Source organism: Dipteris shenzhenensis, chromosome 18, assembly GCF_047967505.1.
Source record: "Dipteris shenzhenensis isolate YYH24624 ecotype China chromosome 18, Dip_SZ_1.0, whole genome shotgun sequence".
NCBI classification, from domain to species: domain Eukaryota; kingdom Viridiplantae; phylum Streptophyta; class Polypodiopsida; order Gleicheniales; family Dipteridaceae; genus Dipteris; species Dipteris shenzhenensis.
In genome coordinates this window covers 25797928-26086285 of record NC_141613.1, presented here as the reverse complement: position 1 = coordinate 26086285, position 288358 = coordinate 25797928, and the positions used below count along the sequence as shown (strand labels likewise).

General features: G+C 42.6%; 3 protein-coding genes and 2 pseudogenes across 3 annotated transcripts; 3 read left to right on the top strand and 2 right to left on the bottom strand.

The window, feature by feature from the left end:
• The first annotated feature begins 57165 nt into the window (after positions 1–57165).
• On the top strand, positions 57166–60024 carry LOC147891011 (E3 ubiquitin-protein ligase AIRP2-like). Its single transcript, XM_087389487.1, has 5 exons — positions 57166–58115; positions 58383–58533; positions 58667–58733; positions 58805–59039; positions 59223–60024. The coding sequence occupies exons 1-5, from the start codon at positions 58030–58032 to the stop codon at positions 59431–59433; spliced, it is 750 nt and encodes a 249-aa protein (XP_087245613.1). The 5' UTR covers positions 57166–58029; the 3' UTR covers positions 59434–60024.
• Positions 60025–82636: 22612 nt separating this feature from the next.
• PHT4;5 (phosphate transporter 4;5) lies at positions 82637–220871 on the bottom strand. The gene is made up of 15 exons (XM_087389434.1): positions 220240–220871; positions 219472–219617; positions 206254–206353; positions 180306–180358; positions 179089–179163; positions 165597–165677; positions 162087–162145; positions 153439–153566; positions 119667–119782; positions 102173–102209; positions 101870–101965; positions 83596–83737; positions 83405–83457; positions 83236–83322; positions 82637–82969 (listed from the first exon to the last, which is right to left on the bottom strand). Exons 1-15 carry the CDS (start codon positions 220636–220638, stop codon positions 82874–82876), a joined length of 1668 nt encoding a protein of 555 aa, XP_087245560.1. The 5' UTR covers positions 220639–220871; the 3' UTR covers positions 82637–82873.
• Positions 220872–222436: 1565 nt separating this feature from the next.
• LOC147891009 (uncharacterized) lies at positions 222437–223601 on the top strand (annotated as a pseudogene).
• An 8715-nt stretch (positions 223602–232316) lies between these two features.
• LOC147891008 (actin-like) lies at positions 232317–235051 on the top strand. Its single transcript, XM_087389514.1, has 5 exons — positions 232317–232422; positions 233249–233330; positions 233498–233891; positions 234035–234648; positions 234830–235051. The coding sequence occupies exons 2-5, from the start codon at positions 233271–233273 to the stop codon at positions 234893–234895; spliced, it is 1134 nt and encodes a 377-aa protein (XP_087245640.1). The 5' UTR covers positions 232317–232422; positions 233249–233270; the 3' UTR covers positions 234896–235051.
• Positions 235052–247875: 12824 nt separating this feature from the next.
• On the bottom strand, positions 247876–250592 carry LOC147891007 (subtilisin-like protease SBT1.5 pseudogene; annotated as a pseudogene).
• Between the last annotated feature and the right edge of the window lie 37766 nt (positions 250593–288358).

Below are 288358 nucleotides of genomic sequence, written 5' to 3'. Positions count from 1 at the left end.
TAGATGCACAATCCAATTTTTGGAACCTATGTTTTTGCACATAAAAAGTAGTCATTATTAGTAAACAAAAGAGAGGGACTCAAATTAATTCCAATGACAAACATTTAACCATGCTTAAAATTATCCTATGATTATGAATTAATTATATGGTACTAGCCCGCCGACCAAAGGCTAGTTAGGAGATCAGTGTGTGTGTTTAGATTTAATAATACCATCAATAAATGAACCATACAATTAATTCAATCATTTGGATAATTATAAAAAGCACTAGTTAGAAAAACATAAATAAATAAATAAAAGTAAAATGATGTACGCTTTGACAATATTGCAATCCAAACTTTTTTTAAAAACAAAAAAATAGGAGGATTGGCAAAAGTATTTTTCTTTATATTGAGTTTGCAAACTTTAAGCAAAGAATTAATATAAAAATGTAGAATCCTTTAGGTAGTCCAGGCTTCGAGGTTAGGGTCCACTTACCCCTGCCACCATCCAAACCAACAGTTGTTAGAACAATGAAGTTGAATTTGGGTAGGCAAGTAATGCCTATATCCCCTGGCTTGTTATCGCTTTACCAAAGAACATGAACAAACCTTTCAAAATTCTAAGAAAAAAAGGAGGCCTAAAGGAATTTAAGAACATAGCGGGGGTTTAGATTCTAAAGAATTATGATAAAGTGAAAATTTTCTTAAAGGGGCAATCCACGCCCAAAAGTGAAGAAAAGCATGAAAATATGAATTGAAGGAGGGAGGTAATCCTCATCCCTAAGTGGTCCAAACAAGTTAATTGGATTAAACATGGGGGATAATCGACTCCCATGAAAGAAAATTAAGGGAAATTTTTTAAATATAACGTAGAGAGATACAAAATTGAAAGCTTTATTTAAAAAGAGACACCACATGGAGAGTAATCAACATGGGATACTCTACAATAAAAATGAGGTAATCCTGACACATGGCAATCAACCAACACAATTAAAACTCATGTTTAAAGTGTTTAAGCAATAAGAGTGCTAGAAAAAATAGGTGTATTTAAAGTAGATTGAAAAAAACCATGGTTCCTACTCAATAATTCAAAAAAAACAATGGTCCCTCCTCAATAATTCAAAAAAAACCTAATTGAATGATGCACTTGAAAAAAATAAATATTTCATCTATAATATAAAATATATTTATTAACCAATAAGAAATTTAGGCTAAAATGTCCTTAAATGAGAAAAATTAAAACTACACAATGCAAAGTACAATTAATCCTAAGCTAAACCAAATATAAGTGGCTAAATGAAAAAAACTAAGGGCATGTAAAAGAAAGAAAATAATTCTTTTAAGAACAAATAAAAAGGAAAAAATTAAAGGCTCAATCAAGGAAAAAAAGGGGATTAACTATCCTTGGACAATTAATTCATGGGGGGTCTTCCCACACCAATGAGAAAAAGAAGAGAATAAAGAACAAATAATTTAATAAAGAAAAAAATTAAAGCAATTTAAGGAAACATCAATAAAATGCATAATAAAGCAATGAAGAATAAAGAGGGAATCATGAAAAAGTATTAATAATTATTTTAGGAAATTTGATTTAGATAAGAAAAAACATTAAATGAAAAAAATGAGTAAGGAACCTGAAATTTTAAATAAATAAATAAACAAATTAAACCTATACACATATTTTTTTTCTTAACTACAAAACCAAATATAACAATACGTAAATAAATACAAATATATATACCTATCAACACATAAATAAAGACAAAAGACCAAAGGTTTAAGACCAAGCCAAGAATTACAAGAGGAAAAGAAGAATAAGAAGTAGGATTTTAGAAAAGAATACCAGGAAATCCATTAAGGTGGCTAAGAAGAAGACAAACAACTCAAGGGAACGGTAAAGGGAATAAGGGTCCATGGATATAAGAAGCAAAAAGAGAAGCTCAGAAGCCCATGAGCGAAGAGAAGGTAAGGACTGGTTGGCGCAACAAAATGCCCTAAGCAACGCCAATGAGACCTAAGAGAACCAGTGTGAGCACTGTAGAATAAGCACTAAGACCAGCTCGACAACACATAACTAGCTTATGATAAAATGATTAATGAGACAATTAAAATAGTTAATTTGTAGAACTATTAAAATACTAAGAAAATTGCAATAATTTAAATAAAGCACTTCAAATGAAAAAGGGCCTAAATAAGTACATGAAAAAATTAACTATTTTGAGGATTTAAAAAATAAAGAAAAAGCACAATAGAGAAAACTACTAAGAAAAATTTAAGTAACCTAAAACAAGTTGTAGTCCATGATGCCAAGGTAAAAAATACTATCGAACCCTTTTTCTTGAGGAAAAGATGCCAAGGAGTATAGTCCAAGTCCACACAAAAGCCAAATCAAAAAGTTGCTACAATAATGATAAAGAGGTCAAGGAAAAAGTTAACTATGAGACAGTTAAAAAACCAAACTCTTAAAAAAGGCAATTAATTTAATATAATTTAAAGTAATTATAAAAGCCAACTTAGATAGCTAGAAATAGAAATAATTTCAAGACATTATAAACATATAATATGCATAGAACAAGACAACAATGTTCTATAAGAAATAAGTAAGCAAGCTTATATATATATATTATATATATATATATATATAACTTGCAAGAAAAGGGGATTAGAAATATAAATTGCCTATTACCCTAAAGTGAAGCCAACTACAATATATACTATGTGAATTAACTAAGAGCAATTAACCAAATAAATAAATAAAAACAAATGAAATAAGAAATTTAAAAGAAATCCTAAGAAACATTAAATTAAAGTAAGGAGAAAAAAGAAAATTTTAAAGTAAAGGAATCTACATGTAAATATAAATAAATTTATATAGAAACAAAATCAAGAAAACCGACAAAGAACCAAAAAAGAAAAGGGAGACACAAATTACAAAATACTAAGCATAAAAAAGTTTAAATAACTAAATAAGGTAAGTAAGTAATTAAATATCGAGTAGCTAAGAAGAAAGCAACTAAGGAAGCGGAGAGACGATGACAAAAGAAGTTAAGAAGATGGAAGGCATCGAAAGAGGTTCAAAGAAGAGTGCAAGTACACACTACTTCAGAGCAAGCACTCCAAGCCGAGGTGTAGGGGAGTGTGAAAACAAGTAGAGTGTAGAACAGGGAGAGGCGAAGCAAACCAGTGGAGAAAGAAGATGAAGTACAACAGGTAGCTCACATGGATGAAACGAAACTAAAAATCTCAATAAAATTTTTGGATCCATTAAAACCCTACATGGGCCCTATGGATGGACAAAACTAAAATCTCAATAAAAGCTTTGGATCCATTAAAACCCTACATAGGGATATAATGCATGCAAACATGGTTTTTTTTAAATTCTATTTTCAACAAGGTATCCATGAAGATGAAAGGAAACTCCTTTCATCTATTTTCAGGAAGGTATTCATGAAGATGAAAGGAAACTCCTATTAAATTTTAGGTAAAAAAACCCATCGTCCATTATTATGGTGCATTTGTAGGCCACTTTTTGCAAAAAATTGACATCAAGATTATGATAGTAGATGATGGGTCTAGAGGCCTTTTTTTGGCACCAAAATTTACCAAGAAGTTCCTTTTATTGTCATGGAGCCCTTGCTCAAAATAGAATGAAAAAGAAAAAACTTATTTCTAGAAAAAGCTTATTTCTACATGAATTTAAATTCTAATTGGGTTTTGATGCATTCAAACACTTTATTGAAATTTACAATTTTATTTTATCCACATGGTCCATCATGATGCAATAACATGGTCTATTTTATCCAGCCATCATGATACAATAACATGCATAGTTAAGTTTCATGAAATTTAGTGAATGCCTCTAGACCCCTCATTTGTGATGCATCTCAAGCCTCTTTTTACAAAGTAGGCTCCAAATGCACCATAATGGATGAGGGATAAGGTGGCTTTTCTTTTTGCAAAAATGTGACAAAGGTGCATATTGGCACCCCTTGCAGTTCATGGCTTCAAAAAAAAACTTCAAAAGATAAAATCTATAGTAAACCCTAAGCATACTATTGCATGCCATTAAACTATAAATTACCTAGTTTGATGGTGCAATGTAACCTTTTTTGCTTCATCCCTAATTACATCAAATGGTGCATGAAGGACGCTCCCTAGTATTCTGGAGGTAAACTAGTGAGCAAGATTGACCCATCCTAATCTCTTCCATCTTGAACACCCAACCCAAGTTCTCTTATGGCAATTGATTTAGTGTCCTTGATAAAATTTTATTGCAAATAATTAATAATTTGCTAGATATCTCTATCCCTCAAAATTTCTAAGATGAGAGCCTACAATATGCATAATTGGGTCCATACAAGTGCTCCCATGTGGAGCTAGGGAGTCTTCACATGAAGGTCATAGTTCATCATAATTGAAGAAAAGTGGGATTTTATTTTATGACTAAATGCTCATCTTGCCTGAATGAAAGAGCAAATGGAACATTACCATAGTATATCTAAGTACAAAGATAAGTGAGTTTATAGATGCGAAATGCTCAATGATGTGCAAAGTTCCATAAAACCAAGAATTGGTAGAAAAGTTACTCATTTGAGCTAGTTCCTACTATTCCCAAAAAATTGCAAGAAATCAATAAAATCCACTTAGAAGGCCATAGATTAGGAATGGTTAGGTGACTTTTTTGATAGAAATGGATAACAAGAACATCTAGTGCATAAGATTTAGTACAATGTCAAATAAATATTTTAAATATAAGATTTTTGTAAACTTTTTGCTTGAATATGTTGAGTAACTATTGAAGAATGATTTTTAAATAGATTTGTATGGGACTAGGTACTTCATTGGATGGGAAATCATGTTCTTCATGAATCCAAGATTTAGATGGAAAGACATTTCTTGGGAAGATGACATGTGAGATGGGAGTCATACTCCTCTAATTAAGGTAATTATTTCTTGTTCTAGACCTCATGCAACAAGTGGAAGAGGAATGGACCTCGTGGTTCATATGGAAAGAAACAAAGTTGGGGATAATATACCCTCTTTATTTCGAATTCAACAATCATAAGGTTAGTTTGAGAACATGTTTCTTTTTTCAATTAGGTATTTAGGAAAAGATGTTTGAAAGTGCAAAAAGACATTGATTATTTTGTGATTTGTCATGGGATATTTTCCTTCAAGTTAATTTTGTGTGAAAGAAATAAAATGTATTCCAACCAAGACAACCAATCATGGTTTCTTGTCATGTCATTGTCAAGGATTGATCACAATAAAAGTATAATGGTCACATGAGATTTGTGATAAATTTCAAAATTTTATGTAAAGAAAGGAATTAAGAAGTTTTTTTCAAAGTTATTATATGCAAAGATCTACAAGATTTGGTGATGCATATCTTGGTGGCATATCTTGGTGCTACGTTGGCTTCAATTGTTTTTCCAGTTAAAATAACAAGAGAAATTACAAACGTGCTTGTTGATTCAATTAAAATTATTGTCAATTCGAATTTGGCAACTACGGTTATTTTGTAAAACAAAGCATGTGAAAAACAAATGGAGGGCATTGATTAAAGAATTGGAGTATGCATAGGAGATTCATGCAATGAAGTGATTGATTGAAGTAGAGGAGCTTCATGCAATGGAGGGATTGGTTGAAGTAGAGAAGAGTTGGAGGAGATCGAGTGTAAATTATTTAGAATTTTAAAAAATAGAAGTCAAGTTTTTAGGGCTTTTGGGATTTCCCCTTTTATAAGCACCTCACTATAATGCATTTCATACACATTTCTATCCTAGCCCTCCTCCAATTATAGTTACTGCTTGATATCTACTAATCTATTGCCCTTGTTCTAACTATTTGGTTTTGTAGTCATAGAGTAGCATTTGAAGACTAGATGTCATCTATTGACTCTATAGCTTTGAGTGACCAAATCTTCATTCATCTTTTGCAAGTCAATAAAAATAGAGGAAACCTCAATTCTTTGATAGTCTTGTGACTAGCCAATTCATCTAAATACCCAACTTTGTTCAAAAGTGGGTCACTATTGATGTATTGCACTCTGTGGATCCTAGCTAAAACTTCATGAAGGTTATTGATAGGGAACTATAAAATGTCCCTCAAAATCTCTTAAGTAAGAGTCGTTACCCCTTGATGAGACCTCCACTACACCTTTTCAATTGAGAGAGAGAGAGAGAGAGAGAGAGAGAGAGAGAGAGAGATCTAACCCTCAGCCTATCCTCAAAATTTGAGGATGCTAATGAGCAGTATGAGGTAGCACCTTCTTCTACAGTTTCTTAACTACTAGAATCAGTATAGACACTAAGCCAATAGAACATTATGTTGATGTGTATCAAGAGAGAGTTGAGACTCAAGCCATCCTATGAGCATATTCGAACCTTGCTCATCCTTCTTACACCTACAACCCATGTGTTGTGGCACAAAGGAACAATTAACATTGCTTGATCCCATAATAATAGATGATGAGAAATATATCACATCGTATGATGTTTTTTGTGTTTGTGTCAAGCATTTTGGTGGTCTTCATAGAACACAGCATGTATGACATGCCACTTGCTCCCTCATTTTTGTTTCTAGTGTGTGTTGGAAGAAACGTATCCATTCTTCCTCCAAAGGTTTTTGAAAGGTCATGCTGGAGGAAAGAAAGTCCTTTTTTATTTAGGTCTTTGAGGGCATCTTAAGCAAAACTATCGAGGCACATTATTATGGCATGGCTCCTTATATAGATCTCTTGTGTTCTTGATTATTTTGTGAGGGTTAGAGGCTTTCATCTTGTGCCTCATGAGCAAGGTTTTGAGAGGGTAGGGATTGAGATTTACCTATTCCCCTCTATTGTACTAATTTTTTTGCCCCAATTTTTTGGGAGCCACTTTTGTTGAAGCCACAAGAATGACGAAGGAAAAGCATGAATATGTGATTTTAGCTTATTTTGAAAGGGCTACATGGGGAAGGCGAGAGATCATGGTTCTTGGAGGGGGAACATGAAAATGTACAAACTTAGAGGCTCCTTGGAGGGAAATTTCAAAAAGCACTAATTGCATTCAGAGTTCTAAACCAAAAGGTTCCCATAAATGGAAAACATGAACATGGTTCAACTTTGGGTGTGGTTTAGGGGCACATCTAAGTAAAGGTGTTGGAAGAAATTAACTTAAGGGGATTTTTAATGATGTTTCGAGTATTTTGTATGGTGGGAGCAAATGGAGTATACATAGCAGTTGCCAAGTAGAGTCAATTGTTAACACATGTCGATGTCAGATTGGGATGTGTGCTAATTCCTTCTCTCTTTTTTTAATGAGTGTGTGTGTCACTTGTGCAGCATTCATGCATCGTTTTCTTACCATGTGCCTTGTCAGGTTAACACATGGATTGATCTTGATGGAGCACTTCTCTTGCTCCTCAAAAATCCTCATTAAAGATTCTAGTAATTGGTGAATTGGTTTCAATTCATGAATATGACTTGTCCTCTTCTGGTTCCTTTTGTTTTGTGATGGAAGAATCAACATTCTGCTCCAGTCTCTTCTTTTTTCCTGTTCAAAAACTTATATACTTTGAATTCTATATGCTGACATATGCAATCAGTGAATGCATTGGATATCACTAGATAATTCCTTCATGAGCTCTCATGACTCACCTGGTGATTGCTATGGTCTAATAATAGCAGCAGAAAAGTCCAGCTTCCTCTTGAAAGGTGGGGCCTGGGAGTCAACTGTTCCAAAGCAAAAACATTTCTCATTATCAAGGAAGAATTCCACACGGCTAAAGATAGCAAAACAATGAGGTAGAAGTGAGAACCAAATCAGACACAGGAATTTGCAGCAAAACGCGATGGGGGACCATTTGGAAAATATAAAGCACTCTCCTTGCATTTTGTTGCAAATTCTCCAGTTCTGTTCATATGCATGCCAAATCAAACACTAGGTTCATCTCATTGATTCCTGGATAGTATGAGGTGATATGCAAGAGAAAGGCTGGAGCTGAGTGAAGCTTTTCATGAGGAATGTGTCAACAACAGGAATTTGCAGCAAAATGCGATATGGGCTATTTAGAGATGTATAAACCACTCTCCTCGCATTTTGTTGCAAATTTCTAGGTTCTATTCATATCCATCTCTAATCAAATTCCTGGGTGATTTACCACATTCTTGGACAGTATCAATTGAATATGTAACAAGAAGGGTGGAGCTGAGTGAAGACATTTGGACATCAAAAATCCAATGGATGGAAGAAATATATGTCAAAAAACATTGAAAACAATCTAGAATTCTAACCTTTTTTTTTTTTTTCCATGCTGTTGGAGTTGCACTGGTGAATCTCTTGCTCTTTCACTAGCTTGAACTCTGCACTCTAAGTAACCTGGAGATCTGGCAGTGGTAGTAGTCTTTAGGCAGGTTGCAGTCTGGACATTAGGGAAAAAGGGAACTCATTTTGGGGCCCTGTAAGAAATTCACTATTTTTTGATTTATTTCTCTCCTAAAAGACCTCAAAAATAGTAAAATACGGAAATGTGGCTCAGAACTATTAGTAAGGACTACAGAACTGTCAATTCAAAAAGGAATAAGATAATCTTTTGTCTGACTAACACGATTTTGCATTAAATATCTCCTTAGATTTTTTTTTGTTTACCAAAGATTTTGCATCTCTTTTGCCGACGTGTGCAGGCCTTTCATAAAGAATCCATCACTGAACTTGGTGATTACAAGTTTTTAAAATATTCACATGGATACTGCCAGACTTCCACGATTCATGTTACAAAACGACTATGAGATTGAAAAACAAACTTCGCAACCTCAGAAGCACAAAAAATGGCCGATACTAGTGAGTCACTATCTCAAAAGAAGCGATTACACCATCTTCACATCGACTTAGAAGAACAATATGCTCCAGCACAAAAAAGACGAAAGGATACGGTGTTGAATGCTCAAGAGCGGGAAAATATGAGAAGAGAAGGGCTTCAACATATTGACTTATGGTGCGATGGAAGCATATATCCAAAATGTCAAGTAAAAAAATCTACACCTCCATTTGTCAATCCCACCACATTACTGAGGTTTGCCGGCGATGGACAAAATGGACTTCTTGGTTATATTTCAGCACAGTCTGCATTTGCAGAAATGTATAAAATGATGTACCTATAAGAAAAGGGGGCCAAGATGCAGGAGATAGCCATTCGTGCAAAATTGGAGCAACAGTTGCAGAATGAAATTGAGGAGCATTCAAAGAGTAAAAAAGAGTTGACAAGAGCAAGAAAGAAGAGAACCGTGCTTGGAGACAGACTACGTAGCAGAAAGATTAAAAACATTGCAAATTTGAAGGCTGGGACTGGTGGATGCAAGCGACGAATTCAGGAAGCAAGGTTAGATTGAAATTTATCATTTTGTATACTCAAAAAGGCTCTCTTCTAGACTATATCTATTTCGTCGATTGTCACAAAACAAGAATGGAGGTGCTAAATGATATAGGCATATTGTGTTGTTACTACAGGAAATTATTGGAGCCTGCAAAAGAAAATATGGACCCGAACCTTCTTCCTGTTAAACAAACGAAAGGATTGCTTTCTTGTGGTGTAGCAAAAGGTTTGATTGAGGGAAAAAAAAACAAAACAGTCAAACGCAATGTTGTAGAGGACTTTGTATCCAATAATCAAGTTGATGGCACTATAATCCAAGGGGCTCTTGATGTTAGTGGAGTTAGCAGGAAGGGATATAGTTCGATTTTCCATGCGATATCCTCAACTTTGAAAGATCAAAGGATTAAACAAGTTTTACTGCCAAATCTAGCAACCGTGTGGAGGATAAGAGGTCATTTGAATGAAAGTATAGATGAATTTATTGGGCAATATATCCATATTGAAGAAATATTTCATGGTGGTAAAGGAACCACTGTGTATGATCCTTGGAACAATATATTTGTAGATCTACAACAACTTCAAAAAAGAATGGTCGAGTTTTATGGAATAACATTTGAGGAGTGCAAAGGCATTTTGAAATTTGTTATCAAACTAGATGAGTGTGAGGTTGTAAAGGAAAAGAAAATGGAAAGAGTTACTATTACATTGATGAATGGAGTAATTGATACATCATTGACTGAAGCGAGTTCGAAGTATTTTAGTGTGCAGTCAGAGAAACACATATGGTGGTTAGGCTCGTTCCAGGTATGATCATTTTTTGTTTTATACTTGATTTTGGTCATTGTTTTCAAATCTGTTATAGTAATACTTTTGTTTTCTATAATTTGGCAGGTGAAGACCAAAGACCATGAAACACTAGATTGGGTGTTTCACCACACGGAAATACCAAGAATAATCAAAAGACAAGTGCAAGGCGAGAATCTCCATGTTGCAGGAAAAGGTGATTTTCAAGTAGAGTGGCACATGGCCGGGGATCTTAAAACACTTAAGTGCATGTATAACATTAGTAAAGGAGGCAACTCAAAGTCTCCTTATCTTTACTGCAAAGAATCAGCTCAAGTAATGGATTCAAAATGGTGGAAGAGAGCACCTAATAGAGATAAATTTGACCCTGACTTCAAGGCCATTCTGGACATTCCACTATGTAATGTTCACATCTGCACATTGCATGGTCTATGTCGAATTATTGAGAAATTGGTATTTTTATATATTGGATTTGCTTGGAAACTCCGTCCTGAAAAAAATAGAAAGGATGCTCTTCAAGCATTGGAAAAAGTGTTATCCGATATAGGTCTACATGGAGGAGATGTTCAAATCACAAAGGATTTTAAAAAGTCTACCAATGGCAAGGAGGTACCAATCAAGCCCTCTATTGGTGGTGTTAAGGCAAGAAGATTCTTGTCTCGACCCAAACACAGTAAGCAAGTAAGGCAAGGTAGAACACTTTCAAAGATTAATTATGGATTGTGGAAGCAAGTCCATAATGCTGCGAAAGATCATGAGGCAGATGGGGAAGCACGAAATAGGAAGGCAGAGGTGTGGAGGTCTCTTAATCAACTCTTCATGTTCTGTGACAAAGTAACATGGACAAAGAGTGATTACAAGAACTTTGAGGAGGCAATTAAACATTTTGGGAAGTCAATGAAAGATGCGTGGACAGCCTGCAATATAACTCACTACATGGTAAGGTTCTGTCTTTTTCTTTTACTTAAGTGTGATCCTCTTTTTTTTATTACTTACTATGCATTCTTATGTCTTACAGCATATCATATACAACCACCTTCCCTATTTTGTCAAAAAGTATGGATGCCCAGCAATTTGGTCTACCCAAGGCATGGAGAAGTCTCACTACATGGCACGTAATGCATTTTTCAGACACACACAACACTATGGAGGGAGTCAGAAGGCAAATAGTCTGAAAGAAGTCTTCCAATGGTTTTACCGAGCATACTACAGAGGCTGCATGCTAAAAGAAAAGTTGCTAGCTCCAAAATCAAGCTTGCTTTTCTTCTAGCCCAAAAGCAAAGACGAAGACAAGCTCTAGACAATTCAATTGCAGCAGAGAGAGATAGACAAATGTTTTCAAACTCATTCAATAGAATTTTTTTTTGTGGAACAAGTGACTCTTGGTGTTATGCATCAAAAGTATTTCTTTTGTGAAACATATGATCGAAACTTAATACAATTTGTTCACAATTTCAATATATTGTTTGTTTAATATTTAACGACACCACTCTATGTAAATGTACAAATCATTTCATCTTCAACTTATTGTTCATTTATACAAGATCATACCAAATATCAAAGACTTTGTACAAATCAGTTCAACTTTAATATAATGTTTGTGCTATATTTGATGACTAAATCCTATTTCTCCTAGGGCCTGCCGATCAGAACTCTCTTTTTGATCTTGATTGGAGTCTTTTTCTTCTTTATTGGCTTGATGTCGACTGTCTATTTATCAATGCTTGCCTCTGTTGCTTGTCTGGGAGGGGTATCCTTTTCTTCAGCTGTCTCCACCTGTTCCTCTTCTTGGATTGTATGGCCTGATGCAATCATGGGTGGCTCTCGAAACCTTATGAGCTGGTGTTTTCCATAGCCCTCCAGACATTTGGGCTCCTTAACACCACATGCTAATGCATAAGAAGTGTAAGACAAAAAGTAAGCGGCCCTAAAGGCCTGCTTATTCACATAATCTCCAAATATATCTATGGCAGGCAACCTCTCTATCAAAATGATCTTTTCCTTTTGCCATGAAAGAACATGTCCACCTAAAGCCCTGGACAAACATTTTAAGAAGTAAACAATGGCTTCTCCATTGTTGCTCAACTGCCTATGGTAAATCAAGATCTTGGCACTGCCTAGATCATGAATATAATGAGCTAGGCCTGACATTTTGCGAAACCCAACCGGCCTGCTTCCACTTGATCTCTGGAGGAATGTGTCATCCTCAATTTGTAGCTGCCACATATCAAAAGATTGGAGTGAGACAATACACAACCTACAAAAACAAAGTTAAGCAGAAGTCAAAGTATTTGATTTGAAGTGCCTTCTCATTTTCATTAGCAACAAGCAGTTCATCTTTCCAAAGATTTATCCCTCTCCCCTCTTGTCCAGCCTCTTCTTTAGGCTTTTCTGTGTATAGTGCTGAGAGATTCATAGCTTCCTGTGTGAGCTGGAAGGCAGCTTCATTCTAGCTCTTGGAACTTTTCAGCCTCTTTGAAACAAAATGTAAGGGCCTCTACAGGATCAAAAACTATTTCCAAAGCCAGTAATGAATGGTCATCCTCTATGCCAACCTCCTTGTCAAGCCTTGAAGCCTGGGCAATAAGGGAAATGGCATAGTCCTCCCTCAAATTGAACATCCACTCTATATCATGGAGGAAAACATAATCTTTTCCACCAATCAAGACACCTAGAAGCATGGGCACTGCATAGTTGCTGCTCTGAACATCAAAATCTTCAATTGGCTCTGCTCCCCTCAGAGTTTTTGTCCTCAGTTGAACAAGGTCTTGCAGCCCCTCATCCTGAAGGTTGATATCTTCTTCTTGCTCTGCCATTTCTGTGACCAAAGAAACATCCTCCTTTTCCTCTACTTCAGATGTGTCTTCTTCTTCAATCTCCTGCCCTTGTTCATCCAAAGACTCCTGATTGAAGACAATGTACATAAGAAATGCCATGGTTTCCTCAAGCACTCTGCACTTTCTGGTGTGCAAAGTACAGTTGAATTTATATTGATCAGGCAGGCTGTCAAATCTTCTGTTCACATGGTACCTCAGCCTGTCAATGGAGACAATATGATTTATATGCACAAAAACCTTTTCTCCTTCCACAATTCTTCCTGCCTCTGTCAGTTCTTTGAAGGTATCCCAATAGTCTGAAAGAAAATCTTTGTGATGCTCTAGTACAGAGATCATTGTGAACTCCATGTTGAAAATACCGTGGTATATATGAAAGTTACTCTGAGCCTTGCATTTGTGAAGAAACTCAAATAGGAGCAAATCTGGAGACTTGTCCTCTTCTGGTTCCATTTGTTTTGTGATGGAAGAATCAGCACTCTGCTCCAGTCTCTTCTTTTTGCCTGTTCAAAAAATTATATACTATGAATTCTATATGCTAACATATGCAATCAGTGAATGCATTGGATATCACCAGATAATTCCTTCATGAGCTCTCATGACTCACCTGGTGATTGCTGTGGTCTAATAATAGCAGCAAAAAAGTCCAGCTTCCTCTTGAAAGGTGGGGCCTGGGAGCCAGCTGTTCCAAAGCAAAAACATTTCTCATCATCAAGGAAGAATTCCACACGGCTAAAGATGGCAAAACAATGAGGTAGAAGTGAGAACCAAATCAGACACAGGAATTTGCAGCAAAACGCGATGGGAGACCATTTGGAAAATATAAAGCACTCTCCTCGCATTTTGTTGCAAATTCTCCAGTTCTATTCATATGCATGTCAAATCAAACACTAGGTTCATCTCAGTGATTCCTGGACAGTATGATCTCATATGCAAGAGAAATGCTGGAGCTGAGTGAAACTTTTCATGAGGAATGTGTCAACAATAGGAATTTGCAGCAAAATGCGATATGGGCTATTTAGAGATTTATAAACCACTCTCCTCGCATTTTGTTGCAAATTTCTAGGTCCTAATCATATCCATCTCCAATCAAATTCCTAGGTGATTTACCACATTCTTGGACAGTATAAATTGAAAATGTAACAAGAAGGGTGGAGCTGAGTGAAGACATTTGGACATCAAAAATCCAATGGATGGAAGAAATATATGTTAAAAAACATTGAAACCAATCTAGAATTCTCACCTTTTTTTTCCTTTTCCATGCTATTGGAGTTGCACTGGTAAATCTCCTGCTCTTTCACTAGCTTGAACTCTGCACTCTATGTAACCTGGAGATCTGGCAGTGGTAGTAGTCTTCAGGTAGGTTGCAGTCTAGATGGAGTGTGCTGGCTAGGAAAGGATCAGAGAGAAGGAAACAGAAGATGCGAGGGTCGTGGCAGGGATGAAAGATTGGGAGGCAGGGGAGGGAAGAGTGGTTGTGGAATTGATTATGAAATCATGAATGGCACAAGTTCCAAGGCATAAAGTGTACCTTTCACATGTGCCAAATTTCAAACTCCAAGAGATCTGGGTCCCATCCACACGTGTGAAAATGACTACATTCCACACGTGTGGGATTTAGAAGATGCCTTATTTGTATTTGCACTTATTTGTGGTATCTTGTTTCAGACCTCTTGCCCTCCAGTCTCTGCTCTCTTGCCTCCCTACCTCCATACTTTGCAACATCAGCATCCTGTCCAGCAGCACAGGTTCATCCTTAGCACAGGTTACTCATCAGTAGCACAACACATCCACAGATAGATTTCAGGTCAGTAACAATGGGTTCTCCCCTTAGTCTCTGCAATCTTCTTGCCTATAATAGAAACAATCCATCTTGCATGGAAATGCATAGACTCAGTCCATATTTTTTTTACTAGTCAAGATAGATAAATCACTGTAGGAATGCAGATCTTCAAGTGTGATATTTGCATGTGAGGGTAAAACTGTACTTATGGGTTCTTCCTTCAGTCTGTGCACACTTCTTGCCTTCCATAGACTCAATCCATCCTGCATGGTTATGCAAACACCTTCAAATGACTGAAGGCATATTCCAGCATGCTACCTCATGAATTTGCAGGAAAACGTGAGGAGAAGGCCTTAGGAATTTCAAACAGCTGAAATCGCATTTTGTTGCAAATATTGAAATGTTGCTTCATCCACCCCTGTCATTCTGGTTTTGTGACTTCCATAGCTATCCATGGCTGTACTCTTCTTGCATAAACTCCATTCATACTGTATTTAGTTGTAGAGACAGAGAAATCACTATAGGAATGCACCAGCATGTCATTTCAGGAATTTGTAGGAAAACGCGATTTGGACCTGTTTGGAATTTCAAACTCCTCGTATCGCGTTTTATTGCAAATTTCTCTATGTTGCTTCATCCACCCCTGTGATTGCCTTTTTTTTGTCAAAACATGTTCTCCATGTCTGTAATCTCTTTCCAATCCTTTGTATGTAGTTTTTCAGAGTGATGGCAAGAACCAAGTCAACTGCAAGGAAAGTTGGCAAAGGGCCAAGGCTTGCAGCAACAGCAGCTGGGGCAGGTACCAAGAAATTTAGTGTGCCTCCAAAGGGAAGAGCTGCACATGGCAGAAAGGGTAAGCCAATGAGCCTGCTCAAGCAAAAGGCCAAGAGATTGAATCATGGTGCAGGTGTGCTAAGGGAGATCAGGAAGCAACAGAAAGCTATAGGCTTTGCAATACCCAAGGCACCTTTTCAAAGACTGGTGAGAGAAATATGTGATAGTTGGAACCTTGGTTCAGGTGGAATAGAACTACCATTCTTTCCTTACAGGAAATGGCAGAGGATTACTTGGAAAAATATTTTGAAGATGCAATGCTGGTAGCAGCCCATGCTCACACGGTGACTTTGATGGCCAAAGACTTCAACAATTTGTCTAGAGTGAGATGGAGGTATGACAAGCTTGTTCATCCTGTGGAATGGCAAGACATAAAGATGAGAGACATATTGCTAATTCCACCTACAAAGAAGTTGAAGGTAGATGAGGTTAAGGTTATTGAGGTAACGCACTCAAAGAACACCAGAGGGAAGGCTGCTTATGAGGAGTCACTGAAGTAGCAAATAAAAGAAACAAAATCTGTTATAGATGTGGAGACTGGAAAGAAGGAGCTGCAGATACATAGAAGGTTAAAGGAGCTGGGCCCTAATGTAGTTGTCCATATTGAGGATGAAGTTTCAGTGAATGATTTTGACTTGACAAAATCATGCTTAGCAGCATTGGCTCATAAGAATGAGTATTGCTCAGATACTATCATTCTTGCAATGCTCTAGTAAGTGTCTATTATTTTACATTTTTTGTAAATCAATCCTCCTTGTACCTCCTTTATAGCCTACCCTAATTATTTTTTGGTCCTATGCAGCATGATGAGAAGTTGGCTTCACCCCTCTGTACAACATACAGTCCATATTATTGATCCTGCCATTTCTTCTAAATTAAGAGATGCAAAGGAGACTCCCATTAGTATTTCCAGCTGGTTCAAACACTGCAATTTTGAAGTAATTGATGTTTTGCTACTTCCATACCATAACAGGTATGTGGGTGACTACTTCTTTTAAGATTCTTCTTTAAGATGCTGGATGCTTTCTATTCAACTCTCTTAAAAACACACACAGAGAGCTGAAATTGTAAGTGTTGTGTGTGCTTTTTGAACTTAAAACTTCATTATTTTGATATCATACTAACTAAATTATACATATTGTACTTGTATTAGAAGGCTTTTAGATGCATTGGATCACTGTCCTCCCAATGTCTCTCTTTTAAATTCAATAGAGCCAATAAGTCAAGAGGTAAAAAGTGGTTCCCTCTACTGATGTCTATTAAATGCTATGTCTTTGAACTTATTGAATAATTTTGTTTTGTGCAGATGCTAACAATTTCTAACATATCTTTCCAACTGTACAGACACCACAACAAGATGATTCAAGTAGCTGCGGATGGAGAGTGCTAATCAATGCAAAATATCTACTTTCAAGCTATTTTGAGAAGGAACAGCCAGACCTTGTAAGAAAAAATAATTTTCATTTAGCTTGAAGATAATTCATAATGATACAAAGTGTTCTAAATTATCGTTCGCCATTACAGATGAAAGAGGATAGCTTCAGCTCAAACTATGTACATAATTTAAGAGCTCATACAATTTGGAGGTTTTTGAGCTATGCCTCCCCCAAACTTATTGTACCAGCTACTGTGGAGCTGGGTGAGAGCTCTAAAGTACAAGAAGGTGTCATACACCTTGATGCCACAGATGAAGCACCTGTAGCTGAGGACCAGAAGCCACAGGAGCAATCACCTAGTGCTGAGGAGGAGAAGCCATAGGAGCAAAGACCTGCTGCTGATGTTGTTGAGGAGAAGATGGAGCAGTAGCAAAGAGATGCTCCTGGGGTAGTGGAGGAGACAATGGAGCAACACCAACATACTGCACAGGACAGGATGGAGCAGCAGAAAAAAGATCCTCCAAAAACTATAGAGCAGCCTCTGGATCAAGCTGTACATAAATAGAAAATGGATGTCAGAAATATGTTCTACATATTTAACTAAACAGTTCTGTACAAAATCTTACTTGATTGAATACAAAACCTTTGTTTATGGAGTCTGTGTTATCTCAATTTTTAAATTTTCAATGTCTTTGCATTTTATTGAGCTCTCTCTTCTTTTGAGCAACTGCAAAAAAGCAATATGAATCAGATTGGAAAATAAAACTAATAGCAATGCTTAATGAGACTAGGATAAATTAGATGGTGTACCTTTTTGTTGTTGTAGATAAATAAAAAGTCGTTTGAAATAGAACCTTTCGTCTCAAACAGAATGTCACTATGCAATTGAGCTAGGGAGCAACATTCTCTTAATGAGATATTGACTAGCACATCACCATTCTCGACAACATCAATATCAAGGAGTTTATTTTCTGCACCAAAAGAATCTTCATCTTGATCCATTGGGACTAGTTTTGTGCCTAGCATTCGACTGCGCTTGTAATAAAAAGAGAAAATAAAATTTTGTGATGCAACCATGTACTTCAGTTGCATAGAAGGTTGGACAACCTCACAAAACACTGAACTACATGTCTTCTTATCCCAACCTTTATCCAAAAATTGTGGCATGCATGCCGAATTTGTTGCTTTAACTGTGAACATTGTTTTTGAAACCTTCACTAGAAAGGTATTAAACAAGTCCACAAAAACTATGAAAGGCATGCATAAAGAAATTTTTACTATCCTAGTGGCAATATTGGGCCTCAGAGCTTTCTGTACTTCTGTAAAAAGCTTCGCCCTAAATGCCTCTGTAACACTAGAATGTGGGTGAGGCCAATCCATTGAATTCCATGCCAGAAGGTCTTGTTTTATTAATACACCATGTGTGTTAGCTTTGTCCAGCAACTGATAAAAATGATCAGTAAAAAATATACCCGATTGAGCTAGCTCTGTTGCACATCGACCTTGGTATTGTTGTTCTCCTATCGATCCATGCAGAACATCTATAAATCCCAGAATACAATCGATGTTTTGCCATGTCTCATACGATGAAGGATATAAATCTGAAATAAAACAACACAAGAATGTCAATAAGCTAAGAGAGAAAGCTTCATCTTAAATATCCATACACCTCGTAAAGAAAAAAACCACAATAGAAAAATATACAATTAGGCCTGTGTTGCGGAAGATCTTTTGGATAGTCTCGCAAGACAAGTTCTTTATGCATGTACACATGCTGAATCAAAACTTCTTTCACCGATGAAAGATTGGGAGGTAGGGGAGGGAAGAGTGGTTGTGGAATTGATTATGAAATCATGAATGGCACAAGTTCCAAGGCATAAAGTGTACCTTTCACACGTGCCAAATTTCAAACTCCAAGAGATCTGGGTCCCATCCACACATGTGAAAAACGACTACATTCCACACGTGTGGGATTTAGTAGATGCCTTATTTGTATTTTGCACTTATTTGTGGTATCCTGTTTCAGCCCTCTTGCCATCCAGTCTCTGCTCTTTTGCCTCCCTACCTCCATACTCTGCAACATCAGCATCCTGACCAGTAGCACAGGTTCATCCCCAGCACAGGGTACTCATCAGCAGCACAGCACATCCACAGATAGATTTCAGGTCAGTAATAATGGGTTCTTCCCTCAGTCTCTGCAATCTTCTTGCCTACCATAGAAACAATCCATCCTGCATGGAAATGCATAGACTCAGTCCATAGTTTATTTAGTTGTCAAGACAGAGAAATCACTGTAGGAATGCAGATCTTCAAGTGTGATATTTGCATGTGAGGGTAAAACTGTACTTATGGGTTCTTCCTTCAGTCTGTGCACACTTCTTGCCTTCCATAGACTCAATCCATCCTGCATGGACATGCAAACACCTTCAAATGACTGAAGGCATATTCTAGCATGCTGCCTCATGAATTTGCAGGAAAACGTGAGGAGAAGGCCTTAGGAATTTCAAACAGCTGAAATCGCGTTTTGTTGCAAATATTGAAATGTTGCTTCATCCACCCCTGTCATTCTGGTTTTGTGACTTCCATAGCTATCCATGGCTGTACTCTTCTTGCATAAACTCCATTCATACTGTATTTAGTTGTAAAGACAGAGAAATCACTGTAGGAATGCACCAACATGTCATTTCAGGAATTTGCAAGAAAATGCGATTCGGACCTGTTTGGAATTGCAAATTTTTCTATGTTGCTTCATCCACCCCTGTGATTGCCTTTTTTTGTCAAAACATGTTATCCATGTCTGTAATCTCTTTCCATTGCTTTGTATGCAGTTTGTCAGAGTGATAACAAGAACCAAGTCAACTGCAAGGAAAGCTGGCAAAGGGCTAGGGCTTGCAGCAACAGTAGCTGGGGCTGGTACAAAGAAATTTAGTGTGCTTCCAAAGGGAAGAGCTGCACATGGCAGGAAGGGTAAGCCAATGAGCCTGCTCAAGCAAAAGGCCAAGAGATTGAATCATGGTGCAGGTGTGCTAAGGGAGATCAGGAAGCAACAAAAAGCTATAGGCTTTGCAATCCCCAAGGCACCTTTTCAAAGACTGGTGAGAGAAATATGTGATAGTTGGCACCTTGGGTTCAGGTGGAATAGAACTGCCATTCTTTCCTTACAGGAAATGGTAGAGGATTACTTGGAAAAATATTTTGAAGATGCAATGCTGGTAGCAGCCCATGCTCACAGGGTGACTTTGATGGCCAAAGACTTCAATACTTTGTCTAGAGTGAGATGGAGGTATGACAAGCTTGTTCATCCTGTGGAATGGCAGGACATAAAGATGAGAGACATATTGTTAATTCCACCTACAAGGAAGTTGAAGGTAGATAAGGTTAAGGTTGTTTAAGTAACCCACTCACCAGGGGGAATACTGCTTATAAGGAGTCACTGAAGCAGCAAATAAAAGAAACAAAATCTGTTATAGATGTGGAGACTGGAAAGAGGGAGCTACAGATACATAGAAGGTTGCAGGAGCTGGGCCCTAATATAGTTGTCCATATTGAGGATGAATTTTCAGTGAATGAATTTGACTTGACAAAACCATGCTTGGCAGCATTGGCTCATAAGAATGAGTATTGCTCAGATACTATCATTCTTGCAATGCTCTAGTAAGTGTCTATTATTTTACATTTTTTGCAAAACAATCCTCCTTGTACCTCCTTTATACCCTACCCTAATTATTTTTTGGTCGTATGCAGCATGATGAGAAGCTGGCTTCACCCCTCTACATAGCATACAGTCCATATTATTGATCCTGCCATTTCTTCTAAGTTAAGAGATGCAAAGGAAACTCCCATCAGTATTTCCAGCTGGTTCAGACAGTGCAATTTTGAAATAATTGATGTTTTGCTCCTTCCATACCATAACAGGTATGTGGGTGACTACTTCTTTTAAGATTCTTCTTTAAGATTGGGAACTCTTGTAGCCTTTGATTTCCTAATGCTTTTTTCCTTATGCAGTGACCACTGGAGTTTTGTTTCTATTGACATCTAGCAGAAGCAATGCTTTATATTCAACTCTCTTAAAAACACACACAGAGAGCTGAAATTGTAAGTGCTGTGTGTGCTTTTTGAACTTAAAACTTCATTATTTTGATATCATACTAACTAAATTATATATATTGTATTTGTGTTAGAAGGCTTTTAGATGCACTGGATCACTGTCCTCCCAATGTCTCTCTTTTGGATTCAATAGAGCTAATAAATCTAGAGGTAAAAAGTCGTTCCCTCTACTGATGTCTATTTCATGCTATGTCTTTGAACTTATTGAATAATTTTGTTTTGTTCAGATGTTAACAGTTTCTAACATATCTTTCCAACTGTACAGACACCACAACAAGATGATTCAAGTAGCTGTGGATGGAGAGTGCTGATCAGTGCCAAATATCTACTTTCAAGCTATTTTGAGAAAGAACAGCCAGACCTTGTAAGAAAAAATAATTTTCATTTAGCTTGAAGATAATTCATAATGATACAAAGTGTTCTAAATTATCATATGCCATTGCAGATGAAAGAAGATAGCTTAAGCTCAAACTATGTATATAATTTTAGAGCTCATACAATTTGGAGGTTTTTGAGCTATGCCTCCCCCAAACTTATTGTATCAGCTACTGTCGAGTTGGGTGAGAGCTCTAAAGTACAAGAAGGTGTCATACACCTTGATGCCACATATGAAGCACCTAGTGCTAGGAGGAGAGGCCATAGGAGCAAGCACCTAGTGCTGAAGAGGAGAAGCCACAGGAGCAAGGATCTACTGCTGATGTTGTTGAGGAGAAGATGGAGCAGTAGCAAACAGATGCTCCTGGGGCAGTGGAGGAGACAATGGAGCAGCACCGACATACTGTACAGGATAGGATGGGCAGCAGAAAAAGATTCTCCAAAAAATGATGATAGGGAGATCTTGGACCATGTAGAGCAGTCAAGCTGTACATAAATAGAAAATGGATGTCAGAAATATGTTCTACATGTTTAACTAAACACTTCTGTACAAAATCTTACTTGATTGAATACAAAACCTTTGTTTATGGAGTCTGTGTTATCTCAATTTTCAAATTTTCAATGTCTTTGCATTTTATTGAGGTCTCTCTTCTTTTGAGCAATTGCCAAAAAGCAATATGAATCAGAGCAGTAAAGTAAACTAATAGCAATGCTTAATGAGACTAGGATAAATTAGATGGTGTACCTTTTTGTTGTTGTAGATAAATAAAAAGTCATTTAAAATAGAACCTTCTGTCTCAAACAGAATGTCATTGCGCAATTGAGCTAGGGAGCAACATTCTCTCAATGAGATATTGACTAGCACATCACCATTCTCAACAACATCAATATCAAGAAGTTTTATTTTCTACACCAAAAGAATCTTCATCTTGATCCATTGGGACTAGTTTTGTGCCTAGCATTCGACTTCGCTTATAATAAAAAGAGAAAATAAAATTTTGTGATGCAACCATGTACTTCAGTTGCATAGAAGGTTGGACAACCTCACAAAACATTGAACTACATGTCTTCTTATTCCAACCTTTATCCAAAAACTGTGGCATGCATGCCGAACTTGTTGCTTTAACTGTGAACATTGTTTTTGAAACCTTCACTAGAAAGATAGTAAACAAGTCCACAAAAACTGTGAGAGGCATGCATAAAGAAATTTTTATTATCCTTGTGGCAATATTGGGCCTCAGAGCTTTCTGTACTTCTTTGAAAAGCTTGGCCCTATTGCCTCTGTAACACTAGAATGTGGGTGAGGCCAATCCACTAAATTCCATGCCGGAAGGCCTTGTTTTATTAACACACCATGTGTGTTAGCATTGTCTAGCAACTGATAAAAATGATCAGTAAAAAATATACCCGATTGAGCTAGCTCTGTTGCACATCGACCTTGGTATTGTTGTTCTCCTATCGATCCATGCAGAACATCTATAAATCCCAGAATACAATCGATGTTTTGCCATGTCTCATACGATGAAGGATATAAATCTGAAATAAAACAACACAAGAATGTCAATAAGCAAAGAGAGAAGCTTCATCTTAAAAATCCATACACCTCGTAAAGAAAAAAACCACAATAGAAAAATATACAATTAGGCCTGTGTTGCAGAAGATCTTTTGGATAGTCTCAAAAGACAAGTTCTTTATGCATGTACACATGCTGAATCAAAACTTCTTTCACCGATATCTTCCCTCTGGTGATTTTAAAATCTCATACTCTTTCCTTCCATGATGCCAAGAAAATGTTTTTTGTCTGGGGTCTTTTTCTTTTGCTAGGTTGCATGAGCACCCATGCTCCTTTTGAAACACTAAACCTTTCCCAAGTTCCTTCCGTTTTGACTGTACTTGAATTCTCTACCGACGAAATAGAAGAAGCAGGTCAACGGGGTAAGGATGTGTGGTATAATTCTGCCTTCATAGCATTATCATCCACAGAGCATCTTCCACAAGAACAGCCATGGTTTTTATTCACCATGGAGATTTTCTGAATCTGTAACAATAGCAAAGTAATGTAAATAAGATAACAAATTGAAGTTTCAAGAAAGAGAAAGTGGGTAGACAGACAATTGACAAGAAACATCTTACTCTACGCCAAACAGGAGCAAGGGAGCAGTTTTGGAAAAGAAGAGGCGTTGCACAATGAGGCAGTGGTGTAGAATGGTAGACCTTTCGACGGAAAGGCGGCACAACATTTCAAAGTTCAAAGGAAGGTGGAAGCGGGAAGGCCCTTGTCAGATAAAATGTCAGTTTAGATTCTATCTTCTTATCCAAAGATCTTGTGAGAATAAAAAACCAATCTCCACATTAATGTAGCACGCTTGTACCTACATAAAGTATTGTTTCTTTTTTCTATTTTCTCTTATTTTCGTGAATTTCCAACATTACGTTGGCCCTCTATTGATTGGTTGAGAGCTTATTTTTCAAAATTTTGTGTAAAGAAAGGAATTAAGAAATTTTTTTCAAAGTTATTATATGCAAAGATCTACAAGATTTGGTGATGCATATCTTGGTGGCATATCTTGGTGCTACGTTGGCTTCAATTTTTTTTCAAGTTAAAATAACAAGAGAAATTACAAACGTGCTTGTTGATTCAATTAAAATTATTGTCAATTCGAATTTGGCAACTAGGGTTATTTTGCAAAACACAAAGCATGTGAAAAACAAATGGAGGGCATTGATTAAAGAATTGGAGTATGCATAGGAGATTCATGCAATGAAGTGATTGATTGAAGTAGAGGAGCTTCATGCAATGGAGGGATTGGTTGAAGTAGAGAAGAGTTGGAGGGGATCGAGTGTAAATTATTTAGAATTTTAAAAAATAGAAGTCAAGTTTTTAGGGCTTTTGGGATTTCCCCTTTTATAAGCACCTCACTATAATGCATTTCACACACATTTCTATCCTAGCCCTCCTCCAATTATAGTTACTGCTTGATATCTACTAATCTATTGCCCTTGTTCTAACCATTTGGTTTTGTAGTCATAGAGTAGCATTTTAAGACTAGATGTCATCTATTGACTCTATAGCTTTGAGTGACCAAATCTTCATTCATCTTTTGCAAGTCAATAAAAATAGAGGAAACCTCAATTCTTTGATAGTCTTGTGACTAGCCAATTCATCTAAATACCCAACTTTGTTCAAAAGTGGGTCACTGTTAATGTATTGCACTCTATGGATCCTAGCTAAAACTTCATGAAGGTTATTGGTAGGGAACTATAAAATGTCCCTCAAAATCTCTTAAGTAAGAGTTGTTACCCCTTGATGAGACCTCCACTACACCTTTTCAATTGAGAGAGAGAGAGAGAGAGAGAGAGAGAGAGAGAGAGAGAGAGAGAGATCTAACCCTCAGCCTATCCTCAAAATTTAAGGATGCTAATGAGCAGTATGAGGTAGCACCTTCTTCTACAGTTTCTTAACTACTAGAATCAGTATAGACACTAAGCCAATAGAACATTATGTTGATGTGTATCAAGAGAGAGTTGAGACTCAAGCCATCCTATGAGCATATTCGAACCTTGCTCATCCTTCTTACACCTACAACCCATGTGTTGTGGCACAAAGGAACAATTAACATTGCTTGATCCCATAATAATAGATGATGAGAAATATATCACATCGTATGATGTTTTTTGTGTTTGTGTCAAGCATTTTGGTGGTCTTCATAGAACACAGCATGTATGACATGCCACTTGCTCCCTCATTTTTGTTTCTAGTGTGTGTTGGAACGTATCCATTCTTCCTCCAAAGGTTTTTGAAAGGTCATGCTGGAGGAAAGAAAGTCCTTTTTTATTTAGGTCTTTGAGGGCGTCTTAAGCAAAACTATCGAGGCACATTATTATGGAATGGCTCCTTATACAGATCTCTTGTGTTCTTGATTATTTTGTGAGGGTTAGAGGCTTTCATCTTGTGCCTCATGAGCAAGGTTTTGAGAGGGTAGGGATTGAGATTTACCTCTTCCCCTCTATTGTACTAATTTTTTTGCCCCAATTTTTTGGGAGCCACTTTTGTTGAAGCCACAAGAATGACGAAGGAAAAGCATGAATATGTGATTTTAGCTTATTTTGAAAGGGCCACATGGGGAAGGCGAGAGATCGTGGTTCTTGGAGGGGGAACATGAAAATGTACAAACTTAGAGGCTCCTTGGAGGGAAATTTCAAAAAGCACTAATTGCATTCAGAGTTCTAAACCAAAAGGTTCCCATAAATGGAAAACATGAACATGGTTCAACTTTGGGTGTGGTTTAGGGGCACATCTAAGTGAAGGTGTTGGAAGAAATTAACTTAAGGGGATTTTTAATGATGTTTCGAGTATTTTGTGTGGCGGGAGCAAATCGAGTATACATAGCAGTTGCCAAGTAGAGTCAATTGTTAACACATGTTGATGTCAGATTGGGATGTGTGCTAATTCCTTCTCTCTTTTTTTAATGAGTGTGTATGTCACTTGTGCAGCATTCATGCATCATTTTCTTACCATGTGCCTTGTCAGGTTAACACATGGATTGATCTTGATGGAGCACTTCTCTTGCTCCTCAAAAATCCTCATTAACGATTCTAGTAATTGGTGAATTGGTTTCAATTCATGAATATGACATAGGGTCTTGATTGGCAAATTTCTTCTTGTTGAATTTGATGGAGTTCTTGAGTGTTTAACTCTTCTTGCTATGCCTAGTGTTAATCACCTGCTATCTCCATGATTGGTGGCATGAGTGTACTCATCTCTTTGAAAATATTTTGTGAGAAAGATGGTTTGGAAACTTGTTTCATAGGTAACCATACCGTAGTGAATTCAAAATCTTGCTATAGAGATTTCTAATGGACTATCTCCCATAGAATATGTAGATTTACAAGGTGCTATCCCAAGATAGTCTCCAAACTCTTCCATGCCTCACCTTCTTCTTCATTGAATGCAAGTGTTTGTTATCTAGATTTGCTACTAATTTTGAATGCAGTGTTATTTCCTTCTCTAATCTCTTTCACGATATGTATGTAGATAAGTGCTAGCTGATCACCACCAAAATCACATTAAGTGACCAAAACTTGGATCTCTATATAAACATCCCAAGGTGGAGGCACAACAATATATGTCTGCCATCACTTTGTCTTATTAGCATCGTTATCCTTACTTTGTTAGTGTAACAATTCGAGGAGTTGAAGTATCTATGGACGTTGAAAAAGATCTTTAATCCTACCATTGTTCCACAATACTTTTGGGTTTTTTTATTTCCAACTTCTTCTTTTATACCTCAATTCCTTAAATGATTTTTGTTTGCATATGTTTACTCTTGCTTGTGGTTTTCACTAGATGTGAACTTTCTAGATCTTTTGAAGATTGGTCAAAAGAAAAGTGGTGAAATGTGCTGATGAGGTGACTTCTGTGATGTATGATGAGAGAAGTTGCTATGATGCACCTTGGAAAGGATTTCCTTGTGCTCTCTGCTTGTTTGAATGGTGTGCAAAAACTATAGGCTTGCTTGTAGAAAACCCCTAGTCAATAAAATTCTCTTAAGCAATTTTGTCTTTTTTTTTGTGAAATGTTTAGGTCACTTTGATATCATAAGTGACCATACCAACCAAACTCAAATAAATGATTGCCATGATATCCCTAGTATGCTCTTTTATTTGATGCATTTTGGTTCCATATGTGTGTTGGTTTGCTTGTAATGAATTTGGAAAGGGTTTTTGTGAATGCGAGAGATGATGCACATGGTTTGATTCAAGCTTCTTTCACTGTGATATGGCTTCATAGGTTGACATGCACTGGAAGTTGTTCATTAAAGGAGTCTTAGCTAGGATTCAAAAAGCTCTTTTAAACCATCAATCAATTTGTGCTAGTGATGGCACATCGTATCCATCTATTCAACAGCGCCCTTTTTCTCAAGATAATGATGGTATGTGTCTGTGTGTGGCATTTGAAGGCAATTTGACATCACGCAAGGCAAAGCATAGTAGAAGAATACAATGTTATTGGTAGTATTTTCTTCGGCACTCTTTTGTTCCACAGCTCCACTGATTTACTTGCAAAGAATTTGGCAAAGGTTTTGGCAATTCTATTCTACTAAATGGATGTTCATGAAGAAACAGACATTGCTCTATGCATGCAATGATTGATGCATGTTCTATTATAGTAGGAGAGTAGCACGATTTATAATTAATTTAGAACCGAGTTTTAGATCTATGCTTGCACTATGTCGCTACCACACTGCAATTTTTTTAGAGATAGAAGAGGACCAAGTAATCAGATCTAATGCTCAAATATGTGCTCGGACTCTGTTGCTCTGACCTATTGTTATGTGGAAAATCTATGCTTGCATTGTGTTGCTCTCACACTAATCGTGTGCAAAAAATAATCAATTGAGAAGTAGATACTTGAATCTGTTCTTGCACCATGTGGATTTTATGTGATCTGAATTAGTTGCAAAGATTTTACACTGCCAAAATGCATATTAAAGTATGCATGTGTTGGAAGCTTCTACAACGTTGTTCATGAAGAAAATCCCAAGCCCCCTGCAACATCAGCTATCCCTCTTTTAATTATAGTTACGAGTCCATGAAAGAAGGGTGGAGGCTTATTGAAGAATTTGGCAAGCAACCAAGAAGACTCAAAAAGATGGTCTAGATTAGGTCTTATTGAAAGGACAAAGTGGAGAATGGAGGTGGAATCTGCCAAACCTCTACACCTGGACTGACATGACTATTAGATTGCATGAAGAACTATGTGATGTAACCCACAATCCCATCAGCTTCGTCCCCTCTATGCTGTGGCTACTGAAGAAAACTTCCATTTCTCTAGCTACACTCTGAGCAAGGAGCTATTTTCACAATTGATTTTCCCTCCCCTCCTTGGATAGAAGGATCTATTTCATGGAGAAGAATTGTGATCGGAGCAACATAGAGCAAGAGGAGACCGCAAACCTCACAAGAAGATGTCAGAGGGAATGCATCTAATAGTACAAGGACCTCTTACTCGGGCATTGTATGGTATTTTAAGGGAAGACTCTTTACTCCCCCCCTTTACACGTAGTTATATTTGCTCTTCTAGTCTTGACCAAAAAGATAGAAGAGATTTCACAAGCAGTAGAGGATACCGCTCTTTCTCCATCAGTGCAAGTGCCTTCAATGGAAGTGTAAATAGCATACATGGAAAAAGCAGAGCAAGCTCCAACTCTTCAAGACTGATTATAGGAAATGAGGACAAAGAGGTGCTGACAAAAATCTAAAAACCTATTGGACCAAAAAAATAACAATTTATTAAGCCTAAGGGACATCATCAGGTTTGTGTGAAGCTTTATGTTGCAGAGGAACTTCCTAACACACTGGTCATGGTTAATAGAAACGGGAGAATTTTTAGAGAGAAACCTCTAGTCCATAGAAATCTTCCTAGCTCCTGTTACTTTGTGGTTTTTCACTCACACTATTAAGAATTGTACCTTGAAAAGAAAAAAGGGCTAAGCTTGCACAAGAAAATGTCCTTCAGCCAGCTAAGCCCAAATGTGTTCCCAAGGATGCTAAAAGCCATCTAAAGCAAGACCTTAGTCAAATAAGGAGGAAAGAGTTTAGAATTTGCATGAGATCATAGATTGGGCAAATTAAATAAATAATTAGAGGAGTGGGAAATAAAGGCAAGGACTACAGATATTTAGTTCCAACAATAGCTAATTACTAAGAGGAAGGAAATTATCCTTCGGGAACAACTCAAGCTTCAAAGCACCAAAGTCTACTTTAAAGAGTGGTGGGCTGAAAGAATACACAGACCTTCAAGGGAAATTTCCAAACTAATAAGGAAGAAAAGGTACTAGGAAGAGATCCCTCTTCTCAAGAAAGATTAGACGTCCTTTGTCTCTTTTGATGAAGAAAACATGAAGTTTATCCTTGACCATTTTCAAAAGATGCTAAGCCTTGCAATATTCTGGATGAAGATATATTGGAGGCGTGCCATAAATTGATTGAGAAGTGAGAAAGGGAGAGAGAGAGAGAGAGAGAGAGAGAGAGAGAGAGGAGTGTACACGATATAGCTACCTATATATAAGTTGTATTGAACATGAACATGAACATGAACATGAACATGAACATGAAGATATACATGTGAACCCCTTAGGGTTAGGGTTAGGGTTAGGGTTAGGGTTAGGCTTAGGCTTAGGGCTTGCCCCTAATGTCCTAGAGGTATGGTGCAATTTACACCATCCTCAACACCCCTTGTTAAATTGCACTAGGTAAGTAGAGGGTGCATGTACAAGACCTTTTTTTGGATTTTTTTGGGTGCATATGATAGCATCCAAAACTAAAAAGAAATTAGAGTAGAATGTTCGTGTGTGAGCATAGTGACTACATAACAAAAGCATGAACAATGAGTACAATTTACGATCCTGTACATAACATCGATGTCCCCATCTTAAGTTGTGGGTCATCCTTTGCCTTTGGGAATGAAACCCAAAAGATAGGCCAAAGGGAAGAGGAAGGAAATATGCAAAAAGTAAAGTCCATCTGGATCAAAGACTGGTCGATCGAAAGATTACTGCATGAAAGGCTATGTGCTAAACCTGTCAAAGCTGAACATGTCATGGATTGTGCAACTACTTTGAAGAAGAGGCATCAAGATGTGAAGCTAGTCAGTGCAGCTTTGAAGATGTGATCCGGTAGGTTGTGACATATGAGAGTGTCACCAACCCAAAAGAACTAACAACAATGTCGGAGGTATGCTACAATAGAACTATAATCTCTATCGAATGATCCGAGGTCGAAGAATACCACATAGTCGAGTGATCTAGGGGCTGCATAAAAGTTGGGGCCAAAGGTGCAGGTATGATACATAGCTCTGCTGATGAAGAGGCCCATAAAGCTGACAAGGTATGGCAACCTATCAAACATGTATGCTCAACTGTCATGCGCTGAAGGTCATCTGCTATGTGCATGGGATGTAGCATTTGTCATAGGCTCAAGGTGGAGCTGGCAGTGTAAAGGCCTAGAAACTTGGAATGTCACTGAAAATGCATAAGATTTTCTTGAGAAATATGAGGTTCTGAATGCTGATGTAGGGACTGATTTGAAGTCCTAGATCCAACCACTAATCTACATCAAGTATGGAGTGTATACGATAGCCATAAGTGCATAATGAAACACTGAGTCTCCCTAGGTTGCATTATGTGGCTAAGCCTGATGATCTCCACTTCACTAGGGCATTACTGCATTGATGCATAAGAGAGAGAGAGAGAGATTGCTAAGAAATCTCGTGCAACTGCATATCCTCATGGCGAGGAATGATCTACTTATCAGAGATGGTGATAATTAGATCCAAAGGTGGTGCAATGTGGCATGACTGATCCAATGCTAAGATGTCCTACAAATTGATCTGTTGATGTATATTGCTCGTGGAAACTGTGTCCAAGCTATGCTCCATGTCAGAGGTGAAAGCATTAGTGATAATTGCTGGAATGGAGTCACTTGAAGAGTTGGATACACTGTGGCATATATCTTCGCATGTGGCTAGATATGTGAGCGCCTCGTATTGAGGACTTACCTACTGAATAACTACTTGATCATTAGTGAATATCTATATCAGCTATGGCAAAATATATAGTCAGATCCATGCATGAATGTGAGTTGTACATCATTGTGCTAATATAGATGGGATGGCCTCGTGCTGAGGGCTTACCTCTATCAGATGTGCCTCATGCTGAGGGCTTATTACCAAATGTGCCTTGTGTTTAGGGCTCACCGATGACAAATGTGCATGATCAAAAACTCTGGGCTAATCCATGCTAACATGTGGAGAATCTGCATCCAATCTCTAAAGACCAATGAGGCTCGAGTCTTGTCATAAACTTGTACATACCCTGTGGCAATAAATGGTCGAAAAAGGTTCTCTTTCCACCCACAGATCATGTTCGGAGTCATGACTAGTGTATCATCAATGGTGTGATGTAAATAACTCCATGCTAAAGATCACTTGGTGCTCTGTCCAAGAGGTTTACCCATGTAGCAACGGCGAGAGTGTCTATCCATGAGAACACTATGTGAGAGCTACCATTATGGGGCTTATGCTCGAGCTGCCCGCTGGGGGCTTAGGCTTGAACCTGTAAATTTGAACTAGTCATGTGGAAGAGAACAATCTTGTGCCAAGGTCCAAGCCTATAAGAAAGTGATGACAACTGATGGACGTAGCCAAGAGGCTATACAAGGCTAATGTATGTGTGCAGGAACCAATGCCAAAAAAATTTCAACAATGTGTGACTTTACATGGGTGGCATATGTGCTTGCAAATGTGCAACAATCCTGAATTCAATGAAGATCACTCTGCCAAGTGTCACACCGAGCGATGAACTGTCAAATAGTAGGTGTACTAAATTGGTACCAAATGTATGAAAGTGTATACCAATGATAGATCCGATGGGACTAACGCCGCTGGGAACTAATCGGGTAATATGGCAATGGCTTGGCTTGATGGAGTTGGATATCCTCTATGGCAGTGCTAGTCTACAACTAGACTACACGTTGAAGTGCAAAATGCAAAATTTTAATTTTACTTGATTCATTTTAAGGTGGTAGGTATGCTGCAATGGATTACGAGGTGGTTCTGATTATGAGGATTTGATGATTCTGGCTAGCAGGGATTGCCACATGGCAATAATAAGGTGGATGCTGACTGTGCAAGCTAATTGGGCAAATGACTAAACATGGTAGGTTGTTGATTGTACAAGGTGACTTGGCACCTAGGGTTGATCTAGCACCTTGATGATGTGGTCAGTCCACATGTCATGATGACCATGGCTAGGTCCACACATATGGTGACACAGCCTATGAGGTGATGATGTGGCATAAGTGACGGTCAATGGTGACATGAACTTGTTGGATGAGGGGTCAGTGTACCACAACTAATGACATGGCACTAGGGTGTGACTACTAACATGGCAATGGGAGCGCTTGCTAATTGAGAGTGCTCTCAACCAAGGCCAGCCATTTCTGAAATACCTGGAACACATCACTCTTCCGAGCTATAGCATAAGCCCACACTTTCCTAGTTACATCATCAATGAATGTCACATAGTATTCAGCCCCGCCTAATGACCGTGTAGGCATGGGACCACATACATCTAAATGCACCAAATCAAGCTTTTCAAACTCTTTCTTTCCCCTTTTTTTATGGGCTGATTTAGTCTACTTCCCATAGAGACAGTGCTCACAAAATTCAAAATCAGAGAAACTCAAATGCGGTACATAACCCAAACGGCATAAGAGTTTCATTCCATTCTGGCTCATGTGCCCCAACCTGCAATGCCACAAAGAAGTGCTTGGCTGCTCGATTATTGCAACAACATGATCAAATACCCCTGATACATGTAAGGGATACAAAGTCCCACACTTGGCACCCCTGGCCAAAAGCATAGAGCCCTTCTGAATTTTCCAACTTTGAAAGCCAAAAGTGGTGTGAAAACCAGCATCATCTAGCTGACCCACTGAAATAAGACTCTTGGTCAGCTTAGGCACATGTCTCACATGTTTCAAAACAAATGCAGACCCATTTGCAAAAGAAAACTTTATGTCACCTGCTCCCACTATGTCACATGCATAGTCATTTCCAAGATGCACACAACCTGTCTTTCCACTATCATAAGTGGAGAACCATTCCCTATGGGGAGTAACATGGAATGAAGCACCAGAATCCAAAATCCAATCCTGGGAATATGCATCATCTGAAGTGGTAAGCAACTCTGCAGATAAAGTAGACATGAAGAGAACATCATTGTCACTATCATGTGTGACTCCATTGATCTCCTCGATCTTCACTTTTCCTTTGTCCTCCCTTGGACTCTCTTCCTTTTGATTTGCACCCCAATTTGCATTCTTTTTCTTATCCTTTTGCTCTCTTTTCAGCTTGTAGCAATCCTTTTTCATATGGCCCTTCTTGCCACAGTGGTAACACTGGGCCTATCAGCACATCCAATAAGGACCGCAATGCATCCAAATGGCCTATAAATCATCCATTGCAACCCAATGCATACCATGAATGAGTGCACACTACTCAAACTGGAACCAGAGTGATCTGCATAAGGTATGCTCAAGAAATCATAGTCCCACGGTAATGACCGCTACTGAAAATAGAACCTGAGATGCCTCAAAACATGGGCGCCATTGCATAATCGGACTCAGCAAGAAAATCTGCAAATATCTCTCTTCTGCCAGAACTCCAAAATTCCAACCGATGAGTGAGAAATGGGAGTCAACACTTATCCACTACCATGTGGCATAAATCTAAGGTTTCAAAACCTTAGTATGAAAAATGCATAACTGAGAGACGAAATCGAATACACAGAGATCTATAACTCTGAAAATCCTCCACCGAATCGCGCAAGAACTGACAGGTAGGGGTTTTTGGGCATCCGGAATGCAATTGGACAGACGGTTTTGGAAACCGTGGTCTCAATCACTGGGTCTAACACACGGACTGAAAAACGTTTTTGGAAACAGAGCTGTTTGTAAACTCCACCGGAGTGTGAATGATGAGCAACATAGGAGTTTTAGGACCTCCTGAGTCCACCGGAACTGACAGATCTGCAAATGGTTGCTCAAAACTTGAGTTCCAACACCCGGGCAAAAAACGCAAAAATTGACACAATGAGTCAGAAATCCAATGAAATGATCCCAGATTCAAGAATGAAGGTGTTTCCAAGCTCCTGAAGTGAAGTGGACACCAAAAGCAAGCAATAGTTGCCTCTACAAGCCAATATGGAGTCTCTGTCATCAAACGGAACAGGGAAAAGCTCAAAAAACGACTTTTTCTTTGAAACCACTTAACAGGCTCTCAGAACCACTTCGCAAAGCCAAAGTGACTTTTCCAAAGGTTCCTCCAAGGTCTCTACACACTCGGATGCAAGTAAAGTCACCCACAAAGCTTCCCACAGAGCTTCTCCTTCCTCCCATAGAGCTGCTGAGCTTCTAAGCATTCACGCATGCTCAACTAGATCACCCAAGGCTCTGATACCAGTTGAGAGTGCTCTCAACGGAAGCAAGAACAGAAGAAGGAGAGAGAGAGACAAAGAGCCACACAAGTTTTGGTGGGTACAGAACCACCCTAATCTTCTTTTTCATTCATTTATATATGTGTTTGAGTATTGTACATAACCGGGGTAAAGGCACAATGACCTTTAACCCCCACACTGATGTAGTTGATTGGGTGCCACATGTGACTCCTATCCTCCATGTGGTAGTCGAATGGTTGCCAATCAAATTTTGCCTGAATCTACCGAAATGTTAAAGATTCTAGCACCGATCGTCCTCTTTATCGATGGTGTGTCTCATGAGCTGTTCGTTTGGACTATTTGGTCTGTGGTGAATCTCTGAGTTGGTCTAGTTAGTGCGAGGCATTATTGGTGGTGGAGCTAGTCATGGAGAGCATGGTTATTGCTATAGTGAGGCTATGGAGCTGTTGTCAATGGGCCAGAACTTGAGCCGATGAGCCGCTCGCATTTGCTGGCATTGCATGGAGGCAGAGCTGTCGGGATCTTTGGTCATTAAAGCTACTACATGTGGCTAGGTCATAGCTTGGCTCATCATGAGTGTGTCTTCTTTGAATAGGTGCTCACTATGTTAAGGCATAGCAATCACAGGCGCTTAGTTGGACTGCCACTCGTTGGCTCACTTTGTATGGAAGCTGAGTGCTTTGGACATGAGCATAGGAGCTCGTTGAACATCGAAGGTGCTATTTCATGGATGCTGAGGAGCAGCACTGTTGGCTAGTCAAAGGCATCCTTTGCAAGGACTACAAGCTGCCTAAGTGTGGTGGAAATCCCTCGAGCCCAATAAATAAAAAATTCTTCCTCAAAGCTCAATCTCTCAAAGATAATGAGAAAGATTCATCTCTCTTTCTCTTGAAGAAGAACGGAATTCCTCATGGAAGAAAATGAACATATCTCACCATAGCTCGAAATGGTGAGCTTTCTAATTCAAATCGGAGAGGGGAATGAGCTCTACAAGATGAGCTTGAGAGGTGATGAAGGTGCCTCATGGAGAGGGCTTGTGCCTTGATAGAGCAAGGGCTTGCATGCCTTGATGAAGCAAGGGCTTGACTCTCTCTCGATGAAAAACTCTCTCACAAAGATGAACCTCATGAATCTCACTCTCGGAGATGGAGGATGCCTCATGGAAGGAGGGCTTGGTGCCTTGATGAGATGCAAGGGCTTGGGAGCACCTAGTGCTTTGATACCATGATAGTAGAAGTGAGAGAGGGAGAGAGAGAGGAGTGCACGCGATAGAGCTACCTGTACACTAAGTTGTATTGAACATGAACATGAAGATACATGTGAATCCCTTAGGATTAGGGTTATGGTTTGCCCCTAATGCCCTAGAGGTATGGTGCAATTTACACCATCCTCAACATAAATGTCACGGCAGACAAGAAAGAAAATGGTCTCAAGTCTTGATAAAATTACACTTGACTTGGATGTCACATTGCAAGAGCTAAACAAGGATATTTTTTCCTTCCCTTCAAAGGTGTACCACAAGTACCATGCTGAACAGCTCTTCTCACGAGATTTGATTCAATTTCTTTTCTTCCTCCACAAGAGCATGACCCAAGCTCTGATATCATTGAAACCAAAATCATAACTCTTCCTCACAAGAAACACCACTTAATTCAATTGGAGATGAAGAAGGTAGTCATCCAATGATTGGAGATGAAAAACACCACTTAATTCAATTGGAGATGAAGAAGATAATCATACAATAATAGCGACAAGCAGATTGCATACATGGTAGAAGGTAAAACTCCTAGTGGGGATGGACTCTATGTGGAATTCTAGAATGCTTTTAGGTTATTTTTGGTCCTTGCTTGCTCAAGGGAATGTCAAAAGAAAATTGGTGCACCAAATTGTATAGAGGTTCTTTTTGAGCCTTTGTTTATAGTCTACAAAAGCCCTTAAGTAGGTGAAGTCATGGTAACCCATATTGGATTGCAAAAGTTTCTCGATGTTTGTGTTAAGCAATGTGTCTTTGCTTAGAGGGTGTTGTCTCTTAGTTGGCCCTTATACATATGCCCCATTGTGGACGACAACACTTGTGGCAAACCAACATTGAGAAGCTTTTGTAATCCAAAATTGGGTACCATGATTTCACCTACATTAGGACTTTTGTAGACTATAAACAAAGGCTCAAAATGAACCTCTATACAATTTGGTGCACCAATTTTCCTTTTTGGGTTATTGTTGGTCCTTGCTTGCTAATCCAAAATGGGGTGCCATGACTTCACCTACTTAAGGACTTTTGTAGACTATAAACAAAGGTTGAAAAAGAACCTTTGTACAATTTGGTGCACCACTGTTAAAAATTTATGGAAGCCATTGTTGGATTGCTTTTGGAGTGTCTTTGAATGCCATGATAGAAGAGTTTGTCAACAAATACATTACAATAGACATATCCTAGCTTGACCTACCACAAAGAAGTTGCAGACCCACAAGCATAGGAAAGAGGCAAACATTGCAGTTTGGCTTCCCACACCCACCATGCGTAGATCATAAATCTTACATCCCATTACAAAAAATTTGGACTCAAAAAGGGCCCTGTAAGGGAGCCCTTGGGCTGGTGACATGGACGAATAAGGTGAATAAAACCCAATAGAATATTGGCTGGTGGAGGGCAATAGAATATTGGAAGTGGCGTGATTTCTCTATTTCTTTATTCTCAATGGCCCAAACAATGATGTGGAGCACCCACTTGCTACCTCAACTCTCCCATCACGTTTTTTAACTGTAACCAAACTGAGAAACCTAGCTTCTCAACCAAACTTGTACCATTTGACCTAAAACCAAATCCTCCCATCCAACTACCATACTCCTTTCATTCTCTCTCATTCTTCTTGCTTCCCCCTCATTTCTAAGCACCATTTCAAATTTTCTATGCTCCAACCCTCTTTTCAAATTGCCTATTGGCTCCTGAGTAGCCGGAAGCTTCCCTGAAGCTTCTTTCTCTATTCTCCCTCTCATGGGATGAACTCTCACACCAAAATCTTGTCACTTCTCTTCTCTACTTACATTTCCCTCACATTTCATTCTCATTCTTTCAAATCATTCAAGATTTGTGCATGAGATTCAACCTACCTTCTCCTTTCTCTTTTTTGGGCACTTCTCCTTCAAATCTCACCACTTCCTCTCTCATATGAGAGTCTCCCATGATCTAAAATCATTTCATTCAGGAAGACAAGGCAATCATTGTTCTGAGCAAGCCATGAATGATGCAGGGTGTTTGAAGCTCAGAAGGAGCTATTGGACGAGATTCTTTGAGAAAGGATCAAAGAAGATTGACTTTCAGGCATTGTAGTTGGTGATGCATGAAAATCAATCTTTCTTTTGCCCATCTCTCTCAATACTAGTCACTTGCCCTACTGGAATCTCTAAGGGTGCATGATTTCAAACCATTTGTGAATATTTGAGGTCCATCCAGATAGCTTCTATGGAGTTCCATGTGAGACAATATTTGGAACAATGCAACACACTGATTATGATGAGATTTGTTTGTTAATGATGTAACTTTGAAGAAACAATTACTTCGTAGTTCATTTTGTGTAGTTGTGTTGTTTTTTTTTATTACATGGTTTGAAAGCATTGAAAATTTTGTTTGTTTTGTAAGAAATTCCATGAGAAATTAATCTTTTCCACTCTTACTATCAATAGCTTTCTACATAATATTGCTTGAAATAGACTTCGAGATGTTTGGGAGCATATAATTTGTTTTGAAGCAAGAACCGTCAACTTCATCATTCTTGGAACACATTTGAGACCACTGGGAGGGACAAGTTTGATCACATTTTTCTTTCAAAGAACCTTGCTCCAAGAATCAGGTACTATTCATTCATGTAGTTTTAGAATGTTTTTAGTTTTCAACTCAAATCAGGGTCTATCAAAGCAACTTGCATGGAGATTCAGGTGACAAAACCTTTGGAACAATGCAAGACAATGAAAATAACAAGATTTTATGATGCAACTTTGAAGAAGCAATTAATTTGTACTTTGTTTTGGTAATTGTGTTGTTTTCTTTTAATACATGATTTGAAGAGGAAGAAAGATTTGTTTTGTTTTAAATGATACACTAATACTATTGAGGTTTTTTACAAAAGATGGTTTGAAATAGATTTGAAGTTGTTGGGAAGCATATAATTAGTTTTGGAGAAAAATCCATCAACTTTAGCATCCTGGATTACAAGAGGGACCGTTGAGGAGGACAACTTTGATCACATTCTTTCTTCAAAGATCCCTGTGAGGTATTGTTCATTCACATAGTTTAACAGTGTTTGATGATAAGTAAATGTTTTTTTGAATTTGTAGATTTCAATCGTTAGATTTTGCATGCAATTGGGGTTTTCATTTTTGCTTGGTTTGTTACTTTTCTAAAACATGTCATGCTTGTATATTGTTTGTTGATGTCAATGTCATAGTATATTAGGTGGAAAGTGCATGAAATCATGCAAGTCGCTCGGATTTAAAAATAGGTGGATATCCATTTTCAAATAGATGTAGAGAATGCACCATTTTTAAAGAGGAATGAATGCTCCTTAGCAATTGAAAGTGATTTAGTAGCTCTTCAAAATCAAGGAAAAACACATATGGATTTGTCGTTAGAAGGGAAAATGTATCCAGTAGATCCACAAACTTGTCAGACTCCTCAATTCCATGGATTGACTAGCTTAATAAAGTTCCTATATAAGGGTGAGAATGGTTTGTTAGGACATTGTCGAAGGTTGATTGGTCATGGAGCAAGTAGCTTTCATAGCCAATATCAATCTTTGCTTAATGAAAGAGACAAAAGGATCGCAATGTTGGAGGCTTGGAATCAACCTTTGGTATCATTTATGCAAGCTACAAGTGTTCAAATGTCTACATATGATGCTCAATTGAGAGAGATCACTATAAATGCAATTCACTTATAGATGCAAAACATAGCTTTGAAGAATGAGATCAAAAAGTTAGAAAAAACATTCTCAATCATAAAGGATACTCTAATGGGTCCAAGACTACGTAAGAGGAAATCGCATCCAATGGATGAAATATCCAAGAAAAGTGGTCATTGGAAGTGTCGAGTGAGAGCTTGTAAGATTGTTAGAACTCATATCTATCCTCATGAACACTATGGTGCTATGGGTGAAGTGTTTACAAAATATTGGAGTCTGTTATACAACATCCAAAATTCAGAAGTATAAAATCAGAGATAACATCTGAGTCAATGAACAAAGTTGTGGAGCATTTCAATGCAACTAGTGCACGAGGAGTTTGTGATACTGTAGGGATAAGTACAATGGCATATCGACTCATATTTAAGAGCCTAAAAACAGCATGTCTTTCTGTGGAAGCAAAAGTTAAAGCCCCGCTTCCTAAACTGACTGATGTTGATTGATAAGCCCAGGCATGCACTCAATTTGGATGTACTTGATTTAGTCACTGAGCCCTAGCATGTATGTAGCACACTAACTTTGAAAGGCTAGAGAGTTCTGAAGATTGCACTAAAGCTTGATGAAAGTGAGGTGGTCAAAGGTCAAAAATTAGAAAGAGTTAGTTTGACATTGATGAATAGAATATTGGACCTTGAAGTTGAGCTTAATGATGCAAGATAGTTCAGTGTGCAATCAAAATAGGAGATTTGGTGATTGGCTACCTTTGAGGTATGATGGAAATTTGAATTTTAATGCAATAATGTAAAAAGACTTAGAATAATTTGAAATAACATGTGAGTTTTTTTTGTAGGTTCCAAAAGAATCACATTCAATTTTGAAGTAGTTTTTTCCAAACCGATATCCCAAGTGTTATCAACGGTCATAACAATGGTGAGCTACTTGAAGTTGAGGGCTATGGATCCTACCATGTAGAATGGCATCTAGCTGTTGTTGACCTCGAGACTATTAAATGTATGTTTAATGTGGCACATGGAGTAAATACAAGCCATCCTTGTCCACTATGCATGCAAATGAGAGTACCTACAAAGGGTGGTAAAAAGAATCAAAAGCAATGGGCCGTTGAACTTGCAGACATAGATCAAACTAAGGCACCGGATAGGGATAGTCCACGGAAAGATCCATCATGGAACCCAATTTTTGAAATTTCTCTTAAGCGAGTACACATTTGTGTGCTTCATGTTATTGTGAGAATAAATGAGAAGTTGCTAGATCTATACATCATTGATGCATATAACTTTAAGCCCCAACAAGAGAGTGCAAGAATTGAAAAGGTTCTTTCAGATATGGGACTACACACTGGGCAAGTAAAGATTACAAAAGATGAGAAAAGATCTGGAAAAACAGGCAATGTTCCTTGTAAGCCAAGCTTTAGTGGTGTCGACGCTTTAAATTTTCTTTCTGCAAAGAAGAAGAATGACAAGCTCAAATGTGCACATCAAGGGCAAGAGGCCCTCTTTGAATGAGATGATACAAATTCAAACCGAGGATGGTGGCACTTCGGGAGATCAGAAAATGATGCACATGGTTGTTGATGTCTCAGTGGCCTCCCAAATATGATTTTTTAAACATATTGTTTTTCATCTGTGAAGAACCCTTATTCTTATTAATTCATGATAAATGATGTTTTATTAATTTATATAATCTTCAGGTTTTGATGTGATATGTTGGTTGCAGGATATCTTATGGGTTGATGAATATACTGGATGCACGGGTGGAACCAGAGGGTCTTCTGGTGGGGGGATGGCTTCAATCGGCCACTACATCAGCTGAGTGGCTCAACACATTTTGGTGTTCCATTGATAATTATCGCTGGATGGAAAGCTGAATATCAAGAAGTTCAGGGTCCTCAGTCGGATGGTGAAGATGTGAGGCCCATCCGTCCTACTACAAATCGTGTTGTTTTGGTTAGGCATAGTGTAGCTTTATTTTTGTTCTCGAACACACAATCCAGTCCTCTCCATAATATCATAGCTATTGCAGCGCTAGCTAGCATTATAGATTCCCAGGCTATAGAGAATGAAATTGTGCAACACTCTCTACTTTAGCAAGCAAAAAAGGGATCCAAGCTAAGCAGGAAGAAGTATAGACTCTAGAGTAGCTTGTACATTCAAGTGGGTGCTCTTTGTAATACTACTCTATGTCAATAAAGAATACTCTTCCCACTCCAGAACATTGTTTCCTTTTCCATGTTAAGAAAAATTGCGTATTATTTCCTTTTGCATGTTCTATCGAGATTTGATGTTTATTATTTCATTTAGCTATTGTCACACGTCATCAGAAAGTATTTCATAAGTAAATTGAGATTGCATGTAGTAAATTAATAGATTGCAAATACAATGAAAATAAATTTGAGATTGCACATACAAAGACAATTCAAAAAAGACATTTTATTATATTGAAAAGAGGTTGATACAAGATAGATGCCCAAATGCAGAGTACATGAACTCTAACTATCACCACCCAAGGCAGAGCATACAATATTCCTAAGTGCCCTTGGGCTTCCTAAGACATTGCATGTCTTTGGCGGTGACTCTTTTCCTATGGATGGCATCCAGTTGGGTGTCATCCATGAGGTCTACTATAGGTAGGCCTCAGCTGCATGCTGCATGGCAAGCAAGGCATCTTTAGAAATACACTAGGGAGCCTTCAAAATATGATTTTTTTTTAATATTATTTTTCTATATTACAAAACCATAACCCTAATTGTTTCCACAAATGGAGTGGCACTGGTAGGATGTCGGGTTTAAAATCATAAAATTTGGTTGGGTTTTGTACTCTAAACCCTAAACGCTATTTTTTTCCCTAAAACTATTTGTATTTTATGTGGCCTGAATAAAAACCATAAACCTATTATTTTCCCTATGTTACAAAACCATAACCCTAATTTTGTCCACAAATGGAGTGGCAGTGGCAAGATGTCCTAGGTTTAAAATCATAAAATTTGGTTGGGTTTTGTATCCTAAACCCTATTTTTTATTCCCTAAATCTTATTTGGGAGGCCACTGAGACATCAGCAACTATGTGCATCATTTGTATGCAAAAAAACCCCCTACAAACCCTAAATCCGACATCGTGCAACCAGAGCCCAGTTTTTGTCGCACGATGTTGGTGCAGAAACTGGGCTCTGCTCGCATGATGTCGGTGATGTCGGTGCAAAAACTAGGCTCTAGCTACACGATGTTGGATTTAGGGTTTGCAGGGGGTTTTTTTGCATACAAATGATGCACATGGTGCAAAAACTGGGCTCTCATCGCACAATGTCAGATTTAGGGTTTGTAAGGATTTTTTTGCATAGAAATGATGCACATGGTTTCTGATGTCTCAGTGGCCTCGCAAATATGATTTTTTAAATATATTATTTTTATATATTACAAAACCATAACCCTAATTGTTTCCACAAGTGGAGTGGTAGTGGATGTCCTGGTTTAAAATCATAAAATTTGGTTGCGTTTTGTACTCTAAACCCTAAACCTATTTTTTATTCCCTACTAGTTGAAAACAAAGCAATGATTTTTATTGCTAGAATATAACCTAGAATTATTTTGAATCACATGATGAAGCTAGCAAAGCTATATACCTTTTCTGCCTCATCGTGGACTGCATCAGCTACAGTGTCCAACTGGACTCCCTTTTGTGGTTGGTGGTCTTGAAATAGCACCTCATCCTCTCAGAAATCGATTTCTTCCATCACTTCCAATACGGTAAGGTATTCCTCATCCTCAATCCTGATTGAATCAATTGAAGCAAGGTGTGGTACTGCCTCATCTAGATTATAGGTAGAGGTTGGATAAGCACACGAGTCGGATATGATCATAAGATGACCTCGCTTTCAACTTGCTCCTCAGCTAGGTTAATAGTATGCTCCTCAGGCTCCAGGTCTAGGTTTATGTCATCTCCTCAACCACTTGTTGATGGACTTGCTCCACCACTTGTGGATGCAGGACCCTCAGGCTGCTTGCCAACATCCTCATCAAACTTGCTAGTCACAAGGAGAATGGTAAGGGCTACATCTCTCTCGATCAAAAGAATTGGGGAAGATGAATCATCCCCGATGGGAATAGCGTACTCACGGAGAGAGATAGGGACATTATCCATGGCCCTACCTAGTGTCTTCTTAAAGTAAACACTCTCGTCAAAAGAGCTCAAAATATCCAATGAAACCCATTAGTGAGGGGATTTAGCAATCGCGACAGATTGCCCATGGATAAGTCTATCAAAAAACTGAAGAGAGGGATTATCAGCAAGAAGGAGAGCTCTCAAGTGAGACTCAAGATGAAATGCCTTGCAGAAGATAGGATAAACCTGATCTCCAGAGGCATGGGAATCAGTGGATGAAATCCACTGGTCAAAATCCTCTCTAGGGGAAGCCATGAGTGTAGAAGGATGCTCGAGAACACGAAAGAGGAGGATGTGGAATGCAAGGTTACTCAAGAATGGGAAACTGAAAAATGTGAAAATGACCTTAGAAGTGTACTTTATAAAATGGGTATTGCCCTTAAAAATGCTCTTAATTACAATATTTTTATATTTATTGTTTTTACTTTGGAAAGTCTCTCTCTCTCTCTAAAATCTCTCTCTCTCTCTCTCTCTCTCTCTCTCTCTCTCTCTCTCTCTTTCTTTGTCTCTCGCTCATTGGCCTTAGCTATCTCCCTCTCCTCTCTCTCTCTTTCTCTCTCTCATTGCCCATAGCTATCTCCCTCTCTCTCTCTCTCTCTCTCTCTCTCTCTCTCAGAGTCCTGCAAGGTCTTTCAAGGATGTTAATATTTCTTTCATTCTTTCCCTCCTTTTGTGTCCCTCATTGCTCTCTCTCTCTCTCTCTCTCTCTCTCTCTCTCTCTCTCTCTGTGTCGCTCTCCCCCTTGCTCGCTCTCTCTATATATATATATCTTTCCCTCCCTTTGTGTCCTTATTTGCTCTCTTTCTCTCTCTCTCTCTCTCTCTCTCTCTCTCTCTCTCTGTCTCTCTCTGACACTCGATGATCATCTTGTTGCCTTGTTACCATTAGCTATCTATGTCATGGGCATTGATTTTACATATACACTTTTTGTATTTTGTTAGCGGCTCCACCCTTTGGATCAGTTGTATCTGGGGTTTATTTCAATCTCATAGTCTCTCGATGACCTTAATTAACTTTCTTATTTTCTCTTTCTCAACTTAGAGGTGCAAATGAATAAATGCAATATTAACTCTCTCTCTCTCTCTCTCTCTCTCTCTCTCTCTCTCTCTCTCTCTCCCATTCTCTACCTCTCTCTCTCTCTCTCTCTCTATCCCACTCTCCATCTCCCTCTTTCTGTCCCCGTCTCCATATCCATCTTTCCCTCCCCCTCCCTCTATCTCTTTCCCTCCCTTTGTGTCCCTAACTGCTCTCTCACTCTCTCTCTCATAGTATATCTCTCTCTCTATTCATACATCTAACAATGTCTCATGGCCAGGTGCATTATTTGTCCCTAACTGCTCTCTCTCTCTCTCTCTCTCTCTCTCTCTCTCTCTCTCTCTCTCCGTGTGTTGTGTCTATGCTAACACGGACTTAGGTAGTAAAGAATGTGTGTGTAGAGTAGCAGCAAAGCTCCACTTGTACTTGCATAAGGCTAGGAATAAAATCTCTCTTAGGAATCCTCAACATGCAAGTTCTACTTCCAACTCCTACATGCATGTTCTACATGCAAGTCCTACATGCATGTTACATACGAGTTCTACATGCAACTCCTACATGCAACTCCTACATGCGATTCCTACATACATGTTCTACATACAAGTTCTACATGCAACTCCTACATGCAACATGCAACATGCAAGTTCTACATGCAACTTGCAACTCCTACATGCAACTTCTATGTGCAAGTTCTACATGTAGAGAGAGAATGTCTTACAATTCCTACATGCAAAGAGAGAAGCTCTCCAACTTGCATAAATACCCCATAATGGAATGAAGCCCACACTCTTTGGGGCATTGTGTTGAGTTCTACTTTGGTATTCCAAGCAATTGTCTCAAGTGTCCATGCTTCCTTGCACTCCACATCCAAAAGCATGTCCTAACCTTGCAACTCCTCCCCTCTCCTCCAACCTTGTAACCCATCCTCTCCCTCTCCTCCTCCTCCTCCCTTCTCCTCCTCCTCCCTTCTCCTCCTCCCTCCTCCTCCCTCCTCCTCTCTCTCCTTGCCCCCCATGCTCTTACATCTTCTTCCTCTCCCACTCCTATGCTCCCCCTAAACCCTTAGTTCATCAACCCATAACCTCCATGATCTACGAGGGAGACGAGTTCTCCACCATGTACTCTATGCTAAACATTGGAACCTCCTTCTAAACCATGAACCTCCCTCTAACCCTTAAACTCCTCCTAAATCCTTCAACCCCCAATGAAGGCAAAAGCCTTAATTACCCCAACCATGATGACGCACATTCCTTTCACACATACTTGCACTATGTTTGCTTACCCCACTTAAGCCTACCTCTCTCACTAGAATATAGCTTGAGGTCCTAAGCTACACTTATAGTACAAACCACAACACTAATATATCTATAGGTGACAAAAAGCCTCGGAACCCTGCATACTAAGATTACCCTGCTCTTCTTGCAAAAGCTGTGGGAAAGAGCCAAGACTCTCTCTCTCTCTCTATCTATCTCTCTCTCTCTATTCATATATCTAGCTCTGTCTCATGGCCAAGTGCATTAATTGTGTCGCTTATTGCACTCTCAACTTCTCTCTCTCTCTCTCTCTCTCTCTCTCTCTCTCTCTCTCTCTCTCTCTACATCTAACTCTGTCTCATCGGCCAGGTGCATTATTTGTCGCTTATTGGACTCTCAACCTCTCTCTCTCTCTCTCTCTCTCTCTCTCTCTCTCTCTCTCTCTCACACACACACACACACACACACACACACACACACTCAGTCTCTCTTGCACACTCTAATTGATATCTATCTCTCTCACACACTCTCTCTCCTGCACAATACAGATATACAAATATCCACATAGATTTAAAATAACAAACATTTATCACTTTATCATTCATAGACCATACAGAGCCATCAATCTAGAGGTGCAAACTTAATAAATAAAATCTTAACAATAAATGAAACAACACTTTGTATTATTTATGATTTATGTTCATACATGTGACAATGCCTCATTGCCAAGTGCATTGTTGAAGCACTAAGGATCCAACAAACTGGATATTATGAAATACCTGCCATCATGTCTCTACTATCTCTAAAGTATGGGGGGGGCAACAATTCTTACAAAGGATACTTGTCTCGTCCCTATATCTAACCTTGCAATATCAAGTCTAAAATAATAGTTTTGGGGAGGGCTTGCTGTTGCCAATTGCAATTCTTCCCTAATAAATCACGTGGTCCACTCCTCTTCCGATTCCAACATTAGATCTGGATGTCCTTGCCGACGATAAATTGATACCTCGACATCTGGACTGTGAGTCTCATCGTGCAGATCATCATCCATTGCTTCCCATTGCAGGTTCTTCCATCTAAACCTTCTATATGTGAAAGTCATGCAGAGATTTTGCCTTCCAATGAAATATCTACAAAATTTGTAATACATACTGTCCTTATCATTTTTTATACAAATAAGAATTGTAAGATGTGCTCACCGAAATGACACACTTGAAGTATTCAATTGACATTGTACTAAATCTTTAGCATGACATGTTCTTGTTGTCCATCCATTGTCAAATAGCTTAGGTAGCTAGTCCAATTCTAAGCTCTTGCAAGTGTAAGTAATCTTTCTTTTCCTTAATTGTTGACAACTTGCAAAGAAATAAACAAAGCATGGAAATGGAAGAAACCACCTCAACCTATCATTTCTTCCACTAGTAGTTGGCTTCATAGCATTTCTCACATCATTAAACATTCTATTTCTATATGATTCACTTATCTCCATCCTTGGAAGTAGCCATTCTGGACTATCAAAAGAAGGCAAGGGAAGAGATTCTAATCTACCATATTGTCCTTATTCATCTGGCACAATGAACATTGAGTCATAGAAGAAGATCTCGTTGTTTTTTAATTTTGATGGTGTGCAACCTTCATATTGAAGACTCCCAATCTCAACATGGAGGACATGCAACACCCCAGTTACGCATGCTGCAGGCTCCCACTCTTTGTAAGTAGATGGATATAAATCTATAAAAAAAACACAAGGCATAAGACAGTTGTGTCAAAGTCCCCAAATAAATGCAAACTCTAAAATGCAAATGAAGTACTAGTACACTTTGAAAAACTTACAATTGGGCCTACAATATGGAAGTCCTGCATTCGGATGCACGTATATGTTTTCATGGGTAAAGAAATGCCGAATATATACCTATGTCATTGTGTTACTACCAGGAGAAATTTCAAAATCTAAGATCCTTCCCTTCTAATGCTTGGAGATGTCCATTGCATCCTTCCGACCCACTTTGTCGCACCCACAATTAGTAGGTTGCATTGTGATCCAAGAATATTTCCTATAGAGCTAAGGAATCCATTCCCCATGCTCATCCTTAACATTCTTCAATACAACATACTTTAAACTACATCTATATTATCATTTTCTACTTCCATAGTTTTTGCCCCTCTACCATATGATTAAATTCGCTCTTTCTACCTCTTTCTACTTCCATAGACCCTTAAAATTTATGTCTTCTCTTCTCTCTTTCTCTATACCTCTCTTTCTCTTTCTTTGCAAGTCTCTCTCTCTCTCTCTCTCTCTCTCTCTCTCTCTCTCTCTCTCTCTCTCTCTCTCTCCCCCCTATTTAACTAAACCTCTCACAAAAACAAACAAAATATTATTTCAAAAAACATAGATTACTTCTCTCTCTCTCTCTCAGCATGTCTTCCAAGGTACCCCTCACACAAACAAACATCAAATTATTTTGAAATACTTAGTTTAAGATATGCTCTCTTCTTGCTCTGTTTCTCTAGAAACAAAGAAAACATTATCAATATCATATCACTCTCTCTCTCCCTCCCAAAACTCTTTGATTAGGATCTCTTTTTCTTTCTTTTTTCTCAAATACTTCTAAAACTTAGCAATTTGCTCTATCTCTCTCCCTCAATCATCCCCTCAACGTAAGAAAACATAGCAATTTGAAATATAATCTCTCTCTCTCTCTTCCCTTCCTCTATCTACCCCTTCTATACTAGCAAAGAAACAAACAACTATTTTCTATCTCTCCCCCTCACTCATCCCCTCAAACAGATAAAAAAACATAGCAATTTCAAATATAATCTCTCTCTCTCTCTCTCTCTCTCTCTCTCTCTCTCTCTCTCTCTCTCTCTCCCTCCCTCCCTCCTATACTAATGAAGAAACAAACGACTATTTTATGTCTCTCTCCCTCACTCATCCTATCAAATAGAAAAAAACATAGCAGTTCAAAATAATCTCTCTCTCTCTCTCTCTCTCTATCTCTCTCTCTCTCTCTCTTCCTCTATCTATCCCTCCTATACCAGAAAAAAGTGTCAAAAATCATCTTGTAGTTTTAAATATCATCTACCTCAATCTCTCCCTCTTCCTTGTCTTTTGTAACAAACATATAGACAAAGTGTGATACAAAAACATATCTACTTAATACAGACAAAACTTTCAAGGCAAAATCACTTCATTACCTAGAAAGTATGTGTTCCTTCTTCTAGAGTTGATTCTCTATACTCCAAAAAGGTAGAAAAAGAGCCAAAAATGATAGAACATCCGCCTTTCGAGTAGATTTAGGTCACAACTTGAGGAGTTGACTCTCTATACTCCAAAAAGGTAAGAAAAGAAGCAAAAATGAGAGATCACTCGTTTTTCTCACTCCTTCCAATCAGATATAGGTTGTAACTTTGGTTTCTAACAGAGAGTGAAATAAGTAGAGAATGAATGGAAGAGAAGAGCGATGAGCAAAACTTGGGCAAAAGTTTCTGAGAGATTTTCAAATGTGGAGGAAAAACATGAGCAAAGAGGAAAGAGAATAACTAATCAAGAGTGGAATGAAGATATTTTGAAACCAGCTCTGCTAGAAAGTAGCGGGAATGAATGTTTGAAATGTTTTGAAAGAGAGAGAATAGGGAGAGAGCTGGTTAGGAAGTCAAATTTTGGGATGGTTGAACCAAATGGGAAACGTGCGCATAGTTCTAGCTAGGGGTAGTTTGCCATTAGAGGAAAACAAGGAGGCCTGACATGGTCAAGGCAAGCCTGCCAAAGATAATTTTTTATTGTGAAGCACCAATTACGTTTTTTGGGGCATTTTGAAAAAAAACTAAAATTTCCCCTAGATTTAGGGAGCCTCTGTTATAGAAAAGTCCACATGGCATAATCTCCTTCATGGATACCATATTCCCTTATCCAAGCCTCTAATATTTTAGTAATTCTCCAAAGGGCCCCTTCTTTAGTCCAAAATTTTTGTAATGTCTCAAGACTTCAACAACAACTACGAAGTTCCACAAAGATAACTTCGAGCACATCACGGCATTCCTATTGGAGCAATCAGCTTTGCGATTGGATTTTGATGCATTCTTTTAAAAACTTAGATTTAACAAAGAACAAAATGCTCTGGCCTTACAAGCATCCACCATATAGCCTACATAATTTTTTTAAACACAACCAAAAGACATGTTTGCTAATAAGTTTCAATCCGACCATGTAAAAACTATGGGGTGTAAACATTGATCATTGTAAACCCATATAGAGCCTTTTCATACTGCGCTACATACATCACTAAGATTGACAAAGACACAAGCGAAGCAGTAAAGGATGTCCTCTCCCAATGCCCAATGCCTACAAGAAAGAGCATCTGCCAATGAGTGTTTTCACAAAGTGGGAAATGAACTATTGAACATGTAACGCATTAATGCATACAAAGCTATTTATTTGTTGCTATCACTATCGCCCACAAGCACAACTAGAGAATTTGTATACTTTAATATGAGCACTCCTAGCGAATGCACCTTGCTATTGAAACATCATGCATAGCTAGAGAGGATGAACCCATCAAGCACCAACATTTTATTTGATGACATCATTATCAAAGTATCTCCAATAGAAAACAAGCCTATAGCACATATGCCTCATGACATTTTCTAGCCAATACACAATAATGAAGAACAAGAGAGAGAGTGAAAATGAGCAAAGATTATGTGATTCAACAACTACAGCAAAACCAAGGACCCTAAGAACCATTATAGGGAGATTTGGTTGCTTTTCTTGCTTATTTCCTCCAGCGAGCATTCATTGAGTGATGTGTTTCCGACATGGCATGACATGTACAGCCATGCAAGCAACATGATAGAGGCCAATCGTAAAAAATTTAATAAAATTACTTCCTTGCCAATGCTATCAATAAGCACTATGCAAACGCTTTCGCAATAAAACTCTAAAAACAATGTTCATGCATTTAATCCTGGAAGAGAAATGAACTTTACATGTCAAATAAAATCAATTCCACCAACCTCAACAACATATGTATAGGGTCATGTCAAACACTAATTACTATGCCATGGTTTAAAAATGTAACTCAGAGCAATGTATGATTTTGGATGATATAATGTTTAAAAAATGCATTGAAACAACTTTCTCTTGCACTTGTTTTTGTTAAGCTATGCAAGCACAGGGAAAACATTCCAACTATTTCTCATAGTGTACGTGCTACTTCGTAACTACTCACACAAAGAAACGTCGAGCTTCAACTTGCCTAGGGCACTACAACTTGCATACACATGCAAAGCAGCACACATACTCTTGGCCCTCCACCTTCCCCTTATGACATCCCCAACTACACAAGTATTTCTATAGAAAAACTCTAAAGACATTCTATAGAGACATGGAACTAATCACCCTCAATCAGGTGTCTTGATACGTAAAAAGATGCTCATAGCCATGCATACTAAATCACAATCACTGGGAGTCTTTTGAAGGTGTAGATATTATAATTTGTGGTAATTCATGCCAAGCAAGTCCAACCAAAGACTCATAAATTTTATTGGAGCGTTTTACAAAAATATTAATGCTATCTTCTTTTTGGGTGAGCACTCTGCTAATAGCCTCTCCACATTAAACAAATTGTGTGTCTAACACCCAAACACAAAACAAACAATGGCACACCTTTCTATACAAACGCTTCTAAAGACAAAGGCAACAATGACATGTCAACTTCCTAAGCACACCTCCACACGTGTTCACAGCAAAAGACATTTGCCATAGAACGTGTAGCAAAACAATATCCATACCAAATGACCCCAACACTATTGGAAGATTGCACAAAATGATAAGGCTTGAACTAGGCATGATTGTTAAGATTTTCTCTAGCAACGTGAACATCAACAATGGGCTTGTCAAACGGAGCATACGAGATCTTCAAGGACTCCCAAACAAACACAAACCCCTATGTTCTTTGGATTGAGTTCAATGACAGGAGAATCGGCGCACAAACCCACTTCGAGAATAGATTCCTATACAAGCAGAGCAAGCTAGAGTCCAATACTTTGAATTGCACAAGAGTTTCAAGTCAATAAGAGCCACCTCAACACTGTGTGCCGACATCAATTCCCCATTAACCTTCTCACTAACTAGCACACACTCAAACTAACAATTATGTAAATAAGGAGATGAATTCACCACAATCTTGCCAACACTCATTAATTTATGCCAAATCCAAAAATCAACCAAAACTACCTCTCTCTCTCTCTCTCTCTCTATATATATATATATATATATGTGTGTGTGTGTGTGTGTGTGTGTGTGTGTGTGCATGCGCATGCGCACACGTCGTGTGCATGAGTGTGTGTCTATGTATGTATGTATATATATAGAGATAGATAGATAGATAAATAGAGAGAGAGAGAGAGAGAGAGAGAGAGAGAGAGAGAGAGAGAGAGAGAGAGAGAGAGAGAGAGAGAGAGAGAGAGAGAGAGAGAGAGAGAGAGAAAGAGTATGTGTGTGTGTGTGTGTGTGTGTGTGTGTGTGTGTGTGTGTGGTGGAAACACACACACATACACAAAATATATATGTATGTATGCATGCATGCATGCACGCACTCACACACACACACAGGTTGGTCCTTAGGGACGTGGACCTGGTTGACCTATGATAGTAGCTTGGGTGGAAGGGCATGTGCAATATGGGACACATGACTTGACCTTCAAGCTGAAGAGCTTTGGGCTAGTCCTCTAAATGGGGGGTGGTTAACCTATGGCTTACAAATGAGTTTGCTAGATTAACCCTTATGGATATGGTTTCTTTGTATTGCTTGCTCTTATCTATGGTTTGATTAGGTTCAAGTTTCTCATTCTAGGTGATAATTCTAGAGATAGAACTCAAATGCTTGGTTGCACCATATTTGTTATGGTGGTGGTTAAGGGTAGCCATAATTTTGATAGTTTGTATAGTGCTCAACTAGGTCTCCATAGGTCACAAGATGCTTAAAAGCGTCTGCATGTGATAAGCTTTTGCATGTGAACCATATAGTGGATTATGAGTCTTCCAACTACTCTCAGACTTTTCTATCTATTATTAGATCACCCATGATCTAATCACAAATTAATATGCCATGCAAGATTGAAATGCTTTGCATATCTATAGGTTTATGTACACAATACCTATTAGCTATTCGTCACACCTTCAATCAAGCCTTGGAGGTGAGCCTTGGTGTGTTGCTTAGTGATACTTGATTGAAGCAAAGTCAGATGAAGGAGGCAAACCTATGAGGTTGTAGGGAACTTCAAAACCATTAATCATTTTGAGAGTTTAGGTTAGATATTTAGATAGAACTTGATCACTTACTTGCCATCAGTTAAATCATATAGAGATCTTCTTATTGGTGCAATCATTCTTCTAGCTCAAGTTATGAGCCTGAATGTGTTCATGGGTAGAGGGCTCATGGGGCTAGTTTTTATAAGGTCTCTAGTTCAAATAAAAACATCTTAACTAGTTCTAAAATTTGACTCAATTAGATCAAGTTAATTGACCTATAGTTAATTCCAATTAGCTACTTAATGTTTAGTTAATAATTTTAGCTTTTTTACTTGAAAAAAGCCTTGGTTTGCTAAAACTTTATGCTTTATGCTTCTTTGCTCAAAAGGTGTTTGACTCCTAGTTGTTGCTCACTCTTTCTTGCATCCATCTTGCATCCCCATGCACTCCTATTGTCCCAAGTGCATGTTCTTGCTGAAAGAAACTTTTCAAGCAAGGGCCTTACTATGCATTTGTCACACTTGATACACTCGTACTCAAGAAATCCCTTTTCCCTTCATTCACACAGTTGGTATAGGATTACCCAATATATGATTGTTCCTAGCACTTAATAGAGTTTCCCTATAGGTTCATCTATTTGGTAGTTATAGTCGGTTTTCTCTTATCCATTTTTTGGATGCTTAAAATATCGATTCTAGAAGTTCTTATCCAGATATCTCAAGGAAGATCGCTTACATTTGGCTGTGATTCTAAAGATTCTCTTGTCAAATACAAACCTTGGAGATTTTGGATACTAGGCTTCTCCATTGTTTTATTAGAGTAGCTATGTTGTTATTGACTTCTAATTGAAGGAGAAATGATTGTGAAATATATTTGACATTATGTTATATTAGCTTTGGCTTCATCAGTCAAAGCTCTAAATTAGTATTATAACCAAGTCAAATATAAATTAGAATAAAGAAATTGAGGAGGGTTTTAACCTTAATAGGGGTAGTCCTCAATTACACCCATGCAATGTCATTGTTTCTTTATTCTCATCTTTTCTCTTAACCCTACCCTCTATGGATACCATGATTTGATGTTTTTTCTTTCCTAAGTAATTTTCAATTATTGGCAATTTAAGTTTAATTATTGGGTGTTATTCAAAATCATGATTTTGCAAAGCACCCTTCTAATAGATTTGGCAAGGACAAAGCTGAAAGTCTTGTATCATGATACAGGGGCTTCTTGCAGGATTAATTGAGTGCCTGCTTGAAGTACGCACATATATGAAGCACTCCCTTGGCAACCAAGTGTTGTACCTTAAACCATCTCCACCTTTCGAGGGCAGCCACCCACCACTTAGTCCTTATCATGACTCCCCATTCCTCATAAAAGTTATGGAACTAGAGGTTGATGGGACTCCATATATGCTAGTTTTGAGAGGTCTCAGGGTCATATTTTGATAGAATAACAAACATATAGGCGTTTCCTAGAAGGTTAATTGCATGTTCCATTGATTGTGGGCATGCATGCTATGCCTACTAAACCCTCCAACTCTTGTGGGGGGCTACTACCTAGCCCTTATGAAGACTTTTCTAAAAGACATATGTACTAGTTTTGAGCATCCTATGGGATGTAGATCCATGCATAAAGTTTGCACAATCACAAATGTGTAGAGTGCAATGCCCCTAGGAGAATAAAAGCCTATTTTTTGTGAAGGCTACTTGTCATCAAACTTCTATCACATCCATTCCAATGCATTTCAAGTACCTTGACAAGTTTCTCCCAATGGCTTTAACATTTAATATCTTATAGGTCAACATTTAATGATGGTGGACTCTCTCTTCTTTTTTTTCTTTTCTTTTTTTCACACACCCACCCCACACTCACCCACCCATGGTTCTATCAAGGGGCACGCACCAAGACTGATGTCAACTCACACACACTACACACGCACACCCAACCACATGCTAGGACACCAGGCCCCAACCTCCAAGATTTGAACCCGTAACCTAGGGATTGGAAGCCCAATGCCCAAAGCACTAGGCCAAAGCCTTGGAGGCGATGGTGAACTCTCTCTTAGTGATGTAGGTAATCATGTTAGTTCACATGTTGGTTTGTCCCACATGATGGGTAGCTTTTAGCTGAGAGTCCTTTCTTTAAAAAATAATGCCAAGCCCCATTCCTTCTCACAGGTCAAAGGGATCGAGGAGTCAATAACCTGAGGTAAATTGTGACCTACTCTTGTAGGTCAGGTCATCGACTTTGATGTTTGGGAAGCATATAACACCCTCAATCTTTCTTTTTTAGTGAGGGTGCAAGGAAAACCAATATTCTCTTACCCAAACACTACTCAATGCATATCCCACTCATGGAGTGTCGTGCCACTCATGTGGATGTGTTGTGCAACTGCATGAGGGGAAGTAGAGGGGGAATATGGGAAATAGAGGGGAAATAAAGCCCATGCTCGAGACCTCCCCTTGAGAACTACTTGATGTGACATTTCTCTACTATTGATGTTACATTTCTTTATAGCCATGCACAAAGGGAAAAACGTCCAAAATATGGGAAAAACATCCAAAATAGATTGTGCGGTTTGTGCTTCCTATTTCTGAAGTAGTTTTTTTTGGCTTGCCCTAGAGGGTAGGCTATAGTGAGATGACGATTCGTTTTAAGAAGGGAAAAATAGGTATTTTTGAAAATTTCAATCGATTTATTTGATTGGGTCTCCTGATTTGGATAGCCCCTTTTTTCTCTCAAAAATACTTCAATCGATTGATTTGGATAGCCCCTTTTTTCTCTCAAAAATACTTCAATCGATTTATTTGATTGGGTCTCTCGATTTGGATAGCCCCTTTTTTCTCCCCCTTTCTCTCTCTCTCTTCTTCTTCTTCTTCTTCTTCTCTCTCAGCTTCAGGGAGGCCCTTTTGAATGTATTCAACTTGTTTTGGTCTTATTGGAGATTCGAGTTCTCAAGAAGCTTGGGATTTTGAATTTTAGAAACTCTTTGCCTTTTTATGCGGGGTGTTGGATTGGTCCAAGTTTCACTTACTATTTCCCTCCCTCTCTCTCTCTCTCTCTCTCTCTCTCTCTGCCCAAAAGGTTGGCGGAACTAGAAGAAGAAGCAATGGTTGAAGACACGAAGGAGGAAGGATGTGGGCATGGAGGTCGAGACTCGAGAGTTGTGTGTGTGAGAGAGAGAGAGAGAGAGAGAGAAAAGTCATTCATTTCTCACTTGTTGAGTAGTTGAGCCATGAGGTGAAGCACCAAATCTAGATGAGCGTTGTTAGATTTTGTTGCGCAGTTTTCTGTATTGCTGCCGATGGATATCAGCAATGCCATGAGATGATGCTCCAAGGAATTTTGATTATTGAAGCATATTGGACGTCAGATGGACCCGTTTTGGCACAGATGCGTGCAGGCCGGGTGGTTTGTGTATTCCACCGGGAAGGTCTGGGTTCACGTGAACGGGCGTGGAAGATTGGACAAAGGATAGGGGTGGGGAATCACGTGGAAGAGTGACGTTTTTAGCAAGGACGAGGCCTATTCTCCAATTGTCTTGTGGTGGTTGCCCGGGAAAATAGATTCTGTCTGCTGTGAAAACCTGAAGCGAGAGAGACACAGAGAGAGAGAGAGAGAGAGAGAGAGAGAGAGAGAGAGAGAGGTGGCAAACCCGATTCAGACGGTTGAAGCTGCAAGATGGGTTGGAAGGTTTGCAGTCAGAATGCAGGAGGCAGGGTGAGCCAAATTTGGCAAGGAACCATTTTGGGCGAGGTACTGCGAGAGAGAGAGAGAGAGAGAGAGAGAGAGAGAGCTGGAGGAGGAGGGAGAGGGGGAACTTGTAACCGAGTCACACGGTTGAAGCTGCAAGATAGGTGGTGGTGGGCAGGGTGGACCAAATTTGGCAAGAACCATTTTTGGGCGAGGGAGAGAGAGAGAGAGAGAGAGGTTGAGAGGAGGAGGAAGGGAGAGGGAGAGGGAGAGGGAGGGGGGAGCGTGTCAGGCGAAAGGACTGGCTAGAAGGAAAGGGGGGGGGGGGGGGACGGGAGAAGAAGGAGCAGAGGGGAAGCTTTTTCTTTTTGTTTGAAAGGGAAGGGAAGCTTTCGTATGCGACGAGTGGACGTCCGATGGTGAGGTAGCTGGACGAATTGTTTACTATCGATGCAATAGGACGATTGAAGGACGATGTAGATGATGATGAGAAGAGGATTGAGATGATGCTGCAAGACGCATTTTTGCCTTATCCGATCTCTTCTTCTTCTTCTGCTTACTCTTCTGACGACGAGAGGGTCCAAGCTCTTGAGTCTTCATGGGCCGATGATTACAGATCCCAATGCCCTTCTCTCCGAGCTGGCCATCTCATGCTTTTATTATTATCATTCTGCTTATGCTTATGCCCACACCGCCTGTCCTGTGTGCTCGACGCTTTGGCGGTTTGCTGGGCGGTGGATTTTGCTTGCCTCGCTGCTGGTTTCATACCGACACTCGAAATCTCACGTTGTTTTCTCAAATTTCTCATCCCAAATTCTGTTGCTTCTCAATTTCTGTAGGGTCTCGCAACTTCTCAGTCTCACATCACGCCTTCTAGTCGTCTCTCTTCCAAATCACTGCTTTTCATTTAGCGTGCCGTGCTCTTCCTCCTTACATATTTTTGTAGCATCTCTTGCAATTCACGGCACCCACTTCCCAGAACTCTGCCCACACTCAACCTTTTTCCCTCCACCCAGTTCCCACTCCTGTTGCTTCAAGCCAAGTCCTCCCCTGCATCCGGAGATCGTTGCTTGACGCCAAAGATCTTCCTAACTCTGCCATGGGCCCTCTGCTTTCTTCCTTAATTTCGAGGGTTTATGGTAAGGATCAGCTTTCACAGCCCGACTGATTCTTCCGGGAGAGCTTCTCTAGTCTGACACCAATCAAATCCTTTCGAGACTTTCTGGTCAAGCCTTCGCGGCGATAGCAGGAAGACATGATTCTACTCGGAACAGGGAAAGGCAAGTCTTTCAAAGAGTCGCTGAAATCGTTGGAAGCAGACATCCAGCACGCAAATACAATGTGAGCCAACGTTCCCTCCGTAGTAGACCTTCGTCTCCCCTGCTCCGGGCATAAGTTGCGCATCGAATTTTACATAAAATTCCCCCATGCCTGTCACTAGGCAGAACATGAACCGTGGGCAGTAGTATTTGCTGCCTTACGGATAGAAAAGAATTGTAGCTGTCGATTGTCGCCATGCTTTTCTTGTCTTGGCACCGAACGACCTTGCACGTCGTGGCAGCCGCTTTTTTCACCATGTGTGCTTTTCTCTTGCTGCTTTTTTGACAGGGCTTTGAGCTTCCCCAGAGGAAATGAAGGGGCATGCTTACAAATGAGGTTGAATTACTGCCCTGCTGCACATTTTCTGCTTTGTCTTGTCAGTTGGGCGGATTGCAGCTTGGCTGGCGCTCTCGGGCTGTTGCATATCCTCATCTATAAGGTGACCTCTTAAACGGTTTTGTTTCTCTTTTGAAGTATCAGACGTATTCAGAAGTCTTACATGGGGAAATGTTTTATTCAAGTCGTCGGTGCAAGTTATTGCCATTTAGAACAGTGCGCTCTTATGACTTCAGGTGTTGAAGGACGGGACGACTACAATGTCCACTTGCGAGAGAAAAGCAACCCTTCGGGAGTTTTATGGTTAGTTTCTTTGCTGATCCTTATCATCTTGTGGACATACAATTTGTATTTGCTCACCGAACTTCTGGCAGCGTACATCCTTCCTTCTCTGCAGGTCTTAGAGGGCGGCCTCACAGAAAAGGAAACTCTTGAGCAGAAAGCTATTTGCATGGAGAGATATAAGAAAAGGTCCGAGGATGAGGCAAAACAGAAATCACAGGTCGACTTGGAGCGGGAAGAGGAGTGTGGGATTTGTTTGGAGACTGTAACCAAAATTGTGTTACCTGGCTGCAACCACTCAATGTGTATCGGATGCTATAGAGATTGGTAACCTCTCATGTATTTTGTTTTTGTTTCTTTTTTATGCACGTAGTATTAATTTTGACACTCCCATTGCTTCCCAAAGTATCCTCACAGGCTCACACAAATCCAGCGTTTTACAGCTCTTTGTAAATGTGTGTTGCTTTTTACTTTTCATTTGCTGATCAAGAGCTCTGTTGAGTGATGCAGGCGGTCTCGTTCCTTGTCATGCCCTTTCTGTCGGGTTAGCTTGAAGCGCGTAAAGTCTAGGGACTTGTGGATTTACACAGAGTATACCGATGTGAAAGACCCAGCATCATTGACAAGTGAAAATCTTCAAAGGCTATTCATGTATGTTGATAAGTTACCACTATTGGTGTCTAAAGACGCATATGATGGTAGAAGGAAGAGTCCATTGTAGAGACACTAATACATTTTGCTCACATTGTATGAGAGAGGGAAAGATGTTGGCCACCCCTTTGTCTTCTGCCTTGGGTAACAAGCAGAGGAAACGTATAGGAAACATATATGTACATATCTTTGTCCAATGGGCATTCTGGGACCTAGGAGTGGTGTGTCAGGCCTGTGCTGGGAATTGGACTTGAGGTCTCTCTCTTCATTAGTTTTCATCAAGTGTGCCTACTACTGCTAGTGAAATGGTAGGCAATTAAAGTTTCTTTGGTCATTCCTGTTCTTGATAAAGTCACACGGGCAGGCTATCTGGAACGAGAAGAGGAGCTAATTGAGTTTGATGCAGAGTGCTCTTTTTTTAGCTGAGCCATTCGTTTCTTTTCTTGCTTCTGACGTCACATACAAAAGTGTTATTTGGCTAAGGCAGCATATGATATCTTAACAGAGCGTGCTAGTACATTCAAATTTCAACGTGCTTTACCTGTTGTGGTGAGCTTGTGAAGAGAGTTGCAGGAACACAACTGGGGATTTGAACCCACAATGTGAGAAAAGCTGAAAAGGAATTTTCAACCAAGGGATTCAATATTGCTTTAGTTCATCCTTGTTTTACTACCGAAGCTATGAAGTTCCCCTTCAAGAAAGAGAGTTTCATTGCCATTTGACAATGCATTGGTTTACTGTCATTCTCTACAGTGTCCCTCCCTCCTACCCTAAGCCTTCTTGACCTGATGTCTCCATTGTGACCAATGTATGGCCTTGCCAACACCAGCCCACCCAGTTTTTCCCCTCAGCCTTTGGGAACTGCCCTGCCTCCTCTCTCTTTTGTCACTGCCATGTTCCCCCTCCAAGCCATGGAAAGGTCCCGTGATCTTTGTCAGATCAGCATGGTTGTCGCATAATGTTTCAAAGGCCAAAGTTTCATGGGTGGTGTAGTTTATGTAGGAAGCAACCTCATGGGCAGCTTGGGAATTTTTCTTATTACGAGAACCCAAACCCGGTTCCCATTTTTGTGATGCTGCAAGCGTTTAATTCAACCCTTTGCTATGGCAATGCTTTGTATTCCACCGTGTTGCAGAGCCAACTAAGTCAGTTTGTTCAACTTTGCCATGTGGCATATAAAGGCATTGAAGTGAGGATAATAGATGAGCGAACAAACATAATTTCAAATGTTCTTATTAACTTGAATTTCACTTCATGTAATTTTCGAATTTATTAAGAAACTATGCAACATTAAAAGGGATCATACTCCTTAACTTTGTTCAAGCCATATATTGAGGTTATTCAAGCCTCCATGGACTTAATCCTCCACCTTTCTCAAGCATGGCCTGCGGAATTTCTTCCAAAGTGAGATAGGCTCTCCAATTTCGATGAAAGAGCATATCTATGCCCAAACCTTATGCAATTTAAATATGTGTTGAGGTAGAGAGGCAACGTAGAGTCTCGAGGAGTTGAGATCCATGTACTCATCATTCACGAAATTATCTTGCAAGACCTTTAGGTGTTCAATTGCCCTATATCTATGATGCTACTCCAAATTCATTACAAGTAAACATTGGTCCATGAATGTAAACACAATCTATAATCAAGCGTCAGGGTGCTTACGAATTTAACTTGCAACCTGACACAAATTTAACTTGCAACTTAGATGTACATTGAAAGGCATTGAAAGGATGATATTATTTGCAAATTCTATTCAGAGTGCTTTTTATATTAGAACACATATACGATGTCTAGTGTAGTATATTGCTCACAAATTGAATCTAGAGCATGACTCGTTAGCGTTGCCTTGCCATGCTTGAGGTTTCACAATGGCAATTGATTTCAATCTCTTAGCAGGCAGCAATCAATAGTAGTATTTTGAATCGTTAGTCTTCACAACAAAATGAAAAGACAATATTGAAACATAAGGCAATAAATACAATGGAATCTACAGATGTTGCTATCAATATTGCCCTTCCACTCCACCCGAAGGGATTGTATGAAGCCATAGGTTATGCTCTGAGAGGCAACAACCTATTCGTTTGTGTCTTATAGCTACAATCGAAACTCAAGCATTGTGCGAGGTTTTAGGAAAATGTCCCTTGCACCCAGTTATACGATCCGCTTAGATTTGTAGCATGCTCGAGCATCCCATTTCTAGCACTTCGATACCCCTGCAAAGCTATACAAAACTTGATAGTCAAGGCTCTCGAGTAAAAAACCATTTTGACATATGCATGGAAGGCAATGTTGGTGTTGTGATGCCAGTTGCTTGTACCATCAAGATGTGGGTGACCAATACACTCATCAACGATGATTTTCCTTTCTAAGATGATGCTCATATTAGCAGAGGAAAATTCCACTCATAAGATGCATTGGATTGGCAGCACCCAAAAGGCGAAACAATATGGCAACAATCATAAAAGCAACCTGTTATTTGAAAATTAGATTTGTTACTATTGTGTCAGGTTGGAACCAAAATTGAAAGCAAAACCCAGCTGCTGTGGTTGCTCACCCCCGCCCACCGTCTTGAATCCATATAAATTGGATCCTAAAATTTGCAGGTGGAATGTTGCTTTGAAAAGTTTCTTTATTGAGCTATAACTATGTATTATCTCAATCTATGATATTGGTAGACCATTGTAAGCAACCTCCCTTTCACCACTTATGTACGTGCATGGTGTAGTACTTGCAATTTAAAGTTAAAGAGATAAGTCCAAATCACCAAAAATATTGATTTATGGTTTTCTTGAAACCCTTAGTCAAACCTAACAAAAGGCAGTAGCATATGCAACTAGCAACACTAAAAACCACCCGTACTGACTTAAGAACCATCTTAGACCTTCCTTCATATGACCTTTGATAGGTCTTTCTAGGTATTTTCATTATGCTAATTGAATTAGTTAATGAATATCTAGCTAAGTAGTGGGAAATGAACATCATGGACAACTTCCTGCCTTTCCAATTTTTGGTGTATGTTAGTTTCATCTTTGTCAAAGCTCAATTGGTGATTGGGAGAGCTTATCAAATGAAAGTATTCATGGACATAAGTGTCATGATTATTTCCATTAATAGATTGAATATTTATGAGGGTGATTCTTTAAGGGATTTCACTCTTGAATACTTAGAACTTTTTGTGGTGTTTTATAAGTTGGAACTAAGTACAAGAGAGGGCCATGCTAGATACTAAACATGCAGGTTTTGGAAGTGGGTAAGTCCAAAATCCTATGCTATTAGTGTTCATTTTGGAAAATTTTTTAAGTCATGTTGATTTATTTCCCTATTTAATTGATATAAATGTAAAACCATCTTGATGGTTTTGTATGTTCAATTGGCAGGTTATGTGATTTATACTCCATCTTAATCGGATTGTATTTTAGTTAAAGCAAGGAGCATTTTAAGTAGCAAAGCTAGTTAAGATGGGAGCTTGGTGACTAGTAGGAGATGTGTAACAAGACAAGTAAGAAGTGTGCAATGCAAGAGCATTAAGATAAATTCTTTTATGGTGTGTGTGGGGGGGGGGCGGGGTATAGAGTAGGGTTGAAGCCATGAGTAGGTGGAGAAGTGGAAAAAATGCATTGATGTGGCAATAACGACCACAATAATACTAAACCAAACCTTCCAAAAAAAAAATATCATCAATTCAATTTTGATAGAGGGGGTGAAACAGGCAGGCCAGAAGGGCTAGGTGGGTGGCAATCAAACCCTCTCTTCTTTTGTTCCACCTTCATTCCGTGACTCAAAAGGCTTGAGGGGCAATGGAAATGAAATCTATGTTTTCACAATCACATGCATTTCTATTTGAGAATTATTCCTTCAAGACTATGGGACTATTCTTCAACAAAAGTCATTGAATGGTGCATTATACTTCTCATCACCATTATTGAGAAAAACATTGATTTATTTTTTGAAGCAAAAATGAGATGTAGCAGCTCAAAGCTTTAGAGGGAAAGCAAAGTAGCACATGCATATCAAAATGTGACAATGAACAAGAATACAAATCAAATGGCTTTGATGAATTTTACCAACATCATTTGCAATAACATTTTATTTGATGAATAGAAGTCTATATTTTGAAAGAAGCATTCACAAATGTCCAATTATCTAAGATTATTTGGCTTCCTATGAATGCTCATGTTTTGGAATTAAGAACCAACAATCTTTTCATTGAGAACACACATCCTTGTCAAATGTTGCATGCCTTCTTCTATTATGATGCCTATCGATGGTGCTTTAAGATTAACCTATTGTTCAATGCTTCATCAAAACCTATCATATCTAAAACAAGTTTTCATAACTTCCTATCAGCTACAAAGTTATTGATTGTACATTTTCATATGTGTTGGTTATTATCATTAGAGGTTATGTCCACACTATTGGTTTTATCCTCCAGCATTAGTCCTTAAAACCCTCATGTCCATTATTAATGCCTTTCTATTAAAAGTTAATGAAAGGACATAGCCATTTTAGCATGCTTACATGCTCAAAACTTTTGGGTGCTTGTGCACAAAAGATATGCCTAGTTGTGTAGATTTTTTGGGCTGTAGGATCTAAAAGATTCAAACCCTTAGTTATATTCCTTGGCCTAAAGGAGCTTTATTATTGATTTTCACCCTCTCTCTCTCTCTCTCTCTCTCTCTCTCTCTCAACTGTCACATCTTACATCAAGCCTTAGGTCTATTACTAGAGTTGCGGTCCATTGTACATTTCTTTTTTGTTGGCTCTTTAATGGTTTAGATTTTTCTTGCTTTTGAGTCCAAATAGTCTTTGTCTAATGAGTTGTATTGTTTGAGTTTTGACACCTTAGTCTTTATGTAAATGTGCCTCCTTGTTAGAATTGCATCATCACTGTGTCGATTAGTGTCATATTGGACATTGAGACAAAGACTAGTGTTTTGTTAAATAGGATCTCAACTTGTTTGCAACCATCATCACAATAAACATGGCGATTGCACTTGGCATGCGGCGAGGCTAGATCGGATCTATGTCTCTCACCAAGCTTGGTAGTTGGACCCTCCGGCGGAGGGAGAATTACTACACTCTGTTTTGTGGCTTCTAATCATCTCCCACTTCTCTTCTATTTTTGTATGGCTCAGTTGCATCTACTTTGGCAGAGGAAAGATGTGTGTACTTGGGTACACAGATTCAGACTATGCAAGGCATGTGGATAGCAAGAGATCCACTTCTGGTTATGTGTTCACCTTTGCAGGTGGTGGAATGTCGTGGATGTCTCGTGCACACAAGTGTGTTGCTTTGTCTACCATAGAGGCTGAGTATGTTGCAGCCATAGAGGGTTGCAAGGAGGCTTTATGGCTTGATCGACATTGCATAATGATTCCATGAGTGCTATTCAGCTAGCACGCAATCCAGTCTTTCATGCAAAGACCAAACACATTGAGGTCACGTACCATTTCATCAAGGAGATACTTGAGAACAAGTGCATAAAGCTTGTCAAGGTTCATACAGATGATAACTATGCAGATATGCTGACGAAGAGTCTACCTAGTCAGCGGTTTGAGAATTGTAGTGTATTGATGGGCATTGGATGGTATGCTCACTGGCTATTCTCCCTTAAAGGCACATTGGCCTTTAAGTTTGAGGTTGTGGGAGTTAAAGGCCACTATGCCTTAACCCCGGTTATGTACAATACTCAAACACACACACACACATATATATATATGGATGACATAGAAAATTAGGGTGTTCTGCACCCACCAAAACTTGAGTGGCTCTCTTTTGGCTCTCCCTCTCTCTAACCCTCTTCCGTTCTGCTTTCGTTGAGAGCCCTCTCAGCTGCTACATGGTGGGCTACTCAAGCCAGCTCTCCTTTTGTGGAGTGATGGGAGCTTGCCATACACAATGTTCCCTGCATTTGTAAAATGCATGGCCGATGCCAAGCACATTACCAACGTTTTCCCAAAGCTAGGCTCTCTGCTATTCAAGTTTCACTGATGGCTAGTTTGCAAGGAGCACCACAGGATCTTCACTTACACCTATTACTCTAGGCCCTGGAAGTCCACTTGCATTCTCCTAAACACTCACATCATCTGGCGCTGCGGTTCGCATCCAGGCAAGTCTACAATGGATGGAGCTTGGTGATCGGCCCACGAAGTTCTTTTCTGATAGGATTTGGGATAAGCAATCTCACGATTCCATTTCATTTTGCTCCACACTAATGGTTGATCTCATGAGACTTCACTTTTCCAAGTATAGTTGGCTCCCAACCTCCACCGTTACCTAATTTTGATGAACACCTATAAACCTTCTTGGAGCCTGCATGGCCGCAATTGTGCAGGGATTATGAAAGATTGCTACTTCATCGATCCTTCTCAGAACTTGAGCTGCATTATGTTGTCTCCACTATGGCCAAGGAGAAGGCCCCTGGCCCTAATGGTATCCGGTAGATTTTTATCAAAAGTAATAGAGCATTTGCAAGCAAGATCTCACGAACCTACTTAATTACTCCTATGCGATGGGCTCTTTGCCAAGTTCTATAAATATGGTTGTCATCAAACTCATTCGCAAATCTACTAATCGTTATTGCTCTCAGATTGGTGTCCCCTGACAATGCTCAATGGTGCCTAAATCACTCGCTTTGTGTGTTAAGTTTATTTTGTCGTGTTATCTGCATTCTTGGCAGTTTGGTTTTTTGCATGGAAGAAATATACTTGAAGTTATTCTAAATGTCATGTTGGCAATTGATTACACTCTCCCTCAGAACAAGCGCTTTGTCCTTCTCAACCTAGACCTTTAGAAGACATATGACTGGGCTAGCTCTCGCGGTTTATGATCAAGGTCATGCAAAAGCTTGGGTTCGGGGTAAGATTTTGTAGTATGACTCAGGTATTATTTGCTCATGAGTCAGCTGAAATTTCAATTAATGGTTATTATTATGACTCTCTTCCCCTGCAACACTCTATGAGGCAAGGTTGCCCTCTTTGCTCCACTATTATTTGCCAGTCACCGAGCCTCTCCTTCAGCAACTCGACTTTCAACTTGCCTCTGGTTCAATACGAGGCTTGTGCTTGCCAAATCAGTCAACTTTCTTGTCCCAAATGTTTGCAAATGATAATGCCAATGTGCTGGAGGCAAATACTCAGAACATAAGTCATTTTATAGAGAGAATGCAAAACATATTTGCAGGTACCATTTTTGTGACTTTTTCCATGGTAGTTTTAGAATGTTTGTTTCTTCACATCTCTTATCCTTCACATTCTTCCATCTGATTTACCTTCTCCCTTCCTTCAGATTTAAGATCCTCAAAAAGGTTCACAAGGGCTGTGTACATGCGTGGCCAATGGTAGAATCCTCAATGAATGAGGAATCCATCTCCCATCTTACACAATTTATAGTTATGCAAAGCATGCATACAAGCAAGAGCTCATACTGGTGGTACTAGAGGGAGGTTTTCTACAATTGATATTTTTGGAAGTTGAACTTAGGCATAGTGGTCATTGAGGCCACCTTTGGTAGTGGCATTGTAACTGACTACGTGCTTTCCGTGGAGTCTTGGTATTTTTGCTACATGAATAGCGTTTCGAGGTCAAGCTGATTCTTCTTGGGACCCTTGAGGGGGGAACACTCGACTAAGACAAGAGGTATACAAACTACCAAAAGTGTCTTCATTGCAGGCACATGGGTCACCTAGCAAGAGATTGCACTAAAGGAGGCCAGAGTCCTAGTGGTTGAAGGGCAGCCCCCGCACCCTCCCACCCCACCCCTCCTCGCTCTACTCCTCCCCCCCCCCCCTATTGTTATCACCCTAGTCATCCATCCCCCCCTTCTCCCTCCACCTCTACACCTCCTCCCACAACAGGTTCACCCATTTCTCCCGCCCCCCATGCTTCCTTGATATCTAATGCAAATCCCCAGCCCTCGTGTAAGGGTAAGGTTGCATCCTCTCCCAAATCACTTCCTTGTCGCAGTAACCCTCCTCCCCTCCCTTGCAGGACTCATTCTCAAGCACTAGGGAAAGGGGGGTCGCCCTCTCAGTTTTCCACTTCAAGGTTATGGGTTGGGCTCCCTTTGTCGAGGGACTTTGGCGGGTAGTCCATGGAAATACCTTGAGATTCCAGACCTATATGCCTCTAGAACTGGCAGTCACAATTTTGCAGCCCCAAAAGGGGGGCTTAATCAGTGTGGTTGGCTCCCACATGCACCCTTTTTGGGTTCAATAGTTTGCTTCCACGAGCTTGGAGAGCTGGACCTTGATGATGTTCAGCACCATGATGGATGATCGGCTGTATCGGATGATGGATGACTACACGGGCTCGTACAGGGTTGATTTGAGGATCAAGTATGGGGCCTCTGCTCATTTTCAGCTCAGCTTTACCCAAAGAGGATGGGCTCCAGTTTGATAGTAGCCTTGCCACCTCAAGTAGCGCTCACATGTTTGCATTACTGGCTGTTTTGTAGTAGTATGTTGAGATGCTTGGAGTAGACATCTCCTTCATGTTGTAGTGGGCACGGAAGGTTGGAATTGAGTCGATCGCGACCTTAATTACTCTCCTTCCAAACCCCCTTTGAACTCACAGAGGTCTGATTCTCAGGAGCAGGCTCCTAGCCATAGGCAAGCCTTGTTCTCTACCACACCCTTCCCATGTGTTACATCATGGTTAGTTGGAACGTGCAAGGACTTCACAACCATGCACGTAACAAACCATAGTACCTGCCACTCGACGAGAGCTACAGAGAGTGGTGACAGGATGGGCGGTGGATTTTCTTCTACCTTAGGAGCACATGTTTTTAGTAGTAGACATTAGATGTTGCCACCATCTCCTCCTAGGGAGGGGCAGAGAGTTTGGTCCCCAGTAGTAGGTAGGAGTGGCAGGGTTAGCATTTCAACTTCTCAAGTAGTAGCCCCAATTTCTTCAAGCAAGGCGAGCTCATCATAGGCCGAGAAGTCTAGATGGGACTTCAGGTGGGGGACTCTTGGATTGGACTTAGGGTGGGGAGTCCTAGATTGGGATTTTGAATGTGTATGCTCCTACATCACTCTGCGTTCTAGAGATACCTGACAAAGAGTCTACTAGATGTTGACTCCTGGATTGTTGGAGGTGACTTCACCAATCTAGAGTGCATGGAGGACAAGCTCTGAGGAGCTTCCTTTGTTGGGATGTCGGCAGCAAAGAGGAACACATGTGGCACTGTGCTTAGAAAGAGGTGTGCCAGTGAAGCTCTGTGCTGAGGTGGCAGGAGTGTGCACATGCAGTGTGTGCACAGTGTGCCTGGCAAGGGATTGTGCTTGCAGGGGTCAGTGTTGACTGGACTGCTGAGGTGGCACATATGATGTCAGCAGGGTGATGTGGCAATGCTGACGTGACACTGATGACGTGTCCCTGATGACGTGACACAGGTGACGTGGCTGATGACATGTCACTAATGATGTGGCAGGTGATGTGGCTGATGACGTGTCACTGATGACGTGGCAAGTGATGTGGCTGATGACATGTCATTGATGATGTGGCAGGTGACGTGGCAGTCAGTGGTGACGTGGCAGTCGGTGATGACATGGCAGTGCTGACGTGGGATGATGTGGCAATGGTGATGTGGCAGCTGTTGACTAAGCTTACTAACCCAGGGTCAAATTGACTTCACCTGGTATCATCCTATCTGCCACGTGTCAAGACACTGACGAACCCTATCTGCTTGATAACCAGGGTTACGGTACCTGGGTTAACTTAACCAGATAAGGTGATGTGGCATTTTGATGACCAAACCTGCTGTGTGGTGACCCTGAGGATAAGGCCTATGCCACGTGTCTAGCTGTAGGTCACCGGAATCTAGGAAAGATTTCGACGATGATGCTGATTCCAATGCTCTCTTCCGTCCAATTCATGCCGCTTTGTTGTGGTGCAGCTAGAGCTTTGGTCGAGGGCATCATTTGGATTGGATGCACTGTTGCGCTGCGGTGATGCTAGCTGCACTGGAGTCAGCAGAATTTTCTGATGGAGCTGCAGAGGCGTTAGTGCTCAATGGAGCACACAACAGCTAGAGCGTTGAGGCCCGTCCGTCGGTGGGCTTGGAGCTCTTGCAGATTCGCTGGTGCTAGATCGTAGAGGAGCTGATATGAAGACTATTGCGTTGCTTACCACCTGGAGGTTGCAGTGCTGGAGACCGCTCTTTGATGGAGGAAGCCGGGTGTGCGGGCTGCTAAGTCGTTGGAGATGGCGCGTTGAGGGAGCTGCTGATGGAGCCTTTGGTCGCGGGGCTGTGCGCCTTTGGTCACGGGGCTGTGCGCGGGGCTGTGGTCGTTTGGAGGCGGCTTCGAGAAGCCAGGAGGTAGGAGCATAGGAGCCGCTTGTGGGAGATGCAAGGTCAATTGAGAGCCGGTGTGGAGGGTCGTTGTTTGGCGGTTGGAGCTGGTCGGCCAGCTTGGCTGTGAGAGCTATGGAGCCCATGAAAGGCGTTGCAGTAGTGTAGTCCCCAAAGCGCATGTCAATGAAGGTGCTGTTGTTCGATGAGCTATGCTAAGGATCTCTTGCCTATTGAAGCTTCAGCTTGTAGAAGCATCTTAAGTCTCAAAGGACTTCTAGGCTCTGAGTAGAATTCTCATGAGAGAACATCTCTCCCTCTCAAAGTAGGACAGGCTTCTCTCTTCTCCCAGAAAGCTCTCAATGGATGAATCTCTCTCAATGAAATCACTCTCTCTCAAAAAACAAGGAATACTCTCTTTCTCAAGAAATGAAATCTTTCAAAGGAATGGACACTCAATGAACGGAAGTGGACGGAATTTCTTCCAAAATGAATAGAAATTTTCTCTCAACGGAAGTGAATGGAAGAATCTCACAATCACTCAAGAGAACTCTCAATCTCACAATCTCTCTCACACTCTCAAGAATCTCAATGTCTCAGCGGAAGACAAGGGAGCTCTGATACCATCACAAAATATGAAGAGGGGAGAGGAGAAGAGTGGAGATGAGGAGAGAGGGCACAGCTAGAGAGCACACCACAAATGACTAACTGTACACTAGAATTAGTTGAAAAAATAGAATATATACAAACCCTTTTAGGGTTAGGGTTAGGGAATCTAACCCTTTCCTTTATAGCACTCTATAAGGTTAGTGCTATGCACATATGATCACGTGATGGTGCTATGCACACATGATCACATGATGTTGAGCATGAACTCTCAACATCACATAGTCTACCCCTGGAACAAACCTATCAGGCGGTCTAGACACTCTAGATGATCTTCTCAAGGGCATTTCAGCTTGCTGTCCCACCTGCATATCAGCCACATTTAGCTCATCATTTCCACCAATAGATGATCCATCATCTACCCTTGATTGTATACTTGTGGGAGTATTTGGTGGTACCATTTCTTGCACATTTGGTGCATGGACAGCTTGCTGTCTATCAACATATGTAGGTGGATTCATATCCTGGAAAATGATTCTTCTCATTTCCAGATCCCTCATGGGTGCCTTATGCATCTTCTTCTCATTGAAGACTACATCATGGCTACGTATGATCTTCTTTGCTTCTGGATCCCAGAGACGATAGCCCATCTCTCCACTTTCACCATAATCCAGAAAGATGCATTTCCTAGACTTAGGATCTAGCTTCTTTTGAAGCTCTTTTGGCACATGTGCATATGCCTCACACCCAAATATACGCAAATGAGAGTAAGAGGGCTTCTTGCCACTCCATGCCTCTTCAAGAATACCACCATCCAAACTCTTACTAGGTGATCTATTGATCACATGCACTGCAGTCTTCATTGCCTCAGCTAAAAAACCACCAGAAAGACTTGCATTGGAAAGCATGCATTGCAACCTTTCTTGAATGGTACGGTTCATCTTTTCTGCAACTGGATTTTGCTCTGGAGTATGAGGGGATGTGAGCTCCCTCTTAATCCCACGTGTATCACAGAAATGCTGAAAGTCATGAGAGAGATACTCTCCACCATTGTCAGTCCGTAGGCATTTAAGCGTTCTACCTGACTGATTCTCAACCAAGGCCAGCCATTTCTGAAATACCTAGAACACATCACTCTTCCAAGCTATAGCATAAGCCCACACTTTCCTAGTTGCATCATCAATGAATGTCACATAGTATTCAGCCCTGCCTAATGACCGTGTAGGCATGGGACCACATACGTCTGAATGCACCAAATCAAGCTTTTCAAACTCTTTCTTTCCCCTTCTTTTATGGGCTGATTTAGTCTGATTCCCATAGAGACAGTGCTCACAAAATTCAAAATCAGAGAAACTCAAATGCGGTACATAACCCAAATGGCATAAGAGTTTTATTCCATTCTGGCTCATGTGCCCCAACTTGCAATGCCACAAAGAAGTGCTTGGCTACTCGGTTATTGCAACAACATGATCAAATACCCATGATACATGTAAGGGATACAAAGTCCCACACTTGGTACCCCTGGCCAAAAGCATAGAGCCCTTCTGATGAATTTTTCAACTCTGAAAGCCAAAAGTGGTGTGAAAACCACCATCATCTAGCTGACCCACTGAAATAAGACTCTTGGTCAACTTAGGCACATGTCTCACATGTTTCAAAATAAATGCAGACCCATTTGCAAAAGAAAACTTTATGTCACCTACTCCCACTATGTCACATGCATAGTCATTTCCAAGATGCACACAACCTGTCTTTCCACTGTCATAAGTGGAGAACCATTCCCTATGGGGAGTAACATGGAATGAAGCACCAGAATCCAAAATCCAATCCTAGGAATATGCATCATTTGAAGTGGTAAGCAACTTTGCAGATAAACTAGACATGAAGAGAACGTCATTGTCACTATCATGTGTGACTGCATTGATCTCCTCGATCTTCACTTTTCCTTTGTCCTCCCTTGGACTCTCTTCCTTTGATTTGCACCCCAATTTGCATTCTTTTTCTTATCCTTTTGCTCTCTTTTCAGCTTGTAGTAATCCTTTTTCATATGGCCCTTCTTGCCACAGTGGTAACACTCAATGTTCCGTGCCCTGGATTTGCTACGAGACTTCCCTCTTTCTTGGGACTTCCCCCTGAACTGTGATCTGCCCCTTTGCACATTTAAGACTGCATCCTACTTGTTGCCGTCCATAGACTTCCGTCTAATCTCCTCGGCCAACAAGCTACCCACAACATCATCAAATTTCAGTACTCCACCAGGTGCAGAGTTACTGACAGCTGTACGGAAGGTATCCCATGAGGATGGCAATAAACATAAGAGAAATATTGCCTTAGTCTCTGCATCAAAATTCATCTTCTGAGCCTGAAGCTGGCTGAAAATAATATTGTATTCATTCAAGTGAGAAGCAATGGAGACCCCTTCCTTCATCTGCAGCTCAAACAACCTCTTCATGAGGTAAACTTTATTAGAGGCAGTTTCCTTTTCATAAGTGGCACATAGTCTCTTCCACAAATCTTCCATATTACTACTGTGAAATAAACTGACTCTGCAAGATGAAGTCTAATAGTAGATTTTGCTAATGCATCCAACTCATTCCAATCATCCTCACACATATTTGCAGGCTTAGCTTCAATCCCTGCCAAGGGTTTAATCTGCTTCTTTTGAATAAGCACATCCCTTATTTTTGCCATTTCTTAGGGCCTAATAAGAGATTGGCACCACTACCATTCTCTTGTACAAATGCAAAGAAAAGTTTGTCCCATCAAACTTTTTAATGCTAAAAAACTCCTTTTCAGACATGGAAGAGAATGCCATGATGCAAATGAAGCAAAAATCCCAAATGTTAGTACCTACAAGAGAGAATCACACCAAATACCAGGTGCACCCAAATGTGTATGCCACAATAGAGTGAAATATCACCAAAACTCATGTCTCAAAGCATCAAAAGATGCATCTCACCCATGTGCATATACTATGCATCCATATGAGCAAATTTGGCCCAAAAGAAAATGCCAACTGTAATGGCAATCCAAAATGCCAATAAGTGCCAAATGACTCAAGCATAAACACCATCCACTGGCATATGCATCAATAATATCTCATCCAAGAGAGCATAGCACTATCAGTGCATCACCTGCAATGTGTCAAAGCTGTCTCTCAGCATAAAATAGCATCCATGTGCAAAGCGTCCATAAAAATAGCATCCCACAAGGCAATTTGGGCCTATCAGCGCATCCAATAAGGACCGCAATGCATCCAAATGGCCTATAAATAATCCACTGCAACCCAATGCACACCACGAATGAGCGCACACTGCTAAAACTGCAACCAGAGTGATCTGCATAAGGTATGCTCAAGAAATCATAGTCCCACGGTAATGACCGCTACTGAAAATAGAACCTGAGATGCCTCAAAACATGGGTGCCATTGCATAATCGGACTCAACAAGAAAATTTGCAAATATCTCTCTTCTGCTGGAACTCCAAAATCCCAACCGATGAGTGAGAAATGGGAGTCAACACTTATCCACTGCCATGTGGCATAAATCTAAGGTTTCAAAACCTTAGAATGAAAAATGCATAACAGAGAGACGAAATCGAATACACAGAGATCTATAACTCTGAAAATCGTCCACCGAATCGCATAAGAACTGACAAGTAGGGGTTTTTGGGCGTCCAAACACAATGGGACAGACGGTTTTGGAAACCGTGGTCTCAATCACTGGGTCCAACACACGGAATGAAAAACGTTTTTGGAAACAGAGCTGTTTGTAAACTCCACCGGAATGCGAATGATGAGCAACGTAGAAGTTTTAGGACCTCTTGAGTCCACCGGAACTGACAGATCTGCAAATGGTTGCTCCAAACTTGAGTTCCAACACCCGGGCAGAAAAACACAAAAATTGACACAGTCAGTCACAAATCCAATGAAATGTTCCCAGATTCAATAATGAAGGTGTTTTCAAGCTCTTGAAGTGAAGTGGACACCAAAAGCAAGCAATAGTTGCCTCTACAAGTCAATACGGAGTCTCTGTCATCGAACAGAACAGGGAAAAGCTCAAAAAACCACTTTTTCTTTGAAAACACTTAACAGGCTCTGAAAACCACTTCACAAAACCAAAGTGACTTTTCCAAAGGTTCCTCCAAGGTCTCTACACACTCGGATGCAAGTACAGCCACCCACAAAGCTTCCCACAGAGCTTCTCCTTCCTCCCACAGAGCTGTTGAGCTTCAAGCATTCACGTAGGCTTAGCTAGATTATCCGGGCTCTCATACCTGTTGAGAGTGCTCTCAACGGAAGCAAGAACAGAAGAGGGAGAGAGAGAAACAGAGAGCCACACAAGTTTTGGTGGGTGCAGAACCACCCTAATCTTCTTTTTCATTCATTTATATATGTGTTTGAGTATTGTACATAACCGGGGTAAAGGCACAGTGACGTTTAACCCCCACAGCTAAGCTAGTCCTTTTAGAGGAAAAATCACACCAAAAGTTAGGGTACCTATCAATTGCACACATAGGGCTTGATTGAGTACTAATTGCCTCTCTATACATGGGTTTTGCCTTCTTATTTGTTTTTACTTGCCACCTATCAATTGGAGCTTGCTATCTTCCTATCCATCTACTAGGTCCCTACATTTTGTTGTCTTATTTGTGAGACCTTTTGCGCTCGTGGGTATTGTTGTTAAAGCTTTATATAATTTCTAGTAGGTATAGCCATACACTTGAAGTACCATGGGAAACTTTTTCTATAATATATGCAAACACCCTTTTACATAGAAAGAGTATTTATAAATTCATTAAAGAGGAAAGGACATTTTCTCAATAGCCTTAGCAACAATCACTAGCAAAATCCACTCATCTCTACTAAATAATGCTACACTCTACTCAAGTAGACCTAAGCCTTTCATCTGCTACTACTATCCAATACAAGTCTATTCCATCCCCTATTTTAGTCACTCTGATGTAGAAATTCCCCTCTATTTGGTAACCTCCTCAAGATCTCCCACCTGATAGTCCTACTAAAACATGCCATAGACCTAGTTCCAACAAGCCTTTACATAAGAGTGGGCCCTCAATAAGACTCTACATAAGAGTAGGCCCTTGGAGAATAATAAATCAAGGGGAACCTCGAGTGACAACAATAACACATTACACAACCCATTGTTATGACTCTCTCTCTCTCTCTCTCTCTCTCTCTCCTTCTTCTCATTTCTTTTCTTTTGCCCTTTTCCATTTGTCTACACTGTTTCAAATGACTAGATCGTAACTCTATTTGTAAACAAAAGCTAACATGTCTCCAAAAAAAAGCTTGAGATCAACTCTCTTACAGGGAAATCCTCAAAAATAGTACTAATATATATTCTAGTACTATTTTTCCATTCTAATATTATATGTTACTATCCCAATACTGTTTGTTTCTCTGTTTTACACCTACCTTTGTATCATACACTTGATTTAGTACTAAAGTAGTTCCCTATGGTAGTAGTCAAGGCTAATGCAGTGGAGTCTCTACTTAATTATTACTACTAATTATATATATTATTCTGCTACAAGTACTCTAGTACTATGGTGGTATTGATTTATAACTATGGTAGTGGTGATGATTAACTAGGCGATACATAGCACAGCTGGTTTGTACTAAAGCATTTCCCTGTAGTGCTCAATGCTAATGTAGATAGGGTCTCTACTTAGTTAGTACTAGTGAGTACTAATTACATTTGCTTCTCTATTACAACTATATTATTATGCTAGTATTGATTTAGAACTATGATAGTAGTCACAAAATTTTGTTATCTTTTATTTGGTATCGGTATCAAAATATGTATGTTTGATAAGATTGTGAGGATCAAGCGGTAGCCTCATGGCTATCATTTTATTTTTATTTTTTGAATTGTAAGGGATCGAGAGGATGAGTGGAATGGATCACTATAAGTACCATGTGTAGGAATGATAAATCTCTTGATATGAGGTGAGAGGTATTTATGAAAAAGATATTATGGGGAATTTTAAAAAATAGGGAGAGTGAGCCATATAAAGAAGTGGGTCTCATGTCCATGTGTGCTCAATAATATACATGCCAAGCGTGTCGAAGGCATGTGGAGGAGTGTGGAAGAGTGTGAAATCAAAAGGAATCCTTCTAGAATCCCTATGTGGAATATGGAGGATGTGGACATATGAAAAAGAGAGGGCCACTTTGGGCTCCATGTGAGAAGACCCTTGACTTTTCATGAGGATCTTGTGATGGGACACATGTCAAAGAGTAGCCAAGAAGATGGTAATGTACGTGCTTATATGTTAGATGGGGAAATGAATCTATAGGTAGCAATTGTAATTGGGTGAAGGAGGGTGACAAAGTAACGATAAAAAGAAGCCCTCTCCTCTCTTGTTCAACAAGTCTTAGACCACATGCCGATATAGCTCTCATCTCCTAGCCTTCTCTCTTCCTCTTACATATGTTTCCTTGTATAGAGTTGGAGACTCCTTTCCTCTTACATATGGTCTCTCCCTCTTACATATGTTCCCTTCTTGTATAGAGTTTGGAGTCTGCTTTTCTCTAGTTGAACTTTCTTCCATGAGTAGTCTTGAATCTTTTTCTTTGTCTTTCCCCCTTCCTTATCAAACCTCTACATCTCTCATGATATGATCTTTGTGAGTTGTACTTTCATTTCCCATAACATTTGAGAGCAATTCATGGCAGCTTTTTTTAATCTTCCTCTCTTCTCTCTTTGTGCTCTAATTCTTACCTAAGAGACATCTTTCTTTAGACGCTCATTTACAACCACATGATGTCCTTGCTCTAAGTCAAATCCCATGGGCCTTGGATCACTAATGAAGGTGGATCCTTGAGGGAGCATTTTGCTCAGGCGGAGTTAGCATGATTGGAGCGTAGCTTATATGAGACTTTGACCCCCTGGTGGTAAAATTCTCATAACTTTCTACTCAATTGTCTAATTTGAGAAACTTACATCAGTAAGAATCTTTCTTTAAGGTGCACCTTTCTATATATTTATTTTTTTTATCAGATGTCAAAAGAAAGACTTATGAGTTTGTCAAAAGAAAGACTTATGAGTTTTAATGGTAATTTTACCCCCTTTTAGTAAATTCATTATTCCTCATGAGGTACGTCAAGTCTTGCAGGACTTCTTTGCATGCATGGCATGTTTTGTAGACATGTATTAGGCAAAGAAGGAGACAAGGGTATCATTTCTCAAGAAGGAGCTTGAGAACTTGAATATGCATGACTCAAGGGATTTATGTCAAAACATTCGACAAAGACCCAGGATCTAAGAGACAAACTCCTCGATATTGATGAGATCATTTTCGCAAAAGACAGTCTCTAGGACATTGCAATCATTGTGGACTCCTACTTGAGCTTCCACACTTGCCTTACACTGTCTTTGAGAGGCAATGAATAGACTCTACAATTTGAGGAGCTAGTGCAATTGTTATTGCGATAGGAGCACACAAGCAAGAATAATTCTTCCTCATCTTATCAAAATGATCAAGCGCTTGCTATTCGTGAGAGTAGAGGCAAGCCTAAAGGTGGTGCGCAGTTTAAATCTACTTCTAGACACCAATCTAAGAAGAAAAAGAATGAATTAGGAAAAGAAAAGAAGAAAGGAAGATGCTATCCTTATAAGAAGTCAGGCCATTATATCCATGACTGCAGGAAAAGATTGGCAAAAGAGGAGGAAGCTAGACTTAGGTCAGTTTAAGTTTCTAATGCTTCAAATGCTAACAAAGACAATGCTTCAACAAACTATGTGGCTAAAGAGTGGTCTTTTCTTGTATGCATCTATAATCTTAACCTAGAGGATAGTTCACTCAATGCAAATGCAGTTTAGAGTGGTGCATCAAGGCACAATTCTTCCAAGAAACACTTGCTTGTTGATTTGTAGCCTATTGTTGAGGGACATGTGCATATGCCATGCAACCAAATACCCTCAGGTAAGGTTTCCTATCATGTTGAAAACGTGTGTGGCAGACATGATGGCATCCATCCAAAATGTATGAGGCAACCTTATACCCTTTATCATACACGTTTCATCTCAATTAAATATGTATTCTTCGTCTCTACAACACTATTTTGTTTAGGTGTATATGGCACCATGCATTGGTGGCTTTCTTTCTCTCTAGTTGCACATATGCCATAAAGGCATTTATTTGGCATGTACTCCCCCCTCTATGTGTTCTTAGTGTTTGCACTTTGCAACCTGTTGGATTTTTAGCCATGGAAACAAGCTGCTAGAAACACATAAGTACTTCAAACTTCTTCCTCAAAGAATAGACCCAAGTGAATGTTGAAAAGTCATCTATAAAGGTCCTCAAATACAAATACTTCCCCATAGATAATATCCTCATGAACCACACACATTGTTATGTATAAACGCCACACAAGAACCTTCTTTACTGAGAAATTTAACATCTATCATCAGGGCAACTACACAAGAATCGGCCATACCAACAACGCTCATCACAATGGAAGTCCCACAAGAACCTTCTAATGTGAACAATGAATTATCTTCGTCACTGACAATTTTCTCAGCTGAAACTTGGGCTCAACAAAAGCAAAAGATCTCTAAGACATTGTGATCCTACTCACATTTGATACATAGAACATATATCATTTTATTACGGTGAGTATCATAAAATTGGTATATGTGGAAGACTACAAAGTTCAATGGTGTAACACTGACAATAAGGAACATGCCAACAACGAATCCACAAGAACCTGCTCCTAAAAATGGAGTAGCTAGTCCTTTTCTCTATCTCCGGCAATTCATTGATGATCCTAAAAAATAATAGCACCTCCATTTCTACCAAGAGAGAAATTATAAAAAAGATTCTTCTTTAATGATAGAACATAAAGGACATTAGGAAGATAGGATTTAGTACCATTTACTGACAACAGAATAATCTTTCCAACTAATAAGAATTATTGGCACATGACACATTTTGACTACAGTAGTGAAAGCAAGGGATATTCTGTTAGTACAGATGTAGGACTAGTTTAATAACAAATTTCTACAGGTCCACAGAGACTATTTTGAGGGACTGCTCCAACGGCCAATGAATGGTAGTTTACAACATGCTAAAAATCAACATTTACAGCCTGCAAAACAAACTCTGGATGCTCTAGAACATGGGCAAGAACAACCCATACCACATGACTATGTGGAGGAAATAGTCAAAGAAGAAAGGGCTACTGTAGAAGAAGCTAGAATAGTTCCAAGATGATTGAAATTGATTCGCAAGGCCACAAATTGTTGGCTCCTCTTCCCAATAGGACACATGCTAGGTTATGCTGACATAGCTTTGAGATCTTTGAGGATGCTCAAGAGAGTGAGCATTGAATGCATAAATTAGACTCGATCCATAAGAACACTACGTGGAATTTGGTGCAATTGCGCATAGACAGAGCGAGTTTGCATACTATCCTACTATGTTGCTTCACTGCTAACGCGAGTCGTGCAATATAGATCACCCCATATACAAGAATTCTAGTTGATTGAAGATAACATTTATTTCTATCAAAGAGAATTTCGATCTTCAGATCAATAATTATGGACATCAATATCACAATCTTTGCTAGTATGATGTAAATAGCACTTCATAGATATCTCTCTATTAACCATCTATATGGCATCTTTGATGCCTTTAATTGGGTCGCTATCATTAGCAACATAAACATTCTAAGGAATATCCAATGGCTTTATTGCTTTTTTCAAATCTTTTTTGAAGCTCGTGTATGATTGCTCTTCAATCTATATATTAAATATATTAATCACATATTTTGGTAACCAACTATACTAGATTAAAAACAAAATAGTACTCTATCTTCCTAAGACAAGGATCATCGCATGCAATAATGCCAAAAGTATCATTTGACTTTGATAACTCCAAGGATAACTCCTTTGCTTGAACTACCTCTGTCCTCAAGTCATACTTATTAAAGCCTAATGAATTTCAAACTAAACTATTAGACCTAACATTTAAAGTTTAAACTAAGATACAAATAAAAGTATGCAAGACTATTAAAGCCCAATGGAGCCTATTAAAGCTAACGTTTAAGCTATAACCTATAAAAAAGCTAACATTTAAGCTAACCTATTAAAAAGCTATTAAATTAACATTTAAGCTAGCCTATTAAATACTGACCTTTTTAAAGGCTAACCTTTTTAAAGTAACATTTAAAATCACTAATCTATTAAACTAACATTTAACTAAGCTATTAAATTGACATTTAGGACTAACCTATTAAAACTAATGTATTAAAACTACCTACCAACAAAAGCATTATTGGCAATGGTTCAACGCTACTAACAAAAACATGCCCTAGCACCCATGCACTACCACACTCTAGCTCTACTCATTTCCACCATGCTCTAGCTCAGCTCGCCGCCATGCTTGCCATGATGCAGCTCAAGATCCTTGCCTCCCTAATAGACATCAATGAGACGGATGGACTAAGATCATGATAGTTTGATGGCATTCATGACCACTACTGAGAAAAACCATTTAAGTCTTTATCACAACTTGCTCTTATTGAGCTGGATTGCTGTCATCTATGGTTGCAACATGCACATATTGCTTCTTCTATCTAAATCCTTGCCTACCTCCTTTTAGCTTTGACCTGCAATATCTTGCAATGTGTTCTCCTCTTCCATGATTGTAATGGATCATGTTTAGCTTTTGCTAATTTGGCTTGCTATCACTATACTAGTTTTCATTTTGTTGATCTCGATGTCTTGGAGTTTTGAACCATGATTATGCCCATGATTGAGTAACCTATGTGTTAAAATTAGCACATAGCTCTTGTATGGTGGACAACATCCACTTAGACATGGGAGGGACAAGCCACAACTGTCAACGACACAAGATGTCGCTTTTCACAAAAAACATGATACAAGATATACTGAACCCTAAATGCGGGTTGCTCTAAGTCTATACAAAAATCCCATAGGGTTCTCTATAAATCCAACCCATGCACCCCTATCTCTAAGCTACCTTGAGAGTGTCAATCTTAAAACCTCCCCTAGAATTATCTTTTAGCACCATAACAACTCCACTAAGATGTTTGAAGAGATAGCCACCACTGGTGTTGCGATGACTTGAATTACCACTGCAAAGAGCAGCAGCTACTACCACTATTATTCTTGCAGCTTCAGCTCACTACCACTATGTGTGTACCACAGGTGTGGTAGTTACCCATTGTGGTCTCTTGGATTGCATGGATGTTGGTGCTCATGAGCGTGTATTGAGCTATGGCATCCTTCAAGCACTGTGGGTTTTTGCTCATTTTCACCTAAAGCCTTTGGCTCTTCCAAACTCAATTTTGGCCACTTCTAGCTTCATTTGATGAGGGCCGTGAGCTCTTAAGCTTCCACAAGGCCTTTTGAGCCTTCAATCAAACTAGTCTGTTTGCAAAAGTGAAGATCCCTATGGACCTTTCCAATCCTTTAGGTTCTCTCTTCCTCTCTCCTCACAAGCTCTCTTTACTAATACTAACCCAAAGTAGACAAGGGGTAAGATCTCCACAAATATACCATAGTACCCACAAATACTAACCTATGCATTATTAATACACATCATGAGATTGTATACCTTACTATTCTAACATGCAGCTTGAACAAGAAGATTGAGATCTAATAAAGTCCATCTCTCTCCAGAAAGATAGAAGAAGGCAGGCTTGATTTGATTGAAACCTCAACTGCAAGAAACTTTCAAAAGAAGGTAATATAACCTTGTAATATAATTTATGCATGTGAAAATTCCATGCTCTCATTACAATCCACTAAATTCATCTCACCAATTGAATGCTATCACATCTGCCCTCAAATATGAAACCACTATTTATTGTTGCTTGCCATGGGTAACCTCATGTGAGGCAGACGTATCTATCGCAAACATAAAAGCAGTGACCTGCTTTTTTACTGGTACAGCGAATGCGTGCCACATAGATCCATGGAAAGGGCAGTAAAAGGCCCCGCTGTCCTGTTTTCCATAGTGAAAGGTTAGAAGAGGGAAGGCCCTTTAGGAATATATGTTATGGCATTTAAATAACCAATTTGAGTGTGGGATATAAAATGACCCCGCATGCCACTTGGCCGACACGAGGATGATTCTCTAAATTAGCCATTAAGCACGCTTTTTCAGGCAGAAAGAGTAGCCTGGCATGGACACAAAGGGGGACAAGCAGCCAGGAGGCCAACTGGTGGCACATGCTCGGAATCAAATAACAAAAGCAGCATAAAGAACTCTCTCTCTCTCACTTGCATAGAGCAGAGCTAGAAAAAGGAGAATCGAGAGCTAGACAGGGAACTCAGAAAGCAACAACATGAGGTGCTGCAACATCACTATAGGGTGGTAAAGGAATGAGAGCTGTTCTGCATGGTTATAAACTTTAACATCATAACTAATTTATTATGATTTTTATACAAGACTGGAGGACGATTTGAGCCTGTGGTTTCTAATATCAACCACATAAATAAATCGCCTCTAAGACAAGGGATATTGACTCAATATAAGAATGCAAAATACAACCGACGTACCGTAACTCTTTCAAAATAATTGCATGACAAAAGAATGTATTCCAATAACACCCAGTTTGTCTATGAATCAAAACTCTGAGGTTCACTGCTTGCAAAAGTGTTCCATACAATTGCACCTGTAACCCAAAAGAATATAGAAGGAACAAAGAGTGCTAGCTGCATCACAAAAAATTGGAGACAGAAAGTGATTAGTAAACTACCAGGAGGATAAATGAGTTTGTTCTCTCAAGCCATATATTTTCGCAATTAAGATTAAAAAGGATGATGGAGTATTTGTTTCCATGATTTCCCAACATGCAATAATCCTGACCTATGAATTACAAAGCACAGTAAGTAGAGTCATTACTTCATAAAACTGCCTCCGAAGTTTCTTGTTACAGAAATCAAATAGATAAAAGTTATAAGGTGCACAGTTGACTTACACTCCAAGAATGAGTATGATCAAGTATATAGCCTGTCAAATATACACCAAGAATCCCAGGAATAGCCCCAGCAGTATTTGTTATGCCCTGTATGAACCTTTGTGTAAGAGGTTGAGACGATCTTGGAATCTCATTAATAAAAGGTACAGTTGCAACTGGAATGACTAACCAGTAGTACACCAGCATATTTGGGAGAGACGTCCTGGTGAGTGCAGTACAGTCCTGCAGCCATGCAAATTTGTGAGTTTAAAAGCCTGTAGATTTGACAATCCTCCATGATTTGACTGTCATATTTCTTAGAGCCAAAAAAGCACCAATTCACTTCAAGAAAAGAAGCCATATTATTAAGGATATAACTACCTCCCAACGCAAAGCTTGAAAGAGCTAAACCAGTGGTAATAATTGACACTGTAGCCCATGGAGAGAGACCAATGTCCATAGAAACAAGAGTCATGCATATCGCTGGTGAGACGAAGGCAATGCTCTGACAGAGTTTTCGTACCTATAATTCCCATGCAAACTTTAGATATACCCAGCCTTTTGACACAATATATCACAAATAAAATAGGTTCCTGCTTAGCGCAAGAAAACACGTGTCAAAATCAATGCAGAAGCCAAAAGAGAGAAGAGTATCACCCATTACACAAAACCACATATCCATACACTCACATATACTTAAGCATCCATTTATACTAAGGTCTTCGTACTGAGTTTCTGTTGACACTCCAGAGGTGAAGGGAAGACTCAGCCATGACAAAGACTAGCACTAAAGGAGAAGGCTAATCACAAAGTAGTCCACATTCTCTTCATTCAAGCTACAACTGCTAGTGAAGACTATACAATTCCATTTTAGTCTCTCCCAAATGAGCATAATCATCATCATCATCATCATATCAAATCCAATATCAAGTCTAGTCTTATACATCCGATACGTGAGTGGGTGTCCCAAAAAGGTGTGGGATATCATGGTAGGCCAGGTGTTGGGTGGGGCTGTACTAGCATGAAGCCAGTGAGAGAGCGCTAACAGCTATCTGTGGATGTGGTCTGTCACAGCCTCCTAGCATGGATTTGCATCTAACAAGGGCCAAAGTAACCCCTGTTGGTCGTGCCGCAGTCCTAAACATGGATGGGATGTCACCAAGCATGATCTGTGCATCTGTCCTCTGTCAAATGTGTTCTACCGTAGGTTCTGGACCTCTACCTCGCCGACCACCCGTGGTCTGATGGTCCATGTGATTTGGCTGGAAAAACTCCGTAATCATACTCTGAGATGAGTATGGTTGTGTGCCTTGCACCTACCTTTGCAATCTGAGTAGAAGCTATCTGTATCTAACTGCCTCAAGGATGAAGGTGGCAAGATCGAGGTAGGAGAGGAATTTGGAAAGGGATCCGAAACCATCCCTATAGAGATAGTGGTGGCGAACTAAAAATCTCATTAGTATACATGGCATTTGAAGGCAAAGTGCTTTCTGACTCAATCTCCTGTCGATCACACAAGATGCAGATGTGACTCTCCCTGGATACTCCCTCAGCTCGTCCACTCTCAATGTAGACTCAGTGTGATGCAACATGGAATTGTTTGATAGAGATCCTTGGGAGGTGGATCTGGGTATACCCTGGTGGATCATTGAAACCATCCTTAGAGATGTGCAAGCAATGATCCCTGTAGAAGCTGAGCTTCACTAGGAGCTCACTCAGTGCCAACCACGCCTGAATGTGTGTAGCTATAGAAGGTCCTCTTGGATGACCTAGTTCACCTCGCGATATCTGAGTGGCATAGATGGAGCCTCAATGTTGTATTTAAAGGGGTGTAATCTATCCATGTGGAGCCCCAATCTCTCAAACCACATGCATGTGTGCACATACCATCGTCTCTCATCACTCTCAACTGATGGAAGCCAAGAAACCTCACGTATGAAGAGTGTGATGCATCGCCGATCACGATAGTTAATAACATGACTCATGTCCTGTAACCATGGGTACATAGGCAATGGAATCTCCCTCAAATCTCATAGTATCTAGGGCATCTTATCAGGTATATATGTGTGTGAGAGAGAGAGAGGGGGGGAAGGGGTAAGGGATGGCAAATGATGCCTTTATAAACCGTCCACAAGAAACCAACAAGTTTTATTGGAAACAAGTAATATCTATCATCATCATTTGAAAATTGTAGTTCTATTAGAGTTGTTGAAGTTCATAAGCATAGAGATTTCAGGCCTATGTGTCTGTGCTTAAGCAAGTTTGGGCAGATTGTATATATGCACACACACACACACCCTTTTTTTTTTCCTAAAGTGAAAACTTGAGTGCTTTATACTACAAGATAGCTATCCCAGAAAAAACTGGTAAGATGAAATATTACATCAAGAGAATTTCCATGTAGGACAAATATACATCCTGATCTATGCAGTGAGTTTGCAGACAATCGAAGAGCGATTGCTGCAAAGAACGACGAAAGAAAACAAAAGTAGAAAAAAGTAAATCACCAAAGACTCTGTGGTTTCTAGCTTTCTAGAGGGTCCAAAGTGCCCAGTAGCGAACCCAGATGAAGAACAAATCAAAATCCAGCCATCTAGGAGAAATCCCAAACAACCAGAAAAGCTTGCCAAAAGAAGCCTAAGAGAATCTTTGTCTCAATCTATCACACACACACACACACAACACACACATGCGCGCGCGCATTTTTTTAAAAAAAAGTGTAATCCATGTCTTTCTATATTATAAGAAGTCATACCCAAAGAGGGAACATGCAATTACAAACATAAGAAGATTTCAATTTTAGACAAGTAGACAGAGGAATCTATCTACCGAGCATAGAGGCAATCATAAAGAGATTGCCTAAGTGACATCTGAAAAAGTGAAACTTGGAGAAGGTGGAATCTCTAAATACTCTATGAATTTTGTCTTCCCACAAAGTCCAGAGTCCCCAATATCTAACCCAGGTGAAGAAAAGATCAAATTCATGTCTCTACGGATAAATCCGAAATATCCAGAAGAGCTTGCCAAAGCAAGCTAAAGAAATCTAGCTCGGAGATGCTGTTGTAGTAGAAACAGGAAGTCACGAGTGATAGGGCAATGCCAAAAGAGATGAAGCAAGGATTCCCTTGAAGCAAAGCATATGTGACAAGCCGGAGCAATATGTCAACGTTCTAGGAGTTGACCAAATAGTATAACTCCAACCAAGATCCACCTTACCTGTTGTTGAAGAAGCAATTTCCAGCTCCAAAGCTGTCACAATCTTTAGCGCCACCACTTGGCATTCAATGCATAGACCAAATGTGATTTCCTCGATCTGAAATCCAAGGTGGAGGCATCAGGGCCTTATACAAACTAGCTACCACTGATACATTAGCCAACAGTAGAGGGAAAGTGCTGGAATCCTAGCGATGTAGAGCACAATCCGTGAGGCGATAAGAGAGCTTCAACTTTGGTGCTGGTAAGGAAGATTGAAGCATTCGAGAAAGAGAATGCCAGAAAGGTCTACAATGCAGCCCCAAACCATACTGTCTGACTGTTGATGGAAAAGCTATTAATGTACCATCCGCATGAAGCACATCACCCACCAACTAAATCCCTTTGGAGGAAATGAAATAAGAACACCTACGTTTTTGTAGAGCAAGGGGAGGATCAAACACCTTTGACCAATTCAAACTTTCAGCCCATAAAGAATTCCCATCAAGGGAGGTACGGTCCTGCCATTTGAGATGAGATAGATATTCTTTCCAATTTGAAAACATTCTAGAGGCATAAGGACAGCCCTTAACTTGCCCCATCAACGTGTCCCAAAACAAAACCCCATTGATTTGGATGCCAATGTCCAAAAGCAGTAGTCGTCAACTGCGAAAGTAATTGAGCATCATAGCACACCCAAGGCTGATTACCCTGCAGAAATTGTAGGCCATCTTCTCCCAGTCGTATTGATGCCCTCTAGGCCCTCGTATGTGCCATGTAGCTTTAGTTATTGGCACTTAGGTCACCTCGTACTTTTAGTGTCTTATGACACCTAGTACTAGTGGTACCACTAGGACACTAGGTCCTAGGGTTCTCTTTTATAGTACTTTGTACTTTCATTTTCATTCTTCTAGTTGATGTGACAGCTTCCACTTCTTGCTCCACTCTTGTGCATCCTTTTGCTTCCGTGAGCCTACAGTGGTATCAGAGCACTTCCTTCCTGAACCTGCTCCTACTCCTAGCTTCCTGCTTCCAGCTCCCGCACTTCAGCTCCATCGTCAAGCTTAGCTATCGAACGTACCGCACAGCTCCGACACGACCCCGCGACCTGCTGTCCGTATGATTCCGTACACTGTACGGACTCCGTACAGTTTTGTACTACAGGCTGAAGGTGTTTAGTGTCCTTCATTTGCAGGCTAAGTTGTGCACCAGCCATCGTTTGGCTTCGATTTTGGGAGCAGACATTGCATTGTAGTAGATCTGTAAATTTTGGCGACATTTGGGGCTTTTGCATTCAGGCTATGATTTTGCAGGTAGATTACAGATTTGTAGACAATTTAGGGCTTTCTTGAATTTGCCCCATTTTTGGCTCAGTTTTGCTCTACAAATTGGGGCTTTTGGGTCTATTGCAGGCAGATTGCACGATACGCAGGCCATTTGATCACATTTGCAAATTACAGCTTATTTGGGGCTTTTCCAGATTTGGACAGCAAGTCCGATTTTTTGTAGTTGCAAGCTTTGAGGCTATCTTTTGGGTCACTTTGTCAGTGCTTTATGACTCGTCCCATTTGCAATGGCTGGCAACAATCATGATTTATTTGGCATTCTTCGTAAAGATGATAAGTTGGATGGCACCAACTATCCGATGTGGTCTTATCTCATGAAACATATTCTTGTTGCAAGGCATTTTTGGAACATTGTTTCTGGGGTTGATCTGAGGCCAGCCAATGCTACAGTGGCTGCCCCTACTGCTGGTCCCTCTACAAAGGGTACTCCTCCTCATGCTTTATCCTCTAACACCCCAGTTGCTGCTCCTCCAACTCAGTAACAAACAAGATGGGATGCAAGAGATGCAAATGCACAAACATGTATTGCTTTATCATGCAAGAGAATCATTATTCCACACATCCGGTCATGCAGGACAGCAAAGGATGCTTGGGACAAATTGGCTTCTCTTTATCAGATTCGTAATGAGGCATGTGTTGTATATTTAAGAAGGCAATTGCAAGAAGTCAACATGAATGACGGTGACTCTATGGATGCATACTTGACAAAGGTCAAGGACAACAACTTGCCAATATTGATGAGGTGGTGTCAAATTCTCAGCTTGTCAGTACCACATTGAATGGGCTGCCAGATACATATCCTCCTCCTTGCTGGTAGCCCTTCTCTGGTATAAGGCCTTTCTTCCTGCATAAAAATCCCCTTGAATAGAGCTATGAGCTGTGAGAATTACACCCTGCAAGTTCTGGTCTCTGTTTTGGACAGTTTTGACAATGTTGTGAGTTTGATGCTACATTAGATGCTACTTTAGCATCTCTGATGTTTTAAAATGTTGAATAGCATCAGTACAACTGTGGCTACAGCTTTCCTTTAAGTTGCTATACCTGGATTTGCTTGGAATACTTTCATTGAGCCACCTCTATGAAGCATGCAAGTGAAAGCATCATTTCCATTATCATTTGTAGTATGGAATTTGGTTACAAGTCTTTGCTACACTAAATGCTTGTACCTTGAAAATTTTTAACTCTTTCTAGCCTTGTAAGAGAGTGGACACTGCCCATTCTGGGTTAGACCCTCTCATGGCTACCTTCTTGAATATGGATAAGTTCAATGGTAAAGGCTTTCACACATGGCAGATGAAGGTTAAGTTTGCATCAATGAGGGAAAACCTCTGGGGGCTTGTCAAACCTGCTTCAACTTCTTCTTCAACAGCCTCTAATGCTGGAAAATCCTCAGCTCCGACACGCCCGACAAGAGATCCTGCTAGAGAGGAGAAAGCCTATGGCATCATTGCTCTTGGCTTAGGAGATGACTATATTCATCACATCTCTGATTTAGAGTCTCCTTCTGAAGCTTGGCAAAAGCTTGACATTATTTTTTGTGCTAGCTCTCACATCTCAAAATTGTCACTTAAGATTGCTTTCTTTGAATTGAAGATGGCTAGTGGCACTCCTTTGGCTGCCCATGTCAATCATATGCGGAGTCTCACGACTCAACTTGCTTCTATCAACTCTCCAATCACTACAATTGATGCAATGGCAGTGTGGATTGACAGTCAATGCCTCACATGCAATTGACTCCCATGAGCCAGCAGATGCCTCACATGCACATGCTCTCCAGGATGATTGGGCATGGGCTGTCCATTGCTCTTTTGATCCCTCCAAAGTTGATGCTTTCTTTACTGCTAATGATGCTCGGTGTTTCCAAGCACGTCACTTCTTGCAAACACTTGTTTCATTCCTTAGCTAATGCACCTCGAGGGGGGACTGTCACATGTGCTAATAATGCTTCCTATGCTGTAAAAGGAATTGGAGATATGCAGCTCACATCCATTCAAGCCATCCTGTCACTTTGACAAATGTTCTTTTTGTGCCTGGAATTGAAGTCAACTTCATTTCAATTTCAGCAATTGCCACTTCAGGTTTCAGAGTGATATTTGATGGATACAAATGCTTAGTATATGATCTTCGTGATGACAATGCCATAGTTCTCACTGGCACTTTGCAAAAGGGGCTTTATCACCTTGATCATCACTCAGTTGCACTTTCTATTGAAGCATTTGCTATTTCAGATTCACAGCTTCCTGAAGCTCATCTTTGGCATGAGAGAATGGGTCATCTCAATTATAGAGCTCTTGCCAAGTTACATTCACAGGGCATGGCAAATTATGTACCTCAAACTCACACAATTTCCAAACATGTGTGTGAGGCTTGTCTTTTGGGTAAGATGCACCGGTTTCCTTTTCAAAAGAATTGTCCAAAATTCTCACAAATGAAATTACAGCTAGTGCACACTGATGTCTGTGGCCCAATGAGGACAAATGCCATTGGGGGGTACAAATATTCCATGACTCTAATTGATGACTTCACAAGATATTGCTGGGTATATGATTTAAAAGCCAAATCTGAAGTGTTCTCATGCTTTCAGAGGTGGCTGAATATGGTTGAGAATGAATCAGGATGCAAGCTTGTCACCCTCAACACAAATCAGGAGGGGGAGTATATGTCAAAGGAGTTTGATGCATTTTTGTCTTCACGGGGCACTGTTCACTCATGCACTACTCCTTACACTCCTCAGCATAATCCTGTTTCTGAAAGGAAAAACAGGTCCACTATGGAGATGGCCAGATGCATGTTTAAGGCCAAGTCCTTGCCCAATAAATTTTGGCTTGAGGACTGTTACACCTTATAAAGCATGGAAAGGCAAGAAGCCTTCACTTTCACACATGAGAGTTTTTGGGTCTCTTGCATATGTTCATGAACCATCTCAGCTGAGACATAAGCTTGATGATAAGGCAATCAAATGCATATTTATTGGTTACAGCCAGAAGAGCAGAGGGTATCGGTTATACCAACCAAATACTGGGAAGATTGTTGTCAGTAGAGATGTAATCTTTGCTGAACATTTGGCTTCTCCTCTTGTGGATGCAAAGCTAAGCTAGAAGTTGACATGTTTGATGCCTTTGACTCTTGGTTACCTCCACTTCCCTCAGAGGGGGACTTTGACCAGCAACCTAAACCTCCTACAGGCCCACCAAGCAATGATCAGCCAGCACCCCATGCTGATTTGCAAGTTCCTCCTCCAACACAAAATGATCCCACTATTCATGATGTAGTAATTGAAGAAAGAGCTGTCAATAGACAGCAAAGGCAAGTTCCCAAATGGCTTCTTGACACATTGAGGGACAGCAAACAAGATCAACCTCTTGCTGCCCAGACAAGATCAAGAATTAGACAGATGCATGGTCACTTTCTTGAGTTTGCACTCCTTGCTACAGCTTGCAATGAAGAGCCTTTATGCCATAAAGATGCTTTTGATAGCAAAGAGTGGATGGATGCAATGAGAGCTGAGCTACAATCTATTGCCAAAAATGACACATGGGAATTAGTAGATCTCCCTCCCGGCAAGCATGCCATTGGTACCCGGTGGGTCTACAAATTAAAAAGGAAATCTGATGGCAGCATAGATCGACACAAAGCCCGTCTTGTTGCAAAAGGGTATGCCCAACAACAAGGCATTGATTTTGAGGAGACCTTTGCTCCCACTTCCAGGATTACTACTATTAGATGTGTCATTGCCATTGCAGCCCATCATCATTGGCAAGTGCACCAGCTTGACATCAAGATTGCCTTTCTTCATGGGGATCTGCAGGAAGAAGTTTATGTAACACAACCTCCTGGCTTTGAGATTGTTGGCTCTGAAAACAAGGTATGCCGGCTGAGAAAAGCCCTTTATGGTTTGAAGCAGGCACCCATGGCATGGTATGCTAAAATTCATGCACACTTACTGTCCCTTGGTTTTCAGAATAGCCCCACAGAGCCCACTCTTTATATCCATGGGAGTGGATCTGATTTTTTAGTGCTGATTTTATATGTGGATGGCATGCTGATCACGGGCCCTGATACTCAGCATATTGCAGCTTTCAAGGCTGATTTGCAGCAAGCTTTTGAAATGTCAGACATGGGACAGCTGCACTATTATTTGGGGATTCAGTTTGCTCATGTTGAGGGGGGTATCATGATGTCACAGTCCAAGTATATTGGACAGCTCCTTGATCGTTTTCAGTTTGAGGATTGCAAGACAACCTCTACTCCAGTGGACCCTGGCTTCAATTTTTCAGCTCATGATGGGAGCCCACCATGTGATATCACTCTTTACCAGCACGCTATTGGATGTCTCATTTACTTATGCCACACCAGACCTGACTTACAGTATGCAGTATCCCAGCTTAGCAGGTTCATGCACATGCCCAGTTCACAGCATTGGCAGGTAGTGAAGAGAGTCTTCAGATATCTCAGAGGCACTCAGGATTTAGTCCTCTTCTATGGTGATCAGGGTTCACTTACCATGCATGCTTACACGGATAGTGAATGGGCAGGTTGTTCCAACACCATAGTGTCACATACCGGCAATTGTTTTTTGCTTGGCAGTTCATGTATCTCTTGGCTCAACAAGAAGCAACCAACAGTTGCCACATCCAGCTGTGAGGCTGAGTACAGGGCAGCCTTCACCGCTACAGTAGAGTGTGTCTGGCTTCGACAATTACTTACAGATCTTGGTATTCGCCAGACATCCTCCACTATGGTCTACACTGACAGCCAGAGTGCTTTGGCCATTGCGCGTAATACAGTGTTTCATGCGCGTACCAAGCATATTGAAGTTCACTATCATTATGTTCAAGAGCGGTTATCAGCAAGAGACATAGAGTTGTCATATCTTCCCACAGAGGACAACATAGCAGATATGTTTACAAAGGCACTTCCTCGTCCCAAGTTCAAAGTCTTTCGACAGGCTTTACACTTGGTTCCCTTTGTTACATTATGTGGCATACCTTGTACATTCATAGGTGGCTATATCCTTTTGATGAACATGTGCCACTATGACCAGAAAATACTAGGTATTGTAAGACGTTTCCACAATACTTCAGCCCATACCATGGAGGGGGGTTTGTAGGCCATCTTCTCTCGGTCGTATTGATGCCCTCTAGGCCCTCGTATGTGCCATGTAGCTTTAGTTATTTGCACTTAGGTCACCTAGTACTAGTGGTACCACTAGAACACTAGGTCCTAGGGTTCTCTTTTATAGTACTTTGTACTTTCATTTTCATTCTTCTAGTTGATGTGACGGCTTCCACTTCTTGCTTCACTCTTGTGCATCCTTTTGCTTCCGTGAGCCTACAGAAATTCCAACATCATCTTTCCATTATGTGCCAAAATGTGAATGTGAATAATTAAAATATTCAAGCTACCATGCATTTTTGGTGAGGAGAGACGCTCCATAGAAAGTAATCTAATGCTTTTACGGCCAGGCTTTGAGACCCAGAATGTCTCCATGAGGATGGACATAAAAGATGCAATATCTTTTTTGCCAAACATGATCAGAGGCAAGAAGAACCATATGTAGGCAACCAAAATTGATTGCACGATGTGGAGACGAACATGCAAGCGAAGTGGCTACACACACACACATGTCACACACACACACACACACACACACACACACATCATCATCATCATCATCATCATGTTTACATCCTTCAGAGGAAGAATACACCTATGGGACCAAAAACAACATTACAAGGATATCAAAATATAATGTGTAAGGTGAGAGCAGCCTTAGTGTTCACTCATAGTCGCCTGTATAGTGCCATCAAATTGCTCAAGGAGTTCTTTTTGAGCATCTAGTACATATGAGGGAATGGAGTCACATCACCACTACCTTGCAGTAAAATAGGCCAAGCCGGTCCACTCATGTTATCTAATTCCATGCCTTCCATGTGCAAACACCCCATCTAACATCTCAAGTGATTTGTGCTACATCCCTAGCTAACCCAATTAGCTAGTGACTCACCTTGGGTCAAGAGTGTTCCGGCCAGACATCTTCAACAAATCCAAAGCATTAGTCTTCATCAGCTCAGTGATCACTTTATCCATAGTTCTTACACCATCAGACTTTACAATCTTAACATGTTCGTGGCACCTCTCTGCATAAGGATCTCCTGCACTAACACTTCCTATGTGTGCACCTAGTCACATTACAATGATAGCATGATGGCAAGCATGATGGCAACTAGTGGGTTCCAAGCTCTTTCACAACCCGTAGGGTTGTCCAAGTCCTTACAACCTTTATTTTCCGGATCACCCTCCACCTGCCTGTCATCCTGCTTCAACATGTATCCACTTGCTTGGTACTATTTCTTTTTGTTTTTCAATAGTATGCTTATTAAGAAATGAAATGTTTTCCTACTGTTTAGTTACGGACAATGGGGACTAGGTCTAGCATTTGAAGGTGGACCCCCTTGCTTGGGGTTATGGGCATTAGTGACCCACAAGAGTGATGGCCTCTCTTTGAGAAGAACATCTAGGAACCACACCCCACCTAAGTACCCAAACATGGGACCAATTAAATGCACAGATTGCATACCGACCTAGGAACCATTCAAGAGAATGTTCCCTGAGCTTTGGGTGTGGGCCTGGCAGCATGCCGAGAGTAATGGAGATACAAGATAAGACGACAAACAAATGAGCTTAGTATGGCTCAATTATGACCTTAGAGTACGTCAATAGATAGTCTAAGCTGTTAGGAACCCGTGGGTGAGATCAGAATTAAATTCTGACGACTTTGAAATTTTAGGGTTTTTGGGAGTGACGGGCAGCTGACACGTGGCAGACTGCCACATGGAATCTGAGCTGGCAAGTCAGTCCACCTGTCCCACACATGTGGCAGCATGCATGGCAAGTGGCAGGGCATGCAGGCCAAGTGTTTGGCCCCAAATCTGGTAGATTTGGGGCAAGTTGTGGGCTGTCCTCGTTGGGACTGCAGCCCACCAAAAATCTGGGACAAGTGTCCACCTTCCACTCTAGGCCTAGGGGGGGGGGGGGCTGAGCCTATAAAAGAAGGCCTCTCCCCTTCATTCCACACATGAAAATTTCGTCACTTTTCTTCTCCCTCCTTTTGGATGATGCAGCAGAACCTCTCCAGCTCCTTGGGTGCAGCCAACTTCTCCCCAGGCCATTCTCTCACCTCAGCAGCACTTTCTCTCTCTATAACAGCACTTTCTCTCTCTACAGTTCCAGCCCCTCCTCTCCAGAAATCTGCCCCCTCTCAGCTCTTCTGGAACAGCAGCAGCATCCTCTCTCCTTCACCTAGCCTGGAGCAGCCACAGCCCCTTTCTCTCTCCTGCTGCAGTCTTTCTCTCTCTACTGCAAAATTTCTCTCTCTACTGTTCCAGCCCATTTCCCTTGCAGAAATCTGCCTTTCTGTGCACCTCTGGAACAGCAGCAGCTCCTCTCTTACATCTCCTCCCTTGGGATCAGCATTGGCACTCTCTCTCTACAGCTATCACTCCATAAAAGCTTTCTCTCTCTAGCCTACAAGCTGTTTTTCTAAGCTGTTCTCATTCCAGCCCCATTTCCACACTCTCCTCACCCAAGGTAGCTTCAGAGGCATCAAGGACTTCATCTACAAAAGGGTCAAGTCACGAAGGGAGCCTGTATTGTCAAGTTTATCTCATTTACAGCACTATTTCATGTTGTTTCTACTATCTTTCTAAAAACTAGTGCTTGTCTCTAATGTTGGATGTAAGTGGTGATTGTTGCAGGCTTCTTCCTTGTGGATTGGGCAAGCCAGGAGTTGAAACCTGAGCTTGGAGTCCTCCTTTTTGTTGTCTACCTTGTACATATGCTCTTGAGTCTTGTATCTAGGTCCTAGGTTTTTACTGAGTTCATCAGCTTGGAAGGTGCATTGCACCTTGGTCTTGTATCTCCATTTTCAAGAATAAAGTGAGCCTGGATAAGGGGGGGGGGCCGTCTTGGCCCCTCAATCATATTGCATTTTCCAATGATGTCACTTTGTGTTTAAGCTGTATAAGTCTTATTTCCAGCTTAATTGCAAACTCTTAAGTTCAAGTATATGTGTTTGGCAACTCGCAATCATCTCATTCAAATGCCTCTGCAAAATCCGTTGTTGTCTGAATTGATAGAAAGCACCAAGTAGTTTACATTGGTATCAGAGCTTAGGCAATGGTCCTGTATTCTGTGCTTTCTCTTGTTGAGTTTCTCCTTCATTGAGTCATCTTGTCATCATGGCAGCCAATGGACCTGACCCTCCTCCTAACCTGCATGAGTTGAGTGCTCTCTTGGCAAACATAGCTCAACAGGTTCAAGTGCTGGAAAGCAGCCAAGCAGAAACTCATGACATAGGGCCCCAATCCCAAGGAAGAGGCCGTGCGGACAACACCAACTCCAACAAGGCGGGAAGATCATCCTCTTCTTCCCCTCCTCGAGGTAGACGGCGTCATCGGAGTCCATCTCCTTCGAGACGTCCACGGAGACGAAGGTATGCAAAGCATAAGGTACCTCTTGGAGATAAGCTCTTCAAGTTTACCAAGTACAAGGGAGAGGACAAGCCCGAGGTCTTGCTGGCCTGGATCCGAGACCTCGAGTATTTCTTTGAGGGGGACGAGTACGAAGACAAGGCGAAGATCCGGTTTGCCGTCCTGCACATGCAAGACCGTGCTTCACTCTGGTGGGCAGCTATGGTCAACACTAGACAGCAAGCCCATACCTGGAAGCGCTTCAAGAAGAACTTGATGAGGCACTTCCTGCCTAAGGAGTTTAAGAGAGATACAATGGTGCAGTGGGACATCCTCCGCCAACGCCAAGAAGAGAAAGTCAGTGAGTATGTTGATCGTTTTTGGGATACTTTGTTAAAAGTTCAAGCATTCAGTAGGAAGGATAAAAAAGAGCAGCAAAGGAAGTTCTTTGCTGGCCTACGGTATATCGTTCAGCATGAGGTGGACATTGCCACTCCTACTTCTCTCGAAGACACCATCAACATCGCCTTGAAGGTGGAGAAGAAACAATCTTTCTCCAACAAGCGGAATGGCAGCAACAACAAGCGGAAGTCCCAGGGAACCTCTTCCAAGGAACAAAAGGGTAAGGAGACAGCAAAGCACGCACCAAAAGAGCAAAAGTCAGCCAGCCAGCCTCCTTCGAAGAAAGCAGCCCGCACTTTCAGCTCATTGTCTCCACAACAGAAGCAAAAGTATTACTCCGAAGGGCGGTGTTTCAAGTGTGGCGATCGAGGCCACAACTTCTACGAATGCCCTCAAGCTGCCAAAAACAGCAGAAACAAAGAGCAGCTGCAAATAAAAGATGGAGGGCGTTTGCAGTGAAAGAAGGCCAATGGGTCTTATTGAAATTTGAGAAAGCCCGGTTAAAAACCAAAGTGGGCAAAAAGCGCATCTACTTCAAGCTATCCTTTCGATATTATGGTCCTTTTCAAGTGTTGCAGGTAATAAATGATGTCTCAGTCCGATTGAGACTTCCAGAGCATTGGAAGATCCACAATGTCTTCCACGTAAGCTTGGTGAAACCCTTCATTGGGGAACCACCTCAAGAGCCCACACTGGACGATGCACCTGAAGTAGAGGACACTGAGATCTTGTTGATCCCAGAGCAAATTATTTTGCATAACTTCACTACGGGACGTCGAGGCACGACTCGCAAAATGTACCTTTTGAAGTTCAGAGGGCTCCCATCCACCGATGCCCAATGGGTGGACAGAGCTACATTTCAAGAGTGTCCTGAAATCCTGGATGCTTATGAGGAAGCATTTCAGTTGCGGACAACCGAATGAAAGACGGAGGGAATGTCATCCTGCTTCAACATGTATCCACTTGCTTGGTACTATTTCTTTTTGTTTTTCAATAGTATGCTTATTAAGAAATGAAATGTTTTCCTACTGTTTAGTTACGGACAATGGGGACTAGGTCTAGCATTTCAGGGTGGACCCCCTTGCTTGGGGTTATGGGCATTAGTGACCCACAAGAGTGATGGCCTCTCTTTGAGAAGAACATCTAGGAACCACACCCCACCTGAGTACCTAAACATGGGACCAATTAAATGCACAGATTGCATACCGACCTAGGAACCATTCAAGAGAATGTTCCCTGAGCTTTGGGTGTGGGTCTGGCAGCATGCCAAGAGTAATGGAGATACAAGATAAGACGACAAACAAATGAGCTTAGTATGGCTCAATTATGACCTTAGAGTACGTCAATAGATAGTCTAAGCTGTTAGGAACCCGTGGGTGAGATCAGAATTAAATTCTGACGACTTTGAAATTTTAGGGTTTCTGGGAGTGACGTGGCAGCTGACACGTGGCAGACTGCCACATGGAATCTGAGCTGGCAGGTCAGTCCACCTGTCCCACACATGTGGCAGCATGCATGGCAAGTGGCAGGGCATGCAGGCCAAGTGTTTGGCCCCAAATCTGGTAGATTTGGGGCAGGTTGTGGGCTGTCCTCTTTGGGACTGCAGCCCACCAAAAATCTGGGACAAGTGTCCACCTTCCACTCTAGGCCTAGGGGGGGGGGGCTGAGCCTATAAAAGAAGGCCTCTCCCCTTCATTCCACACATGAAAATTTCGTCACTTTTCTTCTCCCTCCTTTTGGATGATGCAGCAGAACCTCTCCAGCTCCTTGGGTGCAGCCAGCTTCTCCCCAGGCCATTCTCTCACCTCAGCAGCACTTTCTCTCTCTACAACAGCACTTTCTCTCTCTACAGTTCCAGCCCCTCCTCTCCAGAAATCTGCCCCCTCTCAGCTCTTCTGGAACAGCAGCAGCATCCTCTCTCCTTCACCTAGCCTGGAGCAGCCACAGCCCCTTTCTCTCTCCTGCTGCAGTCTTTCTCTCTCTACTGCAAAATTTCTCTCTCTACTGTTCCAGCCCATTTCCCTTGCAGAAATCTGCCTTTCTGTGCACCTCTGGAACAGCAGCAGCTCCTCTCTTACATCTCCTCCCTTGGGATCAGCATTGGCACTCTCTCTCTACAGCTATCACTCCATAAAAGCTTTCTCTCTCTAGCCTACAGGCTGTTTTTCTAAGCTGTTCTCATTCCAACCCCATTTCCACACTCTCCTCACCCAAGGTAGCTTCAGAGGCATCAAGGACTTCATCTACAAAAGGGTCAAGTCACGAAGGGAGCCTGTATTGTCAAGTTTATCTCATTTACAGCACTATTTCATGTTGTTTCTACCATCTTTCTAAAAACTAGTGCTTGTCTCTAATGTTGGATGTAAGTGGTGATTGTTGCAGGCTTCTTCCTTGTGGATTGGGCAAGCCAGGAGTTGAAACCTGAGCTTGGAGTCCTCCTTTTTGTTGTCTACCTTGTACATATGCTCTTGAGTCTTGTATCTAGGTCCTAGGTTTTTACTGAGTTCATCAGTTTGGAAGGTGCATTGCACCTTGGTCTTGTATCTCCATTTTCAAGAATAAAGTGAGCCTGGATAAGGGGGGGGGGCCGTCTTGGCCCCTCAATCATATTGCATTTTCCAATGATGTCACTTTGTGTTTAAGCTGTATAAGTCTTATTTCCAGCTTAATTGCAAACTCTTAAGTTCAAGTATATGTGTTTGGCAACTCGCAATCATCTCATTCAAATGCCTCTGCAAAATCCGTTGTCTGAATTGATAGAAAGCACCGAGTAGTTTACACTGCCTCCAGCATGCCTCACGAGATTGGGATGGTCCTCATCCACAGGGCTTCCATGCCCAAAACAAAGGAGGTATTATACCCTTTGGTTCCTAGTTGCCATCATGCGGGCCTTGGGGGTGAGCCTTCTTCACTACAAATCTAGATTAATGATATTGAGACCCCCTTCTTGTGTGGGGAGAATCAAGGTCTCCCAAGCAACTCTGCTATAGAACCATCAAGTCCACTCCACAAGAAATTCTTTGTCGGCCTTTTAAGCTGAATAATGCACCACCAAGAACAAATAAACAGGCTATGGCCACCAATACCTAGGTAACAACTAATATTTTGGATGCTAGATAAAGCCTAGCTGAACTCCAACAAAGGAGTTTTCAACTGATACTCTCCAACACAGGAGCAAACTGTTGCAATGGAGAGATACCCATGCCAACCTAGCAGCCCAAATGTCTAACAAAGACATCTCTCTGAGTCCAAGTGAAACCAAAATCAACCCCCTGTACTTATCACTAAGCTAGAAGCCATTGCATTTATTCCAATTGATATGTGTACCTGATACTGCAAAACAAAATAAATCCAAGGCTGTCCTGAAACATGTGAGAGGAGTCTCGGAAGTAGCATGCAAAAAAACAATAGCGTCATCAGCAAGCTCCCTCTTGAGGATCTCCTCCATCCTACTTCAGGGGAAGCCTCAGCCCAATATGTCAACCTAAGATCTCAAAAAGATGCTCATAGCTTCAGCAATGAATAAGTATAAGAAAAGGGCAAGAGAAAACCCCTATCGCACTGATCTGAAAATCTGACACCTCTCTCCTCTAACCACTTTAATAAGCACCTGGCTTTGGGCTAATATGTACAAGGAAGAGACCCCTATGATCCAAGCATCTGAAAAACCAATGCGTAGAAGGATACCCTCCAAGAAACCCCAATCTACTCTATCATAGGCTTTCTCAAAATCCAAGAGTAGAATGGCTAAACCCTGGCCACTTTGCATAGCCCACTCCGAAGCCTCCCAAAAGGTTATACAAAATACTTTGGCCATGCACAAAACCCGTCTGCATTATCATAAATGAGATCCGGGAGAAAAGGCTTCAATCACAAATTGATATCTTTTGCCAAAGTCTTATAAAAATTGCCTAAAACAGCAATTGGCCTCCATTGGGAAACCAAATTGCTGCACCTCCTCCCCTTCAGGATAGATGAATGAGACAATTTGTAAGTGAATCACGCACAGCATCAGAGTCCCAAATGCCAGGCCATACAATAGTGAAATGGTCACCAATCATGTCCCAAAAAGAAACCAAGGAGGGGGTCAACCCATTTGAACCGAGACACTTGCCCTTGTGAAGGGTAAAAATTGCAGTCCTAAATTCCAGATTGGTAAAAGTATGTCAACTAAGACTCTCATATCCGGTTTTACCAATTTCGGAATAGCCTGCCAATTTTTGTGTCTCACATCATCTCTACAAGCAATACATAAGACGGCATCAGAAATCAGAAGCAATATGTAAGACAGCAGCAGGATCTTCCTTTAAAACCCCCTCAGAGTCAAGTAATGGGAAACACATTCTCCACCCTCAAGAGAAGAGATAACGTTCTTATTTGACCCTTCCTCCCATTTGAGTCCAAAATGACTCTTGTGCACGAAAGGCATACTCCTGTCTCGAATCCAAAAGAACCTACTAATGAGCCCGATTGCTTGGGAAATCGATTCGAGAACCAATGAAAACAAGCAATAGATAAACAAGAAGAAAGAATAAGGGAGAAAAGAGGAAATTGTGAGCACATTACTAAGTGTGTGTGTGTGTGTGTGTGTATACACACACACACACATATATAGACATATCTATATGTATACATATAGATGTGTGTGTGTGTGTGTGTGTGTATAAGAGAGAGAGAGAGAGAGAGAGAGAGAGAAAAAAAGATTCAAAGGAGGAAACCAGTCAGAAACCTCCAGCTGTAAGAGTGGTGAGAAGGAGAAATACTATGGGGGGGGGAGATAGGAAGCAGTCGCATACAGAAATACTCAAGCATGACTATGCCGATGGCACCATAGCAGCTTGCACAATCAGCCCTATCATGTTATCCTTCCTCATTTTTTCATACTCAAAAAATGTTCATCAGAAATATCTATTCAAGGACTCTGTTTTTTAACCTTTCTATTATGGCCCAATGATGAGTTTTCTAAAATTGGTGCTAATTGCCATTCAGGTATGGAAACTCATGCCGACAAAGATATGTATCCTGGAAGAAACAAGCTCATGTACTCAATTTTCATCCTATGGAGGGGTGTTGAGGCATATGCCTCACCCTCATGGACTTAAGTGCATGCCTTGCTGAGTACTTCACATGTTGGAAAGAAATGCTTGAAACTATACAAACTTACATGCGCTCTTATTGCTGAATGATAGAGCCAGCCACTTTGAAGGGACATCAGATATAATTATATTGCTAAATGAAACTCACAAATGTGGTATCTACGCCTTTCGAGATCAGATGATCAGCCATTGGTGCAGCAATGCCAGCCACTAGTGTTGATCCCAAAGGTGGAAGAATTGAGACCTGTAACATCAGAAATACCTGTTTATGCCTCGGTAGAAAAAACTGTTGGATCCTTAAGATATATGATGATCCATCTGATCAAAACGCATAAAATAATGGACAGACCGAATTTGACAAAGAATGGAGTATGTACTGCGCAAACGATTGGCAAAATTCTTAATAGTTTTGCATAAAAAAGAGAGCGAAAAATATGTACAAAAGGCTTACCAGGGAAGCATTCGTCAAATCAAGGTTGAGCTCCTCACTACAGAAATCACGCAAAACCAGATATACAGTGCTTAGATATTTGCATCAGTTTCAACTTCTCACATTTTGTAGACAAGAGCCAACGAGCATTTTTTTCAGGTTCCACATATTTTCTTCGAAACAAAAATTGCCATGCAATCGCATAGTTTTCAGATGGATCACATCCTCCATGCTCTGACTAGCTTATATTTGAATTGAAAGGATAATATCAAAACATGTGACAACATAGTACAGCAGGACGTCCGACGATATGATATGAAATAGGCAGTTTCTGCAGAGGGTTATGTTGTGTGTGTTGGGAACAGTATACTGCGCACTGAAGTAAGGAGTTTAGCAAACACCATTGCCATTATGTCATGCTATTGAGCTTGCAACTAGGGGTTTCCTCATAGTCCATATGTATACTGAAAATTTTAGAAATAAGCCCTGTGGAGATGCTGTAACTTTAGTAATAAGACTGGGAGAGATGTAAAACATGTGACAAACAGCAACACCAATGTCAAATTAAAAAAATCAATGCAATTTAGCTTCAGGTTCATGAGCTAGTACTTCCAGGCACAATAGGTGTTAAAAGTTTTGAAGCCCAAACTCACTATTGGCACTAACAGCCCCACTTGGCTCCCTTAACAAGAGCTTTTGGAGCCCATTCACACTTAGTGCTGCCAGCCCCTTCTAAAGTCACTGGGCCCAGTTGGCTCCCTGCTGAGAGGTTTGGATCCCGACCTTGCACAGTGCCGCCGGTTCCACATGGTGCCACCCATCCCATATGGCTCCGGACTCACTCACCATTTGCCCCACCTAGAGCCATTTTTGTACTAGGAATGCCCTGATCAAGCAACAAGGAAAAGCTAGCTCCCATACTCGATGCCCCCCAAAAGAGATCCGGCACCACAGCCCTAATTTGTTGCAGGTGGATAGCAAGGCCATGTTACCAACAAAGAAAGGAGGTGAAATCACATGCAAAAACTAGGTGGCCAACCAACACCTAAGGAAGACAGAGCTAATCTCTCGTGCTCTTGATGGTTAGAACTTACAAGAGATGGTCACTAAAGAGGAGTTGCATATAAAGACTTACAAGGGGACATTGAAGAACTTGGGAACCACACATCTAAACAAGGTAGAGAGACCTGTAGTTCCTCAAAATCAATCCACTAGTCCTATCTAAGAAAAATACTTGTATATAGGGCCACCGATCAAACTTGGGAATCAAAGAGAAGTGATTTTATGCTCATGTGCTCGAAGCGTGTCTGAAAACACACCCTCTCTAGTCTCAATAAAGATGTGTAATCTCTATCAAGCGTGCTGGTGCGGTCGATTTTATGGTCAAGTTGGGACTTGAAAAAATGCACACCAAGTGGCTATATCCACCGTCTCCTGTGCAATTGTGAAGCTCCATGCTGAAGCTGGCATCATTATTGTTGACGATCATAGCCTTAGGGGTTTTACACAGATTGACCTTCATGTCTCGGCTCTTACCAAAAACCTAGAAGGATGTCAAATGCATATGAAGCCTCTTTGTTGTGTCTGAGATAAGTACCACATTGTCAAGGTATAGTAGGATAGGTATGACGGTTTATGCCGAGGTAATCCTCAACCGCCTAGTGTGTCCACACACAAGAGACCAGCTCATCAATATACAGGCCAAAGAGTGTGAGTGAGACACGGCACCCGCGCTTCACCCCATTGGTGAAGCTCACCCGTCTAACAACCCTTGTTTGGTGTTTACCTCTCTTGTACAAAGCCATGACTTCCCATATAACATCGTGTGCAATATCCAAGGATCGGAGTTGTGCAATGAGGCCTCCATCCCTAGTTGAGCATCTTTTGCATGAGCTTCGATGTTTAGTCTTTGTCCATGTTTCTTTCTTATCTCTTCCAGACTCATTTTCAAGGTTGCATTTTCCGATTGAGGGCTCCAAGGAGTCATAATTTGTCACAACAGTAGCCACATTCAAAAGCTCTTGAATCTCTAGTTCCCAAGCCTTAATGCATGAGGCTTGTTCATCCATTGACTTCCTCATGGTATCATTCTCCTTTTTCAAGGATTCCTGCATATCCAATTGAGTGTCCATCCTGTCCATGCATAAGAAAATGCAATCCTTCATTTTGGTAATGAAGTTTCAAGGACTGCTCATTGAAGGGTCCATTGTGGTAGGCTTTTGAAAGCCTTTTTTATGGCTACCTTCATGCCTTCCCACTCGGCACTCTGTAGCATCCTATAGGAGGAAAAGAACTCCCACAAAATGCTCCAAAAGGGTTGATGGAAAACAATCAATGTCAATGGAGTGACAAAAAGTGCCAGTTCCATCGACTTCCATTCATCTCCTATCCACATCTTCTCTTGCCATCTTTTGGATTTTGTTTTAGATGTGGGTTATTCTTCCAGTGTTGATGGAGGTGCGCAGGTGGGCTGTAAAAAAATCTCCTTTGTTAGGTGTGGATTTCATCCTCAGGAGAGCATTTCTTTCCACTAAAGGGCTGAAATGGTTCTGTTTTGGATGTGGAGATGGGATTTTATAGGAGAGGCTAGGAAGGGAAGATGGGTGGATGTAGAAAATGGAGGCTGTGTGTGTGTGTGTGTGTGTGTGCTCGAGAAATATAATTTTACATAATATAATTTTCTTGGTTTCACAAAAAAAAAAGTGTGTGTGTGTGTGTGTAGATTCGTCCTCTCCCATCTTGTATGATAATCACACTCCTTCTACCTTCCACTCTGTTGCACCAGCCCCACCTGCTTTATTACAATGTTCAGGCAAAAGGAAGACGGCTGCTAAATTTTGCACTTCGTTTTACCCTGATAGACACCAAATTTTGACTTTACCAGTTTTCCCTCGTCATCTCTACAATTCGATTTACTCCGTTGCCTCTGTGAAGATTCTGTTCTTCAAACTTACGATTCCACTTCGTCTATGCGTCGGGATCTTCCTTCTGAATCCCTTCTCCAATGTCAATTGGAAGCGCAACAAAATGGTATTTTCATTTACTTACGGGGTGAATTATGATCACCAATATGTTAAAATCCTAGTCAACAACAAAAGTTGGAACTAATCAAATACAATCCTTTGTTTAAGGGTTTTTATTATGCTCATTGCAACACTGTGGACACTGCACATCAATTAGTTAGCATGGCAGGGGTGCGCAGTGCTGGCTACTTTGTTTACATTATGCCCTAGGATCCCTTTTTGACCTAGCACAAAATCTCCTACGTTATTGTCCTGTCTGGGTCACCTTAAAAGCCTTGCCGGTGCCTCTTCTCCGGCAGCTCTTTTGGGGAGAGTGTTGCGTCTTCCCAAGCAGGATTTTTTAATCTTGAGCAAGGACATCAGAATTTGCATTCTGTGGAATATGGAGCTGTCACGGGGGCGTGAAATTTTATGTACTTTAATGTACTACAAGATTGTGACAACTTTGGTTTTAAAAGTCCGAGCATGGGCTTAATAATGTGTAATTAAACACGGCATGGTGCCTAGCACATAAGCGTAATTAATCCCTAGGCCCAAAGGCATTCCAAGGAATTAAAAGAGTGGTTTCTACATGCTCCTTTGCCATTCTTGGACCTTCCTGGGCCTTCTAAACTTCACATGTGTGGTTTTCTCTCTCATCTTCTCCCTTTGTTGAGATTTTGGACTGGTTTTTCAGCCTGCTTTAGCTGAATTCCATTTTTCTTCATAACTCCTCACCCGTTTGGATTCCTCGACCTCCGTTTGGCTCGATGGCTTCCCCTTTGCCTCCCCTTCGCAGTGATATGCTTTTCCCTCCGTGCGCTTGGTAGAACGGGTAGAGCTGAGCACTTCTTTTGCTGGTCAAATTTGCAAAAGTGGCTTTTTCTGAACCTTTTTGCTTCTACAGCCTCCTGGGCCTCTCCTCTTGCAAAGCTACAGCTTTCTGTTAAATTTCGAGTGGTCCCATGTGCTGGTTGAATGATTTTTCTCAGTTTTGGAGGACTTTCAGGCAACAAAACTTCTCCCAAACCTTCTCAATGCATTCCTCTCTGAAGCACGCGTCTTTTGAGCCCAAGAACTCCCACTTCTTTGCGACAAAAGTGCTTCTTTTCGCATTTTTCAGTGGAATTCTTGCTGGTCGGCTCTTGTAAATGCTCTTTCTTCATGCCTTTGCACTCCTCTTTGGCTGAGAATGCAATTGGGCATTGGCTACTATGTCCTCTTGGCGATTGCGGACTTGGTTCGAGTTTTCAAGGCCGGTTTCATTGAGTTGTGATTTTGTTGCTGCAATTTCTTTTTGCCATAAGCTATTGGTTGGCCTCGTGTGCCACCTCTTTCTTGGTTCACAGGTGCCAAGGCAGTGCTACATGAGTCATTCTTTGGTTGGGTACTTTGCTGATTTTATTTTGGAGCTTTGAAAAGCTTTGTGAATGCCATCTGGAAACCACTCAAAGAGAGTGCAGCTGATGTGCAGTGTGATTGCATCTGGACAGCCATGGAATTGCACTCGAAAAAGAGAATGCCTTTGGATTGAGCCAATGGATTAAGTGCACTTATGTGAGGTGTTCTATGCTTGAAAGCCTTGCGAAGGCTCAGTGAATTGGGGCTGCGTGCTCAGTTGCAGGGAAGGTTCCCAGATGCAACTTGTAATCATTTCACTGTGAAATATAAAGAAATACCGAAAGGGGCGCCATGGTGTTTGGGGCCAATCGGGTGCACTTGTCTATGTTTGTTGAGCAAGGGCATTATAGCCTCCATCTCTTTTTCAGTGGTTTTGTTTGTGAACAAATGGGTAAATGCCAAATGGTGATCATGCAATGGTTAATGGTTGTGATATATGCTTTGTGAGCTCTAAATAAGTGCTGAAGTAATTAAAGGTTTAGTTCCACTGTAAGTGATTAGAGGCCGGGTTCATTGGTTCCATTGCTGGGATACCACACACTCTTCCTCAAGAGGAGGGCCTCGGTAGTTTGGTGGAAGGATATCTTTGCTGCACTTTTTGACAGCTGAATATTACAGCCATAAACATGGTGAGTACCCATGAGCAAGAGAGCTCCACAACTCGTCAAAGGAGAAGGCAGGAAAGCCTTAATGATCCGGCTAGTCTACAACTGCAGGGAGCACAACAAATGCCTTTTGAGCAGGCCACACATGAAGCTACAATTCAGCACAATGGTGATACTAGTTCTAGCAGTGAGTCAAATGATGCTACTATGTTGAATGCACAGCTTGCAAGTGCAGTGACTGCTTTGACTCAGCTGACTCAAAACTTGGCTCAGATTGTGCAAACAAATGCCAAGAAGAAGAAGAAATCAAGAAAGCACAAGCAAGGAAAGCATGAGTACACACATGCATCAGCTTCTCATGGCAGACAGCACACTCATGCATCTGTTTCCCATGAGAGACAACCATCACAAATGACTCAGAAAGTGACTTCCAAGAGAGAGGAATCCCCCAAAAGAGCACTTGAGAAAGAGGTACAAAAAGTACAGCCAGTGCAACAGTATGAGCAGCCAGCACAAGGCCTTGGTTTGGGTACTTTTACTCCTCAAAATAATAATGTGCAGTCCATAAATGTGGCTCAGCTACCATATTTGAGGGCAACCTGAATATTTTGGTACAGATTATATCTTTGATACTATGTTAATTTCACCGCCAACTAGGTATAGAAAGCAAGCCATGTATGACAATGTGGGAATGCACCCAAGCATACATGCTCCCATGCCTAATGTTCAGCCAATCATGGCTCTCCCTAGTGAAGGGAATGCTGCAAAATTACAGCTATCTTTGGGACAGCCAACATCAAATGTATATAAAGAATTTAAGGATGGTGGTTCTCATGTCAAGTTTGAGACATATAATGGAGTACAGGACACGTACAAAGCCCTCACATTCCTTCAACAGTTTGATGCTGCATTTCTTGGGGGTTTGTTTACAGATGGCTGAAATTTAAGCAAGTTTTCTCTTCTACTTTGCTTACTCCAACTTTTGAAGTTGAAGTACTTTCACACTGGCATGACTTGTCATACAAACTTTGCAAGAATCTTGATGATTATACACAAAGGTTTTGGGATGTTTTGTTGCCATTGAGCTCTTACAGGCATGTTTCTTTGAAAGAGCAAATAGAGAGGTACTGTTGTGGATTGCCTAGTGAGCTACGTAATTATTGCATCAAAACCAAGGTGGGTTCTATGACTTAATTAATTGAGAATGCAAGGACAGCGTATGCATGGATGCAGGAGAAGAATTTGGGCTTTATGGACAGTAAGAAAGAAGACAACAAACAGGCTGCCAAACACAAGGATAAGAAGGACGTCAAATCTGATAATAAAAATTATGGCAAACGACCGTTTCAAAAGGGAAGAAAAGCCCAATTCAAAGCTGGTCAAAGGCGTGGGCAGCCTAATAAACAGCCCCGTACCAAGTTATCTGATGAAGAGAAAAAGTCACTCATGGAGCAAAACAAATGTTTTATATGCAAAGGAGAGGGACACCACTCTTATGATTGCCCATCCAAGAAAAGAGACAGGTCAGATGATGATAAGAATGATGATAAACAGGCTGATCGGAAGGGCAAAAGGCCTAAACCTTCCGCAGGACTTCTTCCAAATGTGATTGGGAGTTTGCCACATGCACATGATGAAGAGGAAACGAAAAAGACTGAGATGTGCAGAGCATGGGGGAAAATCAGAAATCCGAATTGTTTGTTTTTCTTTGATTCTGGGGCAAAGGCGAATTTCATAACTCATGATATGGTAGGAAGGCTTGGCATCAAGCCTGAGGAAATGGGGCCATCCGGCATGTGTGATATGGCCAACCCTGAACTCAACACACCTGTCACTCCTATCATTGGCAAGTTGAGGATGCATATCCAGGGATATCAGGATGCAGAGGACTTCTACATTATGCCTTTGCTAGAGTGTGATGCTTTGCTTGGGATGCCTTGGATGTACAGGGTGGGGGCAGATGTGCACATGAGAAACAAGAAGATTTCTTTAACTCATAGAGGCAAAAATCATGTACTTGATGTAAAGTTGAAAGGGGAGTCCATCCCTGTAGTTTCAGCTTCTTGTATTTCCAATGTAATAAAGCGTCATATTTCAGCATACTTGATTTTTGTCAAAGAGGACAGGCAACCAATTCAGGAAGGCTCTACTCTTTCTGCTTTAGATAGAGAAAGGGCTGCTTTTATTTCAGATTTTCAGGATTGTTTCTCAGATGCACTTTCTCAAGAATTACCTCCCAAGAGGCCCGAGGATCATCAAATTGATATAATTCCAGGAAGCTCACCGCCTAATATACCTCCCTATCATGTCACTAAGGCACAACAGGAAGAGATAATGTCACAAGTAAAGGAACTCTTCGAAAAGTGATCAATACAGCCAAGTAATTCTCCTTACTGTTCCCCTGTGTTGCTTGTGCAAAAGAAGTGCAAAAGAAGGATGGCAGTTGGAGAATGTGTATTGATTATAGGGCTTTGAATAAAGTCACAATCAAGAACCATTTTCCAATTCCACGCATTGATGATATATTGGATCGGTTGGAAGGTTCCTCAATGTTCAGTCGTATTGACCTTAAAAGTGGATACCATCAGATAAGGATACGGCCTAAAGATGTCTACAAGACTGCCTTCCGCACTTCATTTGGCTTATATGAGTTCCTTGTGATGTCTTTTGGTTTGACTAATGCACCTGCCACTTTCAATAGAATGATGGACAGAATTTTTAGAGCACATAGAAAGTTTGTGGGCACTTTCTTCGATGACATCATTGTGTTCTCTAAAAATGAGCAGGAGCACAGGAAACACCTCACTATTGTGTTTCAAGATTTGAAAAGACACAAGCTGTTAAAACACCAAGAAAAGTGAGTTCTTTATGCATGAGATTCATTTTCTCGATCATATAGTGTCAAAGGATGGAGTCAAGATGGATCCTGCAAAAGTTGAGGCCATAGGAGTTGGCCAATTCTGAAAAATCTGCATGAAGTCAGAAGCTTCCTTGGGTTGTGTTCATACTATCAGAGGTTTATATAGTACTTTGCAGAAATTGCTTTTCCCTTGCATGCTGTACCGTTTTGGTGGGAACCAAAGGAAAATGCAGCTTTTGAAGAGCTGAAGCAAAAGTTGTGTTTTGAACCCGTTATTATCTTGCCAGATCTTGCAAAACCCTTTGTTGTAACTTGTGATGCATGTGGAAACAGCCTAGGAGGCACTTTGATGCAGAATGGAAGAGTGGTTGCATATGAGAGTAGAGTTCTCAAAGCTGCTGAATTGTACTTGCAGACATACAAGAAGGAAATGTTAGCAGTGATACATGCTTTGACCACATGGAAACGTTACCTTCTTGGAGCTGATTTTTATGTGCAGACAAATCATCAGTCACTTAAATATTTTCTCACGCAGAGAAAATTATCTGAAAAGCACATGAGATGGGCTAACTTCCTCTCAATGTTTCATTTTCAAATTGTACATGTGCTGGGTAACAAAAATGTCGTGGCTGATGCACTTTCCAAGAAACCACAGCCTGAAGCAGTCTCCAAGAAACCCAGTGTTTCAGGAGTGAGCATTGCTTACAACAATGTGTTAGATGTGATGAAAGATCAGTATGTTAATGATGCTGATTTTTTAACTATTTATGATCAGCTTTCTGATGGTCAAAGGCATGATCACTATATGTTGAAAGAGGGTTTCATTTTGATGCATGGATGACTCTGTGTCACTGATCAGATGCGACAGAAAGTCATAATGGAAAGTCATGCTCCTCCATATGCAGGACATAGGGGAATTACAGCAACAATTACAGCAGTGGAGCAATACTTTTATTGGCCATCTTTGAGGAAAGATGTGGAAGAATATGTGAGAACATGCATGGTTTGTCAAAAAGCAAAGTTTGACAGGCAGAAGGCACCTGGGTTGTTACACCCTTTGTCAATTCCGGATAGACCATGGCAAAGCATAGCTATGGATTTTGTGTTTGATCTTCCACGTACTCCTACTGGACATGATGGATTGTGGATAATAATTTGCAGCTTCAAACAAGCCCACTTTGTGCCAGTAAGAAAGAAAATTACAGCAGATCAAATGGCCAAATTGTTTCTGCAGCATGTCTTCAAGTATCATGGGATGCCTGAATCCATAATCAGTGATAGAGATCCGAGGATGGCCAGCCTCTTTTACTGGACATGATGGATTGTGGACAATAATTTACAGGTTTAGCAAACAAGCCCACTTTGTGCCAGTAAGAAAGAAAATTACAGCAGATCAAATGGCCAAATTGTTTCTGCAGCATGTCTTGAAGTATCATGGGATGCCTAAATCCATAATCAGTGATAGAGATCCGAGAATGACCAACCTCTTTTGGAGAGGGCTGTTTGAAAATATGGACACTACGCTGAATTTTTCGTCATCTTTTCACCCTCAGTCTAATGGACAATCGGAGCAGCAGGAAAACTCTACAATCCCAAATATGTTTAAATGCTATGTCTCAGACCATAAAAGCAAATGAAAGCATTATTTGCCTTTGCTGGAATATTCTTACAATAATATGGTGCACACATCCACAGGTAAAGCACCTTTTGAAATAGTGAAGGTGCCAGGAAGATACATCCCATTTTGCATACAAAAGAGAAAATCTTCAATGCTGATCGTTTTGTGGAAAGCCTTGAAGAGGCTTACAAGAAGATCAAATATGCCTTGCAAAGAAGTCAGGATAAGCAGAAAAGAGCAGCAGATAAGCACTGCAGGAAATTGGTATTCACATAAGGAGATTGGGTTTTGCTGCGTTTTCAAAAGGCAAGGCTGAAAAATAAGAAAGACAAGGAAAGGGTGTACACAAAGCTAAACATGCGTTACTATGGTCCTTTCCAGGTTTCTGAAAAGATAAACGAGGCAGGTTACAGGCTGAAGTTGCCTCCGCATTGGAAGATACATAATGCCTTTCATGTGAGCTTGTTAAAGCAATATCATGGAGATCTTCCCGAGGATTTACCTGATGAGGTACAGCCTGAAGTGGAAGAATAGGATGAACTTCTGGTCCCAGAGCAGATTCTGGCACACAGAGATAGAAAGCTCAAGGGTAAAGTTACCCGTCACTACTTGGTAAAATTTCAAATTTACCCATCACTCGATACGAAATGGATGGAGGAAGGTGAACTGACAGCAGCTTTACCTTGATGCTTTCCAGTTAGAGCCGACTGCGGTCCAAGCTCCTACAGGTAGTTCAGCAGAGCGAGCTTCTGCAGCATTATCTGGTGTTCGAGAGGGGGCTAGCACCTCCACTCCCTCAGTACAAACGGGCTCACCGTGATTTCATGAGGTTGCTTAATGACACTGTATGTTTCATCCGAGATACTGAGCTGACAGTATTTCTGCTGTGAAACTTCATGATATTGATGCATCTTGACTATTGATCACCGAGGATCACATAGATTTTGAGCAGTGTATATGGATGGATGCATGCCTCTCCTAGCCATATTTTCACTGTCTCTGTATACTATAGCTGTGGCTTTCTTGTATACTCTTTCATGGTATATTTCATGCTCGCTCTTGTGTTTTGGGGGAGCAAACTGTGGTTTACTGTTTCAAGAGAGGGGTATGTCACGGGGGGTGAAATTTTAAGTACTTTAATGTACTACAAGATTGTGACAACTTTGGTTTTAAAAGTCCAAGAGTGGGCTTAATAATGTGTAATTAAACGTGGCATCGTGCCTAGCACATAAGCGTAATTAATCCCGAGGCCCAAAGGCATTCCAAGGAATTAAAAGAGTGGTTGTTGAAAAATGATGACGTGGCATTTTTAATGGGCCCCTTAGAGGGCCATGTACCTTCAGTGGCCCCCCTAGAGTTCCAGGTGGCTCTAGTGCCTTCTACATGCTCCTTTGCCATTCCTGGACCTTCCTGGGCCTTCTAAACTTCACATGTGTGGTTTTCTCTCTCATCTTCTCCCTTTGTTAAGATTTTGGACTGGTTTTTCAGCCTCCTTTAGCTGAATTCCGTTTTTCTTCATAACTCCTCACCCGTTTGGATTCCTCAACTTCCGTTTGGCCCGATGGCTTCCCCTCTGCCTCCCCTTCACAATGATATGCTTTTCCCTCTGTGTGTTTGGTAGAACGGTCAGAGCTCAACACTTCTTTTGCTGGTCGAATTTGCAAAAGTGGCTTTTTCTGAACCTTTTTGCTTCTACAGCCTCCTAGGCCTCTCCTCTTGCAACGCTACAGCTTTCTATTGAATTTCGGGTGGTCCCACGTGCTGGTTGACTGGTTTTCCTTAGTTTTGGACGACTTTCAGGCGATGAAACTCCTCCAAAACCTTTTCAATGCATTCCTCTCTGAAGCACGCTTCTTTTGAGCCCAAGAACTCCCACTTCTTCATGACAAAAGTGCTTCTTTTCGCATTTTTCAGTGGAATTCTTGCTGGTCAGCTCTTGTAAATGCTCTTTCTTCATGCCTTTGCACTCCTCTTTGGCTGAGAATGCAATTGGGCATTGGCAACTATGTCCTCTTGGCGATTGAGGACTTGGTTCGAGTTTTCAAGGCCGGTTTCATTGAGTTGTGATTTTGCTGCTGCAATTTCTTTTTGCCATAAGCTATTGGTTGGCCTCGTGTACCGCCTCTTTCTTGGTTCACAGGTGCCCAGGCAGTGCTACATGAGTCATTCTTTGGTTGGGTACTTTGCTGATTTTATTTTGGATCTTTGAAAAGCTTTGTGAATGCCATCTGGAAACCTTTCAAAGAGAGTGCAGCTGGGGTGCAGTGTGATTGCATCTAGACAGCCAATGGAATTGCACTTGGAAAAGAGAATGCCTTTAGATTGAGCCTATGGATTAAGTGCACTTATGTCATGGCGTTCTATGCTTGAAAGCCTTGGAAGGCTCAGTGAATTGGGGTTGCGTGCTCAGTTGCAGGGAAGGTCTCCCAGATGCAACTTGTAATCATTTCACTGTGAAATATAAAGAAATACCGAAAGGGGCGCCATGGTGTTTGGGGCCAATTGGGTGCACTTCTCTATGTTTGTTGAGCAAGGGCATTCTAGCCTCCATCCCTTTTTTAGTGGTTTTGTTTGTGAACAAATCGGTAAAAATGGTGATCATGCAATGGTTAATGGTTGTGATATATGCTTTGTGAGCTGTAAATAAGTGTTGAAGTAATTAAAGGTTTAGTTCCACTATCCTCTGAGTGATTAGAGGCTGGGTTCATGCAGCCCATACCTTCATATTTGGATATTGATTATGGTTTGGCGCATCCATTTCGCATTCCTATATATTTTTCTTCCTTTTTGAATGCGTGTTACAAGTGTAGACGGATTGGTCATTTTGCTCGGAGCTGCCCCTCACACTCATCTCAATCTATTAATGTGAAGACTTCTTTTTCTCTCCCTCGGGCTTCTACGCCTCTCCAGTCAAAAAAGATGCAACTGTACGGATACATTTATGCCTAAATATATTTATGCTCTTTCAGTATAGATACATTTAGGCCTGAGTCTCTTTCGCCTACTTTTAATGATTGGACACCATCCAATGTTGATGTCTTTGATTCCCGGGAGCCCTCTCCAGTTCAGCACCCTCCTTTGGTTGGACTTGAGTCTCGGTTAGCCTCTCTAGCTATTGACTCGCCGTCTTTTGAACTGCAAGTCGATATCTCTCCTTCGGATATAGTTGATGATGGTTCTGTCAAACAACATGTGGATTTGAGAGAGCAAGATACTCAGTAGCTTCTCATCAACCCAACATCACTTTTTCTCTTGAGAATATGCATCCTATGCTCCAACAAGTTTTTGACTTCAATCATACAACGGTTTCGTCTTCCGGCTTATGTCAAGAAGAATCACAAGTTTCAAAAGAAATTGCATTTTATTGATGGAACTACTACATCACTAAATAGTTTTCTAGTACAACAAGGGATCACATTGGAGGATATTGTCTTTATGTCGCCGCCTAGAGGCGCATAAATTCATATTATCCTCCTCCTCCTTTTGGGTTCTTGTAATCTCCATCTCCTCTCTTCTAGACAAGTGTTGCTTTTGTACTTTTCTTTTTTGTACTTCATGGTGGGTTTTTACCTCGTTTTGAGGTGTCACATGCAGAATTATAAAGTGTTACCCCCCCCCCAAAAAGAAAAAAAATGTGTGTGTGTGTGTGTGTCTACACACGTGCGCTAACATTTGCAAGGCGCCCTGCATGGCCCTTACATGGCTGTGTGGGCTGTTCTGTGACAGCCCTTCAGGCTGCTTTAGCTAGCTTTTGGACTACCTTGCAGTAGTACAAGGCCCTGGTTAGGAGCCTTGTAGGTGGGCACTGGGCTAGTGGGTGGGCAGCAAAGGGACAAGCAGGCACCAGAGTGCAGCAGCGGATGGCATCAACAAGGCAGCAGGGAGCTCAAAAGCAGGGCAGCAACAAACCTAGGGGGAGGAGGGGGAGCCACTAAGACATGCTTAGAGATTTAGAGAGCTCCAAATAGATGTGTGTGTGTGTGTGCGAGAGAGAGAGAGAGAGAGAGAGAGAGAGAGAGAGAGAGCAATGTATTGACGTCTGCAAGAGGCCTCGTGGGCCTATGAGACAAAGCGCAAAACCAAAAGGTAACTCATACAAGCCATTGAGGGCTGAAGCAAAGGGTTCACTAAGACCCTTGCTGAATGCTAAAGTGCTAAACTAAATACTAGAGTAGCAAAATAACAAAAGAGAGAGAGAGTAGTATGAAAGGAGCCATGAAAAGAAGATGGTGATCGCAAGGAAGCCTTGCAACACTTCCCCAAACGGATTAAATCAACCCAAATGTCGGCTGCACAAGAAGGAAGCGAAAAGACTTGGAAAGCATGACTCATAGCAAGCTAGGTACCAAAAAAGAGTACTCTTCCCATTGGAAAGAGACGAGGAAGTAGCAAGAAAAAGAGGGAAACAAATATTCGAAGAACATATTCAAGTCCCTATATCTCCAATGACACTATTATTCTCCACCTTCCTTGATTCCCTTTGTCATCCATAATCTTTCCCTTCGCTTTACCGCTGACCATCTCTCTCCCCAGAGGGATTCCTTTTTTGTTCCTCATTGTGTGCGCCCCCCCCCCCCCACTTCCTCTATTCCAGCTATGTTGTTTTCAAAAAGTTCAGCTATGTTGTTTTCAAAAAGTTTTCTTTCTCGATGTCCTTGGGAACTATTTTTCTCGCCCTCCCCACAGACACTTTCATACACTATGCCATTTCCAGCTACCTCCCTCTCTTGTTTGCTAGATCAAGGACACAGCCAAGTGTCTAACAGAGACTAGGAGACGAAAACGGACAAAGCAGACTAATCGACATCAGCACAGGTTTCATATCATTGCGGCACCGACCACCATCAAAGCCTCTCTGTGCAAAGACCCTCTTATGTGTTCTCAGCCACCCGGTGGACTTGGTTCCTTAGAGAGCATACAGAGGACCGCCGCAGTGATACCACACTACAGTTTTTTGTCCTCCCCATGGGTTTTAGATATATTTAGTATTCATGTTTGCGTTTGTGTTTTGTGTTTGTCTTGGGTACAGATGCCCACTTAATGGTTCCACCCATTCAGTCCTTGTATCTGGTTTTTTCAATCCATAGACCCTTTGAGCTTCGGAAGGCTTTAATAAACTTTCTTTTTTTGTTTCTCAACCCCATAACCTTCCGTTTCCTTTGCCTCCTTGACAACACCATATTGGGAGGAGTGGCCTTCTCCTCATGACTAACCTTGGTTCCCTTCAGTAGGCCCTCATCAATTGTCCCTCATCAACCTCACCCATACTAGTAGTCCTTGTCTCTCTAGTTTCCAAGTATTGCCCTACCAGCACCCCACACTGCCAGCCCTCAACAAACCACCCTTGGAACAGCACCCTCCTTGGCTTCCATCGCTTTCTTGCTAGTACAAACAGGCAAACATCACCCCTTACCAACGGACAACCTTGGTGACTATCCTAAACAAAGTGCTTGCACTTCTGAGCAAACTTCATAAAGACATTGACGTACGTTTCTCAATTTTGCAAAGCAAAGGGATTAGAAGTTGAACTCAATTATCTCCTCATCATCCGGATCTTCCTAAAAGACACTCATGACATCTACTTTAGCCAATATTTCACAAATCGTATGTTGAACCTAATTCGAAGAACATACGTTCAATTGTGAAAATTTTCAACACCCCATAGTGCAAGAAATGCCCACTATTAGAATGCATCTAGCGGACAAGTGTCCAAGCTCTTCTCAAGAATAAAGTTGTTGGCTGGGAAATGCTCATTCTGGCTTTGCAAAGAAGGGATCGATTCTCAAAGGTCAGCCCTCCAAAAGGGCTACCCATTTCATATGCAACCTTCCCAAGAGAGCTGCCATAGAAGACGTCATCATACAAGCCATGAAGATGGTGGGGACGCCTTGATTCAGTCCCAATTCCCCTATGATGGTCACCCCAGGCTCCCTCTTGGAACCCCCCTCCAAAAATCTAGAATGTAAAAGCATAAGCATGAACTACTGCACATGAAAAGGGAAATCCATGGGAAGGCCAAGGTGCAAGATATCTCTCCCTTTGGAGATCAAGCACCACAAGAAGCATTTGGTGTACAGGATATATGGCAAGATTCCTTCCAATGCCTTTCCAAGCACGAAGTGGGCCTTTCATAGAGCTCCTGTATTTTCTATGAGGTAGCCTAGCATGACGTTAAGAACTTCAATTATATAAGGAGTCCCACAAAATTGCCACCAAAAGTCCATACTCAAGAAGGCCAAAGAGAGGCATCTGTCAAAACAAGATATTGCACTCACCCCTCAGACTCAACCTTGCCTCGCGTCTCAACTTGCCCAACCACATTTGTGCTTAGCCCACCTCTCCTCCCAAACCTTGCACCTTACAAGCTCTCAAACTCTCCATGTCTCCCTACCCTTAACCCAACTACTACTGCTAAAACTCTCCCCCTATTTCTAAACCCTTGAACACCCACAAGGAGACGGTTACCACAACCTAATCTAACAGCTAAAGGAGCAAAGTGACATGCTCGCTAGGTCCATGGAGGAAGAAGTATTGGAGTGAGGAGACCTTTCATATGCTATCACTGCAGCAATTACATGCAATACTAGAGCAAGGACACCGATCTTGAAGCCTGACACTCTTGTGATTGTTGTAATACCAACGCCCACTATAATAGAGGCCATCCTAATAAGGAAGGCCTTCTTCCAAACTTCCATTTCATCCAAATCATTAATGACATGAATGGGGCCTCCCATAGTTGATGTAGTAACTAGAGTACAAGGCCCAAGCACTTGCCCACAAGAAAGCAATATTGCCCTCAAAGAGAGGCCCTTTTGGGATCTCCCTCGATTTCCAAGCCTCCAACCATCAAAGGTACCTTCCCCCATCTTTTCTGGTAGCCAATGACGCAACAAACATCTGCACTTATGGTTTGGTTGGTCCTTTATTGCCACTTGATTGCTCCTAAATTCTCCCCAAGAAGCCTTCCATGGTTGCATCTAGAGAAGGGATGTATAGTCTACATTGTGGCATTGTCACATAGCAAATCTGGCTCAAGATGAGGCTATGGCCCATAGTTCCAAGTAAGTCATCATAATAACTTTCCTGCTAAGTCTTTCATAGTTCCAAGGAGATCTCCATTGGCTGCCCATCCACATGGTAGGTTATTTCTCCTTTGCATCATCTTTCAAGCTCATTTGCCATTGCAGCCGTCAAGCACTAAGCCACCTGCAAACTAACCTTTGAATGCCTCGAGAAAAAAGTGCTTCTAACTCACCTTCTAGGTCTCCAATGGCAACCTAGTCCTCATGGCTAAGTTCCTCCTCCCATCTTTCATGCTGATGTGTTGTTGCTTAGAGGGACGCACCTAACTGCCCATATGTCCTTAATCCTTCATCACTAACCTTCACATATTCTCAATTAGGTTGCAATTCCTTTTAGCATCCCTTTGATCAAAGTACGTTCACTACATATTGGGTACTAGGTGGGGTCTTTGATTGGGTTTGTCATTCAATGCTCTAGAAACCTTACATAGATGTAGATCCTTGCAAAAGAGAACTAGTCCAAAAGAGAAGCCCATCCCAACATTTCTCTGCCCTCAATTTGCAAAGATAGAACCTAAGAAATGTCTTGCAAATGATTAACCTTATAGTAGCTAATAGGTTCCCCACCATTTGAATAAAGATTAGGCTACATCCTCCGACATTTGGTACCTTGTTGATACCTTTTGCATAGTTGCAAGCTTTAGGATAATATTGTGTGCTCTTTCTATGGTATCTCGATAATGAGGTGATTTTGGTAATCATCAATTGATTATTTGCTTGAAGTAAAGTTTTTACCGCTTGAATTTCAAAACATCAAAGCCACTCCAAAAAGACATATTCACTGACATTTCCCAAATCTTTGATAGGATAAGGCTTCACTTCTTAAATCTAGACTACTAGAGTATGCATTTATATTTCTTCGATAAATTTTAACATCGCTCAAAAAAATTGTCATAATCTAAAACAACATGACAAAAAACAATACAGCATTCTGTTAGAATGCAAACCTGAAGTATGAAGGTAGCCATGCCAAGTTACAATAATGCCCCCAATTTCCACAGAAATGTGTATAGATCATAGCCCTCATAGATGGACTTTTGAAGATAGCGGTCCATGGAACTTTCTACATTAAAAAAGCACATGGAATAGGATTTCATGATAAGTAAGAATCATTTTGGAATATAGATAATTCAAAATGTTGCATAAGGACAGATTATCATTCTCACGTTACCCCAGCCCCACGAACACCAGCACGACTGACTAGCCGCTCCACCACATCAGTCGAAGAAACGTGGGCATAATAAAATCCTTTGCCCAAAAAGACAAAGGAGGAAATACAATCCGGACCCATTGCAGCTTCAGCCCAACGACGAAGTTGAGCGGCAGAAAGAACCCTGCCCATAAAGTAGAGACAGACTCCAAACTACTGAGCCTGTCAAAAACCTGAAACCAAAAGGGCAGAATCCAAAGAACAAACAAACTGGGAAACTGATGAAGGAACATCTGTGACAAAGGCTGAGCGTAACTGACGCAGAAGATCCAGCTGCAGGGAAGAAGAAGGGCCATCTGCGAGATCAAGCTTTGCCGATTTGAAAGAGGATGAAGAAGGCAAAGCACTGTGCTTCCGTCGAATGAAGACTCGAGCAGGAGAAATAGAGGAAGCAGAAAAAATAAAAGATGTTTCGGGATCTTGTACGGGCGGGGAAACATGTACGGATTTTGCAGGTACGGATGAAGCAGGTACGGGCGTACAGGCATCTGCACCACGTCTGCCTGGACAGAGGGTTGTACGAATGGCTGAACTGAAGGCTGTGTAGATAATTGCAGGGGTCGGAGGGCTGTACGGACTGTACAAAATTCCGTACAGCTTACGGGAGCTGTACGGATGGCGATGAAGGCTGCAAGGTGGAAGACGGGGGCTGTACAGGCAAAACGAGGGAAGGAACAGAGAGGGACAGAGGGTCGACCAAGGCTGCGAGGGCTCTAGAGCTCTCCATTGGAGCCACACAAAAGAGCGAGACACACACACACACAGAGGGATTACCATCTTCGGGGCCTCATGGGCCTACGAGACAAAGTACAATCAAAGAGTGACTCATACAAGTCTTGTGGGCTAAGGCATTAGGGCTTGCTAAGGCCCTTTGCTGAGTACTATGCTAATAATCTCAAAAACTCAAACACTCAAAACTAGTGCTCCAAAAATACATGGCTCAAAGACACATGGGCAGTGGGCACTGGGACAAACCGGGTGTTGAAGACAGCATTCCACTCTTGGCAAGATCGAGATTCCAGAAAGTCTATGCTTGTTTTGTATGTAGGCCATTCTAAGGGCTATCCATAGGTGCCACTTATTCCTTGGTATGTGCCTTGTAGGCCTAGTTATAGTCAATTAGGACTATTGGTACAGTTAGTACATGTACCACCTAGGTCAGTTAGGACACTTAGTCCAGTTAGGGCATTGAGCCCTAGGGTTTTGTCATATTGGCTCCCTCTTGAGCCTCCAATCTTGTAGCAGCATTTTCAATACAGTAGCTCGTTTTTGCTCTTCTATCACTCATTTATGAGCTTCCATTGTCTCCCACAGCCAACAATGGTATCAAAGCAGGTCAGGGTTCATGTTAGAAACATGGTGAAGAGAGAGAGAGAGAGAGAGAGAGAGAGAGTTAGGGTATGAGGAAATAATGCTCAAATGAAGACATGACAAAGGCTTTAATTCATTCATCAAGTATGACTAGACAAGTGAAGTACAAGCCTTATCCTTATGTAGGCTACTCACTCACACTCTAGCACCTAGTGCATATGGGATAAGTCCCATGATGACACGCGGCACTCACACAAGACTCACACAGACACTAATACTAGATCACCTAGTACTACACACTAACACTTCACACCAACACACTCTTTGACCATGATATCTCCAACACCCCCCTTCAGAGCAAAGAGTGTGAGACCCAACACGCAAAGAGTAGACCAATCCCCCCTCCACCGCGATACTGCAAAGAGCAAGTACAACTATCCAACACCTCCCATGTGATAGTGACTTCTCCATCAGCTTGCGACCGGCAAGGGCAAACCATCACTCGTCATCCCCCCCTACTTTTACTGGGTGGACAATATCATCAACCAAAGTAAAAGACAATACATTCATCTTTGGGGACAACCCATGGCAGAGTACCTCTTATTGACTCCAAATACATTCAGTTCAAGGCTGAGAACCTTTATGTGACTCAACACAAACACACATAGCATCACTGGTCATCATCTATCACCTCAGAGAGGGATAGATCATGTAATATAGCAAATAGAGCTTGCTCCTCAGGTCCAGTAGATGTGGCGTATATATTCTCGAGCTTGTTCAGTGTCTCCTTGGCTGAAGTAGTGAGGTCAAGATGATGAAGTAGTTTGTTAGCCAATCTCACACCAATAAGCGCCAGTGCCTTGTCATTCTTCTCATCCCAAGCTGATACTTGTGCGGATTGATCTTCACCACAAGGGCGAGGCTCCATGTGTGCAAACTGAGGGGACAAAACTCGCAGCACCAGCTGAAGAACTAGCAAGTTGGCGGCTCGTCTAAGACTCCAAAACGCAATAGCAGCCTCCACGTTTGCAAGTGGGCGGATATAGATAGCTATAGGTGCTCCAAATACAAACCCTGAACAAAACACAACAAGAATATGCTCTGAAATGCAGAACTGAACCAGAAATTGAGCTTTTGTGGTCGTAGTAACTGCTTGAATTGCTGCAGCAGGTCCGAAAGCTGCAAAGCCGCTCACTAGGAAACCTTGAAGTGCAAAGGCTGGTCACCAATGTGCAAGGAGGCTCCTTAGAACAGTTCCAAATCCGTAGCAGGCCACCTCTATCAGAAACGGCTGGTGTAGGTGATCTCGAAGCCAAGAAACTGCTCGAAAATGCCTTCAAATGACTCGAAATGCTCCACAGAAATCTGTCAAGTGGCCGACTACACAGCAGCAGCAATAAAGAACTGTTCTTGACGTTGAAAACCTCCCAAACAGCTCTCTTGAAGGCGGATATGCAGCAACAGTGCAGCGGCTGTAGCAGCCTAGGAACCCTAGGTTCGGCAATGAAGAGCTTCAAAACGGCACCACACCTGCAGGCGCTTGTAGACCAGGGTATGACAGTAGATAAAAGGCGCCTAGAGCAATCGAAATAGCCCGTGAAGGACACTACTGGAGGCGGTTATGGAGGCAGCAAGCTATGGAGAAGGAGGCAGCTAGAGACGGAAATGAGCAGGTTGCATAGAGGCGGCGGCTAAGCAGAGTTAGGGTTTAGGGTTTGTTGGAGAAGATGTAATCCTCCCTCGTAAAAGAGGGCAGAAACATTCTCATTTCTCTCCCTCTCTCCCTCTCGCAACAGATACACTAGGGCCCTGGACAATCGTCAAGCTGGACCCCCCCGAAGGTTTTTATTCATCAGAGGGAAATCAAGTACATGAGTTCAGCGTGGAAGCTATTCATACATAAATTCAAAACGTGAATAAATTTTACATGAGCTCTCAGGCTCCCCTTCTTGCCAACGAGCCACTTGTCAAATTCTACATTACTTTCTTAATTGCATGCCACTAAAGGCAACTCTGGAGTCTTCGAAGCACTTGGTCACGCGAACCGCCTCCTAGACTCTTGTTAGGCTCCATTGCGCTTAGGAAAATCACTCTTCCTAGTACCTGCAACAATTAATTAAAGCGCACCACCATGGTACTGATTAATTGTTAGCGCTTTGCATGCAAATAACACACTAATTCTAGTCACGGTTGGCATCCCCACTGAATAGGTGATTGAGCCATTCTCTTATAACTCGTCTGAGATCTGCAAGTTTCTCACACACACTCTGTATGCAACTGATGCACACTGCCTTTGCTTTTCAAAGAGAAAAATTACCTCAACAAGAGGTGTCTTGCATTCACAATCTATGCCAGTACCGGGCTGTCAACTCAAGGCATATACCCACAAAGTTGCCAAGGCATCAACAACTATATTGCCCCTTTTCTAGCTGCTGCAAAAAGCACTGAGTATGCATCTGATTCCCTTTTTCTGAGCACAAAGGCATGCATCCCTTTGCTTGTGCAACTCTCTGATTTTTCTCTGATTTCTGCTTTTTCTGACAGTAAATACTCTCTTAGATAGGTGAAAACTGCTAGCGGAAACAATCTCTGCAACTGTCTTTTTTTTTTTTGGGGCAGTAACCAGATGGATAACTACTGGTTACTCTAACCAGACTAATAGGATTTGGTCTGGTTGGCTCTAGACTAGACCTCAACCATCTGTAGTCTAGTTAACCAGCTGTGGTCTGTATAACTAAAACAAGGTTAGTTGGTCAGACCTGGTTTGTCTAACCAAATTTGTTTGGTTACAAAGAAAGAAAGAAAGAAAGAAAGTTTATTAAAGTCTTCGGAAGACCGCTGGGTCTATGAGACTGTGAAAATCCTGATACAACGAGCTGTGGTAGTGGAGCTACTAAACGAGCGTCCATACCAATGCAAAATGCAAAATGCCAAAAATGCAGAATGGCAGTACTAAGTCCTAAGTACAACATAGTCATGTCAGTGGTCGACTATATATCAATCTCAGCATCATCATCAATATCATCATCATCCCCAGCAACAGCAAGATATCAGGATGGATGAGGCAGTGGAGGCATGAAGTCAGCAATAGAGTGCTGTCGGCCACTCAAAGGTGCGGTCCTGGCACGTCTCTTGGTCGTAGCTCTACGTCTAACCAGGGCTAATGTGACCCTCGTCGGAGCTCTAAAAAAGGAGGGGATGTCTCCAAGTGTGATCTGTGTGTCGACCCTCTGTCTGAGCTGTCGGGTCACGGGCTTCGGGTCACGGTCATGTCGAGGCCTCGTCTCGTTGGGGTCCATGTGATCTAGCTGAAAGAACTCTGTGATAGAGCTCTGAGAGGGATCAACCGAGGAAGAAGTCTGCTCCTGTCTCCGTGCTCGGAGTATCCTCTCGCGGTGTCTAAGTGCCTCATGAATGAAACCTACCAAACACCGTTGGTCTGGGTAGGAAAGGAAATGGGCTAAAATCCCATAACTATCTCTTAAGAGGCAGTGGAAACGTCCTCGGATCTCATAGTACACAGGACACCTGAAGATGAAATGCTCCTCTGTCTCAACCTCATGTATGTCACATAGTGTGCATATGCGCCCTTCCCTGGGTAGTCGCTCTGCTCTGCCGCTCTCGATGCGAAGTCTATGTGAAGAGACCCGGAACTGCCCAAGAGAGATCCTCATCGAGTGGGGTAGGTGAATCTGTGTGTATCCTGGTGGGTCAATGAAACCCTCCGCTGTGATATGTAAGAAGTGATCTCTGTAGAAGCTAAGCTTCACTGGGAGTTCACTCGGTTCCAACCAGGTCCGAAAAGTATGTAGCTATAGTAGATCCTCATGGATAACCTGGTTGACCTTGTGTGACAAGAGGGGAGAGAATGGAGCATCCATGCTATACTGGAAGGGAGGTAGTCTATCCATGTGGAGCCCCACTCACTCAAACCATCTCTCTGTACGTGCATACCAGCACCTCTGATCTCCTCCTGCTGCAAGTGCCATAGAAGAGAATAGAGCTATCCATGGTAGCCTGCTACGCCCCGAGGTAGAATCCCCATATTCCCTAACTCGGTACAAATATGTGATGACCTGAAATGCAGCATCTAGCTGTAAAGGGGGTGACCCAAACTCAGCCTGAATGATCTGGTGAGGAACGGATGACTTACCACGAATCATCCGTGATAGCATGAGAACCTGTAGCCACTCCACACGGGCCCACTCTGTATCCGACAAGTCTGGCCCCCAACAAGGACTGCCGTACATCCCCGCTGGGCGAGCCAAGGAGTCAAAAAGCAACCCCTGGGTGCATGGATCCTGAAAGTGTGAGCGGAAGCACTGCCTCTCTAGCCTGGCCAATGAGGCATACCCTCTACTCAAGCGTGCCTGCATCGCGGGTCTCATAGTGAAGCTCGGTCCGGAGAAGATAACCGCAAGATAAGTGTATGATGAAACTATCTCAACAGATGACCCCGCAAATGTGAACTGCTCCTGACGCATGATGGGTCGAGATGTATTGAAGATCATGACCTTGGTTTTACCCAGGTTGACCTTCAAATCATGAGACTCACAAAAGGACTGTAGTGCGTCTAGGTGTCTCTGAAGCCCCTCTACTGAGGAAGACAAGAGAGCCACGTCATCTGCATAGAGCAAAACCTGGATTAGCGTGCCCGCAAGAGAGCAACCTACACCCCCCTGTGTCTGCATCACTGCCTGTCTCAAGCTCGTCACTGTAGAGGCCAAACAAGGTAGGTGACAAAGGACACCCTTGTTTGACCCCGATGGTACTCATGATCTCGTCTGTCCACCCGAATCCTATCCGAACTCTGCCAGAAACTCTCTCGTAAAGTGCCATGACAGCCCAAATGATCTCCTGGTCATAACCCAAGTCCTGTAGGCGCCGTATGAGGCGGGCTCTCGAGACCGTGTCAAATGCCTTGCGAAAATCCACAAAGCAACAATAAAACCTCTGCTTCCATGATCTCGCCTCCTCGATGATACATCTGAGTGTCAGAATGTGGTCCATGGTTCCATGATCACGTCGGAATCCGGCCTGTCCTGCTGCTCTGAGTCCTCGACACTCTGCAAGTCTGCTAACCTCGGAGTCAAGTACTGATGCATAAATCTTGGACATGACATGTCCAATCATAATGGTCCTGTAGTTCTCTGGGCTCATGGGATCCCCTGCCTTGTGGATGGGTGAGATAGTGTTAATGGTCCAATTGTGTGGAAATCCAAACAAACCGCTTCATTAAAAAGCTTTGCTAAGATCGGGGCTAGGAGGTTAATCCCATATGCAATGAACTCAGTGCATAGTTCCTCATGATCCTTCGCTCGGTCATTATGAAGTTTCATTACGGCATCCTTTACCCCTCCTCTAGTGAAGAGGGTGCAGGATGTGGGACGAGGCATGTGTGAGAGGCTAGGGACTGGCTGATTTGGGATGTCATAAAGTGTGCGTGCATAATCAAACCAGATCTGGGTGTCAGTGAGTGGCGGAGGGGACCGTCCTTCTAGAAATCTCCGCCAGAAATCCTTAGAGTTGTTACTAAACAAAATGTTCAGTAGCTCCTCCTCGTTTCGACGAACGAAGTCTAGTTTCTTCCTTTGTACCAGTCTACGGTATTCACGTACCGTATCTGGTGCACTCGGAACACTGTTTTTGGTTTCGAATCTGAGTTGACGGCGTAAGGCCTTACACTCATCATCGTACCAACTATTACAGGGTACGGTTCCAGGGGGTGGTGGGCGGGTGGAGCGGGTGGTGTGGGGAAAGGCGTGAATGGCAGCCTCGTGTAGTGAGCGGGTGACAAGGGCAGCACAATCCTCTAAAAGGGGTATGAAGTCAATATAAGCGAGAAGTATGTACAGACGGCCAAAGTAAGAAGGTGAGTGATCCCGATCAAAGCGTATATCGTGGTAGGTGGAGTAAGCACTGAGTGGGGTGGAAAGTGCTGTGCGAAGGGAGGTGGAGATGCGAAAGAAAAGGTATGTGTAATCAGCCCCTAGGGAGAGAGGTGCTACAATGAAGTCAGTAATGCGAGATGTGAAGCCAGGGGATCCCATGATGTAATCAACAACACTGGAGCCCCCCCCATGTGGAAAGCATGTGAAACCACCTGAAGCGGGCCATCTGTCAAGACCATTATAGATAATGAGATCATGTATTCTGCCCAGGTCTAATAGGGCCTGCCCATAGGATGAGAGTGGACCTCGCCTGTCAGCCGAAACCCGTAGCATACCTGCCTCCTCAAGGTCAACATCTGCCAGTAGAGTGGAATCATCTCTGAAATCAAGAAGTGGTACCTGACGGGTCCTTGTCCTCGCGTTGAAGTCCCCCACTAGAAGGACTTCTCCGCGGCTAGAAAAGTCAACGATGGACTGATAAAGGGCAGCAAATGGGGATGTCTCATCATCACCTCGAATATCTCTGGCAAAGTGGGAGGTCTCCGGGGGGAAGTAGCAAATTGCGACGAACAGATCCTAGCTATCCATGTGTCGTATCCGGATCCAAAGAAATCTGGAATGTGTATCTCTCTGCTCTACTGAAATGATCCCCCGAAGTGTGGATCTGAAAAGGACTGCAACTCCACCTGAACCTCGAACTCCTCCTGTACCCCTCGTCTCATCTCTGTAGGCAGACTCCCATGTATATCTGCTGACTATTGGGAGAGGGCGCTCTGGACTCTGATGTGTCTCTGCATAGAAGACTATGTCGTGGCCTGTATAGGATTCCGAGAAGTTCCCTGGTTCTGACCATAAGGTACCATTACAGTTCCAAATGGTGCAGGACAGGGTCTCGGATATCTGAGTCTCATAGGCCCTGCTTCCCTATGTAGGGGAGGGGGCAGGTGTCCTACGAGGGCCTGTAATAAGTCGTCCCTCTTGCACCACTGCCCACTTTCCCTCCTTTCGGGCCTGATCCCGCTACTGCAGCAAAGAGCGCCTCTCCTCAACCTGTAGAGGTGTGAGGTCCTCATCCATAGAGATCGTTGGCTGATCTCGAAGGACTGACCTGCGCCGTAGAGCTGAAAGTCGTGCATGAGTGTCATGAAATCGTATGATCAGGGGTTGCTCTTGGTTGGGATCTCTCCCCACCCGCCATGCCCTCTCTATCCTGTGCTCAGCCACACCCACAGGAGCGGTCACGAACGCAGTCGCATCTACCATCGGTGTAGCCTCAGTGCGTGGGATCCCGCGTACTCTAATGTTGAGAGCCTTACTGGCTCTCTACTGCTGCTCCATGAGGGTAGCCGAAACGGTGACCCTTGCGGGTTCCCGTTTGGCCACGTCAACCCATCTGGAAGTCTCCTCAATAGCAGATTGCATGCTCGCAATCTGTGCCTCGACCACCGGGGTACTCCCTGGGACAGTGTGTATGGCTGTGACCTCCTATCGGAGCTGCATGATATCCTGTCTGAGTCCCTGAATAAGACCCGCCTGCTCCCGAATGGCCCTAGCCTGCTCCTGTATGATGTGGCTCTGCTCCTGGTTGAAGCGGACCTGCTCCCGTGCGAAGCGAGCCAGCTCCATGTCACGCTCACGAAAACTATGTATCTCCATGAGTAGGGTCTCACGGGCCTCTGGTGTGTCAGTCCACCCATGTCCATGCTGAAACTGTGGTGACTGTGGCATGAAAGAGTGGGACTGAGTCCGAAAACTAGACGGTGGCTGAGTGAGGAACGGAGATGACAGTGGAATGGGTGAGGCAGTCCCAACGGGGTGTGGGAGCATGGGCTGACTGAGAGGGAGAGGGGAGAGTGAAGCGTAATGCGGCACAGTGTATGACACCTCGGAAGTAGGTGTCATAAGCTGTGTGAGAGCTGTAACAGGAGAAGAGGGAAAGGGAACAACAACCGGCGCCATGGGCATGAGTATGTCACTCATCGTAGATGTAGATGGAGCTGAGACTGGAACTAGAGCTGGGCCTGAAGCGGGGACTAAAGTCGAAGTAGAGATAGAGATAGAGGGAGCTAAGGTTGGAGCTGAAAACGAAACTGACACTGTAGCGTGAGTTGAGGTTCACGTTGAGGTAGAGATAGATGCTGAAGAAGCTGAGGCGGGTCCTAACTTTGCCTTGCTGTTTACCCCGAGTCCACTTCGGTTGTAACGTGTGTTCACATCCTCCAAATTCAGTTGTGTCGTTTGCTTTTTTTTGTTGTTGTTATTTTCGTCTTTCTTGGCTTTGTCCCCCATTCTCTTGGGGTGCGGGTGCAGATCGTAGTGTTAATGTTCAGCCAGGAGCGGGAGGCACCAGTTCCCCCCCCATAATGGGAGGCACGTCCAGTGCGAGGTGGTGGAGAGGTAGTGCGGAAGCCTGAAGTGGAGAGGCAGCCAAGAGGTGGAGAAGGAGGAGAGGCTAAGATGGCGATGATTTTTTATTTTTATTTTTTCCCCCCCACGGAAAAGAGACCCCAAAAAAAAAAAAAAAAAAAAAAGAGGAGGAGGGAGGGAGGGAGGGAGGTGGGTAGGGGCTGAGTGAAGGGGTAGCAGGGAGCGAAAGGGGGGGGGTGCGGTTAGCTGCAGCAGCGCCCAGGGAGGGCTGAGCGGGGGGTAGCGGCGGGGGGGGGGGGGGTAGCGGAGGGCTGAGCGGGGGGGGGTAGCAGAGGGTAGCGGGGGGGCCGACCGAGGGTGGCGGAGGGGTAGCGGAGGGCTGAGCGGGGGGGGAAAAGGGGGGGGGTTAGCAAAGGGTAGCGGAGGGCTGAGCGGGGGGTAGCGGGGGGGCTGAGCAGGGGGTAGTGGAGGGCTGAGCGAGGGTAGCGGGAGGTAGCGGGAGGGCTGAGCGAGGGTAGTAGAGGGTAGTGGAGGGCTAAGAGCGGGGGGGCTGAGAGCGGGGGGCTAGAGCTAGAGCGGGGGGGCTGAGCAGAGGGGTAGCGGGGGGGCTGAGCGGGGGGTAGCAGAGGGTTGAGCGAGGGTAGCGGGGGTAGCGGAGGGCTGAGCGGGGGGGTAGCATGTTACGCTCTAGCCGAGGTAGCATGACCTCGGAAGAATCAGTCGACATTTCCCTTATAGGATCTATCTTTGTAATATATGTGTTTGCGCTTTATGTAAATGATCGGGAGGGATTAATGTCAAGGTCCTAGGTGAGGGCTGATAGCACCGGACTAGATAGATCTGAGACCAGGGGCCTAGTGCAAAGAATGTGCCTAGGGGCAAGGAATTAAATGCATCCCAAGAGAGGGGTGAAATGTTGCATTAGAAAGGCCCTATATGGATGATATGTGGCATCTAGATCTATCTAGGGAATTGGGGTCTGTCAAGGCTTGTGAGTGAATGAAGAATTGTGATTTTACGTGATTTTTGTTATGGTTCTCTCTCTCATGCTGGAAGCTTTGGCAGTTTGGCTGGGTGGTAAAGAGAGGTGCTACTCCCGTGATCGGAACTAGAGACTAAGTTAGAAAAGAGTGGTAACATTTTGGTATCAGAGCGGAAGGTTGGAAGAAAAGGTAGAATCGACGAACGGGCTGGTGGAGCGATTCGTCGAGGGTTGTGACAGTGTGACGCTCACGTGCGGACCTGCGTATTGGCGGGGTGCTGGATTACCATGAGGGCAAGGGTCCGTCTGACGATCGCGTCAGTTGGTATTACGATTGCGTAAGCTGGACGGAGCTTCTTTGGAGAGGAAGCGAACGAAGAAGTTGCTGACGAGCGACGAAGGATAGCAGATTCGCCATTCTTTTACGTACGCGTCCGAAAAAGGTGCCTAGGCACTTGAACGATCGCCTGGCGTGGAGCGTAGACCGTGTCACGACGCCTTTTGGGAATTCAACGGAGACGTGGTGACGAATGGCTTCGGGTAAAATTGGTGTGGGCATCGCTGAAGGCACGGCGCCAATCGGAGAACTACCGACTACAAAGGGTAGCCAAGGGTAGACCAGGCCCGTAGGTGATAACAGACAGTCGTGCAGGCTGCAAGCTGCAGAATTCGAATTCCAGGGGGCCTTCTACCTATTTTCCCTTTTGGGTTTGGATCAAAATTCATAGACCAGGAAGGTTCTTTGTCATTTCTGTCGATTCTGTGTTTTTTTCCCTGGTTGGTTGCTGATACTCCGTTTGCGTGAAAAGCGACAAGTATGCATAGAATTTAATGCTGTAGTAAGGACAGACTATGCTTGAGAATATGCCTGTGGGCTTTAGTCAGAGTGAAATGCAGTAGTTTCCCTAGTATAGGGAAAGGCGGGATTGAATATATATGCCTGTGTCAAATACGTAATCAGTGTGCATGTCAGATTGCAGGAGTTCCCTAGTATAGGGAATTGTGTTCGGAGTGTCAGTACCCTGAATTGTGTCGGCTTGTGATTACGGTGTTCTAGGGGTGTTTTTTTAAAAAAAAAAAAAAAAAGGAAAACCCAAGACAAAACACCTATTGAACTAAATGGAAGCAGAAGAAGGAGCTTCCAGGAGGGACCCTGGTGAATCAGGAGTCCGGCCGACCCAGCAGGGATCGCGCCCAGTAGCTCACACTTTATCTGGCAGAATTGCATTGTTGGAGGATGCCTTACAACAGTTGTTAGCGCAGCAATTACAAGCCAATGCAGGGCAGTCCGAACTTAGGAGAGCACTACAGAGTATGTCTGCCAGACCTTCTCGAGAGGAGAAGGGAAAGGCTCCAATGGAACCGGAGTCTAGTGTTCATACGGTCGAGCCTAGGAAGGCTAAAGTGCCAATTATTGCCAATTACAGACCGGAAAAGTATTCTGGTCGGATGAACGACCGTAGTTCTGATGTCATTGAGACCTGGCTACACAAATGGGACGAGGCGTTCGCCATTTGTGAGATCAGAAATGACATCAAAAAGATCCGCGAGGCCACCCATATGTTTAGTGAGGCAGCGGATCGGTGGTGGATTAAGCAACAAAAGGATGGCATAGCATCCACTACCTGGGAGGGGTTTAAAAGAGAGTTCAGGAAACACTTCTTACCTCCTGACGAGGCATCCCGAGCTTGGGATCAATATAGGAACCTGCGTCAGAGAAATTTATCAGTGGCAGAATACACTGATAAGTTTCGAGAGAGTGTAATGAAGGTTGACGAACCCCTGCCTCAATCAATCCAAGTGAAAGATTTCATATTTGGATTGAATGACCGAATAAAAATGGAAGTTCGGGCTAAGTACGCGAACACGCTAGATGATGCAATAGCTATAGCCTTGAACTACGAGGATGCCAAAGGCAGCAAGCCAAGTGGGTTTACACAGGTTGGAACCCAGTATGGGTATCCAAAGAAATCTGGGTTTAAGAAGAAGTGGACTAGTAAAGGGAGTGGTTCGCAGCCGAGTGGTCAAGCCAAGCAGGTGAGACCGGCTGAAACTCCTAAACCAAGTACCACCATTGGAGTGAAGAGAAAAGTAACTCCAATGGCAGCCCGGGCTTGGTCTAAGTCTCCCTTGAACCCGGAACAAAGGGAAAAAGCGAGGAGAGAAGGCTTATGCTTTGGTTGCCTTCAACCTCATCAGTGGAGAGATTGTCCACGTAATAAAGATCGTCGGATGGCTGAGATGGTGATCTCAGAATGCGACGTGGAGATGCAGGGAAGTCCCAGAGCGGAAGAGATGCAGATTCAGCTAGCGGGATCTTCTCAGAGGTTAGTACCTTGTTTGTTATGTGTGTCTGTTGCTAAGTTAGTGACGAGTGCACCTGATAACATCCTATCTAAGCCCGCAGCAACGGGGTATACAGCCTTCAATGATACGGAGTTAATTAGAATGAAAGGGCAAGTGGCCAGTCATGATGTCATTGTGTTGTTTGACTCCGCGTCAACTCACAATGTGATTAACTCCAAGCTCGTGAAGAGGCTGAGATTAAAGACAAGTCCATCTGACTATGCGTATACAGTCAGGATGGCTGATGGAAGTTCAACTGAAGTATGGGACCAAAGGGTTACCCAGTTGGAGCTTCGGATTCAGGACTATGCTGAGAAGCTTGATTTTGAAATAACCAAGCTTGCTCATGCGGATATAGCCCTGGGAATGGCGTGGCATTCTAGGAAGAATCCAGCCATTGATTGGAAAAAGCACGTATATCAATTCAAGATGAATGATGTGCTTTATGTCTTGCGAGGTGGAAAAGATATACCTCAAGGACCGTTGGTTTCCGTAATGGAAATCAGAAAGGCTCAAGTAGAGTTTTTATACCTTTGCACCGCATCGGTAGAGTCGGTGAATGATTCTTCGACTAGCACTGATGTTACGCAAAGTGATGAGATGGCCAAGCTGGCTAATCTTATAGCAGAGGAGTTCTCTGAATGCTTTAGGGATGAACTACCTTATGGGTTACCTCCAGAGCGGAAAGTTCAGCATAAGATTGAACTGATCCCGGGGGCGGAACCTGTAAATAGACCTCCCTATAGAATGAGTTTTACTGAAGAAGCGGAGGTGCGTAGGCAACTGGAAGAATACCTCAAGTTGGGGCAGATTCAACCAAGTTTCTCACCTTTTGCTTCACCAGTGATATTAAAGAGAAAAAAGGATGATACGTTTCGCCTCTGTATAGATTACAGAGCATTGAATAATATCACTGTTAAGCACAGGTATCCGATGGCTCGGATTGATGATTTGCTAGATGCATTACATGGAGCCGTGATTTTCAGCAAGATAGATCTTAAGTGCGGCTATCATCAGATCCGGATTAGAGCCGAGGATGTGCATAAAACCGCTTTTAGAAGCAGGTTTGGTCATTATGAGTTTTTGGTAATGCCCTTCGGACTTACCAATGCTCCAGCGACCTTCGTCATGCTTATGAACGACTTACTACGACCGTATATCGGAAAGTTCGTAGTACATTTTATTGACGACATTTTGATATTCAGTAAAAGTCTTACTGAACATCGTGAACACTTAAGGATAGTGTTCAGTACTTTGAGGAAAGCCAGTCTTTATGTGAATAAAAAGAAAACTATACTGTGTATGGTTAGGCTTGAGTATCTAGGGTTCATAATTACTCCACAGGGGGTAGAAATGGATCCAAAGAAAGTGGCTGCGATACTGACTTGGCCAATCCCTCAGAGTCTGACCGCGTTGCGATCATTCTTGGGATTTGTCCAGTTTTATAGAAGGCATATCAAAGGATATTCCGAAATAGTATCGCCATTGACTGATCTGACCTCAGATAAAGTACCTTTTATTTGGGGACAGAATCAACAGGAAAGTTTTAACACCATAAAACAAGCTGTGGTCTCAGGACCGGTGTTAAAAATAGTTGATCCCCAGAAACCGTTGTTCCTAGAAACCGATGCAAGTGGCATTGCGGTAGGAGCAGTCCTCCTTCAAGAGGGAAGGCCAGTAGCCTTCGAAAGCAAGAAGCTTTCTCCCTCTCAAAGGAATTGGCCAACTCATGAATTGGAGTTGTATGCTGTTATCCATGCTTTGAAAACATGGAGGCATTATCTGTATGGTTCAGAGTTTTATGTGGATGTGGATCATGATACTCTGAAACATTTCTGTAAACAGCCTGACTTGAGGGGCCGCCAAGCTAGGTGGGCAGAGCTCATGCAGGAATTTAATCTAACGATTCGGTACCGAAGAGGAAAAGACAATAAGGTAGCTGATGCGTTGTCTCGCATTATGCACAATCTGAGTTTCACGGTATTAGAGAGCGCTCTAATGGCCGAGATCAGAGAAACTCAGAAGGTGGACGAGTTTGTCCAGAACTTATGGCCTAAGGCTCATGTGTTGAAACCCGGGGAAAATGAAAAGGATGACCTGGCATCCAGAAAAGGCCAAACTTATGCAAGATATACCATAAGGGATGGTATGCTAGTTAGAAATGGCAAGGTTGTAGTACCTGGTCAGAATGATCTCAGGCAGAGAGTCATTCGACAATGCCATGATAGCCCGTGTGCGGGACATCCAGGTGTCGAGAAGACATATGATCTCGTGAAGCGAGATTTCTTTTGGCCAAAGATGAAAAAGCATATTCATGAATATGTGACACGGTGTTTCTCGTGTCAGGTAAGTAAGGCCGAGCGGGTGAAGCCACCCGGACTTTTACAACCCTTGGAAATACCACTAAGTAAGTGGGAGAGCATTTCCATGGATTTTATTGTAGGGTTACCTGCAACACAAGGAGGGTATAATTCTATCCTTGTGGTGGTTGATCGTCTAACCAAGATGGCTCACTTCATTCCGACTAGAGAGTCTGTTAGTGCCCCGCAAGTAGCGGATTTGTTTATTAGACATATTTTTCGTCTGCATGGATTGCTTAGATCCATAGTGTCAGACAGAGATGTCAGGTTTACCGGTCACTTTTGGACTGCGGTATTTGAGACACTAAGGACTGAGTTGGGAATGAGTAGTGGGGATCATCCTGAGACGGATGGTCAGACGGAGAGAGTCAACCAGACTTTAGAGGATATGCTGAGGGCATATGTGTCATTGAGGCAACATACATGGGACAAGTGGTTGCCATTGTTGGAGTTTGCCTACAATGACAGGAAACATTCATCTACTGGGTTCAGTCCGTTTGAGCTGAACTATGGTTATAGGCCAGTCAATCCAACTATAGTTGGAGTACCTCAGAAAGTGCCTAGTGCCGCGAACTTTGTAGTTCAGATGAGGGAGATGCTAGCACTTGCGAGAGCTAACATCCGCCAGGCTATGGATAGAGCCAAGGTGTATGCGGATGAAAATCGGTCTATAAGAGTATTTGAAGAAGGAGAAAAAGTTTTTCTCAGAATTCCTTCGCACTCGAAGTCGTTGACTTCAGGAGAGTGTGCTAAGTTATCACCTCGATACTGTGGGCCGTGGTTAATTCTAAAGAGAATAGGCAGTGTAGCCTATAAATTAGAATTGCCACAGGGGTGTAAGGTGCACCCGGTTTTTCATGTTTCACGTTTAAAGAAATTTTTACATACTGGTGACTCACTAATCGAAGGTGTGGTTTTGTTTCAGGAGATAGAGGATATTGCAAGGCGCAAACCAACAAGAATCCTGGACCGAGGAACAATGCAAATACGAAATCGGAAGATACCCACGGTGTTGGTTGCATGGCATGGTCAGCCTCTATCCGAAGCTACCTGGGAATCCGTATATCAGTTGCGGAGAGTGTTCCCAGACTTTATCATCGAGGACGCTGATGTCTGAAGAGGGAAGGAATGTTACGCTCTAGCCGAGGTAGCATGACCTCGGAAGAATCAGTCGACATTTCCCTTATAGGATCTATCTTTGTAATATATGTGTTTGCGCTTTATGTAAATGATCGGGAGGGATTAATGTCAAGGTCCTAGGTGAGGGCTGATAGCACCGGACTAGATAGATCTGAGACCAGGGGCCTAGTGCAAAGAATGTGCCTAGGGGCAAGGAATTAAATGCATCCCAAGAGAGGGGTGAAATGTTGCATTAGAAAGGCCCTATATGGATGACATGTGGCATCTAGATCTATCTAGGGAATTGGGGTCTGTCAAGGCTTGTGAGTGAATGAAGAATTGTGATTTTACGTGATTTTTGTTATGGTTCTCTCTCTCATGCTGGAAGCTTTGGCAGTTTGGCTGGGTGGTAAAGAGAGGTGCTACTCCCGTGATCGGAACTAGAGACTAAGTTAGAAAAGAGTGGTAACATAGCAGAGGGTAGCGGGGGCTTAGCGGGGGGGCTGAGCGAGGGTGGTGGAGGAAGCAGACACAGAGAGAGAGAGAGAGACCAACTAGCTGGACCTCTGACCAGGGTCAACTAACCACAGTTATACTAACCACGGGTCTGCCAATTGGTTGCCACATGTACTGCCACATCAGCAAGTGTCCTCACTGCCCTGTCACCTGCCACGTGTCAACTTGACACGTCAGCATATGACACGTCACTGCCACATGTGGGCGCCACATCACCTGTCACATCTCTTGCCATGTCAGTTGTTGAGCTGGCTGCCACGTCAGCCTAAGGTTGAGACCTTGGGTAACAAGCATCGCGCCTCACGCCTTCACGTCCAACGAGAAAAGAAAACCTTTCATCAACGCTCAACGTCGCCAATCTGGCCTCTGTCAAACAACGGAACTGCGCCATGATCTCCATCAAACGTGCGCTTGCATGAACATATGTTAGCGATGTTCTCTCGTGAAGGTGCGTCGGGTCCGTCTCAAGGAGCAAAGCTTCTATCCACCAGCATAGCTTTTCGTCACCAACAGTCTTTGCATACACAGATGGTTCTCTTGGCCTTGTCTGAAATTACGTGGACATAATGCGTACCTACCATCATTGGCTCTCCGTGTCACGTTTGTATAGAGGCATCGGTTCTTTTCCTCTCAATTAACAGCAGTGCTATGTCTGTGTCAGGTGAGAAGAGGCATGCGAAGACCAAGGACGTTGTGCTCTATATCTCATGACCTCGCTCCAATCAGCTAGCTTCATAATCCCTCTAGCCCTTACTACTGGTCAGGCAGCCCACTTAAAACTTTGACAGGTGCAAGGATCTTCTAATCACCCAGGGACTTCGCGTCCACAAACCTTCTCGGGCACCATGCTCTGATCCCCCCGAAGGTTTATATTCATCACAGAGAAATCAAGTACATGGGTTCAGCGTGGAAGCTGTTCATACATAAATTCAAAACGTGGATAAAATTTACATGAGCTCTCAGGCTCCCCTTCTTGGCAACAAGCCACTTGTCAAATTCTACATTACTTTCTTAATTACATGCCACTAAGAGCAACTCTGGAGTCTTCGAAGCACTTGGTCACGCGAATCGCCTCCTAGACTCTTGTTAGGCTCCATTGCGCTTAGGAAAATCACTCTTCCTAGTACCTGCAACAATTGATTAAAGCGCACCACCATGGTACCCATTAATTGTTAGCGCTTTGCATGCAAATAACACACTAATTCTAGTCACGGTGGGCATCCCACTGAATAGGTGATTAAGCCATTCTCTTATAACTCGTCTGAGATCTGCAAGTTTCTCACACACACTCTGTATGCAACTGATGCACACTACCTTTGCTTTTCAAAGAGAAAAATTACCTCAAAAAGAGGTGTCTTGCATTCACAATCTATGCCAGTACCGGGCTGTCAACTCAAGGCATATACCCACAAAGTTGCCAAGGCATCGACAACTATATTGCCCCTTTTCTGGCTGCTGCAAAAAGCACTGAGTATGCATCTGATTCCCTTTTTCTGAGCACAAAGGCATGCATTCCTTTGCTTGTGCAAATCTCTGATTTTTCTCTGATTTCTGCTTTTTCTGACAGTAAATACTCTCTCGGATTGGTGAAAACTGCTAGCGGGAACAATCTCTGCAACTGTCCTTTTTTTTTTTTGGGCAGTAACCAGATGGATAACTACTGGTTACTCTAACCAGACTAATAGGATTTGGTCTAGTTGGCTCTCAACTAGACCTCAACCATCTGTAGTCTAGTTAGCCAGCTATGGTCTGGTTAACTAAAACTAAGGTTAGTTGGTCAGACCTGGTTTGTCTAACCAGTTTTGTTTGGTTAGACCAACTAGCTGGACCTCAGACCAGGGTCAACTAACCACAGTTATACTAACCATGGGTCAGCCAACTGGTTGCCACATGTACTGCCACATCAGCTGGTGTCCTCACTGCCACGTGTCAGAAGATGATGACGTGGCAGGGTAGCTATGGCAGGATTGACCTGCTTTGATACCATGTTAGAAACATGGTGAAGAGAGAGAGAGAGAGAGAGAGAGAGAGAGAGAGAGAGTTAGGGTGTGAGAAAATAATGCTCAAATGAAGACATGACAAAGGCTTTCATTCATTCATCAAGTATGATAGACAAGTGAAGTACAAGCCTGTACAAGCCTTATGTAGGCTACTCACTCACACTCTAGCACCTAGTGCATATGGGATAAGTTCCATGAGGACACGTGGCACTCACACAAGACTCACACATAGACTAGTACTAGATCACCTAGTACTACACACTAACACTTCTTCACGAACACACTCTTTGACTATGATATCTCCAACAGTTCCTTCCTCTAGCCATTTCCAGCTTCTCCAAGCTGTTGGTGACCTGTTCCAGCCTCATTTCGGCTCATTTCCTTGTTGGTCGGCACATTTCCCAAGGCATTGGTGCTTGCTGCAGCTACCCAAGGCAGTTTCCAGCCTTTTCATTGCGGGAAAACATCTTTTTTGAGTTGCTGCTGCATTTTTCGGCTCTTTTTCTGCACTGGTGAAGCCATTTAAGTCTGTCCAGAAGTCCGTACACTCTGTACGGACTGCAGGCCTCGCACGTGTGGTCATACAGTCTCATTCATTGCTGTACGGAACTCTCAGAAGCATTTAAGACGCTGCAGACTGCATTTATTGCAGGCAAAACTTCGCACATGTGGTCCGTACACCCTATACGGACTGTACGGAACTGCTTCGCCTGCGTACGGCTTCTGGCCTGCGTTGAAGACTTGTACGGTGCATTAACTGCTCCATAAATTCGCACGTGTAGTCCATGCAGCAGTACGGAGTGCAATACGGAGCATTAATGGCAGTACGGCAGCTGTACGGTTCTGACAGCAGCATTTACTAACCGTACGGATCTGTTTTTCCAGCATTTGAACTAGTACAGTCTGCCTCAAAGTTTGTGCCAGCCATTTGAAGCCAATTTTCTGCATTTCTCTTCAGTTCGGAGCAGTTTAGTGCTGCCTCATGAAGCATGAAAGCTTTTGGAGCTTGTTCTTGCACTCTTGAAGTCACATATTTGCTGTTCATTCCGCTTCTCAGTTGGGACAGCAAGTTATTTGTGCAGTTTCAAGCCTTGAGGCTTGTGCAGACACTAGTACTTGCAGTTGAGAGTTGTATCTCTCCTTCTTTGCCTTTGTCCATTGCGCTATTGCTTCTCTATTTGCATTAATGGCTAGCAACAAAGATGACCTTTTTGGCATGCTTGGAGCTGATGACAAGCTTGATGGCACCAATTATCCCATGTGGTCATACATGATGGGACATGTTTTGGTGCCAAGAATTTATGGCATATTGTTTCAGGTTCTGAGGTCAGGCCTACACGTACTGCAGCTTCTGATGCTACACCTATCACCTCTGGTGCTACTTCAGGTGATGGGTCTTCAGGTGATGGTTCTAATGCTACTTCTAGAACACCTGCAGCTACAAGTACTTTGGCTCCTCCACAGTTCAGTGGGATGGTCGTGATGCAAAGCACATGCCTTAATTGCTCTTTCAGTGAAACGGGTTATTATCCCTCATATCCGATCTTGCAAGACAGCTAAGCAAGCATGGGATCAGCTTGCATCTTTGTATCAGGTGCAGAATGAGGTGAGGGTTGCCTATCTCCGCAAGCAGTTGAAGGACTTGAAGCTTGAAGAGGGTGGTAACATGGATGCCTAATCTCACTAATGTGAAGGATTTGAAAGAGCAATTGGCTAACATTGATGAGATTATGCCTGATTCTCAACTTGTTTCGTATACCCTTGATGGGTTGCTTGACTCTTATCAAGGCTTTGCTACTACATTGAGGCAAATTGCAGGTGGCAATGCCAACCATTTCTCATTTGACCAGCTGGTTGCTCTTCTTCTTCAGGAGGAGCAAAGTCGTGTGAATCGCAATGCTTCTATGGCTAGTGCCCAAGCCTTTGCTACCCAGCACAAAAACAAAGGCAAAGGCAAGGTTTCAACTGTTAAACCCACTCACTCGCAGGATGATCATTCACATGGTGCCTCTTCTTCGAGGGATAATAAAAAGAAGAAGAGATGCAACTATTGCAGGAAGTGAATTGCATCTGAAAAGAAAAAGGAGTCGGGTCTTGTAGTATCTAGTTCTTCTAGTGCAAAAGATCGACGTGAGCCCGCTAATTTTGCACAAGACCAGCATTGGGTTTTCTTGGTTACATGTCAGTATAATCCTAATGTTCATGATGCTTGCATGACAGTTTTAGATATTCATGATGCCTGGTTCTGTGATACTGGTGCTAGCAAGCACATCACTTCCTGTCGGAAGTTATTCATTTCATTAGAGCATACGTCTCAGAGGGGCAGTGTCACATGTGCCAATAATGCATCATATACCATGAAAGGTATTGCGCAAGTTGCTCTTACTTCTGTCTCTGGTGGTATTGTTACTCTAGAGAATGTGCTTTATGTTCCAGACATTTGCAAGAACCTTATTTCTATTTAAGCCATAGCTACATGTGGCTATCAGGTTCTTTTTTATGGTGTTAGGTGTGCAGTGTGTATGATGCTACACATGCCTTTACCATGGTCTTGACTGGCACATTGACTAGAGGTCTTTATAGACTTGATGCTTGTGACAGATGTTTGGATGATGATGCTGCACTAGCAAATGCACATGCCTTTTCTCTTGATTCTTCCATGGCAGATACCCATTTGTGGCATGAGAGGTTTGGACACCTTAACTTTGGAGCTTTAGTGAAGTTATATAAGGATGGTATGGCTGTTGATCTTCCCAAAATGCATATGCCTTCAAAGCATATTTGTGAACCATGCTTGCTTGGTAAGATGCACCGTGCTGAGTTTCCCAAGGATGGGAGAGTTGGTGCCTCTCACGCGAGCTTTATCTGGTTCATAGTGATGTTTGTGGACCCATGAGGGTTGCAGCTCTTGGGGGCTTCTATTATTTTCTCACTTTTATTGATGACTTCACCAGGTACACTTGGATTTTCGCCTTGAAATCCAAATCTGAAGTTTCTTCATGCTTCAAGCATTTTATTGCCTTGGTTGAGAATGAGAGTGGGCTGCAATACATGTCAAAGGATTTTGCTGTTTTTTGGGCTTCACGTGGCATACATCATCGATGCACGGTGCCTTATACTCCTCAACAAAATCCCGTGGCTGGGTGGAAGAATAGGTCTATCATCATGGAGATGGCCAGGTGCATGTTGAAAGGCAAACATTTGCCTAACAAGTTGTGGTTGGATGCCGTCATGTGCTAATTACATTTTGAGTTAATGTCCCACAAAGGCATTGCAGACTATCACACCTTATGAGGCTTGGACGGGCCATCAGCCTCGCATTTCTCACATGAGGACTTTTGGATGCTTGGCCTATGCTCATGTGCCTGTGAAGGCACGCACCAAGTTGGATGATAAAGCTGTCAAGTGCATTTTTATTGGATATAGCTTAGAGATCAAGGGCTATAAGCTCTATCAGCCCCGCATGGGCAAGTGTTTTGTCAGTCAGGATGTTGTGTTTGATGAATCTACCACTATGCCTTTGCTAGACTGTCAAAAACAGCCCGTTGTTGATGCCCCAGATATCTTTGATAGCTTGATGCCTTTGTTTCCATCCAATGCTCAAGATGCTGTTCCATCTGAGGTTGTACCTCCTCCATCTGTTGGTCATTTGTAGCCACATGTGCAGCCAGATATTTAGCCTATTATGCCTCTCATTGATCAGGACCAGCCAGGACAACAGAGCTGTTCACAGCCCCTTTGCACCTCGACTCTGTTGTTTCTACAGACGCAGTTAAAATGAATCATGATAATATCTCTTTAACTTGGGCCAGAAATACTTGGCATTTTATTTGAGGGTTTTCATGTTGAGATTATGCTTTCCCTGGTTCAAGGAGATTATTCGTCTGTGATATTACATGTGAATGATGAGGAGCGGGCTGAAATAGAATGGCTTCCTGAAGACATGTGGCCTGAAGATGTATTGAATGTTGATGTGCACAGAGATGAAGACTTTGAATGAGTGTTACTTTGCTCTGTGTTTTGTTTTCCAGTAGCATATCTAGTGGATGAGAGTGGCTACAAAGGCGGGATTGGCCCTATCACTTTTGTGCATCAACCGGCTGTAATGAGCAAAGGTCACTGCAAATCTGGCAAAAGCCTTAAATTCTGAGAGGGCAAATAGCCAAAAAGAAGGCAAAAGCCCATAAGGTGACATGCAAGTGAGTGAACTGCTAACCTGCTGCCCCTCCCCCTTCCTCAGCCCCTCCCCCTCCCCTTCCCTCAGCCCCTCCCTCTCCCTCTTCCTCTCCCTCTCCCTCTCCCTCTCCCTCTCCCACAGCCCCTTCTCCCGCCTACTCAGCCATCCCCCTCCACCTCGCCCTCTCAGCTGCCATCCCCACCCCTTTTCCTCGCCTCTACCTCCCCCCTCCGCCGCCCATCACGGATGGCCATATTATGCTTCAGCGTCCGGATGGCTCCTTCTTTCACCATCACCGATAAGCAGGACCAATGCAGGATATGCAGAGCCCTTGGGCACTTTGCTAGAGATGCCCAAGGAAGAAGAAGAGACCCAAGTGGTCTTCTGGTGGAGCCCTTCCTTGTACCGCTCCCTTGGTGCCATCTTCTCGCCTTGTGTACCTTGGACCAACATGCCACCCGCAGTGTCACACTCAGCTTCAGCAGCGCGCCCAAAACCCTCAGCTTAGGCGCATCCTCGACCCTCAGTCAGCCCAACACCTGTTCACCATTGGGTACCAGTCAGGGTTGTTGATCCTCCCTCCATACAAGAGGACACCCCCCATGCCCCAGACCCTCCTTTGACTCGAGCGGGTGATGCTACAAATGCCTCCGTCCCCGTCCTACCAGTTGCAGATCAGGAGGGGCCTTTTGATGCTTCACCCCCTACCAGAGATACCCCTGATCCTCCCTTGGACAAGACTATTGATGATCCTCATTCTGACTCTCAAACTCCTGGCCCCTCTCTATTGCAAACCCTTGTCTCTTTTGCTCCTCGTTCTACCTCCATCAATAGAGGCAAGGGGGTTGCCCCTCTGCCACCCTCACCATCCTTGAGTGCAGGCATTCTTCGTACTCCTCAGCTAGGCTTGATTCAAAGGAACTCATTCTCTACAGATTTGGAGGACATCGGGGAGGAGTTTGTCCCTCCACCTTTGGAAATGTTGTTCTAGAAATCCCTATTGACAAAGCATCCCCCTCCGTAGGCATAGGAGTTCTTTCTCCAATGGATTTTCCTCCCCTTGGCAGGAGGGATCCTACTTAGGAGAGATTTGTTTCACTTACCAGGTCGGGTAAGGTATTTCATCCAACTTCCCTGCGCCGATGAGGATCGTTAGTTGGAACATATAGAGTCTATCACTTGCCTTGGGCACTAGGGGAGGTACTTGCATTTCAGTTTCACAATCCTTTTTCCCCTTGGTTGTTGGACACGGATTGATCATCCCCGCTAGAGCTCAATGGATTATTCTCTTGATTGGGGGACATTAGGTTGGCTTTCTTAACCTTTATGCTCCAAACAATATAGGGGACCATGTCCTTATGTGGAAGGAGCTGCTCTCTTGGGCCCCATTGCAGACTCATGGGAGATTGGAGGTGACTTCAACATGTTGAGTTGCCTTCTGATAAAAAAAGGGGAAGAGAGGGTGGCATTCACTCTCTAGAGAGGGCAGCCTAGGATGCCTTTTGTTTCGTTCAATGGCAGAGATGCTTGGATTGATGATGCCTTTCACATTCAGACTCAGTCTCTCCTGTTTTCGTGGTCGAACAGTATACAGCAGATGCCTATACATGCATGGATTGATAGATTCTATGTAGATGATTGGGCTTTGGATAGTAGAGGTGGGTCACTATGCATTGCCACTGGTGTTTTTACTTCAGACCAATTTCCGGTAGTACTAATGATTTCTAAGCCTCACTTGAGGGGACGCTCTGCCAGTATTAGGATTCCACATGTCTTTTATGCAGAGGAGGATCTCAGAGAGGCAGCTTTGCACATATGGATGTCACATATGTAGGGTGGAGTACCATCTCCTTCACTTATGGCTGCAGCCCTGACTGGTATAAGCAGCTAGTATCATTCTATCGCCAGTACCAGGACATCGGAGATTCTTAGACGAGAGATTGGTATTTGCCAGCAGTTGGCAACCCTGCAGAGCAAAGAGCAGAAAAGGCCCACAGATGCTTGGATTCAGGGGCACCTTGCTGGAGCAAGGGATCATCTGCAGATATTGCTGATCAAAGAGCAGAGTATGCCTTTCATGCCCGGGAGTCATTTCTGAACTCAGATAGGGGGTAGAGTTAATAAACACTTCTTCTCTTCTTGTCCCCTGTCATAGTAGAGTTTCACAGCTTATTAACTCAAATGGGATTTTGCAGTGCCCAGGTTCACATGGACTTTCTCCCTCGTTCTGAGCAAAAACCTTCGAACATCCGAGCGAAGGGCAAAATTTTCATATTTCTACTTCAAAAAAGGCATATTAGGGTATGTTACTAAAACCATGTTTCTCATAGAAACTATATTTTTATAGTTAATTACAAAAAGAGCACATTTCCACTTCAATTGAGAATGTCTATTGTGTCCATAAATCTTCGCACAAAGATGGAGAACTTCATCTCACGATGACAATGATGTTAGGCATGGTGGATACTGGGATGAAAAGGATTTTGAAAAAACCCGAGTGTAGAGTGCGTTTCTCATAGAAAATCCCCTCATATCTCCTCTCATAACTTCTATTTGATAGGGGAGTATACTTGAAGAAAACCTCTCATAACCCCTCTTCATGGGGGGTTTCTCCAAAGAAACTCATTTGAAGGAAGCAGTTTCATTGTGAAACTACCTTGGACTTTGAAGAAACGCTCTCATCAGCCCTCTTCGTAGGGGGTTTCTCCAAAGAAAGCCATTTCTTGGAAGCCTTCAAAAGGTAGTTTCGCCTACAAAACTATCTTGGACAACATTTTTTACAATGTCATAACTTTCACCTCCACTATCCAAACATAGTCATTTAGCCACTCAAATTGAACAAAACAGGCTATTTGAGCACACCTTAGAGTCTCAAATTCCGAATTTAATTTTTAAGACTATAAAAATAGTCATAATATATATTAGTCTTCGTAGATTTTTCACATTTTAGTGAAATAATCATTAATTCTCAATGATGAAGCCTCTAATGAGAGCCACAAAAAGTGATAATAAAACTCTATGGAGAGAACATATAACATGCTATGGTTTGATGGAAGCACGGTATTTAATTATTGGTTCATTGTTTTTGTCTTGGTTTTTCATGCTTACTTAATAGAGACAATCTATAAATTCATTCTACTAAACACTCTAGAAATAGCCAGCAAATTGTGTAGTACTAAACACTCCATAATGAAAATGAAGAGAGAGAACTAATTTCCAACTTAGTTTCTCTACTAAACACTCCTTGAGTCTATTGCTAATCTTGAATCGCTCATAAAACCTGCTCACACAATTTTGCTCAGAGGAAGTGCAACTCTTCATGATACGCAGACTGGTTTTGTGCATGGTATAAGCATTTTTTATAATATCTTCTCATTTTGGGAAGATTCTAAGCAGGCCGTGGAGAGTGGTCAGAGGCTAGCCATTCTACTCCTAGATTTTGAGAAAGCTTATGACAGAGTGGATTGGGGCTTAAGGTGCCAATCCCTTGGCCCTTAGCCAAGTCCTGAGCTAGCTCACATCCGCCTCATATCCATGCTGAAACCCAACATGAGCTGCCCTCCTACGTGCGGATCTCACATGTTGTGCCCGTGTCCTGAAGACAATCCCCATGACAAGGTCGCCAAGCTCCCACTCTCGTGAGTCGTGAAGCTCAAAGCAGTGGCAATCGGTTGTCCCGGAGCCCGAAGCAGTCGTGAAGCCCGAAGCAGTGGCAATCTCTCGCGGTTGTCCCGGAGCGTCTACGTTCGTAGTCGATATCCACAACTATCTGGATCCAAGCCAACCATGAGGAACTCCACAGCTAGTTCGTACTCATACGCATCTTTGGCCCATAACCTCTCATCCATCCTCTCAGTGAGTCAACGTCCAGTGCACTCGGAGCCAGCCTGCGCTCTTGAGACCCCTTTGGCTTTCTTTCCAAAATTGCTCTGACCACTAGACTTTCAGCCCAAGCTAAGCTACAATCGAAGAGCCTTCTGTGCTCGGGGACTTAAGCCTAGGCAGGAGCTGTGAAAGGATTTTTATTCGCAGCATACATTCATGCACATTGTCTTTGGGAGGTTACTGGATGGATAGTAGCAAATGGATCTTCACTTCAGCCCATCTCAGATCTCCTTCCTCCCTCTCATGGTTGCTATCCTGAAAGCATGGGCCAGCTTCAGGAGTACTCTTTGGAGGGTTACCCGTTACCCCTTCCTCTCATGAAGAAATTGATAGGGAGCCACTCATGTGGAAGTGCCTCTCACTACATGCAATGGTCCAGTTGGGATAGGGGACCTGGCTCCACTATACGTGCCTGGGAAGCTTTCAAAAAGCTTCCAGAGGATAGGAAAGCTCACGTGGTTAGTCATCTCAAAGGGAGTGCAAACAGAATTCAGCAAATCGATGCAGCCTTGCCATATCATGGAGATTATGGCTTTATGGAGGTGTCCCAATAAAGTGCCAGCAATGGGACCCAAGAGAGTGGAAGTGGATTGACAAAGGGCACCGAGAGAAGAGCCTCCCCTTCTTTCATTACACAGTTAGCAATGCCAAGATATTTCAGCTCAATTGTAGAGGTTGTAGGTCCTCTAGAGCTCTTAATTGGGATGCCTTTCACATTTCTACTGATCTGCAAAAAAAATAATTGGAGGAGCCTCTAGAAATCCCACAGGAAAAGAAAAATCACTCTTTTTCTAGCTTTCTATTCATGGTGGGATTGCAGTGAGCCTGTGGAGATCCAAGTTCGAGGCTGACCCTACTTGTCCCCGTTGCCATGTTGCTGTGGAGAAAGAAAGAAAGAAGAAGAAAGAAAGAAAGAAATTTATTAGAGTCTTTGGAAGACCGATGGGTCTATGAGACTAAAAGAAACCTGATACAAACCACAATAAGGGTGGAGCTACTAAATGAGCATCATCACCCGTGCTGAGTCCTAAGTCTGATCATACATAGTCAAATACATCTGGGTGTGACAATGAAAAGGAAAAAGGAAAAAGATTGGAGCGGAGCTGAATCCTCCGTATGTCATGCCGCCCTGGCTGGTGCGTAGCCGGTGATGAGACGCTGGCATCTGTCAATGGGTGCCGTGCGTCTCGGTCTCCTGGAGGAGACTCGACTCAAAACCAAAGCCACCGTGACTCCCGTGGGATGTGTCCCGGGTCTAAACAGTGACGGGAGGTCCCCCAGAGTGATCTGTGTGTCCCCTCGATGCCTCGTGTGTCGTGCTACGGTTGTCGGGTCAGGGCCTCTGTCATGTTTGTGGCTAGAGGCTGGACTATCAATATCACTTGATGGGAAGAACTCTGTGATCCTACTCTAAGAGGTGTCTGGTGGTGTGGCCAAGCCCGTCGCCTGAGTAAGTACTCTCTGTGTCGGACCCCCTCGTGAATGAAGGCCGCGAGCCATCTTTGATCTGGGTAGGTGAGGAATTTGAAAAGTGGCCCGAAGCCGTCTCTGAAGAGACAGTGGTAGCGACCTCAGATCTCGTAGTACGTTGGTCACCTGAAAATAAAATGCTCCTCCGACTCAATCTCCTGACAGTCGCACAATGTGCATATGTGACGCTCTCTAGGGATCCCCTCTGCTCGGCCACACTCTATGCAGAGGCAGTGTGATGATATCCGAAACTGTCCGATGGAGATCCGTAGTGAGTGAGGCATGTGTAGCTCAGTGTACCCCGGTGGTGTGATGAATCCCTCCTCCGAAATACAAAGACAGTGATCTTTGTAGAAGCTCAGCTTCACTCGAAGCTCCCTCAGCGCCAACCAGGTCCTAAAGGTGTGTAGTTGCAGGAGATCCTCTCGAATGACCTGGTTGGTGTGTGACCCAATCGGGATAGTGGGTGGGAGTACCGGGGGGCATCCAAATTGTACTGAAAAGGAGGTATCCTATCGATGTGAAACCCCAGTCTCACAAACCATCTGTGAGTCCGTGCATACCAGCCTCGCTCGTCTCCCTCTGCTGCCAACCTCATGAAAGAATCGAGAGCCAACCATGGCAACCTCTGTCTCCCTGATGTGCAGTCCCCATATGATCTAACCCGGTGTAGATATGTGATGGTCTGAAAGGCTGCATCTAGCTGGAGTGGAGAATCACCAAACTCAGCCTGAATGATATGATGTGGTACAGATGGTTTCCCCCGGATCATCCATGAGAGCATAAGGATCTGCAGGCGCTCCACCCGTGTCCACTCTATATCTGACATGTCAGGTCCCCAACAAGGGCTACCATACATATCGGCTGGTCGGACCAAGGAGTCGAAGAGAAGAGCTTTGGTCCGAGGGTCCTGGAAATGGGAGTGGAAGCACTGTCTCTCTAGCCGAGCCAGTGAGGCGTATCCCCTGCTCAGTCTAGACTGCATCGCTGGTCTCATCATGAAGGTTGGGCCGGAGAAGATGACCCCCAAGTAAGTGTATGAGGATACAATCTCAACTGGAGACTTGTCTATGGGATTGCCGACAAGAAGGGGTTATATCAAAGGTGGTTGCAAGGATTTTCAGTTCTTTTGCTCCTTCCCCTTTCTTCATGACTTGGGGCTCAGTTGCTTGGCTTTCCCTTTCAGGGCCTCTCATCTTCTTTGAGAGACGTGACTCATCTTGGGCTATAACTATCAGACGACAATTGTTTGAGCCATGTTCTCTACATGTCGTTCCTGCCTTACCCTTCAGGGTTGTGCATGCCTCGGTGGACTCTTCTTGGGAGATATTAGCAGGCATTTCAGCGTGGCATATTTGGAGAGCCAGATGCACAGAGGCTTTGGATGGATCCCAGGTCCACCCCTCTCACACTATGGCCAGTATATGGACAGACACTATACGTACCCTAATGGCCATCGGGACGAGCATGCAAGGATCCTCTCAAGCAGCTTCTGCTAGGAGGGCTTCTTTCCTCAGGGAATGGAGGGGCTCTCCCTTCTTCTCTAAGTCTTCCACAGGGTTGAGGTGGCATTTTCAACCTCAACATTGGTTATTTTGTACCTCTTCTTGAGGACTTTTTTCATGCACTGCATGATGCATTACACCTTGAGCTTGTTCTTGTGGGTTTTATTCATACTTAATGGAAGTCTATTTCTTGCCAAAAAAACAAAAAACAAAAACGAGGGCAAATTTGAAAAGCCCCAAATTGTGCTGCAACCTGCAAATGTGACTCAATGTGCTGCAATTTCAAGCCAATGTCAATGCTCCTGCATGCAATGTTTACAATAAATTGCACATGGCCGCAAAAATCCCCAAAATCTGCTAATTCAGCCTGCTAATATTCACAAATGTCTGCAATTCTGACTCTCACTGAGTGAAAAAATGCCTGCAAAGCTGCCAAATGTCTTGTTTTCTGCAAAAATTGCATCCCAATGCCAAAAGCCGCAATTTGTAGAGCAAAATTCAGTCAGAAAGAGGGCAATTGCAAGAAAAGCCCCAAATTTGTCTGCAATTCGGCAATTTACTACGCTATCTATCAAAGCAAGAAAAATGCCCAATTTCTTGCGAGCCTGCAAATGAGAGCTGCAAATTTATAAGTCTACATATGTTTTTGGCAGACTATACGGACAGTTTTGAATTGTACGGCAGATTTAAGGACATGGCGCAAGCTGCACATACGATTGTACGGATAAAAACCAGACTGTACGGCAAACTTCTGTATGCTTGTACGGTCAATTTCCGTACGATTGTACAAACGTGAAGTCGTGCTGCACGGCGAATTTTTGTACGTTTGTACAGACAACTGCAGACATTATATTGTATGGACAGACAAACTTGCTGGTGTATGGCGATGTACGATGAGTAGGCAGCAAGCAGATACTACGATTGTAGCCCCGATTGATAAGTCAATTTGATGCAACTTACATTTGGTGACGCTGTACGGCAATGCTGGACTGCGCTTTGGAAATAGTCCGACGACTGTGATCTAACTTGTACGACTGATGACACGTCAAACTAGTGTTGCTGTCACGCTACAAAAATGGCACAAATCTGCTTGCAAACTGCTAGTCATGAAACTGTTGCAGCTTGATCTATTGTAACTGAAGTAAATCCACTGTCGGGGCTAAAGCACAGGAGCAAGATACAAAGTGCTATGATACTACTGTTGGGTGCGGGAAGCAATGGAATGGCAGTTAGAGTGCAAGGGAGCAAACAACAAGATGAAGCAAACGTGAGTACTTGCAAATGGATAATGAGATAGTACAAAGGGGTGGCCTATATTGCCCCGAAGTCAACCATATGGTTGACCAATGAAGTCAACTATATGAGGTGACCTTACCTACAAGGCATATGCCAGGGACTTCGACCTACAAGGCACATATCAGGGCTAAGTGCTAACAAAGTGTATGCGCTACAAGCTCCTTTACTGGAGCTTTGCAAAGCTATATTTGAAAGAGAAAAATTTAGTAGTAAACCAAGTCCTTTTGGCCATGGCATGGTACATTGCATCTTGTTGGTACTCCCACAGAGGTTGTATTGGCCATCTTCGGCGTTTGGTGTTCGATTTCTTGTGAGAAGGGTCAGATAGAACCCTAATCATACCACAATTAGAAAGGAGTCTTAGCATCATTGACCCACAGATGCGTAGTAGAGCTCTCCTAAGCAAGTTCATCCTTAGAATGGCTTAGCCCACGCATAGAACTCTAGAAGCTTCTGCTCCAACAAGGTCTTCTAGGGAACAACCTTTGCACAAGGGGACAATGGTAATAGTCAAACTGTTTGATGTTCACAAAATCCCCTTTAAAGGAGAAGGGGTCGCTACTAATGAGGAGTCTGATGTGGGTGTGGAGGTATCTCTCAAGCTTGGTCTCTTTCAGACTAGCCCCTATTGTAGAAAGGAGATAGAGCAACAACTCTTGATTTGGCATTCAAAGGTTCGAGATCGAGCACATGCTTCATATTAGATGGGCTCAATGGGATAGTGAACCCGTCCAATCCATGTGGGGTTAGAGCTAGCTCCCACAACATCTTGAGTAGCGACTTTGTGCACGAGCACATCTAAGGGGAGCTGGTCGTAGGATGGTGGAGATTGACACAGCTATCTCGGAAATATGGCAAGACGGACTCAGAGCGGCTCTAGATGCAACAAACCTCCCTCGCTGGCTTGGCATATACTCTAGGACCGGTGTTTCACTCGAGTTTTCTTCATGAATTATTAATTCGTCATCCCTATGGATCTAAGGCATAGACTTGGGAAGGTCATTGCAGCTAAAGTCAAACCTAGGAATAGATCCAGCCAAGGATGAACCTTGGATTCACTCGAGTGGCTGAGGATTAGAGTGATTCAGTGGCTGGGGAGGAGATGGGCATCGACTTCACACCCTACAGAGAGTTCACTCAGTGGCGTTAATGGCTATTGAAGAGTCGACCACTACGTGAGGCGCAATACGACCTAGAAGGATAGTTTTAGCCATGGTGGATTGGAAAATCAAAGAGGACAGCAGAGGGTTGCTTTCTCCTCTTAAGCAACCAGCATTGACTTACAATTACAGCTAGGTGCCTTGCCATAGAGATGATCTCCTTAACTTATTTGATAGATGAGCAAGTCATCAGCCCCAAGATATCCACGATTCCTCCCCTCTGGTTTGATGGTGCCCAGAGCTTTTGCCAAAGGACAACATTTGGGAGATGACTGCTAGCATCACAGCGTAGCATATCTGGGAAGCATGATGTTTTGTGATGAGGGGACACCACACTCAGCCTGCTACCCTTATCAATATCTGGCACAACATCATCTGCACCTATGAACCATCTCAAAGCAAGGCATTGAGGGTTCTAGGAAGACTTCCAAAAAGTGAGAGCATTTCTACAAAGTATGGCCGATAGGTCTCTTCTACATTTTCCAGATCGAGGTATCTATTCGTTGTATAGTCCTCCACATTGGCTGTTGGTGTCGGCTTTCGGGCTACCCTAGGCAGTGAGGTGAGACCCCGAGAGGGGGGCTGCGGGACAGCCAACACTTTTATTTTCAAAGCCTCAAGGATTGTTGAAACCTTGTATCATTTTCAAACCTTCTCATAGATAGTACGTTTTTCTTTCTTTTTTGGTGTTTTATTTTTGTTTTGGAGAAAGGGGAAGGAAGAGGGAAAGGAAAAGGGGAGGGGGGGGGGGGGAGGGGGGCGCTGTCAAAGAGGGCAATAGTATCAAAAGCTTTTGTTTGGAAGCTTTCAAACAGAATACCATGTCATGTTTTCATCCTTCAAATGTTGTAGGTTATTAAAGCTGTACAAATTGTATTTTGCCAAATCGTTTGAACACACATAGTAATCAAATCATTATAAAAGGAAGCAGTTTTATTTCTTTTGAACATTATTTGATTGTGAAACAAACTGCCCTCAAAATATTTTGACAACATGTACAATTATAATGGACATTAGGTTTTTGATAACGGTGGAAAACATGCACATGGAAGATGCTAAACCATCAACAACAACAGAAACATATGTGCTTCGATGAAGAGATCTCTATATCCAAAATAACATACCACACCAACGCTTGTATCAAAGCTTCCACGATGTCTATCAAAGAGTCCTTTCTTTAAACCAATAAAAGAATCTATTAGCCTTCTGGGTGTTCGCTTCCTAGTGCTACATTTTGCAACACTATCTTCTTCTGCAACATACAATCAAAAGTCAACATCTTGCAGCAAATTTTGTTATCGCAATATCAAGGTCAAATTTTAACAATTAATATTTTTGTAGGAATGCCAATAACAATCGGCCAAATGAGTGGAAAAACATCTACAGACCATCAAAGACTCCGGAGTCCTATCATACAGATAAGAGGTAAGCTGTGTAGACAGTATTGGTGCTATGCTCTATGACAAGAAATCTTAGTAGTAATGATGGATCTGCATACAATACAACTTATATTCATTATTCCATACAACACCTAAAAAACAGCTTTTGGAACATAATAACCTTACTACGGATAATTTAGCAATCTAATAAACAAGCAATCATCAGAGTCCACATATGTATTCTATAGGGAAGTTATTTATAGTGGCATACCCTAGGAGATAGGGTGTGCAAACCATAGATTGGGCTACACATTTGCGTGTAAATTATGATAAGGTTACAAGACTTTTCCCTCCTAATTGTAAGTGATCCTGAACACAAAGCAACTATAATAGGCCTACCCTATCCATGGATATCTCCTCCATTTTTCTCATTTATTTATTATTTGTGCACGCTAATTGATTACACATGCGAGTTTTTGTGTGAGGTCTTGTTTCATGACCTGACATATCAAGCTGGCTATCTTCATCAAATCTATGCACTATTCATCTTCAATTATAGAGATCTCTTTTCCAAGGTTTTCACCATGAGTTCATACACCATCTTGCTATGGTGGTGGCGATTTCGTGAGGATATTAACAGGTAACAATTCTTACAATAGTCATCCAATCACATCTAGTGGGGCAAGATAATGGGAGCTAGTGCATGGGATGGATTCTACTACACGTAGGATAATCTTCCCACCCATAGGGTTGTTGAGGCCCATAGGGCTTATCACTTTCTTACCAAGTCATCCTCCATAGGCTTCACGAGAGTGGGGTGCTCCACACATCCATAGGGCATTCGTACCCACTCACAGGGTTTATACACCCTATAGACATCCTAGTACCTTCAGACTGGGCCTTGAGGGCGAGCCTCAATGTGCTAGGCAATAACGCTTGGTTAACAAGTACAAAACTAGATTATATAGTTCAAACTTATAAGAGGGACATAATCTCCATAACCAATAATCTTTGAGTGTATTCCAGTTAATAAAGAGACACCGTATCACCAACATGCACATTAGATAGCGCAGATCAAAACCTAACTATGGTTTTCAACTATCTAAGGTAGGACTACATGTTCCATACCACGCAGCCCCATCTATGCACAAATGCCTTTAGGGAGGCATAGGCTTGGACGGGCTCCATCCTAGCTTTTTATTCTCAAGAGGCCCAACTCCTAAGAATGGCCCAAGGCATAGGCTGTCTTAGGTGTCTCCACGCTCAGACAACCGTAACTATACCAATCGTATCTCATGTCCTAACTACCACATGGTGAGGTGACAGGACCCTTAGATTTACCTGATCTCCATAAAACTAGCCACGCTATGTCTAAATGTGGACAAAACATTCTCCAGCCCTTATGCAGAGAAGGACTAATACAAACTCTGGGAATTGACACCGAAGAAATCAACACTTTTTTGAAGTACTATCCCCTTCTAAGAGATCCTTCCACTTAACCTTCAGCTCTGCTTCAATCATGTTCCTAAGCTCTTGGTTTGTATATCCAAAGACATTTCGGTAAAGTGGTTGGATCCTCAAGCTATACAAGTTCATCCTCACAGAGTAAATTATCTACAGCACTCAACTTCTATTGACATGGAAGATTGGATGAACACCATCAAATAAACACAATTTGTAGGCCAATTCATTGATTTTTTAAAGGATCAAGAAAGGACAACAAAAACATGGAGATATTTTATAGACCTGAGTAGTTCGAATTACTTGAGAGTAGATAGGGATCTTCAAGTAAACCCACTGAACTTCCTAGATAGCTCGACGTGACCGCTCTCATTAGCATAAAATTTGTGTTCTATCTTGAGCTAATTCTATGCTTTTCCTTGCGAACTACAGCATATCTTGTTGCTATTGCAACCAATCAGCAATGGTGCCAACTTTGACTCTTGCAAGCCAATTACCCATGGGGCCCTGGGCTAGAATCCATATATCAGCATGATTCGGGTGGTTGAATGCTTAGTCATATTGTAAAAATCTAATAGTGGAAGACAGTCCTCCTAATTACATTGTCTCCAAGAGACATAAGCTCTCATCATATCTTCCAAATATGATTGAACCTCATAGTTTCTCCATCCATTGATTTACTGAACTCATGCTGATCTGAATATCAAATTTCTTGAACACGATCCTCTAGGAATACCCAACAATGATGGTACTGCCATCTCCACAAATGGTGATGATGATGATGATGATAATGATAGTTGAGGTGAAGCTGAAACTGCTAAGGCTGAGGCTATGATGGCTGCCTTCTATACAGCCGTGCTATTGGTCTGCAAATCATTGCGGTTGCTGCACTTATTCATGTTCTCGATCTCTACTTTCGGTGGCTGTTTAATCTGCTTTTTCTTTTTCTCTTCCTTCTTGTCTTCTCTACGAGAGCATCATGTCCATGGACGAGGATTTGACACCACTACAGATTGAGGAGCAACGAGTTCTTCTGCAGCAGCGGGATGTTGCCCGCAAGGAGGGAAAATGGGCCGTGGTCCGAGATGGTAGGTTGTTGACCGACACCCGTCGTATCCCCTAGAGGAACGGGGCCTATGAGGCTCAGGTTTCTGAGACCCCTAGACTGCACCATTTGGAACTGTAATGGCACCTTATGGTCAGACCCAAGGAACTTCTAGGAGTCTTATACAAGACGAGACATAGTCTTTTACACGGAGACACACCAGAGCCCAGAGCGTCCACTACCGATAGTCGGTGGCTACACATGGGAGTCAGCCTTCAGGGATGAGACGAGGGGTACAAGAGGAGCTACACATGGGAGTCAGCCTTCAGGGATGAGACGAGGGGTACAAGAGGAGTCCGAGGATCAGGCAGGGTCGCAGTATTGTACAGGTCTTCCCTCGCTGGAGCCATCTCCATTGACAAGAAGGATGCACACTCCCAATTCATGTGGATCCGGATCCGACGCACAGACATCCGTGACCTTTTCATAGCAATATGCTACTTCCCGCCAGACACATCCCACTTCCAGAGTGGCACGAGAGGAGGGTGAGACATCGCCATATGCACCCTTACATCAGGATATCCCAGACCTTTCAGCCCGCGAGGAAGTTCTCCTTGTTGGGGACTTCAACGCCAGGACGAGCACGTGCCAAGCACCACTCCTGGACTTCCGAGACAACTCTATCATGCTACCAGACATGGACCTAGACGGAGCAGGTATGACCAGGACCGACATGGGCCTGTTACACCATATGGACACCCGCTCCTTGGTCTGGGCAAGATGCATGATCTCATCATCTACAACGGGCTTGACCTATGGCCCTCCTCAGGTGGTTTTACTTGCTTCCCACACGGGGGGGGCACTAGTGTAGTAGATTACATCATGGGATCCCCTACCTTCACTTCATGTATCACCGACTTCACCGTAGCACCACTCCCTCCAGGAGCTGATCACACATACCTATTCTTCACTATCGCCACCCCACGCTTAGCCACACCACACACATCACATAGGAAGCACGACACCTACCACGACATATACTTTGATCATAGCCTCTCACCGGCCTACTCTAGATGCCTAAACAGACTCCTAACCTACATCGATCACATACCACTCATAGAGGACCGTGCTGCCCTGATTAGTCGCACACTCCACCAGGCTGCCCTCCAAATCTTTCCCCACACCACACAGTCCACTAGACCACCACCTCTTGGTTCTGTACCCTGCAACAATTGGTACAATGCAGAGTGCAAGGCTTATCGCCGACAGCTCCGACTTGAAACCAAATGTCACCTCCCGAACACACCAGACACGGTACGCAAGTACCGACGTCTCGTACGTCGGAAGAAGCAGGCATTTCTTTGTCAAAATGAGGAGGAGCTACTGCACATCTTGTACAGCAACAACTCTAAGGATTTTTGGCGGAGATTCCTTGAGCGTAGGTCTCCATCACCCCTCACCAACACGAGAGTCTCGCACACGTATGCACACCATCTTTATGATGTCCCACACCAGCCCACTCCAGATCTCATACACACACCTCGCCCCACCACTTGCACATTGTTCACCAAAGGGGGAGTCAAGGATGCAACATTGAAACTGCACAATGGCCGAGCTAAGGATCACGAGAGGCTATGCACTGAGTTTATCGCATATGGGATCGACACGTTAGCCCCGATCCTAGCAAAGCTATTCAATGACGCTGTTTGCCTTGGCTTCCCCCGCACTTGGACACTCAACACCATCACCCCCATCCACAATGCAGGGGATCCCATGGACCCGAGTAACTACAGGACTATCATGATTGGACATGTGATGTCCAAGATCTATGCAGCTGTATTGGATGCGTCGGTCAGCCTGTTCGCAGAGATGAGTGGGCTCAGAGCAGAGGGTCAGGCCGCTTTCAGGCGAGACCATGGGACTATGGATCACATACTCACACTCAGGAGTGTCATTGAGGAGGCCAGATCACGGAAGGAGAGGGTATATTGTTGCTTTGTGGATTTCCGCAAAGCCTTTGACACAATATCTCGAGCTCGTCTCATCACACACCTACAGACATTGGGATTTGATCAAGAGATCATCTGGGCAGTCATGGCACTCTATGAGAGAGTCTCAGGCCGAGTTCGAACAAGCGCAGGTTGGACAGATGAGATCTTGAGTACCATAGGGGTCAAACAGGGTTGTCCCTTATTAACGTGTTTGGCCTCTACATCGATGAGCTTGAGACTTTCATGGCGGCGTTCGGAGGGACCGGTTGCTCACTTGTCGGGATCATCATCAAGATTCTTCTTTATGCAAATGACGTGGCACTCTTGTCATCCACACCCGAGAGGCTCCAGCGACACCTGGATGCACTGCAGGCTTTTTGTTTATCCCATGATTTGGAGGTCAACCTTGGCAAGACCAAGGTCATGATCTTTAACACCTCTCGAGCAAACATGCAACGAAAGCAGTTTACTTTTACTTTCGGTGGGTCACCAGTTGAGATCGTATCCTCATACACTTACTTGGGGACATCTTCTCCGGCCTGATCTTCACAATGGGACCAGTGATGCAGGCCAGACTGAGCACGGGGTACACCTCACTGGCTCGGTTAGAGAGACAATGCTTCCACTCCCACTTCCAGGACCCTCGGACCAAGTCTCTTCTCTTCGACTCCTTGGTCCGACCAACCGGTATGTAAGGCAGCCCTTGTTGGGGGCCTGACATGTCAGAGATAGAGTGGACACGGGTGGAGCGCCTGCAGATCCTCATGCTCTCATGGATGATCCGGGGGAAACCGTCTATACCACATCACATCATTCAGGCCGAGTTTGGTGCTTCTCCACTCCGGCTAGATGCAGCCTTTCATACCATCACATATCTACACCGGGTTAGATCATATGGGGACTGCACATCAGGGAGACAGAGGTTGCCATGGTTGGCTCTCGATTCCTCCATGAGGTTGGCAGCAGAGGGAGATGAGCGATGCTGGTATGCACGGACTCACAGATGGTTTACGAGACTAGGGTTCCACATCGATAGGATACCTCCTTTTCAGTACAGTTTAGATGCCCCTCCGGTACTCCCACCCACCATCCCAATCGGGCCACACACCAACCAGGTCATTCGAGAGGATCCCCCGTAGCTACACACCTTTAGGACTTGGTTGGAGCCGAGGGAGCTTCCAGTGAAGCTGAGTTTCTACAGAGATTACTGTCTTCGTATTTTGGAGGAGAGATTCATCACACCACCGGGGTACACTGAGCTTCATATGCCTCACTCACTACGGATTTCCATCGGACATTTCGGGTATCATCACACCGCCTCCACATAGAGAGCGGCAGAGCAGAGGGGATTCCTAGGGAGCATCGCTTATGCATATTGTGTGATTGTCAGGAGGTTGAGTCGAAGGAGCATTTTATTTTCAAGTGCCCAGTGTACTACGAGATCCGAGGTCGCTACCACTGCCTCTTCAGAGACAGCTCCGAGCTCCTTTCCAGATTCCTCGCCTACCCAGATCAGAGATGCCTCCTCGCGGCCTTCATTCATGTGGGGGTCCGACACAGAGAGTACTTACTCAGGCAACGGGGCTTGGCCACATCATCAAACACCTCTCAGAGCAGGATCACAGAGTTCTTCCCATCGAGTGACATTGATCTTCTAGTCTCTAGCCGCAAACGTGACAGAGACCCCGACCCGACGACAGCAACATGACACACGAGACATCGAGGGGACACACAGATCACTCTGGGGGACCTCCCGTCATTCTTTAGACCTGGGATACGTCCCACGGGAGTCACGGTGGCTCTGGCATCAAGCCTCGTCTAGGAGACCGAGACGCACGGCACCCCTTGACGGGCACCAGTGTCCCATCACCGGCTATGCACCAGCTAGGGCGACATGACATACGAAGGATTCCGCTCCGCTCCAATCCTTTTCTTTTCATTGTTACATCCAGATGTATTTGATTATGTATGATAAAACTTAGGATTCAGCACGGGTGATGATGCTCGTTTCAGTAGTCTCCACCCTTACTGTGATTTGTATCAGGTTTTCTTTCAGTCTCATAGACCCATCGGTCTTCCGAAGACTCTAATAAAATTTCTTTCTTTCTCTCTCCTTTTGCCATGGTTCTTACTGTTTTTTGGAGTTGTTTTCTTGATTTTTTTCCTCTCAGTTGCTTTGGGAAGAGGGGGGGGAGGGGTCATTGGCCTTCCTTCCGATCAGTTCTGCCTTTGAGACCAGGCAGGAAGACAAGGAATGGGCTGGTAGGCAATGGAACAACAGAAACAAACTGGAGGTGCTGGAATTATGTAGAGGCAAACTAGAGGAGCTGAAACTGGAGCAGAGGTAAAAGAACAGGCGTCCTGGATATAGCAGGTACATTTAGAGCTGCGAATGGAAGTCTAAGAGCGCCGCACTGATTGAGAGCTCGAATGGCAGGCTGGAAAAGGTCCGTCCCAGAAAGTTTTAGGGCTGGAACCAATCGCAACACAGGAGCAAGAGTGGGGGCAGTGGCGTGGGAATGAGACTCCCAATGGTGAGGGAAGGAGCAGCATAGGCCGGGGGAAGGAAAGGGGCTATGGCGGGGCTGAAGAGGATATGACTGGGCTGAGGTGAGGTAACTATGGCGCGGCTGAAGCAGGGGGAGGCGGAGTAAGGGCAGAGCAGCTACGCGACAAGGGAGATTTGCAGGGTGGCAAGCAGGGGGAGCAGTAAGGTGATGCGCAGGAGCAGCAATGCGACGAGCAGGGAAGCAAGGCAGGCAACAGCTGCAAGGGTGGAGGCCTTGCATGCATGTGTCATTGAAGGTAAAGAACTCTCAAGTTCTTTTAAAAAACAATATTTAAGAAAATAACACCAATGAATGAATAGATTAATGATAGGTCCTTGCAAACAACCCCAAAGATCCCCCCCGGCCACCTCTTTCCCGTCTCCCCCTCTTGCATGCACCAAATTATATGCACTTTATTTTTTGCATCCTAAAATGATAAAGATAAAAGTAATCACATCATACAAATACATACATGATCTACACCAATTAAGCCTGAATGTCAACAATCTAACTTATCAATTTTAAAAAGTGTGCTTGTGCTGCACAATCTCTGAGGATAAACATATCCACCCCATGGTCTCTATGTGTCTACATATCCACCCCATGGTCTCTATGTGTCTGGGGACTTGAGTCATGCTGTACCAAGGAAAATGAACAAAGATATCTGGAACAAGAAAGGAAATACATAAAAGCAGAAAATACAAACTGAAAATTCATAAGAAAAATGAAATGTAAAGTAGAACTAAAAGAAGGAAACATACATAATGTGAAACTCAATTAGAAGAAAAGTACCAAATCAGGCACGAAAGAACTGAAACAAAACACAATCGAAAGCACAGTACAATTTAGTCTAGGAAAGAAAACTAGGAGCAGTGACCTAGTGACTAGAGAAAAGGTAGCAAACAAAGCAAGCAATAAGCAAGGAAAAATGGGTAACAGGCAGGTGAGCTAGAGGTCAAGGCTCAAGACAAGAAACAGAAAATGTAATAACAGGCGGGGGAGGAAAGGTTCAGATCAGCCTAGGCAACTTATGTCTTGTAAAGCTTCTATCGCTTGAAGGTTGTGCTATATCCAAAGATTAAGACCTGCACCTTTATACTGTTATAAAAGGCATAACCACACTCGAGCATCTGATTTGTAAAATATGCTCCTCTTTAAAATATAAAACCAAAAATCCTTGAAATCTAAAGGAACAGATTTAGCAATTTGTATTAAATGTTAGCATACGAAACACCACATAAAAATATCCACCAAAATAAAGCTCCTGTATGGCTTCCTTTTGTACTTTTATAAGCACAAGCCATAGATAGATATCATATTTCAAAGAAAAATGACTGCAATAATCACCTTCAGCAGAAAATTGTGTTGTTTCCTCGATCTCTGTACCAATTGCGAAGCCAACACACCTATGAATATGAGCCCCATACGATCCTTTTTAGGCAGTGTTGAGAAATCTAAACAGAAACATAAATTATCTCTCAGGAAGCAATAAAATGCAAGAAACTTGTATCTTTACATGCAGAACAAAATTAGGTCATTTGCATTAATTGATTGGCCTCCTTTGAGGCAAGGGGTCTCGACATATTGGTAAAAATGGTGTCACATGACTTACCTTGTGTGCATGTGTTTCTAGCATTCACATTACAGTCTATCACAGAACAGTGTCTCAAATTGAGACACTTAAAGGTATCGACAAGGATATGTAGGCCTCTCTCATTTTAAAGAATTGTTAAGGACACATTTAATTGTTTTCCCCACACAGAATCCCTGATGCATATTGGGGATGATGAGCAAGAAAAGGTCAGTCCATATCTCATCTTTAATAAAATATTGAAGTTCGGAGAGTGGATTCACATTGTCATAAGAGTCTTCAGAAGTAGTTGGTCCACACAACCTTTCGTATGCATTGTCCCATCTTATGCAAGCAGTAATTGTGCAAGGCATTGACAGCAAACACCTTGTAGGAGTTGGAGAAGTATGGCAATATATGTTTATTGTGTTAAAACTTATTAACATCGAGAGGCCTTAGGTTTGTCCTTTGGGATACATGCCTCAAGAGTTGGTTTTCCCTCAACCGTCTTTCTGGACCATCATACTCCTCATTTTCTCCAAGCACCAGAGGCTCCTTTGTCAAGGACAGTTGTAAAGACCTATGAACTTGTTTGATTGGTCCCTTGTTATAAGAGCCCAATGATTGCTATGCCTCCACACTTGCAAGTGTTATAATTGTTATAATTGTTTGTGTTCAAAAAATTGGACAACATTTTTTACTTTCTAGGGGGCCAAATATCAGACCTTGGTGTGATCCTTTTTTTACATGGCCTAGACGTCTTTTTGTACAGGCCTTGGCAAACCACAAGTAGAAGCTTGCATACAGTATATCAATACATCTTTCCCTAGCAAGGAGTGGAACTTGTTAGCGGCATTCCCACTCCAGCCAGCCCAATTGTGGGGCTCATCACGATGTCATCCAGATGAGCTATTTACTCTGCTCTTAACAGAGAAAGGAGTCATCAAATGGCAAAAATGGGTGAATGTTGAATGGGCATTCTGGACGTTTCCACACTCTCATATAGAGGGACAAACCACAACGTCACCACGGGGTAAAAGGTGAAGAAAAAGGGCATTGATGGAATCCTGTTGACGGAATGTGATGGAGCTATCTATCCAGCTGATCATTTTAGGCCTCCAAAAAACAGCAAACCAGGTATTATGTGGCTTGGTCTTTGCAAACTGGGAGCACTCTTTCTTGCATGTAGGATGACAAGCACAAAATGGGGGGATCACGAAGGCTTTGGAAGAGGCTTTTAAAAAGCTGCCCCCCCCCGATGACAAATCCAAAAACGTGTGGAAATTCACCACAAAGCTGAAGGAATGCCAGGACACATGCATAGAAAGAACGGACAGCCAAGGAGATGTATTTGATGCAATCAAAAATGAGAATGATGGCCTCAAAGGAATGGTAGAAGACCAAGCTTCAAACCTAAATGCACTTCAGCTGCAAGTATAGGAACTTAAGCAAGGCAGCCTAGAGGCACTATATTCCCAGGCATCAAGAATTAATTTAATGCAGTACTTTATTTATGCGTAGAGGAGCTGAAAGCCAGCCAAGAACAAGCCTTGGAGACTCCGCCATCCCCTAGGTTTTGGAAGGATGGACTTCACACAGCCTCAGCTAATCCGTGTTGGTATGGACAGTTCTCTAGGACAAGGGTGCTCCTGAGCCTTGGATCCTTCCGATCCAGGCATTACAGAGTGGGGCCAGGGAGACCCTCCAGCTAGAGTCTGATGGAAACCTAGAGATGGACGGGGCCCTAGGCCTGCTTGAGTGGTAGAGGATTAGAGTGGAGATCCACTTGGGCAAGGATTGGACCATCAACTCAGCACCAATCACTTTGGGAAAAGACAGGACATGGTAGCATCACTGGTTGTGGGAGGACCGGCCCATTTGTGAGGTCTAGTGAGATCCAAGTGAGTGGTTTTGGGCCATCTAGAGTACGTCACTCGAAGAAATGTGTGATGTGCCCTTTTTATCGTACACGACACACATTGGTCATCGCCTCCAGCCAGAGGAGGCCGCCTAGATTACTTCGAGGGAGAGACATTGGATTGAACAACAGGTGCCCCAGGAGGTCATCTCTAAGTTTTGGTCGTGTTTGTGAACTAGCATCCAGCCACAAAAGATTACTTGTTTCTTCTTGATGGTTGCCCATGGGGGTTTATTCATCGGCCCCTCACTCGAGCAGATGCACGACACACAGGATTTCTGCAAGGCTTGGCCCGCTGGTGTCTCTTATGTATTCACAAACCGAGGTATTCACTGGATGTATAGTCCCCCGCCCTTCCGTACTATTTGTGGAGCTGCCGTGTAGCACAGAGGATTTGGCAGGGGGCCCTCCCGATCATGGCTAGGACGCAGAGGATTTCTGCAAGGCTTGGCCTGCTGGTGTCTTTTAAGTATTCACAAACCGACGTATTCATTGGATGTATAGTCCCCCGCCTTGGCTGTTGGCCCCTGCTTCAAAGATTCGCTAAGGCAGTGACCTGGGTTCCCTGAAAACAAGCTGGATGATAGCCAGTTTTTTCTCCCTTTGATCCTCCCACGATCAGTGCCACCCGGATTGCTGATTTGTATGGTTGCTTTTTTAAAGCATTAATAGAAATTCTTTTCTTTGGGAAAAATAGAAGATTCTGCTTGTGGTAATGAACAAAGATACCAGATGTTAGCTAAATTACTTGGAAGAGTAGACCAATAGAAAGGACAGACTGCTGTAATTTAAAAGAGCAAAATTCTTATTAAAGATGAGAGATTTAGGCTATGGAAAACAGAAGTAACCACAAATGTAGGACTGGGACGATCTAAGAGGAGAGGTTAGAGCTGAGACAAGTCATACAATAGTTCTCAGATAGAATACTTTCAACTTCATTAAATTGACGATTCAAACTACCCAAAAAGGTTAAAGGAATGTTTTCAACTGAAAAAAGAATTTTAAGCTGCTAACGATACACCTTTGAGCCAAATGGAGTACCACACAAAAAGTGCTAATGCAAAGAATTGAGACAAGGAAAGGGGAGCATCTTGAATAACTACCTTAGAAGAGGCAATTTCAAGATAAATTTGAGATGAGAGAAGGGAAAACGAGAAGCTACTTGCAGGGACTGCAAAAGAGGGTGTTTCTGCATGCATAAGGGAAGAAAAAGGGGAAATTTTTTGGTGGTGTGGGGATGGATCTTATATAGGAAGGAGTTGGTCTCACTTGTCTCCAAAATTTTATAAGTTTTACATAAGAAGCCTTCCAGATTTTCATTGTTATCCAAACATGCAAAAGATATAAAGTTAGGAGGCATTGCACTGACCAGATAACACCTAGAAAACCAAAGCCATAGAACACAAACTCCCAACCAAAGTGTTCAATAAACACAGGAGCCAAAAGTAACCTGCAAAATCATCAATCCAAATCATACCATTAAATATGCCAACCAAAAAAAACTGGGAACCATGGTGACCTTAAATACTATGTATATTTCATTTAAATTGTGATACTAATCCCATACAACAAAGTTGATCTGTCCGCTCTAACATATTTCAAAACAGTTGTGAATTTCACTTGTGTTGCTTCCAATTTTTATCAATGGCAAGGATTGGGAGCAAACGGTATTCACCACACTCATCTCAAGCACAAAATCCATTCATTCACTTTGCTAGTTCAAACGTGGTATTCACCTGTCACAGGGACGTGAAAAGTCTAATGTAACTCAGCCCGTGCTTAACCTAGGGTTAACCGTGGTTAAGTCTAGTAATAATTTGGCCGTGAGGGATTGGCTAGAGGAAGTGCAGACTTCCTAGAAATCCCTAGGGGTAATTTCTAAGTGCACCCACTAGGTCCTAGGGGCAAGGCAAAGGCATTAAAGAGGGGTCCAAAAGGTGGGAGGACAACCCAACATTGTCCTTGGTATGGTGGTTAGGACTTTAATGAAGGGCCAAGTGGCATGCATGCAAATGCATGTGCTCCCCTCCACCTACCATCCTCTCCCTCACTCTCCTGGAAGCATCTTCCACGCTTGGGAAACAAGGAGAAGACTGTGCTGGATGTTTTCAGTTGTTCTTGTGCTGCTTTGGAGCTGTATCGGCTTTTTCAAGCCTGTTTTCAGCTGTTTTAAGCCTCTTTCAGCTGTTCCAAGGCTAGTACAAACTTCTAGGAAGGGCCAGAAGTGATTTTGTTACTTTTTTAAAATTCCGTACGGAGTGTACGGCTGTACGGCAAGGCAAAGGCATTAAAGAGAAGTCTAAAAGTTGGGCCCAAGGACAACCAACACTGTCCTTGGTATGGTGGTAAGGAATTTAATGAAGGGCCAAGTGGCATGCATGCAAATGCATGTGCTCCCCTCCACCTACCATCTCTCTCCCTCACTCTCCTGGAAGCATCTTCTACGCCTGGGAAAAAAGGAGAAGACTGTGCTGGACGTTTTCAATTGTTCTTGCACTGTTTTTGAGCTGTTTCAGCTGTTTGAAGCCTGTTTTCAACTGTTTTAAGCCTGTTTTAGCTATTCCAAGGCTAGTGCACACTTCTAGGAAGTGCCAGAAGTGATTTTTTGACTTTTTGAAAATTCCGTACGGACTGTACGGACGTCCATGCGACTCTACGAAATCCGTACGAACGTGTGCAACTGCCTCCAGCAACTGCCAGAAGTTGCCTTTTGCTGTCCTAGACCTTTCTTCACGTGTTTCTGGTTGTGTGGTGGCTTTGAGAGCTGTTCTAGACCAGTGCATGCTATAGGAGCAGTTTTCCTTGCTACTTTTGGCACACTCTCTTAGGAGGACTCAGGCACAAATCCGAGGTAGTCATTCTGTGGACCATCTTTCCTCTACAGCTTTTTCTTGCCTTCTTTCCAGTTTCTTCCTCTTTATCCGAAGGCTCGGAGTTACCTGCACCCTACTGGGAGCCTGGACAGGGGATAGGTGCGAGAGAAAAACTCGCCCCTCTTCAACGGACAACGGGTACACTTTGTATTTGATTTCCTTTTATTTACTTTTTGTCTTTTGGAAGCTTTTGCTGTGCATTTTGTTATTTGGAGCACTCTCTAGGCCTTGTCAGCTCAAGCAGACACCCAATTATAGAGGGTGTGCCTGGGAAGAAGCCAGAGGGTCATTTGGATGCATTTGAAAGCCTTGAGGCTGTTTGAGCACAGTTTGGGAATTTGCATTTGACGCCTTGATGCCTTCAGTTGGCACAGATAGACGGGAAATGCCAAAGCATGCCTTGCCAGTGGGATCTTAGTGGTGCACCGTGAATTCGATGCCCAAAGCTTGATAGAAGAGTTGGAAGAGGAACAGTTAAAGGGTGAGCCCTTGTTGTAAAGCATTTCACATTTCAGAAGAAGTAAATAAATACCGAAAGGGGCGCCAAGCATTTGGGGCCAGTGGGTGTCTTGTGTACTGTTTTGCATTGAGCAAGGGCATTCTGTCCTCCCCTTGTTGTTGTTGAAGTTTATTTCTGAGAATTGCTAAGTGGTTGAAGTAAATAAAGTTTGCTTTATGGCTGTAATTGAAGAAGATCACTGCCCTTTAGATTCCTGAAAGCCGGTTTCATCACCACACTCATCTCAAGCAAAAAATCCATATCATTCACTTTGACAGTTCAAACATGACACTCACAATAATGATCCAATGCATCACTAATGTCTGCTATGTTAACTTTCATGGTATAAGGAGAGAAAGAAACCACATTACTAAAACTGGAGATGGAGGCATAGGGTGAGGTGATACATTATCTGGGCAGCCTATATCTCCTCACACACTCTATATCACTGATGATGTCATATAAAGGATCAAATAGGTCAAGTGACCCTACAACCTCCCAAAGGATGAGTGGACTCTAGGACACTTCATGCTCTAGGGCTCTACTCACACTAGGACTCCAATATCCAACAAATCCCCCTTCGGAGCTAGGGTGAGTGAGTGGCTCCGGAAGACGAACATGATGGTGAGATCTTGATTGTGCATCTCCTGCAATCTCAGAGGCTAGGTTTGAGCATGATTCAGAGGTTGAACTAAGCACTCTCATGGCTTAAGGTTCAACATGATCGGAGGCTTGTGTCTAAGCATGGATGCATGACCAGCTAAAAATCTGGAGAAGTACACCAACATCCTGAGACTCAGCTAGGCTTGATATGAGAAAACTATCAAGATAAAGTACATCCAAAACAACCCCCGTCTCCTAACTGGGTACATGGAATGGTGGAGCCTTGTATGAATAAGGCACACAAAAAATACTCCATTTATTATATTCATTTATGTGGGGAACTTACATGAGACAGAGTAGCTGATGACTCTAGAAAGCCCATTCGTCGCCTACCTCTTTTGAAAGAGAAAAACCTGAGAAATCTGCAGTGAAAACCCTCAGGGGCCTCTGGGGGAGTAAAGGGTCCAGCTTCGTCTTCATCTTCATCACTCTCCTCTACAACCAAGTTTGCATGCTCCTTTGGTTGTTTGTTTGCCACTTTCTTGAAGCAACAATCCTCTGTATGTCCGAGCTTCTTGCAATAGGTAAAATTCAAGGACTTAACCATTCTTCCTTTATGTCTTTGAGAAGAATGCCTTCTCAAGTTCTAGTGAAGCTCTAGCTTTCTTTGTAGTATTGTGGCCCTCGTCAATAAGGATAGCCACCATATCATCGTATCCCATATCACGGCCAACCCTTAGTACTACCAATACCTCACTGTATTTGGAGATACCTTCAATCCTAGAGAGCCAAAATACCACCTAGTCATCTTCTCCAATAAGGCTTTCAGGGCATCTAGTAGTTGAAGGATAGATCCTAGATTGCTCAGGTATTCACTCGATGACTCTCCTTCCTTCATCTTATTTCCAGAAAGATTTTAAAGCTTAGTTCTGCTGTCTTGTTGAGATCCACATGGTGGATTAGGTTCCTAGGCCAATGATAGCCAAGGCCTTATCATTTTGGTTCTCCCACTGAAGGATCTTTTTGGCATCCAACTTACGGCTTCTTTCCCTTCCCATTTCTCATGTTCCAGATTTCCTCTCGCATGAGAAGAAGCCTAATTTTTGTTTGCCAAGTGGGAAAGTTGGTTCCCAAAATTTCTCAATCAATGGAGCAAGTTTTAGTGCCTCCTTGATTTATTACAAAATGAGAATAAATGAAATGATTACAAGAATGAAATTCAGCCTTGTCATGGGACAAAAAACTGAAAAAAAATGCTGATGTGTAAAAAGATTGGCTTCAGGTCGGCTTCTATGAAGCAGCAGCTACTGAGTTGATGAAGACCTCGAATAGGGGTGACATTACTGATGATAATAGCTCCAGGTACAGCAGCAATAGGGAGCAGCAATAGGTGTGAGTAGATAGCGTCTCTAGCTCGAAAAAGGATAGACATTTTCTCCACAAAGTGATCTGCTACAGCTTAGCAACAATGGCCAAATATGGGCAGGAAACAGGTCATCACGTCTCATATTAATGGGCTAGTCAGCCAGAAGAAATGTAGATCAACCTGCTGTCGCAGGAGATGCATCACTAGGTGGCGCCTTATCCTTAAGACCGGACCATAGGAATGATTTGATAAAGTCGTAGGCAGTAAGGGTTGAGCCTGAGGAAGATGTCAAATGAATCAAAAGCGCCATCTTCAACGCCTGTTTGCCTGCTAAAGATATGCTAATGATTTTCCTATGTTGAGAACCACGTCGTTTTGTTGCATACGTTCCAGCCTGTAGCTCCACCCGGGAAACACGATGATGGTGGCCCAGGAAACACGATGATTGTGGCATCATATCTTCAAGGTATCTCCTCAGCATTGCACGGAGTGTTCCATCAGGCAAAAGCTGCACATTGTATGCTAACAGCCGCAGGCGGCACTTAGAAGAGTATATCATGCAGATTATTTGTGGCAACCAGAATAGTGATAAATAGGAGAAAAGAAGCAGCCAGATAAGACAAGCTGGGGAATAGCAGCAATGGCATGCAACTGAGCAGATCTGGATTTGGTTGTATATCAAGCTGAGCTGTGACCTTCAAGATGGCAGTGACCGTAGCATAAGATGGAACCCCTCTACAAATGGCAGCAGATTCATCCCATCAAGTGACGAACAGGATATGAGGAATCAGACTACTTTATTTATGACGAACAAAGGGCCTCGTTTATAGGCTGGGTAGCCTTATCTCCTCACACACTCTACATCACTAATGATGTCATATAGAAGAATCAAATCTAGTCAAGTGACCCTACAACTCCCAAAGGACAAGTGGACTCTAGGACACGTCAAACTATAGGACTCTACTCACACTAGGACTCTGATATCCAACGTGCTATTTGATAATGATTTAAGGGCACCTGCTAGGGCCGGATGCTGTTGTTGTATCCATACATATAATTTATAAACTTTAATTACCTGCTCTAAGCTCGTAGAATAGTTTTAGCCTTGGCATTCTATGTCAAAAATGAAGGCTTAGTTTTTCGCACCTCAGATACCAACTGGTGGTCATTTTCATATCCCAACAGCACTTAAGCTATAAAGCATCTTGTCGTTGTCATGGCCTAGTTTAAAAGTATGCCTGCCACGTGTCATTTAGGGTTCCAAAACCTACTTTTGGTCTAGGTTTGTGAGTCTTGTGTGCTTTCTTTTGCACTCTTGCTCCAATTGTGACAACATTATTGATGAAACCTCCTTTCTTGAGCGTTAATTAGCTCCACACCACCTTCCATCAGTATCAAAGACAATGGAAAGCAGGAGAAGCTGTAGCTATAAAAAACTCAGTAAATATCAGCTCATTTTTCGTATTGGAGTGGAGCAGCCAGAAAAGAGAAAACGTGTGCATCATCGGTCAGTTTGCCACCTCATCCTCTCTAAGGTTTACTGCCCTAAAGATCTTGCATAAAGAGAAGCTGGTCTAACTAGGGAGTTGAAAAGGAGGGACTTTGGGTTGACATGCTAGAAGAGTGTTGCCACTCTAACACCATTAGTGATGCATGTCCCCTAGTCAAATATCCATGTGCTTCAATTTCATGGTGGTGAACTTGGGGCATGGCTCAACCAATCTCCTACAAGAGTGAAAGAGTAGTGCTAAAGGTGAATGGTGAGCTTCGTCAGTATTAAAGATCATTATCTTGGTTTCACCCAAGTTGACCTTCATGTCCCATCTCTCATAGTAATTCCTTAGGGCCAACCTCCCACTGTGTCTAAAAGAAGCACTACATCATCAACATAGAACAAGATGGGATTGAAGAGTATATGCCAATGCCAATCCTGTCCCCCCAAAACATCCACAAAAGAAGCCAGCTCATCAAAAGCCCAAACACGGTGTGTGGATAAAAATGTAAATATGTTTTCCGCTTGTTGGATGTTGATGGGTAGGTGCATAGCTATGTACATAGCTAGTTGGTGGTGGAAATGAGCTATGGACACTCTCATAAAAGATTCTACACTCATGTAGATATTTTCTTGAGATGGTAGATACTCCTATGGGGACTTTTGGAAAATGATGGAATGCAATGTGGTTGTACCAGACCTCCAAAGCAAGGGTATCTAGTGTGTGGCCAAGTGAAAATATTTTTGGGGTCATGTAAAAATCAAGTCATGAATGGTGTTTTTTTAAATTTTCCTGAGTCAATGTGGTCTTGCATGTTACGGGAATTTGATATGTTCAGGTGCCACAGACAAGGGCCGGGAAATACACACTGAGATTGCCAATAACGGGTGGGAAAGAGACCCTTTTGTTGGCAACACCGTGGTTGATATGTATGCCAGATGTGGGTCCCTTGCAAAAGCATGGGAAGTGTTTGACAAGCTGCCAGTTCGAGATGTAGTTGCATGGAGTGCACTAATTGCAGCATATGCCCAGCTAGGAGAACGTGAAATTGTTTTGACATGCTTGAAGGGATGGAGAGTGGTAAAAGTGCATGTGATGACGTGGAGGATTAAAAAGGCATGCATGAATTATGGCTACGTGAGAATGAAGGAGGGGCTTCTGGATAGCGAGGTGGCCTTTCAGGATCTCGCTACTTGGCTACCTCTCTCTCTGCCCAGAGGGGGTTCTGATTTTGGCATTCGTTCTGAGGTCCAGGAGGAGAACGAGGTTTTGAAGGGGATCGTGACTGGAGGTTTGGGGAGGAGGCTCTGATATCTCGCTGAAAGGAGTCATCGGCGCCATTTCTGGGGAAGGCTTGGAGGAAGACGGTGGAGGACGAGAGATCGGGGCTCTTACAAGAGGACTCTGGACTACGGGGGAGGCATCGTGATTGTGGGTAGAATGGGGGGCGCAACAGAGAGCTTGGTGGAGAGGAGGATGCGAAAAAGGAGCGCGGATATCATCACATAAAAGAGGCGTGGTTTCTAGAGGAGATGGTGTAGGCAGTGGGGTGCGTCGATACTATGCTGGCCTGGGCGAGGATCGTGGACGACAGAGAGGCTACGGCTCTGCTGAAAGTGAGAGCAGATTGATCATAGGAGATGACATTACTGTGCAGCGGGGGAGCACAAAAGAGCGGCTGGGGGCGTGAGCTCGAGGATGGGAGGAAATTAAAAGACCAGGGAGAGCGGAGGAGAGGAGCTCGGTAAGCAAGGAAGGAGCATTGTGAGCTCACACGAGGGCCACGTGAAGAGGAGAACCGTGAGCGGGGGAGGTCAATTGTAGCTCTGTGGGAAGTTCAGTTGGAGAGGCGTATATGCGATAAGAAGCAGATGAGATCGCGACTGCAGGTTGGTGATGGGAGTACCTAGTTCTGGAAAGAGTAAATGATTGATGCTCTCATGTGTAATTTGGTTTAGTTAAAAGGTTGGACCTTTGGGCTTTGCTCAATGGAGCATAAAGAGAGAGAGCATGCACAGAAACTACTTGAGAAGTATTTGAAGAAGCCATTTTTGATGCGATGTTGTGCTTGGTGATCCTTTGAAGGAAGTTTCATTGATAAGCATGTGTTAGTATTGGCTAGGTTTCTTATACTCACGGTGTTCTAGTGCGGGCTCTCTCACAAGATATCAGTTGTTAGTCATGTTGAGAAGACAAATGGTGTCTCGCTCTTGCATTGAGCTTGTGATAATTTCGAAGGCAATGGTTTGCTGACAGTAGATGTCTAAGTTCCCATGAATAGTCTTGTGTGAAACCAGAAGAGCTGGAAAGATTTATAATCTTGGTGTAACTAGGAAGATGTTTCTGGTGTTTGAAATGAACCACAGGGTGGAGGCTATTATTATATCACGACACGTGCAGTATGAAGTAATATACAATGAAGTTATAGTGGAGCGGTGGGTTCTTATTCTACAGATAACAGATGAGGTAGCTGCAGGATTGGAGTTTCCCAAGAGTCACTGGCCGAGAGATCTGTTTTATGAGATAGACATGATACCAGAATACGAATTTTTCTAAGATTAGAGTGTAGATATCATATCAGAGTGATTTGAGTGTGGGGTTTGTGACTCTGTAGATATTTTTTGTGGAAGGAGATAGAGGGACTCCAGTAGAGAAGTTATTGGAGGAAATGAAAAAAGCAAAAAATGTATTTTTGTTTAGAGGTAGAATCACACTATGATACAGCGTGCTTCAGCTGGGACTTTCAGTTTGAAGAAATCCTCAACTTTGAAGCACAAGGTGTGTGGCACCTACTGTTGTATGTAAGTGATGAGGAGTGGCAAGGTGTTGTGTTACCAGCAATGAAAGACCTCCCAGAAGAAATTCTCTAGATGCATTTGTGTACTGATGTTGAGTTTGATGAGTGGATATAAATACAAAAAACAGGAAACTGTGTATTCATGTACTTAATCTTGGAACTGGGCCCGTCTGTGCAGAGCATTAAATCTGGTAATGATATACATGTAGAAATCTTATACTCTGAAGTACATGATTGTATTTGGATAGTTTTAGCATATGGAAGAGAAGAAGAGTGAATTAATCTGCCATTGCCACCAGCAGGACCTCTTTTGGATGATGTGTTTTGCTTTGAACTTGTCTGGGGTGAAGATTTCCAGGGTTGAGGGAGTATATGGTGTCTGGTGTTTGGGGAAGGGGTGAGTATATGGAAGAGATTGTAGTAGTTATAAAGGTAGTATAGTGCTCTATCTTTTTTGCAATCAACGGTATGAGATACGGGGCATTCGTGCTTCCCTCCAATAGTGCTGCTCACCTCCCCTGATACTGCTTATGAAGCTGCACAGTCTAACTGCCCATATGACATCATGTGCAATACCTAGGGCTCGTAGCCTCAAGATGCAATGGGCTGTGGTACTGAGTTGCAAGCTGCAAGTGCACACCACACAGGGGTTGTAAAGGAAGGGCTGAGTCTGCAATCACTTGTTGTTAGGCTAGTCTCCCAGGGTGGATCTCATGAGTCTAGACTATAAAGGCAGGTTGCACTAGGATTCTAATCCAAAAACTAGGCAATATCTCACATAACCCCATTCATGTTCATTGGCTTATAGTTGTGGTCGACCCTTTACCCAATACACTAGATATCAGAGCCATAGGGAATACTCTCTCTCTCTCTCTCTCTCTCTCTCTCTCGTTGTCCACCTTACCCTACCATGCTATATATAAGAGCTATGGACTATAAACATGTTGAATGAAGAGCGCTCAGAGCTCTCGCAAGATTTCTATACAGAGACATGGGCAGGAAATCCAATAAATAATATCACTGGTACATGTCCCAATACCGCTGGTATTATCATCTAAACCGATGGCATTTAGACACATATTGTTGACAATATTAAAACCTTGCTAGTATGTGAACTTGTACCACTAGTATCACATTGAATACTATCACCGAGATAATGCCTATTATCAAAGGTATATTTATATGATTGATGATGAAGAATATGTGTATGATGATGACAATAATAGAGATGGAATGGGTGATGGCCTCTTCCACACCTTCTTCCTCTTATCATTCAAGATCTCTCTAGAAGATAGAAACTTGAAAATGTTGACAATGAACATACCTATCTCCATTTTCATCTCTCTTTCCTTGTTTTTAGTCATAGGTCTCTTTATCTACATCTTCTTACTTATGTTGTTCATTATCAATCTATAAACCAGTCAGGGGCTAGCCACCATCTTCTTCTTTACTATTGTCCTCATCTCCAACCCATCTCCAACTCCATCTCATAATTTATGGGTGTATGCAAGATAAGGTGATGCGCATTTTGTACTTTAAGGTGCGCATATCTGGTCTAAGGTCGTTAGTGACCCTCTTCATATCTGTAAATCCATGGGTGAAAAGGTAGTGATACCTCCCCATAATCTCATATTACATGGGACATCCCATCAAGACATAATCCTCAATCTCCACCTTATGTGTGCCACAAAAGTATAGAGTCTCTTTGATTGTAGCTGCAATCTCACATCCTACCTCAATCTAGAATGTGTGGGATGAAGTCCTAGTCTGTCCCATGTGGTTTGAGGTACCCGCATGCCTGGATGAAGCCATCCTTGCTCAAATGGAGGAAATGCTCTCCATACAAGGCCGTCTTGGTCGCATGTGGCTGCAAGGGAGATATCCATGTCCTATGGCAGTATACTACCTTAGGTCATCCTAGATGATTGAGCCCCTTGTTTCACATGCAAGAAGGGGGCGTCTAGTAAGTACATCAGGTTTAACATTGATTATTACCCAAGCGAACTAAAAATACATACCTGCGAACTAAAAATACATACTTGCCACATATATGGCACACACTCTTTTTTTGTGGACTTTTCGAGTAACAAGACAATGCATGTTGTGTTGGTGTACAATTCTCATAATCATACTCACAATTATGCTTTACATTTGTGAGATCATGACCATTTTTGGCGACACTCTTGTAGTCATTACCACACCAAGGAACGATTCACACAAAATGACGTAATATATATTTGTGTATGCCATCAAATCATTCCTCAACCAACAGTTTTTTAAGAAATGTGCAATCTCACATGCACTCCTTAATGCCCAGAAAAATGCACGACACTTGTCAACACGTGTACATTATGTCCTTTGCTCATAGTAGTCTCTATGTCCATGGTACATTGTCAGCCATACGTTATAGACTCGCCAACCAATAAGCAAGTGATGTGACATTTACCAGATATTGTATCCAATATCCAACCCTCTATAACATACGTATGAATGGCTTTTTGTACTCAATGGAATCTTCTTGTTTCTTTTCAGTGAAGCTTTTGTAGTACCTCATGGCAAAGTTACCCACATATGTTTTAAGCAGGTGTGTCTCAAAGTCATCATATTTTTGGAACTTATTTTACTAGGTCATGATAATGGAGCCTCAATAACTCTAGATCATGTCTCATCAGGTGTGTTTCTTATCTGGAGCCATTGCAACTTTGGAGCATTTATTACACACATGTTTGTGCAAGTGTGTGTGTGTGTGTGTGTGTGTGTGTGTCTTTGATCATGATGTATAGTGAGATTTTCTCTTGATGTATTATAGCTCTCCCTTTCAAGGATAGCTTTTTTTTTGGTAATGTAATGACTCAAAAATTCCACACCAAAAAAAAAAAATGTGTGTGTATGTGTGTGTGTGTGTGTGTTATATCCTGTAATTGCATATCTCCTCTTTAGGGACTTCTTTTTGTGTGTGCGCACGCGCGCGTGCGCAATCTATCATGTGTACCATATCCAATATTCGATGTCACATAATGATCACGTGCATGCATGTGCGTGTGTGTGTTTGTGCATGCGTGCGTTTTGGCAGGCATTTCTGGTTATTTGGTAGACATGCCCCTATGCTAAGTATGATCAGTTCTTTTGTTGGTGTTGTTTTTGGACTCTATGGTCCCTATATCATGCCCATACTATTCAGTCATATGGACAATCCTCGGTGGATGTGTATGCTTTCTTTCGCACCTCTTTACATCGTCTCTCCAAGATGCTCACTTTCTTGGAGATCTTCCTTTGGCCCAGCTGGAAGTTGTAGAGAAGGGGGAAGGGGCAGATTTGGAGATGGGGAGAGAATAGCAGAAGGAAGGGAGGAGAAGAGAGGAGAAGGGGAAGGAGAGAGGAAGAGAGAGAGAAGGATGCGGGGATAGAGAGATAGGATTAGATGTCACATCAAAAGGTACCATACAAATCATTAGGGGCTGACTTATATAGTCCCCCTTCTTTCTCCTATCTTACCACCAATTTCCCTTCTTTTTTCCCACCTAATTCCCTGCTACATTACAGAAGTGTTTCAACACTGTTTCTAGTTGAGTAGTACTTGCCCCCTTATGGGGCAACTATGAATGTCTATTACTTTCACAATGAAACTTTTCTTTTCACAAAAGAAAAAAGTGTGTGTGTGTTTTGTATGAGTATAGGAGAAAGGGAACTCTAAGGTTGCCTCCTATAGAGAGACTACCTGCGGCCCAAGGTTGGACAATAGGCCAAAAAAGCAAGGCCACGTACAGGTGAACAATTGACAATCTGCAAGCGGACACCATAGTGATCTATCTCTAGCCAAGTATCATTTCTTCCAGACATCTCTTTCTTTCATTGTCTGCATGCTTGTTGTCTGGATAATCCTGCATACTCGTCATACTATCTTTCGATGTTGTAATCGCATGTTCCCTATCTGGAGATTGCCCTTTGCAATATAAAGATACATAGACTCCACCCCAAAAAAAAAGTGTGCGCAGATGTCAAATCGGCCATGGGTCACCAATTTCTGAATAACTAACCATGTGTCAGTCATGTCACCAGAGCGCTGCCACATCCCATGTGAGCCATGACCATAGATCTACATGCCTATGCCCAGACCTGTTCTTAGCCTCTAATCCTAGACTTCTTGTGTTCCAACGCCCAAGCAGCGAGATGTAGTGGCTCTGATTCCACCTGTAGGATCCAAGCTGCACAAAGTCAAGCCACATGACAGGGAACCCATCCCCCAGCTGCTTAGCCACTCAAGCCTCTCTCTCTCCCCAAAAAGGATCCCATGGATTGAGAGCACATATACTCTGCTAGGCTATTTATTCCTTGATTTCAGCGTTTCCTAATTGTATGTAGGATTATCCCTCTAGTTGCTCGTCATGCAGCACCACACTCAGGGCCTTCCATTCAAGAATTTAGACCTAAAGCAAGGAGACACCAGCACCTACCTTTCCTTTGGGGAAAATGACTCATGCAAGGGCTGGCTTTGAGGTTCACTGTTGTTGGAGAATGACTAAGGTTCAAGAGGAATTGTGGTAGGATTGTGATTGGTCAATGACATGGATCCTTGGAAATTTTGGCCTGTCGATGTAGATAATCATGTGGGATTTTGGAATTATATGGTAGGCTGGCGCATGAAACCTTGAAGAAGATCTTGAACATGACTGTAGGACATGCATTTGCCAGATGCGTGACATGGAATTGCAACAACCAATCAATTCCATGGGCATGACTTCATCAAGGAGGGGGCTGGAGTCTTCTACAAAAGGAACACGGCTGTGTGTTCTTTTATTCCTTTGTCCAAACTCTCAGATGAGAGTCACATTCGGGGTTGTTTTCTCCTTGTTGTGCTGAAGTCTTTTTGTCTGAGCAGCTGCTCATAGAGTCCAAGTCAGTCCTTTGGAGTCTGCTCTTTCTATTGTAAAGTCAACAATCCATGGTTGTCTGTCGTGTGTCTTCATTTAATGTACTATGGAATTGTTCATTGATATCTAGTGTTCAATACTTGAATATCTCATGTAAGATTTTGTGGTATTTCATTTCAGAATATGAGAGAAAGAAACCAGTTGAGATTCGCATGCTGTTAAATCCTACAATGCATAGCCCATGGAAACAGAAAGAAAATAAAGTTCACACAAAACTTTGCATAATGCTATCTACATCATGAAATCTAAATGAAATTTCAAAACTCCATCAAAGCTTTGCAGCTTTGCCACAGCCTTACCCGATTATACTGCCCACACTCAGACCATTGAAAACAAATGCTACTGCTCTAGACCGCTCTGTTACAGGTATTGTTCTGAAACAAACACAAAAGAAGTTGATTTGAATCATACCAATGCACCTATAGGGTTTTCCCCCTGAAATATAAAAAACAGTAATTAGCCGTTTGGACATGCACAATAGGGCGACTTAATAAATTTAGACTGTCAAATATGTCAGAATTGCATCAACAGCATTTAAGAAAATACAGACTGTCAAGAAAAAATTGTCATTGAGAACTTGAAAACAGTCCATTTGCATCAGCCGCTCTCCATATCAGCCTATTCATGTGCTTGCATGGCTGACCATTGGGCATCCCAATCTCCAAATGTATCCTCATTCGATCTAGTGGTTTAACCTTGCAATCCTTTGTCCGTAACTTTCATATTTTGGGCATGCATTCTTGAGCTTAGCATAAACCTCAATATAAATTCAGACTATTCTGCTTAAAGAACCAGAATCAAAAGAAAATGATTGCTGGCATGAATGCTTTCATAACACCTCTTCTGGGTGTCTTCTATTGTATCATATCCACTGGTTGTGTAGTCTCTGAAATCCCGAAATGCCTTCCTCTTCTAAAAGATTCGAGAACAGATATAATGCAAAACCCCATGTTTCTTGTGTAGAGTAGCAAAATATGGCTTCAAAACTTTTCCTGAGTCACATGTACGCATTCATCACATCCGATTGTAATGCCTTCATAGGCACTTGCAAGATGAGCTCCTAAAAAAAAAGGGGGAATGTGACATACATATCTAAAAATAAACATAGGAGTCCAAATAATGATCAAGGGAGAACACATATGGGGGTATTGCAAGGGCTGTAGTGCTGTATAGGGCAGTATGGAAACTGGCAAACTGGTTCTAGAACAAATGTGCTTTACACAAAGTCACTACAATTCTGAAACGATCTACACCTTGAAAAGAGAAAAACAGCGTTTTTTTAATATCTCAAAGGTTTCCTTGGCAAAAGCTACAAATGAAGCACATTCAAACGGGATTCAAACTCATCAATTGGGATGGTTTTCCCAAAAGCTGGAGTCACAGTACACTGAAGATAGATATACTTCAGAAATCACCCTAAAAGGAATACTGTTATTGTCAGCTGGAAATCAGTGCATTATACAAGCATATTGTACTACCAATCAAGTATGTCTGTAGTACGAGTCTGCATAGATACCTTGCAATCAAGTCTGTCGCTGCTGAAGGGGATACTCCTTCACCAAGTCCAACCTACATGGTATTGCAAACAATCTTAGGATTATGAGATGCAAGAGAAACTGTATTAGTTTTTGCAAAAAACAAAAAAGAGAAAATACATTATGTCTCTATATTGCTGTTCTGTAATGCTTACTACAAAGATGCAGTAGCTATCCTTTTGCAAAGATGGCAATACAGGTTGAAAGCTGCTAGCACCTGGCTGCTCCGCTGCCCCCCTCCCGCCATCTCCTCCTTCCCGCAGCCCCTTCCGCCTCCTCCACCATCGCTTCCCCTCGCCGCCTCCTCCCTCACGACCTCCTCCTCTACCTCTCCGCCCCCCCCTCCCCGTCTCCCCTCGCCTTCCCTCCCCGCCTCTCTTGCCTCGTCTCCCCGCGCTGCCCCCCTCCGCCTCCCCTCTCCGCTTCCTCCGCTCCCCCTCCTCCCCCCCTCCCCGTTGTTCCTCCCGCCTCCCCCGCTGCCCCTTTCCGCCTCCTTCCGCCACCCCTACCACCTCCCCCCTCCGCCTTCTCTGCCTCCTGTCGCCCCTACCACCTCCCCCCTCCGCCTTCTCCGCCGCCTCCTCTCCTCCCCCCCCCCCGGCCGGCTTCCTTCTCCTGCCTCCTCTTCGCCTCTTGCCCTCGCCTTCTCGTCCCCCCCCCTCCTTCTCCGCCTTCCGCCCTCCTTGCCTTCCTCCTCCTTTTATCCGTACCCCCCCTCACCCCGCCTCGTCTCCACCTCCCCCTCTAACGCTTTTTCCCCCTCTCTCTTCTTCCTCCCTGCAGCGAGAGCATTTGCGCTTGTTAAGGCGAAAGAAAACCTTGGTGGTGACCATTGGTCTAACCAGAGGGGCTCTATGGCAGCACCCTCGAATCCCACGGCCGTTAAGGTTCTTCTTTCCCCAACTGACAAGCAACAGGTACAGCAGGTAGTTCAGTCCCTCCAGGACAAGGCGCATGTGGGCAGAATTGTGGGCCTCACGCCTACAAGTAGACAAGTGCGAGAGTGGATCCAGGCAAGCTTGGCATTAGAAGGAGACCACATCCAGAAGGTCACCATCTATGGACGAGGCTTTTTCCTCATCCAACTGAGCTCCCCCGACACTGCCTCGACACTTGTGGAGCAGAGCCCCATCCTCCTTGGCCCACATCTTGTTTACCTCTTTCCTTGGTATCATGGATTCACAGTGGAGGGCATGGATACGACACACCATGTTCCACATTTCTTGGTTACACTCCGCTTCCCAAGGCTCCCCAAGGAGTATCGAGCCATCCTCCCTTCCATTGGTCAGGCATTTGGCATAGTGCTCGAGTCCCCGCTAGAGTCGACCGCCTCAGTTCTAGTAGATGATGGAGTCCCCAGGATCAGACTGGTGGTTAAGAGCCCAGAGTCCCTCCCAGAGTTGATCCTTCTCGAGATCCTTGAAGGGGGCACACTTCGCCAGAGGGTGGAGATTTCTGGGTTACCAGGCCAGTGTCTTCGGTGCAAACAGATGGGTCACCTCGCCAGAGATTGCCCCCGTGGCCTCCCTCGTGCGCCTCCCCCCCCCCTCCGCAGGAGAGTAGACAGAGTCAGCAAGCCCGAGGCTCGAGCCCAGCGTCCTCTCGGGCAAGAACAGCAAGATTCTCAGACCCCTTGGGTTACCCCCTCAGAAGGGGACTGGGACCCAAGTTAAAAAGAAAAAGAAACCAAGCAAGTAGGCCCGCAAGTGCCACAGGCAGAGGGCCAATCGCAGAGAGAGGGACAGGATTGACCGAGAGGCCCCGAAGGAGGAACAACAGGAGTCACCTCCTCCAGCAGCAGGGGCCACCGCCCATCCAAACGGCCCTCCAGCTTCGAAGGTTCAGCCTCCGCATCCACCCTTGTAGCAGCAGCGAGCCCTAGGAGCTCCAGAGGCGGCGATGGCGGAAGCCACAGACGCTAGCTTGATGGGGGCTGCGGAGGAGCCGATCCAAAGCCCCGGCGAGCCTGATCAGCAAGGGGCCCCTGTGGTCCTTGTCCCTCCTCCTCCCCCTCCCCCCCCAGACCCTTTCCCCTCTTCCTCTCCACTTCCCCCTCCTCCTCCAGGGTTTCCCCCGCCCCCTCCCCCCCCCCTTAGCCCCCCCTCCTATAGTCACCCTCATCACCTGCCCCCCTCCCTCTATCCCCCGCATCCCTACCGCTCCCTCTCCTGCCGTCCCCCTCTCCACTTCAGCAGCAGGTTCTTCCGCTTCGACACCCCTACCAGCTGGCAAGGGAACGATGACCCTCCCTTCTACTTCCTCATCGCAACAGCAAGTCCGCCATTCAGGGAGGGATCCTGAGGGACGAGGCTCATCCTCCCAATCAGCGGCTCCTAACCTCCAACCTGGGCGTCCCTTACCGCGGGACTTTTGGAGGTTAGGACCCTGGAACTATCTGGAGATTCCGAACTCTTATCCTCTACCATTGGAGGTAACGCTCATGGTCCTTCAGCTCCAAAAGGGGGGTTTGATTAGTGCAGTGGGATCTCCGACACACCCCATTTGGAGATTTTCGTTTGCCTCCACAGGGTTGGAGAAATGGTCCCCGGAGGTGTTCGAAGCTATTTTGGGGAATCAAATTACACTCATGATGGATGAGTGGGTGGGGCCACATGGACTAGACCTTTGGTACGCCCATGGTGCGGAGGTGAACTTACAGTTGAGCTTCACACACGAGGAGCCGGTGTGGTTTTGCGACAGGAGTTATCAGATTGCCGTTGGAGGCAAAGGTGGAGAAGGCACACTTCTGGCCCCTCCAGAAGTGTGCAGAGCTGTTCGGGGTGGAAACCTCCTTCATGATGAAATGGGCACGGAAGATCGGTATTGAGCCGGTATCCACACTAGTACGGCGATGCACAGATACTAACTACTCGCCCTCTAGACCCCCGGCAAAATCACACAAAGCAGTCTTTCTGGGACAGGCACCCACTCACAGGAGAGCCTTGTTCCCGACTCCCTCGTCCTCATGAGCTGGACCATAGTGAGTTGGAACGTACACGGGCTCCACGACCATGTTCGTAACTGGCCGCAGTACCTGATACTCCGGCAAGAGTTGCAGAGGGCAGTGGTTGGGTGGGCATTGGTTGGGTGGGCAGTGGACATCCTTATGATTCAGGAGCACATGTTTTCAGCTTCAGCTATTAGACGACGCCATCACCTTCTCCCAGGGAGAGGTCCAGAGGAGTGGTTCCCTCTGCGGTAGGACGGAGTGGAGGGGTCTGCATCTCAGTCTCACAGACTTTGGCTCCAGAGGTCTACGATCAGAGAGAGCGCAGTTTGGATGGGAGTTCGGACGAAAGCGTCCAGGATCGGGATCCTGAATGTGTATGCCCCAGCGTGTAGACAGCACCGCCCGGCCTTTTGGAGGAGGCTGTCAGAGTGTCTCTCGGATGTAGACTCCTGGATTGTTGGGAATTCAACAACCTGGAGTTTGGGGAAGACAAGCAGGGCAGAGCCTCATTCCTGAGATGCCAGCAACAGAGCGTAGCACCTGGGAGCAGTTCATTTTCATGATCAGTGGCAGAGACTCGTGGAGAGAGCCAGATTTCAGCAAGACACCTAGCAGCCTTCTCTTCTCCTTTGGACAGAGGAGACACGATGGATTGCTAGAGAGACTAAACCGTTTCTATGTTGGGGACTGGGCACTACACAAAGGCAGATCTACCGGGATTCTGGTAGGTACCACGATGTCAAACCACTCTCCAGTGGTACTTCACTTGGATCAGCCCCGCTGAGGTCTCCCCCAAAAGGGGACCCACATTCCAGAGAACCTCCTGCAGGACGAGGAGATTCAGCAGGTCATGGCAGGGATTTGGGAGTAGTCAAAGACGGCACCGTGTGAGGGCTGGGCTGCGTGGGTGGCTGATGCGATTCAGAGGAGCAGTGAGGAGCTGCAGGCTCACGCCCTTAGACGGAGGAGGACCCTTCAGGAGCGAGAGTGGGCTTTGAGGAGAGACCTCGCCTCCATCGAGAGGCTCAGGGAGCAGGACCCAGTGTCTCAGTGGCTTAGTGACAGATTCAAGAGCGCTCGTCTCGAGCTTTAGGACACGGAGGTGCAGCGAGCTGAGTTCTCCTATCATTCCTCGTGGACCCGATGGGTGCAGCAGGGGGACAAGATGACGAAGCAGTTCTTTCAGACCACTGGGCCCTGATCGGCAAGCACATCAATGGATCTTCTCAGAGGCCCCCCTTACGAGGAAGGGCTCCCCCCTGATGAGGAGTCTTCATTGGCAGCCTTCACATCAATGGATCTTCTCAGAGGCCCCCCTTACGAGGAAGGGCTCCCCCCTGATGAGGAGTCTTCACTGGGTATGGCAGAGACTGGCAGGGGGTCTCATCTGTGCTCCGCCTAGATGCAGAGAGGAGTTTCAGCTCCATCCCCACTGGAGCAAACTACCTATGGAGACAGAGGCGAGGCTTGACGCCCTAGCGCATCTGCGAGGGGCAGGGCAGCAGATGGGCGAGTTTGACTTAGCCATTCCAGAGTCCTGGTGGGAAGGGCTTCATGTTTGGTGAGACAACAGATGGTTGGGGCAGTTTTCTCGTACTGGTGCTCCCTTGAGGATGTTGATGCAGCACGACAGCACGCACCCCGGCTTCTTCCGTGTAGGACCTCGAGATGGATTGGAGTCTTGATGGGATACACTGGCAGATGATCAGAATGGTAGGACGTTTGGGGAAGGAGTGGCACATTGACCCTCCCAATATCTCAGAGCAGAACGCCTCTAGATGGCGCCTTTGGCTGTGGGAGGGTAGACCCCTGAGGGAGGTCCAGTGGGACCCGGGAGAGTGGTTCTAGCCCTCCAGGGACGGCCTAGCTGAGCAGGTCGATGACATGCCCTTCTTTTCTTACACCACCCGGATTGGCAGGAGGCTTCAAATGGATTCGTCGAGGTGGACCCCCTCGAGGGAGAGACATTGGGTGACTCAGAGAGTGCCCCGGGAGGTGCGCTGCAATTTCTGAATGCGGTTGTGGTCCAGCTTGCAGCCGAGGAAGATCTCATACTTCTGGCTGACCGCCCATCGGACCGTGGTTGGAGCAGATGCGTGTGGAGGGTCAGTGCCACTACTACTCCGAGGAGGGTGTCTTGGAGACTATCCCGCACTGCCTATGGAGCTACCGTAGCGCAGCAAGGATCTGGATGCGATCCCTCAGGATCATGACACGTTTGCAAAGTCTTCATAGAGACTACACCTGGGGGATGGTGGCTTGGTTGACAGAGGGAGGACATGCGTTTCAGATCGATGAGATCTACCCAGCCTACCGAATACAGGGTCAGAGCATTCAGAGGATTGCACTCCATGAGGCAGTCCCTCCTAACAGCCTAGCTCCTCCTCCTCCTAGGGAGGACAGTGTTTGGGAGGTTGTAGCCAGCATCACGGCTTGGAACATTTGGGTGGCTCGTTGCAGTCTTGTGATGGGTGAGCACCCGGTTCCACCCTTGGCTACCCTAGTTGTCATCTGGCAGGATATCATTTACACTCTACGGTCCACCTGGGAGCGTGGGACCCCAAGCTCCAAGGCGACTAACGAGAGGCGTGCTCGCTTCTGCAAGGCTTGGCCTGCAGGTGTTTTCTACATCTTCACTCCGCGAGGGATTCGATGACTGTATAGTCCCCCGACTTGGCTATTAGCCCCAATTTTAGAGATCCCCTAGGCAATGAGCTGGGTCTCTCTGGAACAGGCTGGTTCTTCTTTCAGCCTTTTCCGTTTTTTCCATACTCAGCACCTTCCGGGCTGCTATCTTGTATGAAATCTTTCAAGCATTAATAGATGGTTCCTTTCTTTGAAAAAAAGATGCAGTAGCTTTAAAAACGGAAGCTTGCAACATCCAAATTCAACCAAGAAGCACATCCTTGACTTCAAGTTGTGTCTACTAATGGATAAATGAAAGCATAGGTTATCAGTGTCTGAAGAACCCATCCAACCCATAATACACAAAGTAAAGAAGTACATACTACAATCAAGCCACCCCTATGACACCTGTCAATGCATGATGGTCCACATGTTAGTGTACGCTTTAATTAGGGCATGGCAGATGATGTGAGTAGAACCAGTAGTGTGACGTAGAGGCGCCCTTTATGCCTTGCACTCTTTCGGCTCTACATGGATGAGATGGATTTCTTTTGTAAACATCTTGGGAAGACAAGGCTTGACTTTGGCAGGGGCCCTCATCCCCATCCTCCTCTACGCCCATGTTAGAATTTACCCGTACGCACAGTGGCAGACTGACAATATTGCCCAAAAGCTCACACAGTGTGGTGTGGGGTGTGGAATCACAAACTTCTTAAACTATGTGCATAGATGGGCAAGCCAGTAAATAGACAATGCTCAGAGACAAATATAGAAGCAACACTTTATATTTCCGTCCGTCCACAAAGTAGGACAGGATACAACACCAAAAAGTTCTCCTACTAAATGTCAAGCACTTCTAGATCTCTGAGCCTGCATGCTCCACCTCGAGCATATGTAGACTCTCTATCTAGATCCCTTCCACCTTGCTGTCCGGAAGCCAGCCTAGGTGGGCAGCCCTTTCTCAGCTTTGTCTGCAGGCTATGATGTACCTCCTTCACCTCCAGAAGATAGGCCCAAGGTAGGTCTTACTGCTGCTCCAATATGCTGACTTTTGGCTGCTCCAGGAAATGTAAAATGAGGGCATGGAAGCCCATCTGGCCAACCAGACTGGCCGACCTGGTCTGTCACAAAACTGACTTGGTTGGCTGGTCCAACCAGCCCTATAAATGTTGGGGATAAAGGCATATTGTGCTATCCCTTGTATAAGTGGTACTTATAATGCCACGTCATCACCTTATCTATTCTTTGTATAAAAGGCAATAAGGGAAGTCACATCGAAGACTCTTGCTTCCCACAAAACTTGTGTTCTCTCTTTTGCTCTCTCACCTTTCTCCATCTCCCTCTTGCTTCCGCTCCTTTCTCCCATCAATTGGTATCACTTCCTCCCGACCCACCAGCTTCTCCTCGTTCCCTAGCCTCCCCTCGCACTGTGTGACCTTTCCATCGCAGGAAGTCACTTGTTCTTGCTGCCCATGCAGTCCAGCCACTCTCCCTCGCTGCCCCCAGCTGTTTCATGGAGTTTCATCGCGGGAATCACTTTTATTCTCGTGCTCCTAGCTGGAGACATCTTTTGGGTGAGTGTTCTTGCTGTTTTTCAGCATTTTTGACTGGTTTTTGGGCTGTAGTAAGCAAAATACAGCGAGAAAGTGGTCAAGGACACTTTCCAGTTGGAGCTTTTGGTATTGCTACACCTCCTACAGCAGGACGACTACATTTGAATCACATTTGGTCAGATCTGGTGCTGTTTATGCTGGGCAACAGTTTTCAGCCACACAGGAGCTTTGCAGGCATATTTCACTCAGTTTTGGAGTTATATCGGTGCAGGAAATTAATTACAGTTTTGATACTGTTTATGCATTCAAAGTTGGAATATATATTGGCTGTGAAAGGGACTGAAGGGGAAGAAGAGCAAGAGGGAGAGAGTGAGAGAGAGAGAAGACTCAAGGTGTGCGGGTGTGAAGTGATGAGCCACACCACAAACTCATTTGTTTTTATTAGGATTAGGTTTACCCTATGACTGTCTTAAGACAGTCATAGGTGTCCTATCTTTAATGAAGGGTTGGCAATGTGCCTTTACCCCAACAACCTCCCACCTAAAGGCCAATGTGCCTAAAGGGGAGTAAAGAATAAAAATTACAGCAATATACAGTTACTGTATACAAGACCATAAAATAAGAATGGTCTCATCCTAATCCCATGATGTGGCGGCAATGTGCAAACCGCTCTGTAGGCAAGCTCTTAGTGAGCAAATCTGCAGGATTATCATCAGTATGCACTTTCACAAGCTCAAGTCGCTTGTCTTCCAGTACCTCCCTGATGAAATGATATTTCACTTCTATGTGCTTGGTCTTCTGATGAAAGACCGGATTCTTTGCCAACATGATAGCACTCTGACTATCACAATGCAAAACTGGCATATCTCCTGTAATGCCCAAATCTCCCACCAACCGAGTAAGCCATATTGCTTCCTTGCAGGCCTCAGTGGCTGCAACATATTCAGCTTCAGTGGTTGACAGTGCAACGCATTTCTGCAACCGAGACACCCATGATATAGCACCTCCTGCAAATGTGAAAATATAACTGGTAGTAGACTTCCGGTTATCTGCATTCCCTGCATAGTCTGAATCTGTAAAACCATGCACCAATGCATCCTGCCTACCATAGCATATGCACAAGTCTTTGGTACCCTTGAGATACCTCAAGACACCTTTCACTGCTTCCCAGTGCCGCTTGCCTGGATTTGCCATATACCTGCTGATGACTCCCACCGCAAAAGCAATATCCGGACGAGTGGCAACCATGGCATACATCAAAGAACCAACTGCAGATGCATACGGAACCTTGGCCATTTCAGCCTTATCATCATCTGATCTGGGGCTGTCCTTACTGCTGAGTTTTAAATGTGGAGGCAACGGGGTACTAATAGACTTCCCCCCCTCCATTTTAAACCTCTGCAGTACTTTGTCAATGTACTCCTTCTGTGACAGAAACAAAAGTCCCTTGGACCTGTCACGAGTAATCCGCATGCCAAGAATATGATTTGCATCACCCAAGTCTTTCATGTCAAAAGACTTATGCAGTTGTTTCTTCAAAGCACTAATCTCATGCTGAGATTTACTGGCAATAAGCATGTCATCCACATATAGAATGAGTAGCATCAAACTGCCATCCTTTGCCCGTTTGGTGTACAAGCAATGATCGGTCTCACACCTATGATACCCTTGGGACTGCATGAAGGCATCAAACTTCTTGTACCATTCTCTTGGCGCCTGCTTGAGTCCATACAAGCTCCTCTTGAGCTTACACACAAGCTGCTCTTTCCCTTTAACAGCATATCCCTCTGGCTGACTCATATAGATCTCATCATGGAGATCTCCGTGAAGAAAGGCTGTCTTCACATCCATCTGACATAAATCCATGTCGTCATGAGCAACAAGAGCTAACACTGCTCTCAAAGTAGTCATCTTGACTACAGGGGAAAAGATCTCATCAAAGTCAATGCCCTTCTCCTGCTTAAATCCCTTGGCAACCAATCTGGCCTTATACCTAGGTAAAGCATTTGAATCCACTTTGACTTTGTAAACCCACTTGCATGGCAAAACCTTTCTGCCAGCAGGTAACTGCACCAAGTCCCATGTATCATTCTGAAGTAGGGAGTCCATTTCTGACTGCATGGCTTTCTCCCACTTCTTTTTCTCCGTTCTTCCCATAGCTTCCTTGAAGCTGGAAGGCTCACCACAATCTGTCAGCATGATAAAATCAGCCACATTATTGGCTCCTGGAACAAACCTGGCAGGAGGCCGTTGTGCACGGGTGCTCCTCCTAACAAAATGTTCCGGATTAGGCTGCTGTCCAGCCTGTTCTTCATGCATGACAGGTGGCTGTACCACTATATCTGGCTGTTCTACAGCCCCATCTGCTGGCATATCTAGTGGTGCATCATTGGCAAAATTATCTGGCTGATTTTCAGCCTGTATACCCTCTTGAACAGGGTGATCTGCAGCAGCCTGCTGCTGCAGATAAATGGGCATTCTTTGCTGTCCAACATCATCATAAATAACCCTCCTGTATTCCACAGGTTGCACGGGTTCCTTGTGTACACTATCCTCTTTAAAGATGACATCATTGCTGCGTATAATCTTCCGTTTAACGGGATCCCATAATCTGTACCCCATTTCACCTTCGTCACCATAACCCATAAAGATGCATCTGATAGACTTTGGATCCAGTTTGGTGCGCAAGTCTTTGCGTACATGAGCAAAGCACTCGCAGCCAAATACACGTAAGTGCTTATATGAAGGTGGCTTGCCAGACCACACCTCCTCTGGCACTTTCAACTCCAAAGCCTTGTTTGGCGACCTGTTAATAATGTGAACTGCTGTTTGCACGGCTTCTGCCCAAAAGCCATGGGGTATTGCAGCATAAGACAACATACATCGAACCTTCTCCTGAATAGTTCGATTCATACGCTCACTTGCACCATTTTGAGATGCATTATGAGGGGCTGTGAGTTCCTGTTTGATGCCCTTAGCTTGGCAAAACTGCACAAAAGCATGTGACACATACTCACCCCCATTATCGGACCTGAGGCATTTCAGCCTGCGACCTGTCCGATTCTCAACCTGAGCAACAAACTTCTTGAAAGCATCTAAGGCATCTCCCTTATGCTTCAAGAAATAGACCCACACTTTGCGTGTGGCATAATCAATTAAAGTAATAAAATATTTTGCACCCCCTAGTGATAACTGTGGCATCTCACACAAATCAGTGTGCACTAGATCAAGTGGTGCTCTATTCTGGGGAGTTCTCCTCTTATGAGGAGTCACAGAATGCTTGCCAAATATACAATGATCACAAGTAGGCAAATCTGAAAAAGAAAGAGGCGGCAGATAACCCAAACGTGACAGTTCTTGCATTCCTTTAACAGACATGTGTCCCAACCGGCTATGCCACAATGAAACCTTTGGCAGCTCGGTTATGGCAACAACATGATTACCCACACTGGAAACATAAAGAGGGTACAAGGTATCACTCTTAAAACCCTCAGCCACTACAGTCTGGCCATCAGTAATCACCCATTTGGAATCCCCAAATGTGGTGTGGTAACCACTGTCATCCAATAAGCCAGTGCTAATCAGATTTTTCTTGATTTGCGGCACATGGCGGACACCATCAAGCATGAATATGCGTCCATCAGGAAATACTATCTGTATACTGCCAATCCCTGCAATCTGACATGCATAGTTGTTCCCAAGATGAACAACTCCATGAGTACCTGTGTAGGAAGTAAACCACTCCCTATGAGGAGTAACATGAAAAGAGGCACCTGAATCCAAGAGCCAGGTGTGCATGTCGTGACCATCAATAACCAAGGCATGTACTATTACAGCAGAAGAGCATAAAACATCATGTATGTCACTGTCACTGTCCTCTGCTGCAACATTCACTGCATCCAAGTCATCTGCCTTGGCCTTGCCTTTGCCTTTGCTTGCATTTCCTGCATCCTTTGTTTCAGCCTTCTTGGCTTTCTGATCCCGTATGAACTTGAAGCACTTAGACTTCACATGTCCCTTCTTGCCACAATAAAAGCATTCAATATCCTTTTTGCCACGGGACTGACTGCGGGATTTGGACTTACTAGCAGATCTCCCCTTCTGCTGAGTCCTGCCTCTATCCTGTACCTGCAAAGCATTTGAAGACTTGCTGCCCGCATTATTCTTCCTGCTCATCTCCTCCATGAGGAGAGAGCTCTCTACATCAGCATATATAAGAGTGACATTTGAATTAGACAGGGTGGTCTTGAAAGTGTCCCAACTCTCAGGGAGGGTACACAACAAGAAAGTAGCCTTGAACTCCTCATCAAGATTCAACCCCTGTGCAATCAGCTGTGTAAAGATGGCATTGAACTCACTCAAGTGTGAGGTCATAGCTGTACCTTCCTTCATGCGAAGATCAACCAGCTTCTTCAGCCAATAAACCTTACTGGCTGAGCTCTTTTGGGCATACAGTTCTTCTAGTCTTTGCCATAGAACATAAGAGGTCTTTTCAGCCTGAACATTGAACACAAGAGTGTCTGAAATAGTGAGCATGATAGCTGCCCTTGCGGACAAATCAAGCTCTTCCCAGTCATCAGCTGCCATATCAGATGGCTTGACACCCTTCACCCTTATGGGCTTAGCAATCTTCTTTAACAGAAGTACATTCAAGCACTGATCTGCCCATAATGCATAGTTGTGTGCTCCTTCCAGTTTCTTTATGTTCAGAATTGAAGAATCACTTCCCCCTGATGCCATATCAGATAAGGAAAGTACCTGACTCCCTAGAAGTAAAAAGGACTGAATAAAAAATTCTGATTTCTCAGAAAAAACCTGCTCTGTTCAAGAGCCAGAAGCACTCTCAATGGTGCTGTTTTTACTGTCAGGAAATCTGCAGCAAAACAGTAAATGACCTTGCAAATACTGTACCTTCTGACACACTGTACCGTGCTCAAAGAGGCATAAAAACAGTAATTTCAGACTGCTGCAGTTGCTCAACAAGTGCTTAACAATGCATAATCATCTGACAAAGCACAAACACTGCTGTAAACCCTGATGTACTGACTGTACTGATCACTTCTCCCACCTCAGATGAGGTATTGCACCGAGTTAATATGCATAAACCACTTGGCAAACACCCAAAAAAAAATGACACTTCAGCCTGTCACACAACCTGCAACAGAAAATGGGATAAATCCCAAGCAATCACCCTTATACCAAGGGGAGAAAATGCATCTGAAGATCTCTGTCGGTAACCCAAGTGCTATCAAACAAAGTCTGAGCAAAAGCCCCTTGATCTGACACCTGAATCAAGTGGAGAACACCTCAACACTGAGGTAGCATGCAAAGTGAAAATCTCTCTGACAAAATCATCCACCAGTGTAATGCATATACTGCCCTGTGTAGAAATGACATACACAGATCCCAACGTACAAACACTCAAGGAGGAACCTTTTGAGCACTGTCAACGATGGACAATTAGGGACCGAGTAAACTCGATGCGCCCTGGCCAAGCGTGGCTCAACTGAGGTTCTCTGAGTGTAGCACAAGAAATGTGACTTGCAAGAAAATGTCACCTCGACACTGCGGAAATCAAGACAAATGTGTGCTCTCTGGCACCACACTGCCTCAAGGCATACAATGCATCACCTTCCGGACAAAAGCCCTATGATCTGCTCACCTGTAAACTGAGATTCAAACCCAGTAAAAGCATATGTCATCTTGCAAAATCAAGGCATTACCTTCCCAGAACAAAATAGCTGTGCAATCAACCACACACTGTGGTTCTCTTCACCTCAAGCATGAGATGAATGAAAGTACTTGCTGTACTGTCAAGATAACACAGTGTTGTGAACTGAAAAAAGACCCTGAATCAAGAGGAATGAAGAGCAGAATGCGCTTTCACCTCTCTTTCTTCCCCAAAAAAGAAAATGTACTCCCTGCTGCAAAAAGAGGAAACAGCTCCCTGTACCTGCGCTGTGGAGATCTGTACAGATGTACGGCTCCTGTACGGAATCCCAGAAGAGGGAAAACTGTCGAAAGGTGTGGCGGCGTAGTCCGTACGGCTGTACGGCAGTCCGTACGGCTGTACGGCAGTCCGTACGGCTGTACGGCAGTCCGTACGACTGTACGGCAGTCCGTACGGTCCCCCTTGTGTGGACTGCGCGATGCCTGAAGGGCTTAGCAGCTATGCAACTGCCTGATGCAGCGCCGCCCTGCTGCTGTCAGCAGCTGCTGTACAGCCCGCGACCCGCGCCGCCGCCCGTGCCCACGCCCGAGCTGCTCCCGTGCCCACTCCACAGCCCGCGTCCGCGCCCGCGCTGCTCCCGTGCCCACGACACAGCTCGCGCCCACGATGTCCGTCCGTACGGATGTACGGACGACGTACAGTCGTACGGCCCTGTGGTACTGCGTTGTACGGAGGGGGGTGGGTAGGCTGGTCAAGGGTAGAAGGCTCTGATACCAGTTGAAAGGGACTGAAGGGGAAGAAGAGCAAGAGGGAGAGAGTGAGAGAGAGAGAAGACTCAAGGTGTGCCGGTGTGAAGTGATGAGCCACACCACAAACTCATTTGTTTTTATTAGGATTAGGTTTACCCTATGACTGTCTTAAGACAGTCATAGGTGTCCTATCTTTAATGAAGGGTTGGCAATGTGCCTTTACCCCAACAGGCTGCAAGTTCTCTCCAGTAGAGGACAGATTTTACAAGCTTTTTAAATTTCCTTTGCTGATTTTTTATTTGCTGAGATATGGCTTCAAGTGGGAGTGAAGGTGGTTCACTTCTTAACATCAAGAAGTTGGAAGGAGCACACAATTTTGCCATTTGGCAAAAGCAGTGCTATAATGTGCTTCTTCAAAAGCATCAAGCCCGTCCTATCAAGGAAAAGAGAGTGAAGCCGGCAAATATATCAGATGATGATTGGGAAAGTGTTGATGAATTGGCACGTTCTACAATCATGCTTTTTATTTCAGATGTGCTTCTATTTAATGTTGAAAATGAGAACACTGCATGGGATATGTGGAAAAAGTTGGAAGATTTGTATGCTCAACAAAGTGCAGCAAGCAAGGTTTATTGGCTCAAGAAGCTCATGGATCTTAGGATGAAGGAGGGCACAACTATGAGTGTGCACCTCAATGAGTTCAACTCTATCATCAAGCAGTTGGCAAATCAGAAATTCAACATTAATGATGAGTTTAAAGCAACATTCTTGCTTTGCACTCTTCCTGAGAGTTGGGATATTTTCAGAACATCTTTGAGCAATTCAAATCCTATTCTTATTTATGCAGATGTTGAGAGTCAGCTTCTCATGGAGGAGATGAACAAGAAGAACAATTCTTCAAGTCTTCCACTGCCCATTACACAAGAGGAAGACCTCAGAATAGAGGCAATGACAGCCAAAGGAACAGATCCCGCAATAAGTCACGTCCTAAGAAGGATATTGAATGTTTTCACTGTGGCAAAAAGGGGCACATGAAGAAAGATTGCTTTAAGCTGAAAAGTGAGGAGAAAAAGAGCAACAACAACAATCAGGATGCCAAATATGATAAAGGCAAGCAACAAGTAGAGAGTAGTAATAGTGGTGTGAAGATTGAAGAGGTAAATGCAGTCACTCATGAGAGTGAGGATGACATTTTGTTTGTTTCATCACTTGATGCATGCTTTGGTCACAGAAGAAGACGGTGACATGACCACTTGGATCATTGATTCAAGTGCTTCCTTTCATGTGACACCACACAGGGAGTGGTTTTGCTCATATAATGGTGGTTTACAAGGTGTTGTGCATCTTGGAAACAATTATGCATGCTCTTTGCAGGGATTGGAGATGTGAAACTTGCATTTTCTGATGGCACACATTTTATACTTCATGATGTTAGGCATGTGCCAAAGCTGAAAAAGAACTTGGTTAGTACTGGTCAATTGGATGATCAAGGCTACTACACTGTGTTTGGTAATAGTAGGTGGAAGATAACCAAGGGAGCCAGAGTCATTACAAAGGGGTACAAGTGTGATACTTTGTATACTTTGCATGTTTATGATGTAAAGAATCATGTGGTTGCCGTAACTGAGGTGCCAAAGGTTTCATTGTGGCATGGCCGGTTAGGACACATGAGTGTTAAAGGAATGCAAGTACTATCTCAATTGGGTTATTTACCGTCTCTGAAATTTTCAAAATTTAAGCATTGCGAGCATTGCATTTTTGGTAAGCATTCACAGTCACCACATAAAGTGACATTGCAACAAAGATTGACACCCTTAGATTTGGTACATAGTGATGTATGTCAAATGCCTCAGTTGTCTATGGGTGGTCATGAATACTTTGTTACATTTATAGATGATGCCACAAGGAAAGTGTGGGTCTATTTCATCAAGAGGAAGGATGAAGTTTTTGGTCCATTTCAAAAGTTTGTTGCCTTGGTTGAAAATCAAACAGGCAAGAAGTTGAAATGCTTACGCTCTGATAATGGAGGAGAATATGTCTCCAAAATATTTTAGGAATTTTGTGACATGAAAGGGATAAAGAGGGAACTCACAAGCCCTCATAATCCTCCACAGAATGGAGTTGCAGAGCGAACAAATCGGACTATTCAAGATAGAGTCCGTAGTATGATGTCTTATGCTGCCTTACCCCATGGTTTTTGGGCAAAGGCTATTCAAACAGCCATTCATGTCATCAACAGGTCACCGAATAATCGGTTGGATGGTAAAGTACTTGAGGAACAGTGGTATGGCAAGCCACCCTCATATAAACACTTGAGAGTGTTTGGCTGTGATGCGTATGTGCACGTACGAAAAGAGCAGCGCAACAAACTCCAACCAAAGTCAAATAGATGCATCTTTATTGGATATGGTGACAGTGGTAAAATGGGGTATAGATTGTGGGATCCCGTTGGAAGGAAGATTATACGCAGCAATGATGTGATTTTTCATGAGGAAAGCATGCATAGGCGTACTTCAAATTCCATACTTTCATGCAATCTCAAGGGTTTAGGAGAAGTGATGTTGATCACTATCTCTATACCAAGAAAGCAAAGGATGGTAGCCTTATTTTGCTCATCATTTATGTTGATGACATGCTTATTGCAGGCAAATCTCGGTATGAGATCAATGCATTGAAGATGGGACTGCATAAGACATTTGATATGAAGGATCTTGGTGATGCAAATCACATTTTAGGGATGCGCATCATACGGGACAGAAATCAGAAATTGCTCTATTTGTCTCACAAGGAATACATTGGCAAGGTTTTGCAGCGTTTCAATATGGAGGCAATGGAGTACCAAGAATCTTTCATTCTTTGTATAAAAGGCAATAAGGGAAGTCACATTGAAGACTCTTGCTTCCCACAAAACTTGTGTTCTCTCTTTTGCTCTCTCACCTTTCTCCATCTCCCTCTTGCTTCCGCTCCTTTCTCCCATCAATAAAAGGGCCTTTAGCAGGCCCTTTTGGGCTGCTGCCTTTGCCCCTTCCTGCGCCTATTGCAGGCCTATTTGCAGGCCTTATGCCTGCCCATTTATTGCACCAAGCAGGCCGCCATAGCCAGAGGCTGTTCCGTCCTTCTGTTAGGCCTGATGCAGGCCTTGATCCTGCTGCCGGACAGTTCGCCACGTAGCTGCCTCCAGCCTGCTCATCTGCTTCCTCTTTTGCAGGTCTGTGGCCTGCCCTTTGCCTTGACAGCTGCCCACATGGCAGCTCATGTGCTGCCCATGTGGCAGCCCCAATATCTCCAGGTCTACCTCCCCCATGCTCTCCTCTTATGGGGGCTTACAGATGGGGAGGTGACCATTCCAACAACCCCTCTCACCGACACATCCAGACCCAATGCCAACACATCGATGATGATGCTCCAGTAACTCCCTGGTCGTAGTCCTCTGGAACTTTTTGATGTTCAAATCTTTTCCTGGCTTTTCATCCAGTGGCTCCTACTCCACCAGGTCTGGTTCCGCTTCCGCACACCATTCTAGTACACAGGTCCATCTTTGGTAGCACCTCCTGGCACCACCTCCTTTAGTCACGTTCCTGCCTTTGAACTCGAGCAATCCATCCATCACGATCTTCCAGTTGTCCCCCTCATAATGAGTGAACAACCTGGAGTCTTCCCAGCACCATGCTCTGAGGGTCTGTTTCAACCCGTCCTTCCTTTGGCAGGGTCTGCAACCAATGAATATTTCCAAATAACCTGGACCATGAACTCTCGCTGAGTTCTCAAGCAGGTACTCTTCTGGCTTCAGTACTCTTTGTCCATCACCTTCCAGCAATCTGTGTCCAAGATTTGAAGAAGCACCAATACTTCCCCTTCTGCCTTCGAGGCCAATTCCTTCCAATCTCTCATAACCTGAGACAAATGAAGAGCAGAGTCTCTCCATAGCATGCTATAAAGGCTCAAATGTAGAACACCAAGTACATACCAAATAGTCATACTGCCTATGTGCTTGCTCTGAAAGCAAACCATGCACCTCATCGAGGCACCAACCAAAAGCCTGTGTAATCCTGTCTGAAGTACAGCATCCATCTAACCATGAGACCCCAAGGCCCTCCATGGAATCTACCCTCGTGTCAGTGTCAACAGCCATGCACCTGGAAGGTACCAAGTACTCCATGATGTCCTTCACCTTCACAAAGGCATCTGACTCCTCGTCAACCCACATCTCTATGTCAGACATCCTCACTGTGGTTTCTAGGTCAACATATCTGACCTCGGTAACACCCGGTGATGTCACCAAGAACAACTCTTCGATTACCACATTTGCTTTGGCCTTTGTATCTCCCTCTAAATCTGAGTCAGACTCCTTCCTTTTATTTTTCTGATCCGCCTTCTTCTTTCTGCAGTCCTTCGCAAAATGTCCAAGTGTGTCGCAATAGAAGCACTTTTTCTTCTGCTTTCTCTTGGAAGTGTCTTCATCATCAGAGTCATCTTTCTTGGACTTGCCACCGTTAGGCTTGACCTTACCTTTGCCAACGTAGTCCTTCGCCAGCAACGCCTTGTCATCTTTGTCGTCGTCGTTGTAGAGCTTCTCCCTAGCTTCCTCTTGTAGCAGTAATGGAGCCAACTCCTCAAAGTCACAGGTTTGGTCCTTTGTCCTACTATCACGATCGTAACAAAGCTCTTGAAACTCTGAGGTAGCCTCCTCAGAACCATCAAGGCCAAATGGCATGAGTCCACCTTCTGATTAACTAATGCCAGTTGATCCCTCACCACCTTGACCTTCGTCAAGTGGCTATGTACCATATCTCCTTCCATATCAAGATTGTAGAGTTGATGCTGAAGAAGCAAAATCTGGGAGGTGTTGTCTATCTCGTACAGATCCTTCAAAGTGACCCACGCCTCTACTGACGTCTCGGCCATATGGATATGAGAGAGAACGGAGTCTGCCGTAGTCCCTATGATCAACGCCAGGGCATGGGCATCTCTTCTGTCTTCCCAAGCTTCGAGCTCCTCTCTGTCTACTGCCATGAGTATCTTCCCTTGCCTGTCCACCATGTCCTCTGGCTTCGCCTCCACTCCCGTTGTCAGTTTAGCCACTAAATGACTCCGGATCTTCAGGTAGTTGGTCCCGTCTAGTTTCCCAGGCTCTCCAAAGTTAGGGATAGTGAATGAGGGAGGAGGAAGGGAGAGCAAGGGCTGGAGAGATTGTAGCGGTCGACATCTCTGCTGTTATACCACACAGTAAATTCAAACTCAATTTTCAGTAGACCAGAACTCTAAACGCACCTGACTAAACCTGAGTCACCCTCCTTCTCGCAAGGGCACTATCCTCCAGTCGTGGAAGTCGATTCCCAAGAGCTTTTGAATCAGGCTCGTCCTCCAGGAAGGTCCCTGCCTTTAGGCTCCCACACCTGTGAGCCTCCTACTTGGGCTCTGATACCATGTTAGAATTTACCCAATAGAGGGTACGCACAGCGGAAGATTGACAATATTGCCCAGGAGCTCACACAGTGTATTCTAGGGTGTGGAATCACAAACTTCTTAAACTTATGTGCATAGATGTGCAAGCCAGTAAATAGACAATGCTCATAGACAAATATAGAAGCAACACTTTATATTTCCGTCCGTCCACAAAGCAGGACAGGATACAATACCAAAAGATCCTACTAAATGTCAAGCACTTCTAGATCTCTGAGCCCGCGTGCTCCACCTCGAGCATATGTAGACTCTCTGTCTAGATCCTTTCCACCATGCTGTCCGGAAGCCAGCCTAGGTGGACTTTGTCTGCAGGCTATGATGTACCTCCTTCACCTCCAGAAGATAGGCCCAAGGTAGGTCTTACTGCTGCTCCAATATGCTGACTTTTGGCTGCTCCAAGTGATGTAAAATGAGGGCATGGAAGCCCTCCTTTTATAGCCCCCAAGGGCTGCTGACAAAAACCGACCAGCCTGGCTCAATCTGGCCAACCTGGTTTGTCACAAAACTGACTTGGTTGGCTGGTCCAACCAGCCCTATAAAAGGGCCTTTAGCAGGCCCTTTTGGGCTGCTGCCTTTGCCCCTTCCTACTTCAGATAGGACAGCCTACACATGATTGGAATACTTGGACCATTAACACTATCTCACCCATCCACAAGGCAGGGGATCCCATGAGCCCAGAGAACTACAGGACCATTATGATTGGACATGTCATGTCCAAGATTTATGCATCTTGACTCCGAGGTTAGCAGACTTGCAGAGTGTCGAGGACTTAGAGCAGCAGGACAGGCCGGATTCCGGCATGATCATGGAACCATGGACCACATTCTCACGCTCAGATGTATCATCGAGGAGGCGAGGTCACGGAAGCAGAGGGTTTATTGTTGCTTTGTGGATTTCTGCAAGGCATTTGACACGGTCTCGAGAGCCCGCCTCATACGGTGCCTACAAGACTTGAGTTATGACCAGAAGATCATTTGGGCTGTCATGGCACTTTCCGAGAGAGTTTCTGGCAGAGTTCGGGTAGGATCCGGGTGGACAGACGAGATCATGAGTACCATCGGGGTCAAACAAGGGTGTCCTTTGTCACCTACCTTGTTTGGCCTCTACATTGATGAGCTTGAGACAGTGATGCAGACACAGCGGGGTGTAGGTTGCTGTCTTGTGGGCACGCTGATCCAGATTTTGCTCTATGCAGATGACGTGGCTCTCTTGTCTTCCTCAGCAGAGGGGCTTCAGAGACACCTAGACGCACTACAGTCCTTTTGTGAGTCTCATGATTTTATTTTTTTCCCCAAGAAAGAGACTTCTATTAAGTAAGAGAAAAAACCCGCGAGAGCAAGCTCAAAGTGGAATACATCATGAAATCATGAGGATAAATTAAAAACCCCCTCAGAGTGAGGTGAAAAACAACCAAGGCTGAGGCTGAAAGTGCCACCTCAACCCTGTAGTAGTCTCAGAGAAGAAAGGAGAATCCTTCCTGCAGAAAGAAGCCCTCCTAGCTGAGGCTGCACGGGAGTCTCCCTGCATACCCGTCCATACGGCCATCAAAGTATGTACGGTGTCTGTCCAAATTGTCTGTCCAAATACTAGCCAATGTGTGCGAGGGATGAACCTGAGTACCCTCCAAAGCCTCTGTGTGAGTCTCATGATTTGAAGGTCAACCTAGGTAAAACCAAGGTCATGATCTTCAATACATCTCGAGCCATCATGCGTCAGGAGCAGTTCACATTTGCGGGGTCATCTGTTGAGATAGTTTCATCATACACTTACCTTGGGGTTATCTTCTCCGGACCGAGCTTCACTATGAGACACGCGATGCAGGCACGCTTGAGTAGAGGGTATACCTCATTGGCCAGGCTATAGAGGCAGTGCTTCCACTCACACTTTCAGAATCCACGCACCAAGGGGTTGCTTTTTGACTCCTTGGCTCGCCCAGCGGGAATGTACGGCAGCCCTTGTTGGGGGCCAGACTTGTCAGATACAGAGTGGGCCCGTGTGGAGCGGCTACAGGTTCTCATGCTATCACGGATGAGTCGTGGTAAGTCATCCGTTCCTCACCAGATTATTCAGGCTGAGTTTGGGTCACCCCCTTTACAGCTAGATGCTGCATTTCAGGTCATCACATATCTATACCGAGTTAGGGAATATGGGGATTATACCTCGGGCGTAGCAGGCTACCATGGATAGCTCTATCCTCTTCTATGGCACTTGCAGCAAGAGGAGATCAGAGGTGCTGGTATGCACGTACAGAGAGATGGTTTGAGCGACTGGGGCTCCACATGGATAGACTACCTCCATTCCAGTATAGCATGGATGCTCCGTTCTCTCCCCTCTTATCACACGAGGTCAACCAGGTTATCCGTGAGGATCTACTACAGCTACACACTTTTCGGACCTAGTTGGAACCGAGTGAACTCCCAGTGAAGCTTAGCTTCTACAGAGATCACTTCTTACATATCACAGCGGAGGGTTTCATTGACCCACCAGGATACACACAGATTCACCTACCCCACTCGATGAGGATCTCTCTTGGGCAGTCCCGGGTCTCTTCACACAGACTTCGCATCGAGAGCGGCAGAGCAGAGCGACTACCCAGGGAGCGGCGCATATGCACACTATGTGACATACATGAGGTTGAGACAAAGGAGCATTTCATCTTCAGGTGTCTTGTGTACTATGAGATCCAAGGACGTTTCCACTGCCTCTTCAGGGATAGTTATGGGATTTTAGCCCGTTTCCTCTCCTACCCAGACCAGCGGTGTTTGGCAAGTTTCATTCATGAGGCACTTAGACACCGCGAGAGGATACTCCGAGCACGGAGACAGGAGCAGACTTTTTCCTCGGTTGATCCCTCTCAGAGCTCTATCACGGAGTTCTTTCAGCTAGATCACATGGACCCCAATGAGACGAGGCCTCAACATGACCCTGACCCGGAGCCCGTGACCCGATAGCTCAGACAGAGGGTCGACACACAGATCACACTTGGAGAAATCCCCTCCTTGTTTAGAGTCGGAGCCCGACCGACGGGGGTCACAGTAGCCCTGGTTAGATGTAGAGCTACAACCAGGAGACGTGCCAGGACCGCACCTCTGAGTGGCCGACATCACTCTATTGCCGACTTCATGCCTCCACTTCCTCATCCATCCTGATATCTTGCTGTTGCTAGGGATGATGATGATATTGATGATGATGCTGAGATTGATATATAGTTGACCATCGACATGACTATGTTGTACTTAGGACTTAGTACTGCCATTCTGCATTTTTGCATTTTTTGCATTTTGCATTTTGCATTGGTATGGATGCTCGTTTAGTAGCTCCACTACCACAGCTCATTGTATCAGGATTTTCACAGTCTCATAGACCCATCGGTCTTCCGAAGACTTTAATAAACTTTCTTTCTTTCTTTCTTTCTTCAAGACAAAGGGTTCAACAAATGATACTTGGACAGCGGTGCTTGGATTCCAAAAATTTCTGAAATTACTGGTTGTAGAGGATGCTCAAGAGATTGTACTTGTGTCGCACAAGAAAGGATTGTTTAGGGTGCTACACTAAGCATCGATACACTTTCCAATGTTTATTGTTAGCTTGGGTGCCCTCATTTAGTTCTGGAAGATTGGTGTTGCATAAATGCTTTAACATCAAAATCATACCAACCATTTTAACCCCTACAGTGACTCTCCAGTTGACTTGAACACATAGGGGATGAGTGTTGGTGGGCACCTAGGTGGATGGAGTGGGTAATGAGTTGAGCTTTGGCATCAAGAATTGGCTAGCTATGTATGCCCTCTAGGAGTATGGACAAGTAGAAACCATATATGTGGAGTGGTGGTCAATTGTAATGGGGGACTGATTGGACTGGGATATTGCCAAGTGAAATGACATATTGAGTGGCTGACTCCTAGTATGCAAGAGGACCAGTGAAGTAGTCCACACTTACTTTGTTCGTCCCCATGTGGGTGGCATATGTAGTGGCATGTATACTGCTCCAACCCATGCCATCTCTAAAAATATTTTTACACAATCAGCTCATGAGTTGAGCACTTGTCAAGCAAGTATTCCTCGCACCATTTGACCATAGCCATGTCATGTCCTGGGTGTGCATCTAATCCACTCTTCCATGGTATCTATCAGTAGAAGCACGATAGCATACTCTTGAAAAAGGATCTTTACCTGCATGTTCCATATCCTAGCATTGAAGTCCATGAGTAGAGGAACATTTCCCTGCTATGCATATCTCTAAATATCCTCTTATAGTGCCAAAAAGATGTCAACTATGCTCTCCTTGTGAAGATCTCGGCATACTCAGATGTCTCTACAGGAAAGCAACACACTATAAAAACCTACTGTCAAGGATCTCCCGAGGCAGATCTACATGTCAGAGGCATGCTCGTCTCCGCCTAGGACAATGATATGCAGCTCAGGTGTGATCGGTATAAGACTGCCACCCTTCACGAACCTAGCACATCCCCATCAGTGCAGGTCTCAGTCATGTGTGTGGACATCCATGTGTACCCATGTACTACAGGTAGGTCCCTCTTTGGGCTCTGGTGTGCATTTGTGTATATTGCAAGATCCTTCCCTCAGAACGTTTCATTGACGTTGCCTAGTGCTGACCAAAATGTCCTGTTATCAATCCAAGAAGCAATAGCTAACCTCCAGTCCTGAATGATCACTCTCCCACCTCTGTATACTGCCGGCTTACCCGTGGCCCTGGCTTCCATGACCTTCTTAAGGCCTTCTTTTCACTGTTCTATGACCTCATTGATAGAGACAAGAGTCTCTTTCAGAGAAACCCTCTTTGCCCAGATATTTTGCATCCTTAAATTGCTATCAGCAGTTTCTCCCTTGATTCATCTTTCGACACTCTCCAAGCATCCTCATCAATCTGGACCTGTTCGCCCCTACTTCTCATGCATAATCTTTTTAGTCGTGCCAAACATTTTGAGATTGAGGGTGGTATGTCGCCTGGCTCTCCTCCTAAAAGGTCTCTCGAATGAGCTTCTCAAATTGACGTCTATTCTTCATCTGGGACCAAGACTCAATGTCCTTAGCTGTGCTTCAATTTTTGCCCTAGTTTGGGCCTCTAATTTGTTTGGCTCTTCCATTCTCTACCCTAAATATTATTCAACTCCTCAGGACACTTCTTAAGGGCTGCCTCAATGACTCTAGAGTGCTTGCCCTGTGACTCCTGCCTAAGATCCTATACTTCTAGTTCAAGTGCTTGATACAAGACTTCGGTCGAAGATCCTATACTGCTAGTGCTATGAGTCAAGATCCCTCGTGACTCCCTGACTAAGATGTTATATTTCTAGTTCAAGTGCTTTGATACTAGAAGCTTGCTAATTCATTGTTTCCCTCAATGCTACCTCCTCCCTTTTCATGGCATCATGTCCTTTAATGTGGTGTCTGAACTTTCCATGCACATTTAGAGGCACTCCTTCATTTGTATTGAAAGTTTTGGCAAGAGTGGAGGGTGTATCTAGTACGGGTGGTTTCCTTAAACTTTAACGCCCCTTGCATAGAGTTTGTCACTCCTAATTGGCAATCCTTGTCATCTTGCAATTTGAAGGTCAATGTCCCCAGTTGCAGGGGGTAGAATGGAGCCAAAACAATAAAGAATTGCCTTGTTTTTTTCATGATGAAAAGATCAATGTATGCAATGGACAAAATCTGTTCAAATACAGACAAAAAATAACAGTTCCATCAGTCATTGAAAGAGTCTCTTTCTGCCCTCTCTTTTGTCAGATTCATGATGGATGCTTGCCCTTTGGAGTCCCGTTCAGCTCCCATCACCCTCCTGCCAGTTGCTGCATTTTTCAAATTTTTTGTGGCTATTCCTATGGACTTTCTAGGGTGATTTTAAAGGATTGGCTCAGGAAGGGTGCAGGAGTGGGGTAATGCTTTGGGAGAGGCGCAGGGTGTCAATGGGTGCCTGGAGCCTCACATACAAGAGCTCAAGAGCTCAACATCCCATGACTATTGAGGACACGCACAAGCTTGTGAAGATATATATCAGCCAAAATAGAGCAAAAGTGGTGGAAGTGATAATGAGCTCTAGGGATTAAAATTTGATGGATGGGAAAGCATAGCCCAAGATGTGTCAAAACAGCTCCCACGGAGGATATAAGGAAAGCGGTCATTGCTGCGAAATGTGAGGGGAATTGGACCACCAGTCATGGAGGAGCGCACAAAAGAAATCTATAGGGATAGCTGAGTTCAGCAAAATTATGGAAGATTCAGAGCATTGGGACTGGACCGCCAAACGGAATTTTTAGGAATTCCAATAATACCCAAACTTAGGCCAAGTTTGTGGAGGTAAAGACTAATTTGGCTAGGGTATCTTTTCTTAAAAAAGGAGAGTCTCTGTATATGTTTATTGTACTTAGATTTGATGTGACCTTTACACTCAGCCCTCCTGCTTCCTACTCCAAGCATGTTCTTATTCCCTCTCTCTCTCTCTCTCCCTGCTTTCCCTTCTCCCTGTATTCCCCTTCTCCTCCTCTTCTCCCCTTCTCTTTCCAAGTCTCTGCGATAAGAAACTATGAAGAATGCCTCCTGCTTCACTAAGATGTATGTAGCGCATTATATATGTAAGTTAAATAAAGAACCTGACTTGAGAAAAAATCACCAAGAACAAGCTACCCACAAATGCATGATTAAGCTACCTAGTTCAATCCAGACAATATTGCTAATCAGCCTGAAATGCAAGAAAGGCCGAATCCTGGAATAATTAGAATCATCATTGTCTCCTAGATAATTGACTTAAGCACTGTTAAAATAATCCTCTCGTGGGTCCTTTCATAACCACATACGTCAGGAGGTGGACTTAACAAATTTAGATGTCAAGTTTAAAGAATGGCATACATTAAAGAATGCAAAAAAACACATCACCAAAGGCACATGACGAAATCCCACCATAAACCTGCAGAATAGAAGACTGGGTATGAAGGAAGCAAAAAGTGGCACTGCAGCAGTCGCCAATGACCACATTAATACACCAACTCCCAATACCACCCTGCACCATAGAATATTGCACATTATTATCAAATATATTCATGAAACTAAGTTTGTGATGTAACAAGTGTTGCAAACCTAAGATAGAGAGCAAAGAGCAAGTAGAGGGGGATAAAGAAGGGAAGGGGGGAAGAAGGGAGAAAGGGGGGTGAAGAGAGAGAAAAAAATAGACTGACGGCTCTATAAGACTGAGATACAATGAGATGAATGGGAAGAGCTGCTAAGTGCACAATGTATCCAATACAAATACAAATACGAATACCAAATGTTTGAACCCATGGGGAGAAGGAAAGATCTGCGGTGTGGTATCACTCTAATCGTTCCTATATGATGTCCGAGGAACCAAGTCCAATGGGCAGCTGAGAATGGATAAGAGGATCTTGATAGAGAGAGGCTCCAGCGGTGATTGGTGCCATGGGGGAATGAAACCCTTGATAGAGCACTGATGTCAGTCAACATCTGTAGTCCTCTATGATCTCCTAGCAATAGCTCTACTAGCGAGAGAAAGAAAGAAAAAGAGTTTATTAAAGTCTTCGAAAGATCGCTGGGTCTATGATAAAAACAAGCTGTGTGGGTGGAGCTACTAAACGAGCATCCACTCCAATGCAGAATGCAAATGATAAGTGATGAGTGCTACGTAGTCATGTCAAAATGATAAGTGTTGAGTGCTACATAGTCATGTCAGAATAATGATCGCCTACCCAACACTAACATCCTCATCATCGGAGCATCGAGGGGGATGAGCTAGTGAGGGCATAAAGTCATAGAGTGTTGGCGGCTGCCCGCGGACGTGGTCCTATGTTGTCTCCTGGTCGTAGCTCTATGTCTGATAAAGGCTATAGTGACCCCTATCTGTGGAGCCCCAACTCTGAACAAAGAAGAAATCTCCCCATGTGTAATATGTGCATCAACCCTCTGTCTGAGCTGTCGTGTCGCTGCCTGTGTCACGATCATGGCGTAGCCTCGTGGTGGGGGAGCCCGCATGGTCTGGCTGGAAGAACTCAATAATCAAGCTCTAAGAAGAGTCTATCAAGGAGGTCTGCTCATGTCTCCGTGATCGAAGTAGATGCTCTGACTGCCTCGTGAATAAAGGTGGCTAAGCATCTCTGGTCTGGAAAGGAGAGAAAGCGGGACAATATCCCAGAACTGTCTCTAAAGAGGCAACAAAAGCGTCCTCGGATCTCATAGTATACTAGGCATCTGAAAATGAAATGCTCCTCCGACTCAATCTCCTGGATGTCTCTGGGCAAGAGAGAGAGAGAGAGAGAGAGAGAGAGAGAGCCTATTAAAAGACTTCGGAAGACCAAAAAGGGTCTATGAGACTAAAAGAAACTGATACAATGAATTGATGGGTGGAGCCACTAAACGGGCATTAACAATCTGGAGAAATACAAAAAACATTATCCATAATCTTGCTCATAACAGCGTTGGCACATAAAAGGGGAAAGCGCTCTGAGTAGAAGCCAGCAAGAGTGTCAGCCCTAGGAGAAGGTCGTTGGTGTGTGAGGCTTCGGTGGTGGCAGAAACCATGTGATAGGGCGCTGGCGGCTGTCGACATGCACAACCCGTTCAAGTTCGCTGGCTGTAGTGAACAAGTACCACGGTCACTCCTATCGGCGTGGCTAGTGAGCATGGAACTAAGGTCCTAGCGTGATTTGTGCCCCAGTTCGTTGCCGAGTCTAGCATGTCTTCGACTCTGGCTCGGGTCCCCGCAGTCATCGCCTCCATTAGTCCTGCTAGTCAGTACTATTTGGCTGGAAAAACTCAGTGATCATGCTCTGAGTGTGTAACAAAGGCAGTTTTCTAAGTTAGCTACTAATTTAATTTGCATGTTTAGTGGCAACATAGGCTGGCCATCCCATAAGTAGATTTGTAATTGATGCCATGCCCACACCTATAAAAGGGGGCTCTACTGTAGTTGACCATTCATGATCTTTGGAATAAACAATTGCTTTGCTGTTCAAGATAGCTGAGCTACTTGATGTGCATAACCAAACAAGGAATGTTCCTGTCATGTCCCTATACAGCCCACTACAGGCTCCTATGTAAGTCCAGCCCATGACTTACCACTCCTACTCTTCCCCTAACTCATAAGGTACTACCCTGGCCTAACTTTCTTGTTATATTTTTATCCTAGATTGCATAGTTAGTGGTGACTATCTTCAATTAGGAGGAGTCTTGTTGCATTGGTATCAGAACACTTTTCTTGGATTTTGTTTTTTTTTCCCAAAAAGATTACTTCATTAAGTTTGAATGAAAGCCGCAAGAGCAAGCTCTAATGCGGAGTACATCATGCCATGCATGAGAAAAAAACCAGCTCAAAAACAACTAACAAAAATCCAAGGTGGAGGTTGAAAATGCCACCTCAACCCTGAAGGAGACTTAGAGAAGAAAAGAGATCCTCTCTAAACTCTGAAAAAACTCTCTCCTGGCTGTAGCTGCTCTTGAGGATCCCTGCATGCTCGCCTAGATGGCCACCAATGTGTGTATAGTATCAATCCATATACTCGCCATAGATTGGGAAGGATGAACCAGAAAACCCTCATCGCCTCCATACATCTGGCCCTCCAAATATGCCAAGCTGCAATGCTAGCCAGAATCTCCCATGATGTGTCCATCGAGGCATGAGTAGCTCTGAAAGGAGTGAAGGGAACATCCTAGAGAGAACAAGACTCCACAGAGTGTCGTCGTATAATGAAGGCTGAGTCTGAGTCATGTCCCTCGAAAAACACCTGAGCACCAGTAAGAGATAACCATGCCACTGATCGCCAAGTCATGAAGAAGAGTGTTGTATTGTAACATGCAACGCTTATCTGATCGTGTAATTCACAGCAAGACCTTTAAACCTTTAGCGAGGAATAAGCGTTGTTTACCATAGAGAGAGAAAGGAGATGAGGGTAGAGAGAGAGTAGAGTCGACAACCGATTGGGTCCCTGTACCCACAGAGGGCCCCCTCCCCCAATTAGGGGAGAATTTGCTTTATACTTGGAGAACTGAGAAATACAAAGAACACTCTTCGAGAGAGCACGGAACGCGCTTCTGAAGAGCTCACTGTGCACACGTATAGCAGACCCAAGGACCTGAGAGGCAATGCCGACCAATACCGAGACCTTGATGCTGTCCACACTGACGATGTAGGACGCTTCTGCAAGGCAAGGAAGAGGCTTGTGCTGTCTACCGGAATGCAGCGTTACTGCGTGAGTGACAGAGTGAAAACTAGAAGTGATAGATTCTATGAGAGAACTGAGAGATGACTGAAATATAGAGCTGGGTGAGCTGTGTAAACTGTAAAAGAGAGCTGAGAAAGCTGAGGAAACAGTGTCCAAACCTCTCTCCGTTTGCTGGTCCAAACCTCCGACTGTTGTGCTGCGTGGTCACCTTCAGATCAGGCTGAACTGATGGCCAAGGGACTGAGGCTAGAGCAGGGCCAGATCTGAGGATCTCAAGGGCTGCACAAGAGGCTGAAGTGGAGCTGTAGGAGAACTGAAGGCAGGAGCAAACTGAATGAGAAAACAGGGCAGCCAAGGGGCCCTTTTATAGGGCTGGACTGAGCCAACCCAGTTTGTAAACAGACCGGCTCAGTCTGTTTTACAGACTGGCTGGCCTACAACCAGCCTATAAAAAGCCCTCCTTGGCTCATTTGCCAGGGGAGTTTTTGGGCAGCCTGCTTCCCTGCTTACCTGTCCAGCCTTTGGGGACCCTAAAGTGTTATGCTCTAGCCGAGATAGCATGACCTCGGATAGATCGGTGGGCATTTTCTCTTAGATGACCAACTTTTGCAATAGTTAATGTGCGTAATTAAATGGTCAAGAGAAGTAACTGCCAAGGTCCTAGGTGAGGGCTAATGGCATCCCTGGTATGCTCCGATCACCGCATATCACGGCGGGCTCATGTAAACCTTCCACAATCGTGAAGGTGTCCTACCGCCAATCAGACGTCGAAATATGCTCACGGAACCACTAAATCCCGAGGATCATGTCGCACCCCATCAAAGGAGTCAATATAAAATCCCACGTAAACATGGCCTTTTGAACTGAAAAAGTGAACTGGATGGCCTTATGCATAATGTGTGTGCGCAAGCCAGGCGTGAACCCATCCACTGCAAGCTCGTGAGGCACCAAGGTGCACCCCACTGTCTTGGCAAGCTGAGGGGAGATGGCATCTTCTGAACTCCTCATATCGAACAGGACAATAAACTGATGCCCGTTAGCTGTATCGTACGCTCGAATGAGCGCCTTCTTCTGAGAAGTCGCCCTCCTCCTTACCTTGAAAGACCACCGTGGGAACGGCATTCAAAGCAGGGAAGACGGCATTCGTAGCTGAGGATGGAGGCGGAGCTAGAAGAGCCAATACATTAGTGACGGACGAAGTAGGTGCTTTCGCAGCCTTTTCGGCAAGCCACTTCGAACAATCCTTCTTGCCACGCCCAGCGATGTGGTGGCAATGAAAGCAGCGATGTTCTTGGTGGTACCGCTTCTGCTCGTCGGGCTATAGATAGCCTCCCGTAATACCCGCTTTAGCCTTCTCATCCGAAGTCATCTTTGGCTTGGACTCCTTTTGACCAGAGGCCTGGCCGTCTTTCTTTTGGAACTGGTTGTCCTTCTTCCAATCCTTACTCGCTATGTTGTTTGACTGCTGCGGGGCTTTGGAATCTTTCTGGACCTGCTTGGGCTTTCCCCCGTTCAGCATCATCTCCTGATTCTGTGCGAGAGTCAGCGCCCGCTCGTAATACGGCCGGTCGAAGTTCCGAATGGTAAAACGTATGTTCGTGTCCAATCCTCAAATGAATTGCTTCATCTTGGCGCTCTCTGTCACGCCCAACTGTTGCGCTAGTGTTATGACCTTATTACTGTATGTCAACACAGGCAAACCCTTCTGGGAGAGACGAGCGAACTCATCCTCCAGGTTAAGCATATATTGGGATGGGAGAAAACGGGCTTTCACGTCGGCCACAAACATTGCCCAAACGAAATTCGTCTTAAATGTTTTTGGGTCAGTATGCTTACTAGCCCAATGCTGCCACCAAGTCACCACCTCACCTGTAAGATGAGGGGCTGCAAGGTGGACTTTATCTTGCTGATCTTGAATCCGTGCTAACGGAAAATGAGCTACAAACTGATGAATAAACTGTAAAATTGATGAATGGTCACACTTACCATCATACTTAACAAAATTTGGAGTGGACCGAGTGAGTGGTGTTACCTTTGTCGATGGCGAAGTTGTGGCGCAGACGGCTGCTGCGCTCAAACTTGCCTGCATAGCGGCTAACATCTGTTTGTGTTGGAGAAGCATCGCCTCTCGATCTAGCTTTTGTTGCCTCTCTGCCTAGGCGAGCTCTGCGCGTCGCAGTGCCTCCTCATTTTTGCGTTCCTCACACATCATCAAGAGCAGTTTTTCAAAATCTATGGTTCCTCTTTCTTCCAGCGGCTTTTCTGCTTCTTTTTCCTCCAAACATTGTTTTGTCTGGTCCAACTGTCTTCTGCTTTCTTCTAGCTGGGATGAATGTTCTTCGAGTTGCTGCAGCAGGACCTGATTCTGCTCTAGAAGGTTCGCCATCACTTCTTGAGCATTTGGCGGAAGCGTATCTTGTTGGTAGTCTTTCTCCTCTTCAAAGTCTTCGCGGTTGAAATATTTTCCTGACCCTTCCATGGCGCTTGATTGTGTGTCCTTTCCGGATCTCAGCACAACCATACACTCGCAGTAGTCAAGCTGGATACACACCGAAGCTCTGATACCAATGTAGCATGCAACGGTTATCTAATCGTGTAATTCACAGCAATACCTTCTTTAAACCTTTAGCGAGGAATGAGCGTTGTTTACCATAGAGAGAGAAAGGAGATGAGGGTAGAGAGAGAGTAGAGTCGACAACCGATTGGGTCCCTGTACCCACTCACGGCCCCCTCCCCCAATTAGGGGAGAATTTGCTTTATACTTCTGAGAAATACAAAGAACACTCTTCGAGAGAGCACGGAACGCGCTTCTAAAGAGCTCAATGTACACACGTATAGCAGACCCAAGGACCTGAGAGGCAACGCCGACCAATATCGAGAAATTGATGCTGTCCACACTGACGATGTAGGACGCTTCTGCAAGGCAAGGAAGAGGCTTGTGCTGTCTACCGGAATGCAGCGTTACTGCGTGAGTGACAGAGTGAAAACTAGAAGTGATAGATCCTATGAGAGAACTGAGAGATGACTTAAATATAGAGATGAGAGTGAGCTGTGTAAACTGTAAAAGAGAGCTGAGAAAGCTGAGGAAACAGTGTCCAAACCCTGTCCAGCCTTTGGGGACCCTAAAGGGACTCCTAACCTAGGCTAAGACCTAAACTATAAGATGGAAACACTTAACCTACTGTTCTCCAATGGGTACTAGTGAACAAGAACTGACTACTGACTTGACCTAAGGCTGAGAGACTGACCTACGTAGCTTGTGCCTAACTGTCCCTGGACAAGGGCTCACAAAGGGGTCACAGCATACGACAAAATCTCCTATCTGGGAACTATAATGCACTTGTCGATGTAGCCAGTGTGTCACCTTGCACCCAAGTGCAAGGGTGCATGTGACATCTATGAAAATGCTAAAAATCCTAGCAACTCCCTTTCTGATTGTCCTCACCTGTCTGCACTCCCAGAGGCAATACTGAACTGACTCAACTGCTGCGTGGCATCGAGGGCAAGTAGGTCAGCCCCAAACCTCGATCTCCACAGGTTCATTGCAATCCCTCCATGCATAGAAATCCACAAGAAGAGAGTGATCTTTCTATTCCTGAGGGATTTCCAAATTCTCCTCCAAAAGTTTTTCTGCACCTCTGCATAAATCTGAAAACTATCCCAATGAGGAGCTCTGGAGAGCCTCCAACCTCTACTGCTAAGCCGAAATCTCCTGGCATTTTTGACTGTGTAACGAAAGAAGGAGATGCTCTTCTCTCGATGCCCTTCATCAATCCATTCCCACTCCTTGGGTCCCACTGCAATAACCTAATGGGGGAGCCACCATATAACGAGAGTCTCCAAGACCCAAGTGCAAGGAGAACAGGGTCAGGATCAAGATACCACTGTGAGTCCTTGCCCCACTCCATGAGACCTGCAATCCTAACAGGCTGGAAGGCAAACTCCAAAAGAATATCATCTAAAGATCTAAGAAGTCTGCCTCCCGACTGGGGACATCAAAGACAGGGGTCTCCTCAAGTGCATCCCGCAAGGCAATAATCTGTAAAGGAATACCTGTCCCAGTGAAAGCTCCGAACCAAGTGGACTCTGTGATCAGCATGTCATCTATATCTATCCACTCTGCTGGTATGGCTGCATCCTGACTGCACTCCCTCTGAGGTGACCAACTGATAAGAGTCTCTGATCCTCTGGAAGCTTCCTAAAAGCCTTCTAGGCACCTACTGTGGAAGCAGGTCCTCTCTCCCATCTAGACCACTGCATATAATGTGACACACCTAGTGATCTGCCATGCTCATCCAATATAGAGTCATTCCACATGACTAGCTGCATGTCTTTTTTTCGCGAGAGAAGGGTGGAACTCTCCGAAGAGTGCCTTTGAAGCTGCCCCAAGCTTTCAGAGTGGCAGCCATGAGAGGGGAAGAGGGAGATCTAAGATGGGCTGAATCAAAGATCCATCTCGAACTGTCCATCCAATCTCCCCCATGAGATGGTATACAAGACTGAATGTTGTGTAAGAAAAAATATTTCCAAGGCTCCTGTCCAAGCATCAATCCTCTCACTACAAACTTACAGAGCAAGGCCATACACTGCAAGTTTGGATCAATAATATTGAGACCTCCTTCCCCTGTAGGGAGAATGAGGGTCTCCCAAGCCACCCTAGCTACAAAATCAGTGGTGCCATCTACCCCGCTCCATAGGAAGCTCCCGATAGGTCTCATGAGCTGAGAGATACAACCTATAGACCTGCACCAACATGAGCAAACGAACCAGGCAGTAGCCAATAATACCTGGTTCACAACCACTACTCTGGATACAAGGTCAAGTCTAGTAGAACTCCAAAAAATGAGTTTCCTCCTTATGCTCTCCAACACAGGAGCAAACTGTTGTGTTGGAGAGATGCCCACCCCAACCTGGCATCCTAGATACCTGATGGAAACCCCCCTCTGAATCCAAGTGAATCCTATGTCATTCCCCCACTTTGAAGTGTCCTCATCACTAATTCAAAAGCCATTGGATTTGTTCCAATTAATATGAGCCCTTGCTGCAGTGCAAAACAAATCCAAGGCTGTCTTGAACGAGGTGAGTGTCTATGCCCGTGGATCTTTTAGGCCTTTTCTTTTTCCTCTTCCTTGGGGAATCTCTAGCAAAATGCCCAAGGGTCCTGTAAATCCTACAGTGATCCTGTCTCCCAGCAATCTTGACTCTCTCGCTAAAGAATAAGCCATTTGGACGCTGCAGCATGATGTGGTCATCCGTGATGTTAGGGTCAGAGACAATGACCCTAACACGTGGTACCCTGTCCGACCTAAGTGCCTCTGATGTCGAAGAAGGCATCCCAGGGAGGGGAGGGATCTCGGTGACCATCCTGAAAGCGGCTCCAATGGAAGATAAGAGTCGATGGTACACCTGAGGGAGGCCGGGTAATCTAAGGAACAATGAAATCACCCGGCTTTCCTCCTCCACAGAGTCAAAACCCAACGAGAATGGCATCACAAAAATCCTCTTGGAGCTCAGTGGTAAGGGACTAGCCTGACGCACTGTACCTACTACATCTGGGGTGTCAAAAACAACCTGGAAGAAACCTTGACCAAGCAGACGAACATCTGCGAGGTGCCCTGCAAGGTCTCCAGGTAAAGCGGCGAGTGTCCAGTCCTTGGCCTGTAACCTGGAAGGGTGGGACCCATGGATGAGAGCAAAGAGTGATGTCGAACTCTCCTGCTCTATATCTTTTCTGAGCTGTTGCAACTCGTCGTTTGAAAATGTAACGGTTTTCGCGGCTGGTGGAAGCAGACGAGGATTCGTTGAAGGTAGAGCCATCGTCAATCGAGATGGGAAGGCCGACTCGAACACAATAAAATCCGTCCGCTCCAGAAAATGCTGCCAGAAGATGAAGCCGAAGGAAAGGACAGGAGGGGAGGCAGACGGAGGGTGAAGGAGCAGGCCGGGAGAGGAGAAGGAAGAGGTAGCACAAAAGGAAGAGTGGGGAGGAGGGGGTTGGGAGAGGGGAGTCGAAGGGCAGGGATGGGGCTCGAAGGGCGGGAGAGAGGGCAGGAACGTAGGGAGGGCGAAAGGGGGAGGAAGGAGGCGGAATGGGGAGGCGGGAAGGGGCGAGGCAAGGGCGGGGAGAAGGGAGCAGGAAGGTGCGAGGAAGGGGGGAGGGGGAGGGGGAAGGGGGCGGGATGGGACGGAGAAGGTGGTGGAAGGCAGGATGGGGAGAAGGGAGCAGGAAGGTGCGAGGAAGGGGGAGGGAAGGCAGGCCGGGGGGGAGGGGGGTTGGAGGCAGAGAGGGGGGGCTGATGGTGGGGGGAAGGGGGGTTGGAGACGGGATGGGAGGGGCTGCAAGGAAGGGAAGGGAGATGGGGGAGGGGAGAGGGAGGGAGAGGGAGAGGAGGGGCTGCGAGGGAGGGCGGAGAGGGAGGGAGAAGGGAGGGAGGGAAGGATGCAAGGGAGGAGAGGGCTGAAGGAGAGGGAGGGGCAACTCAAAGCGGGGAGGAGCAGCAGCCAAGTCTTTTCTCTACAGTCAAGTGTTTTGGACGATGTTCAGTTACATTTTATTGGGATTTGGTGGGTGAATTTTCATCAATTGGAGCATGGATTCATGAGCCTCATCCCTACCCCTGTGCAAAAATGTGTCGCGGGAAGGTGTCTCTGTCAACAGCTGCCATATGGCAGCCTGTAAGAAACCCTATTTGTCAAAGTGCTCAGATTTTTGGGGCTTTTTGCAACTCTTGATTTCCTGATTCTCCCTATGTGCTGGAATCATGAAATTATTAGGGTTTTACCCACATTGCAGTCATAATCCGAAAACAGGTGGAACCAACAGGCAGTCAACAATCTCCTAGTAGAATGCACCAAATCATGTCATATTTGGCTTGTTCTGGTCGCAATAGTCTCTAGGTGCTGCTCCTAAACTATCGTGGAGATCTAAGTTCAAATGGAGGAGTTATGAGCAATTCGACTGGCCACATAGAAGAACTGCTGCAAATTTCAGATTTACAGCTCAATTTTGGGTCAGCTTTAGTGCATATGGTCGCCCAGCTCCATGGATGCAGCTGATAAAAGTTTGATAGTGATCTGGATTTTTGTTAATGAGAAATTCGAAATTCAGTTGCAACAACTAATGCAGGACAGTTATTTGCCAAACGTTCTAGCCAATCCAGGTGCAATGTTACGAATTTCTACTCCTGATTGGCTCTATGGTTCATTCTTTTCTTTTCTTTTTTGGAAAGAACTCTGTGGTTCATTCTTAGCATAAGGATCGCCTAATGAGTGGGAAATTTCAAGTTTTCTCTCAAAAATTTGACCTGCGAAATTAGGGCAAGACTGGCATTTGGGGCTTTTGGTACTGGTTCATCTGCATACTTTCCAATCTATGCTAAATTGAGGGAGACTTACTGATCTTTACCCTTATAGGCACGAATTTTGGCTACAGCAGTGTATTGTTGTATGAACAGTGAATCTATTGTTCAATTCTTCTATCACACTGATATATTAAACCCAAACAATGCTTCTGCCTATAGCTTTGACAGAGAATTGACTGTTCAAACAATTCTAAGTCCTACACAGGTCTCTATACAGTTTGGTTTACACATTGTGCAAAAAGAGACTTGAAACAGTCTGCTATCCCTGGGAATTGAGCTATTATTGATCACGATTCGAGTCATTACAGATGCATGTAAAGAGGTCTACTGGCCAAGCCAGTAAGCAGCCAATGGGCCAAGCCAGTAAGCAGCCAATGGGTATCCTTGATTCCATCTCAGAGAAGGAAGCAATTGATGATCAGGCTGTAGTTTCTGAGCCCAATGATCCTCATGTTGGCAATATCCTGGGATTTGGAAGCAACTCCTCATGTACAAATGCCCTTTACCCAGGAGCAGATTATAAGGAGCTGTATGGATCCAATGCTACAGATATTCAGGGCGTTAACCAATGAAATTAAAGCCAATAATCAGAGGATTGACCAAAGGATGCAGAACAGTCTGCTACCCTTAATAAACATTTTGACCAGCTCAAGAGAAACCAAATCTATGATGGTAAGAGACCTTTGGATCCCCAATTTGATGGAGACTTGGATTCAGATGATGATGACGATCCTGTGCGTGTAGCTGACCCAGTGGGCTTTATGGCTTCTGCCCAAAAGACCTATCATGCCAGTGGAGTAACTGCTCATATGGTCAAGGATTCTGCACATGGTAAGGCTACTAATGGTGACAGTGCAGCAGCTGATGAGTTGTGTCTAAGATTCCATGAATACAAAGCGTTGCCAGCAGACCTTAGGTCAGCATTGACATTCCAGCAATATATACAAACAGTTAAATCTATTGAACCAAAAGGATCTTACATCAAGATAAAGATATGAAAGACTTTCCCAAGTTCAAAGGTGATTCCACCTCTCTTGAGGAATGGGAGGAATGGCTCAGCAAGATGGATGATTACTTCCTTCTCTATCCAAAAAGTGATCAAGGTAAGATCAGATTTGCTGTTCATCATCTTGAAGATATTGTAATGGCCATAAGTTTGTATCCATCAATAAGGAAATTCTACCTAAGTCTTGTGAATAATGTCCAAGTCTTTGTCCTCCAAACTTTATTAGTATCACATATCTCTTAGTGTCAAAGGATTGTCCAACCTACTATTGCCTAGTCTACATTATGGGGTCTTTACTTGAGCCTCTCCTTATGTAAGAGCAGATGACGAGAAGTTCAACAACAGATTTAAAGAATCTGAGCAAGCTTACTCTGCTAAAGGTAGAAGTTTCCAAGGAGATGGAGGCAGAAATCAATACTACTCAGGCAAAAAGAATCATTAAGCCAAATGCAACTGTTTACATTAGTCGTGGCAGACATTCTCGTTATACAGAGAATCTACCAATTGTGCATTTGAAGCGGTTTGGTTCAAAAGACTTTTATCAAAAATTGAAATACTTTCCGAAGAACCTACAATGCTCTATTCCGACAATATGAGCAATATTCAATTAGCAAAGAACGCAGTGTTTCATGCCAAAACAAAGCATAATGAAGTGCATTTCATCCAAGAAAAAGTCCTCGGTGAAGAATAGACCTTGTTCACTTTCCAACACAAGGACAGATTGCACATATCTTAACAAAGACACTTTCCCTCGACAAGTTCTCATACTTCTAATATCAGCTAGGTGTTTCTAGCTACAACTTATGAGAAGGAAGTGAAATTTAAGTCATACTTAACGTACCAGTTGTACTCAATGTACAGAATTCCGTTGCATAGTCCCTGTGCTCGGCCACGTACCATTTTGATATTTTCAGCTTTATCTTTTTCAATTCGATTGCCATCTTCAGCAACCGAAAAATCCAAACAGGGATCTTGTATATGCACCCTCTACTTACTGAGTGCAATTTGAAAGGGGGTATTAGAAATAGTGTAAATCTATTCTAGAATATTGTAGAGAGGACTATAAAGGGCATAGGGACAAAAATTAACCCTAACCCTAAGCATTGAAGGAGTATATATTCATCTTTTTCTTCATTATAATGGAGTTTTCAGTTAGTATGTGTGTGCATTCCTCTCCTCTCTCCCTTTCCCACCTTTTGGCACTAGGACAGAAGGGTGCTATATTTCCATTGTCGATTGCCTAGCCGTCTGTCTTTCATGGCATTGACAGGCTACTCAAAAGAAATAGACTCCAGCCGTTGCCACACTTATCTCACTTGTCTCACTCTAGTCTAACACTTAAGTGGAAGTGTTACGTCATCCCAAGGTAGTCAGACGAGGTCTTGCAAATATTCCACTGCCTCAACCCCTGTATACCACGGTTGAACCCCTTCCTTTTGATACAAGGTCAAGATGTTGAGTTTTAAAAAGGACTAATGTTAAACTTAACCTAACCATTGGACTTGGCTGACGCAACATCAAGAAACGATTTAATGAATGTTATAAAATTGAACAGGAAATGCAAGGACGTAAAGCTACTTACTCTCCTGTAACCTGTCTTGCAAGCCATCCCCCTGGCAATTGGCTGAGAGCGTAGCCCCAAAAGAATGAAGACTGTACTAGCCCTGCAGTCGACGCATTCCATCCCAACTGATTCGACATGGGTATGATAGCAACACTCAAATTGACCTAGATTTTAACAACCAATAAAAACCATAAATTGTTGAAAGATATCTTTGACTTGCCCTTACGCATGATCCACTAGAACCGAGATATCAACCAGTGTTGATTGCTACTGTACATTTTTCAAATCAAGAAGCCACTACAATGCATAGCGTTGAAGAAGTCCAAGATCCTACCGTAAATGTTAGAAGCTAGGACAAATACATATTCAACATTAAAATGGGAAAACAGGTGCAATTCAAGAAGCCGGGACAAATTACATAGTCCTGAGGACTCTTAAGGTAGAGGATCTTAAGGAAATATAAATAAGAACCTGACATTCAGAGGTAATCTACTTTAAGATAGAAATGTTTAAAAGATTTGACCATTTCTCAATTGAAACATATTTAGCATACCATCCCAGCAATGCTGTTATTTTTGCTGGCTGATATAAATCTCAATCTTTCTCGGATTTTTCATACTTTAGTATACTAGACAATAAAATTAGAACGCCAATTGAAAAAGAGTGCGGGAGGACAAGTTCAATTCACGCATTGAGTGCAGGGCAGTTCAAGTCTCATACTATAAACGTTTGAAGTGAATGCATTGAACTGGTGCAGTCAACTGAAAATCAGTTATCTAGATATACCTTGTCCATGTTACAGATGACAAAGGCAAGCGACGTCGTTAGAACCAGTTTATATCTGTGAGGAAATTTATCCCAAACACTTGACACTTTGATTGAGTTTGGCTCTTCGGCTGGGCTATTCTTCTCTGTACCTTCTTTTTCAACTTGTTGTTCAAGGAAAGAATCAACAGAAGCGTCAATACGTTGACGTTGAGAAGACTCCGGAGCAACTGAAAATGCTGTTGCTATTCTTCTTCCCTTTACTCTTATCATTCCACTTTGAGCTACTGTAGAATACCGATACTCTTTTTCAAAGTATCTTGTGCAATTTGTCCTTGAGATACGAGCATGAGATCCTTTTTGTGTCTGAAATTCTTGACGCGCAAGGTAGCTGCATGGAGAGCGGATAGCAGAATCCATGGAGCTTAAATGTGAGTTGTACTCAGAAAAAGCATGTGATGTTCTCTTAAAGGGAGCTTCCTTTTGAGAGTTTCATGACAAAGATGAAACTGAGCGCATGAAGAACGAGGCTGCAGTGAACGGACACCAATTGTACTGCGATGATCAAGGCAAATGAACAAATCGATTTTTAGACGCTGATTTTGAAGGTTGCACCTAACACCTTATAAATGCGTTCTCTAGAATATCACGTGGAAAAGATAGCTGCCCCCTTCGCATCAACAAAAATGATTTACAACGCAGAAATAATCAACCACTCTCATTCTTCCTGTCGTCGTGGCATATCTTGAATGTAAGCTCTGGCACACTTAGAGCGACATCGACGTGGCACACTTAGAGCCACGTCGACATGGATCGGTCGCTATCCTTTTGAAGCATGCATGTGGACGAGCCTGTAGTGATGCTAGCTACCTCCTACCATCGAGCGCTACTAACTTAATCAAGGCCCCATGGCGCGCTTACCCACCCCAATGATGATAGGGGACAAAAGCACCTCTTCTCTCTGCACCTTGAAACGCCACATTGTCACCAAAGAGATCTTTGAGCATCTCAACCATGGACCATGAAGCTCTAGCAGCCCTTGCAATGACATCCATTGCAATTGGCCTCCATATCTAGCAATGGCAAATATGACGCAAACACTCATAACTGAGGCCATGAATTCTACAACACCTCCTTCAAAGTTGGCCTACTACTCGAAGACAATGACAAGGACCTCAATGATGATGAAGGCAACTCTGAGCACGAAGGTGCAGAGCAAGCATTGGTGATACACACAACCAGTGCAATGGTGGATGAGTTTTTGCGATTGGAAAGCATAAGCAAGTTAAAGGTGTGTTGCTTTGTCAAGTGTATGTACTTGCAGGCGTCGCCATATGTACCTACTTGTACCAACCATCCACACCACACGTACGAATCCATACCACTTGCATTGTTGCTCCCGTACAACTCTACAGCACATCCGTACCATGTATGAATTTTCATACTGCAAGTGTCGTCGTTTCCATACGCATCTACACGACCGTATAGTTGTATGGTTGTTTTGCTTCACGCATAGCCTGCACGTGGATCGCCAGCTATACTTGCTATCCGTACAGCATACCGCCACTGCTCGTACTTGTGTACCCATCAGGGTGTTGCTGCAAGGTGATGCATGTTATTTTTGCAGGATTGTACGAGCATTTGAAATTCAATGCCATTCTAGCAAGAAATTGCTACAAAAATTTTGGGGCATTTTGTATTCGTGGATAGATATTGCAGTTAGTTTGCAGGACTTGTTGCAAAATTTGGGGCTTTTGCGGACAAATTGCAATTTTGGTAAAATTTGGGGCTTTCACTACATTTGCCCTCTTTTGGATGCAATTTCCCTAAAGAGATTGGGGCTTTTGGCATTCAGTTGCAATTTGGCAGTGTACAAGCTGTTTGGCATCTTTGCAGGTAGTTTTGGACTTAGTTTGAGTGACATTGCAGACATTTGCCATCTTTGCAGTGTTATTTTGGTAGTTTTTGAGCTTTTGCAGGACACTTTGGGTGCATTTTGAGCCTCTGATTGGGCTGAGACAGCACGCTGTCATTTTCTTATAGATTTTTTGGAAATTTTGGATTGTGCATCTGAAATCCCTAGAAGGGATATTCTTGTCACATTTGCTGCATTTTGTTTTTTTCAGCAATTATGGCCCAGAACAATCCCAATGAAGTGTTTGGCGTCCTCACACAGGAGGATAAGTTGGATGGTACCAATTACTCCTTATGGAGTTTTATGGTACACAATATTTTAGTTAGCAAACATTTGTGGGATTATGTCAATGGGGATGAGACACGGCTAGAGAATGCGGTTGCACCTGCCACTCCTCCTCAATAAGGTGGAGGAAGGGGTAGAGGACAAGCTCAGGGTGCATGACAAGTGCTCGGTGTAGTAGATGCTACAGTGGTGCCTCCCACACATGAATAGAAAAGGTGGGATTCAAGTGATGCACAAAAACTTTCAGCAATCTCCCTTTCTATCAAAAGGTTTATTATTCTTCACATTCAGTCATGCAAGACCTCAAAGGCAACTTGGGATATTTTGGAGAGTATGTTTTCAACCTACAATGATGCCAGGGTCTCTTTCCTGAACATACTCATATGGATGAGGGTGACTCTATGTTTGAGCACCTCACTAAACTTCAAGATTTGCGAGCGCAATTGTTGAATATTGATGAGATCATTCTAGATTCAGAGATGGTGTTCACACCATTATAGTAGGCCTCCGGATCTATTGCACACACTCCACCAATTCCAACCACTTCATTCCCCACCATCATCATGACCTTGTCCCCGCTTTTGATAGCCATCCCCTATCATTACAATTACGGAGAATTTGAAATGGTGTATGTGACAAGGATGATCCCCCAACAATCCTTGGAACTTTGAGGACACGTCTCCACGGCAATACAATTTTGAATACGCAACATATCAGCGCACAACAAGGAGTTTACCTATGCCTTTCGCTCCCACTCACTAACGCGGACTACCACTTTGAATTCTCTTCCTGAGTCTTATCTTGGTTTTCACACCTCCCTTTCTATCAAAAGGTTTATTATTCTGCAAATTCGGTCATGTAAGACCGCATAAAAGAGGGTGACTCTATGTTTGAGCACCTCACTAAACTTCAGGATTTGCAAGAGCAATTGTTGAATATTAATGGGATCATTCCAGATTCATAGATGGTTACTACCACTTTGAATTCACTTCCTGAGTCTTATCTTGGTTTTCACACCTCATTGAACTTGTATTTGAGGGGGGGTGGCAACCCTCTCACCTTTCATGAGTTGATAGGGCTTTTGTTGCAGGAAGAACAAACCAGTAAGTACATGGCTTCACAGGCTAGTAAGCATGCCATGCTTTCGACATTCAAGCCCAAAGACAAGGGGCAACATAAGTAGCATGCAAATCAGCTTATACATCAGCATAAAGCTGATTCTAGACAACCTTCTCACAAGGCTAAAAATGATGTAGAGAAGCCCAAAAGAAAGGGCGTTTGTCATTATTGTAAGAAGCCGGGTCACTACATAGGAGAATGCAAGAAAAGAATTGCCAAGGAAAGAAAAAGGATTCAAGTATGGCTGTCACAGATTCAGCTCCTCATGCACATGATGGTGATGCTTCAGCCAACTTACTGGAAGAAGACTATGCCTTTTCGACTTGCATTCCTGATTTTTAGGTGGTTGCTCTGGATATTACAGCCACTTCTGAGGATGACTCTTATGCTTTTTTGACTTGTAGTGATGATCCTTCTAAGGATTCACATGCTTTCAATGTCAATGAGACATTGAATAATTGGTACTTTATAGTGGTGCCACCAAACATATCACTCCTAGGAAGTGTTTGTTTGATTCTCTGCATCCATCACCCACTAGAAAAAGGGTGTCTTGTGCAAATGATTCTTCTTATTTAGTTTGTGGTATTGGTGAGATTCTACTTACAACCACAGATGGCTCAAATTTCAAAATCCATGGTGTGCTTGATGTGCTTGGAATCAAGAAGAATTTGCTTTCAATGTCCTCTCTCAACAAAAGAGGATTTCAGGTTGTCTTTGAAGATGACAAGTATGCAGTTCAAGATAGGAAAGATGATTATGCCTTGAGACTATCTAGCACGTTGTTTCATGGTCTATTTTAGCTTGATGTTTTTGAGAAAAGACCAATGATGCACTTGCAGTTTCTTCTCCCACTGCTGCTATGCATAATGCGGAGTTATGACATGCTAGATATGGGAATGAGTTATGGTAGCTTGATGACACTTCAAAAACACTCTATGGTTGACGCTTTGCCTCCCTTGGAGTCACCTCCCCCTCATGCCTATGAAGGGTGCATACTTGGGAAGATGCACAGGTTTACCTTCAAAAAGGATGGTGCAGTAAGAGTTGTTCAAAAATCACAGCTTATTCATGGTGATATATGTGGTCGCACGAGGAATCCTGCATTGGGTGGTTCTCTCTATTATGTCACATTTATTGATGACTACTCAAACTACACTTGGGTCTATGGGTTAAAGAAAAAATCATATGTGTTTAAGCATTTTCGACATTTTGTGGCAAAGGTTGAGAATGAAACAGGACTCACGGTTCAGATCCTATGCACAAATAGAGGGATGTCTCATGAATTTGAGGCTTATTAGAAAGAGAGAGGCATCACACATCAACTTATAGTGAAGCTTACCCCTCAGCAAAACGGCAAAGCTGAGCGGAATAATAGAACTCTTATGGAGATGGATAGATGCATGCTCACAAGCAAAAAGTTGTCTCACAGGTTTTGGATTGAAGTCTCATGTGTGCCAACTATGTTTTGAATCAGGCTCCCACTAAGGCTTCAAAAACAAAGACTCATTCTGAAGTTTGGCGTGGGAGACAACCTTCAGTGGAATTTTTTTTTTGTCTTTGGATGTGTTGCATATGCCAACATGCCTGTTGAATTTCGACAAGCCTTGCAAAAACAATCCAGCCTCTCAATGGTTGCTCGTGAACATGGGGTACCATGCTCCTAGATGGTGATATTCCATCCATATGGTGATGAGTGTAGTTGTCAGAGGGACCTACTAGCCTCCCATCATCTGACTACACTTAGCGACACAAATGTGCCAAGTAGTAATGATGGTTACAATCTCCCGAACACTGTCCTCCCGAGAAACAATCGAGCAAGCATGTGAAGGAGGAATTGCATCTTAGATCTCAATCTGAGTGACCTCTTAGCCTTGAATCATGTATGCGGGAGAAATTGGATCAATAGATCAAGGTTGACGCTCCTCTATGAGCCATGCCACCATCCTCCATGTGAAGTCCCACTGTTTCCTTTGAGTATTGGCAACAATCTTGACGGCTACTATGCCTATCCTCTACAGCACTGTACAACCCCAAAGTGTGGAATTGTCTCAAGTACTCCCTCTATACAACAATGACAATTTGCCATCCACACACATCTGATCAAGCCAAGGGCAGCACAAGCCCCCATGGGCCACCATCCAAAAGAAATAGGAGATATTCAAAAACAGGAAATGACCTCCCAAGGAATATCTTGCTCTAACCAATGTCGTGCCCTCAAAGGTGTCCAAGCAGGTATCTCTAGCTAGATACGGCATCCAATGCAAGGCGTATAGTGGAAGAAGGGCACCTCTTCCACCTGTCTAAGAGCCCTACATGCGTAGGATAGTACCACTTTCCTGGATCTCACTGAAGATCACAAAGGGGTCGCCCCTCCCAAAGCCAAAGACATTGTACTACACCCTTCGACCTTGATAATATTGAGACCAGATCAATGTGCCACTCCCTGCCCACCCGACCTACTACCCTGATCCACTATCACTCCAAACCATCTAGGACCCCCCTCGGTCCCTATCCGTCTAAGCTTGTAAATGGCTACCTAGCCCCTCTATAGAATCTACGACAATGGGGCCCAAGGGACTCTCAAAAGAAGCACAATTTAAGGGGTACAATTCACAAGAATTGGACGAACCAATAATGGAGGGTTCAAGGACCGAGTAGCACCTCCCACGATGACTCTAAGATTGCTACATCAATCTCTGTCATCTTAGTGCCTACCCTCTCAAGTGGGCTAGTGCCTGTGCCATGTCATCCACTACTTGCAAGAAGCTACCTCTAGGCCTCACGGAGCTGCCTCTAAGCCCCGAAGGACCTCGTTGGGCCACTGTCCCGTTGTGCCCATGCAATGTGAGTGCATTGCCCAAGCATGCGACCCCTTACATCTCTGATCTTAGGGTGCCACTGAGAGGCTCTCTCTCAAACTCTTCCCTGCACAAGGGGCTAGCCTGAATAAGTATCGCAAATGACCTTTGCCACACCCTATAAAGACTTCGCATCAGAAGGGAGCCTTTCACCACAAGAGGGGCCTCCGAGAAGTTCCACATATGGGACTGCTACTTGTATGGGAGGTGTCCTTGAGGATAGCCCCCTGGAGAAGTAGCTTCCAGGGCTCTATACGTGAGGTGAGACCACAGAACACTAACCTTCCCAAAAGCACGATGCCCATGCAATGTGAGTGCATTGCCCAAGCATGCGACCCCTTACATCTCTGATCTTAGGGTGCCACTGAGTGGCTCTCTCTCAAACTCTTCCCTGCACAAGGGGCTAGCCTGAATAAGTCTCGCAAATGACCTTTGCCACACCCAATAAAGACTTTGCATCAGAAGGGAGCCTTTCACCATGAGAGGGGCCTCCGAGAAGTTCCACCTGTGGGACTGTTGCATGTATGGGGGGTGTCCTTGAGGATAGCCCCCTGGAGAAGCAAATTCCAGGGCTCTGTACATGGGGTGAGACCATGGAACACTAACCTTCCCAAAAACACTATGCTCTGCATCTCTGGATCAATGATACCCAACCCTCCTCGTGCCTATAGTAGAATCACTATTTGCCAAGTGACTCTAGCTCTGGTATTCTAGTGTTGTCCAAACCTACCCAAAGGAAGTTGCAAAACAAGCGTCTGAGTTGCCCCATGCATCCCCTATGAAAGCACCAAAAGGATGCTATATACGAGGCCATGGTAAGGAGGAACTGGTTGAAGACTAGGGCTCACACTAGGGCTATTTGTTGCTTTGCAGAGATGTTGATATCCACTTGGCAACATAGGTAGCTTGTTGTTTGCCATCGTGGAATCCACCAAAAGCCACAGATAGCCCCCTAATCTTGAACCTCCTGGACCTCCCCCATGCCTATGAAAAACCAACCAATTTGGTCTAGTTGACTCCTTGCCCCCTAGGTCTCATAGTCAATGATCAAGGCTCCCCTAACCACCTCAAGGCCCACGCATTAGAGCCCTACACATACAAGCCTGTGTCATATGCAAACTATGAGTCTAGAAGGTCCTGCTCCTACTTCTAGGGGAGACTTGGAGTCAAAAAAGGGCCTCATAAGGAATGCATGCTCCACTAAAGAAAACTGAAGGATGGAATGTAAGCAGCTTGAAATCATCAAGGATGATAACTTCTTCTGCGAGCTTCATTTGAGAAACGGCTTGGTAGGCACTTGATCCACATATAGAGACAAAGTTATTTGAGTTTGATGCCATTCAAAGGTGATTTGGGTGAGTCATGCATGTTTTATGGCTTAAGCTTCTTATAAAGATAAACAACACAAAATGCAAGCATTAGTGTTTGTTCTAGTACATGATTGGGTGGTTAAAATAAGTCAAAAGAGACTGATTGCTGACAAAATTTTGGCTATGATGGAGCTTCGGTGAGAGAGCTCAAGACCACCACAGCGGTTGACTTACATAGCATTAGTTTGGCACTTTAAATCCTCTCAATGGCACGAAATTGAAAAATTGTTTTGTGCATTCTTATGTACAGAAGAGAATGGCAAGAGACAGACACATTATATTCCATGGGAAATATTAAAAGCGCCTAAGCAAGGTAGTGGTTTGGGAATCCCGGATGCTGCTATCAAAAATGCCTCATTAATCAGTAAATGACTACCTTGACTTTTGCAGGCCCCCTCGACTATACTCACCCATTGGTTTCTAAAAAGTGGGTGCAGTTCCAAAGTAGGATCTTGGAAGAACCTTAAGTGATACGAGCGCATGTTCTTGGATTTTCATGTCAAAGTTTATGGTTCTGACATATTTTCTGGTCTGGTAAATGCATGGAAATTGGTCATCGGATGTAGTGCGTGGAAAGGGGTTGGAGGACTAAAAGGTGATGTAGGTTTCAATGAATGTATTTGGTGGAGTAAGGCTACTCAGTGCAATGGTCAATATTTGGCATTCCTTAATATTGCTGATGGAGGGAAAGTCAACGGGGTTGGATCTAAACAAAAGGCGGGGCCTACAACATGCTCTAAGCTGGTGGCGCATAAGACTTAAGGAAATCTAGATTAAGGGTCTCGTCGGTAAATTTAGTTTCATCCTTTGGGAAATTACCAGTGGCTATTTGTAAGAGCTAAGTTGGCAAGGACGCTTCAAATTAATCCGCTATGTGCTCTTTGTGGGAAAGCAGTGGAATACATCCACCACCTAATTTGGAATTGTCCCATTTTGAGGCGGGTCTGGTTAAGACTTGAGTCTGCAATCAGGTCAACTGGTTTGATGGCTTCGTTCCATATAGCCAATAACTAGAAGCTAGCGATACTAGGAGATGCACATGGTTATCCTACAACTCTCCAAGCATGTTGGCCCTTTCTGAGAGGGGCAGTTTGTTATGCCATCTTGTACATCAGAAATCAATTGGCTTTTCATGAAAATCTCGGTCTCAGCTTCAGAGAACTTATGGTATTGAAGTCAGCTAGGTGTGCCCTGGTGGACATAACAAAGATAATAGAAGATACCCACCCTCAGGTCAGCCATTTTCTGAATGATATTGGGATAGTATTGTTTTAAAGTAATATGATAAGGCTGTCCTAGTGTAGGCCTAGGGCTCTGCCCTTTTATTTGACCTCATTTTGGTAATGAGTCTTTTTGGGACTGACCCACCCTTAATATTATTTGGAAGGTTTGTTTGAAAAAAAAAAAGCATCAATAGTATGCTATCTCTATGCCTCGCTTCATGTTCGGACTCTATAATTTCTTATACTTCCTTTTAAAAATCTCTTGACCTCTCTTATTGCACACAACACTATTATAATATTGAAACACCACACCTTATCTAGGATCCCACCCTAGCCCACAAGGCATTTTCTAAAGGACAATATGAATTTATCTTCCTTCCTCTTACATTAGCATGTGACTCTTTTCATGTCAACTCCAATCGTCCATAAGCAATTGAAATTTATAAAGCATTGAAGATCCCAGTGTTTATTCATAGCCACATATAGCCAAGCTACTGTTGATATCTCAAATTGACATGGACTTATCCACATTGTCCTTCCTAGTATGCTCAATAATATGAACTCACACATAGGTAGCCTTAATTTTACAAATCAAGCTAATTCATAAGTATTCACATTCTTCTTCATATCAAGTTATTTGGTATATCTTCATTATCTTATATCACAAATGTGCTTTGTCTGCCTCTCTTTCACCATGTGGACATTCAAGCATCTGGGAAAAATAATATCCTTCATCTTCAATATCTTACCTTTGAGATTTAGCAATGGGTTATGTGAAATATTGATCAAGGCCCAAGTATCAAAATCAACAAGTAAAGGCAGAGCATACTTATTCACATTAGCTACTATGTACATATTACTAGTTTGATTTGTTAATGGAGTTCACTTCTTCAAGCTACTTATATAGCAATCCTTTTTGCATGTTCTCTAGTTCAATGTTTGACCCTTAAAAAATTGTGGCAATGGGGAGTGCTTGTGTGTATCCCTGAAATATGTGATATAAAGGCATATATTATGATTTAGACCTATAATTTTATGCTCAAGAGTGATTGATTGTACTTTCATATATTATGTTATTCTTTCTCAAAAAATTTTAAAATTTTAGAATTTATTATAAGCAAAGTGATGCGGCTATGACATGTATATAAGGTTTTGCTGGGCTTTGTGTGTTTCTAAGAAATTGGGTTGGTGAGTGTGATCTGCTTTGTCTTTTTCTTCAATTACAACAAAGTCCCCCCTTTATTTTTTTTAAAAGAAAATAAAGAACTTCCATTAAAAGGCATTGATCCTCTTTATGGTCATTGTCACATATTGACCTATATAAGATCACATATCTAATGGTACATAACCCCTAATGGTGTTTTTCATCTACACTTCTAGTCTACCTATTCTAAAGGCCTTAATATCAACAAATTATTCCGTGCATATAACTCAACTAATTATTTCATGCTTATAACTTAAGCTAAGGAGAAAAGACATTTATTCTTCAATTGAGAAATTCAATTGAGTACCTTGACTAACTTAAGACCAAAGAGGTAGCTTCGAAATTTCATACAAAGGGGGGAGCGTGAACTTAAAACCTCCATTAGGTACTCTCAACATCCTACTACAAGGCTCCATGAAGATAAATTGTGTAAGAAGAGAGTATAAGGATATAAATTCTCATCATCATAAATAAAAGTGGGGGGGGTCCTCTTCTCCTAAATAGAGGGACGTACTCATTATCCTGCCCTTGTCTTTCCACCCCTACCCTCCTACTTTTTCCATTAATTAATGTCTTGTTGAATTCCAAAGGAATACTAAACTGATATGCCAAAAGCTCTTGTCTCACTTTCAGTAGGTGGCTCAGTTAGGAATTCTAGTTCTACTCAATTACTTCAGCCACAAGTTTTTGGAGAAAATCTATCTTTGCTAGCTTTAAGGCTTGCACATTCGCTCATGCTGTCTTTTTTCTTTAAATTTTCATTTCCTTAATATAATTTCGCTTCTGCTGCAAATAAAAAAATGCGATTCTTGATTTTTTAGATAAAAGAGGGAGATAGCCTATTTAAGGTCAAAGAGAGAGCTTCAAAATTCTATGCAAAGGGGGGTAGGGCCTTTCCACTAGGCTACATGAAGATATTGTGAAAGAAATAAAGCAAAGGTTTTTAATCATAATAAGAGGAGATGGGCCTCTCCCCTCATAAATAGAGGATATATTACTCTACTCTTTACTTGCTCCGCTTGTCTTTCCCGCTACTCCAATAATTAATACGTTTTGGAATTCTTTTCAATTGGGGGGACCTATTAACAAAATGGTATCACATATTTAACTAGAAGGCTGCAATGGCCAAAGACAAGGATTCTGGAAAGTCATACCTAGTGTGTCGATGCAATGTGCTCTTCCTGTCCCTTGCCAATTGATGTGCAGAATGGTCTTCATGCAAATTGAAAACGTGACATAATATAAACAGAATCAATAAGTATAGCTATTACATCCTATTAAACAACTAGAATCATCTTTTCCCATACCCGTTTCCATCATATTGAGAAAGAGTGTCCTCCACCTCTGAGATTTGAAGAATATCATGTAAAAGAAGACATAAAGAAAATAAATAATAAAATGACATGCATATTTTGGATCAGTTCATCGCTTTACATAGCATTGCCAACAAACATTGGAGCAATATTGAGTAAAGGGAGGAAGGTGGGGATCCAAAAGTATTGTGGGAGCATGAGATGTGGATAGGGTAGAGTACGAATGGAGAATGATGACAAAGAGAGAGAGGCACGATAGAATGAGGTGGAGGAGGCCATGGACGGACAAGGCGGGGTTGATGACATCGGGATAATGTGATTGATAAGGTTACTCATAAGAGAAGATGTGATTTCACTAGGGAGGACCAATTCAGCTCAGATAAGGGTGGGAGATAGCCATACAATAAAATCGAATTTGAATGTAAAAATCGAATGAAAGGTGACATTCAAAAACATTTTGTTTCAAAATGTTGAAGCTTTTTCTTGAGAATGTAGAGATGTTTTAGCTAAAATATAATTAAAAATTGAGAAAATCTTAGGTTTTTTATTTTGGAGAAAATTGCCCGATAAAAGAAAATGAAAAGGGAATCGAAAGATGCCCAATTTAAAAAGGGGGGAAAGGGAAAAAAAAAACGGACGGTGAGGATGGGAGGAGATCGACGGCGGGGAGGGGCCTGCAAGATTCCAGGAAGCGAACTTTTTAGGACGGGTTGAAAATGGGGTGCGATTAGTGAAGGGAGGACCTGATTGCGAACCGTTTATTTTTGCGGGTGGCTCATTTTGGGCCTTTTAATATCAGTTGGGACTCATTTCTTCTCTCTCTCTCTCTCTGAAGACTCGTCTTCTTCTCCATCGCCATAGCCAGCTTCGGCTTCACGCAGCAGCCTCTTTCCATCAGATCGGCCTCCCCTTTCCTGGTATTTCCCTTCCTCCTCCCTCTTTTCTTTATCCCTCCCCCTTCATTTGGTTTCCTCCTGTTTAGATTCAGCTCGCTTCCGTCTTAGCTCCCCGATTCGGTCCTTTTGCATACATCTTCATCTTTATCTCCTCTGTTTGGTTCTTGGAGTCAAGGAACGTGTCCGCTTCGGCCCACACCGCGCGCATGTCTCTTTTGTCGGATTTTTCATTCTTACGCTGCTTTATCACTCTGGATAAGTTTTAGATCGACCTTCTGACATCTGTCGTTGCTCTATTGGATACTTCGATCGTTCTTAACGGATCGCAGGCTTATGTTATGAGGCTCACGTCTGATCTGCTGCGTGGTCAGTTGATTCTTGTATTTGGATTGCGCGACAGTAGGCCTTCCAAGTTTCTTTGCGTACTAGTGGTCGCATGATAGCTGGACTCCATCTGTCACTCAGCAATGCTTAGTAGCAATAATATAACTGTTTATATTGATCTCATCCCCTTCCCAAGGTTTCCCTGTGTATAGCGGCTTGTCTTAAATGTTAGCTTTGGGCCTCTCAATGTTTCAAGCGTTTTTATTGAATTTCTGCCGATTGGTTGCTGACTTGAGTTCTGTTACTTGGATCGTGATAAGTTTCTTTTGGCTGGGATCTTGATTGCTGTATTTCTGTCTTTCATTGTTGCTGATGGCCATTTACTCTTGGATAAAACAAATAGTTCTCTATTGAAGCGTGCATCTGCTGAGCAATATCAGATCATGTTATCAAAGCTCCTCAACTTGGTGCAAGCTATTTGATGCGCACTTGTCTCATGAATGAATGTCTTTGGTTCTTGCAGTTTGTAAACCATTTAATAGATAATGGGGGACGCAGAGGAAGTTCAACCTCTCGTCTGTGATAATGGATCTGGTATGGTCAAGGTATTGTATCTGCAGGCTCTGCACTGGTACCATATGCAATATTGCATTAAAGACAATGAATCCAGGGCATAGATCAGCGTTCTTGCACTAGAGCTCTCTCTTGTTTATATTTGAGACTGGAATTTGTAACTTTTTAACTTTTGCAAGCCTTTTTTGCTTTTGAATAGGCTGGCTTTGCTGGAGACGATGCTCCCCGAGCTGTGTTCCCCAGTATTGTAGGCCGTCCTCGACACACTGGTGTCATGGTTGGTATGGGCCAAAAAGATGCCTATGTTGGTGACGAAGCGCAATCAAAGCGGGGGATCCTCACCTTGAAGTATCCTATCGAGCATGGTATTGTAACCAATTGGGATGACATGGAGAAAATTTGGCACCATACTTTTTATAATGAGCTTCGTGTTGCTCCTGAAGAGCATCCTGTCCTGCTCACTGAAGCTCCTCTTAACCCCAAAGCGAATCGAGAGAAGATGACTCAGATTATGTTTGATACATTCAATGTGCCTGCCATGTACGTTTCCATTCAGGCAGTTCTCTCTCTATATGCTAGTGGAAGGACAACCGGTGGGTCCTCATCCCTTTGAGTGTCACTGACCTTCTTCTTGTAGTTAGCTGTGCGATTTTGGGGTAAATTGATTGGGAGCTTATGATAGCTCACACTTTCCTGTCTCAGTAATTTTAACGGAGGCTCTCTGGGATGTATGCAGGTATTGTGTTGGATTCTGGTGATGGTGTCACCCACACTGTCCCCATTTATGAGGGTTATTCACTACCACATGCTATCCTTAGACTTGATCTAGCAGGTCGTGATTTGACTGATGCACTCATGAAAATTCTTACAGAACGTGGGTATTCATTCACCACCACAGCTGAAAGAGAAATTGTCAGAGACATGAAAGAGAAGTTAGCATACGTTGCCTTGGATTTTGAGCAGGAGCTTGAGACAGCTAAAAGTAGCTCTTCCCTCGAAAAGAGTTATGAGCTTCCTGATGGACAGGTTATTACTATTGGTGATGAGCGCTTCAGGTGCCCCGAGGTTTTGTTCCAGCCATCTCTTATTGGTATGGAATCTGCGGGCATACACGAGACAACCTACAACTCCATAATGAAGTGCGATGTGGACATCCGTAAGGACTTATACGGCAATATTGTGCTCAGTGGAGGCTCTACCATGTTCCCTGGCATTGCTGATCGCATGAGCAAGGAGATCACTGCGCTTGCCCCCAGCAGCATGAAAATAAAGGTGGTGGCACCTCCTGAGAGGAAATACAGTGTCTGGATTGGAGGGTCTATTTTGGCATCTTTGAGCACATTCCAACAGGTATTGTATTCTGACAGCTGCAAGCATGCATGTTTGTTGGGGCTCCAGCAAATTTGTTTCTTTTATGTTTAAACATTGTTATTGCAGGCATATAAGATTTACTTAGACATAGGAAAATTTCTTCATTCTGACCTTCTTTACCTGCTGTGATACTTATATTCTGTTGGTGCTTGTCATGCAGATGTGGATTGCGAAGTCCGAGTACGATGAGTCTGGTCCATCCATTGTGCACCGAAAATGCTTCTAAATGGATCAATTTCAAATGTCTTGGGGATGCATATGATGAGTCCATCAGATCAGGATATGTTTTTGTACTACCTACCTTCAGTGCAATCGTTGCGTCTTCCATTAGACTTATATTTGTATACAAGATTTCAACTAATTTTGCATGACGTTGTATGTATACATGCTTGTGGGTCTGATGCAATTGCAATGATCAGGTTGTCATCCTAGAGAAGTTTCTGAACTGGGAATCGCAGCGCTGGCTATGCTTGTAGTTCTGAGATGTGGAAAATTGAAGTCCTTTGTCTTTGTGGTATATCTGGCTTTCAAGAGGCACCAGATTATTATTTTTTGCCGCTTACCTAGGTGGCTTTTCTCTTCAAATCATTTTGTGTGTGTTATTTCTCTCTGTGGTTTTCAATTTCCAGTTTTTTTGTATCACATGTGTGTGTGTGTGTCTGCGTAGGTAGATAAATGTACTACGTGCGCATGTGCACATGGACAAGTACCCATGTGCTTGTATCTGTAGTTGCTATGGGCAAAATGTGGAAAACGTAGACTTTTTTTGATGTTTTATGGAGTTTTATGATAGCGAAAATGGATCGTACATAGATTCACATGTCAGGTCCCAAGATCAATTGGGCTGGGGGGTAGAATGTTAAGAAGCATGCATAAATAGTTTTGTGTCCTTATAAGAAAAAAACACGGTCATTAGAAAGCCTATGGATGTATATGAGCTCTTACAATCAGCTTAACTTTAGATGGATTAGTAGATTAGTTGTAAAAGGATGTGCACAAGAATATATGAAATAAGAGCACATGCAAAAATAACAATAGACAAAATTCCTACTGCTTTAAGTTCACATTTTAGTTGGTTAACACGTTAGATGGATACTTCTAATGGTTTCTTCGATAATGAAATCTACATAACACAATTGTATCGTCAACATTGAGAAAAGAAATTTGAGCATTTGAAAAATCTGTATAGGAATTAAATCAGGCATCAAGAGCATGAAATACTAGAGTTCACAATGTTTGGGACTTTAGCCATTAGATTTAGATTCATCACTCTATCTACAAGAAGACATCACGATGTTGTTCAATATTTAAGTAATTTTATCATTACAAGTTCTAGTGTTAACTTATTCCAAAACTCAAAAAGACAGAGAACATGACATTGTTGTTGTTCAATATGTCAATAATTTGATCATTACAATTTCTACTCAAAAGTCAAGCTTACTACAAAATTTGATATAAAACACATTGGAGGCCTCCATTATTCTCTTTACATTGAAACTTAGAGACATGGGAATGGCATGATGCTTACATTGGGAAAATACAGCCATAAAGTGTAGCATGTTCATTTTCATGAGAGTACTTGGTTTCCAACTCCATTGGGGTCTCATTTGAAGTCTCTCACAATAGCACAACTAATATAGATCCATATCATTATACATATTTGATGATCACAAAGTCTCCCAACTCCAATGGGGTCTAATTTGAAGTTGCTCATAATAAGACCTAATAGAGATCCATATCATAACCTTGCTGGATGTAGTTGGTGTTCCACGTCAATTTATGTAAAATCCTAGTAAAACACATCTTCAAGTAATTAAGCATTCTCAAGTACTTAAAAGGCGCATGGGATTATGGTTTGAATATGATATAGTAGCAAGTCTAAATTTCTTCCAAGTACCAATGCTAATTGGGCCATGAGTATAGATGACCAAAGATGCACAAGTGGACATTCGTTCACTTTTGGATCCATAACTCTTGCATGGTAGAACAAATATAAGCTAATGATTGCCTTAACGATTGCAAAGGGGCCACCAATGTTGCATCATGTAAGAAAGTAAAATTCAAATGGCCTTTATCTAAATATTAACATTTTCTCTAATAAGACATTTTGCACAATATTCAACTAGTAAAGAAGTGATCACCATTGAAGCTATATTCAATTGATATTTTCATAAAAGGGCTTACTATTGAGATAAGTTTTAAACTTTTGTATATTTCTTTTCTTACAAAACGAGAACTTCTATTAATAATTGAAAAACTCCGTACAACTCAGCTGCCAAACGGAGATAACGAAGGTAAGTACAAGAGATACAATTGGCTGTCAAAAAATAACCAGCCTGTTTCCTAGAGAACCTAGCTCATTGCTTAAGAAGTTTTTGGAATAGGGGCTAATAACGAGGGTGGTGGTCTATACATCCAACAGATGTCTCCCACGAAAAGGGTGTAGCAAACACCTACAAGCCTTGCAGAACCGCTCAAGTCTCTTGACAAAATGCTCTCAATCCTGGAGTATTGCACTCCCAGATGGCACGCAAGGTAAAAGAAAATGTCATGCCAAATGGCCACAAGGGTAGCCAATGCAGTGATATGTTGACCCCCCATCACTTGTCTGCACCGTGCGACCCATATGTTCTAGCAGTGATATTGGATATCGTGTCCCAAACACTATCTTCTAGTGAGGGCATTATGTGTGCACGGGTAGGCATCGATGCATCCTCACCGGAAGACTTGTTGGTCATGAACCCTCTACGCTAGTGAGATTGGGTCGATCGAGAAGGCGTGCCCTCCCTACATGAGCCATGCAACCATCCCTTAAGTGAAGTCACGATGTATGCGCTATGTGTGGGCCATGATCCTAAAGGTCGCTAGCCAAATCCTTGAGCTGTAGGACATCCCCATAGAAAGTTGGGTATTGTGCAGAACAGCAAAAGCATCTGCCATCTACTTGCATTTGCTTTAGCCAAGGGCCACCCCCATGAGCCAACAACCAGAAAATAGGAGATCTTTCGTGGTCTCATGCTAGTCCAAAGATGAGGCTATCCTTGAGAGACGGACACCCCGAGGAACCTCTTGCTCAACCCCATAGTGTTCCTTCGAGGGTGTCCAAGCTATTGCCTATGGTTGAAGATAATAGCCGACGTGAGCCGTGTATGAGGACACCTCTACCTAGCTCGAGTGCCCTACTCTAGTTGGCCAGAACCACTCCCTCGGGTCCCACTGAATGGTCATCCCTCCTAAAGCCACAAATGCCAAACTTCTCCCTCGGGGTTGACAAGATTGTGTCCGGATCTATGCGCCATATCCCTTGCCTATACTCTGATCCGCTACCACTTCAAACAATCCACGGCGGCCTCGTCCATACCATCCTCTTGTCTGAAGCTGCAATAGGCCTCAAGGCCCCACCCTGTGAAACCTATGGTGAAATGAAACAATGGTTTCCTGAAAAAAGCAAACCCTAAGATGGACCCCTGTCTGTGAGAGCCGCCTAGACTCAGCTGTGAGGGACCCAAGGAATGTGTAGTCTATCCCACTTGGAGGTGGGGATCGTTGCGTCAATCTCTGCTATCTGTGTACTTGTGAAAGAGCCTACGTCCTAATCTCAATGTTTTTGGGGAGTTGCTTGCAAACACCGAAGGAAAACAGGTCGGACCATTGTGCCACTGCACCCAAGCCAGACCGATGTCCCACTGCACCCAAGCAATGTGAGTCTGCTTGCCTAGCATGCGCCCTTCTGAGTCTCAGACCTGGGATGCCATATAATTGACTTGTAAGAAGGGCTGGCCTGAATGAGCCCCCCAGCCAACCGCTGCTAGATCCTAAAGAGGCTCCTCATAAGAGGGGAGCTCTTCTCTATGAGGGGGCCTATTGAAAAAATCCACAAGTGAGATTGCTGCTGCCACTATCCTCCTGTGTGAGGAGTGTTCCTAAGAAGTCCCTACTGAAGGAGGAGCTTCCAAAACTCCGCTCTCAGGGTGGGACCACACACCTCCAGCTTGCCCAAGAGGGCTCTGCTCTACGTCGAAGGATTGATGATGCCCAAGCCTTTGTGTGCGTTCAACATGTAAGTGTCTGCCATGCCACTCGGACTCTGGTATTTCGTGTGCTATCTAATCCTGCCCAAAGGAAATTGCGCACCAACTATCTCAACTACCCCATGCACCCCATCTGAAAGCACCAGCAAGAGGATATGTACTAGGCCTGAGCTCTAATACAAGAGCTTGCGCCAAATGGTCTTTAGAACTGGGGCTATATGCTTCTCTACTAAAATACCCATGTCCACCTGGCAGCTAAGGTATCTTGTTGTTTGTTCTTGCCGGATCCAATGAAAGACAAAATCAACCCTCCAATCACGAACCTGCTAGAACTCCTCGGTCCTCATGAAGAAGCCAATAGACTTGGTCTTGTTGATGCGGGCTCTAGAGGCCTCAGAATAGATAGCCAAGGCTCCCTTGATAGCATAAGGCCTCGCCGCTGATCCCTCCACATACAAGGCTGTATTGTTTGCGATATTTGAGTCTAACAGCTCCTCCTATCGGATCTGGCAACCTCATCCCTGTGAGGCCAATTCAATTGCCTGAGGTCATAGAAAATAGCCTGATGCCTTTGCTATGAAAAGAAGCCCTTGGCCAAGATCTTGTATGCCTTGTCTAGCAAGGTGATCGGTCTCCAGTGCTTGATATACCACCTTTAAGATCAGATAGATCCAACCTTGGCTGAAGGATTGTGGTAAGGAGCCGAGACAAAGATCTCCCGGCAAGCCAAACGAAGTGGAGTGCCTATGTACTCCCATAAACAGAGGAAGAAGGCGGGATCAAGCCATCCTCTCCTGGGCACTTTTGAGGCGGGAGAGCTTTGAGGGCCTCCCAGAGTTCCTCATTCATGATGGAGCCTGTAGTTGACTACTCAAGCGCTGCAGACAATCGTCAGAACTTGCGCCCACACTGTCTATAGGCCTATTAGATTTGGATGTTACTCCGCCTCTTACTTAAATAATTGGCGATAGAAGGCTGTCTCCCACTGTTGAAGAGCATGCCTCTATCAAAGGGCATGGGTATGCAGCTTCTGACTGCTCCATTGGATCGTATCGGCTACCCATGCCGCCCACTCGGTCAGCTACTACGGCTTGCTAAACCTTTGCCATGTGTGACAAATCCAGCTAGGAGCTACTCTAGATGCAATACAATCATAGCGTGATCCAACATCATGGTACTTGCTAGGATGCTCGTGGAACCTCCCATGTGCAGTGCTCAAACCCTAACATAGAATCTATTGAGACGTTCCAACAAGCCATCATGCCTCCTCTACGTAAAGAAAAAGTGAAGGCTGCTAGGAAGCCTAGTAAACTCTACCTTTCTCTAGGTGTCTCTACCGACTGCAAACGGTTTTCGTGCTCTACGCGCTCATTACATCACGCGCACATTTCGGCGCAAGTTACACTCACATTTGAGCCTCGCCGACAAAACCACTTCCTTCACGCACATTTGCCTCTACATCGACGCATCTGACCCAGCACTTAAAAAGAACAAAAGAAAAGGAATTATTTGATGCTCTTTCATCGATCGACGGTTGGTTTAGATCTAGATCAGAGTAGACCAGATCGCCATAGAGGGGACACTTTGAATTCCCCAAGTTGCCAATCTAAGCCATGCCCGAAATTCCCGACTAGTACCTACTCGCAGTCAGTCCATACGCTCACATCCGATTTCACATCATTACATTACCTGAAACCTTACGTTCATCAGTTCAGTGAGCAGACTTCAAAGTTCAGAGGCATTGCAGAGATTGATTCAGTGGGCAGATAGCACTTGATTTCACACACACATGCCACCATTGTAAAGCCTATTTGGCTATCTCACGGCATCGTGCACATCATTTTTAGCCTTGTAAAGCCTCTTGGCTATTCCCGACATCATTGCCACAAGCCCTGTAACACAGATCAGATCTTATATACTGCAGTTCTATCTTCACTGACGGTCCAAAAATTTCACTTGGCATCTTCAGTGTATTTGCAGTTGATTCATACAGAGTTTTTTAGGACACTTTTTTGAGTACATTGTTTGCACCATGTCAACTAGCAACCTCAATCTGGAGGCATATGCTAAGTTAGACAACTCCAATTACGGTACATGGAAATACCGAATGGAGACCATTCTTGTGCTTCAGGATAAATGGGAGTATGTCGATGGATCTATACCTAGACCATTGGCCGATCTAGCCACCAGTAGCTCTACTCCATCTGTTGTCACAGTACTAGCAACGGGATCTACATCGGGATCTACATCTACACAAACAGTTTCCGCACCAGTAGCAGATCCTGCCATTGCCCGAGCTCAAGTAGAATGGGATAAGAAAGACAAGTATGCCTATCACCTGATCAAGCAGAATGTGCAAGATGTCATGCTAGGACAGCTCAACACAGTCAAGACATCAAAAGAAGCATGGGATATGTTCGCAGCTCTCTACGAGTCCAAGAACACATCCAGGATTCTCACCCTGAGAAACCAGATCAATCAGAGTTTCCGCAATAGCAATGAAACCGGTCATGCTTATGTACTCCACATCAAAGACTACAACAATCAACTTGCAGCAGCAGGAGAGACTATGAATCCCGCAGAAATGGCTCAAGTAATCCTGAATGGACTAGGAGAAGGATATGAGAATCTAGTCCAGAGTATTGCCATCCAACGGCAAATTCCAACACTGGAAGAACTTCAGTCAGTTCTACTTGGTGAAGAACTCAGGACTCAGGCCATTCAAGCACGTAAAGGTCATTCTAATGATCAGGCATTCACAGCTTCAGATAGAAGCAAAGGCAAAGACAGAAACAGAGGTAGATCATATCAGAAAAGTGGTCATCATCAACAAAGTCAAAATCAGCATCAGCATCAGCATCATCCTCAGCAACATCAGAATCAGCAAAGAGGAAATCATTCCAACCGAGGAAGATTCCAAGGACGAGGGAATGCATCCACCAATGTGTCAAACATTCAATGCCTGTCACAAGTTTGGACACTATGAAAGAGATTGCCGCAAGAAGCAGTACGACCAAGGCGGTCAATCCAGCAATAATCGAGGGAATTCCCGAGGAAGAGGAAATCATCGTGGTGGACATTCTAGTCACAGTCATTTTGCAACTGAACATGGAAATATGTTTCTTGCAAGTGAGCAATTGCATCAGACTGATACAATGCACATTGATTTCAATCCCAAAGAGGATTTCAGCTATCAAGTCGACCAAGTGGAACAGGATCCTTGGTACATCGACAGCAGTGCATCATCTCATATGACAAATCACCAGGAATGGTTCACAGAAATGAAGCCATTAGAAGGTCAAAAGAATGTCATCTACACAGCAGACAATACACCGAATCCGGTTCAAGGGACAGGTGTTATCCCTATGAACAATTTCACTGGTATAAAAGGATTAGTCAAAGATGTGCTCTATGTTCCGAAGCTTAGCAAGAACCTTTTGTCAGTAGGTCAAATGACGGAACACAACTACAAAGTCATCTTCGACGGTGATGAATGCACTATCAGAGACAAATCCAAAAGAGGTCAGCTAGTAGCAAAAGGTGTCAAGGAAGGACGCTTATACAGGATGCTAGCTACAGTACCAGATAAGCATACCATGTCAGCTCAAATGCAACAGATGCCACTATCTGCAAAATGGCACAAGAGATATTGTCATGTCAACTTCAAGTACTTGTTAGATCTCAGGAATCAAAATATGGCAATTGGGACAGTTTCTTGGAAAAGTTTGTGAAGCATGTTGCTTCGGCAAACAAAAGCGAACCAACTTTGTCAGAAGTACCTCTCGTGCACGAGGTATTCTTGATTTGATTCATACAGATGTATGGGGTTATGCCCAGACCCGCAGCATCAATGGTTCACTTTATTACTTGACCTTCATCGACGACTACAGCAGATATTGTTGGGTCTACTTTCTGAAAGAGAAATCTGAAGTGTTTGCCAGATTTCAAGAATTCAAAGCCATGGTAGAAAACCAAACAGGCAGAAAGATCAAGGTCATGAGATCAGACAGAGGAGGTGAATACATGTCTTCAGCATTCATGAACTTTTGCAAAAATCATGGCATTCGAAGACAATTCACATGTGCAGATACTCCTCAGCAAAATGCAAGAGCTGAAAGGAAGAATGGGACTTTAGCAGACAGTGCTAGAGCAATGAAAGCATCTTCCAAATCAGTATTGGGCAGAAGCAATAGCTACAGCTAACTACTTGCTTAATCGGCTTCCTACCGAACCGATACAAGGTATGACTCCTTATGAAGCATTCATTGGACACAAGCCACGCATTGGGCATCTCCGCATATTTGGTTGCATAGCATATGCCCACATACATGATGATCATTGCAGGAAATTGGATGCGAAGTCACGCAAATGCATCATGGTTGGCTACAGTGAAGAAAGCAAAGCATACAAATTGTATGATCCCATCAACCGCAAAGTCATTATCTCCAGAGATGTAATCTTCGATGAGGAATCAGAATGGAAAACCTCACCTACACAGGAGATAGAAGCATCGACTTCACAGTCATCTACAGAACAGGTTGATGTAGAAGAGCAAGAATTGCCACCAACACCCAACATCATGTGATCATGTGTGCATAGCACCATCACGTGATCATATGTGCATAGCACTAACCTTATAGAGTGCTATAAAGGAAAGGGTTAGATTCCCTAACCCTAACCCAAAAAGGGTTTGTATATATTCTATTTTTTCAACTAATTCTAGTGTACAGTTAGTCATTTGTGGTGTGCTCTCTAGCTGTGCCCTCTCTCCTCATCTCCACTCTTCTCCTCTCCCCTCTTCATATTTTGTCATGTGATGCTTACTGATTGCAGGGAGCCTTCTTGCTACAGAGAGGCTATGATGCGCGAGGATCAACGCAAGTGGGAGTATGCTATGCAATCAGAGATGAGTTCACTTATGAAGAATAAGACTTGGGACTTAGTTTCTTTGCCACATGGAAAGAAAGCATTGCCATGTAAATGGGTCTACAAAATGAAGGTCACAGGTGATGATGTGCCTAGGTACAAGGCCCGTTTGGTCGCTAAAGGGTTCAAGCAAGAGAAGGGTGTGGACTTTGATGAGATATTCTCTCTGGTTGTGAAGATGACCACACTTAGATGCATGCTAGTGGCAGTAGAGGATATGGAGCTTATGCAGATGGATGTCAAGACAGCTTTCTTGCATGGGGATTTGCATGAGGAAATTTACATGGTGCAGCCGGAAGGCTTTGAAGAAAAGAGCAAAGAACATTTAGTTTGCAAGCTCAAGAAGAGTCTCTATGGTCTTAAGCAAGCGCCTAGAGAATGGTATCAGAAGTTTGATGCTTTCATTCGGTCCCAGGGTTTTAGAAGAAGTGAAATTGATCACTACCTCTACACTAAAAGGGCTAAGGATAATAGCCTGATAATCTTGGCACTATATGTGGATGATATGCTATTGGCTAGCAAGAATACTTATGAGCTAGATGCATTAAAGGCCAAGTTGCATGAGGCCTATTTGATATGAAGGATTTGGGACTTGCAGGTCATATTCTTGGTATGCGCATCACGCGTGATCGGAGTAGGAAACTCCTTTGGCTTTCACAAAAGAGTATGTTACAAAAGTATTGCAGCATTTCAATATGGAGGGGGGGAAGGCAGTGGGTACTCCATTGCCTCCATATGTGAAACTGAGTCATACAGATAGTCCCAAATCAGATGAGGAATGGGCCATGATGGCCAAGGTTCCTTATGCATCAGCAGTTGGGAGTCTTATGTATGCTATGATAGCTACTAGACCAGACATTGCATTTGCAGTGGGAGTTGTTAGCCGGTATATGGCTAATCCAGGAAAGAGGCATTGGGAGGCAGTTAAGTGCATCATGAGGTACATGAAGGGTACCAAGGAGATGTGCATCTACTTTGGTAAAGGAGACATGCGTGTACTTGGGTACACAGATTCAGACTATGCAGGGCATGTGGATAGTAGGAGATCCACTTCTGGTTATGTGTTCACCTTTGCAGGTGGTGCAGTGTCGTGGATGTCTCGTGCACAGAAGTGCGTTGCTTTGTCTACCACAAAGGCTGAGTATGTTGCAGCCACAGAGGGTTGCAAGGAGGCTATATGGCTTGATCGGCTAGTGGGAGATTTGGGGATTCATACAGGTGTACCGACATTGCATAGTGATTCCATGAGTGCTATTCAGCTAGCACGGAATCTGGTCTTTCATGCAAAGACCAAACACATTGAGGTCAGGTACCATTTCATCAGGGAGGTACTTGAGGACAAGCGCATAGAGCTTGTCAAGGTTCATACAGATGATAACCCTGCAGATATGCTGATGAAGAGTCTACCTAGTCAGCGGTTTGAGTATTGTCGTGTATTGATTGGCATTGGATAGTATGCTCACTGGTTGTTCTCCCTTAAAGGCACATTGTCCTTTAAGTGGGAGGTTATGGGGGTTAAAGATCACTGTGCCTTTACCCCGGTTATGTACAATACTCAAACACATATATAAATGAATGAAAAAGAAGATTAGGGTGGTTCTGCATCCACCAAAACTTGTGTGGCTCTCTGTTTCTCTCTCTCCCTCTTCCGTTCTTGCTTCCGTTGAGAGCACTCTCATTAGCAACAGTAGCAAGAGCTCCAAGGACAGTAGCAGCACTAGCAAGGATAGCAATAGTAGCTCTAGGGATAGTAGTAGTAGCTCTAGACAGAGTAGCAATAGCTCTAGGGATAGCAATAGCATCTCCTTTGTCAAGTAAAATTATAGAACCTCCCTATTGGTAAGGCTTTCCAAAAATGATGTCTTGACAATCCATGAATCATAGAGGAATTGATCTTGGAATGCACCAATAGAAGAATTGACAAAACAATGATGAGTATGATCTTTACTTCAATATTAAAAACCAAAAGAGAAGACATCCTAAGACCATGCATAAAGAGGAAGAGGGTCAATGCATGACCAGTTGTCGCCAATCACAAAACCAATTTTGGGGCACATTGTGATGCGTGCAAGTAGGGGGATTACAAAATCGGTGGGTAGGTCACATTGATGATGACTAGCACACACACTTGCTAGGTTTTTTTCCTATTGTGAAATGGAGGGCCCCAATTCTCACCATAATAAAGTTTTTACCAGCCATTGTCTCACTATAGCCTCCTTTATTGCAGCAATGCTGATAGCTATCATGAGATCTATTATGTGGTGGTGACATACCACCACATGGACCTACTTAAGATAGCTTAAACACCACATTGGTACTTGCATGTGGCACTACTTGCGCATCTTTGATTCCACGGACACAATTCTTGGTGGAGGACATATGACCATGCAACCACTTCACGTGCTAGACCACCACCATATCAACCCATGCATCTACTACAATCTTGCTTGGTGATGCGAAGCATGTGGCATTGATGACCATGATGGCTAAAATTATATGTAGGTCTGGTGGCCCATGTGAATCTTCGAGATGGTTGAAGCTAGCCACATCCACCATCGTGATGGCTATAACTGGCCAGCTAAAACCAGATATGTTAACCCACACACAAAATATTTTAAAGCCCTTAAATTAAGGGCAATCCTAATGTGTAACCACGATGGTTGAAGCTAGCCACACCCATCATCATGATGGTAATAACCAGCCAGTTGAAACCAGACACATCAATCCGCATGCAAAAGAACTTTTGAAGCGTGGGAAATCCATATGCATAACCAAGAATGTATCTTAACATTCTTCAAAAATCATATAAATATCAAGATTTTCAAAATAAGTTATGCCTTGTTTGCCAGCAAAATGACCACATTTTGCCAAGAGGATATGACCTAAGAGCATACCATCTCAACACAAAAAGTACATTGGTCTAAGACTTAGTTGACCTAATTGGCAGCAATGTGAAATAGACACTTAAATTCACAAAAGACACTAAAATATTAGTATTTACGAAAGGTTTCTTGAAGGCCATTTTTAAGACCAAAATTTATAACAAGTTTATATGTATTGGCACATTTGTGTTACAAAAAAGTGTGCTTCTGATACAACAAAGCTCAACAATTGCTTGAGTCGCTCAACATTTCTTTCACTTGACAAGAAAAGCTCTGCTCAATTGTTGAGCTACCTGACTTTTCTTCTAATTAGAATAACAATAATTAGATCAATGAAGTGGATCACATCACAAAAATCCCATAAGATGACTTCCATGGCCTAGTCAACTTGGACATTTGGCCAATATACAATATACAAATAAAGTATGATGGTGTTAAATGTATTCAAAGACTCCCTTCTCAAGAATCGTACCAATATTTTTTGAAGTCATCCAATTCTAATGGAAGTTCTAGAGGAGAGTGTGCTCAAGGCACCTCATCCATATCTTCCTTTTTGTTGTCGCACATAAGAGGTCTTAAATCCTTGAAAAAGTAGTCACTTTCAGATATATTTAATGTAGAACCCTCAAAGATAGAAAGCAATGGAAATAAGTATTGAACCATAAAATAGATTTCTTAACTATGGTCATGGGGAGGGGGGGAGGGGGGGGAGGCTTTGTGGATGCAACCCATGTCTCGTAGCCATGGCTAGTTGCAGTTATTGCACAAGCAATTGGTGCATTTTCCTTGGTTTCAAGATTAATTGCAAGCAACACTAAAATAATTCCAAGAACCAACAACGTGGTTGCAATGAAATACATTTTCCTTGAAACCCGCACTAAAATAGAACCAGCACGGTTTGGTTAAGAAGAATGCCAAGATGCAGCATATAATTTAGTATTTATCCATATCCAACGAATAGTGTAATTTAGTGTTTGATTAAAAGAATACCCAGATGAAGTATATAAGAGCTAGCACACACACAATACACGAGTAATATGCATGCATGCACATGCACATGCACACTTGTACACACTTACACCCATACATACATATGCATGCATGTACGCGCACGTACACACACACACACATGCACACGCCCGAATGCATGTGTGTGTGCACATACACACACATGCATGCATCTAACCGCACACAGCAGAGACACGTGCACACACACACATGCGCATGGGAGCATGCATGGAGAGGATGAAGAGAGAGAGAGAGAGAGAGAGAGAGAGAGAGAGAGAGAGAGAGAGAGAGAGAGGATAAATGGAGGATAAATGACAATAGAAGAGATTTTAAAATCCTAAAAGTATATTCAAATGTATTGACATGAGGCCAATTGTTGGAAAGAAAAATATTGGGATCGTTAACATATTTCTTCCCACTTGAAATAAACATACATAAATGTTGATCTAGGAATCAATAAATTCAAACCATAAGAAAGATGCAAGAGCACATATGGGGAACATCAATTGAGATACAAAGAGAGAACAAAGGAAATAGTGTTGCACATCATCATTTAGAATTGAGGCTTTTGCCAAGTAAAAACAATTGGAGTGCGCACTTTGTATACTCCATCTGACCAAAGCAAGAAACCAAAGCTTGTAGAAAACCCTAAAGACTTGAGGTCTTTAGAAGATGCTTGAAATGTAACTATATAGCTATGCCTCTGATTTATTTGAGTAAAGGAGAGGACAGTAGGTTCAACCTTAAGAGTGATGCCATGAGGTGGCATTGACGTTAGGGTATATATAGAATTAGACCTACCAACATTTGTTAGAGTCCTAGTGAATTTAGATGTGTATTCAGAAGAAGATTCATCTTGAGTAAAGATGAGAGATAGGGAAGGGTAGTTGAAATCATTGATGTGAAAGGTGGTTTTGGAGCACTGATATTGGCCCTTGGTAAGGGTCCTGAGCATGTTGGTTGAGTAATTGAGGCTACAAAGGAAATCTACATAGTCTTGGATGTCAAGGTCATAGATAAGACCAGGGTTGACGGCTTGGGATGAATTGACATGGCCAGAGCCATAACAAAAGGGAGATGAATCACTAGAGTTATAAGCATTAGTGATTTCATGGCCAGTGTTGTCATTCGTGGTTGTAGTCGTCATGAGGGCAGATTTTATACCCGCAGGGCTCCACTTGGGATATGCTGCCTTAAGAAGCGCGGCAATGCCACTAACATGTGGGCATGACATGGATGTGCCTGAGAGTATGTTGAAGTCCACAAATCTATTATCCTCTATATCCTCTGCAGGACCCACGTCGCCAGTCCATGCAGCCAAGATATTCACTCCAGGAGCCGTGACATCTGGTTTGAGAATCTGTGGGTTGAGGGGATTGGGGCCTCGAGCTGAGAATGCGGCCATCACTGGTGCAGGTTTCACACCAAGAGTGGTTCCATGGAATACAAGTGCAACAGTCGGGTGGATGCTTTTGGCAGCATAGTCTTTAATGGCAAGGCCATCATGGTAACCAACTGCGATTGCTGGCAAGACGTGGCTATCAACAAGGAGGTCATTGCCATTTTCCTCACTATTGGCAAGGATCATCGCGATGCCACCTGCCAGCTTGACGACCATGCCTTTGGCAATACGACTAGTGATACCACGATCACAAATCACAATTTTACCAGCCACAGTAGGTGGCAATGAGCCACTCATGCAAAAGCCGGCACTACTAGAAGCACCAACATCAGCAGCATAAACAAGTGGCACTTGTGAGGGTAGGGGCATGCCTTTGTATATAGACACACCTGTATACACGGCATCATTGCCCAGCTGTACAGTTGCCGGGAAGTCACGGTCTAGCGTGCTGGCTGCCACAGTTAGTATCCATGGTGCGACATTGCCCACAGACTCTGGCAAGGGGCCGTCGTTCCCGGCAGAGCAAGCCACCAGCACACCCTTCTCCACGGCACCGAAGGATGCGATGGCGAGCGGGTCCATGAAGTAGGGCAGTGCAGCACTGCCCATGGATGCCGAGATGATGTCGACACCGTCAGCCACGGCACGATCAAAGGCAGCGATGATGTCGGAAGCGAAGCAACCGGAAGCCCAGCAGGTCTTGTAGACGGCGAGGTGGGCGCCGGGGGCCATACCACAGGCAATGCCCGCGGCGCTACCGAACAGGCTGGAGTTGGCGACGTGGCTACCGGCAGCAGTGGAGGAGGTGTGGGTGCCGTGGCCAACAGTGTCTTTGGGAGATCGAGACTCAAGGGTGTCGTTGATGGGTCCTGATGCAGCCTCGTAGCCTTTGTAGAAGGAGCGAGCTCCTATGAGCTTCTTGTTACACACACTGGAGCTGAAATCTCTTCCTGCCTCGCACTCCCCCTTCCACCTCTTTGGCACATCGCCCATCGTCTCATCGCTGAAGCTCTTCCTCTCCGGCCACACCCCCGTGTCCATCATCCCTATGATCACTCCCTCCCCATACCGAGATGCTCGCCATAACCCCCCCTCGCTCCTTAGCCCCAGAAACTCCGGACTTCTCGTCGTGTGTAGCTTCGCCACCGTTTCCGGAATCGCCTTCACAAAACCGTCCACCTTCTCTACTGCTGCAGCCTCCTCTCCCGTCAGCTTTGCCGCAAACCCGTCGAAGACGGTCTCGTAGACGTATAAAAGCCCATGCTGCTCAGCTGTGGCTTCCTCCGTCTGCAAGCCCTTCACCGACGCCAAGGTTGAGGTATACCAGTCAGCATGGCTGGCAAAGGGAGCAGGCTTGCTGGACTTCGAAGCGTGCACGATGTAGGTGGTGCGGCTGCGCGGCCCAGAGTTGGAAACTAATGCAACAACATTTGTAACACAGGATAGGAAGAGAGCTAGAATTGCCAGGGGGCGCCTGCAACTGGCCATGGCTGAGAGCTGGGAGAGGAGCGTAGGATGCAATGACTTTGAGACTCAATTGTAGCGAAGACTGCATGAAATGCAAGACGAGCTGTGTGCACAATCCATTCAAAATACAAGAGATGGACCGTTATATCTCTAAAACTTGATCACGTGAAGACGATTTGACGGTTTGATTCTCATGAACATTTCCTAGACAAAGTGTTTTTTGTAAACAAACGTTGAAAATAACGCCAAGAAGGTCGCTTACTTTAATTATGCACTACCAAGTGTCTGTCACAAAAAGAGCACATATTCCTAATTTTATTGTGTGAAAGTCATTCGGCACTTTACACATATCAATGCTAAGATACTTTTAATTTTTACAATTGTAAAGGATGAGATACTTTAGACATAAAATCCTTTATTAGGAGCCAATGATACATTGATATATGGAAAGGAAAATTCTAGATGCTTTTGGTGTCTATTGATTAACTTCGACTATGACTCTTTAGAGCATATGGGGCATTAAGATCTCATAAAGCTAAGATACAATTATTGTAAATTCTCATCTTTTTTTGTGATGTTTGACAACCATTGTCTTAATGCTTTGCTGCTACTGACATTTACCTCAATAATTGCCACCACACAAAGTGTCCCTTCACATCTATCCATATCTTCTAAATGGCAATCCTAAAAATTTGTATGGACAAAACTTCAATTTGTAAATTTAGAAAATGAACTAATTCTAGGTCCATTATAAAGAGCATGTGTAGAATTATAAAGAGCATGTACACATGGGCTTCTTATAAACATTGGAAGCTTGTCTTTAAAGTTTCTATTATTTGCATAACAATTTTCTTTAAAAAAAAGAAAGAGTAAAGTTATGCTACTCCAAGTAAAGCTCACAAATAAAAGAAGTGTGTAAGTATTTTCTTTGTATTTGAGGCTTACATAAGATTATTATTCATACCCATTGTACAAGGAAAAGGGGCCCATTTAGTAATGCAAAATTTGATGCTTAAGCACGTACATTTTCTCGGCTTTTTGTTAGTGTTATCGTCAACATTAGTGTTAAATGTAACATTAAAAACCCATCATTATAGCATCAAAATAAGCATTGTTAAAGTACTGTATGACTCTAAACTAATGTGCTTATATTGATACTATGGCTTTTTGTAAACAAAAAATATACCAAATGATTGGAGTTCACATTACACTTGCATCTTTTTATAAATGCACTTCCTTGTCTTAAGAGAGAACTTGTGCTCCCTTGTCTTGAGAGAGAACCTTGCACGGGCCCCCCTTGCTTATTTGGAGTGATCTTAGAAATGTTCCTATAAGAAATAAAAGTATTGTATCAATTAATACAACACAATTGATGCCTTACAATGTGATGATAGCCAAAGGGCATAGGCGCATGTAATCTGTGTGTTGGCACTATTACTCATGTATTGTTTTGGAGGTCACATTATTGTTTCTTAAAACATGTGATAATACCTTTGTCATGTATGTATATTTACAAACTATATCAATTCAATCAATCAAGGAAACAATAACTACAAACATATTTAATTGATCTTGCGCATGCCCTTGATTGTTGATGAACAATAGAGTAAATTGATGAAGTTGGGGTCCTCTTTCTATTGAGAGCTATGTTTATCATAGCAAAATTCAAATACTTGAGAGTAATGGTTGAAAAGTATTTGAAAGGGTTGTTTATTGCATGCGAACTTCATGGATGGGGGGATCATCTTATGGATTAGAGGAGCAATTCTTTTTGGAAGGAAAGCAATAATAAGTTTCTACTGTTAATAAATGTATAATTTATTAGTCCTTTTTTACCATTATTATGTTATAAGTCTATATAAGATATGAAATGTAAGGATATGCATTACTATTCAATTTGGTTTTCATTTAAGTCTAACCTTTCAAATTTTCAACATGATCCGTCTACGAATTTCATACTGTCAAATCGTAAAAGTTGATCAAGGCTATTGATCACTTATTAAGAGCAAGTGTTGTCGGTGGAAGAAAATGGTTGTTCCCTATCACCACATGCATAAAGAGAATGGAAAGTTGAGGGTGTGTGGGACTACAGGACATTGAATGACTAGACCATCAAAGACCCTTTTCCACTAGCCTTCATCAAGATCATTCTAGGTAAGGTGTTGTGGCATGAGATGCATTTGTTCATGGATGGACCTGTAGTGTGTATAACTAGATCATATTAGCTAACTAAGATAGGGAAAAGACCACTTTCATCATGGGGCATACTCAAGAAAATCTTAAACAATAATACCAAAATAATTGTTTTACTAGAATTTTTAAACATTTCCCAAGTGACAGTTTTGTGTGCCTTTGATATGATTGTAAACTTGATCCTCTCTTTTAATATGGATAAGAATCCCAAAGAATAAATAGTACCTCCATTTCTCTAATACATACCATATGCTGAATGATCTTGTTGACTACATATTAAATTCTTACTTTCAAAATCTATTGGTTGACCTCCGTGCAAAACTACCACTCTAACATCAAAATACTAGCATCTATTTCAACCATGAATGGTTTGTTGGAATCCAATAAGGCAAGGGCCGCAACTAGAGGTACATTTAGTTTTTAAAGATTATTCCTTTGAGCTTGATCTCGGATGAAAGCACTTGCACTTCCCTTCCCCTTTAGTGGATCCATTAATCGGACATCTACTTTAGCATATTGTTGGATGAATCTTCTACAAAATCCAAACAAACCTAAGAACATTTTTACGTTTTCTAATTTTTAGATGTGGCCATTAAATTTTGAGGATTGATAGAAATCCTTCTTAAAATAAGACATGTCTTAAGTACCATACAATGTCTATTGCAAAGAATTCATACTTGGATTTTTAGCAAAAAGAGAATTGACTTTAAGTAATTGGAGTACTTTTCTCAAGTGTTTGATTTGCTTTACTATAGATAAGGATACCATCTGTTGAATTTGACCCTTTCTAAGATATTCAACTAGCTATCTTTCTACCTCACATTCCTCTACACTATAAGAAATTGATCCTTCTTTGACACTTTTTTCGATGGAATTTACACTTTAAAATTAAAACATTTCCTAACTTTGGAAAATGAGGATATTAGCATTGAAAAGAAAGTGTCAGTATTTTGTTTGTAATTATGTTGTAAATTAGCACTATTGTACAATGGAAATATCATGTAATTCTCAGTAAAAATTATGATGTTAATATGTGTCCTATTCCTTTTTTGCGATAAAATTTCTTTAGAGCATATCAATGAGAATATCAACGCCATTGCCTTTTTTCTTACAGGCATTAGGGCTTTGCCTTGCCCTTGCCCTAATCTACCTCGGATTATATTAAAATTTCCTAATCTACCCTAGATTATATATTAGTATATTAGGGCTTTGCCTTGCCATTGCCCTAATCTACCTTGGATTATATATTTGTATATTAAATTATTTTTTAACATATATTTCATTAATTTTGGACTTTGCAATGTCTAAATTCATTTTCATAAGTATTTTTCGACAAAATTTTATAAAAAAACCACTATTGAAAAAACAAATCAAAACCAAAAAGTAAGCCAAATTTGAGAGTTTTTAAAAGCAAATAAAAGTAAAATTATGAAATTTAATGTAACATCTTACATAGACTATTGCACTGTCCCAATTCATTTTTGTACTTAAATTTCTATTCAAAAAATCTACTTTATGGAAATATCCTTCCCAAACTAGAAGCACTACTCTTTTGTAATAAAAAGTTTATTTAGTTACACTATAATTTTGTACTAATAATACAAAAACTAAGAAACATAATTCTTACATTACTCAATATTGCAAAAATCCTAGTATAAAATGTTATTTTTAAGAATCCTCATTTAAAAGTTTAACTTTTCCTTATCTTGTTAATAACTTAAATCAAGAAAAATAATTTAAATCCATGGACAAACTATATATATATATACGTACATACATACTATATACGTATGTATGTATGTATGTATGTATGTATGTATGTATGTGTGTGTGTGTGTGTGTGTGTGTGTGTGTGTGTGTGTGTGTGTGTGTGTGTGTACACACACACACACACACACACACACACACACAGAGTTAAGGCCCATGCATGAGATTAATTTATCATGAGAGTCCTCTCCAAGACTTAATAACCGTGTTAATAAACACCTTTCAGAGTTTTGGAACTCTGAAATCTGCAAGAGTTAATAATGGTGGCAATAAACACCTTTCAGATTTTCAAAAAGCAACAATGGTATAATCCAAAGAACTTTATAATGGTGCCAGTAAAGACCTTGCAATAGTTACAAAGATCTTTTAAGATGTGTTTGCACTGACCAAAGCACATACTTTCATCTTGATGGAGGGGGAAAGAGAGGGAAAGAAAGAAAAGGGAGGGTAAGGGGCAGAGAGATGGAATGGAGGGGGAAGGCTTGGGGAAGGAAAGAGGTAAGGGGAAGAGTGAGGGAAAGAGAGAGAGAGAGAGAGAGAGAGAGAGAGAGAGGGCAGAGGAGAGGGGAGGGAGGGTAAGGTAGCTCTCGTGCTACCACACCAGCAAATATATATATATATATATATATATATATATAGAGAGAGAGAGAGAGAGAGAGAGCGCTCTTGCGCTACCGTGGTAGCAAGAATTTTAACACAGAAAAGGGGAAAGGAGGATGGGAGAGGGAAGAGGGAGGGGAGAGATGATTTTTAGAAAAGAAATTCAAAAAGATAGGAGGAGAGGGAAGGGGTGCGTGAGGGGGGAAGGAGAGGGGGTCGTGCTACCGCGGCTGCAATATACACACACACACACATATACATACATACATACATACATGCATGCATGCATATATACATACATACATACATACATGCATGCATATATACATACATACATACATATGATACATACATACATAATACATATATATATATATTTATATTTATATATTAAATTTGCTGCCGCTACAATGCAATGAGGGTGGGGAGGTGTGGGAAAGCAATAGAAAAGGGTAGGGAAGGAAGGGAGGGAGAGAGGAGAGGAGAAGGGGAAGAGAGAGACAGAGGGTCTAGGCAAAGAGAGATGGATAGAGAAGGGGAAGAGAGAGGGAGAGAAGGGAGGAGAATGGGAAGGGAGAAGGAGAGGGAGAGGGAGAGAGGAAGGGAGTGCAACGTGAGGGAGAGGGAGAGGGAGAGAGGAGGGAGGGAAACATGACAGGGACAGGAGTAGAAGGAAGGGCGTGATTGAAAATTAGTTACGAGGGAGGTGAGAGTTAATATATAGCCCTAGTCAAGGAATTGAAACTTCCCGCTCCTCCTTCTCTCCCCTCCCCTCTCTCTCTCTCTCTCTCTCTCTCTCTCTCTCTCTCTCTCTTCCCCCCCTCTCCCCTCCCTTCCCCCCCCCTCTTCCCCCCCCCCCCCCTTCCTTGCGCCCCCCCCTTTTCCCCTCCCCCCCCTCCCCCTCCCCCCCCGGCTCCCCTCCCCCTTTCTCCCCTCCCCTCTCCCTTTCCCCCCCTCTCCTCCCCCTCCTCCTCCCCCCCCCCCCCCCCGCCCCCCTTCTTCCTTCCCCCCCTCCCCTCCCTTACCTTCCCCCTTCTCTCCCTTTCCTTTCCTCCCTCCCCTCTCCGTACTTTCCCTACCAATGTGGCCGCACTTCCTTCTGTTCCCCTCTCCTCCATTCCATTAAGGGCCAACAACCTCATCTTCAAATGAAGGCAACAAAACAAACATGTAAGAGCGAGCAATATGTTGACCAAAACTAGGGAACTGCTGTAATTGAAGCAGCACAAAGACTATGAAGTAGATCCTGTTGTATAGCAGATGGACCAGCTAAGGCCCTTTTTTTTCTACCATCCCCGAGGTAAATTTTTAAGGGTGAATATTTTACCAAAGGAAAATTTAGGAGTTCTCCAAACTAGTTTGGCTAATATTTCAATCTTGAAATTTGATAAGTTGGCCCAAAAATTAACATAACTTCCTCATATGAGGTCCATTTTAGCCCTCCAAGTACTCAAATTGATTGGCATAAGCCATCTAGACTCATCTATACAGTTAGAATTTTCAAATTCTAGGTTATGGAAAATGTGTGCAAAGTATTGTGCCCATGGAGTATGAGTGCATTCGAATGAGATACCTCATGAAATATGATGTTTGTGGTGAGTTAGAACATCCAAAGCAAATTTGATGGGCACAAAACTTTTCACCTACCTCAACATAGGTTGGATTCACATGTGTGTAAATTATCGTGCCCATTAGGTATGAGCGCATTCTAATGACACACCTCAAATACTTTCTTTTGATGGTTGTGCATATTACTTGGTGAAAAATGGAATTTGTGGCGACATTGACCATCCAAAGCATATCCGATGGGCACAATAATTTGCACGCACCTCAAAATATTTTTGGATTGATTCTTGCACATAGTATTTTTCCCATCGGTGTGTGCATTCGAATAGTGAGTGCTCTATATTTTGCTTCAGTCAAAGACAAAGAAATAGTTGGCTGTTTGTTTGAGAACCATGATATAGCACCTTGACCAAGGAAAAATGCATATCCCTATGTGGATCTCCTGGTCTCATGATCTCTTGCATAGTCACTATCATAGTATCCATGCAACCTTGGATGACTTCCTCTCTATCCTATCCAAAAGTGTCTTGTACCTCAAGACTCTTTTCGCTGCATTCCACTGATACTGTTTTAGATTTGCCATAAATTGTGTAAGTGAACTTACTACACAACAAATATCTGGCCATGTGATAGTCAGACATATAAGAGATCCAATGAGCCACCTGTAGTACTTATCATTGATGGTAGGCTTTTCTGAATCTTTTGAAAGTTTCAAAATCTATTCCATGGAGTGGTTGCAGTCTTGCAATCTGCCATATGAAACTTCTTTAGGAGACTGTCAACATTTTTGAGTTGACTCATAAAGGTGCTGCCTGAATCTCTCCAGAACTCAATACCAAGACAATGGTGCATAAGTCCAAGATCTTTCATGTTGAACTGTGCTGATAAGTCTTGTTTCAATTTCTTGATGATGGTGTTGTTATTTCTGGTCACAATCAGATCATCTACATACAAATGTGCAATAGTAATGTCTTCCCCTTAAACTTTGTCATAGAGAGTATGATCTGCATTGGATTTCATGTATCCCAGTTCAACAAAATACTTGTCGATTCTATTCTAGGTGCTTGCTTTAAGCTGTAGAGACTTTTCTTGAGATGGAAAACCTAATTCTCTTTTCTGGTTGTTGCATGTAGACTTACTCATCTACATAACCATTGAGAAATGCATTCTTGACATCAAGCTGATAAAACAACCATTGAGAAATGCATTCCATCTACTTAGTATCACTAGTGGTATCAAGAACTGTATGGAATCCATCTTTGCTACTTGAGCATAAGTCTCATCATAGTCTTGACCATATTGATGTGCAAATCCTTTTTCAACTAGTCTAGCTTTGTATCTTTCAATGCTTCCATCTAGATTGTACTTCACTTTGTATACCCATTTGTTTTCTATGGCCTTCTTTCCTAGTGAAATGTCACATAATTTCCAAGTATTATTCTTGTACAAAGCTTCCATTTCTTCATTCATAGCAGTTTGCCATTCTGGCTTGTCAACTGCATCTTTGAAGTGCACTAGCTCTTCTCTGTAACCATGGTGGTAGTCATAAGAGTATAGTTGGTGGTTTCAACTTGAATTGCTTTGCCTTTCTGAGCATATGTCAATCTGGATAGAGGTCTGATTTCACTAGTAGACCATCTGAGTTGTTGTGGCTCTTTCAGGGTGCTTCTAGCAATTCTTGCTCTTCTTCATCAACCTTTTATGTAGATGAGTGTGTAATTTGTGCATCTATCTCCTGTGTATTTGAGGTTTTCCATTTTGATTCCTCATCAAAGATGACGTATCTGGAGATAAGGACCTTTCGGTTGATGGGATCATACAACTTGTATGCTTTGTTGTCTTCATCACTGTAGCCAACCATGATGCATTTACGTGACTTCACATCCAATTTCCTAGGATGGTTGTCATGTATGTGGGCATATGCTATGCAGCCAAATATGTGAAGATGCCCAATGTGTGGCTTGTGTTCAGTGAATGCTTCATAAGGTGTCATGCCTTGAATCGGTTCAGTAGGAAGTCAATTAAGTAAGTAGTTTGTAGTGGCTATTGCTTTTGCCCAATACTAATTCGGAAGATGCTTCTGGCTAAACATTGCTCTAGCAATGTCTGCTACCATTCTTTCTTTCAGCTATTACATTTTGCTGAGGACTATCTGCACAAGTGAATTGTCTTCGAATGTCGTGACTTTTGCAAAAGTTCATGAATGCTAAAGACATGTATTCACCTCCTCTATCTGATCTCATGACTTTGATCTTTTTGCCTGTCTGGTTTTCAATGATGGCTTTGAATTCTTGAAATCTATAAAAGACTTCAGTTTTCTCTTTCAGAAAGTAGATCCAACAATATCTGCTATAGTCGTCAATGAAAGTTAAGTAGTAAAGTGAACCATTAATGCTACGAGTCTGGGCATAACCCCATACATATGTATGAGTCAAATCAAGAATACCTCATGCTCGAGAGGTGCTTCTGCCGAAGTTGGTTCACTTTTGTTTGCCAAAGCAGCATGCTTCATAAAATTTTCCAAGAAACTGAAGTTTTGGAATTCCAATTGTCATATTCTGATTTCTGACCTCTATCAAGGGGGGGGGGAGAGGGGCAGAGTAGGGGGAGAGAAGGGAGGGGAACACAAAGGGAGAGCGAGGAGAAAGGAGAGGGAGAGGGAGAGGGAGAGGGAGAGGGAAGGGAGCGCAATGGGAGGAAGAGGTAAAGGGAAAGAGGAAGGGAAGGGAACATGACAGGGGTGGGGTGTGATTGAAAATGAGTTACGGGAGAGGTGAGAGTCAATATGTAGCCATCAAAGAATTATGCCAATCGAATATTCTTTGGATGATCAAACTCGCCACAAACCCCATTTTTCACCAAGTGTTATGCAAAACCACCAAACAATAGTATCTGAGGTGTGTCTTTTGAATGTGCTCATACCCGATGGGCACATTAATTTCATGCATGTCAATCCAACTTATTTTTAGGTATGTACAAAGTATACATATTATAACACCCATCGGATATGATTTGGATAGTCAAAGTCACCACAAACCCCATTTTTTATCGTGTTATGCACAACTACCAAAAATAGTCTTTGAGGTGTGTTACTTGAACATGCACATACCCAATGAGAATGATACTTATGTCGATCCAACCTATGTTGATTCTTGTGCAAAGTATCATGCCTATCAAATATGCTTTGGATGGTCAAACTTGCCATAAACCCCATTCTTCACCAAATGTTATGCACAACTGCTAAAAAACACACTCTGAGGTTTGTTATTCAAGTGCCCACATACCTGATGGGCATGATACTTTGCACATGCATCAATAAAACCTATGTTGAGTATAGTGTCCACTGTATATGCTCTGGATGGTCAAAGTCTCCACTATGTTGAGATGTGTGCAGAATATCATGCGCAACCGGTATGCTTTGGATGGTCAAACTCACCACAAACTCCATTTTTCACCAAGTGAACCACCAAAAAATAGTATCTAAGGTGTGTTATTTGAATGCACTCATACCTGATGGGAAAAATGCTTTGTACGCATGTGAATCTAACCTATTTTGAGGCGTGTGCAAAATATCATGCCCATTAGATATGCTTTGGATAGTCAAACTCACCACAAACCCCATTTTACAACTCGGAAACCGTAATATATGATTTGAAAATTATTAATCTATAGTTACAACTTGTAATTTTTTAGTTTACACTTTGAAAACCTTAATATATAGTGTGTTGTGTGTATCAAAGTTTCTTCTAAAACTTTACTATTTGGTAGATGCTTTCAATAGTCATTCCTTCCCATGGCAAGGAGTGGTTTAATATCCTTTCGAATTTACCATTTGAGGATCCATCAATGAAGATCACTTTGGAGAAGCTTTACCAATTGCAACCTATTCCAAGGCAAAGCAACTATCTATTCTTTCTCTTCTCGGTGCAGATGACAATCTAAAGGAAAGTTATGGGATGCCTATGATCGACCATGGTTTCATACCTTGGCTTGAAAAAGAAGTGTGGATGGACCATGTGTTGATAGATGCTGGGCAATTACTTGACCAAGTGATGAAATCATCAAGCATTGAGGGTGCAGCTACACTTCCAGACAGTCCTTCTATTGTGGAATACTTTGATGGCATTATAGTGAGAGATAGGCCTTTTTTGTTTGAGCCTTTTTCTTCATTAATGATAGTTGTTCTTCTTCCATCCAAGCAAGTTGATCTTACAAATGCCAGCAGATGATTGGTTTACAGGTGCGTTTGGCTTTCAAATTCAATGGAAAGATATCTTTGTATTACCTTGCATTTTCTTATGTAATCCTAAAAATCATTTAAGTATCTCCATTATTTGGCTACAAATAAGAGTCTTAAGGTGGTACCATCCATTTGCAAGGCTTGGACTATGCTTGCACCTGCTACTTATTGCATGTACACCTCTCATATTTTTAGAGAGAATAAGCATAAGGATGGTCATATATTGCTTACAAAGTGGGAGAGGAAGCACTGTCCTTGGTGGATTGAGATGAAGGCTGGAACATGTATTGAGGAAGATAAGGAAACTTATGATCACCATTTAAAAGGTGAATGCAAGTCAAACTCAGGTTCAATGGGCAACATGGATGAGGCACAAAAGAAGAGGCTTGAAGAGGAACAAAAAGCAATAGTAGAAAAGCAAAAGGCAAGTCATGTCACTCTAGATAACAAACAAGGTGGAAGACCTAAACCAATAGGCACTTCTAACATAGGTCTATTTTCTTATTACTCTTTGAGATTGATCACTACCTCTACACTAAAAGGGCTAAGGATAATAGCCTGATACTCCTGGCACTTTATGTATTAAACTCGCATTGACACTATGGTAAGGCTTGATCAGCTCCCATTGATCATCTTGGGAATTACTTTTCCTTTGAGATCAACCAACCGAATCATTCCATTACCATACACTTCCACCAACTTGTATGGACCACCCCAACCAGATTTAAAATTGACACTACAAGCATATCCTTCTTCAAAATTTTTGGGCATGATGTACCTATCATGCCAAGCCTTCCTCCCCCTTTGAATCACATTTGCTATGTCCACACAGCACGTACATCCAATTTGTTGAGCTAGTCAAGTCCCCACAGGTTGACTAAGCTTATGCTTAGAGTAGCTAGATACATAAAGTTGAGTCTAGGAATTCCACTTGAACCACAGCTTCCAATCCAAAGGACATGTGAACCATAGTAAGATTGCTTGTGACCTTATAACCACTTCTATATGCCCATAATGCTACATGCAATTTGGTATCCCAATCAATGCAATTTAAATTGATTGGGATACCAAAGTCTCGTGAGTGGACTCTTGTTATCCATTGGACTTGGGTAGTATGTGGTAGCCACATGATGAAACAAATCATGAATTCTTTTGTTAGGATTTTAAAATTTGCATTCATGAAATGAGTACCTTGATTGCTTCTATATATTATGTTCTCAAACAAAAACTAGCTGTAGTGTGAGCTGAGTTATCCTTGATAACTTTTGCTTTAGCCCACTTGGTAGCACAATCAATATTAACAATCACATATTATTATGAATTTTAGTTATTTTGAAAGGACTAATGAAGTCAAGGCTCCATCTCTGAAAAATTTTCCTAATGCTCACTCGATCGTAAAGGCATGTGATCTAGTGGAGGCATCTATCATGTATGTTGACAAGCATCACAATGAATAGTTGTGATCCACCACAATCTTGCTTGCACTGAAGACTAAGCTGTGAGATCACTTGCAAAATGACCTCTAGTAAGACCTTTATCAGCCTCAATGAGCACCATGGTGCACTCATGTGGAGAAATCATTGATGTAACACATCATCACAGCACATTGGTGATATAATTGACCACCAATCAAACTATATTTCTAGGCCTTGATAGCAATTTTCCTGTGCTTACCTTTTAGCATTTGCTCAGTGAAAGTTCCTTGAGATAAACATTGTAGTAGCAAGTCATCATATTCAATTTCACCGAAATCAACAGCAAAGGTATTAGCATCCAACATCTTGGTAGTAACCCCTGACTCGGTTGCAAATCCTTCTTCATCAATGGCCTCCTATTGTGAGCAAGTCACTGCATGGGCATCAAATGAATTTGAAAGCTTGGCTAAAATTGCTTGGCATCCTAGGTTTACCTCTAATCTTTCCCTATTTCTTTGGAGTGACTTAAAATGCTCCTGCCTACAAACGACATTTAGACTTCATGTGGTTGCCACCATTACAAAAGTAAAAAGGAATCTGCAAAGGTTCTTGATTTGTGTCCTTCCCATTTTGCCTTTACCCATGCCTTGCTCGGTTTTTGGTATTTGTTCTTCCTTATTCTTAGACTCAAGCTCAACCTGATGCACTCCAGGCATCTTCTTTTTAGCATACCAGCAAGTAGGCTCATCATGCCACTATTTGGAACATGATGAAGTGGGGGAGAGAGAGAGAGAGAGAGAGAGAGAGAGAGGAGAGTGCACACAATATAGCTTCCTGTACAATATGTTGTATTGAACATAAACATGAATATATACGTGAGTACCCCTTAGGGTTAGCGTTAGGGTTTGTCACTAATGCCCTATCTAGATGGTGCAATTTACACCATCCTCAACACCCCATCTTAAATTGCACTGGGTAAGTAGAGGGTACATGTACAAAATCTTTTTGCATTTTGTTTGGTACATATGATAGCATCCAAAACTGAAAGAGAAAACTAGAAAGTATCAGAGTAATATGTGCATGTGTGAGCACAGTGACTATGTAGCGGAAGCATGTACAATGAGTACAACTTATAATCCTATACATAATGTGCTTTGCCCCCTCTTAAGCTGTGGGTCATCCTTTGCCTTTGGGAATAAAACCCAAAAGATAAGATAAAGGGAAGAGGAAGGAAATATGTAGAAAGTAAAGTCCACCTGGATCAAAGACTAGTCGATTGAAAGATGACTACATGCATGATTGACTGCATGTATGGCTGTGTGTTGAACATGTCATAAGTCGCCATGGATTGAGTAGTTGCTCTATAGAAGAGGCATCTAGATGTGAATCTAGTCGATGTAGCGATTGAGAAAGAATCCGGTAGGTTATGACATACAAGGGTTTCACCAAACCACAAGGGCTGACAACAATGGTAGAGGTATGCTCTAGTAGTGTAATCTGTATCATATGATGTAGGATTGTAAAAGACCACATAGTTCCCAAGTTGCTATGGCTAAACTTGATGATGTCCACTACATTGGGGTAGAACCTCACTGGTGCATAAATATCCTCATGTTGAGGAATGATGTGCTGATCGAAAGAGGTGGCGAGATCACTGGATCCAAGGGTGGACTATGGTTGTTGATGGAGTACTTTAAGTTACCTCACTGCTATAGCTTAGGAGCTGAAGGTTTGATGCTTGGACATGCTAGCTTTATTGAGAAAGTGGAGTATAGCCATCTTAGAAGGTCGGAGCTTTGTATAGAGCAACTGTAGTCAAGTGGCACTCATAGTCCAATGAGCTTTGGAGCTTTGCTAGGCATCGTTGAGGCTTGAAGGTTGCCTTTAGCCTTGGAAGCTATTGTAGAAGGCCTTGGATGTGGGGGTTAAAGGTCATTATGCCTTTACCCTAGTTATATACAATACTCAAACACATATATAAATGAATGAAAAAGAAGATTAGGGTGGTTCTGCACCCACCAAAACTTGTGTGACTCTTTGTTGAGAGACTCTCAACTGGTATCAGAGCCCGGGTGACCTAGCTGAGCGTGCGTGAATGCTTGAAGCTCAGTAGCTCTGTGGAAGGAAGGAGATGCTCTGTGGGAAGCTTTGTGGGTGACTTTACTTGCATCCGAGTGTGTAGAGACCTTGGAGGAACCTTTGGAAAAGTCACTTTGGTTTTGCGAAGTGGTTTTGAGAGCCTGTTAAGTGTTTTCAAAGAAAAAGTCGTTTTTTGAGCTTTTTCTTGTTCCGTTCGATGACAGAGACTCCGTATTGACTTGTAGAGGCAACTATTGCTTGCTTTTGGTGTCCACTTCACTTCAGGAGCTTGGAAACACCTTCATTCTTGAATCTAGGATCATTTCATTGGATTTCTGACTCATTGTGTCAGTTTCTACGTTTTTCTACCCGGGTGTTGGAACTCAAGTTTGGAGTGACCATTTGTAGATCTGTCAGTTCTGGTGGACTTAGGAGGTCCTAAAAATTCTATGTTGCTCATTATTCGCACTTCGGTGGAGTTTACAAATAGCTCTCTTTCCATAAACGTTTTTGAGTCCGTGTGTTTGACCCAGTGATTAGACGGAAGTGTATGGACGGCAACAAGCAGGATGCAACCTTAAATGTGCAAAGGGGCAGATCACAGTTTAGGGGGAAGTCCCAAGAAAGAGGGAAGTCTCGTAACAAATCCAGGGCACGGAACATTGAGTGTCACCACTGTGGCAAGAAGGGCCATATGAAAAAGGATTGCTACAAGCTGAAAAGAGAGAAAAAGGATAAGAAAAAGAATTCAAATTGGGGTGCAAATCAGAAGGAAGAGAGTCCCAGGGAGGACAAAGGAAAAGTGAAGATCAAGGAGATCAATGCAGTCACACATGATAGTGACAATGACATTCTCTTCATGTCTAGTTTATCTGTAGAGTTGCTTACCACTTCAGATAATGCATATTCCCGGGATTGGATTTTGGATTTTGGTGCTTCATTCCATGTTCCTCCCCATAGGGAATGGTTCTCCACTTATGACAATGGAAAGACAGGTTGTGTGCATCTTGGAAATGACTATGCATGTGATATAGTGGGAGTAGGTGACATAAAGTTTTCTTTTGCAAATGGGTCTACATTTGTTTTGAAACATGTGAGACATGTGCCTAAGTTGACCAAGAGTCTTATTTCAATGGGTCAGCTAGATGATGCTAGTTTTCACACCACTTTTGGCTTTTAGAGTTGGAAAATTCAGAAGGGCTCTATGCTTTTGGCTAGGGGTGCCAAGTGTGGGACTTTGTATCCCTTACAAGTATCAGGGGTATTTGATCATGTTGTTGCAATAACCGAGCAGCCAAGCACTTCTTTGTGGCATTGCAGGTTGGGGCACATGAGCCAGAATGGAAAGAAACTCTTATGCCGTTTGGGTTATGTACCGCATTTGAGTTTCTCTGATTTTGAAATTTGTGAGCACTATCTCTATGGGAAGTAGACTAAATCAGCCCATAAAAGAAGAGGAAAGAAAGAGTTTGAAAAGCTTGATTTGGTGCATTCAGACGTATGTGGTCCCATGCCTACACAGTCATTAGGCGGGGTTGAATACTATGTGACATTCATTGATGATGCAACTAGGAAAGTGTGGGCTTATGTTATAGCTCGGAAGAGTGATGTGTTCCAAGTATTTTAGAAATGGCTGGCCTCGGTTGAGAATTAGTCAGGTAGAATGCTTAAATGCCTATGGACTGACAATGGTGGAGAGTATCTCTCTCATGACTTTTAGCATTTCTATGATACACGTGGGATTAAGAGGGAGCTCACATCCCCTCGTACTCCAGAGCAAAATCCAGTTGCAGAAAAGATGAACCGTACCATTCAAGAAAGGTTGCAATGCATGCTTTCCAATGCAAGTCTTTCTGGTGGTTTTTGGGCTGAGGCAATGAAGACTGCAGTGCATGTGATCAATAGATCACCTAGTAAGAGTTTGGATGGTGGTATTCCTGAAGAGGCATGGAGTGGCAAGAAGCCCTCTTACTCTCATTTGTGTATATTTGGGTGTGAGGCATATGCACATGTGCCAAAAGAGCTTCAAAAGAAGCTAGATCCTAAGTCTAGGAAATGCATCTTTGTGGGTTATGCGAGGAAATTTAAAGCGAGTGACGCTATTTCTACAGAGGAAGCCATCAAATGCTTGAACAAACCTATTTGCAAAGTTGCTGGCACCATTATGGGATGCCAACACTGATGGTCAATTCATATTAGATCCATATGCAATGGCCGCATGTTGCACTTCGTATCTCACAAAGGTAGACAACTCAATAATTAAAGCCTTTTGCAATATAATCAAGAAATCAGACCAAGACATCAATGACATGGTTGAATGAATTAAGAAAATGGGGGCTACATTTTTAAACTTACAATAGATGTTGGTGCAACAGGCATCTACAAAATCCTTTCACTGCCAATGCACCATGCTTCTCATATTGTATAGTTCATAAATACAACACCATTGTAGTACACGCAACTATGCTAACCTAATAAAGTCTTACAAACATTACTCGATGACTCAACCAACATCAGGTGTGCTTCAATTACAAATCACCACGTCGCACGACCAATAGGACTCAAGCTAATTTTGTTTGCAAAATTCGTATTGGAATACGAGAGGGAGAAACCAAGACAACCTACAAAAGGCGAAAGAAACCACAAGTGATTAGGTTCACACATTTTGATCAGCATCTAGACTGAGAAAACTATTCTAGGGAACAATTGATGCTTTACGTTCCTTACCATGAATCATTTGGAAACTTTAAAATGGCCATGCGAAACATGGCAAGATGCTTACAACAAACACGCCCAATGGATTAATGGGGTGCTTCAAAAAAATCAATTTTGAGATAGATCTAGATGATGAAAATGCTGAAGCTTGGACAAACTTCAAGCAGCAGGTGCATGAGATGGATATGAATGCAAATGATAATGTATGGGCTGAAAGGTTCAATACCGCTATTTTGTTTGACTTATCTAATATGGTAGACATGACACATTACTATTGTGTTGAAAACAAACCAATTGACATTCCTTGTCTAGAGACAAGAAACAATAAATAAAGAGAAGGTGCTAACACTTACCAATACCTGCATCCACTAGCAGGATTAATATGTACATAAGAGCATTACTCCAAGGTATGGTGACTGAATGCTAAACAAAGGCATGTGTGTGAGGCTTAATGTGGAAAAAAAAGGCCAAATGAGCCATTATATATATTCTTAGCTAGAGGGGCTAGAATTGGCAAGATGACTACTATATGTGCTCTTCACCAAGAGCTATTGCATCCATATAATAAAGGCTCTACCTCTGACCCATTGACTACAAAAATATTAAAAATGGCTTACACAGGAAGGGCCTCTTGCCATATGAATGGTGCAGCTCTCCAGCCCACGTTGAATATACTGATAAATTGCAAAAATTTACTTGAATTAGTAGGCTGACAAACTAGATAAGCTCACAAAGCAATACTTGGACCTTCGAAATGTTATCCTAGGCCCCCGGGTATCACTCATTGGAAGACACATACTTAGCTTTGTGGATAAGCGGTTACTTGCCATCAAGCACATTCACAACATTCCGTTTGGGGGCTTATCCTAGGCGGGGCATCACTCATTGAAAACACATACTTAACTTTGTGGATAAGTGGTTACTTGGGCTATCCTAGGCAAGGTATCACTCATTGAAAACACATACTTAACTTTGTGGATAAGTGGTTACTTGCCATCAAGCACATTCACAACATTCCGTTTGGGGGCTTGAACATCCTAATAACATGACACCTATACTAGTTACCCCATCCATGATAAGTGGGTATTCCAACAACAAAACCCATTAAATTTTTTTGTGTGGAAAAAGTGGATCAAGTGCTACCAACTCACCACTGTCATGTGCCAAATTGATTGATTGTTCACTAACATCTTAAACAAATTCTGAACGAACACACCGTAGTCAGCAAGACATTGACACAATCCATTCAATATGTTACCATAAGCCACCACTAGACTTGACAGACCTACCTCATCTATTTTGCACAAACAAACTGGTGCATGCGCATAATGAAATGGTGTTCCAACATACAGGTGGTAATATCTACACTTTCCAAATAGTGGATAAAAGCAATGGCAATTGCCTAGGCACTCTTTCCCTCCTCTTTCCTTACCGAATGACCCCAACCCCAACAAGACTGCTGGCTTGCATAAAGAAATAAAACTAAAATTGAAATCTTGATCGAGCTATGTCCCAAGAACTAGAACACAGTTGATGGGTCTTATGCATGGGGTCGATGCCCACTTCAAGTCTATACAACATCCAACTCAAATGCAATTAAGTGGATGCAATTGTTTAGTCCTGCCATGGGAGCATGCACAGCCAAACTCGGCACTTGTACGAAAGTCATATTGAAAAATCCTGGATTGCAATGTTGCCAATCACAAAGGAAATATGAATAGGGAGCAATAGCAAATATGTCATTTCACAAACATCATTTCCAATTCAACCGGATTTAGCAAGAAGTGTCCACTGTGCACATGGCTCAACACTAGAAACATTGTGTTTTGAACCCACAGGTCGTCCACAACACGGCATTGCATATACAATACTGAACACTCTCAAGAGTACATTCTAAAGAAAACCTTTATCTCCTCAAATGCTTGAATAGCAAATATTTCCATGTTGATATAGCTGTGGCCACCACTGAGATGGAAAGACTCCTTAACTACAGCTTGGCAATTCGATGTCCCTCGTCTCAAAAACTAAATCCGAACACTTATCATTATACAAATGCTAAAGAAGTTTACTCTTTATAGCAATTGAATTATGAGGATATCAATGCAAATGATAACATCCAAGCCTTCAACTTGCTTTGCCTTAATGAAACCATAACTATGGACTTCAAAGACTATATCAACACAACGACGTTCGCTACTATTATAGCATTTGTAGGAATGGGTACATCACTTTTATACAAACGGAGGCTTTGTTTAGTTTCACATGAAACATTTACAATAATAGGACTCAAAATGATCATGGGGCACTTTCGACTAAATCCATGAATCCAAGGCAAGCGATGTTTATATTGGCAATATACTATATAAAGCATGAAGCCTCCAAAGTTTCCTACAAGTAGTCACATGAGTTCTATAACAAAAGCCATCACTGTATCCAACTTTTGTGCTAGTATATTTCAATATTAGTATGATACAAAATTCTCAAAAGTAATTGCAACTACAAAATCTCATGGAAGAAAATCATCTATAGTGAACAAAACCTCTACAATATGGGTCTCAAATCAACCACATTTGGACAATGCATCTCTGATGAGTTATTTCTTCAGAACAATGCAAGCGTATCCAGTTCTTCACCTTGAATCAACCATGGTGTATCATTCCACCCATCGTCTCCTTCAACAATGCACTGGATCAGCCGTTGAAGGTCACATGAAGATCAAGAAAGAGATCTCGCCAATTGGTAGTGTGACGCCAAAATTTGATATTTTTAATTTGGCATTGGTATTGTTTTTCTCTATGTTTGATAAGAGTTTGAGTATCAAGTGATAGCCTAGCGGCCCTCACTTATTTCTATTTTCTATGATATTGTATGGGATTGAGAGGTAGAATGATAATGACCCATCTACATTGCATACCAATTCCCAGTGCGGTTGCCAATGTTTAGAGAAAAATAGTGCCCACTTGCCTTCCAAACTTTGAATTTTTATTTTTAAAACAAGGTGGAGGATCCATTGAGGCCTTGCTTTGAGAAGGGTGAGGTTGGTATAAGGTCAATGGAAGGTGTATGGATTATGGTACATGGATGAATGTATTGATTTGGTTGGGTTTGGTGAATTTATGGAGCTGCATACTTAGTTATTGTTGAGGGGTAGGTAGTGAAAGGATTATATTTGTTGGTGTGTTATGTATGCAAAGTAAAGGTAGAATTTTTTTATGAGTAAATTGATATGCTTTTTGTTTATCTTGCTTTAAGTTGGCTTTTTTCTCAAATCAATAGTTGGGTTTGCTATTTAAAAAAAAAAAAGGTTGTTCTAGGGAGTTAATTGTAGACTTGTATGTAGATCATAGAATGGTGTGACCAATATGCATATGCAGATCCACAGTCATTATTTTTGTTAGGCATGCTAGTTCAAATGTTATCTAGTTCTCATAATATTAGAGTTTATAAGTGACTTTGTGGTTTGTATATTGTCTTTGTATTTATGTAATGACCTAGTGTTTAAAGATTGTATCAGTATTGTTGTGTCTATGTGTTGATGGATTTTGTCATTTAATGTCTCCCATTTTGATTGAGTCGTTAGTCTTTCCATTTCTTTGTGAACATCTTTGTCTACACGGAGATGTTGTTGTTGGAGTGGTTGAAGTAAGTAAAGGTTTTCTATGTTTTTTACACGTGAAAGAGTTATGTACACAAGGCCGTGCATGCGAATTCCTGCTGGTGAGAAAGCTAGTTTATCATGAGGATTACCAAAAAGCGAGTGGAGAAAAGCGAGCAGCCCCAAATAAGCGAGCAAGATTAAATAGGTTTCAAGCGAGCGAGAACCTCATCCAGCATCTTATTCCTCTCAATATCATCGGAACAATTGATGTGATCATAAGCAATTAAACATATTCCAACAATGAAGGCATGCCTGAAACTCACAATTAACTTCTCTTTCATCCCCATACTATCACATTTGAGTCGTTGTGGAGAGGTAGAGACACAACAATACATAAAATTTGCAATAAAAAAAGCAAACACTACTCAGATTGAACATCCACACAGCAAGATAATGATAGATCACAAGATAGAATATATGATTGAAAATATGTAAACGTGATCATGTGCTACATATACATATCATGTCTTTTATGCTTGCAGAAGATCGTCCATACATTCGATCCAAAAACATGGAAACAGAACCAACTATGTCAAAAGAAAAAAAACACATTTTCATCACAAGGATTAATTTTGCTTAGTGAAAATACCTATGTAATTTGGACAATACCATGCTTTAAAAAACTTAGGGAGCCAAAAAAGGAGTTTAGCTCTCCATACTTCTATTATGACTAATGTCTGAATGATAGTTCTGTCGAAACTAGAAATGAATGTATCTAAACCACTATGTTAATTGCTCATCCAATATCCTGTAGACTATTATGTTAAACTTAATACGTGACCACAAACTCAAGCATAAGAGGAGCATGATTCAAGTGAAATAATTGGCAAAGACACTCTGTAACTAGTATCCTACTGCATCTAACAAAAAATATGCACCAGGCATTAACAAGCTTCTATTTCCACCCCTATAAGCAAACCCGTATCCTGTAGTATGAAAAACTTTAAGGAAAACATTGCACTTAATGCATCAATTAAGCCAGTGACCACTCATCAGGCACAATCGAACAATCATCAAGGAAAGTTTTGTCAAGCAAGTTGAAGCAAAAAACCAAATATCTATTCGGATCTATGCTATGGTGTATCCGCCAACCATGAGTAGCAAAAGAACCTATGAAAAAAGCAAAATAGGGATTATGCCACTCTATCATGATCACTTCCATGCTACAAATGAGGGAATACATAGTCGTTTTAGGGTACTTTTAGAGTTCATTCCCAACCACTAAAAAAAGAGCCAATGCTATCTATTTGCATTCATAAAATCTTTATGAACATTATCATGTTCAATATAAGGATAGGAGCCAGCTCAATGGGTAGTCTTAAACAAATATAAATACTATTCAAATTTCAACCTTATGCAAAAGCTTTTTTTTAAACACAAAGTAAAACTTGATTATACATATAGATGGGAATTAGGTCACCACTGTAAGTATGTATTTAGTAATTAAGTTGAAAATATTCTTTTAGAAAAGGGTCATAGCTCAATCAACATAGTACCCATATTATATATCCAAAATTTACAAGATCTCATTCATACCATTAGAATGTTTTCATCACTTGTCATAAGTACTAACCTCAATTGGCATTATGTATTTGGGTCATAATAGTTTTTAGTATAGGATATAATGGAGCAATACATTTATGTAATATCTAGTGATCATAGCTTCTAATATAGGATAAAGTGGAGCATAGAGTAATGTTGTCATTCAAAAATGATAATATACCTTCTTTGACCATATACAAGTATCATGCATTCATAAAAAAAGTCAGTCATAAACTACAATATAATGTGCCCATAATGCATGTACATTAAATCTTCACATGTTAGAATGTGAGAAAGGGAATAATTTAACTATGAAATCAGGGATCAATGTAGGAAATGGTCTTCTATGCACACATGTATGCTAAGAGTCCATCTAATACAATATTGGAAATTGATGTGAGTATAAGTGTATGCATCCATCGGTGATGTATATGAGCATATGCATCCATTTGTGATGTATATTGTTGTACTAATCCATGGTGGTTTACGGCTTGAGTTGTTTGTAGCATAATTAATCACAACAATGTTGTATTTTTTAAAAGAAATATGCCATAAAAATTTCATGTTGCAAAACACACACAAAAAAATGGCATTTGTAGCATTAATCCAAGAATTTCCTGCAAGCAATCTCCATCCCTCCCTTTCTTGCTTATTCTTTCAGCCACCTCCACCCTCTTGTTACCCTTCAAGACTGCCTCTTGCCTCCTCACCTCCTTGCTTCCTCACCTCCTCACCTCCTTGCTTCTTTGCCTTCTCACCTCCTTGCATCATGCTTGTTGCTGGCAATTCCAAGGCCGTCCCTCCCCTCATTGACCAGCTCCTCTACTCCTCACGTCATCCTTCCCCTCATTTTGGTGTCTCTAATGAATAGCTTGGGGGTCTTGTTTTTGGAGGGGGGAAGCATAAGAATGGCAGCACGTTAATGCGTTGTCATTTTTCGTGCTTTTGCCACCCAAAAACAAGACCTGCAAAGCCCTTGCTTAAGCTTGAATGAGCCTCATTATACCCCCAAAATCAAGAGGCTCATTCAAGCTTAAGCAAGGGCTTTGCAAGCATTGCAAGTCCAGTAAATAAAATTAATTAGATTAGGAATTGGCAAACTCGATTTGGGAATGGTCAGAAATACTTTGTCTTTGAATAATGCCTTGGATCATGGGATGGGGTTCCATGAACCTGCTGCCTGTGATGATGAATGGTTCTACCCTCGACTAACGGTGACGTGTGTAGTAGTATGAGGATATCCCTCATGGAATCTCTAAGGGGTCTTGATTTTGGCCATGATTTGCACATTCTAGCACTTGAGCCATACATCCATTTCCAACACTTGAGGCATATAGTGGCTTTGCCCACGCAATGTTTCCAGCTACAATCCAACCATTAAGCAATCTCATATTCTGTATCTAGAGACATCATGAGGGGTAGAGCCTCTTTTTGGTAGTCTCACTGGCAATATGTATTGAAAAAAAAATGTATTCAATTATTATATTCTTCCTTGCTATATGAATGCTCTTAATGCATCCAAATTGTTGAACTACTTCAATACTACTTCTTAGTTATATTGTATAATAACCTCCATATGTATGCTCGTGAGACAACAAAAAAGAGACCTGGCAACCCAAAAATGACAATGCATTGACGCGTTGCCATTTTTGGGATACTAGGCCTCTTTTTTTAATGTCCCACGAACATAAAAACAAGCACTTGTGTTCCTTACCTTTCTTTCCAATGGGGGTCTTGATTTTGGGGGGTGTATGCTAAAGATTGATAAACAACATTATTTGATGCATAAAGTTTTATTAAATAGATAAAATAAGCATGAAAACATATAAATTGGCTCTTGCCATTCGATTTGATGTATGACATGACCCCATTTGGATTTGTAATTCCAAAGATACGGGGTCTTACTTTTAGGGCTTGAATGCCTGAAATAGGCAACGCGTCAACGTGCTACCTATTTCATACATTTAGGCCTCAAAAGTAGGACCCCATGTAGGACCAAATGAGGTCCTACTTTTGAGGCCTAAATGCATGAAATAGGCAGCACAGTAACAAGCTACCTATTTTAGGAATTCAAGCCCTAAAACTAGGACCCCGTATCTTTGGACTTACAAATCCCAATGGGATCATGTCCTATATCAAATCGAATGGCAAGAGCCAATTTAGATGGTTTTCATGCATATTTTCTCCATCAATCAAAATTACATGCATGAATATATACATCAATATATGCATCAATATATGCATCAATATATACATATGTATGTATGTGTGTGTGTGTGTGTGTGTGTGTGTGTGTGTGTGTGTGTATGTATATATATATATATATATATATATATATATATATGTATATATATATATATATGTATATATATATAGATACATACATACATACATACATACATACATACATACATACATACATATATGTGTGTGTGTGTATACACACACACACACACACACACACACACACACATATATACACATATAGATATACATGTATGTATATACATACATATATACATACTTACATACATATAGCAAAATAAGGACCCCATTGGTTGGCTATTTCATGCATTTTGTTGTCTCATGAGCATAAGAACAAGCACTTGTGTTCCTTACCTTTTTCAGCAATGGGGGTCTTGATTTTGGGGGGGGTATGCCAAAAATTGATAAACAACATTATTTGATGAATATAGTTTTAGTTGATGGAGAAAATGGACATGAAAACCATCTAAATTGGATCTTGCCATTCGATTTGATATATGACATGACCCCATTCAGATATGCAAGTCCAAAGATACGGGGTGCTACTTTTAGGGCTTGAATGCCTGAAATAGGCAGCGCGTTAACGCATTGCCTATTTCATGCATTTAGGCCTCAAAAGTAGGACCCCATTGGAAACACAATGGGGTCCTACTTTTGAGGCCTAAATGCATGAAATAGGTAGCACGTTAACGGATTTGTAAGTCCAAAGATACGGGGTCCTACTTTTAGGGCCTGTTTCGAGCATTCAGGCCCTAAAAGTAGGACCTCGTATCTTTGGACTTACAAATCCAAATGGGGTCATGTCATGTATCAAATAGAGTGGCAAGAGCCAATTTAGATTATTTTCATGTGCATTTTCTCCATATATCAAAATTGTATGCATCAATATATACATATATGCATCAACATATACATACATACATATATATATATGTATGTATATGTTGATGCATATATGTATATATTGATGCATACAATTTTGATATATATATGTATGTATGTATGTACATGCATATATATACATACATACATACATACAATCATCAAAAGTAAGAACCCATTGGTTTCCCATGTCATGCATTTTGTTGTCTCATGAGCATAAGAACAAGCACTTGTGTTCTTTACCTTTCTTTGCAATGGGGGTCTTGATTTTGGGGGGGTATGCCAAAAATTGATCAACAACATTATTTGATTAATATAGTTTTATTTGATGGAGAAAATGGACATGAAAACCATCTAAATTGGATCTTGCCATTCGATTTGATATATGACATGACCCCATTTGGATATGCAAGTCCAAAGATACGAGGTACTACTTTTAGGGCCTGAATGCTTGAAATAGGCCGCGCGTTAACGCGCTGTCTATTTCATGCATTTAGGCCTCAAAACTAGGACCCCATTGTGTTGCCAATGGGGTCCTACTTTTGAGGCCTAAATGCATGAAATAGGTAGCGCATCAATGCGATGGCTATTTTAGGCATTTAGGCCCTAAAAGTAGGACCCCATATCTTTGGACTTACAAATCCAAACGAGATCATGTCATATATCAAATCGAACGACAAGAGCCAATTTAGATGGTTTTCATGTCCATTTTCTCCATATATCAGAATTGTATGCATCAATATATGTGAAGATAGTGGGAGAGAGGGAAGGAGTCTCACTTGCGGCTTTCTCACATGCACAATGGGGGAATACACACAAAGATGGAGGCTGAAAACAGTTTTCCTCTTCTTAGTTGTGAAAGCCAAAAGAACTCAAGTACAAAGAAATAGAAGAACCCTATATGTGGGTCTCAACCAAACTCAACTAACTAAGGTGGCTTACTAACTGAGCCACAAACTAGAGTAGATAAGGATAGCTGTCATCCAGCTATTATTTGTGGGCGGTGTACCAACCGCATCTCCAGCTAACAAGTCGGTGACATAAATACACAACGGTCACCTTGGCATATCGCGAGTGGAGCTCGATATCTCAACACTCCCCCTCGAGCTCAATCCCAATCCCTGCACACCAAGCAGGTCTCTGAACTTGCGCAGCTTCTCTGCGCCCAATGCTTTCGTGAATATGTCAGCTACCTGATCCTCTGTGCTGACATAAACTAGATCAATAAGACCTAGTAAAACCTTCTCTCACACATAGTGATAATGCACCTCAATGTGCTTTGTTCTAGCATGAAAGACTGGGTTCTTTGCCAAGTGTATACTGCTCATGTTGTCACAATAAATGACAACTGGCCATCTGTAGACTGATGCATATCATAAAGTAGCTTATGCAACCAAGCTACCTCACATGCAGCCATTACTGCACCCCTGTACTCAGCCTCTGTGCTCGACAAGGCAACTGTAGGCTGTTTCTTGCTGCTCCAAGTGACTGCAACACTCCCAAAAGAGAACACATATCCACTGGTAGATCGTCTATCAGAAATGCTACCAGCCCAATCAGCATCAGTGTATCCATGCAACTGTATCTGAACCCCAGCCTCATAAAATAGTCCATACTGCAATGTGGACTTCACATACCTGAGTATGCGCCTAGCCGCATCCAAATGTGGTTTCCTTGGAGCCTGCATAAACTGACTTACCAATCCAACAGCATAGCTTAAATCTGGCCTGGTAATAGTCATATAAATCAAACTTCCTACTATGCGTCTGTACACTATAGTAGGGTCTTCCAAAAGCTCACCTGCATCTGTGCTCAGCTTCACATTCTGCTCCAAAGGAACTGAAATAGGCTTACAGCCTGTCATCCCATATTTGGACAGCATGTCCAATCCATACTGCCTCTGCAAGAGCTATATCCCACTTGGTGATCTAATCACCTCAATGCCCAAGAAATAACGTAGGTCTCCCAAATCCTTCATCTCAAACTTCTGCCTCAATAGCATTTTCACATGAAGGATATCTTCATCACTATCATCTGTGATGATCAAATCATCAACATAAATGACAAGTAGCATAATCCCTTTCTCTGTTTTTCTCACATAGAGTGAGAAATCTGCCGTGGAAATCTGAAAGCCAATAGTGACAAGATACTGTCCTATCTTGTCAGACCATGCTCTAGGTGCTTGCTTCAAGCCATACAAGGCTTTCTTCAACCTGCAAACAAACGTAGGATGAATAGCATGAACATAACCTACTGGCTGCTCCATAAAGACCTCTTCTTGCAAATCACCATGCAAGAAGGCATTCTTTACATCCATCTGATGTAAAGACCATCCCTTTGATGCAACCATAGCAATGGCTGCTCTTATGGTTGCCATCCTTGCAACCGGGCTGAAAGTTTCTTCATAATCAATGCCATATGTCTGTGCATACCCCTTGACAACTAATCTTGCCTTGTATCTATTCACAGAACCATCTGCATTGTGCTTGATCTTATAAACCCACTTACAGCCAATTGCATTCTTGTCTTTAGGCAAAGGCACCAATTCCCATGTAGCATTTGCATCCAAGGCATCCATTTCTTCATCCATAGCTTTCTCCCATTTTTCATTTCCCATGGCTTGCTCAAAAGAAGTGGGTTCTGGTTCCTGTATCACTTTGACCATATAGGCATAGTGAATGGCTATAAATCCATCATATTTCAGCCTATCCACAGGATACCTAACCCTGGTAGACCTACGCAAAATAGGCTCACTTCCACGTGCTCTCAAAACATCCCTGGTCTTCCTTACTCCAGGTGTAACAACAGAAGGAATACCCAACTCATCATCAATGCTCTGTTCTGAGCCACTGGATTCACCATCCACACAAGAGTGACCTGCATTCACATCAAACATGGGCTGATCTACCTTCTCTTTTCCTTTTCGTGATACCTGCATACCACTCTCTGCATTGCTTTGAGGAGATTCTCCTAATCTCAATCTGCCTGTCCATGGCGAAGTATGTGAACCACTGCTAGAAGACACTCCAGGTCCACTAATATTTTGTGATTGCTGCTGTGAATTCTGTGCAGCATTACCATTTTGTGCATCTACATCAATCATTACATTTACTGGTTTATACCAGCTGCTCATCTCATCAAAAACAACATCTCTGCTCACTGTGAACTTACGTGTAGAAGGGTTATAGCATCTATACGCTTTCTGCTGCAGAGAATAACCAATAAAGATGCACTTCTTAGCTTTTGGATCCAACTTGGACCTCAACTCATCTGGCACATGGACATAGGCAATGCAACCAAAAATTTTCAAATGAGAAATGTCTGGTTTCCTACCAGTATACATCTCCTCTGGCGTCATGCCATGTATTGCTGCAGTGGGAGTCCTGTTCATTATATAAACTGCTGTAGCAACTGCTTCAGCCCAATAATAATCTGGTTTTCATTTAGCATGGCCCGAGATACCTCTCCAATATGCCTGTTTTTCCTTTCTGCAATTGCATTTTGCTATGGGGTATGACTGCATGAATATTGTTGCTTTATACCATGCTCCTGCAAGAACCTTGCGAACTCATTTGAGAGGTACTCTCCCCCTCCATCTGACCTTAGGCATTTTATTTGCAGGCCTGTTTCTTTTTCAACCATAGCTTTGAAAGCTTTGAAGTGCCCAAACACTTCACTTTTATTTTTCATAAAATACACCCAAAGTTTTATGCTGAAGTCATCAATAAATGTGACAAAATAGTGACAGCCTCCAATAGATGCAGCTTTAGTAGTCCACACATCAGAGTGGATTAATTCCAGTGGGGCTTTTTACTCTCTTGAACATGCCTTAGAAAAGGTTTCCTTGCCTGTTTCCCAAATTGACAGGCTTCACAAACCTTGTGCATTTCTGTAACCTTGAATTTAGGCAATCTTGCAACAATATTTTGGGCTTGCATTGATTTAAGTCACTGTATATTAACATGACCAATGCGTTTGTGCCAGATATCAATATCTGCAACTACATCGGTCCCATGTGCAAACATTTCTGCACTCAAATTCAGGCATGTCCGCATCCAACGTAAACATCCTACCCTTCTTCTTTCCTTTTGCTATCAAGCGATCGTTATTTTTCATATCCTCAACAAAGCATCCATGAGGATTAAATCTGACCTGCAAGCCCTGCTCAACCATTTGACCAATAGAAACCAGGTTCTTGGTGATGTTCGGGACATGAAATACATCGGACAGGTATTTCTTTTTCCCATCCTGCATAGACAAAGGAATTTTACCAATCTGCACAATAGGATGTGCAGTATCATCACCAGTCTCCACAAATCCTGGCTTTTCCATTTTCCTTGCATCCTGCATCCATTTTGCATGACCTGTCATGTGGTTTGACGCACCTGAGTCAACATACCACACATCATTTCGTTCTGCACTTGTCACAGAATTGGTCATATGCTGCACCATAAATAGATGCTCATTTCTGTCATCACCCTGTCTACTGGAAGATGCATAATTGCCTTGCTGCAATTTTCCATTCATAATGTCATTCTGCTTTTTGTAGTAGTCCTTAGCCATATGACCCATTTTACCACAATAGTAGCATTCAACATTGCTGTTTGCATTTTGGCCTCTCTGCCAACCACCACGGCCTCTTTGGCTCCCCCTGCCTCTAGAGTTACCACGTCCTCCTGCATAGGACTGGTTTTCTTGAGATTGCTGCATATTCTGATTTCTACCACGGCCTGCAGATCGGCCTCCTCTACCTCTGCCTCTACCTCTGCCAGCATTTGAGTAGAAGACAGTTTCTTTTGAATTTCCTCCTGAAGAAGATGCACCCCCATTTCTCTACTCTTCAGAAATTAGAAGAGCAAACAACTCTTCAAAATCAGGAAATTTTTCACGGACAGCAGTGGATGTCCGGAATTGTGCATAATCCTTTCCTAGACCATTCAAGGTCACAAAAACTAGATCATCATCTTCCACTGGCGACCCAACGGAAGCAAGTGCATCTGCAATTTTCTTCTCCTTCATGTGGTAGTCATTTATGCTCAAATTTTCTCTCTGCACATTGTGCAACTCCTGTTTGAGCTGCATTTTCCTGGCTTGTGTATTTGTGCTGTACATTTTTGCCAAAGTATCCCATGCCTCCTTTGGCGTACTTGCATCCTGAATATGCACAATCATAGAGTCCGAAATACTGATAGACAGCCAGTACATAACTTTCCTCGCCCTCTCATGCCATCCTTTAAATGCCTGCATTTCCTGTTGATTGGGAACATTAGGAAGAACAGGTTCTTCTTCATTTCCTGTAATGAACTCCCAATAGCATTTTCCCATAAGGAAATTCGTCATTCTAAACTTCCACGCCTGGAAGTTGTTCTTGTCAAGATTTTCAGTGACAATCTGTGAAAGAGAATCAGATGCCATTGCAAAACACTATAAAATATTCTATCACTGCAAAAAACACAGCTTTTGCCTCACATGGGCAGATCTGCAAAGCTGATGAAAGTGGTATTTCACCACACAGTCACTTCCTAGTGACGATTTTGCATCAACAGGCAACAACCATGATTCTGCAACTCCCAATATCTCTGCACACAGGCATACGATGCAATTTCTGTGGCAACTTTTCACCGACTAGCCACGCAGTGGTCGCACAACCAAAACAGGGCCTTTTTCTGAGTGCCTGCGAAGAACTTCCGCCTTCAAAACAGGCCCCGAAATGGCCTCGAATCAGAAAAACAAAGCCACCAAGGGCTTAGCCCTGTCCCGCAGCATATACTGCGCTCTCGCCACACCGCAAAGGGCATCTCAATCTGAGACAGTGCACTCTTGCACTTCTAGCTGTGCTACCTGCAGAGATTTGCTCCCAAACTCGAAATAGGAAAGCAACATTGGTCCTCTTACTAGGACACCACGAACTTGGTTTGCTTTCTTGAGCTCCTTACCACGAACAAGGCTCTGATACCATGTGAAGATAGTGGGAGAGAGGGAAGGAGTCTCACTTGCGGCTTTCTCACATGCACAATGGGGGAATACACACAAAGGTGGAGGTTGAAAACAGTTTTCCTCTTCTTAGTTGTGAAAGCCAAAAGAACTCAAGTACAAAGAAATAGAAGAACCCTATATGTGGGTCTCAACCAAACTCAACTAACTAAGGTGGCTTACTAACTGAGCCACAAACTAGAGTAGATAAGGATAGCTATCATCCAGCTATTATTTGTGGGCGGTGTACCAACCGCATCTCCAGCTAACAAGTCGGTGACATAAATACACAACGGCCACCCTGGCATATCGCGAGTGGAGCTCGATATCTCAACAATATATACATCAATATATACATATATGCATCAACATATATATATACACATACATACATACATACATACATACATACATACATAAATACATACATACATACATACATACATACATACATATATATATATATATATATATACATACACACACACACACACATATATATATATACATACACACACACACACACACACACACACACACACACATATATATATAGATATATAGATATATAGATATACACACACACACACACACACACACACACACACACACACACACACACATGTAGGAACCCTCTCTTTCCCTCTCTTCTCTTATTCCCTCTTCTTCCCCTCTTTTCCTCTTTTCCTCCCTCTTTCCCCCCCTCTTTCCCTCATATGCTCATGCATAAGCATAAGCATATGCTTTCTCTCTTTTTCTCTTATGCATATGCTTTTCATTCTCTTATGCTAATGCTCTTTTCCCCTCTCTTTTTCTCCTCTTTTCATAAGCATATGTATTTGCCTATGCTTATGCTTATGCATGAGCATATGCTCATATGCTCATGCATAAGCACAAGCTTATGCTTTCTCTCTTTTTTTCTTATGCTCATATGCTCATGCATAAGCATAAGCATATGCTTTCATTCTTTTTCTCTTATGCTTATGCTCTTTTCCTCTCTTCTTTTTCCCTCTTTCGATCTCTTTTTCCCTCTTCCTTCTCTTCTTTTTCCCTCTTCTTTTTTCCATCTTTCAATCTCTTTTCCCCTCTTTCTTCTCTTATGCTTATGTTCTTTTCCCCTCTTCTGTTTTCCCTCTTTCAATCTCTTTTCCCCTCTTCCTTCTCTTCTTTTCCCCTCTTCTTTTTCCCGTCTTTGAATCTCTTTTCCCCTCTTGCTTCTCTTATGCTTATGCTCTTTTCCCCTCTTCTTTAAGGTATTTTTTACAATTTTGCTATTCCAAGTGTAGATGTTTGTGCCCGTTTTCCAAAAAATCTATCGGCAAAATTTTAAAAAAGCATGGTTTTTATGTATTTATTTAAAAACCGTCGCACAAAAAAGGCCATCTTTTTCAAATAAACGTAAAATTCACATGAAAAAGAGGGAATCTTTCAAAGATTTTGATAGAGTTCTCTTTTTGAGGTTACAGTTCTTGAATTAGATGTTACACTGTTTGTAATGATGTTGTGTATCAGAATGTCTATATAAGCTTCATCAGTGTCATCTGGATAGGATTGTTGGTCATTCTCCTCTTCTTCTACATTTTGTTGTGAACACAGGATTTCTTCCAAATGTTGTGTCCATTGCTGGTTAATTTGTACATTGTTAGATTTGTAAAGTGGTGTTTGAATAAGTGTATGTAATGCTTGCATAAGAATACTTGGCTTGACTTTCCCAACCAAGTATGTGCTTTTATATTATAGGTTTTTTAAAATTCCAAGTATTATCGATGATTCATCGTTATTAATAACTTGGTAAGATATGCTGTATTTTACTTGTGTCAGCCACCATGACATTTACAATGCTACCATGCATTCCGTACTGGCCACCATGTGTTAATTCTCTTATTTGAGTGAATGATATTCTTAGAGCAACTAACCATTCTTCAATGTCATTAAGGATTACCACGTTTAGCAACTCTATGTTTTCTTGTATTTGATGAGGGAGAAAGTACTTTGGGATGCTATTTACTTTTATGGATGCCTTGCATTCTTTGCAAATACGTCATTTCTTTTGTTCGAAAGGGATATCATGCTGTCTTTTTGTCATTATCCAAGCGTGTGTGATTTCCTCATGTTGTTTGTTTTCTAAATTGTAGGAGACACTCACATGATGAGCATTCGTATTTTGGAGTATCTCAAATTATGATAATATATTTCTCTACACATTTTAAAGGAGTTCCAAATGCTTTTGAGTATTTTGGTAATGTTATACATTCATCTGTTATGCATGCATGTTGTCATTGTCAGGTGTGAGTTTGAGCTTTGTTCTAGTACAACTGTTGTTGCTATGTCATTGTGTTGTTGCAGTTGGTTGTGTTGTTTAGTGTCTTGATTATTACAATCATCTTTGTGTTGTGTAATTGAGTTTTTTTGCCTTTTTTTAATGTGCGAAATTTTACGTTTGATAGTGTCGCTATGAGAAATGCTTCTGGGAATTTTTGCTTTAAGATGTGCATCGCATCAATGGTAGAAATGAGTGTATTTTCATTAATGATGTTTTCTAAAATACGACCCATGTCTTTGGTCCAACGAGTGTACTTTATTGTTGTTATGTCAATTGCACATGGGAAAATTAACATTTCTGGGCTCATTAGGAGAAGCCGTAGTTTTTGCGGGTTGCAAGAATAAGTATTCAATGCGATAGTAATAGTTATTATGTAGTAATCCTTCCATGTACTGGGGCAATGCTTTTGATTTCCAAGTATAGCTATTGAAAGAGCTTAGATTCGAAGAATTATTGACCCCATTTTGCTATCTGAAATTCATATTGTTTCGAAATGCTTGTGTATTTCATGTACATTGCTTTTCTTAATGCTCCTGGTGTGATATGGAATTTTAGCATGTAAGATATACATGGGAAGAAACACTTATTTTGTGGATATAGCTCAAGAAATTTTGAGTCGATCTTCATTTCTTCGAAGCAATGTTCGCTTGTCATGTTCATTACTTTAATCATAGTGTGCATATGATTATTTAAAGATTGCTAGAAGAGTATGTTTGTAAGAGGCAATGATTAACTTGTTGAGGGATGTCGACATTCTTTTATTATCGTAGTTTCACAATTGTAATTAATGATGAGAATATATTGTTAGATAAATGAGCATTACTTTTCAAAACTGTAAATGTGATAATAGATATAACTATTTCTCATCTGGAACATAGAGGAGTATTTAGAAGTGGATAATGACTTAAAAGCTATTACATTTTCCTTAAACGCTTTCAATTTTACATGTAGGTGGAGTAGTGTTGATTTACATTTTTAAATAAAAAGAGTCATATATTTAATGAAGCTTTATTATTGTTGTACGATTATGGATACTAATATTGGTTTCACCTTTCAAATAAAAATAGTTATATCTTTAAGAATCTCATGACAAGTACTAATGAACAAATAGCATTACTTGTAAAATGGAAATAAACTGTATTTTTAAAATGATATCTTGCAACCAAAGTAAACTGAGGGTTTGTTTGATATGGTTTATTTGAAATGGAAAATGACTTTGGTTAGTTCTGAGGCCTTTTTATTTTCTATTATCTCTCCACCAACAGTGATTTCATAGGACAGGTCCTCGACCAGGTAAGGAGGACTCATGGTAGTAGTAGAGTCTCCTTATGGTAGTGGCAAAGTCAGAGCAAGTGGTGTTAGTGCGAGCGCTTCTGCAGCGAGGAGTAGCAGTGGGAGTACGAGAGGGCAAGGGACCTGACTGGTACTGGGTCTCGGGACCAAGTGGAGACATGTAGGGATGTGAGTGTGCTAACTCATCTACATCTCCTGAGTCAACACAACATAAGCGACCCCTCTTATTCTTCCTTCCCTTACGATGGGCACACCCAAGTGTAGGAGAGGGATTTGCTGAGGTCCTTTGGGATAGCAGAGAGAAGAATCTCGCTGCCTCTACATCGGTTATCTGTGCGACAAACTCGTCACAGTGCTACATCCGAGAGGATTCCGACCTAGGGGTAGTCGCAAGGGTAGGCCCCTGAGGTGTCGCCTGAGTGGAATCAAAGTCCTCTAGAGAATAGAGATCATGATGTCTCCTCCTATGAGGGTTTTTGTACTCGTTGGACATGCGACGTGATCCCATGTTTAATTTGGGGGGATTGAACAAACGTAGACACAAACATGAAAACAAAAAACAAAAACCAAGAGCAGGTAAGAAGCGAAAAGCATATGAGGGAAAGAATATGCATAAGAGAAGGAGAAGCATAAGAGAAGCATAAGAGACACAAAAGAGAAGGAGAAGCATAAGAGAAGGAGAGGGGAAAAGAAGACAAAGAAGAACAGAAAAGAGATTGAAAGAGGGGAAAAGAACTAAATATGCATAAGAGAAAAAAGAGAGAGAAACCATATGCATAAGAGAAAAAGAGAGAAAGCATACGCTTATGCTTATGCATAAGCATATGAGCATATGCTCATGCATAAGCATAAGCATAGGCATAGGCATATGCTTATGATAAGAACAGAAAAAGAGAGGTTGTGAAGTACATTGTGCTCATAGATCCAAAATATTTTCCATACAAGGCATCTTTTGATCGTCCACCGAAAGCAAATGATTATAACTACTTTGTTCTTAGAGGCTCCCATTCAGCAGAGGAAAAAAGGTAGTTGAATATTGAGTTTCCATGCAACTCTCATTACAAGACATGTAATCGTACAGTTTATGCTGGTTTGACTGATTCGGAGGCAAACTTACTGGCTTTTGACCACAATAACCACAATGACTACAAGAATTCCATGTCTTGGATAACAAGTTCATTTCTATCACAATGAGTTCGTTACGAAACTCAAAGAGGATTGTTCTTTAATCACTCTAGAGTTCTGCTTGTCTTTGTTGAATGAGACTTGGATTTCCACAACAATTAAAGATCCGTCAAGGCCAAGTGACACCTTTAGATCATGGGACGGGATGTTTCAAATTGCATTTCGTAGTGGAGAAGTTTGCAATTAGATAAATGCAATTTTTTCAAAGTGGGAGATTTTTGAAATCAAAGGGTAGAAAAAACTCATACCTAAAGGAGTCAAGAAAGAAACCCAAACCTTGAAGGCATTACCTAAAGAGATTTGAGCCACAACATGGAAGAGCATGCAAGGAATTAAAGATGAGATTCTAATTAAGTCTGTACTTGGCAAATTGGTGTTTGGGGATCTCTCTTTGAATGAAATGGGCAATGAATTTGATGAGTAAGTAACTTCTCTCCTTTGCATCATGTCTCTCCTTGATTTTACATTAATTTTTCAATAGACTTTGTTTCAACTGTAAAAGTGAGATGAAATTTACATGTGTTTTCAATGCAGGCATAAAATATACATGAGAATGCAGGAAGCAATGATTCAGCAATTGAACATGCCAGATTGTGATGCTGTTCAAGAGGAGTATCTAGAGAGAAACATGATGGAGTTGCTGAATATGGGTCCATAATGTATTGTATGTCCATATTTGATTGCCACAAGAAACTCATTTTTTGATTAAAGCACTTCATACATTAGAAAACTGGATAACACAATAAAAAAAAGCCTCCAGCACACAATTAAGACTTGCATACAAGACAACAGTACTGCGTGTGATAGACTACGAAAAATGGGAAACACACTTTTGCACGCACAACAAATGACTGCACGATTGGCATCTTTCATTACTTTATCTATACACTTATGTAGAACAAAAAGGAGCTTCTACTTTATAAACACAAACAAACAAGAAAACAGAGCACTCATTCTCAAGCAAAAAAGACAATTGCAGCATCTCCCCAGTGAGTCCACCAATATAACGTGTGACACTATCATCAATAAATACACAAAAAGAAAAAACATGTATGACATTTGCCTCGCAACATTTGCAGAAGAATATAACTACGACAACAACAACATTAAGAAAAGACACAGACCAAGAATTATAAGATTCATGAAATTCAACATCGTCAAGGATTTAGAGAATTATTGTTGAGAACAAGTACTATTATACTACCCTTTCAAAGATGATGAAAATCGTGAACTATTAATACATGGTTCTTGGCAACAAGCTTACGATTTTGGGCACAACATTATACTATGAAATAAAGCTTTGTACACACAAGATGTCAATGATGACCAAAAAGTACAAAAAACCAACATCCACAAAGAAATAACTATGACATGGGCAATATTTACAACAATGACATCGAACAAAATAATTTCCCCACATATGACATTGCATTTGACATGCGCAATATGAATAAAAAATAGAAAAGTGACAATTTTATTATTCCAGTCAAAAAACAAATTCTTATGCACAACGACGAGTACTTCAAGATGATTTGATCTTTAAACAACGAGAACAAAGACAACTGTTTGTTGATATTATGATATGCATGTTGAGAGTTCATGCTCAACATCATGTGATCATGTGTGCATAGCACCATCACGTGATCATATGTGCATAGCACTAACCTTATAGAGTGCTATAAAGGAAAGGGTTAGATTCCCTAACCCTAACCCTAAATGGGTTTGTATATATTCTATTTTTTCAACTAAATCTAGTGTACAGTTAGTCATTTGTGGTGTGCTCTCTAGCTGTGCCCTCGCTCCTCATCTCCACTCTTCTCCTCTCCCCTCTTCATATTTTGTCATGGTATCATAGCATGGTTCTACCTTTCGCTGAGGTGCCATCCTTCTTGTGAGACCGAGAGAGATTGAGAGATTGAGAGCTTTCTATCTTTCATTTCGTTGATAAAAGATTTCCATCCATTTGAGAGGAATTCTTAGTTCATCGAGAGAAAGAGAGATTTGAGATACATCTCTTCCGTTGAGAGATTTCTGCTATGATATCTCTTGTCTGAGAGAGAGACAGATACATAGAGTTCTTCACAAGGCCACCGACTCGATTCCTAGCTCTCCACAGCCAGCAACGTCAATAGTGGGCTCTATTCTTCACCTCCTTCGTGCAACACTCCAAGCTCTGCATGGGTGATAGCAAACGGTGTAGCAAAGACCTCTCCCAATACAATGACTGTAGCTTGTGAGCCTCCAACGACCATCAACCACAGTGAGCCTTGTAGTCTC

Coding starts and splice junctions, on each gene's coding strand:
- LOC147891011 (XM_087389487.1), top strand. CDS start 58,030: ATGATTCTACTCGGAACAGGGAAAGGCAAGTCTTTCAAAGAGTCGCTG. Junction 58,116..58,382: donor ATCCAGCACGCAAATACAAT/GTGAGCCAACGT, acceptor CTTTTTTGACAG/GGCTTTGAGCTTCCCCAGAG. Junction 58,734..58,804: donor AACCCTTCGGGAGTTTTATG/GTTAGTTTCTTT, acceptor AACTTCTGGCAG/CGTACATCCTTCCTTCTCTG.
- LOC147891008 (XM_087389514.1), top strand. CDS start 233,271: ATGGGGGACGCAGAGGAAGTTCAACCTCTCGTCTGTGATAATGGATCT. Junction 233,892..234,034: donor TGCTAGTGGAAGGACAACCG/GTGGGTCCTCAT, acceptor GGATGTATGCAG/GTATTGTGTTGGATTCTGGT. Junction 234,649..234,829: donor CTTTGAGCACATTCCAACAG/GTATTGTATTCT, acceptor CTTGTCATGCAG/ATGTGGATTGCGAAGTCCGA.